The sequence below is a fragment of the Pogoniulus pusillus genome, chromosome 13 (genome assembly GCF_015220805.1).
Source record: "Pogoniulus pusillus isolate bPogPus1 chromosome 13, bPogPus1.pri, whole genome shotgun sequence".
NCBI classification, from domain to species: Eukaryota; Metazoa; Chordata; class Aves; order Piciformes; family Lybiidae; genus Pogoniulus; species Pogoniulus pusillus.
This window is the reverse complement of record NC_087276.1, coordinates 55,554-343,911: the sequence shown is the minus strand read 5'-3', so window position 1 is coordinate 343,911 and position 288,358 is coordinate 55,554. Positions and strand designations below refer to the sequence as shown.

The following is a 288,358-nucleotide window of genomic DNA, read 5'->3' as shown; positions in this document are numbered from 1 at the left end:
ATTGTTTTGGTTTTGTGATGCTCTTGGCATTAATGTGAGACACTATAACTTTCACAACAGGGAGGCCTGCTAAGGGCTTCTGCTACACTCCATGACACTCACCATATGTGTCATGCAGAATTATCCACAGTGACGCACGTGATTGGTGATGTCTGGGTGTAATTTGTCTCCTCCTGGGCTGGAATTGCCTTGCAGGAGGTGGGCATCTGTTCCTGACTGCAGAAACATGCACCCATTCAGATGATGTAGGAATGGTATTCCTTACCAGATTGGAAATTGAGGTTTTTAGATCCTCCTTCAGTTCTTTCATGCTGTCCTTGATGCCATCCTTAATGCTATCTTTCTTCCCCTTTATCTCTGTAGTCATAGTTTGTATGGCAGAGACTAGGCCAGAATGTGACAAGCTGTCCTCTATCTGCCTGAACTGGTCAGTGAACTCACCATCAGTGAAAGACCTTCCATTGCCACTCCTTGATAGAAACTTGCTAGCCAAGATATTAGCATAGGAGGAAGGATCAAGCTTAATCAGCTTCTTCATGAGACCTGTTCCCAAAGGAATGTCATCAGGCTCAGGTGTGCCATGATCTCCATAGAGCACTTCCTTCACAGCAAACTCCTTCAGAAACTTAATTCCCTGCTCAATGGTGTTCCACTTCTTGGCAGCCCATGGCAAATCATTCAGGAAGGATATCTCATAGCCATAGCCAACAAAAGGCGTGTCCACAAGCTAACCTTATCAAGAGGACTTGCTAGGTATTTGTGCACTCCACTCTCCTTGGTGAGTGGTCCTAGCTGCTTGGCAGACTTGTCTCCTACCTGCAGGGCATTAGCACCAATACTACAGCATCTCACTAGCCAGCTTAGGATTGGCTCCCCTGATTCCCTTGAGTATTCCTTTCTAACTTCCCTGACCTCTCTGAGAGGATCGTTGGAGTCCTGGATGTCATCTTTCTCCTCTTCCTCATGTTGTTCTGGTTGTCCCTGTCCTAGAAACAGAACCTTCCTCATAGCACTCTTAAATTCATTGGAACCATCTTCTTTCTTGGCAGCCAACCTCACAGCACTCTTCTCATTTGAGTACTGCGATCTCAGCATGTTCGCTAGGTCTCGCAGACTAAATGCCTCCTCTTCCTCCTCTTGCTCACCGGAGGTCCCCTCTCTTACATCCTCCTTTGAGTCACACTTTGTCAAAAGCTGTGTCTTGGCTTTTGCTTTAGCAAGTGGCAAAAAAGCCAGCACAGCAACAGACTTTGACATGTCTACTGGAGTGTTTGAATCATTGGGGGTCTGGCCTGAGGTCTGTGAGTTCAGATCTGCATTAGAATTAACAGGGTTCTTGTCTGCTGGCTGGGGATTCAAACTGGCTGAGCTGGTGTTATTAGTATTAGTGGGATTATTTGCCTGTGCTCCTGGGATGCCTGCCAAACCTTGTTTGTTGTCATTATTATTGTCTTTGTTGTCATTATTGTTAGGAACATTGGCAGTTTTCCCAGAATCTGAAGAAGGAGGTGCAGAGACTGGCTGGGAAGGAGGTAGTTGAGACACTTTGTTTTGATTTCCACTGGTACACTGTTTCTGAGGCACTGAACCATTTGCTTTTGAGATAGAAATTTTTCTAGTTCTTACAGGCACTGCATTTGAATTTTTCACACATAATGCCAGAATTAATATGAAAATTAAAGCTATAAGAGCCAGGATAATACACACCAGACCTGCCACGGTTTGTTTTGTGTAAAAATCTTTGTAAGGGTCTGGCACCTCAGTTTGGGGGTAAATTACCCTCATGACGGGTGCAGTTAAAGCAATATTTTGGTTGCTTGTAATATTATTGGCAAATACCCCTTTAATGTTACTGGTAAGATTTTCAGTGACATTAAAACCAGCATAACCAAGAATGAAATCACCCCAGGACCAGAAATGCTTATAAGTTTTGACCTTCTTAAAAACTATGTGAAGCAAGAAATAACCAATTTGGTCTTTGATCCAATTGTACACAAGAAAACAGCAAACAGGCTACACAATAGCCCCCACCAAGTAAAATAGCTGCTTTATTAGCTTCATTCTGATTCCCAGAGTTAATTAACAGTCACTCAAATGAATTTGCCCCACGTTGGGGAAGCCAAATAAAAGATGTGGTGGCTTAGGTGTTCCCTGCCACCCCCCCCCCCCCCCCCCCTCCACTTTAGAAGGTACGCCAGCTAACTCAGCCAGACTCTGGGAATATAAATGAAGGTATTTATTATCACAGTATCACAGTATCATCAGGGTTGGAAGAGACCTCACAGATCATCAAATCCAACCCTTTACCACACAGCTCAAGGCCAGACCATGGCACCAAGTGCCACATCCAACCTTGCCTTGAACAGCCCCAGGGAGGGCAAATCCACCACCTCCCCGGGCAGCCCATTCCAGTGTCCAATGACTCTCTCAGGGAAGAACTTTCTCCTCACCTCCAGCCTAAATCTCCCCTGGCACAGCCTGAGGCTGTGTCCTCTTGTTCTGGCGCTGGCCACCTGAGAGAAGAGAGCAACCTCCTCCTGGCTACAACCACCCCTCAGGTAGTTGTAGACAGCAATAAGGTCTCCCCTGAGCCTCCTCTTCTCCAGGCTAACCAATCCCAGCTCCCTCAGCCTCTCCTCGTAGGGCTTGTGCTCGAGGCCTCTCCCCAGCCTCGTCGCCCTTCTCTGGACACGCTCAAGCATCTCAACGTCCCTCCTAAACTGGAGGGGCCAGAACTGAACACAGGACTCAAGGTGTGGTCTAACCAGTGCAGAGTACAGGGGCAGAATGACCTCCCTGCTCCTGCTGGCCACACCATTCCTGATACAGGCCCGGATGCCACTGGCTCTCTTGGCCACCTGGGCACACTGCTGGCTCATGTTCAGGTGGGTATCAATCAGCACCCCCAGATCCCTCTCTGTCTGGCTGCTCTCCAGCCACTCCGACCCCAGCCTGTATCTCTGCATGGGGTTGTTGTGGCCAAAGTGCAGCACCCTGCACTTTGAGCTATTGAACCCCATCCCATTGGACTCTGCCCATATGTCCAGGTGGTCAAGGTCCCGCTGCAGAGCCCTTCTGCCCTCCAACCCAGCCACATCTGCCCCCAGCTTAGTGTCATCTGCAAACTTGCTGATGACTGACTCCATGCCCTCATCCAGATCATCTATGAAGATGTTAAAGAGGATGGGGCCCAGCACTGATACCTGAGGGACACCACTAGTGACTGGCCACCAGCTGGATGTGGCACCATTCACCACCACTCTCTGGGTCCATCCCTCCAGCCAGTTCCTAACCCAGCACAGAGTGTTGCCATCCAAGCCATGGGCTGACAGCTTAGCCAGCAGTTTGTTGTGGGGGACAGTGTCAAAGGCTTTGCTGAAGTCCAGACAGACCACATCCACAGGCCTCCCCACATCCACCAAGCAGTCACCTGATCATAGAAGGAGATCAGGTTGGAGAGGCAGGATCTGCCCTTCCTAAACCCATGCTGGCTGGACCTGAGCCCTTTGCCATCCCTCAGGTGCGCTCTTATCACCCCCAAGCTAACCTGCTCCATCAGTTTCCCTGGCACTGAGGTCAGGCTGACAGGTCTGTAGTTCCCAGGTTCCTCCATCCAACCCTTCTTGTGGATGAGGATCACCTTGGCCATTTTCCAGTCTTCTGGGACCTCTCCGGTGAGCCAGGACTGCTGGAAAATGATGGAGAGCGGCTTGGCCAGCTCAGCTGCCAGCTCTCTCAGCACCCTGGGATGGATCCCATCTGGTCCCATGGACTTGTGGGTGTCCAGATGGCTCAGCAGGTCCTGAACTAATTCTTCATGAATTTCCAGGGGAACACACCGCTCCCCGACCCCATCCCCCAGTTCAGGAGGCCACTTGCCCTGAACTCCTCCCTCCTTGCTGTTGAAAACTGAGGGGAAGAAGGCATTCAGGACCTCAGCCTTTTCTTAGTCATCAGTTATAGTATTCCCCTCCTGGTCCAGTATTTACTTATTTACAGCTAGCACAATATACAAGCAGATATTTACAGTATATACAGTTATATACAGAACTATACAAATGAAAAGGTAATACAGAAACACAACTCCCCTCCCAGAAACCTGAGTCCCCAGGAGGGGGTCTCAACCACCCCTGCACCTTCCCCCTTCCCCCCTCAGCCTTACCCCAGACCCAAGGAAGAATAGAGGTTCAGCCAAGAGGTTAAGGAGCAAGGTTAGTGGCAGTGAGGTTAGGGAGATGTAGCTCAGTCCAAAGCCAGCCAGAAAGTGAAGACAAAATGGCAAAAGTGTTATGTAATGTTTACATTTCTTCTTCAGCGAGACTCTGAGGGAAGGAGACATCACCATTGTTTTCCTTTCACAGCCAATTATCTAGTTTTTCTTACCAAAACATTCCAGCCTGCTTCAAAGTAGCACAGGGGTGCATTCATGAGGTCCTTGGCCTATTTTCAAGAATCTGTCCGATCCCAATCCTGATGCCCAATCTGTAGCTATAGTCTCACACCCCCAGTGAGCACAAAAGTGATGCTCAGGAAGATTACAATAGGGTTTTCCTGGATTAGAGCTGGGGCAAACATAGAAGCTCGTCTCTTGGTAACATGGTCTAACTGGAATTAACTCACACAAATTAACATGAAAGCTAGGGGGTCCCGGGGTAATCCTCTTTTGTATTACCTTTTGATCCTCCCACCTCATCAGCACCCATTCCCACAGTTGGTGTTTGTACAAGGCATTGGACGGTCTTACCATACCCAGAATCAGAATCACACAGAGACATCGCAACCCTCCCTTTTAAGGGCCTCCTTGCCATTGCTTGGATCTTGCTGGTGTGATGCTTTCTGGCGTGGGTGGTGGTGAAACGCTTTTCGAGTTGTCATCATCCTCTGCCACCAGGAAGTACAAGTTACGAGGGCACCCAATCAAGAGGCCCTGTGAACAGAAACTCACAGTTTTCATTAGTTTTTATTCTGGAGGTCTGGTTTAATAGACTTAAGTGGACACCATTTAACCTTGTCATCTTTTCTGACTGCAGCGTATCCACGCCCTGTTAAAGCTAATTTCCATCCTGATTCCCATTCTCCTAACTCATTTCTAACTATGACTGACGGGCCCTCTTCTAATGCCTGAGTGGCCCAATGTTTTTGGGAAGGGTTGTTCATCTCCTCCCCTCTTGGGAACTGATTTAATGCTAATAAGGCAGTCGTCAGCAGATGTGCTTGATCACCTGAGGGAATGGTACCATCGAATCCTTCTGATTTTGCTAATACCTCTAATTTTGTTTTTAGAGTCTGATTTGCTTGTTCAACTATGGCCTGTCCCATGCTATCGTATGGAATGCCGTGAACTAGACTGATACTCCATTTCGAAACAAATGCTTGAAACTGATTTAGAGACAAAATTTGGGCCATTGTCTGTTTTAATCTGATTGGGGATACCGAGCCACACCATGGCTGTTAACCAATGTTGAATAGTTGCTTTGGAGTCAGCTTTGAGATGTTGTGTGGCCACTATCACTCCACTGTAGGTATCTACAGTTACTGCCAGCCACACTCGTGGCTTCAATAGTTGGCAAAGTGTAAAGTCTGTTTGCCATATTTCTGAGGCTTTAAGACCTCTGGGGTTGACTCCGCTGGACCACAGTGGTGTTTTTTGACAGTGAGGGCATGTGGCTACTACATGTTTAGCATCTGTGATCGAGATCATGCATCTCTTTGCTAGTGCTTTGGCTCCGATGTGAAGAGACTCATGCAGTTTGCATGCATCTTTCAATGTCCACAATCCTTTCTCTGGGGCATCTGCTCTGTCATTGCCAATTTGAAAAAAATCCTTTCATCAGGTCGTGGCTGTTGACATGGATGACTGATATGGTGCCTTTTCTGGAGAACAGTGCTTCTTCTAGCATCAGTGCTGCTGGAGATGTTGATACACCAGGCTCTGACATGACCAAACAGAGTTTTGCTACAAACATCGAGTCGGTTACAATGTTCAGGTGTTCTTCAGGGAATAGTCCACATGCTAATACTACGTCTGTTACTTCTAGCTGCTGAACTGAGAGCGTATTGTCAGTCGCTCTGACACTGTGCCATTCTTCTCCCGACTGCCACACTGCTACCACAGTTGAAGTTGTGTGGTGGAGGGGCAGCAGCCCCAAAACTGAGGCTTCTCTATGCCTCTACATGCCTGGACATGTTTTTCTGCCAGAGACCCATGACAGTAAACAGATTGTGTAACAAACACACGCCCAGTCCGTGTACCCCTGGGGTCTGCCCAGGTAATCCCCTATTGGGAGGGTCCAGGCAAACAGCTACTGCCTATTAAGGTAAGGTTTGGGCTTACTGCCAACCTGAATGGTCACTTTAAATGTCCAAATGAGCCACGAATCTCGTCTTAGAGTCTATAAAGAGGAGTGCAAAGGAGCACCACGTGTTCAGAGTGTTCAGAGTGTTCAGAGGATCAAGCTCAGCTCTCTGATCCATATAGCAGCACCCTGCTGCCCTGACTTGCTTGCATGGCCTAGACACAGAGTCAGGCCCTCACTCTCTTGCAAACATTACTGAGGCTCAGCCCTCTTGCATTGATCTCAAGGCGCAGTTAAGCTGTCTGCGAACCCTTTGAGCAGCAGAGCGCATGAACGCCTGCATTTCATACATAGATGGGGAGCCGAGAGCCCCCTGCCTAAGCCTAGAGCAGCCGCACACACTGGCTGCTATCCTGCATTTATCTACAGAGCTCAAATCTCCCTGCAGCCTGGCACACTGCTTGCCAGCTGTCCTGTAAGCCTGGAAAGATCCAGACTCTGCAGACCCTTTCAGACTGTCTGCTAACCTACAAACACAGCCTGCTAGCTGTACAGATGACCGTGTCAGAAGCTGCATGGACAAATCCTCCTCCTGCATCTGGAAACCCTGCCAGCTGATCATCCCTGGACACACACGGCATCCAGAAGCAGCAGCACCGAGGCAGAGACCATTTCACACCAGGAGAGAAGGTCAGAAAAATCCTGTTTACCCCAGAGACTGGGAACACTTATCAATCACCTGCAAGCTGGGACAGATTCCAGCTTCACCAAGACCTGAATACTGGGCACATGCTGTGACACAATCCTGGGAGGGTGATTAATGATTAATACCTATGAGCAACACATTTAAGCAAGCTTTAATTCCTGTGTAAACTAAGTTGCCTCTGCCTTAAGAGCAGACACAGTTTTAGCCCTTGCTGGGCAGGCAGTATAGTTGTTAAGAGGCATTAAGCCTAAGGGAATCTTTCTCTCTGTCTATATCACAGTATCAAGTGGTTGATAGTTTGATATTTCCATTTAATAATCAAATCCCTGTAAATATATCCCAACTGTTTTCATAACTTTGCACATCGAACTTAATTTCATAGTGGTTGGGGGTGGTACAAATTTGTAAATATTAATTTTAATAAATAATTTTATAAAAAATTAATACCACCTCAAACTAATTTCTCAGGTCCCCCTAATAGGGAAGGAATAAGAGAAACCCCTCCATGACAAGTTGTTGAGGATGGGTCTGTGAAAACTGTTGGTCCCTCTTGTGGCCGGTCCATAACCTTTTGTGGGAGATCAACATCCACAATTGACAGCATTTGGGTCCAAGGGGGTTTTGCAGCGTACTTGATTTCTCCGCCAAATCCTACCAGAGCCACTGCTGGATGTTCTGACATTGCCACTGATTGCGTCGGAAGCTGTTTTCGGAAGGGCAGATATATTTTTGCTGGTTCTGTACCCAGATGTCTTAGGGCAAGCTTTCTTCCTTTCATGATGAGATTTCCAAGGCACTCAACCCCTGGAGAGAATGCACATGACACTTTTCCCAGAACTACCCACTGCATCGGTTGAGCTTTCTCGGGGGGCCCTTGGGCTAGTGCTCCTACTCCCCCACCTTCTGTGAAGTGTATGTACAGATCGAGTGGTTCATCTGGATTCCATCTGGCGAGCGTGCTTGATGATACTTGGAATTCATCACTTCTGTTGTCAGGGTCTTCTCTTCCCACGGATTTCTTCCTTTCAGCAGATAGTAGAGAGGGGCCATGGCTTCTGGAGGAATCATGACAATATTGCAAAGTCACTGCAAGGATCCTACCAGTTGTTGCATATCATACAGCATCTTGATGTTCTGTCAGATCTTTATTTGTGGGGGGTCACATAGGATTTTGTGATTCCAACTCCCAAGAAACTCATGTGTGGTCCTTTTTGATTTTAGAGTCTGCAATTTCGAACCCATTTGATTTCAAGGTTTCTGATATTGTGGACACCAATTGGTCTACTTGATTCTCTGATGGTGTGGCAACCAGGTTATTGTCCATGTACTGAATGATGGTCGCGTTTGGGTTGCTTTGCCGAACTGGCGCCAATGCCCGATCCACTGTAATTTGGCAGATAGTGGGCGAATTGATCATTCCTTGAGGCAGTACTTTCCATTGGAAGAGCATATTGGGACGCTGGCTGTTCGGAAACACGACTGAAAAAGCAAATTGCTCTTTGTCTTATCCATGCAGAGGTATTGAGAAAAAACAGTCTTTGATGTCGAGGATGGCACAGGATTGTTCTTTCGGAATCATCGAGTTCATAGGCAGCATCGTTTGGACAGGTCCCATAGGCTGAATTCTTTTATTTACCTCACACAAGTCATGCAGAAAGCGAAATCTTTCGCCACTCCTTTTTGGTATTACAAAAACTAGGTTGTTCCATGGGCTGGCAGAGGGCTCTATATGGCCTTGTTGCAGTTCGTGATCTACTAATTCAAAAAGAGCATCCATTCGAGGCTTTGACAGGGGCCACTGCTCGATCCACACTGGGTCTGAAGATTTCCACATTAGCCTGATTAATGGGAGTGGTAATGTGGCAGTGGCCCTCACAGTAAATTTGTCACCCTGGCTTTTAGCAGAACTAGGGCATCTCTTCCCAGCAGAGATGGGGTTCCAGATATGACATATGGAAAGAGGGTGATAGTTTTCTCTGGCCCTGTCTCAGTGTAAAGTGTTATTGCTATCAGTCCAGTACTCTTTCTAGCTTTTGATATGCCCCCCACTCCTCCTACCATGGGGGCCTCTACTAATTTCCAATCTGGTGGCCAATTTGCTTCAGGGATGACTGTAACACCTGCTCCTGTATCGATTAGGAAAGGGACATTGATGGTAACACTGTTCGGAGTATTGTGAAGAGAACACATTCCCCAGACCATTGGTCAATTATTACATTTTATTACCAATGCCACCCTGGGATCCCTCCCCCAGTTTGCAGTTCTGGCTGCTTCTGGTGTGAGGACAGATCTGGCTGAGCCATTGGCTGAGCTGTGAGACTGGTTGCTTCTCAGGGGGGTGGGTATGTGATGTGGGTAGGTGGGCTGGGATATGTCTTGTCCCATGCTGGGTAGGTGTAGTTGGGCCGCCTCATACTCCAACTGGGAGAAGGCTATGTGCGGCCTGGGTGCCCCCTCCTTCCTCCGTTTCCCAAGTTCTTTGATCTACAGTCTTTTGCAAAATGTCCTTTCTTTCCACAGACCCAGCATATCCCTCTAAAGTAGCTAGTGCAAGGGGGAGGTGCTGCTGATGTTTCCCCTTTTTGGGTGCAATTTGCTTTCAGATGATCCATCAGGCCACATTTAATACACACCATTTTATTGGCTACTGCGGTGTGTATAGCATTCACTGTTTCTTGTGTCTTAGCCATTGCAGTGTGGACAACCTCTTGGATTGGAAGGTCTTGTTCTTCTTTGACAACGTGCCTGATCATGTCTGCAATGCCTGCTCCTCTTTGCAGCATTTGCAGTATCTCTCTGGTTGCTGGATTACACTGTTGGTGCACGCATTCTGTCATTGTTTGATTTCTTCCTTCTTTGGGTAGGGCTGAGGAATTGATCGCAGCTTGCAGGCCATCCACAAATTTTTTTAAACTTTCATTTTCACTTTGCTTTATTGTGGTCCATGGTGGTGGTTTTGTGACAGCTGCAAAAGTTGTGCAGAGGGCAGCTCTGGCTGCACGGGTAGTTGTCAGGATTTCATGAGGTCGCATGCCTGCAGCTTGCAGCAGAGGGGACGGCATCGCTGGATCCTTGCCCATCAGCCTTAGTACACTGGAGCCATGTAGTGGGTGGTCTGCCCCTGTTATTTCAGCTATTTTATTTGTACGGTTATCCTCCCAATCTTGACTAAAAACAACCATCTCTGATCCATCAAGTATCATTTTACAAATTTGTCTGATGTCAAATGGAATCAAATTATCATCCCCAAAGAGACTATCTAAGAGGGTGGACACCAAGGGTGAGTTAAGCCCTTTTTTTGCAATCGCTTTAACAATCCCCTGCGCCTCCTTGGGATTCACTGGAGAGTATGTTGCTTCCCCCTCCCCCATCGCTTGGACGGGGTAAGCTAGCTTGGAGGGTGGGACCCACTTGGCGCATACTGCGTTCACTTCTCTCCAGTTTGTGACAGACAGTTGTTTCCCTAACAACCCTTTTTTATTTTTATTAAAATTCTCTTGCTGTTTATTTTTATTTGCTGCCATCTCCTCCTCCTCTGAGCTTGAATTGCCATTCCACTCTCACTCAGTGCTTTCTGGCTCCAAGCTGGAAGATGACTGACTGCTCGCTTCTGGGTCTTGGTCCCTTTTTGTTGGACTCTGAGCCCGCCCTCTTTGTTTGCAGACTCCCTCCTTCTCTGCCCACCCCGCCCCTTGCTCGGGCTCTGATTCCGCCCCTTCTTCTTACAGGTGGATTTCTTCTCTTTGTCCAAATCGCTCCATCTGCCGTGGGGTGAGGTGTCCCCTGTGTGTGTGTTCTGATTGGCTTTTTGTCTCCTGCCCGTGTTTCCTCCCTTCATGTCTTCACTCCCATTGCCCTCCTCCAACTCATCTGCCTTCCCTTTCTCCCCGTCACGCGCACCTTTGCCACGCCCTTCACCTTGCTATTCGGTGCCATCTTTAGGTGCATAGGGCAGCGGCTTTGCCCAGGTTTCTTCCAACTCCCTCCCCGCTGCCACTTTTCTCACCTCCCGGATCAGCTCACCCCAGAGGGACTTTGCTGGCAACTGTTCCTCCTTTGGTGGGTCTGGAGGTTGAGGGGGGGGTTGCGGAGGGACATTTCCCTCTCTATCTTTTGCCTCAGTGAGACCGCTCTCTCCCAGGGGGTCTGAGGTCTGCGTGACCACCCCGACTCCCACTTTTGGAGTTTCTAACAGATATTCTTTAGACACCTTCCACGTTTCTTTCTCATCTATGGCTTTTTTCAGAGCCTGTTCGACTCTCCCCCTGTTGGAGGTCGGAGACCGGTGCGGCGAGAGATCGGGGCACTGAGAGTCGACTCTGTGGCTTCTGCGCAGCAGTGCAATTTATTAGGGCGATACAGCGACCTTTATAGCCCCCAAAGGGGGTGTAGACAACTGACTTAGTTCAAGATTGGTACAAGTGGAGGGTACAGATTGGCTCCAGGTTAAGTGTAAGGCAGAGATAGGTTAACTTACAGTAAACACCTTAAGGATCCCACCCAGGGGGGGTGGCCAGAGTCAGCCCCCTGGGCCGTGCCCACCCCAGAGGCGGGCAGATTCCACCCCCTGACAGCTGTGCGTGGGTTGCTCATAGTCACAGGCTCAGGCCCCTGGGAGCCTCAAGGCTCCAAGGACACTTCTCATCACAGGGTCTGATGTTTACCTTTCATGCTCCGCTGTGGGAGGAAGCTTCCCACAATACCCCCTTCTTTTCTTTTGAGCAACCCACGTTTGATTTTAAACGAGCTGTGCTCAGTGGGAGCGCAGGTCAATGGTGCTAAAGTAAAGAGAATACATTTGTTAAGAATTTTGCTAGTGACAACAATCTGGCAAACCAGCCACCCAAGCTTAGCTAATGATCCCAAGAGCTATTTCTGCAAGCGACAGTGAGTCAAATGTTCAAAAACCCAAAAGTCCAGACGAACATCACAGCTTCTGGAGGGTGCAAGTCTGTCACGTCTTCATTAGCTCACTGTGGTAGCCGATGTTGTGGGCGAGTGAATTGTCCAGTATCTCTCCATAGCTTTAAGTTCACTTCATACTTCTCAGAGATCTTGATGTTCCCAGTGCAGTCCTCGGCTATGAGCTGCGTCTGACGATTGTGCTTAAGAACTACCAACCCCCAAATACAATACAAGAGTGCGTCTTAGATGTTGCTTTCAGGCTATTCTGCTTAGGCCTTTTCCCACAGCTCTCGATTCACTTCAAGAATTTGGAGCAGTGTTTTTTCATCCCTTGCAGGGCCCTTGCAAGAGATAAAGAAATCACTTGCCAACTTATGCCAATTTTAAGTGGGCTTTGGCCTTCACCAAAGGGACCAGACCGAATCTATTCCATTAAGCTACAATCATTGAAGCTCATGAAAACACCCAAATTCATTAGCCAAGATCCAATGCCTTATAATCCAAATACTCATGATCATCATCTCTATGACTCTCCCAAGATCTTACCACAATTCTGCCATCTGAGCAAGATTTTCTGCTCACTTCATGAAAGGACAAACCAATCATACTCAAGTTGGTATCCACCTTAGGGCCTGTACAGACAGGTGATAAAGCATAATACGAACATATTCAATACCTAAACTGATAAATCCACTGATCTTACTTGTATGATGTGTCCAAAAAGGCTGTAGTGTTTCTCCATGCCTCTCTTCTTATTTTTCTAGCTCCTCTTCCACCTCGCCCCCTTTTCCTCTTTTTTTTTTTTTTTTTAATATAAAAGACAAAATTCTACATTTCTATACGTTAAAGAAAAAAAAATAATCATATAACTATAATACTGTCTTAACTTATAAGCCTAGTAGAAAAGGAAAAGAAAAAAAAGGTGTGTGAGTGAGTGTGTAAAAGAGAATATGGTACCATATTATCCTTAGTATAGAAAAAGTGAGTAGGGACTTATAAGTATACAATATGATGCCTTACCATAGTATATCAGTATAATATCTATCAAAAGCTAATTATGTTCTATCATGATTGCCTAAGAATTACTGCATTAACATTATCCTAAAAATTCAATATTATTAATAAGTATCAGTATCCCCCAAGCCTTTAGATGTTTTGCACACCCTGCAGACTTAGTTTCCTCAGCTAGCGCCACAGTACATTTAGCCCACACCTCTGGGTGGAGTATCTCCACCGGCTGGTCAGTGACCCCAATTTGCAAAAGTCTCGCAATGTCGAGAGTAAAATCCTTAACCTTACAATTTATATGCCACTGTTTATGTAATTGAGATACGACCTTCACAAGAGCTTCCATCCTCCTTGCGGGTCCCAGGGACGTCCCCCCTTCTCCTCCGCCTGCCGAGCTGGTCCCGCAGCTCCGACAGCAGTTGTTCTCCTGGGTTTCGGTACCACTTGTTGCCCCTGGGGGGCATGCAGCGACCTGGTTCAGGAATGAACGGTGACCAGCCTTTGGCTGCGCGGTCCACTGGGTCACACGCACCGATATGGTAGAGAGCAAATGTCGTTTATTCATGTACAGTGGTTATATAGTGTGGGATAATACATCATTTCCGTCTGCTTACATCACTACTAAATATTATTGGTTATGGCATTAAGGAGAGGGGCCCCTGTCTTTCTGTACATCCCAATATCTTCTGGCTGCCAAGCCCCAGCTACCCACACCTGACTTCACCTAATATGGCCAAGCTTGGCAAAGTGCCATTCTGATTGGCTAGTCTATGTCCAAAGGCCCATTAGTCTTGGGCTGTATTGATAAAAAGGGATGAGCAGGTAGCACAGTGTGCTGCTACTGCCTCATCACATCCTGCAACTGCCTGGAAACTCCACTGCCTCAAGTTTACCAGGAACAGGCTGTACATGATCAGCCTGCATAGCCAGTGTGACATTGTGCCAAGACTGCACATCGCTTTGCATCCTGCCTACCCCTCTGCAAGGCTTCTGCTGAATCAGGAATCAAGAGGATCAGGTCAGAGACTATGCTATAGACTCCCAGTTTCCTGAGAAAAGAGCCTGGGAAACTCCAAAGCCTCTCACGGCTTTGAGACCACTGACAGCATGGTGTGCTTTGGGTACTGTCTGATAATATTTTGTGAGTAAATACTTAAAGCCTCTTGTAATTCATTAATTGCCTTCTGTCATAAGCAGAAAGGAGCTTCAGAAAGGAGCTTCCTGTCTCCATCTAGTGGATAAGTGGTATAATTAACTGCAAGAATCTTCTCTTCCAGTATAATGTTTGCATTTGCCACTTTAAGAAATAAGTGCTCTAGTTTTGCCTGTTTCCTGTGTGTGTAAATTTCCAAACCGTGCATTTTGAACCTTGTAAATAAGATTTCTGGCAAGTTCTAATATTAATAAACCATGTTCGTAGTTCTTAAGAATCTTCACCTGGATATCAACATTAATACATATTATTAATTTTGCATAATCCGTCACTGTCGTGGAAGGCCTGTAGGCCCCAAAAGAGGCTTATTTATGCCTTGCCCTGCCTGGACATGTTTTTCTGCCAGGACTCCTGGTTGTAAACAGGTTGTGTAAGCCCCGCACACCCAGCTCATGTCTCCCTGGTGTAAGCCCATGTGATTCCTGTATTTGGGGAAAGTCCAGGTAAGTCGCATTTGCCTATTATGGTAAGGTTTGCTGACTGCCAACCTGACTGGTCATTCTAATGGCCAAGGGGCCATTAATCTCAGCCCACATTCAATAAATAGGGATGAACAGGTAAACAAAGTGCTCAGACCTGAATGCTCGGACGCTCAGATGCTCAGACCCTCATGCGCTGACTCACTTGCAGTTCCCTGCCTGCGTACCTTAGTTGCAGAGCTCACATCAACCTGCCTATATATATATATATGTATGAGGAGCCTATAGTCTCCTAAGCCAACTGTGCACATCTGTACACTACTGTGTTATCAGGACCAGATCCTGTATTGCCTGTCTTTACCTACCGAGCTCAGACTCCCAGCAGCCACACACATCCTGCATGCCCACTGCCTGTCATTGTCTGGTAAGCACCACTGATGCTGAGTTAACCAGGAGCAGACTCTGGGTTGTCTGCGTGCTATTGGCCTGTCTGGCCAGCTTTAGATCATGCTGAGACTGCACAACTTTCAACTCCTGCACCTGAAATCCTGCCTACGTATCCCTCAACAGAGCATCCAGAAGAAGCCAGCAGCGCAAAGGCAGAGATTGCATCCGTCGCCAGGAGAACCAGATCAGAGACCATAATTTCCCCACAGACCGGGAAGATTCATCCTTTCCCCTCAAGCCGGGAGGATTCCAGCCTAAAAGTCCATGGGCAGAGATCCCCTGAAGTTTGGACACTAGGCATAGGCTGTGACATAGCCCGGAAGGTGATTACTGATTAATAAGAGTTGTGAGTAAAAGCTTTAATACCTCTGTAAATATTTGTTGCCTCTGCCATAGAGCAGAATCAGTTTCAGCCCACTGCTGGGCAGATAGCATATAGACCCTAAATGGTATTTGCCGCAGGGAAAACTCTTCTCTCTGTTTATAGTTTGAATGTTTGCTAGTTAATTAATAAGTTACTGTACATATTTTATCCTAGAATGTTTCCATAACCGTGTAAGAACAATTTAATATTAATATACAGTGGCTGGGGGATGGTGAGAGTTCAGAATATTGAGTTTAATAAATATATTTTTTTAAATAATATTATCTCACCCCAATTAATTTCTCCCCTCCGCCAAAACCGCGTAGGTGGCAGAATACCCTTCTGCAACAGTCACATTAGCCAAAGATTCAAAATTTGTATAGAAATGTCTATGTAATCATAACTATGAAATGTTATCTGAAACACCCTAGCCAGAACAGTACATATGCTGCTTCTCTCCAGCAAAACAAGTTGTCTTGGCAAAAGACATTCTGGCTAATGTAATTATCACTGTGTCCAGTACTTCTACATTCACAGACACAATAGACAGGGTTGAAAACTTTCCTGCAAGAAGAAGTCCTCTAGTAAACAATTCACATTCCGTATCTAAACAATTAAATCCTTCACTTACTGGAAGTCTGTTTAAACCAGAAAATGTTGAAAGATTGTGGTCTATTATGTTTTATTTTTACAATTATCTTAGGAATGGCACAGGGAGAGATGAATGGAAGATTTTAAACCCCCACAGGCAATATTTTCACATTTTAAGTGTTTTCTAAGTATTTCTTTTAATCCCACAGAATTACAGTATGATTGGGTTTGGAAGGGACCTCTTGAGATTATCTGGTTGAACAGCCCAATGTCCTGGCAGGTTTGGAATCTCTACAGAGAGGGAGACTGCACAAATCTTTTCTCAGCCTTTCCTTGTAAGAGAGATGCTGCAGTCCTCTTATCATCTTTGTAGCTTCTGCTGGACTGTCTCCAATAGTTGTCTCTGTTTTGGAGGGGGATTCTCAGTACCTATGCCTATTTGGCGGAGAAGAAAAATTAATTGGGGTGATAAAATTTTATATAAAAATATAGATTTATTAAATTCAATATTCTGAACTCTCACCACCCCCAGCCACTGTATATTAATATTAAATGTTCAGTACATGGTTATGAAAACAATTCAGGATAAAATATGTACAGAGATTTGTTATTTAACTAGCAAACATTCAAACTATAAACAGAGAAAGGAGTTTTCCCTGCAGCTTAATGCCATTTGGGGTCATATGCTATTTGCCCAGCAGAGCAGGCTGAAACTCTTTCTGCTCTACAGCAGAGACAACTTCTATTACAGAGGTATTAAAGCTTTTACTCACAATTATTTATCAATTATAAATCACCCTCCAGGGCTGTGTCACAGCCTGTGCCTAATGTCCAGACTTCAGGGGATCTCTACCCGCAGACTTGGAGGCTGGAATCTTCCCAGCTTGAGGGGAGAGGACAAATCTTCCCAGTTTGTGGGGAAATATTGGCTTTCTCTAACCTTTGTTCTCCTGGCGAGGGATGATCTCTGCCTTGGTGCAGCTGGCTTCTTCTGGATGCTTTGTCCAGGGCTTATCAGCTGGCAGGACTTTAGGAGCAGGAGAATATCGGTGTTGTCTCTGGCATGATTCTTCACCGCTTCAGGCTGGGGGTGTGTGTGCAGACAATTCAGAGTCTGCTTCCTGCTTATCTCAGCGGCAATGGCACTTACCAGGCAATGATAAGCAGCGAGCATGCAAAGTGTGTGTGGCTGCTGGGAGTCTGAGCTCTGTAGGTAAATGCAATGCAGGATCTGGTCCTGGTAGCATGATAGCGTGCAGATGTGCACAGCTGACTTAGGAAGCTATAGGCTCCTTATATATATATGTATGCAGGCTTAAATGAGTTCTGCATCTAAGGTACGCAGGCAGATAAGCTGCGAATAAATCAAAGCATGGGGGTCTGAGTGGCTGAGTGCTGCAAGTGAGGGTCAGAGCATGTGTCTGAGCCATGCAGGTGAGTCAGAGCTGAGCTGAGCTGTGGGTAGGGTCTGAGCACGTTGTTTACCTGTGCACCCCTATTTATTGAATGTGGGCCGAGATTAATGGCTCCTTTGGCCACTAGAATGACCAATCAGGTTGGCAGTCAGCCAAACCTTACCATAATAGGCAGAAGCTCTTGCCTGGACTTTCCCAAATATGGGGATCACATGGATTTGCCCCAGGGAGACACGAGCTGGGTGTGTGTGGGCTTATGCAACCTATTTACAACCAGAGGTCCTGGCAGAAAGACATGTCCAGGCAAGGCAAGGCATAAGCAAGCCTCTTTTCAGGCCTACAGACCCTCCACAACAGTCTGTCTTGAACTCAGGAGCCTAGAATTGGACACAGTAGTCCAGATGTGGCCTCACTAGGGCTGAGTAGAGCAGGGGGAGAACTTCCCTCAACCTGCAGGTCACAATCTTCTTAATTCACTCAATTCTTCCTAATTTAATGTTAAGTTCTCCTAGAATGCTAGTTTCTCTTTCCAAATAAGTGAGAAGATTGTCATTCCAGCCCTAGCAGTGATCCCCAAGGTACCATTCCTGCCTCTCTTCAGTTCAATACTTTTCTTGCTGTCATTACTCTTTCTTTTCCTGCTCAATCTACTGGCACAGTCAATCAACAGCCACACACACATGTCATTCTTCAGGGTATGAGTGAGCGGTTTTTAGAGGAACACAGATCTCCAGAGAGTCATCTCATGTCTCACAGTATTTCTTCAATGTCTATAGCCATGATGACTCACTTTCCCAACCCAGTTCTGATTCAAGTTTTACACTGGCATCAGAGTAAAATCAGAGTAAAGAAATGATGAGTTAGACTCTTGGTGGAGTAAACAGAAAATAATACAAATACCATTAGGATATGCAACACAAATCTTTCTTTATAGCCAAACCCTGCTACTGCAGCTGTTCCAGTTACGGCAAACACGTTCATACAACTCAGTAGTCACTATCATAAAGTTTAGCTACTAGGGATTGTTTTCTCCTGGAAGTATGAGAAGATGCATCACCATGCTCTTCCTAAAAGAGAGGAAGTTTACTGTAAGAGGACACTACACACATCTAGAAGGAATGAGGAAAAAAAGAAAAAAGGTAATTTTTGGCTAAAAGCCCAGTTAGCATTGACTCCAGGGGAAAAAACAGAGGAAGAAAAAGAAAAGAATGGTACAGGAGATTACACCTGGCCCGAAAAGCAGAAGCATCTGCTGAATTCATAAATTATTGGATTGGTTCTGCCCCAGGGAGCCAGTCTGGTATACATACCCTCTACAGAGCACTTGAACTGTGCACAGCAAGGGTGAGAAAAAGTTGTGCTGAATTAGCTTCCATTTAGAAGCACTTTTTTTCCCCATATTTGAACACTGAGTGTAGGCTGCTTCTGCAAACTATGGCATAGCTTACATTTAACAGCATGTTTCTCTGAAGCAGTGAAAAGGACAAGCTGTAAGCACAGCTGGCAGACATGATTCAAATGATTCATTCATTTTCTGTGTGTTTTAAACCTAATTGGCTGATTTACTACTCAGTGTTTTTCCAAAACTCTGAGTGAATTCTTGCTCTGACTTGTACTGTACCTGGGACTGCCTAACCAGATCTTTTGTAGCCAAACCTGGAAAGATCCACTTGGGTTCCAGAGACAAAACAGCCTGGAGCCATTACCTGAACTCACATCTCTGGTCTCTTGTGTCTGGAAACCCTTGTGCCAGAACTTGGTTCCTAGCCCAGACAGACTGAATATATGCAAATGTGTAAGGGAAAACAAAAATTAAAACCAACCAACCAAACAAACAAACACACATAAGAGCTATACAGTCCCAGTCCTTGTCCCTGTGCCCAGAGACAGCACCAAGTTATGTGACATGACAGATCTTGCCTCTACATATGCAGAGCACTGCAGGTTCCCTTCACTTCCCTCTATTGGGCCTGTGTGATTTGAGAATCAGAAACTGAAAGAGAGAACCTGGAAACTGCAACTGTCTGCTGTCATGAAGGGCACGAGACAGAGCTAACAGATAAGCTGCTAGTGCAGTACTGTACTGCCTCTGTCTATGATCCATCACCGCATGGAAATTTGATCCTGTACAGAGGCACTGAACACACTGTGGCTTGTCCCTGAGTACCCAGGTAAAGCACAGAGCTGACACTGTGGGCAAGAAGATCAAATACCATTACTTGAACAGGTTTTGACTCCTCCTTACCTGAGTGCAGTGCTTACCATTCACATACAACTTCAAAGATTTAGTCTCCTTCACTATGCTGAGCTTCCTGACTCTCATAGTCTGTCTCAACACAACACTGGTGCAACATTTTGGTTTATAATGTTTCTTCTTGATCATATTTACATCTAAATACTGCAAGATTTTTTTTGTTCTTGGACAAATTCTGTTAAACTTGATCCTAAAGTCAGAACTGGGTGTCATGGGTCAGCCTCTTCAGACCAGCTGCCTTGATTTCCCTTTTTTGCCTCTTAGGGAAGAAGACATCTCTTCTGGACTTATCTATTAATAATGCTTAAATAATCTGGTATTGTTACCCAGTTTATTTTGAAGAGTAATAATTAAAAAAATTACATTCATCTCCCTAATTACCACAACTAAAAGTAGCTCAGATTTTAATTGATCATTTGAAAGCTGAGACAGGAGAAGATGTAGACTGAATGTCTGTGGTGTTCTTCACCTACATATTGTGGGTGAAAACCACATCATGTCATTATGCAAACAATCACTGGACTACGCCCAAGGTTACATCCTTCACAGATGGGAACAGGCAAAAAGCAATGTGAAAACACACTCAAAAAAAGTCCCATGACAAAGAAGAATTTTATCTGTGTTCAGAGAGGTACAAAAGGACCACATCTTGAAGCTTGCTGGTAATAATTACAAATCAGCTTGTAGTCACCAAGTGTGATGAAAGTCATTTCAGTTACATACTCATGAATGCTGAGTATTTGTAAAGGAAAGAAATCTTCAGAAAGCTGTAACACTGAGTTATTTATTCTCTGTATTGGAAGCAGTGTTGCTTTTCTTACCTGGCTGCAACTAATGCAGGAAAGTGACAGTGCTGAGAAAACTTCACAAGTCTCTGCTTTTCAGAGCATTTGAAGTTCCTGCCCCTGACAAGCAATATTGGGGGATGGGTGTTGGTTTGGTTTATGTTTTTTTAGGTGGATTTTTTGTTTATTTGAGCTTTTGTTTTATTTTGTTTGTTTTCTTTGAAATAAGCCATTCATATACCGTCCTAGATGATAAACATTTTACTATGAACTCCTCCTGAGGTTACACAGTAGGATTCAGCACACTGAAAAGCCTCAGTCCTTCTGCCACAGTCATAATGATGCCTTCCAGCATCAGGCCCACTGGTGTTGTACTGAGAATCTTGTCTAATTAACTATAACTTTTCCTGCTATAGCACATAGGAGAAATCAAATCATCCATCTCTTGCACTGATACTATATTCTTTGTTTAAGGGTCATCTATATTTTTTAAGATTTTAAACCTTTAGGCATTTCTAAATTATTTCTAAATTAAACTCTACTTAAGATTATTAAGAAATATTTTCTAGATAATTACTTCAAGTTGTCACACAATTCTAGTTCTGTGGAACTAAACAATCAATAGGAAATACATGAAAATTTTTGTCTTGCAAACATTTAAATCAACCCATTGAGGCTCTGTTTTTACTGGTTTGGGTTTGATTTTTTTTTGGTGTCTGCCAGTTAAATCTATCTCTATTGTTATAATTTCATGACAGAATTTGTGAGGAGAGAGTTGAAAGAGCAAAATCTGCCCTGTTAAAAGCAGGAGACATTTTTGCCTTACACCTTTGATCACACCTCAGCTAATTACACTGCTATTTTCTTCAGAGAGGCAACTTCTGCGTGGATCTGTGAAAACAGAAAACCCAGGCACTACCTGAACAACATTGACAACTACCCTAAACCAGCAAATTTTCTCTGATGAAGGTCCCTGTGGCTCATCACAGTAGGAATAATGGAGCACAGATGCTCTTAAGTCTAAAGAAGTCTTTCTTTCCAAGGAGACAACTGTTCATCATGTCACTGTCATCTGACAGTGTCTAAAAATTACTGTGTTTCTGATATCCTCAGAGGATAAGGGAAAACTACAGCCCATTACTGAGTTCCCTCCAAAAAAACTTGCTAGCAGAAGTTAGCCTTGGTTTGAGGAATTGCCTCCATTTCTCCAGATGTAATTCTGTGCCTGTAATTGTTTGCAAGTGTAAATCATGGGCCCGATCCCAGTACTTAATTCAGTCAACAGAAAAAGGTCCTATTGATCTCAGCAGGGTTGAAATAAAACTTGTATAAAATAAAATAATCATGTCCAGGATAAGTGCTGTTTGGGTCTGCTAATAATTGCAGCTACAATTCCAAGTTCTCAATATGTGAGGTAAAAAATTACGTCTACAAGTCAGGATCAATAGCTGTCAACCCACTGGGCTGACAGTACTGTATTACTGTTGGGAAAGAAATGGAGGTTTAATTACTTGCATAGTTATTTACAATCATTTTGCATCCTACCTGGTATCTTATGACACCATGTAAGTAACTTCAACAACAGGAGAAAAGTGGAGTATTTCATACATTAACAATGCATGTAGCGGGAGCCTCAGCCACATTTATTTTACTGGACATAAAGTAAATTTTTATGGCACTCTCCCAAGTAGTTTCCCATAAGTACAGCTGAGAACTTCAGCTGGCACCTAAGGGCAGCTCACTATCCGTACCTGCTTGCTGTGAAACAGATGTATTGATTCCTTTTCATAAACAGAAGTGACTGTTTAGGGGCAGTTTCATGCTTTGGCCTGGTTTACTTGAACTCTGAAGGAATTAGATTAGCTTAAGACAAATCCACAAAGAAGTTTAAATTAGCTAAAAGCCTATATTTATGCCAAATATAAATACTTTTCATCATCAAAATTCTTGAAGTTTATCAGCCAGACACTTGAATACTGTGGCTAAGGACACACTTGGTAACTGATTTTATCACATCTATTTCATGCTACTGTAGATTTTTCTTGTGTCAGCATATTAAATATATATGCACCATGCAAAGGAGGAGATACTGATGTAACAATCAAAAAAAGTCTGGCAAATTTTCACAGGGCTTAAAGAAAACCAGAAGATTGCATGGACAAGTCTACAAATCAAAAATGGCAGTTTGATAACAAACACTGTAGCAGTAATTTTATAAAGATTGTAATATTTGAGGCCAGATAGTTCCATTGGGTAAGTATTCTTCCCACACTCAACAGATTATACATATCCTCAAGATTTCCCCGAAGTGTTTGAGACAATCTCAAACTCCCAATGAAGTTTTTAATATTGACAAAAGAGAGACTCGAAAAGAAGACAGAAGGTAAAGAAGCAAGGAGCATACAGAATATCACTTTTGGGAAAAGTGATTGAATAAAGGAGAGATTCCAAACCCAGATGGACACTGTGATCCTGGGCAACCTGCTCTGGGTGACCCTGCTTTAGTAAGGGGGTTGGAGTAGGTGATGTCCAGAGGTCCATTCCAAATCCTACCACACTGGTATTCTTGGATTCTGTGTAATTGCAATAAACATACATTTGTTTTGCTAAGAAAATTAGTGTTTATCTGATAAAATGAGATCTATGTATATTATGAAAGCAAACAATGGAGGCTATTTTTCCAGTGCTGGGCCACTGACAGCTCAAAATTATTACCTATGTGATGCCCTGACTTCTGGTGAATGAACTGCATGAACTGCATGAACTTAGCATGAACTTATGCAGCAGTTTCACCATCCAGCAGGCTAGATTACTTCTCTCTTTCAGACTGTTTAAAGGAACCAGTCTCACCAGCAACTACAGGAATGTCTAGCACCTGAGGCTCAGTACCTTCACTAATAAAGTTCAGTTTAAGATGCTTATCAGAAGACATAAAGAAGAAGCATCTTAATGAGGAAGGAAAGAGCATGAACAAAAGTACAGATTCCCTTCTCTGTCCTTCCTCTGCAAAACCTCCTCAGTCCACTGAACTACAAAGACTGGGAATGCACCTGTAATCAGAGCTTAGACAATTCTGAAACAAAGAATTTATATTTTATATACTGTTTATATAAATATAAACAAAGTTTATGTTTTATATATTGTCCTAGGTACACAGAAAATATTTGGCAGTCCACAGTTGGGAAAATGAATTCTGGTTTCACAGCTCTGTGCCAACACATTTTTGAAGAAAACACAAGCACAGTCAGAAGTCTGCATTCCAGCTCCTAAGCACAATTTTCACAAATAGCTTTGGTACTTTATCCTCAAGTCCTCCTGGTTTTCAGAGGTTCTTTTAGGTGTTTTTGGAAAAGTTTCAAATTAACCACAGATAATCACTGTGGCAATTACTACCTCTTTGCTTTTCCTCCCTGTTCAAACGGATATCTCCAACAAGGACTCATCTCTTAGACTGGCATGTGAGATCAGTATGAAAAAAAATTAAACACAGAACTTTTAAAATACATTAATTTGCAAATTAGGTATACAATAGTTTCCTGAAGGAGCATTAACAGACTACTTTGCTTTCAGTATAGTTTGTTGCGAATCTAGAATATGGCAGGGGTGGAATGACATTATTAATCATTCATGCAAGATACAAGGAAGTACTTCCTTGCATAAAGTGGCACAATATTCTATCGTAACTTACACAGAACTAAGTGAAGATAAGATCAGCCTCTTTCCTAAAACCAAGTGCAGCAGTAAGCAGAGGTCAGGAATTCTGTGAGGAGCAAGTACTAACATGTCCATCTATTCCACTCCACTAACAAGAGCATATTCTTTGCCACTGACAATCTGTGACAAGCAAAGCAAAGAAGCCAAGTAAGACTATTGGCCCTCTTTAACAGCAGTCTGAAGTAGCAGTTGCATCTGAAGCTAGGAATTCCTAAAAAAAAAAAAAAAAAAGAAAAAGTTAAAGACAATGACTTGTTTTTCAAACATGGGAATTAATCTTGCTAAAAAATCATTTTAATGAGTGGCAGTAAGAAAGAGAATCAAGACTAAGGCAGGATACTGAGCATAATGCACTGGGGCTGTTTAGACTGCAAAAAGGGGACTCATGGCAGACTTTCTGGCTCTATGGAACTCCCTAAAAGGAGGTTGGAGCAAGGTGAGGGTTGATCTCTTCTCCTGAGTAACTAGTAACAGGACAAGAGGAAACAGCCTCAGGGTGCACCAGGTGAGATTTAGACTGAACATTAGGAAAAATTTCATCCCAGAAAGGATTATTAAAAAAGGCTGTTCAATGAAGTGGTAGAGCCACCATACCTGTGGGATTTAAGAGACATGTAGATGTGCTGCAAAGGGACATGATTTAGTGGTGGACTTGGAAATGCTGGGTTAATACCTAGACTCGATGACTCAAAAGGTCTCTTCCAAATAAAACAACTCTATAATTCTATCATTCTACATTCTGAATAAAGCAGTAAATGTTTCTCATGATGAAAATGGGTGTAAAATAAATTAAATAGCAATGTACTTTTCCAACTCAGCCTAGGCCACCAGCAGAGAACTCCCCAGGGTGCTGGTAGGACATCCTCCTCTTTATGAAATAACCTTTTCAGTCAAACCTGTACAGCTTTCCTATTCCAAAGTATTATGCCATCTCATTATGTCAAATAGCATTAATCAGCAGGCATCAAGCTGCAAAGTCTGCAACAAGTTGTTTCATTTCTTTCCACAAACCAGTTCCTATCTGCAGAACAACTATGAATATTTCATTGAGTACAGTTTCAGGAATTAATGTTTTATTTTCATTACTTTTCTTTCCCCTCTGTTTTCCAAAAGTCTTTTACATCTGAATGCTCAGATATTTCTGGAGAAAATAAATACACTGTAATCATCTAAATGCACCAGGAGGTAATTTATTAAAAACCCAAAACATTCACATATTTTGAAAAGATTCTAGGAGTTTTATTCAAGTATTTTGATGCATCAGTAACTGACTCTGCAGGAACTTCCCTTGACATAAACTGATGTGTGATATCACTACTGCCTTCATCACATGACAATACCCAGGCACTTTGATTTCCCCCAGACCTAATCAGAGGAACTTGCAAACCCAAAACCAACCAAACAGAACCCCCAACAAAACCCCAGATCACTTTCTAGAAAGTCCTGAGGAAGGTAAAAAAGGGCTATGGAATTTCTCTGTGATCATAGAATCATAGAATCAACCAGGTTGGAAGAGACCTCCAAGATCATCCAGTCCAACCTAGCACCCAGCCCTAGCCAATCAACCAGACCATGGCACTAAGTGCCTCATCCCATCTTTTCTTGATCAGCTCCAGGGACAGTGACTCCACCACCTCCCTGGGCAGCCCATTTCAATGCCAATCACTCTCTCTGGTAACAACCTCCTCCTAACATCCAGCCTATACTTTCCCCTGGCACAACTTGAGACTGTGTCCCCTTGTTCTATTGCTGGTTGCCTGGGAGAAGAGACCAACCCCCACCTGGTTACAACCTCCCTTTATGTAGACAGCAATGAGATCACCCCTGGGCATCCTCTTCTCCAGGCTAAACAACCCCAGCTCCCTCAGGCTCTCCTCATAGGGTTTGTGTTCCAGGCCCCTCACCAGCTTCATCGCCCTTCTCTGGACACCTTCCAGCACCTCAACATCACTCTTGAATTGAGGGGCCCAGAACTGGACACAGCACTCAAGGTGTGGCCTGACCAGTGCTGATTGCACACTGACGATTTTCTTCTGCAAGTGTTACCTCTGCTTTCCACTGAACAAATAAGCAGATAGAACATCAAACCTATTTCAGCTCTCCAGGTGAGATATGGGGAAGGGAGAAGAAAACAGGAAATTACTCAGGAAGAGGCAACATGTTATCTGACTTTACAGATTGAAGTAAACATCATTCAAGGTGTAATTGAATTAATGCAGCATTTTGGATAAAGTCAATTTACATAGGATTTGCTGTCACAGGAGTCTCTACCCCACAATGTTAAACCCAGTCTTCTTTGACTGTATTTTATAAGTGCTGATCATTCTGCCTGTGGTATTCACATTGTTCGATGTGAACATTTGATTTATCCACAGCATGCTTAGGAAGAGCAGAGTGATCACTTGCTGTTACTGCAGTGGTCAGATCATGTATACAAGAAGGTATGCCCTTGCCAGCAACAACATCCGCCTAAGGCTCATCACAGCAACACCACAAAGGAAGTTAATTCACCTCCTTTCCAAAGGGAAATAGAGACAGGACCCTATTGCAGGCATAGACTATGCACTATTGGTATCACAGACACGATTAGGTCTCTGTATGTTTTACAGTGCCTGCCTCACAGAAAAGAGACCCAAGATGATCATTCTCTTAGGAATTCACTTAATTAAAAATCAGGAGTAACTTTGTGGAAAGCAGATAAATTCACATGACCAGCATAAAGGAAATGAGAACCACAATCCAATAAAATCACAGTATCACAGTATCATCAGGGTAGGAAGAGACCTCACAGATCATCAAGTCCAACCCTTTACCACAGAGCTCAAGGCCAGACCATGGCACCAAGTGCCACATCCAGTCCTGCCTTGAACAGCCCCAGGGACGGCGACTCCACCACCTCCCCGGGCAGCCCATTCCAGTGTCCAATGACTCTCTCAGGGAAGAACTTTCTCCTCACCTCCAGCCTAAATCTCCCCTGGCGCAGCCTGAGGCTGTGTCCTCTCCTTCTGGTGCTGGCCACCTGAGAGAAGAGAGCAACCTCCTCCTGGCTACAACCTCCCCTCAGGTAGTTGTAGACAGCAATAAGGTCTCCCCTGAGCCTCCTCTTCTCCAGGCTAACCAATCCCAGCTCCCTCAGCCTCTCCTCGTAGGGCTGTGCTCAAGGCCTCTCCCCAGCCTCGTCGCCCTTCTCTGGACATGCTCAAGCATCTTAATGTCCCTCCTAAACTGGGGGGCCCAGAACTGAACACAGCACTCAAGGTGTGGTCTAACCAGTGCAGAGTACAGGGGCAGAATGACCTCCCTGCTCCTGCTGGCCACACCATTCCTGATGCAGGCCAGGATGACACTGGCTCTCTTGGCCACCTGGGCACACTGCTGGCTCATGTTCAGGTGGGTATCAATCAGCACCCCCAGATCCCTCTCTGTCTGGCTGCTCTCCAGCCACTCCGACCCCAGCCTGTATCTCTGCATGGGGTTGTTGTGGCCAAAGTGCAGCACCCTGCACTTGGAGCTATTGAACCCCATCCCATTGGACTCTGCCCATCTGTCCAGGAGGTCAAGGTCCTGCTGCAGAGCCCTTCTGCCTTCCAACTCAGTCACATCTGCCCCCAGTTTGGTGTCATCTGCAAACTTGCTGATGACTGACTCCATGCCCTCATCCAGATCATCTATGAAGATGTTAAAGAGGATGGGGCCCAGCACTGATCCCTGAGGGACACCACTAGTGACAGCTGCCAGCTGGATGTGGCACCATTCACCACCACTCTCTGGGTCCATCCCTCCAGCCAGTTCCTAACCCAGCACAGAGTGTTGCCATCCAAGCCATGGGCTGACAGCTTAGCCAGCAGTTTGCTGTGGGGGACAGTGTCAAAGGCTTTGCTGAAGTCCAGACAGACCACATCCACAGGCCCCCCCACATCCACCAAGCAGTCACCTGATCATAGAAGGAGATCAGGTTGGAGAGGCAGGATCTGCCCTTCCTAAACCCATGCTGGCTGGACCTGAGCCCTTTGCCACCCCTCAGGTGCACTCTTATCACCCCCAAGCTAACCTGCTCCATCAGTTTCCCTGGCACTGAGGTCAGGCTGACAGGTCTGTAGTTCCCAGGTTCCTCTATCCGACCCTTCTTGTGGATGGGGACCACGTTGGCAGTTTCCAGTCTCCTGGAACCTCTCTGGTGAGCCAGGACTGCTGGAAAATGATGGAGAGCAGCTTGGCCAGCTCAGCTGCCAGCTCTCTCAGCATCCTGGGATGGATCCCATCTGGTCCCATGGACTTGTGGGTGTCCAGGTGGCTCAGCAGGTCCTGAAATAATTCCTCATGAATTTCCAGGGGAACACACTGCTCCCTGACCCCATCCCCCAGTTCAAGAGGCCACTTGCCCTGAACCCCTCCCTCCTTGCTGTTGAAAACTGAGGCAAAGAAGGCATTCAGGACCACAGCCTTTTCTTCATCATCAGTTATAGTATTCCCCTCCTGGTCCAGTGAGGAGTGGAGGCTCTTCTTGCCCTTCTTTTTAGCACTGATACATTTATAACAGTGCTTTTTATTATCCTTCACAGAGGTGGCAGCCTAAGTTCTAGCTGGGCCTTAGGCTCTCTAATTTTTCTCCTGCATAATCTGGCTACCTCCTTAAACACGTCAGGAGAAGCCTTCCCCTCCTTCCAGAGGTGATACATCCTCTTTTTCTCCTCCAATTTCTTCAGGAGCTGTTTGCTCATCCAGGCTGGTCGCCTTCCCCGCCGGCTCATCTTTCGGCACATGGGAACTGCCAGCTCCTGTGCCTTCAAGAGCTCCTGTTTAAAGTAGGTCCAACCATCCTGGACCCCTTTGTTCTCAAGGACTGCTGCCCAGGGGCCTTTGCAAATAAGTTTCTTGAACAAATTGAAGTTTGGCCTCTGAAAGTCCAAGGTGTAGGTTTTGTTGTTGTGCCTCCCTGCCTCCCTGCATATTGAAAACTCCACTAACTTGTGATCACTACACCCCAGGCAGCCTCCCACTGCCACATCTCCTACCAGCCCTTCTCTGTTGGAGAGCAGCAGGTCAAGCTGAGCTTGACCCCCAGTGGGTTCACTTAACAGCTGGGTCATGAAGCTGTCCTCCATGCACTCTAGAAATCTCCTGGACTGCCTCTTCTCTGCTGAATTAAGTTCCCAGCAGATATCTGGCAGGTTAAAGTCACCCACAAGGACAAGATCTGATGATCTTGAGACAGCCTCCAGCTGTTTGTAAAATATCTCATCTGTTTCCTCATCCTGGTTGGGTGGTCTGTAACAGACTCCAACCAGGATGTCAGATTTGTTAGTCCTCCCTCTGATTTTAACCCACAAGCTCTCAACCCCTTCGTCCCTCACCTCAAGCTCAGTGGCAAGGAGTGACTCCCTAATATACAGGGCCACCCCTCCTCCTCTTCTCCCTTGCCTATCTTTCCTGAAGAGGTTATATCCCCCCAGTATATCATCCCAGTCATGCCTGTCATCCCACCAAGTGTCTGAAATGGCAACTATATCATAGTCACCCTGGTGGACCAGGACTTGCAGTTCCTCCTGCTTGTTACCCAAGCTGTGTGCATTGGTGTAGATGCACTTCAGCTGGGCTCTTGATTCCCCAATTGTCCCTAGTTTCCTTCCCACTCTCTCCTTCTCACAGAGAGTAATTGCCTCACCCACCCCCTTCAGACCTAGTTTAAAGCCTGCCTAATGAGCCCTGCCAACTCCAGTGCCAGGACTCTCCTGCCCCTCCTAGACAACTGCATCCCATCACAATCAAGCAGGTCCAGCGCAGTAAAAGTTCTCCCGTGGTCAAAGAACCCAAAATGCCGCCGCTGGCTCCATCCCTTGAGCCAGTTGTTGATATCGTAGGTTCTGCTGTTCCTCTCTGTGAACTCCCTTGCCACAGGGGGAACTGAGTAGAACACCACCTGTGCTCCCACCCCATCTATCAATTTCCCCAGGGCCTTGAATTCCTTTTTAATTGCCCTGGTGCCCCTCTTTTCAATTTCATCCCTGCCAGCCTGTATTACCAACAAGAGGTAAAAATCAGAGAGCTGGATTAGGGTAGGTGATTTCCCTAACCCGGGCACCTCAACATCTCTCTTGAATTGAGGGGCCCAGAACTGTACACAGCACTCAAGGTGTGGCCTGACCAGCGCTGAGTACAGAGGAAGAATAACCTCTCTTGTTCTACTGGCCACTCTGCTCCTGATGCAGGCCAGGATGGCATTGGCTTTCTTGGCCACCTGGGCACACTGCTGGCTCATCTTCAGCTGCTATCTATCAATACCCCCAGGTCCCTTTCTACCTGGCTGCTCTCCAGCCACTGTCCTGAAAAGGAGGAATGAGTTACATCTAACCAGTTTGTGATGGCTTGGGCATTAACCCGCCCCCCCACACTTTTGTATTTGCCCCAGCTAACTCAGACAGCCTCTGGGAATATAAATGAAGCTATTTATTTTACAGCAGCAAATATACAAGCAGCTATTTACAATATATACAGTTATATACAGAAATATACAAAGGATAAACAATACAAAAGCACAACTCCCCTCCCAGAAACCTGAGTCCCCAGGAGGGGCTCTCAAACCACCTCAACACCTCCCCTTGCCCTCTCAACCTTACCCCAGTTCTCAGGAAGAAGAGAGGTGCAGCCAAGAGGTTAGGGAGCAAGGTTAGTAGGAGCAAGGTTAATGAGATGTGACCAGGTCTGAAGGCAAAGGCAGAATGAAAGACAAAATGGAGAATGTTTACTTCTTCTTCCCAGAGTTCTCAGCATGACTGTGAGCGAAGGAGACACAACTGTTTTTCATTCCACTGCCTGTTATCTAGTTCTTTTACCAAAACATTCTAGCTTGCTTTAAACTAGCACACAGTTTAATCAGAACATTACAAAAGTCACCCAAAGTAGCTTCTATATGTATAAATAATGTTGTGTTTCTAATTTTGAAAATGCTGTGATGCTTCACACAGAGACTGCAGTGAAGGGAAGGGGAATTTGACGTTTGGAAAATGTGACTGCATCTTTTTTCAACTGGTAGTAAATGATTCTATTTCTGATGAATTGTGACATACTGGAATCTAAGGATGTTACTGATCAAAGGCTGAATATTCCTGTCCTGAACCTCACTCATTCCCAAGGGGAAACTCCATTTTTGGATTAAAAATAAATAAATAAATCCCACAATCTCTCTTCTTTTTATTAACATGCCATGATGGCTAGAAACATTCCTTACTTTGCTAATGACACTGTACCAGAAGTGGCCCCAAGGGCAGTGTACAGCATTTACCAAAAAGGTAAATATTATTGATATTTTGCCCTTTTTCTTTTTTATCCTATGTCTTCTACGCATTCGAAAGAATCAAATATTCTGCTTTCCAGTGATGTTTGCATAGTCCAAGTTAGGAAGCAGGACACATTTCTTAACTATTTTATAGGGGAGTTAAGACAGGAAATTTGTGTGTGATTTCATGTTTCAAGACCCTGAGAACACCCTGACTTTGGAAGACAAGCACTGTATCTCCACTTTAGAAGTTTACAGCTCTGTATTAATGTAAATCAATTTTAAGATGCATTTCGGTTGCCACTCATGAAATGATAATGCAATTTAAACAGAACTCAACCTTGTTAGTGGAGCCTTGCCTAACCTGGAGATTGGTTTAGAGCTACCTCATAACTAATGACTATTATAATTCCCTTTCACTATCAGCTGTATAGAAGTGTCCACTTAAAAATCACAGTTTCATGATGCTATGAAATCCACACTAAATAACCACTCCTCCAAGCTGATTTATAACATGGTTCATAGTGGCAGAACCCAGCAAAGTTCTGTTACTTCTTGTCCCAAAACTTAGTGCCGGGGAATCTCATGTAATGAGCATCACAGTGATTTGAATAAGTTTCTTGCAAAGAACAAATCTTGAAGCATCATATGTGCCTTGGTGTGTATGTGTCATGTATACATATAGCATCATAGATAAGCACAGAGCCATCTGCACCTTCAAGCAAGGCCAGGGAAAAACAGGAAAACAGTGGATTGCCATACACTTTAAAATCAATTCTTCAAAAGAAATTAGTCAGGCAGATGTCTTTAAGAAAAAAAAAAGACAAATTAATGATGAGAGCTAAAAATATGAATGAAAACTAGTTATGCCACCAAGGTTACCTTTTGGCCTTTTGGTAGGAATAATAGTCTACTATCTTTTGCTTAATGGTGAAACTTTACAGTATAATAGCTTACAGTAACGTTTCAGTAGTTTCTATAGAAAATCATTATGAGAAAAATGTAAGAAGAATTGCATGATGTAGCTGACCTTATTTTAGTATAAGAGAGTAAATGAGATGAATGGCTCTGTTTTTTGGTCCCCTAGTTGAGCTGCAACAAATTGCTGCTGAGGATGTTGAAAGGGCAGAGCTGCTGTTTCCGGGGCTGTGTCATATCTCGTTTTGTTCTGTTCTCTTTCTTTGACCACCTAATTATGGTTTGTCTGCAGGAGGGAACATTATCCATGATGAGTGCAATGCCTCTGGCAGATGGACATTGCTGTCATACTCATAGGCTTTCATTTCCATGTTCCTTCTATCTCTTTATTTGAGGAGGAAGACTCTTAGAATACATAAAAGTCTCAATTATTTGTTACATAGCAAATTATCTTAAAGATTGTTAAGGGTTAGGAGTGGGTGGGACACTAGATGAGTGACAGACATTCTTTATGAACTCCTCTCTCTTTCACAAAGGAAGAGAAAGCAAATAAGGGAAAGAGACTGATGGCTTTGGAAAGAAACTAAAGCATCTTTAGTGGAAGCAATAACAATAAGATGTCTCAAAGACATATGGACACACACCAATACCTAACCAAGTTCCTGATGACAATCATTCACCACCACTACTGATACTGTGGACAGACACTGGGGAAGTCCTAGACTGGAGTCAGTGGATGCTGTGGGTAGACACTGGGGAAGTCCCAAAACTGGACTCAGTGGCAGACAGGAACCAGATTCAGGAGCTGAATTCTGGAACTAGATTCAGGAACTGACACAGATAGGGATCGAAGGCCGAATCATAGAAGCATAGAATCGATCAGGTTGGAAGAGACCTTCAAGCTCATCCAGTCCAACCTAGCACCCAGCCCTAGCCAGTCAACTAGACCATGGCACTAAGTGCTTCATCCAGTTTTCTCTTGAGCACTTCCAGGGATGGTGACTCCACCCACCTCCCTGGCAGCCCATTCCAATACCAATCACTCTCTCTGTGAAGAGCTTCATCCTAACATCCAGCTTCTACTTCCCCCGGCACAACTTGAGACAAGAAGACAGTCCTTCTCTGGTTACAGCTGTCGAAGAAGAGGCTTGACCCTGGTCATCCCTCAGCTTTATACTGAATATGACATCCACAGAATGGAATCTCTTGTTAGTCAGCTTAGGGTTACTTTTCTGTCTGCTCCTCACTGCAAGTGCCACCTCTTACTTACTACAGCCCAATGTGGAGCACAAGATTTAGCAGTGACTTTGGTCTGCTCCCCAACTCTTGAAAGCAATTCTAACCATCAGTGTTATCATTGCCAGAAGCAGCCACTATCTGCTAAAACATGCAGACAGCTCTACCTTGCCCTGGTGAGGCCGCATCTGGAGTACTGTGTTCAGTTCTGGGCCCCCCAGTACAAAAGGGACATGGAACTGCTTGAGAGTGCCCAGCACAAAGCCACAAAGATGATTAAGGGAATAGAACATCTATCTTACAAGGAGAGACTGAGTGATCTGGGGTCCTTTATCTTGGAGAAGGAGAGACTGAGAGGTGACCTCATCAATGTTTATAAAGGTGTAAAGGGTGAGTGCCAGGAGGCTGGAGCCAGGCTCTGCTCGATGATGCCTGATGACAGGACAAGGGGCAATTCAAGGTTCCTTCCGGCCCTTGACAATCTGTAATTCTATGATTCTATGCCTTGAACTTCATAAAGTGATGTCACTAAGAAGAGATTAAGCCAAAAAGCAAAACCACTGAACAGAATTAGTTCTGTTCTAACTCAAACCAGGAGAAAGATATATAGTCAAGATTTTTACCATATGGTCAACACAGCTATTTTTTAAATTAGGTTTGTCAATGTCATGTGTCATGGGATTGTATTTGGCCTCTGTCTTTTTATGGACACTATGTTCCAGAAACCCTTGCTTATACGGGATGTATGTCTTAACCTGGCTATTGGAAAGCACTCCCCATCTGTGTGAAAAAAATCCTGATGCTTACTCATGCTGGATGGCATGAATTTCTGAGCAGTGTCAAGATCAGCATCTACTTCTCCAGTGCTCCAGTAACTCCAGTGCTGCCAACACACTTGTCCTGTACACTGTCACAGTGTTGTTGCTGTTGACGGTATGCTCTCTCTGGGGCTGCTCAGAGGAATTCTGATGTCAGCTTGATGCTATCCTGCACACTATCAAAAGTTGCACTTATCTCTCCATCTGTAACTTTTTGATTTTTTTCCACATAAAAAGCTTATTGTTTGCAGCCAGTGTTACTGTAGGAATCCACAATGTATCGAGCAGGAAAGGAGCCATGGAAGTATGTTGACACTAAATGTTAGATGTGATGGAAATTGCTGATGTGGCTGTAGAGAATGCTAGTTGAGGAAAGACAGGGATTACTGCACAGTCAGATCATGGTGCTTAGATCATATGTACACATGCTGTAGACATGTTTTACTTATAAGAAATAACCCAAATTTATATTAATGCATAATCAATAATTTCCTTAATGTGATGATATAAGAAGAATTTAATCGAAGGAGGTGCAAAGCTGTTAATTAACACTGCTTCCCCAGTCAACTAGAGACACACCACATTTAAGTGACTTTCTGAACAAGAGTATGCTTAAGCTCATCTTAAATAGCTTCAAGAACAAGAACATGTGTAAGAATTATAATCAACTTTGAACATACACTAAAAAACAGTTGACTATACACTCACACGAGTGAGCAAAACATGAAGAAAATGATCTTGCAAGCCTTGAACAAATGTATTTCTGAGACAGGCAAGCAGAGAGAAAAGTAAGACAGAGGGCAGTGAGGACATCCCCAGGAAGTAAAAAAAAAATAAGTTCTTCATGGCAGACTTCTACCTGGGGACTGCCAAAATTCTACTCTAATGAGCATTCCTTCCTCTGCAACCCATAGCTATTACCATGAAGCTGACATGTCTGCACAAAACTGCCCCTCAATGGAGACAATATATACTGCTGTGTTTTAGGATAGAAGTGGAGTGCAACAGAAGAGGAGGAGAGGAGTAAATGAACCTTGACTTTAGTGATCATAGAATCCACAGTACAGGAAAGTTAACTCTGTAGAGTTTTGGTGTAATTATGGACTTGAAGCAAGATTGGTTTAGGAATGGTTGTATTTTTATCCTCATAAAATGAATTCTCTGTACTACATTTTGTGTGAAAGATGATTTTGGTAAGTTGTCTTCTTGTCCTAAACAGTAACAGTTTTGGCACTTCAACAAATATTTTAAAGAAATAACAACAGAGAAATGTGTACCATAAGACATTAGAAGTTGAAATGAACCTTGATATTGTCATGGAGGGCCTGTAGGCCCGAAAAGAGGCTTGCTTATGCCTTTGCATGCCTGGACGTGTCTTTCTGCCAGGACCTCTGGTTGTAAATAGGTTGTGTAAGCCCACACGCACCCAGCTCGTGTCTCCCTGGGGTAAACCCATGTGATCCCCATATTTGGGAAAGTCCAGGCAAGAGCGTCTGCCTATTATGGTAAGGTTTGGCTGACTGCCAACCTGATTGGTCATTCTAGTGGCCACAGGGTCCATTAATCTTGGCCCACATTCACTAAATAGGGGTGCACAGGTAAGCAACGTGCTCAGACCTTGCTCAGCTCAGACCTGCACAGCTCAGCTCAGCTCTGGACTCACCTGCATGGCTCAGAACATGCTCTGACCCTCACTTGCAGCACTCAGCCACTCAGACCCCCATGCTAGGATGCCATTGCATAGCTCTGATGCTCAGAGGCTCAGACCCTCATGCTCTGACCCTCATTCACAGCTTACCTGTCTGCGTACCTTAGATGCAGAGCTCACTTAAGCTTGCCTATATACATATATATATATATATAGATAGATAGATATATATAAAGAGCCTATAGCCTCCTAAAGCCAGCTGTGCGCATCTGCACACTATTATTGCTATCAGGACCAGATCCTGCATTGCATTTACCTACGGAGCTCAGACTCCAGCAGCCGCACACAGTTTGCATGCCTGCTGCCTGTCATTGCCTGGTAGAGCCACTGCCGCTGAGATAAGCAGGAAGCAGATTCTGAATTGTCTGCACACGCCCCGGCCTGAAGCGGTGAAGAATCATGCCAGAGACAGCACCGATATTCTCCTGCTCCTAAAGTCCTGCCAGCTGATAAGCCCTGGACAAAGCATCCAGAAGAAGCCAGCAGCACCAAGGCAGAGATCATCCCTCGCCAGGAGAACAAAGGTTAGAGAAAGCCAATATTTCCCCACAAACTGGGAAGATTTGTCCTCTCCCCTCAAGCTGGGAAGATTCCAGCCTCCAAGTCTGCGGGTAGAGATCCCCTGAAGAAGTCTGGACATTAGACAAAGGCTGTGATGCAGCCCCGGAGGGTGATTAATAATTGATAAGAATTGTGAGTAAAAGCTTCATGCCTCTGTAATAGAAGTTGTCTCTGCTGGGCAGAGCAGAAAGAGTTTCAGCCTGCTCTGCTGGGCAAATAGCATAAAGATCCCAAACGGCACTAAGCCACAGAGAAAACTCCTCTCTCTGTTTATAGTTTGAATGTTTGCTAGTTAAATAACAAATCTCTGTACATATTTTATCCTAAATTGTTTTCATAACTGTGTACTGAACATTTAATATTTAATACACAGTGGTTGAGGGTGGAGAGAGTTCAAAATATTGAATTTAATAAATCTATATTTTATATAAAATTATATCACCCCCAATTAATTTCTCTCCTCCGCCAAATAAGCGTAGGTACTGAGAATCCCCCTCTGCAACAGATATCCTATGCTCCTAATGCTGCTAATTATCATCTTAGCAGGAGTGGATGAAATAATGTTCATGTTAGACTGGAAGAACTTTACAGAAGCGTCACTGCCACTAGTGTAAAGTTGAGTCTTTTACAATTATATTGACATCCTTTTGTATTAGTTGGTAGGTTTGGAGAATAATAAGAATCTTCTCCCTTATTTAGAAATAACAACAACCAAAAAGCAGCAATAATTTTGGAGTGTTGAGCTTTGTACTTCTGTTTGGACAGATTGTTTGAATTCAGATTTTCTCCTACGCTGAAGAGTCCCTCCTTGACAGACAATGCTGTATTCGAGTAAGGAATGTTGAGGCTCATTTGTTCCCCAACAGGTGTTCCCACCCAAAGAAGTGGAGTGCAATTGGGACTCATGCTGCTGAGGGTAAAGCTGGAGCAACTGCCAAGTCTGGTAAGTACAAGGCAGGATTTGGATACGTTTGCACTTGGAATCTTCTGATGATACGGTAACTCTTCCTGGGACAATTCTTTACATGTAAGCTCTTAGTATTCCACTTTCTAGATGACACTGTTTAGAAGAACAAAGTATATCTGTTGAAAGGACTTTTTACATAGAAAACAAGTTTGGTTAGTAAATACTTGCAGGAACTAGATTTAGTAGCAGTATAGGGATCAGATTGTTTCTACCGTAGAGATACACTCATTTGTATGCTACCCATGCTAAATATATAACTTGATGTATTATTCCATAAGCCAAGGAAATTAATGCAATTCTAGATTTTAGCTTTAGAATTTGAGGCTTGATCCCCAAATTGCAAAGTAACTTTTGCAGATTTTGTACTTAAAGTCCAAAACTTTACAATAGAAACAAACAAACCAAAACAGAAAACCCCACCAACAAAGAAAACAAAGCAAAAAAACCCACCAAGCAAAAGCACCACAATTGCTTGATGATGATAATTTACTATATTTAAAGCATCTTCTTAAAAATAAGAATCATTCCAACTGAATTAGTGAAATACTGAAGGAAAAGTATGTTTTTGTGTGAGATTTGGCAGAGGAAACACAGTATGAAAAGAGGTATGGGACTTTTCTTAAATAGAAAACTTGACGCATATGAATCTAGGTTATAATAAAGTAACTGCAGTATTTTCTCTGTCAAATTCCTATTCTAGGCTATTAAACAGCTCAGAGCTGAAATCTGTATGTGTGTTTTTCTGAGTTTTCACATTCTGTTATTGCTTTCAGCATCTGCTGTTGTCAGCTGGGCGCTCATGATTATTTTTCCTTCTACACAGAAGTGTTGATGGGTTGTGAACATCACTCTAGGGTTAATTTTCTGAAGTGATGTTTTGAAGTGCAGATATTTTTGTAAGCCCCTAGTCAGAGTGAAGCAGACAAACTAACAAAATATGAATATTAGATCTGCTGGAGTGGATTGATGGCTAAATATAATTAAGTTGAAACAACAGAATGAGTGATGTTAAGCCCAAAATAGAACTCATGCAATTTACAACACAATTAGATGCACTAGTCTTACTCAGCAGGTCTAGGTGTGCTAGTTTGAAGCAGGCTAGAATGTTTTGGTGAGAAGAACCTAGATTACAGGCTGTAAAAGGAAAACTATGGTGATGGCTACTTCCCTCATAGGCTTGCTGAGATGTAGAGGAACAAGAAATAAAAACCTAGATAACCACTCTTACTTGGGCTGCTGGGGAAACTGGCTAGCTGCATCATACTCTCTAACCTCACCCTCCATTTTGAACTAATCCACTTTCCTTCCTAACCCCCTGGCCAAACCTCTATTCTTTCTTTTGGACTGGGGTAAGGTTGAGAGGGGTAGGGGGAAGGTGAAGGGGTGGTTGAGAGCCCCTCCTGGAGACTCAGGTTTCTGGGAGGAGAGTGTGTTTCAGTATAACCTTTTATCTTATATATTTTCTGTATGTAACTGTATATACACAGTATCACAGTGTCACAGTATCATCAGGGTTGGAAGAGACCTCACAGATCATCAGTCCAACCCTTTACCACACAGCTCAAGGCCAGACCATGGCAGCAAGTGCCACGTCCAACCCTTGCCTTGAACTGCTCCAGGGACGACGACTCCACCACCTCCCCGGGCAGCCCATTCCAGTGTCCAATGACTCTCTCAGGGAAGAACTTTCTCCTCACCTCCAGCCTAAATCTCCCCTGGCGCAGCCTGAGGCTGTGTCCTCTCGTTCTGACGCTGGCCACCTGAGAGAAGAGAGCAACCTCTTCTGGCTACAACCTCCCCTCAGGTAGTTGTAGACAGCAATAAGGTCACCCCTGAGCCTCTTCTCCAGGCTAACCAATCCAGCTCCCTCAGCCTCTCCTCGTAGGGCTGTGCTCAAGGCCTCTCCCAGCCTCGTTGCCCTCCTTGGACACACTCAAGCATCTCAACATCCCTTTTAAACTGGAGGGGCCAGAACTGAACACAGGACTCAAGGTGAGGTCTAACCAGTGCAGAGTACAGGGGCAGAATGACCCTCCCTGCTCCTGCTGGCCACATCATTCCTGATTGCAGGCCAGGGATGACACTGGCTCTCTTGGCCACCTGGGCCACCACTGCTGGCTCATGTTCAGGGTGGGTATCAATCAGCCCCCCCAGATCCCTCTCTGTCTGGCTGCTCTCCAGCCACTCCGACCCTAGCCTGTATCCTCTCCATGGGGTTGTTGTAGCCAAAGTGCAGCACCCTGCACTTGGAGCTATTGAACCCTCATCCCATTGACTCTGCCCATCTGTCCAGGAGGTCATAAGGTCCCGCTGCAGAGCCCTTCTGCCCTCCAACTCAGTACATCTGCCCCCCAGCTTGGTGTCATCTGCAAACTTGCTGATGACTGACTCCATGCCCTCATCCAGATCATCAATGAAGATTGTTAAAGAGGATGGGGCCCAGCACTGATCCCTGAGGGACACCCACTAGTGACAGCTGCCAGCTGGATGTGGCACCATTCACCACCACTCTCTGGGTCCATCCCTCCAGGCCAGTTCCTAACCCAGCACAGAGTGTTGCCATCCAAGCCATGGGCTGACAGCTTAGCCAGCAGTTTGCTGTGGGGACAGTGTCAAAGGCCCTTGCTGAAGTCCAGATAGACCACATCCACAGGCCTCCCCACATCCACCAAGCGGGTCACCTGATCATAGAAGGAGAACAGGTTAGAAAGGCAGGGATCTGCCTTCCTAAACCTAGCTGGCTGGACCTGAGCCTTTTGCCATCCCTTAGGTGTGCTCTTATCACCCCCAAGCTAACCTGTTCCATCAGTTTCCCTGGCACTGAGGTCAGGCTGACAGGTCTGTAGTTCCCAGGTTCCTCCATCCGACCCTTCTTGTGGATGAGGATCACCTTGGCCATTTTCCAGTCTCCTGGGCCCTCTCCGGTGAGCCAGGACTGCTGGAAAATGATGGAGAGCGGCTTGGCCAGCTCAGCTGCCAGCTGTAAATATCTGCTTATATATTGTGCTAAGCTGTAAATATAAGCATCATTCATATTTCCAGAGCTGGCTGAATCTAGTCTAGGTGATTTCCAAAGTGTGGGTGGGTTGGGGAACACCCAAACCGTCACACTAGGGCATGGCATTGAGCAATGGACATTTAGTTGTTAGTATTTCAATTACTAGAAAGAGAAATTGAGTAACAGAATCCTTCATTTAATGTAAAGGATGCATTTTGATAGAGAGGCTAAATAATGTGAAGCTCTACTTGTTAAACATAAAAAAGAAAAAAAGTATACATATATAGAGCAATGAAACTGATGAAGGCTCTAGAGCGCAAGTCTTGAAAGCAGCAGCCAAGGGAACTGGGGTCATTTATCCTGGAGAAAAGGAGACTCAAGGAAGACCTTCTACTTCTCCGAAACTCCCATAAGGGAGGTTGGAATCAGGTGGGTGTTGGTCTCTTCTTCTCTGTAACAAGTGACAGGATAAATGCAAATGCCTTGAGTTGCACCAGGGGAGGTTTGAGTTGAACATAAGGAAATTTTTTTTTCTCTGAGTTAATTTTGAGGCTGGGACAGGCTGCTCAAAGAAGTGGGGATTCACTATCCCTTGGAGGGATTTAAAAGTCAGTAGGATGTGATGCTGGGGGAGCATGGGCTTCATGGTGGCCTGGCCATGCTGGGTTATCTGTTGGACTCAATCTGAAATGTCTTCCAACTGAAATGGTTCTATGATTCTGTAATTTCTGTATTTCTGGGCCCAAAGTGTTGTGGTAGGCCTGATGGCCCAAATAGGCTTATACATGTCTTGCCTTGCCTAGGGCATGCTTTTCTGCTCCATCAGAGAGGCAAGCGTGGGAAATGGGACACAAAAGAACCTGGACCCACTGAGTCTGGCCTGCTTAGGGTCCTGTGGTGTAAGGCACACACACTTAGCTTGTGCCTGCCTAGTGCAAGGCCTGTACTTTTCCCAAATTAGGGAAAAGTGAGCCTAATATGTTATGGGTTGGCTAACTGCCATCCTGATTGGCTATTCTGTGTCCAAAGGGCAATTAATCTTGGGCCCACATTAATAAAAGGAGACACACAGGTGAACAACCTGCTTTTGCTTCACTGCTTTGCTTCCCTGCTCTTTGCCTGTGCTTTCTCTGCTGTGCTCAGCCATGCTACTGTTGCACATTGCCTGGTAAACTCACTGCTGCAAAGTTACCAGGAACGGACCCTGGATGCCTGCACATGATCAGCCTATGTGGCCAGCGTGACATCGTGTGAGACTGCACCACATCTGCCTCTGCACCTGAAGTCCTCTTAGAATTCCTGGACCATGTACACAGATCATCCAGAAGAAGCCAGGAGACAAGGGCAGACATTGTCTGTGTCCTTTCCCCAGAAGACGGGAAGATTCAGTTTAAACGTCCAACAAGACAGAGTCCCCTGAAAAGCATTTGGGCACAGTCTGCACTGTGGCCAGGCCCCCGTGAGTGGGTAATAATAATTAGTGAGTAAATGCTTAAATGCCTCTTTGTATTCTCTACTGCCTTCTGCCATAGAGCAGAAAGAGTCTGAGCCCATCTAGTGGGCAAGCAGCATATTGACCACAAGCAGCATATTGACCGCAAGTGGCATTTGACCATGTGTTGTGGAGGGCCTGTAGGCCCAAAGCAGGGTTATTTATGCCTGCTCTGCCTGGACATGTCTCGCTGCCTGCACCAGGAGTAAACCAGCACAAAGGGGGCACAACAAACCAGGGCCATAAAGTCAGTTGCCCAGGACACCTGATTGTGTAAATCCCCACACGCCCAGCTCGTGCCTGACTAGTGCTGGGCCCAGGTGATTCCCATATTGGAGTCCAGGCCTGTGGGTTTACCTAGTATGGGTAAGGTTTGATGACAGCCAACCTGATTGTCATTTCGAGTGGCCAATGAGGACCATTAACTCTCGGTTCACATTTAATAAATAGGGGTGCACAGGCTCACGTGCAGCCTGCCCCACATTGCTTATGGCTACGCCACATGCTGCTTGCCTGCCTGCATACTTAATTGCAGCTTATGCCTGCCTTTAGTCAGCGTTAGACCCATGCTCAGACTGCACGGAATCCTGCCTCTGCACCCAGAGATCCTGCCAGCATACCCCTGGAGACAGCAGTCCAGCAGGGATCCAGCCGCATAAGTGTCAGAGATGTCATTTCCCCTGATGCCGGAGGATTCCAGCCTCAAAGTCCACAGGCAGAGACCCTGAAGAATTGGACACTTGCAATAGGCTGTGACATAGCTCTGGAGGGTGATTGTTGATCAATCCGAATTGTGAGTAAATAGTTGAATGCCTCTGTAATTTCTGTTACCTCTGCCATAAAGCAGAAAGCAGATTATAGTGTACCCCAGGCAGCATTAAGCGGCAGGGAAAACTCTCTCTCTGTTAATAATTTCAATGTTTGCTAGTTATTAATAAGTTCTGTAGATATATATTCCCATAATGTCTTCATAATAGTGTAAAGAATAATTTATTATTAAAGTTCAGTGGTTGGGGGTGGCGAGAGTAGAAATATTAGAAGTTAATAAATATATATATATATTTTTATAAATATCCTCTCACGTTAATTAATTTCTTCCCTCCACCACAACTGTCGTATGGGCAGAATCCCCCTCTGTGATACCATGGGAACTTTCTCTTCCAGTTCAATTAATGTTTCTATATTTTGCTGGTTATTATTAGATCTGGATACTATCCATAGAATGCTTCCATGACCGTGTAAGAACCGAGATATTATTAAAATTAGTGGTCAGGGCTGGCGAGAGTTCTGAGTATCAAAATTAATAAACAATATATTTTGGAAAATATCGTCTTGCTTCAGTTAATTTCCCCTCTGCAACACAAAGTCATAAGTGGAAATAGATCGTCCCTTTCAGTAGAATTGTCTTTAGCATGAGATTGGGAAAGTAGAATCCTGATTTCTGATTGTAATTTCTTCCCAAATACTTTCTAATCTCCAAGACATAAATCCTAGTGGCAGGACAGGGCATATTCTTCTAAAGCAAAGCATCTGCCTGTGACTCCTTTATCAGATTCTGTGTACTGCACTCCATTCTTGGCTGCTTTCTTTGTAGAGGAGACAGTAGAGAGTTTAGTGCCTGGATCCAGTGACCCCTTATCAAGCAAATATATAAGAAGAGATAGAGAATACTTGGTTGTTTTGCTCATTCACACAAGGACAGCTCTTCTCATTCAATCCCTCTTCTGTTCTCACCACAGAGGTGCTTTTCTGTGAGACAGCAGAAATTGAGAGTCAGTAATACAGGCTCATGTGAGCTGCACATGACTGAAATGTGAAGAAGAGTCTTCTGCAGTGCCCCAGTTGCTATGCCTGAGAAGACTTTGATTTCACTGCTGTATTAGAATGCATCATGTGTCATGTGCTTGTGTAAGCACTGTTTGTAATGCACGTGGGATATTTTATAATGGCTCCTTTTCCTCTCAGTTTTCTTTCAGGTACCTGCTGACTTTTCTAAGCCTGAAATTAGGCAAATTTGGAAGGCAAAAGACTTCTCCTGTCCAGAGTATGAGGTAGCATACTGACCATTTTTAAGACATATTGGTGTTGTGATATTAATCAGGGAACATCACAGTAGCCCCCAAACTGGCTGTATAGGTACTGAATGGAGTCTAATTGCATTTGCACAAGATTTTACTCTTCCTACTCATAATGGGGTGCTTTGACATTGTACTGTGATGGCTGCACGTGTTGACAGGATGACATAGCCAGCATTTGCGCCAAATGTGTAGAATCATGGAATGGTTTGGGTTGGAAGGCACATTAAAATCATCTGGTTCCAGCCCTCTACCATGGGCAGGGACACCTCCTACTAGACAAGATTTCTAAAGTCCCCATCCAACCTGCCTTTGAATGGACTTTTTCATGTCTGAAAGCCTGGTCTCTACTCCCTCAAGTCTGAGCAGCACAGAGGGCTGCTGATCCCTAGAAATGAAGTTCATTGATATTTACCATGCTGGATTGACTTTGCTAAATTGTACGATGAATTCAGGATCATCCCTAATTATCCAAAGTACATTTGCCTGTGACTATCAAAGGTGACCAGTATAAATTATTTATAGACATATATGAAGCCTTTTGCTACCTCAGGCTACCCTTGCAAACATTAAGAAATCTTGTAATTTATAGATAGAAATAATATAAATATACTATAAATAAATTTATAAATAAAAATAAAAATATAATTATAAACAGATGTCTACACAAGTAGAAATAAATATGTATGTGTGCTTAGATATAGTAAAGTAATACATAATCATTGTGTTTTATGGACATATTTGGATGCATAGACTAGTAGTTGTCCTTTCTTATTGTAGCATCGCTAGAAAAACAGTTGGGTAGCCTTTTGTAAAAAGACATTTGATGAAGAAAACTCTAGAAAGTTTGAAAGGTTTGTTTTGCTTTTAGCTAGAATAAACATGTCAAGCTAAACATCCTAATCTAGGCAATTTAGTTCAGCTCTGACATTTCTCCCTTAGGCAGTGATTGGAAAATTGTAGTTTATGTCACAACCAACCAGTTAAGCTGCCTAATTTTGATCTTGACATTTCCATGATCAACATATTTTGCTTTGTTTTGCCCTTGAAATTGAGACTGCTTTCCTCTCTCTGTTTTTTAGATAATTAATATTTTCCAATTTTCAAAAAAATTTATCCAAGGAACTGGCCCTTCTGTAAGGCAAGAATAGTTTACACTTAACTCTTTTGAGACATTTTTACAAATGCAGTAGGTTCTTCTTCTCAAAGGAGTACAAATTCTTGGTTCTTCTTCTCACAGGAAGAACCTCACATATTTTACTAAGCAATCTCAAGCCTCTAGGAAAAAACAATTATGTGATTCTTTAGGAGCACCAGGCTTTTCATTGTGGAAGAGTGAGACACAACAGAAATAAACTGAAACTAAACAAGTTCAGATTCAATATTTTTAATTTTTTTTTCTTTTAATATATGGAGGCAGTTGAGGTAACGATCAGTTTGTTTAGAGAGATTATGCGGTCTGCATCCTTTAAGAGTTTCTAGACTTGTCTTGTGGCAGGCCTGATAGGCCCAAAATAGGCTTAATACATGTCCTGGCTTGCCTAGGCATGTTTTCTGCTCCACAAGAGAACTAATCATGGGAAAGAAGACACAAGAACCTGGAGCTACTAGGTCTAAGGACTCTGGCCAGGGGGTTAGGAAGCAAAGTGGATTAGTTCAAAATGGAGGGTGAGGTTAGAGAGTATGATGCAGCTTAGCCAGTTCCCCAGCAGCAGCCCAAGTGAGAGTGGTAAACAAGGTCATAGAAATATAGAATCATAGAATCAACCAGGTTGGAAGAGACCTCCAAGATCATCCAGTCCAACCTAGCACCCAGCCCTAGCCGATCAACCAGACCATGGCACTAAGTGCCTCATCCAGTCTTTTCTTGAACACCTCCAGAGATGGTGACTCCACCACCTCCCTGGGTAGCCCATTCCAATGCCAATCACTCTCTCTGTGAAGAACTTCCTCCTAACATCCAGCCTAGACCTCCCCTGGTACAACTTGAGACTGTGTCCCCTCGTTCTGTTGCTGGTTGCCTGGCAGAAGAGACCAACCCCACCTGGCTACAGCCTCCCTTTAGGTAGACAGCAATGAGGTCCCCCCGAGCCTCCTCTTCTCCAGGCTGCATACCCCCAGCTCCCTCAGCCTGTCCTCATAGGGTTTATGCTCCAGGCCCCTCACCAGCTTTGTCACCCTTCCCTGGACACCTTCCAGCACCTCAACATCTGTCTTGAATTGAGGGGCCCAGAACTGGACACAGCACTCAAGGTGTGGCCTGAGCAGTGTTGAGTACAGGGAAAGAATAACCTCCCTTGTCCTACTGGCCACACTGCCCCTGAGCCAGCCCAGGATGCCATTGGCTCTTTTGGCCACCTGGGCACACTGCTGCCTCATCCTCAGCCTATCTACCAGCACTCTCAGGTCTCTTTCCTCCTGGCTGCTTTCCAGCCACTCTGTCCCCAGCCTGTAGTGCTGCTTGGTTTTTTTGTGGCCCAAGTGCAGAACCCTGCACTTGGCCTTCTTAAATCTCATCTCGTTAGCCTCTGACCACCCATCCAGCCTGTCTAGGTCCCTTTGCAGGGCTGTCCTACCTTCCAACAGCTCCACACCTGCTCCTAGCTTGGTGTCATCTGCAAGCTTACTGACTCTGGACTCAATCCCTTGGTCCAGGTCATCAACAAAGATGTTTAACTGAACTGAGCCCAGTACTGATCCTTGGGGCACACCTCTAGTGAGAGCTGCCAACTGGATGTGGCACCATTCACCACCACTCTCTGGGCTCGGCCATCCAGCCAGTTCTTGACCCCCATCAGAGTGAATCTGTCCAAGCCACAAGCTGCCAGCTGTGCCAGGAGCTTGTTGTGACAGACAGTGTCAAAGGCTTTGCTGCAGTCCAGGCAGACTCCATCCACAGCCTGCCCCACGTTCACCAGGCAGGGAACCTGATCATAAAAGGAGATCAGGTTGGTGAGACAGGACCTGCCCTTCCTAAACCCATGCTGGCTGGGCCTGATCCCCTGGCCATGCTGTAGGTGCTTTGCAATGGCAGTCAAGATGACCTTTTCCATCACCTTGCCTGGCACTGAGGTCAGGCTGACAGGTCTGTAGTTTTCTGGTTTGTCCTTATGGCCCTTGTTGTGGATGAGCATCACATTGGCAGCTTCCAGTCTTTGGGGACCTCACCAGTGAGCCAGGACTGTTGATAAATGATGAGAGTGGCTTGGCCAGCTCAGCTGCCAGCTCTCTCAGCACCCTAGGCTGGATCCCATCTGGTCTCATGGGCTTGTGAGGATCCAAGTAGTTCAACACACACACTTAGCTTGTGCTTGCCTTGTGCAAGGCCTATGCCTTTCCCAAATTTGGGTAAAGCAAGCCTATGGCTTTGCCTAATGTGCTAAGGTTTGTCTAACTGCCATTCTGATTGGCTATTCTGTGTCCAAAGGGCAGTTAATCTTGGCCCACATTGATAAAAAGAAATACACAGGTAAACAATGTGCTCCACCGTGCTCTGCTGTGCTCTGCCGTTCTATTCATGCCTGCTGTTGCCTGCTGCCATTGCTTACTGCCTTATGGTTTGCCTGGAAACTCCACTGCCATGAGTTTACCAGGAACAGGGTCTAAATGTCTCCACGTGATCAGCTTGCATAGCCAGCGTGACATCATGCTGAGACTGCACATTTCAAGGAATGCTGCCTACACCTGAAAGTCTCCTGCTGAGACGAGAAGTCTTGGGGATACACAGATCATCCAGAGGAGCCAGGAGAAAAGCTCAGAGATTGTCTGCCTCCTTTCCCCAGAAGTCTGGGAAGAATCAAATCTCAGTGGCTGACAAGACAGAGTTCCCTGAAAGCGTTTGGGTACTGTCTGGGGCTGTGGCTAGCCCCGCGAATAAGAGTGAGCAAACACTTAAAAGCCTCTTTGTAATTCTTCTTTGCCTTCTGCCATAAGCAGAAAGAGCTCCTTGATTCCATCTAGTGGGCAAGCGGTACACTGACTGCAAGCAGCATTTGACCACAGGAATCTTCTCTTCCAGTTCAATTAGTGTTTAGATATTTTGCTGGCTATTACCAGATCTAGATATTATCTATAGAACAATTCCATGACCATGTAAGAACCTGAATATTATTAAAATTAGTGGCTGGGAGTGGTGAGAGTTCTGAATATCAAAATTAATAAACAATATTAATTTGGGGATAAAAATCATCTTACATTAATTAATTTCCCTTTCATAAAAACTTGGCTTGAGCAACCTTGAGCAGCTTGATCTGACCTCATAGCTGACCCTGCTTTGAGATGGTCTGAAGTCTCTTACAAGGTGATTACTGTGACAAGTTCCCCTGCTGCTCTGGCAAACATGCAAGCACAGCCTTTTTTATATACAAAGAGTATGCACATATGAGACACTTAGAAAATCAGAATCTCTGGCAACAAAGCTCTACCTCAGATACTCAAGTAGAATGAGCAGTTAAAGTTGTACTTATTATAAAATATATGTAGCAGGCACTTTCTTCCCTCTATTGCTGTCTGTTCTAGAGAACTTCCTCCCCCCCCGCCTTAAAACCAGATGGCTTTGCTTGCTTAAGCAGATGTGGAAGCACTTGTCTCAGAACTGTTGCTATTTGATGGTGTGCTACACCTCAAGGCTCCTTTTTGGTTGTCTACATGTCCTAAAATATATATACCAGGATATGCCTGGGAAGTTATATTTATGCAATGAAGCTGTTTCTGTTTTCTTCTGTGAATGTCTGCAAAGCCTTTTTCCAGGTAAAAGATGGACAAGTGTGAATATAAAGGAGATCTGGCAGTTGACTGAAGCATGCACTGCAATATTTATTGATATGATATGCATTTCTCTCTTAAAGAATGTCCTTTAGCATCATTTAGATATAAATATGCTGAATGAAGATGGATTTAAGTTTGTACAGGTCATTCTGCTGCCATAAAATGTCTCTATCAAAGATGTCTTTCATCATGTGTATATCATACATCTCTTAGATTTCTCCCTGAAAAGGTTGTCAAGCCCTGGAACAGGCTGCCCAGGGAAGTGGTGGAGTTACCATCTCTGGAGGGATTAGAAAGATGTACAAATGTCCTTAGGGACATGTTCACAGTGGTGAACTTGTCAGTGCTGTGTTAACTGTTGGACTCAATCTTAAAGGTCTTTTCCAAATTTTCTGTGATATTATTTAACAACTAAATCCTTTGAGGCATTAGTGTGGATTGACAGAATGCAATAGCAAAAGCGTGACCCAGAGTAATTACTTGTGTTGAGTGATAGGGCAGAATTGCTGCTGTCTTTGAGCAGCACTTTTCTCCCTTTGCTTGCTAATTTCTTGTCTCCATCCCCATGTCTGTCACAGATCTGCTTACCTGCTGCTTCTGGCACAAGGGGGTCTAGATCAAGACAGAGGCAGCTGCATCACACCGCAGTTACATGTGGAAGTAGGGATCAAGAACTGAGTCAGTGTGTGAAAGCTAACAAATTGTATAACATACCTGGAGCTCTGAATGGATGCCAAACTGTTAAAAAGGGAGGAAAGAGGAACTGTTCCTGGTAAAATATTGTACTACATTCAAAGCTGCATGTAAACTCTCAGCATTATAAATGTGGATGGAGAGAGTATTTCAAGTTTTTATACTTTGGACACATTTTACTTTCTACTTGGAGCAGCTGATTCCAAGCCAGTGCCCTCCTTTCCTCCATTAATATAACCAGTAAGGAAAGAATTGACAAACTCAAAAGAGAAAGCTGAAAGATGTAATTGCCTGATAGAATGATTACAGAACAGGAAAGGAAGCAAAGAGAAACTGAAGAAAGGGCATATCTTTACTAGGAAGGATGTGGTCTTACTAATGTAGAAAGGTTTATTTCTAACTCCCAAAGATTATTACTTCTCAGCTTATTTCATATGGGTATTTTTTCCCCTCTTAACTAGAGCTCTGTTCAATCCTTTGTCTGCTGGTCTGATGACTTTCCCTTTCCCAATTACTATGCTTTTTGACATAATTGCTGTATTACTTCTTTTTGAAGTCTGTCTTGAGATTTAAGCTGCACAAAGAAAGCTCAGAGACTTCAAATGAGATTTAAATGTAACTGGAAAAGAAAAAAAAATGTAGACGTGCCATTTCTTCCCTCATGATGCAAACAAATGGCACAGAGTTTTACATAAATGGATTCTTACCTTTTTTAAAACTTCATTAAATTAGCAAACAAACAACAACAAAACCCAATTCAAAACAATCAAACAACAACCCTTTTTTTGTTATGGAACCTTTTGGAAAAGTGTGATAATGATGACTGAACGTAATCTGCAGCTCTCTCAACTCTCACTGTTGGATGCAAAGTCTTCAGTTAATGACAATGTGTATTATTTAGTTGACTATTTTTCTAGTTAGCTTTGGACAGATTTTTCTTTACCTAGCTTATTGTTAATGCTTTTGTTTAGCAAAGGAAGGAGCTGAAATAAACTGCAGTTTACTTATCAGTGAGGCTTGTTTAAATGGCTTCAGGTGACTGGTGTTATTTTAGGCATTACATTTCTATGATTATTATTTAACATCAAGTTACTACTAACCCTTTGTTTAGTCATCCTGCTTCTGCTGCTACTGGGAATTACACTAAGATGAATGAGAAATCCTTTTTTTCAAACCTTCCTGTAGGCAAAAGTAAAGCATTTGATAGAGAAAAGGATTCAAGAGTGACAAAACAGAGTGTGTGATGTTTACAGCTTCCCATTAATCCACTGAAAACAAACACAGAAGCCTGAGAAGAATTACTTCTCCAGCAGCCAGCACAAAATCAAGTACACAAGCAAAAAAATGACCAGTTGAAAACAAACCCACAATTCCTAGGCTCATTTGACTCACAGCAGGTGCAGTGGTAGTGGTAAGGCTTCATGGAGGCTTAGCCTCTGACTTGCATAAATGCTGTGCTGCACAGGGAGTAATATGGGAGGAAACCTGTCCTCCCTTCTGCCTCAGAAATCTTATATTTAATTCCATGCTATAGTTACTAATCTATATATATGTGTGTATAATCTGACACAAAGTTCAGCACATTAAAAAATAAACTGAGTTTTTTGCCGCACCCCTGAGCATTGCTGAGATTCCCTGGTAGAACTCCCCTTTCATGATTACAGGTTCACCGGACGTTAGGAGTGGGAAGGGGCCTCCACAGATCATTGTGTCCAACTCCTCTGTCAGAGCAGGACCATAGAGTCTATCTCAGGTCACACAGGAATGCATTCAGACAGGTCTTGAAATCTCCAGAGAAGGGGACTCCACAACCTGTATTGAAATGGAACATGCACAATGGCTAAAACCAGATCCCTGGATTTCAGAAAATACACAGGTTATTAATCATCTTTAGTCATGTTTGCATCTTTGAGTTTGTATGGGATAGATTCTTACATTGCAAAGATGTGAAGGTCTCACTAATATAAAACTATACTACTAGAAATACAGATAGCACGAAACTGCTATAGATATAGGAAACTGGACTATGTGGCTATGAAGAACAGAATTAGTTCTGGACATTAGGAAACATTTTTTCACAGAAAGAGTGGTCAGGCATTGGAATGGGCTGCCCAAGGAGGTGGTGGAGTGACCAGCCCTGGATGTGTTTAAAAGTCATTTGGGTGTGGTACCTGAGAATATGGTTTAAGGGTGAACTTTGTAGAGTAGAGATAATGGTTGGACTTGATGATCCTGGGAGAGCTGTGCTAATTTGAGGCTAACTGGAATATTTTAGTGAGATAAATTAGATTCTAGGCTGTGAATGGTGATGTCTACTTCACTCATAGGCTTGCTGAGATGTATAAAAACAAGAACATAAACATAGATAAGCGAGTCCATGTGTGTCCCTGGGTGCCTGCACTTTTCTCCCTGGCCTGCTTTCTGTGTAACTAATCCTTCTGCTTTGTAACCCACCCCCCCCCACCCCCCCGGCCAATCTTCCAAACTCACCTTGCACATAAGGCAAAGTCTGTGATAAGGTAGAGGGGTGGAAAGAAGGTGGAAGGGTGGTTGGGAGTCCCTCCTGGGGACTCTGGTTTCTGGGAGGGCTGTTGTGGTTCTGTATTACTTTTAACTTGCATATTTCTGTATGTAGCTGTAAATGTTGTAAATATCTGCTTGTATATTGTGGTAAGATTTAAATATAAAGCTTTGTTCCTTAACTTTCAGCTTGGCTGAGTCTAATCTGGGTGATTTCATAAGAGTAGGGGGGGCAGGTAACACCTAAACCATCACAGGGGCTTTTCCAACTGGAATGTTTCTGTGATTCTGTGATTCTTCAAAGTAACATTGCTGACTGTCTTTACCTGATATTGAGAGATCCTTGGAGCTTTCAAGGTGGGAATCACACTGTGCCTCCTGTTTCTGAGTTCTGAGCACTTCTCTTCAATCTCCTCTTTTTTGCCTTTCTTATGCTAAAAGATCATTCTTTAAAACCTTAAAACTTAAAAGAACATATTTCATAGAGAACAATTTACCTTCAAGTCCAGATGAAAAGCTTTATGCAAGTCATTTGACTGCTGCATCACCTCTTTTCTTTAATACACAAGGAAAACAAGATCAACATTTGCAAAATACCTGTGGGATTTTAATGTCACACTGGAACTCCTAAATTAATAGTGGGTCTAGGCTGTTTAGACCATGCTTCTGTGCCTAGTGCAGGTTTTGGTAGATAGTGTTCATGCTTTGATTTCCTGCAGGAGAACATTCTTTGTGCTCACATTTAATTTGTCAGTCATGATCAGAGGTGTTTCAGGAATTGAGCCACACCTTCCAGATTTTTTTTATTACTGTGTACTGTCACTGCACAGAAGAACGGAGCAAAAGGAATTCTTGAGGTGTTTGGTTTAAGTATGGCTTGATGAAGAGCACAGCTGGTGCTGCAGTTTTGCTGTAAACTTCTGTGAAGTGCCCACAAGCATTTTGGGAAACAGAATGCTATGCCAATGGTACTGAAAACAAAACAAAACAAAACAAATGCAGAAGGAAACAAGCTATTAATCCTACAAAGTGGAGAGAAAAGGACATAAAATTGAGACTTTTTTTTCCATGCTGCTTCTTCAGAGTGATTTTTCTTCATGCTATCTGATGTGATTTAGGCACTGGCTGAGGCTATGTTTCTAGCAAACCACTACACTCTGTGTTCTGTTCCCCTCTTTTTTTCATCTCTGATTGACAGCCCCACCAAGAAATAACAATGAAAAATTCATGAAGTCAATCCCCAAATGATTCAGAAAGGACTTTCATGGGATTAGGTAGAGGCAGTTAAATTTCCTGGGGCACAAATGTGTTTTGAGGAAAAGGATAAAAGTGTATTATTCTCTGAGTAATCCTGGCTGAAATATAAAGGACCCTGGCTGAAATATAAAGCACCAGTTTTGATGAATGATTAGAGTAGATACCCTAAACCTATCTTTAATTGGTACAGGATAAAACCCAGTATTAAGAGAGACAAAGAAATATTTTTGCTTTGACTCCAGATAAGTGAACAATGTGTCATCTTTTGCTTGCATTGGCTCTTATCTTAAACGTGATTTGGTTCTCTTTAGTCAGGATAGTGACCCAGCAATTATCTCAAGAAACTGGACAAGTACAGAGCTGAGGGTTAAGGCATAATTTAATTTTATGACATAACTGTTAGTTCTGGTATTTCCCTTCATTTTATTCCTCTACAGAGAAGGGAGTTGGGGGATGGGGCAGGTGTTTTATTTAGTTTTTAACTGCCAAGAAGGAAATATCAAAATGACATTAATTTGTGTTTGTGAGCTGAATTGCTAGGAGATAAAAAACTTATGTGTTCCTCTCTGTTGGAAGCATGCGGAAGTGTTGGAAGCACACAGAAAACTAAGCAGCATTCACTTCCTCGATACAGCTCACTACTGTGTGCTGAGAATCAATCACAGGGTTTGAACCAGGAGAAGGTAAACATGCTTTAGGAAACCAAATACTGTTTTGTGATGATATGCTGGTGTTTTTAGAGGGACTTTCTGAGAAGGGTGGAGGCACAGGAAGTTCAGCTTCTGTGCTGACATAACCCCAGATTAAAACTAGTTTGTGAGCACTGGAAATTACCACACACTATTTCTGATGATGACTGGGAAAAACGGCCTGTTTTCAGCCTCTCCAGATATTGAAAGAACATGAGCACCAAACCATGCGTAGCCAGCATCTTTGTGTGTGGTGCACAGGACAAGGGTGCTGGGTGTTGGATCCTCACTACATCTTATGGGATTCAATTGGACTACAGTGACGAGCTGAGTTTTGGATGAGTCATTTATGTTCTTTAGGTGTCAGCAATTAATAGCATGAGACTTGCTCTATCCTGTTACTTTATCCTGCATGCATGTTAAGCCGCCCATTTCCTTTGTAGTTCTATTTTATGATCCCTCTATAGCTGCAGTATGAGTTTCCATTGGGGTAAGAAGAAAAGAAAAATTACATAGCCTGCCTGATCTGCATGGAAGCAACATGCTGTGGTGTTTATCACTTTGGCTGCTGTCAGTCAGGTCATCAGAATGTGTCACTGTTCTGGCTCCTCCTCTTGTTTCTTCTGACGCGTTTGCACACAGATGTTTCCATTCATGCTTCATTCAGACCAGTCAATGTCTCTGTTGCATATCTTTATGATAATGTTTGTTGCTCACTGATCTCTTGTTTTGAGGTAAAAATTCCCATTTTTTGCCTAGATGCATTCACTCAAAGCAAGCAAATTATTGGTTTAGAGCAATTTATTTGGAGCACTAGATTAACACGGCGTTTTACCTCTTTGGTCATGATACAGGGTGTTAGTGCTTATTAGGAAAATTTTATTCAATATTAGTCTCTGTAGCTTTAGAGAAACTTTCTTCAGACTCTATTGCAATTATTTGAGCAACTGCCACTGGTTTGCCCTTTTAGCAGTGAGCTGCTAGTGGTTGAAATGCCAGGAGAGTGAAGGAGCATGAATAACTGTGAAGAATCACTTCACCGCTGATGAACGCTTTTTCATCTTCCTGTCTTAATTTATCTCAGCATAATATTTCATATTTACAGCATGGATGAGAGCTTTTGAAACAGGAGATTGAATCTGCTTTTTCAGAATCATTGTGCTTCAATAGCTCAGTGTCGTGATCATAGAATCACAGAATTGTTTTGCTTGTAGAAGACCATTAAGATAACCAAATCCAACTCAATCTTACTCTACAAAGTCTGGTGCTAAACCATGGCACTCAGCACCCCATCTCTGTGTCTCCACCTGTTCTTTGTCCCTCCTTTTGGGATAATGATAGCCATAAACCTTACATGAAGGGCTTTGTCCAAAGAAAAAAAGGCAACATTTTAATGAGGAATTCATACGGGGGAACAGTATTTAAAATAAAATAAAAAACCTGTAGTTTTTATGACAGTTTAAAGTCATTTGGGGCAGCCTAGAGATGTTGTGGCAGAGTGACTGCCTGAAGGTCAGTGCTTTCTTTGTGTTTTACTGTATACATTTACCTATGTGCTTGCTACAGCTGAAATAATTTGTGTCTTCCATGTTTTCATTTTATCGAAGAAACAACATGTCCCTCTGAAAAAGAAAAAAGAAAAGCCAAACCAAACAGACCACCACCACCTAAACCAACCAACCAAAATCACACACACACAAAACAAAACCAAGCCAACCACCAAAAAAATCCCCAGAACACAAATATGCTCTTTTCTTCTGACATTTTGGCAGTGCATGTTCTCTATCCATCTGCATCTCACTGAGAATTGCTGCTGCTCTGTTGTGTAGCTATTTTGATTCTGCTGAAATTGCCGTATTTGAATGAATGGTTTATAAATAACACAGAACTGGTTCACAGGGTGTAATATGGTTTGGGGAAATTTTGTGTCTATACTGAAAAAAAAAAAAAAGATCCTTGTTCTCCGTCACGTGGCACTTCATTTCCACTATTGCTTAGTTTAATTAGATCTACAGCTAATACATTGCAAAATTATTTTTCTGGGTTATCTCATGATTCTTTAGTTCTCTCAGAATCCCTGGGATGCCTGTTGCTCCTTTACCCAAACTCATTTTCCACTTGTCAGCAAGTGCAGGGCAGAGCTGAATACATTTACCTTTCTTTGAAATGAGGAAGCTGGGACTATGAGCACTTTGATACTCACAACATTAACTCAGCTACTTCACAAAAAACCTCGGGAGAGGTGCTGGAAGGAATCAAAGTCTGCCAGGTTCTACAGCTGGGTGGTCTGCTACCAGCCCACCGAGAGCTTGAGTGAGGTAGGAGAGGAAAGAATGCAATTACAGGCTAATTAGAAATCAAGATTCTTTTCTGCAGAATGTGCAGTTTCCTTTTCTGCCACAGAAGTGAAACAGACATTCTGAGTACTTGAAAAGAGACTTGCCAGCAAAGAAATTATATAGTCCCAAATAGCCAGTAACCACCAGCAAGATTTTTATTCTCAGTTCACATCTGCAAACTCAAACCACTAGCCTGTTGGCTACACTGATGGGAAAATAGAGCCCAGTTATGACAAATCTCTCCCACAAAACTTCTTTGAGGAGGGTATGTTCCAAGAAAATCTTCTTGTTCCTCTTTCTCCTTCCCCTACCCCTCAAATGAGTATATTCCGACTGCAGGGCACTATTTGGACTCTCCCTAGCACCTATAAGTAGTTCCTGCTGAGGATTCTTTGTGACAGTTTTGCTGAGGAGCAAAGCAGCTCTGAGCAATCTGGGAACTGGATTTTGAGAGAGAAGGTGGTCACTGAGGAACATGATTAATGACAAATCCATGCTGGGTTGCCAACTTGGTACTTGCTTTAGGTGCTAAGGTATTTATTGGTGAGTGAAAACAGTTTGCAGAAGAATCAATTTACTAAATGGGTCTAGCAGAGGGCTTTCTTCAAATTTATGACACATTTTAGGATTGTAGGAAAGTGCCTCTCTTTAAATGTGCTGTTAGATTCCTAGCAGAAGCATTTGTCAGATGTTCACAGTCAGATTTCATACTGCATGAATGTTAACTGAATTGTATTGATTGTGTTAATTATAGAATAGGTAGGACCATTATAGAACCATTTAAAAGGCCAATTCCCCAACTGCACAGTTCTCAGATAGTTCAGAAGCTGTATTGTTGACTCGTTATTTTGAACATTTTTTCCCTTGCCTTAGTCATCTCTCTTCAATCCAACCAAGGAAAGTAGTAGTAGTGCATGGAGCTGTGCGAATCGTGAACACCGAGCAACATTTGACCTTGGGATATCTTCCCTTGCAATGTCTATTTCACTGTCAAGAGATGAGTTATGTATGAGTCCTGTCAGCATCAGGTTGCTGATAATGAATTTCCACACAGCAGAGAATGACTCAGTGTGTTTCAATGGCTGATACAGAAAAGAGAAAAATAAATGAGAAGGATCTGCTGTGAGGTCCAGCCTCTCAAATTTGAGTCACATAGGTCTGGCTTGGGTTTCTACTCCAGTATCCTTTGAAAGCATCTGTTCCTCTACTGAGAACCTTCCAGATGAGGTTGTTTACAGTAATGCGAGCAGGTTTTGTGAGCTGGGCCCTCTTAACTAAGCCCAGATGGAGAAAGGTTGCAGATTAAACTGGAACAAGGGTTCAGCTTGCATATGTTTTCTTTCTGGAAATTTTTCAAGATGTAGTGTGGATGAAATTAAATGAAAACAGTTTTTACCTAAACAGCAGTATTAAAAAGAAAAAATTGTGTGGCTTAAAATATTGTAAGGTGGTTAATGTCATCTGAACACTGCTGGGTCATGCTGGAAATGGAGTAGGCATCAATCCTGAGCAGTAGTAGAATCATGGGAAATAGGGCTGTATTGTGAGGTCATCTAATCTACTTCCCCACTCCAAGGTGGGATTAGTTTAATCTTGTGCAGTTTCAGACAGAACGATGTATAAAATATTCCTTTATACTGCCAGGCAGGATTTCAGTTTGCTGGGATTACTGAGCTGGCTCTTTCCATGCCCCTGAAGGGATGGAGAACCTCTGCTCCAAGAACAAGTCTGGGGTTTGCTACCTGCAAACCTAAAGCTGTGATCCATCAAATACTTCTGGTCATTCTTTCTTTGTGGTACTGCACTCAGAATCATGAAAGGACTAAGCAAGCCACAAGCACCCCTTAGGTTCACACAGATCAGTGGGGCTGCACACAAATACCAGTTTTCATTCTTTTAAAATAGCAGTGGCAATCTTTGTGGCATGCTGAGCTCTGCTGATGTGACTGTGCTGGTTTGTTCTACCTCAACAAAGTACATGATGCAGATATCCACTATTGGGGACACTCGGTAGGAGAAGATTTATAAAGGATCTTAGGTCAACTCATAAATATAGACATGGTCTTGCACAACTATTTGTCCATCTTGTAGGTACTTGCAACCCACAAATATACTTACATCTATCCCTGCTCTGATGAATTTTTGTGATATATTCCAACAGATGTCTCATCTGTGAAATAAAACCAGCTTTCTCCTGTTTCACTATGCTGATTGTGAGGTACATGGTGACAATGGAAAACACTCACAGTGCATGAAAGTTCAGAAATCTATACCAATCTAAGAAGTCTCTTGGTTCATTTGTCCCTTTGTTTCTAGAAAGTCATTCCTGATTTGTATCAACATGATAGAATGATCAAGTTTGGACGGAAAATAATAGGGTGAATCAAGAAAGACTGAAAGGACTCTTGAGAATTGAAGTTGTGGATGTACAGACACAGTTAAATCACTGGCACAGTAATACACCTCACTGATGGCATTGGTGCTTCTGAACCCCTTCACTGGTTTTCCATCTTGAGATCTCACACTGGGCTTTGAGGAGTGTTTATCTTTGTTCTTTTCAGTGCATGAAAGTTCTCCTGAGGCTATCACCAGAAATTCCGGAAGGCATCTGCTCATCTGTAACCACCTCAGCTCATCATGGTGCCTTGCTAGTCAGTACCTGTTGACATGGACAATGCTCAATTGCATTTCTAAGGTTAAATAGATAACTTTGAGTTTGGAGTAGCTTGTTTTCTTTTGAATCCTCTGCACATACTAACCTGGTTTAGCTTCTTTATGTTGCTTTTTCGACAAACTAAACCAGTGTTGAACTATCGACCAGGGTACTTAAGCTACTAAGTACCTTTAATTCCTTTTATTGAAGTCTGCTCAGCTTGGCCTGGATCTGAGGCTCTCTGCTAATTCAAGTTACTTTTAATTAATACACTTTATTTCTTCTGTTTTCAGTTGGGTTTGGCTTCTTGATGGTAATGTATGTTTGTACGTCTGCTGTGTCAGACTCTACAGAAATCTTTCAGAGAGTTTCTGAGATGACAGTACAGCATGGAACTGTGACCTACAGAATGGCTTAATCATGTTTTCCCCTTTTTATTAATCAATCAGCTGAGCTCTGCCAGACACTCAGCTTAGTGTCACCATTTGTCTGGAAATTTGCCTGTGTTGTTCTTGATCCTCTCCTCCTAAATGGAAGAGCTCCTCTTTTACTTTATATTTAAAGTCATGGTTGTCCTTTAGAGATCTTTCTTTTTCTGGTATTGTCCTAAAAACAAACAGAAAAACTCCACCAGTGATGGCCCATTAAGCACCAGCAAATTCAGCATATGCCAGTGGTTTGCTGCAGTTACACCTCACTCTAATTATATCAGAGCTTGCCAGCCTAGCCAATACCCTACAGAAGCTCTTGTTACTCACCAGTGCTGAATCTTTTCTGTCAGGCTGAATTTAGCCAAGTTTTTGTGCCTTCTCTCCTTTCATCCTTTTTAAACAGGCATCATAAGGCACATTAGTAACTGTCTTGCTTTACCACTTCCATTGATTAAGAATACAGGGCAGAGAAGTGAAAGCTCTGAAAGTTCAGTGGTCAATTGATTGATTTCAAACCCCTTTAGAAGAGGTGATTCTGTAACTCTGCTAAGTCAGGCATCTCATTCTGATAAATTCACATTAGCAGACTGTGGTTCATATAGGAGGCACATTCTCAGCTTGATATAGACTGGTTATTGACAGCAGTAGCTGTAGGTTCATTTGAAGTGACTTAGATTCTGATCCTGTGTACAGCTCCCTGTGAGTCAACAGATTTTTGCAGCAGAAAGACAAGGATTATGTGTGGCAGTAGCAATTAATGCATTCCTTTAGACTTTTTCTTTCTTTCTTTTACAGAAGTTGTTACTTATGAGCAACACATTAAGTCTTTAGAACGTCTCCACCCATAAAAACCTCAAACAAAAAATGCCAAATCAACCTACAACAACCAGAAAACGCCACCAAAAAAACCCCAATAAAATAGCAGATTTTCAAGGTATTTTGTATGCCTACAAAAGGTGGGAAAGTGGATTGTGGTGGGGGGTTGTTACTTGTTTTTGTTAGGTTTTAGTGTTTGGTTTTTGTTGTTGCCATTAGATCCTAGGAGGTAAGTTAACCAGAGAAAGGTAGGGAAACCTGTAAGGAGCCCTATGCAAATCCTAACTGTCAGTCACCTCAAAGATCATCCAGTCCAGCCTTCGACCCAGCACTGAGGAGTCAATACTAAACCAACATGTCTGAGTGAGATGTAAAATATTAAATCAGATTTTTTTTTTCTAATTGATAAGCAAGACTTCAAGACTAGTTTACAGTAATTGAAGATTTTTTTCCTATACCCATAATATTTTTATTGCATATATTGGTACCATCTTGACAGTGTCTTCAGTTATTTCCTCCTTAACTCAGTTTTGGCAGTTGATATATGATTTGTTTGCTTGCAAGCCTCAAGTATTTGTGTACTCACATTCACAGAATGGTTTTGGTTGGGAGGGACCTTGAAAGTCCTTCCATGGGCAGGCACGTTTTTCCACTAGATCAGGTTGCTCAAGGTCTTATCCCACCTGGCTTTGAACACCTCCAGGGAGGGGGCATCCATGACTTGCTTGGGTGTCCTGCTCCAGTGTCTCATCACTCTCACTGTAAACAACTTCTTCCTAATACATACTTGTCTAGAAAACACAAAAAAGCTCTAGAGAAATAATCTGTTGACTCGAGCATTAGTTAAAAAACAATTGATAGAATGTAAAACTAAAATAAGATTCAACTTCTCTGTTTCTGTCCAAGATTGAACAGAATTTGTGGCTGGACTCACCATCTTTGAACACTTGGAACTGATGGTACTGCATCATCCAAGAGCTCATCAGTGAATCAAAACCTGGTAGTTAAGAAAAGCGAGCAAGCAAACCCCTATAAGCAGTTCATTTAATGTGCATTCCATGTGTACATTTTAACATTCACTTTTGTAAAGGTAAAGAAGGTGGTCAGGAAACTTTTGAAGAGTGTGGTTCTCAGCTCTTACTTCTAATATACATTGACCCCAAAAAGGCTAAACCCAGTGTAAGCTGTTTCAGGTCATGATCAGTGTCATTACTGCATTTACAGCATCCATTATCAAAGTGAGTATTGCCACTCCATGGATATCCTCCAGCAATATTTAGATTAGTAAAGATTTTAAGAGGAAGAGCTCTTCTTCCTAGAAGACAATGTGTTAGCAGTGCTGATAGCAAATAATTTGAAAATCTGTATTCATAGAACCATAGAATGGCTTGAGTCTGAAGTGACCTTAAAAATCTCCTGCTTTCAATGTCCCTGCCAAGGGCAGGATCACCTGCTACCCCATGGGGTAGGATGCACAAGACTCCATGCAACCTGGCATTGAGCAATTCCAGAGTGTTGCCCTGTGAACACTTCTCTGGGCAACCTGTTCTGGTGTCTCAGCACCCTCATGCAGAAGAATTTCTTTCTAATGTCTAAATCTAGTGAACACATGGAACAGGTTAAATTCATGGTATTAAAATGAGGTTTTTTTTTCTTGTGGTACTCTGTTTCATGTATAGTTTTTCTTGAACAACTTCTGACATTCCTTCACTTTTTTTTAAACAGAGAGCAAACAGAAATCCTCCCCCCCCCCCCCACCCCCCCGCCTCGTGTTTCTACTTTAAAGATTTTGCAGTTTGAAATAGGTTAAAGCACACCAGCTACCCTTAGTGTGAATTTTCACAGGACTGAGGTACCATCAGGAGGAACAATTAAAATCCTATAAACTACAGATTAATTCTTGTTGATTTCACTGGTTTGACAACCCCTATGGATTGACTGTCTTATCCCACAGACAGTTATGTCCATAAATGATCAGGTGACCGCTTGGTGGATGTGGGGAGGCCTGTGGATGTGGTCTGTCTGGACTTCAGCAAGGCCTTTGACACTGTCCCCCACAGCAAACTGCTGGCTAAGCTGTCAGTCCATGGCTTGGATGGCAACACTCTGTGCTGGGTTAGGAACTGGCTGGAGGGATGGACCCAGAGAGTGGTGGTGAATGGTGCCACATCCAGCTGGCAGCTGTCACTAGTGGTGTCCCTCAGGGATCTGTGCTGGGCCCCATCCTCTTTAACATCTTCATAGATGATCTGGATGAGGGCATGGAGTCAGTCATCAGCAAGTTTGCAGATGACACCAAGCTGGGGGCAGATGTGACTGAGTTGGAAGGCAGAAGGGCTCTACAGAGGGACCTTGACCGCATGGACAGATGGGCAGAGTCCAAGGGGATGGCTTCAATAGCTCCAAGTGCAGGGTGCTGCACTTTGGCCACAACAACCCCATGCAGAGATACAGGCTGGGGTCGGAGTGGCTGGAGAGCAGCCAGACAGAGAGGGATCTGGGGGTGCTGATTGATACCCGCCTGAACATGAGCCAGAAGTGTGCCCAGGTGGCCAAGAGAGCCAATGGCATCCTGGCCTGCATCAGGAATGGTGTGGTCAGCAGGAGCAGGGAGGTCATTCTGCCCCGGTACTCTGCACTGGTTAGACCACACCTTGAGTGCTGTGTTCAGTTCTGGGCCCCCCAGTTTAGGAGGGACATTGAGATGCTTGAGCGTGTCCAGAGAAAGGCGACGAGGCTGGGGAGAGGCCTTGAGCACAGCCCTACGAGGAGAGGCTGAGGGAGCTGGGATTGGTTAGCCTGGAGAAGAGGAGGCTCAGGGGAGACCTTATTGCTGTCTACAACTACCTGAGGGGTGGTTGTGGCCAGGAGGAGGTTGCTCTCTTCTCTCAGGTGGCCAGCTCCAGAACAAGAGGACACAGCCTCAGGCTGCGCCAGGGGAGATTTAGGCTGGAGGTGAGGAGAAAGTTCTTCCCTGAGAGAGTCATTGGACACTGGAATGGGCTGCCCGGGGAGGTGGTGGAGTCGCCGTCCCTGGAGCTGTTCAAGGCAGGACTGGACGTGGCACTTGGTGCCATGGTCTAGCCTTGAGCTCTGTGGTAAAGGGTTGGACTTGATGATCTGTGAAGTCTCTTCCAACCCTGATAATACTGTGATACTGTGATAAATATCTCCATCTTCTCTGACAAGGTATTTTGCCCTGGCTCTGGAATCAGCAGTGATGCTCCTTACCAACTGCAGCAGTGGCCCCTGTGTCTTCATTTTATCTATTTATCTATCTGTCTGTCTATCTATATATATACCTACTTAGCTCTATGCCTACCTACCTTTTATCAATATATCTATATATATGAATATATCTATATTTTTTCTACATATTTAGCGAAGTGTTGGTTCTGGTGAAAGCAGCAACGGAGGAAGGAGTTTAAAAAAAAAAGGAGCTTTAAGCAGGCCACACAGGCTGTAGGCATTCACACCTCCCTGTTAGTCTGATCCAGATAGCAGAGACAGGGAGAAGTGTCAGCCCCCTGCTAGGCTTAAACCATAGGGCCCTCCCTTGCTCTTGTTGACAGGCTTCAAAGGTGCCTGAGACATCTCAGCCTAGAAAATATATAGCAAGGAAAACTTGAAAATCTCAAGTGGGCATGTTGGAGGATATGTAAGAAGAAAATAAAGCTGAGCTTGTTTAGATTATAATTTGTGGAGCAGAATGAGGTGTTTTGGGTGTACTAAGGCAGAGTTTGTCAGGTGGTATTTCTTTAGTACATTTTTTCAGTGGTTCTGATACAGCAAGGTGATAAAGTAGCAAAAAATATAACTATCTGCATTAAAGCAAATTCTCTTAATCAGCCATCCTCTTTTCAGCATGACAAACCTGCAGATGGCTGCTGATGGTGGCTGCAGTGTGATTAGTCAGCAAACTGGCCATCGATATGCTGTTATGTTTGACTGCATGCTGGTCACTGAAGCAATACTTGTGCGGCACAGGAAAAGATATTTGTTTAATGGAAAGTTTTCAGTTTCAGAAGTTTATCTTGATACTATGTAAGGAGGTTTTGAATCCCTCATGATCATTCTTGTAAAGATTCCTCCAGGAATCTTCACAGTCTTTGGCTTTATGCTATAGATATAAATTCATTTAAAGAAATATTAAAAGTTTAGGCTCAGTTCAGCTGAAGGTGATGAAAGTTGTAAGTCTCTTGTAGAGTGCTTCCTCTAATGGTCTCCTTTTTAATACGAAGAATATACCTTTAAATTATTTAAGGATTCAATTTTAAATGTTCCTTTTAAAAAATAGGACTGATACACTGTGGCATTGGTTGTCTAATCTGGGATGCTATTGATTGTACCCTAATGCTGACAGAACAGTTTTTCTTCCCTTTGTGGCTTTTTCACCTTCAGAACTTCCTCAAGCGGACTCTGATATCCACAGCCACGTGTGAAATGGATGAATTCAAAATCCCCAAACAGAGTTTGAAGTTTTAATCAAAAAGAAATGTGGATTTCTTCCCAAAGTTTGTAGAGATTCATAGGTAGCCAAACACGTAGAAATTTAGTTCTCTGAAGTCTGTAATCCAGAGGTCTGTCTGTGTCATGCTTTAGAGTTCACAAAAGAGATTCTCTTCCTTTATTATTAAGATACAACATGAATGTTAAAAAAAAAACCATCACAATTTGCTTAGTTTGAGTTGAACCCAGATTTCCCTGGATAAATCGTCTTTGATTGTCCAAAATAGCTATCTTAATTTTTTCTTAATTTTATTCCAGGACCTTGAGAATTATGTTATTCATCAAGATTCTTATTTGCCTAATCCCATAATTTTTCCTGTATGTAAAGAACAAGCAAGAAAGTAAGCAAATGTGCAAACCTTTTTTCTTAGCTTGGGAGCAGTTAGAGGTACTATTCCCTGAAAAATCTTTTGGATTTCTTAGTATGCCAAAAGTCAAAGGAGTCATTTTCACTGTTCCCATGCAGCTGAGCATTCTCAAAACTTATTTACAATGTTCAAAATACACAATTTGGATACTTATACACACAGGGAACAGGCAAAATCAGAACACTTTAAGAAATAACTAGCAAATGCAAACATTAGAACTGGAAAGAGGTTCTTGGCCTCAATTATACCTCTTGCCCAACAGGGGACTTGAAAAGCTCTTTTCTGCTTATGGCAGAAGGCAATCAGTGAATTACAAGAGACTTTAAGTATTTACTCACAAAACATTAATCTCCCAGTTCCCCAGAACTAACTACAGCTTCAAACAGTACCTAAACATTTGCAGAGGGTTTGGTCAATGTCTTGTAAACCACTGAGGCTTCTGATTCTTCCCAGGCTTCCCAAGGTGCTGGCAAAAGGTGGCAGACATCTCTGACTTTATCCTGGTTCCTCTGGATGATCTGTGTACCTCCAGGACTTCCCATCTTCACAGGAGACTTTGAGGTGTAGGCAGGATGTCTTGTGATGTGCAGTCTCAACACAGATGTCACACTGGCTGTGCAGGCCTATGTTTATGTCTGTTCCTGATAAACTAGGGGCAGGCAGTTTCCAGGCAGTTCAGAATGCAATAAGGCAGTGAGGCAGAACATGGCCAGAAGCAGAGAGCAATGGCAGCAGGCAAGCAAGCATGAATACAATGGCAGAGCACCATTGTGTTACCTGCTCATCTCTTTTTATCAATACACTAATGGGCCTTTGGACACAGAATAGCCAATCAGAATGGCAGTTAGCTGAGATTAACCACATTAGGTGAAACCATAGGCTTACTTGACCCAAATTTGGGAAAAACATAGGCCTTGCACAAGGCAGGATTATGCAAAGTTAATAATCTGTATTAATTTTGATATCCAGGTGATAATTGTTAAGTCACCAGAAAACTTATACACAGGGTTCAAAATGCACAAGTTGGAAATTTATACATGCAGGGAACAGGCAAAATTTATTTCTTAAACTGGCAAACACAAATACTATACTGGAAGAAGCTTTAAGTATTTACTTACAAAATTATTATTATCTGACTCTCAGGGGCTAGCCACAGACCCAGACAGTACCCAAACACTCCCAGGGAACTCTGTCTTGTGGGTGGCTGAGACTTCTCCCCAGACTTCTGGGGAAAGGAGGCAGACAATCTCTGACCTTGTCTCCTGGACGATCTGTGTATCTCCACAACTTCTTGTCTTGGCAGGAGACTTTCAGGTGCAGGCAGGATGTCTGCCATGTGGAGTCTCAGCACAATGTCATGCTGGCTATGCAGGCCGATCACGTGCAGGCATTTAGAGCCTGTTCCTGGTAAGCTCTCCAGGCACATTCAGAATGCAAAATGAGGCGGCAGCAGCCCTGTGCTACCTGCTTATCCCTTTTATCAATATCTGGCTTGAGACCAACGGGGCATTGGACATAGGTCAGCCAATCAGAATGGCACTTTGCCAGGCCTCACCATATTAGGTGAAGCCAGGGCTTTCACTCTCCCCTCCCATAGTTGCTTCCCCCCAGTACAGGGGAGAGCAGGGGAATGCATCTGGGCAAGCCAGGGCATGGATAACCCAGGTTTGGCCTATCAGGCCTACCACCACACAGGCACAAGTCAAGTGTATGTATCTTGCTTACCACAGGATGTAAACAGGAGCAAAACAAGTCTGGGCAAGCCAGAGTACTTAGACTCAGTGGCTCCAGGTTCTTCGTCCTCTTTTGCATGGTTGCTTCTCCCCAAAACAGAAGGAGGGAGAGCAGAAAAACATGTCTGGGCAAGCCAGGACATGTACAAGCCTATTTTGGCCTATTCAAGCCTGCCACAACACCATCTTTCATATAGGTCTCTTAAAGTACTGAAAGGCTGTGATAAGGTCTCCATGGAGCCTTCTCTTCTTGAGGCCAAACAACCCCAGCCCGTCTCACAGCAGAGAGCTTCCAGCCCTTGGATCACTTTTGTGGCCTCCTCTGGACTCACTCCAACAGGTATGTATTTCTCCTGTTCTGAGGACTCCAGAGCTGGACACAGCACTGCTGGTGGAGTCTCAGCAGAGGACAGGTGAAGGGGTAACCAACCCTACTCCCCTATTTGAGAACTTTTTCTCACAAGGGAATGTTACACCACCAATTTAGGTGTATGTTTAGACTATGTTACTAACTGTCCTTCAAGGCACTAATTCATTCAATTTCTTTTATTTTTTTAAAAATTTTTGTTCTCTATTTCTGCCTCAGATTTTACAGGAACTTGCAGTTCACAGAACTACCAGATGGGGCATAATACAGAGCATCCGTGGCATAACACCCCCAACGTCGCATGTTTATTTTGAGGCTTGTGCCAATTACAACACAACATAAATATACTCAGTGCTGACAGCACATAATGCAAATATCCAAGTGCAAATCTCTTATCTAGTCTTACTTTTGTGCTTGGGTAGGAATTGGTCCAAATTTAAAAATAACAATCGATTGGAAGAAGTAAACAAGAAAATGATCCAGACTCCTACAGCCATCTGCTTGGAATCCTGTACTTGAAATCTATGTAATGGAACCACCAGTATTTTCTTTTCAGACTAAAATGCCACCATAATGCAGTGACTAAATTAGCAATTGTGAATTTGTGAATGAGTTGTGTCTTTTATCTTTCTTTTCAGCCACTGTGGGGAATTTTTTGTTTATTTTGGGTTTTGTTTGTCATTCACAATTTATTCCAGTAAATCACTGATGACTGGCAAATCATTTGAATTCTTTGCTGTGAAAATTTGATGGATTTTAATGGTTTGTAATTCTGTTCCACAACATGTTTCATCTGTACAGAGTCTTTTTTAGTTTGCTTCTTTCAGATAAAAAAAATAGTCCTTGAAAGATCTGTAGTTTGTTTAGGCTGTACAACACTTGCTTAAATTGCCCAGGAAGATGGGATATGCCTCATCCCTTGAAACATTCCAGGTCAGGTGGCTTGGGCAACCTATTGTAGTTGAAGATGACTAGATGACCTTTAAAGGTTCCTTCCAACCCAAACCATTATGAAAAATGCAGAAATATCATCACACAAATTTCTTCTGTAATTTTATCTTCAGAAATAGAAAAAGAAAGGTTTTTGAATCACAGTGGCAGAAATTTTACCCAACGTGTCAGCAGAGTGAGGCAATTGGTACTACATGTGAGGGAATACAATGTTCCCTATTTCATACCTGCTGCTGTGCATCTGGAGATCTGGGAGGGGGAGGGGAAGAAAAGTGTTTGTGCAACTTAATGGAGCCTTAATGAGAATTACAGCCTATGTTTTGTACTGTACTTATCATCGGTAGGTTTTTTTTCTATAGCAGATGGGCCAGATGATCAGTGACCTTTACTTCTTCCAGGAATTTGTATTTTAAGTTTTGGGTTGGATATTGCTTGTATGAGAGAGAGGAGTTTCTTTTTGCTCATGTTTTCAACAGAAAAAATAGTATTTAAATACTGTGCTGTTTTTTTCCTTGTCTGCAGGAGATGCAAGTTTCCTTTTCTTTTGTTTGAGGTCTTTGCCAGTTTATTGCCACCACTTTCAAAAGCCAGCTGAATTCAGGGGAACTGAAAAACTGACCTCTCTTCAGTGCTTAACTGCTTAGACTCTTAGTGGAGGTGTTATCCACTAATGGTAGGAAACCACCAGTGTTACATTGTGGTGGGACTTCACACAGGCCTTACCAGTTACACATGAAACATGAAATGTAAAGAAGGATCCTGTGTGTCCTGCACTGACTTGGTTGTCGCATTGCTTTGAAACTATTTCTAGATTTTTCCACCCTATACTCAGAGACTGGCTGATGTAGAGCCCTGGAATAGGGAGCCCAAAGATGATGTGGAGTCTCATTCCCTGGAGAGATTTTAAACCCGCCTGTGCACGATCCTGGGCAACTTGATCTAGGCAAGCCTTGCTTTAGGGGGTAGGCTGGACAAGATGATCTTCAGAGGTCCCTTTCAACCCCTATCATGCTTGGATTCTGGGATTCTGAGATTTTACTTTACATAATATTTTTGCTGTGTAGGTAGATGTGTAACTTGCTTTTAATTGTAGTCTGATTATGCCCTGCAGAGCTAGTGTACAATTTGCTTTACTGCCTCAGCTGTCATAGAACTCAATCCTATATTTCCCTTCCTGAACTACCCAGCAGCAAGTTATCCTCAGCTTGGTATCTTCTCTCCTACAGCTACTCCAGATTTCAAATTCTTACTGGGGGCGTAACTGGTAACAGATTTTGCATAGGAACTCTGAAGATGTTTACATTTTTTGGGACAGAAGAAAAAACTGCTGAGATGATGTGGTAGAAAAAGAAACCAGTTAATGCCTCTGCAAAGAGTCCTATGCTTTCTAAATACCTGAGGAATCAGGAGTGTCAGCTCTGGCATAGATGTTGTTTAACATCTATGATTCACTGGGAGATCATTATTGGAGGCAAAGCAAAAACTCAGTCATTCAGCTGGTCTGATGCTCTGTCCTTTACACTTTTCTGTTCAGATGGAGCAGCCATCACATGCTTGATCTCTGATACTCATGGATATTTGCTGACAAATATAAAATTTATTTCCTTAAGACAAAGCATCATTGTAATGTTTTAGAATATTGGCTTGTTACGCAGACTGTTAGTGGTCAGTAGCTAACAGTACTTGTCAAGGGTTCTGGATGGGCTGGCCACTAAGTCAGCAGCAGTCTCCTACTGCTTCATACTATTTAGTCTTACAAACTTAGTGTACATGTGCTGTTTTATAGAGCATGGATACTTCATCCATGATGCAGAAATTACATTCATGAAATATATTCACACTGACTAGTAGCTTCTCTTGATAGTAACAGTTACTAGTTTTACATTCCACATAGAACTGCAGTATCACCAGGTTATAAGAAGTGCCTCTGGAGTAAAAGAAATCCTCTATTTTTCTATCTTGATGTTATGGAGATTAACTTACAGCTTACTTTGCATTAAAAAAACAAACCACCAAAAACCCAACCAACCAATCACACACACAAAACCCAAAACCAAATAAACAAACAAAACAACAATAAAAAATGTAGTCTACTGGAAATGCCTGTTATAGAATCATAGTTTGCCAAAACATTTAAGATCGCAGAATCATTGAGTCCCACCATGTCCCTCAGTATCACATCTCTGTGTCTTTTGAACACCTCCAGGGATGGTGATTCAACCACTTCACTGTGGAGCCTGTTGCAGTGTTCAATAACTCTTTCAGTGAAAAAGTTTGTTCTAATATCTAGTCTAAACCTCACCTAGTGCAAATTGAGGGCATTTCCTCTCATTACCAGCACCTCAAAGTTTTTCTTGTAGTGAGGGCCCCAAAACTAAGCACAGTAATCAAAGTAGTTAGTGCTGAGTACAGGAGGTCAATAACTTCCCTGCTGCTGCTTGTCACACTATTCCTCAAACAGGCCATTATGCTGTTTATTATTTGCATGTACTATTGATTCTAAATCTATCAGTAGAATAATGTGGATAGAATCTTAAGGATTGCAGTACCTGTGACACATTCACAGACATGTTTGTGAAGATGCAACATTTTTCAACAGGATCTGCAAACAATTCCTTCACCTGCATGTTCTGTTACCATCACCAGGCATGGCCAAATACCTTGAGACTTCTTTGTTCTCATCTGGTGTTGATATGGTATCAGCCCCAGGACTATCTGACAGTAGCAACCATGGCACACAGAGGCCTCATTTTCTTCTCAAGTAAATGAGACTGCCAGGTCTAACCTACCTGTGGCACTTCTTTGATATGACAGTTGTACATACTACATTCTTAAAAAATTATGTGTGATATGTGTTCTTGAGTGGAGGGTTAGATGGAGATTCGGGAGAACATCAAAGCTGCAGTTAAAATGAAGAAAGATGAGTTAAACCCAAGTCATTAGAGCTCCCTTTGAAGTGTTTACAGACAAAGCCCTGTCTCTTTTTTAAGTGGATACTTATCTGCCTTTCAATATTGAAATAATAAGACATGGCAGGCAGTGCTGTTCTGAAGAATTACTATATGCCTGCACTGTGTTGTAAGGCATTGGGCCAAAGGCAAGTGACTTCACTTGTGGAAAAATGTAGTAATCCTTTAAATTCATTGCTGGAATACGCTGCTGCCAGTGTTAAGCAGACATTTCTAAGGGGAGAAGACCACACAGTAATGCATTTTCAGATGAGTGGGAAGCATCTCTGTGGAGGACATGGGAGAGCTGGCGCACACAAGTTGACCATGAGCCAGCAATGTGCTCTTGAGGCCACATCTGGAGTATTATGTCCAGTTCTGGACTCCCCAGTTCAAGAGTGACAGAAAACTACTGGAGAGAGTCCAGCAGAGTCCAAAAGATGCTTGGGGAACTGGAGAACCTCTCTTAGAAGGAAAGGTTGAGAGACCTGGGACTGTTTAGCAGTCTGGGAGGGGAATTCTCAATGCTTATCAATATCTTGAGGGCTAGGATGAATAGGACTGGGACAGACTCTTTTCTGTGGTGCCCAGTGACAGGACAAGGGACAATGGGCACAAACTGGAACTCAGAAGGTTCCATCTGAATATGAGGGAAAACTTATTTCCTGTGAGGGTGCCAGAGCACCAGACCTAGCTGTCCAGAGAGGCTGTGGAATCTTCTTCTCTGAAGAGATTTCCAAACCTGCCTGGTGTGATGGTTTGGGTATTACCCACCCCCACACCCCCACACTTTAGAAATCACGCAGACTAGACTCAGCAGCTCTGGAAATTGAATGAAGCTTATATTTACAGCTAGCACAATATACAAGCAGATATTTGCAATATATACAGGTATAGACAGAAATAGACAAGGTAAAAGGTAATACAGAAACACAACTCCCCTCCCAGAAACCTGAGTCCCCAGGAGGGACTCTCAACCACCCTTCCACCTTCTCCCACCCCTTGCTACCTTAACCCAGGCATTGCCTTGTGCCCAAGGAAGAATGGAGGGTCACCCAAGGGGGTTAGGAAGCAGGTGGATTAATGAGATGGCAGGTTAGGTTAGAGAGAGAAATACAGCCTGCAGCCCACAGCCCAGACAGAGAGCATCTGCCTTATCTATATTTACTCTTTAGTTTTCATACATCTCAGCAAGCTCATGAGTGGAGTAGACATCCCCATTGTTTCTCTTTCACAGCCTGTAATCTAGTTCTTCTCATCAAAACATTCTAGCTAGCTTCAAACTAGCACACCTGGCCATTGCAATCCTGGGCAAGCTGCTGCAGGTGACACTGCTTTAGCAGCAGGATTGGACTAGTTGATCTCCAGAGGTGCCTTCAAATCCCTATTACCCTGTGTAGTTCTGTGAGTGTTGTAGATGATAACGTGACAAAGATACTTAGTATCTTTGCTAGAGCTAGAGTTTGGTGTAGCTTTGAATGTGATGCTTGTGTGATCTTCCTGTAAGCTGTTCTAATGATATTTTACAAGAAACAAACTTACTATCCCTTGATAAAATTGAGAGGCTGCCTATTCCTGCCATTTGTGCTAATTCATCTGGACTGACAATCTTGATGCAATTGTTAGAACAAGAACATGAGAACTGGTTGGCTATGTTCATGTGTATGTTAATGCAAACAAAGGCAAACTGAGCCTGGGAGTGCTTTTCTGCACAGAGTGACAGCTGGCTTTTTGTGTGCATCTGCTTCTCCTCTAATAAATCTCCATATTCATAGCCATACCCAGAATTATTCTTTTTATAGTGTTTTGGTTTGGTCTCCCCAGAGAACCTGCAGTATAAAAGTTCATGGCATCACAGAACAATTCATGTTGAAAGTCAACTGGTCTAGCTTCCTAAGATGAAATGTAAAAAGGGACAAATGAGTAGCAGGGCTGAAATAACATCAACACGAAAAGTGTGCAATTCTCATACAACTAGATCCAGTCACTATCTAAACTAGTGGATGCAGTCATCTGTTTACCAACAAGTAGTGGTGAATCCTGACAAGCCTTCTGAGGGGCAGCTTGATCAGTAGCTGCAAGATAAATTAATGGCACTGGTGGAGAAGGGAGGGGGGATGCAGACCTGTTTCTGCTTCCGCTTTTAAAGATAACTATTTAGCAGGTGTTAACATTCTGTTGAAAGGTTTCTGTGCTTCATTTTAAAAGCAAGATGCTACCTGCATGTCCTGGAATAAGATCCACAGTTCCGTCAAGTCATGACATTTACTGAGGAAAACTAACCAGGGCAATGGCGTTGCGTAATTGCAGCTACATTTCATGGAAATGTGGCACCCTAGACAAAGAATCTCTGTGCAGCCTTGCTGCAGCCTGTGTGTTCATCTTAACATTTCTGCTGAGTCACCTCATAGACAATGCTAGATGGGAGTGTATTAATAGCTGGCAGTAGTTCAGTAGGATATAGGCATTAGATAGGACATTACCTTAACCTGAGGTGGGGGGGAAACATGTTTCAAAGCCAGTAATTTGTTTAAAAGAATCTTGAATTCATCCATCTGCCTGTAAGTGGGGTGTGAATCCATCCTGGCTGTTTGTCAGCCCAAACTTAATTTCATGAGAACCTGCTTTCTGAAGAATCAAACTCTCTTTTTCCCAATGATGGAAAGACTGAGACCAATTAACTGAGATGATGCTAAGCAGCTCGCATGCTCAGTTGGTTCCAGAAGTCTTTTTCAAGAGAGACAATACTACAAAATGATTACCTGTATGTCCATAGGACTCTCTGTTTAGTCCCAAGCCTGCTAATGTGAGCTCAGTGTGCATTTTGTGTGAGCTCAGTGTGCATCCTGGGTTTCCATTAGAAAATCTATAGTTCATGTCTTCATTTTCTTATTAAATTATTTAATGCCTTTTAAAATACATTTTTTTTTTTTAAAAAAAGAAAGACCTTTGACACTGTCTGCCACAGCAAGCTCCTGGCACAGCTGGCAGCTTGTGGCTTGGACAGATTCACTCTGTGCTGGGTCAAGAACTGGCTGGAGGGCTGGGCCCAGAACGTGGTGGTGAATGGTGCCACATCCAGTTGGTAGTTGGCACTAGTGGTGTGCCCCAGGGCTTAGTGCTTGGCCCAGTGCTGTTCAATATCTTTATTGATGATCTGGACCAAGGGAATAAGTCCAGAGTCAGTAAGTTTGCAGGTGACACCAAGCTAGGAGCAGGTGTTGATCTGTTGGAAGGTAGGAGAGCCCTGCAGAGGGACCTGGACAGGCTGGATGGGTGGGCAGAGGCCAATGGGATGAGATTTAACAAGGCAAAGATCTGCACTTTGGCCACAACAACCCCAAGCAGCACTACAGGCTGGGGACAGAATGGCAGAGAGCAGCCAGGCAGAAAAGCACCTGGGGGTACTGGTAGAGAGTAGCTGGAGAGGAGGCAGCAGTGTGCCCAGGTAGGCAAGAGAGCCAATGGCATCCTGGGCTGGCTCAGGAGCAGTGTGGCCAGTAGGACAAGGGAGATTATTCTTCTCCTGTACTCAACACTGGTTGGGCCACACCTTGACTACTGTGTCCAGTTCTGGGCTCCTCAGTTCAAGAGAGATGTTATGTGCTGGAATGTGTAAAGAGAAGGGCAACAAAGTTGGTGAGGGGCCTGAAGCACAGCCCTGTGAGGAGAGGCTAAGGGAGCTGGGGGTGTGCAGCCTGGAGAAGAGGAGGCTCAGGGCAGAGCTCATTGCTGTCTGCAGCTACCTGAAGGGGCATTGTAGCCAGGTGGGGGTTGGCCTCTTCTCCCAGGCAACCAGCAATAGAACAAGGGGGGGCAGTCTGAAGTTGTGCCAGGGGAGGTCTAGGCTGGATGTTAGGAGGAAGTTCTTCACAGAGAGAGTGATTGGCATTGGAATGGGCTGCCCAGGGAGGTGGTGGAGTGGCCGTCCCTGGAGGTGTTTAAAAGACTGGATGAGGCATTTAGGGCCATGGTCTGGTTGACTGAGTAGGGCTGGGGGATAGGTTGGACTGGATGATCATAGAATCATAGAATCAGTCAGGGTTGGAAGGGACCACAAGGATCAGCCAGTTCCAATCCCCCTGCCATGGGAAGGGACACCCTACCCTAGAGCAGGCTGCCCACAGCCTCAGCCAGCCTGGCCTCAAACACCTCCAGCCATGGGGCCTCAACCACCTCCCTGGGCAACCCATGCCAGCCTCTCACCACTCTTGTGCTGAACAACTTCCTCCTCACCTCCACTCTGAACCTACCTATCTCCAGCTTCACTCCATTCCCCCCAGTCCTGCCACTCCCTGATATCCTGAAAAGTCCCTCCCCAACATTTCTGTAGGCCTCCTTCAGATACTGGAAGGCCACAAGAAGGTCCCCTGGGAGCCTCCTCTTCTCCAGACTAAACAGCCCCAACTCTTTCAGTCTGTCCTCATAGCAGAGCTGCTCCAACCCTCTGAGCATCCTCCTGGCCCTGCTCTGGACATGCTCCAGCACATCCACATCCTTCATGTAATGGAGGCTCCAGAACTGGATGCAGTACTCCAGGTGTACTCCAGAGTGGAGTAGAGGGGGAGAATCACCTCCTTCATCCTGCTGGCCATGCTTCTGATGCAGCCCAGGATCTGGTTGGCCCTCTGGACTGCAAGTGCACACTGCTGGCTCATGTTGAGCCTTTCATCCACCAGCACCCCCAAGTCTCTCTCCTCAGGGCTCCTCTCCAGCCAGTCACTGCCCAGCCTGGATTTGTGCTTGGGATTGCCTCGACCCAGCTGCAGGACCTTGCACTTGGTCTTGTTGAGCCTCCTGAGGTTGGCTTGTGCCCACCTCTCCAGCCTGTCCAGGTCCCTCTGAATGGCATCCCTTCCCTCCAGCCTGTCTGCTGCACCACACAGCTTGGTGTGGGCAGCAAACTTGCTGAGGCTGCACTCAGTGCCTCTGTCCATGTCACCCATAAAGATGTTGAACAAGACTGGTCCCAGGACTGATCCCTGAGGGACTCCACTTGTCACTGGCCTCCAATTGGACATGGAGCCATTGACAGCCACTCTTTGATTTTGGATGTCTCTTTCAACCTGGTTGATTCTATGATTCTATTCTAGTATTCTATGATTCTTTTGAACATGGTGCCATTAAATCCACATCTAATTTCTTTTTAGTATGGGTGTGTTAGTGAAAATCACAGCCAGAGTCACAATGCATACACCAATGTGATTAAAGTCGTGCTCCCTTTATTGCAGTGATACAGCATCTTTTATGCTGAACTTAGAAGAGGCATATTCAGCTAATTTAATTAGAATTGGTACATGTGGAAGACACAGATATGTTAAAGGCTACATGTAAGGCACAGATAGATTAAGGCTTAAAGAAAACAACTGTAGGGCCAGTCTCCTGCGGCCAGCAGATCCTGCCCCCTTGCAGCTGGATGTGGCGGTTGTTTCATCACCTTAGTTCCCACCTCCAAGATGGGCTCAAGGACACTCGCCACAGCACGAGCTGCTCATGTTTATCAAATCATGCCCTCTGTCAGCAAGAAACACATCCACGTGGATGTATCTCATTTTGGGGGGATATTCCAATTTTGCATAAAAGTAGCATTTTCCACTGAGCAAACCCTCACTGCTGAAAGGTTCCAGTTAAATTCCAAGCAAAACTGCTGTGTCATAGTGAAATCTCCTGTGGTTTCTGCTGGCATAACAGCAGCTGCGCAACTGGCAAACACCCTCTGTACAGGAGGTTGTTTTTGGGTAATGTGCATGGCACATGATTTTCAAGTTAATGCAGTTTTCTCCTTGCAACAATTAAAGGCATGATATTTGGCAGCACTCCTGTATACAGATGCAACATTGGGAGATTGTTTTTTAATTAATTTTTTTTTTAAATTCAAATAGTTATTTGGATGTTGAACAGAACAATAGGTTTATAACATACGTTTATAACTGTACCCAGACACAAGCTTTTAGCTTCTCCCTGTCAAACACAAGAGATTCTGTTTTGTGAGTGAAATAAACACAAAGAAATGCCAGAATTTTCACAGATGTTCAAAGGGGAATTGAAAAGTCTCTGCAGTTTTGGAGCCTTATGTGTATCAGATGTCATATTGTATGTTGTATAAAATATTATCCTCTAATGCAGACATAACCCATCAGTACCACACAACAATAATATGAAAGCTTATTAATCATTCAGGAATCTTGTATTGACTATTTCTTGATGCATCCTACATTATCAAGAAGGCACAGGCAAGATGCTTCCAGAGAAGGTAGTAATTTATGGGAAGAATTCCTGGGTTTATCTGCGAGCTCTCCTTGCTTCAGAGACAGATGAATGTCTCTCAAGCAGCACTTTCCCAAGATGCAGCATTTTCAGTTTCTGATCCTCTTCTCTGCCCAGTTATCAATATGCTAATCCATTATTATTATTATTATTATTATTATTATTATTATTATTATTATTATTATTATCATTATCAGTGGTGTTTTACTGCTTTGTTGTTTTGGTTTTTGTTTTGTTTTTCAGTTGCAAGCAGGAGAGTGTTTGTGTTTCATTGTTAGGTTAGGTGGATTGGTAAGCAAGCTGCTTATTTATCTGTCAGGTGGAAAAAGTCCACAGATCATCTTCTGGGCCACCAAAATGGAGAAGGAGCCTCCTGTTCTCAGGATGAGGGGCAATATTAGCCCAGAATAAGAAAAAATGGAAATAATTGCTTAATGAGAGTAGCTGTGATGCAAGGTGGAAAAAGAGGGCTTCCAAGTCATTCTGCCCAAGCTGTTTGGGTGAGAGAACACTTCCTTGGAATGGTTACTAAAAGCTGGTACCATCAAGTTTGGTTTAACACAGAGTTTCTATTTTAACTTGCTCTAGTTTACTGTTCAGCTCTACAGCAGGATGCGAGTGAGGAATGTTGTCTGTCTGTCTGTCAGTTCCTGATCTATTCAGGATTTAGCTGTTTGAGGAATATACAGTAGATTATGTTATTTAAATAGAAAGCTTTTCTCTCTTGGTGCCTTGTATTACTTTCATTGCTTTAGAACTGATGGAGGATGTTGCTTCTCCATCTGGAGATTTCTCTTCCAATTATATTTCTAAAAATGAATTTTACAAGGATGTCAGCTTATTATACAGACAATAAAACTGTGCCCTCAGATTATAACTACTAAAATATATGGCTTCTTCAGATACATTTTGTCTGCCTGGCCTTTTTGTTTAACTTGGCAGTAGTGAGAACAGTCATTAGGAGAAATCTTTAGACTGGACTTGTCAGAGCAGCCTAAGTGAATTCAGGTGTCCAAATGGCTGCCCCAGCCAGAGACTTTTGAACAATATTTTATTCCTGCCTATCAGCTCATCAGCAGTGATGGGGCCTGGTTAAGTCTTTCCATTCAATCAGGGTTTGTGGGCTAACGTTTACTAATTGTTTGACACCAAGCCACTGCGTTTTCTTAACTGTATCACCTGCTGTTACAGCCCCGGGGCTTCCTTTTCAACCCAAGTGCTGGTCAAGCCTACCTTGACTTCACTGTAAGATCAAACATGTCCAGCCTAGTATGTGATTCTGCCTGTAAAATAGCATTTGCCAAAAATACCGTGGTCTTTTTGTTGCGAGATTGAATTCATAGAATCATACAATCATCCATGTTGGAAGAGACCTCCAAGATCATCCAGTCCAACCTAGCACCCAGCCCTAGCCAGTCAACCGGACCATGGCACCAAGTGCCTCATTCAGGCTTTTCTTGAACACCTACAGGGATGGTGATTCCACCACCCCCCTGGGCAGCCCATTCCAATGCCAATCACTCTCTCTCGCAAGAACTTCCTCCTAACATGCAGCCTGGACCTCACTTGGTACAACTTGAGACTGTGTCCCCCTGTTCTATTGCTGGTTGCCTGGGAGAAGAGACCAATCCCCACCTGGCTACAACCTCCCTTTAGGTAGTGATTATAGTACCTAAACAAAACTGGTAATGGTTAAAATAAACTAATTTTCATCTTGTTTATATTGCTAATGATTGTGCCTATAAGGGGTTTTATTGACTTACAGCATTGTGGATTCTCATGAAAAACATTCATCGTTGCAGGCTGGCATAGTTTATTATGTCATAAAAGGGCAACACTAGACACTACCAATTTTTTCACCCTTCCATGGTGTAAAGGCAAACCCTACTTTCCTTTCAAAAAAGTAGATAGATAGTTTTATACTGGCAAGATGAGTGCTAAATGTCATCAACCTCAGCCTTATTTCTCAGGGGAAGATGAACCGAAATTCAGTAAGATCATTTTGAGGTGGAGTTTTTTTCAGTTCTAGTCTCTTCCATCTAATATGTAGTATAAGACAGGAAGTCTTTAACTGACTTGAAGAAGAGCTGCCTGATTTAAATTTAAATTGCATTGTTCGACAAATGTTGTGTAATTAAACAGGAAAGCAGGAAAGTTCTTTTATTAGAGATGTCTTTGTAGACAGTAGCCACGAAAGCCACAGTGGTTGCTGCTAATTACCATATTTTGTCAAAACTTCCATCTAAATGAAAGGATCATTGAATTCAGAAGCTGCATCCATACAAAAACCACAACTGCAGTTGAATTGCTGCTGCCAAGCAGATGGGGCTTTGAGCAGAATAAGTTATTTGCAGCTTTATTGTCTATCTGACAGGGTGGGGCTTGTATTGAACCATCTCCCTCAGAAGAATGGGAAGGGAAGAAATCGCTGATTCAAGATAAGTTCATAAGAGAATTTTCCCATTCTTAGCATATTTTTGGAAATCCAAGCTCGAAAAGAGGAGCAGTAGTTACTCTAACATGTAAGATGATTTCGGTAGGAATACGCTGATACATTTAGTTTGGTTTTAGCATGGGGAAGAGAGGGAACAGAGACAGTTGAGCACAGCTGACTGCATGTTTTTTCAAGGTCAATTCTGCATAGAGCAGAAGAGTTAAAGTGTGCAGTACTCTGTTTTTTCACCAATGTCCTTCATACTGTATGAGACTGACAAAAACTTAGCCGCTTCACACCTCTCAGATATTTTCTGGAGAGTGTTGGAAACTGGTCGATTTACAAACCCATCAAAAGAGTAGGATTAAGGTGAGAAAAATGCAGGAGAAGCAATGTGCTAAAGGTCTGTTTGGGTCTTTTTTGTTTGGTTGGGTTTTTCTGTGTTGTTTGGGTTTATTTTTTCTTTTTTCTTTTCTCATTACATAGAGGCATCTTTGATTACAGCAGCTGATACAAAAGCTGATTTCCAATGCTGAATGGAGAAGACAGGAAACATAACTTGGCACTGTGTGGATATGAGTTGGAAAATCTGTATAGATGGGATATGCTGAAGTATAAAAGTAGAAATAACCACTGTAGAACAGGACTAACCTAAGCAAATAATAGCATTTTATCCAGTTTTTAATTTCTAGATTATTGTCCCCAGTCTTATCTACCAGCAAAAGCCTAAAAGTGGGAATTGCTTCTGTGATCTTGTTAGTTAGAAAGGATAGTGATGAACATGGACTTGTTTTGACCTGTACCACAACTCTCTAGATTCAGGCATTGAAGCTTTCTCAAGCATAGAAAGTCTTTCACATGCAAAGACAGAAAGGAGAGGAATGGGGGATGTGGAAAAAGCCATGCTCAAATGTGATAACTGAATTCCTTCAGTGATGCATTACAAATGCTATGGCAGTATTATTTCCAGGCAGATAATGTTGGGAATAATTGAAGGGCACTTCAGAATTGAAAGTTGTTCTTCTATCATGGTTTTGGATTTTTGTGGGGTTTTGGGGTATTTTGGTTGGTTGGTTTGGATTTTTTAGGTGTGTTTTGTTGTTTCTTGTTTATTTTTGGGGTTATTTTGTTTGTTTGTCCTGCCTTTGCATATGTTAGTACCTGTCAGTGCTCAGAGTGATTGGCATTTGGCCCTCACCATGTGTATGAAGCTTGATAATGACTTGCCACTAAATAACAGCACGTGGTCTTAAATTGGTCTGGATGTTGGCATCTATGTGATTACTGCAATTAAGTGGATTTGAGATGAAGCTGTAGACCTGCTGAGACTAACTTCCATTTTCACTCATCTGATACAAAACCAAATCAAATCCCACAAAAAATTCTCCAGGCAAATTAATTTGATATATTTTGGGTTTTTTTTCTTAGCCCTTTCTCCTTCACAATTCCACTTCTTGTCACCCCACTGAAAACAGGTCTTCACACATAAGAGGGGTTCAAAAGAAACATCATAACAACCTAGTCCTTTGTGTCAGACTATCTTAAAAAAAGACAGTCTAAAGTCAAAGAGTAGTTCTTAGCACTTAGAAATTTTAACCACATTTTTAAAGTACAAACTTTTTCAGAAAAGTTCTAAGTAAATTGGGTGCTCCTCCTTGAAAAAAGCAAAACCTGATTCCAGATGCTGTGTTAAATCAAGCAAATCTTGGATGCAAATTCCTAAGTTTCTATGAGAATTTTGACTCCCACTCTATCTCTGAAACGAAACCATAATAGAGGAGAAGTTTCCTTAGTAAATGTAGAGTTAAAGCACTATAAAATGATGTCCTACTGTCATTAGTGGTATGAGACACCCAACAGATCTCCAGCTCTTCTGCAGAGGCAGCATGCTACGATATGTATGAATAAGGTTCAAAGCTTGTATTAATCCAGTTTTCCAAAATATAGAGGAATATGAAAGTTCCCAGGGCATTTTTTTCAGGAAAGTCTGTAACAAAATGTAGGATAGACTGTTTGTTGGTTTGTGGTTTGGCTTTTGGGGGACTTTTTTGGTGTTGGTTGGGGTTTTTTTTCCCTTTTCTTCCCTCTCCATGAGTAGTAGAGGATAATCAAAACCTTTTTGTCATACTTTTGGCAAAAATACAACTTCTAAAAAAGGTGGAAAAAGAGGGAGAAATCCTTTAAAATGCCCTTCCTATAAATTTTGGGGTTCTTCCCAGTACAGAAGGCATCAGTGGTGGACAGACAGCAGAGATGTTGGATATTTTGCCATTGTGATTGGGAGAGTTTTGATTTCATCAGCTGTAAAATTCGGTCTAATAAGGTGTGTGCAAAAGGCTCATGTTTGGATCATATGCAGCTCAATTTCAGTGTGATGATATAATAAAAGAGTTGTGTTGTCTTGCTCCTGAGAAATGTATGGTGGAGGATGTGGATGAGCAGAGTTTGTCTTGTGAACATTCATACTCAGGTTTGGAATGTAGGACACGTTTAAATTGCTCCAGGAGGTGAGCCTGCTGCTTCTCGTTTGGTTGCTGTCCCAGTGAAATAATTGGTGTAGACTGGCTTATATGTGGACAATAATGGCCACTGACTCTTGAGGATTTCACTGCGATGTCAGAGGGCTTTTCTTTCATCAGTACAATCTTTTTATCAGTGAAATGTTCAAGTCAGGCCTCAAACTGAGTTTTCAGGTTACCCACTACTCCATAATTGAACTAGTTCTTGTTATTGAAATAAACTTTGATACATTGTAAGGTGCATTTCTTTATGTTGAACTTGTTGTGGTAAAGAGTAATATACATCTTGTTATAGTTTACTGTTTAAAGACCTGTGCAGATGGCCAGTCCTCCACTGAGAACCTAAGGGCAGGTGTTGCAAATTTTTCTCTCGGCAGTACAATGAGTGTTGCAGCCTAGTTTTCATTTTTAAGAATTAATGGTAGAACAATAAGAGGTGATAAAGAGTACAACCTGCCTGAAGTAAGACAGCCCAGGACGCAGTTGTGCTGTTTACTTTGATACAGCTAAGGTATTTGTTCAGCACTGTGCTGGTAGTTCAAATGAGGTAAAGCAAATGCAGATAGCCTGGAAAAGCATGTTTACAAACAGGAATATTTGCCATAGATGCCCATTTATCACAAAGTTATGGTAGGGATCACTGTATCTTTCTTATATCTTTATATTTGGATATCTTTACATATAAAAAAGGCATTTCAGTTCTGTAGCTTATTTTCTTTTTGCACTTTTTCAAAACTTCAGTGTATTTAAAGAACCGTTTTCATAATGATCTTTTGATTCACGAGTTTCTGTTCTTACTGGTGGTTAATTAAAAAACATAAGGTCAGAGAACTGTGGCTGACATAGTGATGGTTTGAAGTAAGAAATGCAGCTTTTTTTTTTAACCAGGAAGGAGCAAAGAACAAACCAAATTCCTGATCATCTGTAAATAATTTAAACCTGGCCGCATGTCGGACAAGACCTTCCAAAATCGTTAAGTGTGGAGTACAGCCACCTGGCACATGTTCCCCAGTTGCGCAGCGCCATGTAATACAGTAGCTGGAGGATTTTACCATACTTTGGGAGACTTTGCAAGCACTTGAAAGCTTTCATATACTGACTTCAGTCCCTTCAGCCCCTCAGGAAATTGTACTGTCTTTGAGTTTTTCAATTTGATCACTGTCCGTGAGAAGCATTAAGGATTACTGAAGCAAACAGCTCTCAGGTTTATGGATTTCTCTTCCTCAATTTCCACAAAGCTGGTAGGACATATTGAAACTTTTTCTGATTTAGCTGGGGAAATGCGTGTTCCACAGGCTGGGGGTGTAAGGACAGTATATTCATGGTGGAGTACAGAGCTTCGACCTTTAGACTTCTAATGGAGACTCAGAGGACTCCTTTAGAGCTAAAAGTACAACATCAGTATCCCCAGAGTTGATTTAACACGGAACTGTAATTCTCTCTAGAGGAGTACACACATCCATATAGGAGGCACCCTAAGCATGTTGTGGTATGGGCTTGTGAGGAGAGGAAACTCCGAACTACACGAAGTTGAGCACCTGAAGTGTAGTCGGTATGGCTTCACAGGTCTGTCACAAATCAAGTCACACACTGCAGATTCTCACTGCTGCCTATCATGGGCTGTCGTTCGTGGGTGTGTGTTCAGTAGAAGGTCGAGAACACAAATATCACAGGCTCTGGGCTTTCAACCATGCCTTGGAAGTTTGGCTTCTTCAGATTTTTAGAGCTGTTGATGATCTCATTTTAAAAGCATACCTATTAACACCTCTGAATCACAACAGTCAGAACCTGCTGATGTAAAAAGGTTGCTCCACACAAGATTTTAATCTAAACGAGGTGCTTTAAAGTAAATTTTGTTTGTTTGATTGCTGTTGATTGCCCCGTATCTAGTGAATTATGATTAACTTCTGTTTTCTTGGTAGCAGAATTTTCATTACATAGTGTTTCAAGAACAACACTTATGCAAGGAAATGCACCTCATATTCATGGTGTATCTGCCACTTATTTCAAAGTGTGCTTACTCATGTATGTCTATGTGATAGGTGTGATAGATTTTTTTTTTAATCTGAGATTAAAGTTTTCCTGTGTATTACAGGTCTATTTCAGAGCAGACCCATTAGAACACAAAATAGTTCTAATAAATGGAGCTGTTTTGCTGTACTACAAAGAAGTCTGTGTGGTGAGTTGCTTCAAGAATGGTAGTTAATGCATGCTTTAAGAGAAATCCTAATCGGGCATTTAACTGATTTCAAGACAACTTTTTCAGTGCTTTTGCAGAGGAGGCCTGGAGGGATTGACTGCAAAGGAAATGGGGAGGGCTTCCTCCAGGTTGTTTTGTTAAGATGGTTTTCCCTTTAAAAAACTTTCTCCACTTCATTGGCTCAAGGTCAGCAGCAACTTTCCTGGCTCGCTTGAAGCACAGCAGTAATGAGAACACACTTCTGGAAATGTCTTTGTTGTCTGTTGCCCTTGGAACTAAACCTTAAAAAGCAATTTGTCCTTAAAAGTGGGGAGAAGCCACCACACTTCCCATTAGATTCAAAATCTGTAGGGTAGGAGACTGCATATGTCACTTGTGCTCCTTGAAGATTCCTTTCTCTCTGGTCCCCTCCCCTGGTGACATCGCGGAGGGATAGTTAGAGCTGGAGTTGCAGTGGTGCTGGCTGACACATTGGGATGGAAGAGAGGGACATCCAAGTTCAAGCTGCACAACTCTTAAAGCTGCTTTTCAATATTTGCCAACCCTAATTCCACTGGAGTTTTGCAGTAGTTAAGACCTGGGTACATTGTCTTGAATATTAGTTAATCCTGTCGTTGTTTCAGTGCTGCTAACTAATACAATTAACAGGTATTAATCCCTGTGCTTTTTAAGAGATGAACAACAATGGATTTTCCGTATCAGCTCATTTTTTACTATCATATTTCCTGAGTTACACCTATATGGCAAGATAGCAGTAAAGGCAGCTATCTCCAGTTCTACTGCTTTGGAAAGCCCACCGTTTAATTTGAAATGGCGCTACTTCATATTGCTACCTTAGTAGTCAACAGCATGATTTAATGTCAACAATCTTCCTTTCTCTAGACAGCAGTTTTCTAGAGTCTACATTTTGAAGTGTTTGAAGAAAATAAAGATGACTTCTTTGAGTAAATGATAGCTGAAGTTTTGTTATGTGCATGGTTTGGCTATTTTTTTTAATTCTTGTGGTTCAAATTGCTTATGATGAGTTCTAAACTTTATGGTTTTTAATTATTTCCCACTAACATTTTAAGCTACACGTCTCATAGTTCCAGTGTTCTATAACTAGATCTTAATAATACATGGCATTTTAAAATTATTTAATTGAATTAGATCTTCATTTCAGACTTCTCACAAAGAGATTATCTTTTCTTACCTTACATAAAAGATGTTTCTGCTATATTGTTGGTAAAAGCCTGTACTTCCCTTACCTGGAATTTTTGAAGGTGTGATTTTAAAAATATTAAATGTTGTTTTTCTTAGGATTTTTTCTTTTTATGAGGAGAAATTTTTTTTTTCATAGTTGAACAAACTTTTTTTTCCTGCAGTGAAATAGTTGAACTAACATTTCAAAATGTTTGTTGAATTGTATTTAATTGTGCAAGTTATCTGGATCCAGTTTCAGGAAAAAAAAATGAAAACACTCTCAAAAGCTCATTATTCAAAGTCGAGTGTAACTATCTGGCAGTCTGGAAGGAGAAACCCGTTCACATGGAACCATGTCTCAATAGCAAGATTTCAGATGTTTCAAAAGCAAAGCAGCAATTATTTAAATAATAAAACAACCACCTGCTCCTTAAAAGCTAAAAGCTGAGAAAATCCACCCCCATCCCTGCAGAAAGTCCCAGTCTTTAAAAGAAAGTGAGTCACTGCCTTATGAGTTTGCTGATGTGAGAGATGATTCTATGCTCTCCAGCTGAACAATATGCCCATCTTTATAGCATTTACTTGAAATAAATGCTTTTTGGTGAGTGCCTCTTTTACTAAACATGCTTTTTGTTGGTTTTAACTTCTCTGTAGCATCCTCCTCCTTTCATCTTCTGAATTTCAGGTAGATTTTTGGCAAGTGTGATTTATTTTTTTCTTTTCAAAGAAGGAAAACAGCCTTTTGCATCTTGTATGTGGGACTTTTTTTCTTTAACCTAAGAAAATTGAGACGGATCATGTAGGAGTTGATTTCTTTGTGTGAAGCCGGAGAACTTGAGCTAAAAGCATTTTGATTTGTTTAGTAACCACAGCAGCAATTTGTATGAATGAGATATCGGAGCTATACAGTAAATACTTGAATATACAGAACTTCTAAAAGCTGTTGTCTTGTCCATTAAATAACTTTTTTTTTCTTTTCTTTCCTTTCTTCTTTTTTTTTTTTTTTTTTTTTTAATTAAATAAAGCCTCTAATGAACCATATGGTAACATTGTGCTGTGATTAAGGGAAGTTTCATTTGAACTTGGATCCATTTATTTGCCAACACAAACCAGTTTGGCATCATACAGTTATTCAACTCCATCTCTGAACTGAGCTTTCTGCTTCATAGTAATATTATTACAGTTTAATGATAGAGCTGCTGGCTTACAGTGTAACTAGCATGCAATTAGAGAGCTTTTTGAGCAGCCTGCTCTCATCTCCAGCTCCGCTATAGAGGCTTCCCTGGAGACTGCCCCAGAGATGGCTGATACTCTGGTCATGGCTCATTTCAGCATCTCATGGCAAAAGACTTGCTGTGAGGGGCTTGTGTTTCTGAATTATTTCTGGTGGGAAGGATTGAATATCTCACCCTTACTCTAGTCATATCAGGTTTTAATATGGAACAATGAAGTTCTAGAACTAAGAGCAACAGTAAAAAAATCTTCCTTCACACCCTCAGTCCTCCTGTGATTGTATGTTCAAGCCTTGCTGTGATTTCCTCTTGCATGGCTTAGAGAAGGGATAGTCATATAAAATCATTCCCTGTCTAGGAACATGTGGGTGTTGAATATAGTTTCATGCTCCCCTGACCTGCCTCATTGGGCTTTCTTGAGAGCAAGCACCCAATGAGATATTTGTAGTGAGGGTAACAGGGTTGATTTTCCTTCTGTCTTCACATTCTTTAGTCCAGTGTAACAGATGAGCTGCACTGACTTGCTAAAGCCCACTGGAGGTTAGTGTTTCTTCAGAAGCAAGTCTTCAGTTGTTCCTGCTGTTGCTGGAGGCACCTGGATACTCCAGAGAGCTCATGCCTAGCCTGTATCAAAAATACTGAGGATGTGCTGCTAGGACAATCCCTCAAATTGTCTCTGATGTTGAAGGTTATGCTGCTGAATGTGATTATTTCAAGTCATGTTGAAACAAATTGATCTTGTAATAAAGTACCCAGGGAGTAGACCTCTGAGCATCATCTGAAATTCAGAAGTCACAGAAATGCCCTTATGTGGCTTAAAGTTGGACTTACAGCTTCAGGATACGAGGGAACAAAATATATATAGAATCCCAGAATCTTAGAACGGTTTGGATTGAAAAGGACCTCCACAAGTTATCTAGTCCAACCTCCCTGCAGTAAGCAGGGACATACTCAACTAGATTAAGGTATTGTTGAGCCTGACCTTGAATATCTCCAGGGATGGGGCCTCAACTATTTTAACCTATTCCAGTGTTCCACCACCCTCATGGTAAAGAGTCTGGTCCTAACATCCCTCTAAAACCATCGCCCCTTGTCCTGTCCCTACAAGCCTTTGTAAACAGCCCCCTTCCACCCTTCTTGTAGGCCCATTTCAAGTACTGAAAGGCCTCTATTAGGTCTTCCCAGAGCCTTCTCTTCTCCAGCCTGTACAACCCAAGCTCCCTCAGCCTGTCTTCATAGGAGAGCTGTCCCAGTCTCCTGATCCCAGCCTTCCTCTGGACCCACTCCATCAGGTCTATGTCCTTCCTCTATTGAGGGCTCCAGAGATGGATGCAGCATGCCAGGGGAGGTCTCACCAGAGTACAGGAAGTGGCAGATCTCTTGATCTGGTCATGCCTCTTTAAATGCAGCCTAGGATGTGATTTGCCTTCTGGGCTGCAAGTGCACATTGTTGGCTCATGTCCAGCTTCCCAGCCACCATAGCTCCCAGTCCTTTTCTGCAGGGCTACTCTCTGTCACCTCATCCCCCAGCCTGTATAGATAATGAGGACGCAGGTGCATGAGTCTTCACTTGGTCTTGTCGAACTTCATGAGGTTCACTTTGGTCCACGCCTCCAGCTTCCAGAGGTTTAAACGCTATTTTTTTGTTTCACAACCCACAATTGAAACAGTTATATTTAGTGCTTTCTTCATGTAAAAAATCTATAGCAGAAGCAGTTAAGTGTCTGATCTTCAGTAACACAAGGGATGTGTAATTTTGATCTGGCTCATGCTGGTGGTGTTCTATCTACTGTGTGAAAACAAGGAGAGGTGACAAAATGACAATCTTTCCTTTTGTGAAAGAAGGGAACAGAGGAAAGGGGGTTTGTACACATTTCATATTAAACATTTTAGTTTTCTTGTCTCTTCTCATCAAATGTTCAGTCTTGCTTTTTTCATACAGTTGAAACAAACTTCATGTTTTAATTTGCAAGGAATACAGCTGTACAGTCATTTGGCACTATAAGACAGCAATGTCTGAGATGTGGGACATGAAAGAAGAGAGTGCTGGTTTATGTGTCTGTATATATGCTTAGGTATTGTCAATATATCTATGATTTGAAAGGTCTGGTTTGTTTAGCATGCCTAGGATATGGTGGGTAGCCAATGTAAGAGACAAACATGGGCTTGCTGGCTCATAGGGCAGGGTAAGCCAGTTCTTTCTGTGGCACTGAACCACAACTCTTTCTCTTTAGATCAAAATTCAGCAAATAAACCTTTGGAAGAGGATTAGCATTTTTGGTGCTGAGTTTTTCTCAAATAAAACAAGAAGGAGCTTGTATCACTTATCCCCAAATATATTATAGAGTGAGTTTGCTGGTTTTTTGAAGGTGATTCTGAAGAGTTTTGAGGATTCTGGTGAAGCATTTGTAGATAGGAATGCTATGTTGCAGACAATGTGTTGATCCAATTAACTGGGGTGGGGGGAAAGCAGCAAAGTAGACTTTACAAGGTTCTTGTTTCACTTCCAGCACAGAAAAATATTAATTTTTTCCTCTTTCACTCTCCAAAGTTTCCATTAAATGTCCTTTCCGCTCAGTGAACTGAAGTGAACTAGTTTTTCTCAAGCTAAAGGCAGGCTAAAATTTGGGAAGCAGATTCACTTCAGAGATGAAATAGACAGAAGTACTAAGTCCTAAGAAAAACAAACTGGTATCATGGAAGTTTTGCATAGTTCTAAGCTATGTCAATATGAACAGGACCATTTGACTTCTGACTTCCTGTATTACTCCAAAGGTGGAAAAACAAAGCACGTCTCCAACTTCACACCCACTTAATTTTCTTTTCTGAGGGCTCAAACTCCACTGTGATGGAGATGTGGAAGAAATCACAGATATTCAATTCTAAAAAAATGTGGATAGCAAAAGGCAGTCTATACTAGACCTGAATAGCTATCCTCCTTTCCCTAAATAAATGAAGATAGCCTTGTTTGTTTTCTCTTTTACGGCTTTAAACTTGTATTGTGTTTTCTCTGTGCTATGGCAGCGACACATATATGTATTTGCTCATCTTGACCTCATTCAGAATTCACCAACCTTCTGAATATTAGCCCTGGTCACTTTTACATCACATCCTTATTTTTCTGTGCCCTGCTGTACTTGTTGGAGCAGCTGTTACTATGATCCTACCTTTTCCCCCATCTGGAAGGCAGATGGACTAATCCACAAAGAGCCACTATTTGTTCATGGATCAATTTTCAGAGAGCCTGAAGTGAACAACTGACAATCTTCCCAAAGATGCTGAACATGTCCATACCTGGGCAATGTTCCACAAAAAAAGAAAACTCTTTTAAGACTTTTATATATTCCTCTGTATTTATAGGAATAGGAAGACAGACAGACAAACCATGGCAATATTTTCAAAGTTAGGAGATTGCTTTGTGCAAGTCTTTATGCAAGTGCCTCTGCACTTTTATTTCATTCTATTTTTCAAGAGAGAAAACACTGCAAAAGAAAAAAAAAAAAGACGTTGTTATTCTCTTTAGAGAAACTGTGATAGTTGAAGTATTTTACAAATCTAGCAAGGATTGTTTATGCTGACCTGTGACTTCATAGATTTCTCAGTTTTCCTGCTGGCATCCTGCTCTCAATTTAAATATTTGAACTTTGTTGTCTGGAGAGTCACTACAGCCTTGCTGTTTAAATATAATGTAAAACTATCTATCCTCTGTTTTCAGAGATGTTGGAGAAGTACAAGGTGGGCTGGAAGTACACTTAATCTTTCAGAGGTTGGTTAGCAGTATACCTGACATGATGTAAACTGCACATATACTACCATAAGGAAAAGCCCTGCCAGAGAACAATTTGTTACTTTATGAATCCTATTTTAAAAAGAAGTGAATAATGATTTTCAAGTGTATTTCTTGGGTGAGTTAAGTGAGGTTGTTTTCTTTGTCTTCTCAGACCTTGAGTTTCTATTTTAAAAGACAGTCAGTGAGATATGCTCCCCTCAACAATTACACCAGACCAGTATCTCTACTGCAGTGAGTGTTGTTTTCTCTCCCAGATCGTATCTCTCCTGTGCCTTGTCCCAAGTCAGACAGGCAATACTTAAGAGAGAATATGAACAGAGACTCTGTACATACTGTCAGTTGCTGGAAAGTGGCCTTGTCAGTGTGACAGTCCCGTAAAGAAAATGATACATTTTGGTTCCAATACAAGATGGCACGTGAGCTGAAACACATTTTAACAGAGGAGTTGAAGGGCTTTTGTGTACAAGCTGGCCCATGTATATTATGTGCTTTTCACCTTTGTTCACCATCTGTCCTTGCTGGATCTGACGTCTGCCATCTGAGGGCTGCCTCCTTGGTGCCTAATTCTCTGATTAGATGCTTATGGCTCCCTCAAAAACAAACAAACAAACAAAACAAACCAAAACAAAGTCACCCACAAAAACCCCACCGAAACATAAAACAACCCAGAAACCCAAAGACGAGCAAGTGTCTTTGTATGCTACACACTTCCATATCCCCACGGTGCTGTTGTGTGTACACCCTTACAAACAGCCTTTTGTGTGCCCAGACCCCAGATGGTTGCCTGCAGTCACAGCCTTTAGGAGAAGAATCATATTCAAATTGTCTAATAGATAATAAACTGTATTGGCTTTGTTTATTATATGAAAAGATGTTTTCAAGTTGAAGCAACAAAAGATCTCCTGGGGAAAATTGCTGAAGATACGTATCACAGTAAGCTGAATATACTGCAACTACTTATGGGATTTGCTGAGGAAACAAACACTGGAAAGCTTTAAGATTATAACCTAGAAATTAGTAGAAATCATCTTAAATCCTGTCATCTGGATTAACACAGATGATTTTGTGCATTCTGAATTCATACACACCATACTTGATACCTGCAATATTCAGCAGTTTAATTTTACTGAAACAAAATGCTTTAAAGAAAAAGACTTTTGTCCTGATGTAAATTACACTAGAACTAACTCAGTTCAGTGATTTGACTTTCCAGCTCAGTCTCTTTTCAGTGATGGCACTTTCTGAAGTTTATGGCATGTTCTCAAAGAAAATGGCTGCTTTTAGCAGCGAACAAGCTGATATTCAGAGCTGTTACCAAGGGTTGGGGTGCAGACCAAGGTCACTGCTAAATCTTGTGTACCATGTTGGGGTGCAGTAAACAAGAGGTGGCATCTGCAAGGAGGAGCAGACAGGACATGTGACCCTAAACTAGCCAATAAGGAATTCTATTCCATGGACATCATGTTCAATATAAAGCTGAGGAATAACCAGGATAAATCCTTTTCTTCAGTGGCTGCTGTCTGAGGAGGACTCTGTTCTGCCTTTGACCTCAATCTGTGTTTCTGAATTCAGTTCTAGAATCCAGATCTAGAATCCAGCTGTCTGCCACTGAGTCAAGTCTGGGACTAACACCATAGCATCAGTGGTGACAGTGATGTCATTCCTATCAGAGACTTGAGTTCGATGTTGGTTTCTATCAATTTAATTTTATTATAATTTTTGTTAATGCTGGTTTAGCTTCTTTCCCAATCCATCAGTCTCTCTCCCATATTCCCTTTCTCTTCCCTTTGGTAAGGGGGAAGGATTCACAGTCAGTGTCCATCACTCCTTTAGTGGCTGGCTCAGCCATGATTCTTGACAACTTTATAGTTACTAGATTATTGCCAGAAATTTGCAATGGCAATAACTGAAAACCTTTGAGGCTCTCTCCTCTCCCCTCTGCCCTTTAAATCAGGCAACAGAAAAAAGTGACACATCCTAAGAATTTCAGATGTTTTCAGATGTCTGAGATAAAAAGAGTCCATACAGGTATTATTCATGTTTAAATGGTGTCCTTGAGTATATATTATAGGGGGGGGGGGGTTGGGGGGGGAAGTTGTGATTTTTTGTTTAACATATGGAAATATGCATTAATGCTTTTTTTAAAAAAAATCTTTGAGTCATGTCACTAAGACATGTTTTTCTAACAACTGAGTAGGGTTTTAAAAGTCTTTTTACAAGTTCTGATTTTTTTTTTTTAACATGGGAGATATGATTACATAACAGTGGAGCGCTTAGATAAATTTAATACTCCTGGAAAAAAATACAGGTAAACCCCTATAAAATGAAGGTTAATGTCTGGAATGTAATGGGTAACAGCAGTAGTGTATTTTTACAGGGAGGATGTGAATTTTTGATATTGTTTTGGAACATGCAGGATTTTTCTTCAAGGGGCAAGGCAGAACACTGTCTAAATTCTGCCTTCTCAAACAGAAATATCTTTTTAGGAGCTACATTTTCATTTGTCTGGTATTTGTATTTGGAAATCTTACAGAAAGTATCCACTAAGCAGTTTAGGAAAGTAGTTTTGAAATGAAAACCAATCTGTTTCAGTGAAAAAAAAGATCTTGGCACTGTTTATAACAGATACATTATTATTTACACAGGAATGTAAGTAAGATTTCCCCCAGAAATACAGTGTAGGGAAATCTATGTGACAGATCTATTCATGCTAGCTCCTTACAACAGCATCTGAAAGAACAGCTAATGTGCTATGGTTTTACATGCTCAAGTTGCCTGTGATCCAAGATATGTGTCTTGTGGTGATTCAAAAGTAATTATTTTGGGATGTTGTGCTCACACTAAAATAAAAAGTAGGAGAGGAAGATTATTACAGTCACTTCTTGCTAGCTATGAAGTCAAAACTCCTATGGGAGGCCATAAAGACCTGTTCTTTCACTTTACTGAGCCAGTGGACAAGTACCAAAATTATCAAAAGCATCAAGAATACCAAATCTGAGTTTTATCCACATGTAGTAAGTGATGTACCAGAATGAATACACATTGATCCAACGATCCAATGATCTGGGGAGGTTGGATAAATCATGATTTGGTCTAAATCAAGCTAAGGTGATATTGACGCATCAAAGGGACTTAAGTGAGCTCCACTTGCACCCTAATCTCATCAACGTCACTGTCCTTTGCACAATCAGCACATTATGTACTGCAGTGTCACCAGTCTTGTATGCTGACTTGGCATGAACTTCTTTGCCAACCATTGTCCTTCATACTAAAAATTTTGTGTTTGATTTCTCTCCTGAAATAGACCTTTCTATGGCTGCATTTTAATGCTATAATGTAGCCTGGGACTTGAGAGTTCAAGTTTACACAAAATACTATTACGTGCATTATTGGATTTCAAAGCAGAGACTACAATGCCAGAGTCTTGTGATGTGAACTAGCTGCCAGTTAGTTTCTGAAGGGGTTTGCAGCATTAGAATGACTTGAAAGGGTCTAACATAATTTCAAAGCAAGTTCTAAAAAACTGCCTCTTTGTACTGGACTGCAGCAGCCAGTGGAGGTACAGGCACTCTGGCCTTCCTAAACAGGAACTACCCTTTCCAGAGATCATTCTCAGACAGCAGTCTCTGTGTTAGAATTTAACCACTGGAATTTGCCCTTTAGGTTTTGCAGAACTCAAAATAAGAAAGTAGAATGAGTTTCGGATTGCAATCAGTACTGTAATCATCATCATAGAATGGTTTGGGTTAGAAGGGACTTTTAAAGGTCATCTAGTCCAACTCCCCTGCAGTGAGCAGGGACATTAACTAGATCTCCAACTTGACCTGGAATGCTTCTGGGGATGGGACATCTTCTCTCTCTCTGGGCAACCTGTGCTAGTGCCTCACCACCTCCATTGTAAAAGATTCCTTCATTGTCTCCAATCTGAATCTCCCCTCTTTTAGTTTAAAACCATCACTCCATTGTCGTATCACAGCAGGTCTTACTAAAATATCTGTCCCCATCTTTCTTTCAGGTCCCCTATTATTACTGAATGGCCATTCTTTATCAGTTGATTCCGTTGCACCCTCTGAGGTGCCCCTGCTTTGTTTGCACAGGCCAAGTAGTCATTACAGAGTTTGAGAACCTTTTCTCAAAACCTTGGTCTGTCTTGTTTCTTTGTGGATGCAAACCTTGACCTTGACCGCCTGGACAGATAGGCAGAGTCCAATGGGATGGCGTTCAGTAGCCCCAAGTGCAGGGTGCTGCACTTTGGCCACAACAACCCCATGCAGAGATACAAGCTGGGGTCAGAGTGGCTGGATAGCAGCCAGACAGAGAGGGATCTGGGGGTGCTGATTGATACCCACCTGAACATGAGCCAGCAGTGCGCCCAGGTGGCCAAGAAAGCCAATGGCATCCTGGTCTGCATCAGGAATGGTGTGGTCAGCAGGAGCAGGGAGGTCATTCTGCCCCTGTACTCTGCACTGGTTAGACCACACCTTGAGTGCTGTGTTCAGTTCTGGGCCCCCCAGTTTAGGAGGGACATTGAGATGCTTGAGCATGTCCAGAGAAAGGCGATGAGGCTGGGGAGAGGCCTTGAGCACAGCCCTACGAGGAGAGGCTGAGGGAGCTGGGATTGGTTAGCCTGGAGAAGAGGAGGCTCAGGGGAGACCTTATTGCTGTCTACAACTACCTGAGGGGAGGTTGTAGCCAGGAGGAGGTTGCTCTCTTCTCTCAGGTGGCCAGCACCAGAAGGAGAGGACACAGCCTCAGGCTGCGCCAGGGGAGATTTAGGCTGGAGGTGAGGAGAAAGTTCTTCCCTGAGAGAGTCATTGGACACTGGAATGGGCTGCCCGGGGAGGTGGTGGAGTCGCCGTCCCTGGGGCTGTTCAAGGCAGGACTGGACGTGGCACTTGGTGCCATGGCCTGGCCTTGAGCTCTGTGGTAAAGGGTTGGACTTGATGATCTGTGAGGTCTCTTCCAATCCCAATAATACTGTGATACTGTGATATGGCTACCTAGGTCTAACTAGATCTTGCATGAAGGAAACAAAACTCCATAGAGCAATCAGTTACTTCAGACAATGCCACAGACATACTGTGGCACTGAGGCCATGAGCTCTGTTGAAGATAATATACAAACAAACAAAAGAGGACTTGATTTGCTTTCTTCTTACCTGGGAGTATTTTGTGTGGATAGTCTGACTATTTTGTTTCCCTTCTTCAGTGTTTTTGAGAAAGAGATCTGTCTATGTCATAGGCTATGAAGTACATAGTAAGCTTTGGAAACACACCTGAGAGCACAGGTAGCTCTGCTTTAGGTAGACTGACTTCTGACATTTTATAATAAACTACTTTTGCAAGGTTAAGTACTTCTGATTTTCATCCTTGTGTCTCACATGGGGCTTTTATACAAATGCAAATTTCCTAAACTCTTTAGAGTATTTCTCTTTTCGGTGGTAGGAAGACTTACTCTAAGAAGGAAAATTCCAACTTTTACCCAGTAGCCTGTGGGAGAGAGTTTAGCCTCAGTAGCAGTTTATCAATTCATTAAGAGGTGCATCTTAGCTTCTCGATTAATAGTTTTGGTAGACTCCTAGTGGCATCACAGAATCATAGAATGCTTTATGTTGGAAGGGATATTTAAGGGCATTATGAAGGGGAAATTAATTAATGTGAGATGATTTTTATCCTTAAATTAATATTGTTTATTAATTTTGATATTCAGAACTCTCGCCACTCCCAGACACTAATTTTAATAATATTCAGGTTCTATAGATAATATCTAGATCTGGTAATAACCAGCAAAACATCTAAACACTAATTGAATTGGAAGAGAAGATTCCTGCGGTCAAATACCACTTGTGATCAGTGTACCGCTTGCCCACTAGATGGAATCAAGGAGCTCTTTCTGCTTATGGCAGAAGGCAATGGAGAATTACAAAGAGGCTTTTAAGTGTTTACTCACAAAATTATTATTACCCAACTCATGGGGCTAGACACAGTCTCAAACAAGACCCAAATGCTTTCAGGGAACTCTGTCTTGTCGGACGTTGAGACTTGATTCTTCCCAGGCTTCTGGGGAAAGGAGGCAGACAATCTCTGACCTTGTTTCCTGGCTCCTCTGGAAGATCTGTGTATCTCCAGGACTTCCCATCTTGGCAGGAAACTTTCAGGTGTAGACAGGATGTTTTGCAATGTGCAGTCTCAGCATGATGTCACGCTGGCTATGCAAGCTGATCGTGTGGACACATTTAGACCCTGTTCCTGGTGAACTCATGACAGTGGTGTTTCCAGGCAAACCATAAGGCAGTAAGTAATGGCAGCAGGCAACAGCAGGCGTGAATAGCACGGTGGAGCATGTTGTTTACCTGCATATCTCCTTTTATCAATGTGGACCAAGATTAATTGCCCTTTGGACACAGAATAGCCAATCAGAATGGCAGTTAGCCAAGCCTGACCATATTAGGTGAAACCATAGGCTTGCTTTACCCAAATTTGGGAAAAGCATAGGCCTTGCACAAGGCAGGCACAAGCTAAGCGTTTTTACCTTGTTTACCACAGGACCAAGACAAGCCTGGGCAGGCCAGAGTCCTTAGACTTAGTAGCTCCAGGTTCTTTTGTCTTCTTTCCCGCAGTTGCTTCTCCCCATAACAGAGAAAGGAGAACAGAAAAAACATGCCTGGGCAAGGCAGGACATGTATAAGCCTATTTTGGGCCTATCAGGCCTACCATGACTAAAGGTCACCTAGTCCAAATCCCCTCCAGTCATCAGGGACATCTTCAACTAAATCAGGTTGCTCAGAACTCTGTACAACATCATCTTAAGGTGTCCACAGATGGGGCTCTACCACCTGTCTGGGCAATCTTGGTCAGTGTTTCACAACCATCATTGTCTGAATCTCCCCTCTTTTAGTGTAAAGCCATCACTGTTGTTCTTGTTGCAACAGGCCCTGCTGAAAAGTCTGTCCCCATCTGGCAGTGCTGGGTTAACAGGTGGAGTAGATGATCTTAAAGGCCTTTTCCAACCTAAACAATTCTGTGATTTTAGGATTCTTACAGCCCCCCTCTAAGTACAGAAAACTCACAATAAGGTCTCCTCTGAACAAACCAAACTCTCTTAGCCTGTACTAACAGCAAAGGGGTTCCAGGCCTTGGAATGTCCTTCTTGTGATAAGGAGACCAGAACTAGACCAAGTAGTCCAGGTGAGGTCTTACAAGAGCAGCAGAATCTCTCCTCAATCTGCAGTGGTAAAATCTGGATTCTCTGTTACAAGTAGGTGGCTGGGTCAGAATAGAAACACTGGTGAAGTGAAGCTCTCATCACCAGATAGTGCTTTAAATGGTTAGAGGAAGGTAGATGCTTCAGTGTTCAGCAATGTTCAGCAATCGTGCACACCAGGAGCTTTGACACTGGATTACATATAAGACTTAAACATCTTAGGTGGGATTCTGTGAACTTGAGACAAATATATGGGTCTTGTGGATATCTACAAATTGTGAGAACTGAATAATATATTCATAATCCCTCTCAACTCTGTTTTCTGTACAGGAGTGGTGATTCTGGTACTGCCATACCCTAAGAGTGCTGTTAGAAGTACATGGGTTGCTGGATCACTTTAAGTAGAAAAACATGCTGCAATTGCAACGTCCTTCTTACAATCCATACATCTCGGTTTGTATATTTGTGCTGCCCCGGAGGACTTCAAGTTGGATTTTGTCCGTACTGCTGATAGCTGTCCATTCTGCTGACAGTCTTAGTTTGTGGTCTTGCACAAACTCTTCCTCTTCGTACCTTAATCTGGACGATTGCCCCAACACTCAGACCTGCATTTAAGCCTGCATCCAAGCAGGAAGAAACTTCAGGGATGTAGGTGTATCCTGTAGATGTATCTCTACCTCCACAGATAAGAAGCAGTGTCCAAATGATCTTTTGTTGTGAGCTGCTCCTGCCTGTGCTGTGAGACAGTTCTGACTTGAAAGTGAGGTGGCTGACGCACTGATAGTCCAGTGGAGCAGTTCAGCTTGGTACTAAAACCCCTAGTGCATGTTGCACTTTGAGACTCAGCTACAGGCAGAAACCAAGTGGGATAAAAATAACAGTTAATTGATTTACTTAGATTTAGGTCAGGGCTTAGTACTTTGTTTGTAGAAAAAGATTTTCTCCTTACTTTTGTAATGGAGCTGAAAAGTGGATAAAGATTCATCATGTGGTAAGTGTGGAATTACCTTCAAGATGTGTCTTTACAGGAAGAACTGCTCCAGCTGGACAATTCACTCTACTTGGTCTGTTTTCCAAGCTCAGACAACAGATACACACTTAAAACTAGGAAAAACTGTGATACAAGCTAGAAAACAGATTGTTGTCTTCTCTCTTCTAAATAATCTTTTTTTTTCCTCATTAATTTTTTAATTAATTGCACTTACTCCTTTATGGGCAACCTTTACCTTCACTGCCTGCCAAGCAGATAGAAGAGACAAGCAGATTTCTCAAACACCCCTCACCGCTCTGATAGGGGTGTTCTCCTATCATGTAAGAGAAATGTCGTTGATATTATTACAGTTTTCTTTTCCTGTCTGTGACTCTTATTTAAATGAGGCTTAGATTGGACAGTAGGAAAAATTTCTTCTCTGAATGTATTGTCAAGCACTAGAACAGGCCTGGGCAGGAAGCAGTGGAGTCCATTACTCCTGGAGAGATTTAAAAGCCCTGTAGATGTGCTGAAAGGCATGATTTAGTGGTGATCTGGGAAGTGTTGGGTTAACAGTTGAACTCTATGATAGAAACATTTTGGCTGGAAGAGACCGTTCTATAATTTTAGATCAAATCAGTGGAAGACTCTGGTAATCAGTGAAGCTCAGTGCTTACGTTACCTGCCTGCGTTCTGCACTTCTTGAGGTGCAGCAGCACCAGAAAACTCTACCAAACAGTGATTTTGATGATTGTGCATGTCACTGGGTACTCTTGAAGGTTTCAAGCATTATTATACAATGTGCACCTCTTCCTTACTTTCACAGGTCGGCTGAGATCCATTCAAAAGAACTGACAGGGCCTTACATGTTCAAAGTCTGAGTTAAAATCTTTTTAACAATTTTATTACAATTGTTTTGCACTTCTCATTAATGAGACCCCATGGAGAGGTGTAGATGTTCTCATCAATATACAAATAGCATGTTCTAACCCTCGTTAATCAAAAGACATCTTCTGTACTCCAAGGTTTTTTTTTAAATTTGCACCGTGACGTATCTTTGACGTATCTTCCCAAAACTCTGCTGTCTGATTGATCTCTGCACTGTTCAGGTTTTCAGACCTAGGTGCCTAAAGCTGGCTGAAAACACAGAAAAAATAGGAAATAACATTAGAAGTCTAAGTTTTTCTTTCACAAAATTAGTATTGCAAATCACTGTAGAAAGTTCTTTCCAAGTTTGCTCTTTGCATCAAGCCCGGCCACAGACATGAAGGACACATCCCTACTGAAAAACACAACACTTTGTGCCAAAAGAAGTGTTAGGAGACACTTCTTGCCTGGGGAAAGTGTAAGGGAAATAAGTCCTGACACTGAGGAGTACAAAGCACAATATCCTTGGAAGCAACAAGCTTGCCCAAACATATTGTGCTCAAACATTGTTCCGCTCTAGGGCTCCTTAATCAAATGAGTGCTGTGGAGAGTGTCTCAGTTCTAACTTAGATTTCCAGAGACTCAAATAAATTTGATAGAACCAGTAACAATTTTTTATAGAGTGCCCTCCCCTCTTCCCCCTTCTTTCCCCAAACGAAAGGGTAATAGATGTAGAGAGAGCAGAAGGTAAGCACATCAAAATAAATAAATCTCACTCAATTTCAAAGTTAAAAAGAAAAGTTTAACAATAACTTTAAAAGATATCTGAGGTAGGGAAGTTACAAAGGTACAGGGAAGGGAAAACAAATACAAAATGTGTAAATACAACCCAATTTTGATGGTGATGGCTTTGTCTGCCTCCCAGGTGATGGCCACGTGGCAGAACAAAGAGAAAACAGGAACAGGATGGCGATGGTGGTAAGCAGGGAGGCAGGGAGTACAAGAAACAGGAAGTTCCCCCTGCTTTGTGGATCTTTAGACAGGAAGGGGGAGTGGGGTAACCATCACCTGGTGGTATTCAGACCCACCCCTGGGGAGAGGTCAAGACCACCTAGGGTCAGGTTCAGGGTTACTCCCCCTGGAGGGTTAACCATATACAAAGAGGTATTAGCCAAGAGGAGGTTTTAAATGCAGTAACTTCTCTGCTAGTGAGAAGCATAGATGACTACCCATATCAAGACTTTCACGTGTCTATGCAAACCAGACAAAGTCTGCCAGAGGGAAGTGGGAGCAACAGAGAGTCTTTTCTAGGCTTAAAGAGATGTGGAGCATATAGAAATTCTCAGTCAGCCTGTTTTTGTCAGTCTGGAGGGGAGCTTGAGTTTACTGCTGCTTTCTCAAATATTTTAGCAGAGTTCTGGAGTGTCTGACTCATGGGAGAAACCTCTAGATCTCCACAAGTGGGGTGCTGCTGTTATCTTACTCTTTTTTCCCCCCACGGTACATGTTAAACACACAGCCAATTTTAATGCAACTTACAGTCGTGGTTTCTTGTCTGAAGATTCTCAAAGAATTTGCAGGATTTCCTCTCCATTTTTTACATGGTCTGGCACAGTTCTTTGTTAAAAGCCTGTCTGAAGACTTTAGCAAAACAAATAATATAGAAATAAATATCACTGTGAAATGGTAAGGGGCAAAATGTCTTGGCTTTCTGTCCTCAAAAGTGTAAAGCAGAAGAACAGCAGAATTTGAGGAGAAACTAATGTTAAGTTCTTCACGTTTTTAAGTTTTTCATATAATAGAATCACAGAATCAACCAGTTTAGAAGAGACTAGAAAATATATCAATCACTTTTATGACTGCTTTAAAGCCCCTGAGAGAGGTTAATCTAGTTTTGGGGTGGGAAGCACATACACGTGCACCTGATACTCTTCTCTGGAGCACTAAGCCAAGTTCTGTGTGCTCTAGAGGGAAAATGCAACATCTCTGTAAGTTTACACTGGCATTTGTGGTGGGGTTTGGCACTAAAGAATAAAAACCTCATTGCTTTTCAGGCTGGTATTAATGAGTAGTGATGGAAGTTCAGCCCCTTGTTTTGTAACATGCACTGGTTTGACAGGACTTGTCTTGAAGCTTACTGTAAGTGTGGGTTTGGTTTGGGCATTCAGAAGTGTAATTAGAGCTTCATCTGCATGCATGTGGCTTAGAGATCAAACAATAGAAGAAAATATAGATGGCTAGTTTTGATGGCCGAGCCAAGTGTGTAGGACAACATCCGTGTGCAATCTACCAGGTGTCCAGCCCCGGCTCTCCTTTGCGGACCACGAGGTGCCAGCAGGATTTCGCATTTTCCTGGCGCTTCCTCCTCAGCGAGGCAAGTTGGCAGCCTTGGCAGGAGCTGATGTCTTCTCCCGGAGGTGCTAGGCAGCGAGACACAGCAGGGCTCCGTGCTAGCCGTTCTGAAAAGTTTGTAGGTGACCGAAGGCGAGTTCCGGGCTTCAGCGGCTGCGGTGAGCGGTCGATCCCGCTACATGGAGCGTGCGGCAACACTTACAGTTCTCCGCGCCCGCGGGGTGGGCTTGGGCAGAGGGAGAAGGGGCGTCGCCATCTGTTGTTAATTCCCCGCTCATTGGATTAGTGACCCGCGGTGATGAGATCAGCGGGATCGGCTTTCGGAGGGGTACGAACACTGACCGCACTCCCCAGCTGCGGCCGGCTCGCGTATGAGGCGGCGGGCGGGCGGGCGGCCCAGGGGGAGGGCGGCGCGCACAAAGCCCCCGGCAGCCGGGGCCACCGGGCCGCCTTCACCACCGCCCCCGGGCACCGGGCGGGGGCTCCTGGGCGGCCTCGGCCCGGCTCTGCCCAGCGGAGCTGAGCTGAACAGAGGCGGGGGTGAGCCACGCCGTGCCGAGCCCCGGAGCTGCCCGCAGCCCCCCGGGCGCGGTGCCCGCCTCGGTGCCGGCCGCGGCGTCTCCCCCGCTGCTCACAGGAGCTTGCTGGGCTGGAAGAGGTGGCAGTTGGTGGGCTCAGTCCGTCTGCTGCAGAGAGCACGGGGTGTATTGTGGGGGACGCTCCTGCGAGCCACGGAGGCCGGCGAGGGTTAAGTTTGTGTATTTGTGAGCCGCGTCTCTTCCTCCGGATTCTCTTTCTCCTCGCGTAACGGATTGACAGAGGAGCTTGGATGAGGTTTTGTGGTGAGTTTGCCAGAGATGGTTTCCTCCATGGGAATTCCGCGTTTTGCAGCACGCCCTGTAGAGAGGAGTTTGTGGTGCTGGTTTCGCTGGTGGTTTTTTTTTTTTTTTTGTTTGTTTGTTTGTTTTTTTCCCAGGGTTTGGATTTTTTTTTAAATTTTTTTTCCACCTAACAGTGTTGGTTTTCAAGCTAGTATTTAAATAGGCTCACTTGTAAATCTGTTTCTGGTTTGTAGTGAAACCTTTTTACCATAGAAATTAAGTTTCCTGAGTTGTAAAAGAGAATTCTTAGACGTTAGATAGTGGGAGATTTCTATTGCTTATAAACTGAGTTTATTTGACTTAGTGCTGCTGAAAGTAAAATCTCTTGCCTGATGACGGCCACAAGCTGATAATTTACAGTAGTCACTTGTCTGTAGAAGCCAGATCTCAGTTAAACTGTTCCAGCATTGACCTGTCTGTTCATTAAGGGCTAGAGGCAAGCGGGACCTCTGTGGAGTCAGGGCTGGATTTCTAGGCGAGCCTTGGGTTTCAACAAAGGAAGGTATTGACTGACTTTGCCCCGGAGGCTGCTCCGAACGCTCCCAGCCGGGCGGGTTTGCTGGCGCTGACTGGTCGCTGCGCTCGCAGAAGGACCAGCGGCTGGAGCTGAGCTGCCCTAGCGGTCTTGCTTATTCCTGAGCTGATGCTCCGGCGTCAGGGCATCCCGGGAGGCTGATGTGGCAGCGTCCATGCTGGCAGCCTACCAGTTTTATTTCTTTGTATCTAGGACTTAGCTGCTACAGGAGGAAAGTGTCCTGTCGGCCAATTGCTACTTCAGTTGCTGGCTTGATGTTGGCTGCAGCCCTTGGCGCTTAAATCATGCCTGATATTCTCGCAGCGTTCTCTTTGCCTTCGGTGACAGAAGCGATCCTTGATAAGATGTCGCCGCGTTGTGAGTTTATCCTCGGGGGAGAAGACAGCCTCAAAGAGTTACTCTTGATGCTTGTGGATGAAAGTGGCCTGGCTTGTGCAGCATGTCCCAATGGATGGTGCATTTTTAATGCTGTTTCTGTAACTGAAGCAGCCTGTAGGATGCGACTATCGAGTTGCCGTTCGGTTATTTGGCGCTGCTGACGGAGCGATGCCAGATGCCGCAAGTCCTCCTGACAACGAGCGGAAGTTTTGTAACTGGCCTTGGCAAACGAAGTCTAGTTTTCCTGGGAGCTAACACACGTCAGTGTCTTGCTGCTGACTCTGGATGTCCTTGGACGACCGTCCTGTGCCTCAGTGCCTGTGTCAGGGCTGAGGGTACTTCCGTCACAAGGACGGCAAAACTTCTCAGCTCGGTGCCTTGATGAGGCCCTCATGTGGATGTCGCTCTGGAAACGCATACTGGAGCTGTTGGGCTGGCGGAGCGCTGTGCTTACAGAGATAACCTCTCTGGATGTCTGTTTGGCTTTGCAAATGTCGCTTAAACTTGTTTGAAATGCCAGGCTTCCTGTTCTACAGGCCTTGTGACTTAGGAATAATAAAGCAGTGCCACCCTTTTGCAAGGACTCTTTTTAGTGTGAGAGAGATACTTTCTTTGCATAGAAGCGGGGGAAAAAACCTCCTACTACACTAATTGACTATGTTGCCTCTTTAAAGAGACAGAATTTATGATTTTTGGTTTTACCAAAATTTCTGAATGATAGACCATCTCTCCTGTGACTCTACGAGCAGCAGCTCTTTAACTTGTGAGGTTTCATTGTTGCTTATAAACTTCTGTAATGGATTTTCCATGTACCAAGAAAAAGTGAGCAAGATGGTTCTGTTCCATTTTCCTTCACAATCACTGTTTGTCACTCTTCTCTATGTAAGTCACTGTCCTCTTTGTGGGGAAGGGAAAAAAAAATTACAGTGTCACTTAATGGCATATTGCAGGACTTGGTATGATAGTTGCTCTGGGTTGGTTTCTTTGTCTCAAATGAAGTCTTCTGCTGTCTGAATTAGTGGCAGCAGCTGAAGAGAGCAGAGCATAGGTTCCTGAGATAGTAAAAATACTTGGTTCAGGTGATTAGCAACATCATGTTAGATACTCAATTGTCCCACTCCCATAATTCTTCTTGACTAGGAGGAGGGTAGAAAGAGTTCTTTACCAGACTGAAGTTCTGTAAGCCATATTAGCTGTCTTCAATGTGCTTGGCTGCTCACTACTACTGCATTGACATCCTTTATTCTTTTTATGATGGGGCAACATCACTTCAAGTGCAAATTTTAGGCTTTCAGAGTCCTTCCAGGCATGGTAAATCCCATCTTGAATAATAATAACATAGAATAGTCTTGATACGCACATCCATCTCCTCAGTAAGGATAAATGCACTTACCTTCTTAATAGAATTTCCTTGTAAAGCAAATATAGATGTATTTTCTTTTTAGCCGATTCCCCAGGATAGAGTTTTGACATAAATGTTGATGGACTTAATGCCCAGACAAGACTGACTGATGACAGAGAAGCAGGGGCACGTACCTTCCTGACACCTTTTAGGAAGAAAACCTGGACTTGTGGCTTAAGTGAAGGACTCCATGTTGGCCATACTGTTTAGATGAATGCAGCATACTTATTGTAGTCTCAGTGAGTTACACAGCTGGAGGCTAGTGGTCATGCAGGCAAAATGGATTGTCCTGGAGACTTACAGCATTTATGAAACCAGTATAGATCCATTATCTGTGACAAAGACAAGGTTTAAGGCTGCCAGTTGAAGAGTTAACCAATTGAAGACAAAACTCAACTGTTTGCTAATTCTGGAAGTTAGTGTTGTTTGGCTCACTGTTTTAAAATAAACAGGTGCTGTGAGTTGAAACTTGACAGACTAGATAGCTCACTCACCTACATGTGTTTTTCGTGGGGCTATGTACATGATAGTGAACCTCTGTCATTCTCTGTAAGCACGTATATCCTTCAGAGATGGCTTTAAGCTGGCTTTGTGATGTGCAATTTAGGCAGCTGATAACTCCTGTGAGCTGGTGCAGAATTTTGCTGTAGGATGAGATGTTAATGCATCACACTCTTCCTGGAAAAGTGTATGGCTTTGGACTTATTTTACTTCTCTGTAGGTCATCTGTGGGAGTTGGTTGGTTGTGGTGCTTTGCTTGTTTGCTTTTTGCTTTTGAAAACTGGATTGGCAGACCATAACCTGCAAATACACTAGAATGTGACACTCCGAAAAGGTCCAATGTGGAGTTTGCTGATAACAAAGAATCAGCAGTTGGCCTTTGAGAAAGTGGTGCATTTTGTATTTTGTTATACTGTTCATTCTATCGTTGCTTTGAAGACAGCTGTGCGTTTGACTTGTGCTCTCTCCAGGGTAAATGCATTTGAAATGGTGGGTGCTATTGGAATCTTGCTTTAAGGTGATGCCCCACATGATGTCAGGAAATGCCTTTGCTTTGCCTCAGCTGCTTGTACTGCTCTGCAGCCCAAGGTCCTTTAGATTGTGTGGTGATAACATTTGGTTTGGGTTTTTTCGGTGTGTCTGGAAAGATGACAGTATGTATAATCGGTAGCATTCACGACCTATCAAGGAAAAAGCCTTGCCCTGAAGAAATTTAATTTTTAAAGCAAAGCTTAAAGAAAAGAGCACGCCCCAGAGCCTTGGTGGCAGCACTGAAAAATGCATCGAAGAGGAGAGGATGAAAACTTGAGTTATATTTTGGGAGAGGTGCTTGTGGGGTTCCACAGCTTTGAGGAGAGAACTGCAGCAGCGATTTGACTGGTAATGTTGGATTAAAACCTGATGTCTCTGTTTTGATTGTCTCTGCTCTATTAAAGTTTGAGTCTGCCTATCAAGAGTGCTGGGTTGAGCTCACAGCTTCCTTCCTTTGCCTCCTTTTCCACAAAAAACCGAGTAGTGACAGGTAGTAGTTTGAATTTACCTGTATGTTATTTATATTTTTTTGGGGGTGTCCTCTTTGCTCTGAGACCAGTGCAGCTCCTCATTTGTGTAGCAAATGAAGTGCAGAAACTGAACATAAATTGTTGTGTTTTGGCCAAAGGAAAAAAAAGGCAAACACATGAGGGAGAATTTATATCTGTTTTCTTCTTAGAAATAGGTGTGGTGCCTAGGTTGAACAAGGATGCTGGCAGTGACCTAAATCTATTCATACTGAAGGCACTTGAACTTAGACCAATGCTGGGCAATATTTAGTATGCTTTTTTGCCTGTCCCTGATTAGTTTTTGTATCTTTGCATTGAGCATTGTAGAGTAATCTTGCTTATGATTGGTATTGGATAATAAGTTATATGGTGCTGCACTGCAGAGTGGGGTGACTTGGCAACTTTACCTTTGAGGATTTGTCAGAGGCTGAAAGTGACAGGCAGGCTTTGGTGTGCAGTATAGAGTGCAGCAATATATGAAATCCATCTTAGAGCTGATAGGAAACTAATTCTTTGAACACCATACAGTGGACTCTAATTGAGTTTGCTTTCTTGGTTTAAATATGTACATTTCCAAAAGGTTCTGACACTGCCCTGTCATTTCACTCAACCGCCAAAGCCTGGTGTGCACTTGTCTGCTGTCAGACTGGATCGTCTCGTTCTATGTTAGCAATTCCCAAAGATCATAGAATTGTAAAGTGGTTTGGGTTGTCTGTCGTCTAGGTCAACCCCCGCCACGGTCAGAAGGGCTATCTGCAGCTATAACAGGTTACTCAGAGTCCCATCCATCCTCTCCTGGAATGTTTTCAAAGACTGGGGCATCTACTAGCTCCCTGGGTAACCTGTGACAGTGTTTCACCACCCATAGTGTTTCTAGTAGGGCACTTTAAGTACTGAAAGGCTGCAATAAGGCCTCCCTGGAGCCTTCTCTTCTGCAGGATGAAAAACCTCAGTAATTTTTCTGCCTGATACCTGAATACAGCAAAGTTCATGGGGGATGGGGTGGAAGACGAAGTGGGGCTAGTACCTAGAGACGGTTCAAGCACCACCTACATCTAGCAGCAGTGGCTACTTCAGGTGACTTTTATTTTCACTTGTTGGTCTGCTCAATGAGTAGACTGCTCAATGCTTGTTTCCATTTGCTTTTTAAATTCAGTAGCCTTTGTTAAAAGTGGCATAGTCTTGAATACTTAAATATCACAGTATCATCAAGGTTGGAAGAGACCTCACAGCTCATCAAGTCCAACCCTTTACCACAGAGCTCAAGGCCAGACCATGGCACCAAGAGCCACGTCCAATCCTGCCTTGAACAGCTCCAGGGACGGCGACTCCACCACCTCCCCGGGCAGCCCATTCCAGTGTCCAATGACTCTCTCAGGGAAGAACTTTCTCCTCACCTCCAGCCTAAATTTCCCCTGGCACAGCCTGAGGCTGTGTCCTCTCATTCTGGTGCTGGCCACCTGAGAGAAGAGAGCAACCTCCTCCTGGCCACGACCACCCCTCAGGTAGTTGTAGACAGCAATAAGGTCTCCCCTGAGCCTCCTCTTCTCCAGGCTAACCAATCCCAGCTCCCTCAGCCTCTCCTCGTAGGGCTTGTGACCATATTTAGAATGGTTCCTTCAAGGAGGTGTTAATCATGCAGACCCACTTGCATTGCCTTAGGCCAGGTGTGATTTGTTTTTGTTTTTTTCAAAGTTGCTGTAAGGTTTAGGTGCTCCGTTTAATTTTAGCTGCTGCTTCATCTCTCCTTCAATGAATGCAAAACCAGTGGGAGAAGACATTTTCTTCATCAGATACTGGAGCTCATAGTTTCAAAAGGAAGCCTTGTTGCACAAAATATTTGCATCAGTGCTTCATTTCATAGTGAGAGTTTGCTGTCAAGAGAAATCCCTGAGTAGTGATTGTAGGCATAGTCATGATCTGTGTTCTTGATTTCTTAATTTTTCATTTAGAATATTCTGGGGATAAAAAAAAATTATTAGGGATGGGTGAAAATGGCTTGGAAGAAAGGCAGAAAGAAAATTTGGCTTTGCTATTGTCTCAACTCTAATTCCTCAAAATCTTCAATTTATGCTATAATTAAAGAAAATATGTGCTAGAAGCCACACAAATTTAAACAATAAGCACACAACGTTATGAACGAGGTGAGCATGTGAGAAAATGCTGTGACAGTCAAAGCGTTGCATAGCCAAGGAAATAGTTGGATTGTTTTGGGTAAAGGGAGTCAGAGCTTTAACGATTTTGTAAGTTACTTGGTAAACAACAAAACATTTCTTGTTTTGATAACTGCATTCAAGGTAGCCTGGATGTAGGGAATAATCTGGGACCAGTACTGATAGTTCTGAAACTTTATTTTCCAAGTTAAATCTTTTAGACTCTGTTTCTAGAAGAAGTTCTGCTCTATTCCCTGCCAAAGTTTCTCATGTGCCTTTGGCAGTAGAATCATTATGTTTTGGAGTAACTAGTTGCTTTTAAATAAAGTTCAAATGTAATTTTGTAGTAGTATTCCTTGCTTGGTGGATGCCATTACGTACAATATTGTAATGTGTCCAGTGTTTGACTTAATATAGGCGAATTGTTGCTTAGGTTAAAACTGATTCTGAGATTCAGTGTAACCCATCTGAGGATTTAAGAGTTAAAGTTGGAACCCAGTCTTTATGACATTGTGTTGTATTATTTACTTTTCTGCCTGAGACAGTTGTGATTAAAAAAAGCCTATTAAAACTAACTATTGTGTTTTGTTATCGTAAAAGTTGATACTTGTGTAATGTGTAAAAAGATGTACTTATAGGTACTTCTTTAGATTTGCATAAGATGTTTGCATGGGGAATTGAGTATCTGTTCCTCATGGTTTGCCACCAATCTAGTTGGACTTAAGTTGAGAATCTTGGTGTGTGATGATAGCATGTGCTGATCTTTCAAGGCCCTGGGAATCTGTTGGGGCTCCAGATGTTTCCCTTGGGCAGGGTCATTATTTTCTCCTTTGCATAGGAAAGAAGCAGCAGCAGTGTGTCCTTTGGGCAGACGTTAAGCCTGCTAGCAAATTAAATTCTGAGCTTTAATGGTTTCATCCGTGCATTAGCTCAGTCTGTGGAGCACAGCAGCTAGGTGTTGTTTTGTTTGGTTTTGGTATTTTTTTGGGGGGAGGGGAGAGTGTGTGACCAAAGTTTAGGGTGTTGAGGTGCAGGGTTTTTTGCCTTCATAAATTATGATGCAGCATAAATAAACCAACCAAAATGCTAGTTCCCTCTGTGTTGATGAATGTCGTCAAGCATGTCAGAGCTGACAGTTAAAATTTTTAACTACAGATGATGACACATCAAAATGTTTAAAAGATGGCAAGTGTTACCATCCTGACCTAGTTTTGACTGCTTTGCTGCATGTTGGTGTTCCACCAGGTTTGTACCAAAGCCACGTCCCTGCATTTCAGTATTGTCAGTTTCTGATGCTGGTAACATCTGTGTAATACTGACTTATTCTTACCTCTAATTTAGAGTATACTGATATTTTACTAAGTATTTGTGTAGTCCTTTGGTTTTGATGTTTCAAGATGAAAAGGCTGTGCTTTTTATCATCTTTCATATTCAAATGTAAATAATGCAGTGAGGCTGCTGACTGTTGAGGATCATTAAAACATAAACCAAAGAAGCTCCTTTGTACTTTGGTCAGTACTGACATAGTTGTTACCAGTAGTCTAGAAAATCCTATGCTTAGTTCATTGATGGCTTGTTTAGAATAAGGTGCAGCGTTGTAAGTGCCATGATCATCTACCCAAGATGTGAGAATGTGCTCAGGAAGGATTTGTTACAACATGTATCATATCTTGTCCTTTGAGGTTTAAATATAACAAGATACGTTAAACAAGCATGAACATGAGATCTGGAATATGTATTACTTGTTCTTAATGTTCATATTAATGGTATTTGAAACAAAATGTGTGGGTGGAGAGAAGGAAGAGAGACGTGTCTGTGCAGTAACTCTTATAGTAGCCATGTGCTGTAGGAAGGCAAAGAACACTCAGCAGCACAAATTCTTGTCAAAGGGACTAAGCCTAGGTTTTCATCAGGATTTAAAACTGAAACGAGGGTGAAAATAGACTCCATGTGCAGAAAGGAAACAGAGCTCCTCCAAAATATTTGTCATGCTCAGACTCCTGTAAGAGGTCGCTGCTGATGTGGTAATCTACCTTCCCTCACCTGGGTAAGCTGCAGTGGAATGGGAGAAGTCTGTGAGACTGCTGCCTTGGAATCATGTCTAGGCATCTTTCAATTTACAACTGCCTCTTTCAGTGAGTCACCTCTGGCATTGATAACTGGCTTGTGTTTCCTGCTCTTAGACCCTGTGCCAAGAATCAAGTTTATTTTTACTCTCATGCACTGCTTTCTAGCAATGTTGGAGTGATAGTCCAAGAGAGAAGAAATCCATACGTGCTGAGCCATCACAGTTTGACTGTTGGAAGAAGACACTGAAGGGTAATTCAAGCTGAAATGTATCAACCCTCTGGGAATATGAGAGTGACTGATGAGCCAGCTTTTGGTGCAGCACTCCCTCCACAGCCTGTTAATAGGGGACAGAGAAGCTGAAAGTCTCAATGAATACAGAAACCAATCCAGTCCCTTTGCTTTTCACGCAGAATCACAGAATTAACCAGGATGGAAAAGACCCTCAAGGTCTTTAGATTTGAAGTTTTCCCTGTGGTAAAATAGTCTGAAACTTGAGGAAGCTATGTCCAAGGTTGGGCAGAATGTAATTTAGTTGTGAACGCTGTCGGGTGTGGAGTTATTTGGTACGTGAGAGGGTAACGTTCCCCTGTAGCTGGAATTGGTGTGATAGCTTGTGTGGCTATTGGTGTAACATAATTCCTGTGCATAGAGACCTGACATCTTGTTTGCTTTGAAGAAAGTGAGTTAATATAGAAGTATTTTTCTTCTCATTTTGGATGCTGGAAGGAGAAGGTAAATGACTGCTTAAATGTGGTATCTAAATTTAGATGTCTGTATTAGCAACGCAGAAAACGTAGTAGTGAGGGTAGCCGTTCCTCCGGAGCACTGCTGTCAATGTAGACAGCTTGGGTATTTAACTCAAGTGGACACCTAAACTGTGCAGGGCAGGCATCTCCTTACACCCACTGAAAAATGTGAGTGGGATGCTTCCTCGGGGTATCCTTACACAAAGGCATAACTGTATCTCCAGGACTTCTAGTCTTAGCAGGAAACTTTCAGGTGCAGGTAGGATGTCTTGGCACAATGTCATGCTGGCTATGCAGGCCAATCATGTGCAGGCATTTAGAGCCTGTTCCTGGTAAGCTCTCCAGGCACATTCAGGATACAAAATGAGGCGGCAGCAGCCCTGTGCTACCTGCTTATCCCTTTTATCAATATCCAGCCCAAGACTAATGGGGCATTGGACATAGATTAGCCAAACAGAATGGCACTTTGCCAGGCCTCACCATATTAGATGAACCAGGGCTTTCACCCTTCCCTCCCATGCTTGCTTCCCCTAGCACAAAACGGGGCGGGGGGGAACGTGTCTGGGCATGGATAAGACCATGTTTGCTCTACTGAGCCTACCACCACACAAAGATGTAGGTTGATGGTCTTGGTAGAATTCAGGTTTTGTGTTTAGGCCTCTTACAGTGCAGGAAGCTTTTATTCCATGTAATAATTAGCTTTTGAAATAATGAAGATTATCTTTCATTTTAATCACTTTTTCTTCATAACAGGGAGGAAAAAATTGTGTTTTGTAAGAGTCCCAACTTTGTTCTCAGTGTTTACCAGAATGGCGTTTTCATTGAATTTTGTATTTATGGAACTGATACTTAAATCTTGTAGTATTCATGGGTTCTTACCAATTCCTTCATTCTGTATTAGTCAGCTGTATTTTTAAGGAGTGCAAACTTCTGTCCTGCTCATCCTAACAAAGCAAAAAAATCAGTAAATGATATTTTGTCAAGAGAATTATTTCAATTGGTCATTTTTAATACACCTTAATATTAATTCAGCTACACTTCCCTTGCTAACACTAAGTATTATATACTTGTTTCAGATCCAATATGTGACTAGCTCGTTGATAAACAACAAAAGTAGGTTTAAATTTCATGCCTGTACTTGGCAAAACTAATGGATGATAATCAGTGTAATGGCTGATGATAGATTGTGCTCTACCAGCAGGGAACCTGAGCCCAGAAGATGTAACACAAGAACATGAACTGCTCATGACTGGTTGGTGAATGTGTTCTTCTCCAGATGCTTTCTTGATATCTTCAATTAACTTGATTAAACAGCTTAGCTTAAATAAGCAGAGTTTGTGACTTGGAAATTCTCCTGTGCAGTATTTTACTATTGCCTTAGGAATTAATTCCTTTACTATTTTGTCTGTGTGAATGAGGCAGCCTTGGTTGCTCCCACATCTTGCACAGATATGAAACAATGAATACTTAGAATGAGAAGCACACACAGGGGTGATTTTTTTTCCCTCTCTGCAATTGGATCTAGGCAAAAGTCCTAAATCATAGTGATTTCTACACAATGCAATCGAATGGAGACTGACTACATTATTTCTTTATTAGTATTGAAAGTTCCCCCTGCTTAGATCACTGTGAGTCCATTGTCAACAGCAAATAATGTGCCCTCTTTCCCCACTGCCTTTCCCTCTGCTTTGAAGCTGTGGTTTGTAGTGCAAGGTTATCTCCAAATAACCATCTGCTGGCATGAGTCAGGTAGCTGATGTGCTTGTGATAGAGCCTGGCCAAAACAGTTCACCAAGTATTTTTCTTCCTATACTTACTGGTCAAGTGGCTAGTGGCTGCTCTTGTATGGTTCTGACCACCATTTTAAGCCAGCGGTTCCTGAGTAATGAAGTTGCTCTTAGGGACTGCTTTGAAATATAGTTAAGTGTGATGGTTTGGGGGTTACCCCGCCCCCCCCACACTTTGTATTTGCCCCAGCTAACTCAGACGGACCCTGGGAATATAGATGAAGCAATTTATTTACAGCTAGCAGAATTTACAAGCAGCTATTTACAATATATACAGTTATATACAGTTATATACAGAAATATACAAAGGATAAACAATACAAAAGCACAACTCCCCTCTCAGAAACCTGAGTCCCCAGGAGGGGCTCTCAAACCACCCCAACACCTCCCCCGGCCCTCTCAACCTTACCCCAGTTCTCAGGAAGAAGAGAGGTGCAGCCAAGAGGTTAGGGAGCAAGGTTAGTGGGAGCAGGGTTAATGAGATGTGACCAGGTCTAAGGCAAAAGCAAGAGTGAGAGACAAAATGGAGAAAAAGTCTTTCTTCTTCCCAGAGCTCTCAGCGAGACTGTGAGAGAAGTTGACATCAATTGTTTTAATTTCACTGCATGTTATCTAGTTCTTCTACCAAAACATTCCAGCTTGCTTCAAACTACCACAATCCACCCCTTGTCTACTTCGCTCAGAGTATCACTGAGAATTATCCAATCTAATCTAAACCAATTATTTACACTAAAACAATATATACAAGTTCAGTTCACACTTCAATCAGATGTAGGTGATTCAAAAGCTCAGAACAGGGACTCCCAGGTGATGTTGGGTTCGTGCTCACGTACTGTAGATTCTATCGTAGATTCTCTCAGTGTTGGGCGCCGATGTTACCTAGAACAAAAAACTCTTAACAACTTGAATTTAAACTCTCTCAGCTAAGGTTAAATTTCTCTGTGGAATACACTGGATTTCACCATTCTCCTGCATTACCCAGTATGTGTGACCAGGACCTTCAGCAGAAACCACCCCTCGGACAGGTTTCCCTTCGCCCGAAGGAGAAAATACCCAAACAGTTTTCCCTAACAGATTCTTCTCATGTACAACAGGAACTTTATCACCGTCTACTGTTTGGACCAAATCTGATTGTGCAGGTCCTGCTCTGTTTACTGAACCTCTACTATTTACCAACCAAGTATCTTCTGCTAAATGTTTGTCCCAGTTTTTCAGAGCTCCACCCCCCATGGCTTTTAGGGTGGTTTTCAGCAAACCATTGTAGCGCTCAATCTTCCCTGAAGCTGGTGCATAGTAGGGTATGTGATAGATCCATTCAATACCATGCTCTTTGGCCCAGTTTTTCACAAGATTGTTCTTGAAATGAGTACCATTGTCTGACTCGATTCTCTCTGGAGTTCCATGTCTCCACAAGATCTGTCTCTCCAAACCAACAATGGTGTTACGTGCAGTAGCATGTGGAACTGGATAGGTTTCCAACCATCCAGTGCTGGCTTCTACCATCGTTAGCACATACTGCTTGCCAGAACGCGATCGAGGTAAAGTGATGTAGTCAATCTGCCAGGCTTCACCATACTTGTACTTTGACCATCTCTCACCATACCATAAGGGCTTGATTCGCTTAGCCTGCTTAATAGCAGCACAAATGTCACAGTCATAGATGACTTGGGTGATAGCGTCCATGGACAAGTCAATTGACCTATCACGAGCCCATCGGTATGTTCCATCTCTGCCTTGATGTCCAGATGAGTCATGGGCCCACCGAGCTAAGAACAGCTCACCTCGGTGTTTCCAATCAAGGTCAATGTCAAGTTCACAGTTGGTATCAACTTGAGCAATCTTAGCAGCTTGGTCTGCCTGCTGGTTATGTTGATGTTCCTCAGTGGCTCTGCTCTTAGGCATGTGTGCGTCTACGTGCCGCACCTTCACTGGAGTTCTCTCCAGCCGTGCATCAATGTCCTGCCATAGATCAGCACACCAAATAGGCTTTCCTTTCCTCTGCCAACCATGCTTCTTCCAGTCCTTTAGCCAACCCCATAGAGCATTGGCTACCATCCACGAGTCGGTGTAGAGGTAAAGGATAGGCCAATTCTCACGTTCAGCCACATCAAGAGCAAGTTGGACAGCTTTTCCCTCAGTGAACTGACTGGATTCTCCTTCTCCATCTTTCGTTTCGGTAACTCTCCTGGTTGGACTCCAAACCGCTGACTTCCATATTCGCTTGTTCCCAACAAGATGACAGGAACCATCTGTGAACAAAGCATAATTCTTTTCCTGATCAGAGAGATCACCACAGGGAGGAGATTCCTCAGCACAAGTTATTTTCTCTTCTGGAGGTTTGGTACAGTCTGTGCCTTCCGGCCAGTTGGTGATCACCTCCACCAGACCAGGTCGGTCAAGATTACCTATTCGCGCTCGTTGGGTTATCAAAGCCATCCATTTAGATCAGGTTGCATCTGTGGCATGATGTGGTGATGAACCTTTGCCCTTTGTGATGGTTTGGGGGGTTACCCCGCCCCCCCACACTTTTGTATTTGCCCCAGCTAACTCAGACGGACCCTGGGAATATAGATGAAGCAATTTATTTACAGCTAGCAGAATTTACAAGCAGCTATTTACAATATATACAGTTATATACAGAAATATACAAAGGATAAACAATACAAAAGCACAACTCCCCTCCCAGAAACCTGAGTCCCCAGGAGGGGCTCTCAAACCACCCCAACACCTCCCCCCGGTCCCTCTCAACCTTACCCCAGTTCTCAGGAAGAAGAGAGGTGCAGCCAAGAGGTTAGGGAGCAAGGTTAGTAGGAGCAGGGTTAATGAGATGTGACCAGGTCTAAGGCAAAAGCAAGAGTGAGAAACAAAATGGAGAAAGAGTCTTTCTTCTTCCCAGAGCTCTCAGCGAGACTGTGAGAGAAGATGACATCAATTGTTTTCATTTCACTGCCCGTTATCTAGTTCTTTTACCAAAACATTCTAGCTTGCTTCAAACTAGCACAATCCACCCCTGTCTACTTCGCTCAGAGTATCGCTGAGAATTATCCAATCTAATCTAAACCAATATTTACACTAAAACAATATATACAAGTTCAGTTCACACTTCAATCAGATGTAGGTGATTCAAAAGCTCAGAACAGGGACTCCCAGGTGATGTTGGGTTCGTGCTCACATACTGTAGATTCTATTATAGATTCTCTCAGTGTTGGGCACCGATGTTACCTAGAACAGAAAACTCCTAACAGCTTGAATTTAAACTCTCTCAGCTAAGGTTAGATTTCTCTGTGGAATACACTGGATTTCACCATTCTCCTGCATTACCCAGTATGTGTGACCAGGACCTTCAGCAGAAACCACCCCTCGGACAGGTTTCCCTTTGCCCGAAGGAGAAAATACCCAAACAGTTTTCCCTAACAGATTCTTCTCATGTACAACAGGAACTTTATCACCGTCTACTGTTTGGACCAAATCTGATTGTGCAGGTCCTGCTCTGTTTACTGAACCTCTACTATTTACCAACCAGGTAGCTTGTGCTAAATGTTTGTCCCAGTTTTTTAGAGTTCCACCCCCCATGGCCTTTAGGGTGGTTTTCAGCAAACCGTTGTAACGCTCAATCTTCCCTGAAGCTGGTGCATAGTAGGGTATGTGATAGATCCATTCAATACCATGCTCGTTGGCCCAGTTTTTCACAAGATTGTTCTTGAAATGAGTACCATTGTCTGACTCGATTCTTTCTGGAGTTCCATGTCTCCACAAGATCTGTCTCTCCAAACCAACAATGGTGTTACGTGCAGTAGCATGTGGAACTGGATAGGTTTCCAACCATCCAGTGCTGGCTTCTACCATCGTTAGCACATACTGCTTGCCAGAACGCGATCGAGGTAAAGTGATGTAGTCAATCTGCCAGGCTTCACCATACTTGTACTTTGACCATCTCTCACCATACCATAAGGGCTTGATTCGCTTAGCCTGCTTAATAGCAGCACAAATGTCACAGTCATAGATGACTTGGGTGATAGCGTCCATGGACAAGTCAATTGACCTATCACGAGCCCATCGGTATGTTCCATCTCTGCCTTGATGTCCAGATGAGTCATGGGCCCACCGAGCTAAGAACAGCTCACCTCGGTGTTTCCAATCAAGGTCAATGTCAAGTTCACAGTTGGTATCAACTTGAGCAATCTTAGCAGCTTGATCTGCCTTCTGGTTATGTTGATGTTCCTCAGTGGCTCTGCTCTTAGGCATGTGTGCATCTACGTGCCGCACCTTCACTGGAATTTTCTCCAGCCGTGCATCAATGTCCTGCCATAGATCAGCACACCAAATAGGCTTTCCTTTCCTCTGCCAACCATTCTTCTTCCAGTCCTTCAGCCAACCCCATAGAGCATTGGCTACCATCCACGAGTCGGTGTAGAGGTAAAGGATAGGCCAATTCTCACGTTCAGCCACATCAAGAGCAAGTTGAACAGCTTTTACCTCAGCGAACTGACTGGATTCTCCTTCTCCATCTTTCGTTTCGGTAACTCTCCTGGTTGGACTCCAAACCGCTGACTTCCATATTCGCTTGTTCCCAACAAGATGACAGGAACCATCTGTGAACAAAGCATAATTCTTTTCCTGATCAGAGAGATCACCATAGGGAGGAGCTTCCTCAGCACGAGTTATTTTCTCCTCTGGAGGTTTGGAACAGTCTGTGCCTTCCGGCCAGTTGGTGATCACCTCCACTAGACCTGGTCGATCACGATTACCCATTCGTGCTCGTTGGGTTATCAAAGCCATCCATTTAGACCAGGTTGCATCTGTGGCATGATGCGGTGATGAACCTTTGCCCTTGAACATCCAGTTTAGAACTGGTAGTCTAGGAGCTAAAAGCAATTGTGACTCAGTTCCAATCACCTCAGAAGCTGCTTTCACTCCCTCATAGGCTGCTAGTATCTCTTTCTCTGTTGCAGTGTAATTTGTCTCTGAACCTCTGTAACAACGTCCCCAGAAACCAAGTGGACGACCACGTGTCTCATTTGGAGCTCTCTGCCAAAGACTCCAAGTTGGACCATTGTCACTGGCAGCCGTGTACAGAATGTTCTTAATGTCCGGACCAGATCTCACAGGTCCCAAGCCCACTGCATGGACTATTTCTCGCTTAATTTGATCAAAGGCTGCTTGTTGTTCAGGTCCCCACTCGAAATTGTTTCTCTTACGAGTCACATCGTGCAGAGGATTGACAATCTGACTAAAACCAGGAATGTGTAGTCTCCAAAATCCCACCACACCAAGGAAAGAAAGTGTGTCCTTCTTACTGGTGGGAACAGCCATGGTAGAGACTTTGTTGATCACATCCTGAGGAATGTAACGGTGACCATCCTGCCACCGCACTCCCAGAAACTGAATTTCTTTGGCAGGTCCTTTGACCTTGTCTCTCTTAATGGCAAAACCTGCTTGCAGCAGAATGTCAATGATTTTGTTACCTTTCCCGAAGACTTCCTCAGCAGTTTGGCCCCACACAATGATGTCGTCGATGTACTGGATGTGCTCTGGAGCTTTACCTTTCTCCAGTGCATTGTGGATGACTGAGTGACAGATGGTTGAGCTGTGTTTCCACCCCTGAGGCAAACGGTTGAACTGGTACTGGATTCCTCTCCAGGTGAATGCAAACTGAGGCCTGCACTCCTTTGCTATGAGAATAGAGAAGAAAGCATTAGCAATGTCTATGGTTGCATACCATTTAGCCTCCTTCGATTCCAGCTCGTACTGGAGCTCCAGCATGTCCGGCACAGCTGCACTCATGGGTGGCGTCACCTCGTTGAGGGCACGAAAGTCAACTGTCAGTCTCCAGTCGCCCGTAGGTTTGCGCACAGGCCAGATGGGACTGTTGAAAGGTGAATGAGCTTTCTCAATGACAGCCTGACTCTCCAATTGACGAATCAGCTGATGAATGGGCAACAAAGAGTCACGGTTAGTTCTGTACTGCCTATGATGAACAGTTTGAGTTGCAATTGGCACTTCCAGGTCCTCAATGTCACGATGTCCCACAACTGCAGATTCATCAGAAAGTTCAGGTCTAATGGACAATTTCAATTTATCATCCTCAATCTCTACAGATGCTATTCCAAAAGCCCATTTATGACCCTTAGGATCTTTGAAACAACCTTGTCTCAAAAAGTCAATTCCCAAAATGCAAGGCGCATCAGGACCAGTTACAATAGTATGTGTCTTCCACTCTTTACCAGTTAAACTGATCTCAGCCTGTATCTTAGTTAACTCTTGAGATCCACCAGTGATTCCAAAAATAGATATGGACTCTGTCCCTTTGCAATTAGATGGCAATAAAGTACACTGAGCACCTGTGTCAACTAAAGCCCTGTATTTCCGAACTCTTGAACTGCCAGGCCACCTAATGAATACATTCCAATAGATTCGATTCTCTCCACTATCCCTTTCCTCCTCCTGGCTGGAGGCAGGGCACCCCTAATGCTGAACATGGCATGTAGGGTGTACACAATGATTGGTGTTGTTGTGAGAGGAATTGCAACTGTTGGAACAATTGCAATTGCTCTCGGGAGCTGAAGAAGTGACAGCTACTTTCCTGGCATTGCTGCCTCTGTTTCTGCCACTCTGCAGTTCCCTGACTCTCTTTGAAAGAGCTGAAGTAGGTTTACCATCCCATTTGTTCATGTTCTCCCCGTATGTGTCACGCAGAAGTATCCACAGTGACGCACGTGATTGCTGCTGTCTGGGTGGAATTTGTCTCCTCCTAGGCTGGAATTGCCTTGCAGGAGGTGGGCGTCTGTTCCTGACTGCAGAAACATGCACCCATTCAGATGATGCAGGAATGGTATCCTTTACCAGATTGGAAATTGAGGTTTTAAGGTCCTCCTTCAGTTCTTTCATGCTCTCCTGAAAACCATCTTTAAGCTCTGTAGTCATAGTCTTTATGGCACAGATTATACCAGAATGTGACAAGCTGTCCTCTGTCTGCCTGAGCTGGTCAGTGAATTCACCAACAGTGAAAGATCTTCCATTATCACTCCTTGCTAGAAATTTGCTGGCCAAGATGTTAGCATAGGATGAAGGAGCAAGCTTAATCAGCTTCTTCATGAGACCTGTTCCCAAAGGAATATCGTCAAGCTCATGAGTGCCATGATCTCCATAAAGCACTTCCTTCACAGCAAACTCCTTTAGAAGCTTAATTCCCTGCTCAACGGTGTTCCATTTCTTGGCAGCCCATGGCAAATCATCTCGGGAAGGATATCTCATAGCCACAGCCAACAGAAGGCGTGTCCACAAGCTAACCCTACCAAGAGGACTTGCCAGGTGTTTGTCCACTCCACTCTCCTTAGTGAGTGGTCCCAGCTGCTTGGCAGACTTGTCTCCTACCTGCAGAGCATTAGCACCAATGCCACGGCATCTCACTAGCCAGCTTAAGATTGGCTCACCTGATTCCCTTGTGTATTCCTTCCTAACTTCCCTGACCTCTCTGAGTGGATCCTTGGAGCCTTGGATGTCATCTTCCTCCTGTTCGTCCTGCTGATCTGGTGGTACTGGGCCAAACACAATCTTCCTCATAGCATTCCTAAACTCATGGGAACCATCCTCTCTCCTGGCAGCTAACCTCACAGCACTCCTCTCACTTGAGTATTGTTGTCTCAGCACATCTACAAGGTCTCGCAGTCTAACTATCTCCTCCTCCTCCTCTTGCTGCTGATCACCAGAGGTCCCCTCTCTTACATCCTCCTGCGAACCACTCTTTGTCTTAGCTTTTGCCTTAGCAGGTGCCAGAAGGGCCTGAGCAGCAACAGACTTGGATGTGTCTGCTGGAGGATTTGAATCTTTAGGAGTTTGACCTGGAGCATTTGAATTATTGGAGGTCTGACTTGGAGCATTTGTATTACTGGGGGTCTGACCTGGAGCTTGTGAGTTCAGATCTGCCTTGCTTTTAACAGGAGGATTTTGGTTCTGGTCTGCTGGCTGGGGGTTCGAATTGGCTGAGCTGGTGTCATTAGGATTTGGACTGACTGGGCTAGCGTTACTAGCATTAGCATTAGCGGGATTGTTTGCCTGTCCTCCTGGGATGCCTGCCAACCCTGAGGTGTTATCATTTTTCCTAGGAACATTCTGATTTTGGGTACCTGCCTGTCCTCCTAGGGCTCCTGCTGAGCTCTGCCCGTTATTGTTTTTGTTTTTGTTATCATTGTTTACGTTAGTGGCACGAACACTGGCTGTGTTCCCAGCACTTGGAGAAGGAGGGGCAGAGGCTGGCAAGGGGGAAGCCGATAACTGTGTTCCCTTGTTTTGCTGTGAAAGAGACTGCTTCTGAGACACAGAATTTTTCCTAGCTCTTACAGAAGCTGGTTTTGAATTTTTCACCAATAATGCCAAAATTAATATGAATATTAAAATCATGAGGCAAATATTAAAAACTGTGAGAAGAAAAACAGTTTTACATGAGCATGTGCCTATACAAACAGTTGGGATTCCTGTCTTAGGCTGAATAACTCTCATTAGAGCCATATTTAAAGCACAATTTCCATTGATTGTCACATTATTGACCAGAGCTCCTGTAATGTCCTTGGTAATATTCTCAGAGATATTAAAACCAGCATAACCAAGAATCAAATCACCACAGCTCCAGAACATATGTGAAACCTTAGCTTTAGCCTTATTATAAGCCAGATCAATGAAATAAGCAACAATTTGACCTTTTAACCAACTAAATGCCAAGAAAACAAAACCAGACCAGAGCAATGCACCAACCAAATACAATAGCTGCTTGATTAGCTTCATCTTAATTCCCAGAGCTAATTTCCAATCACTCCCATATATCTCTAGCCCCACGTTGGGAAAGCCAATAAAAAATGTGATGGTTTGGGGGTTACCCCGCCCCCCCCACACTTTTGTATTTACCCCAGCTAACTCAGACGGACCCTGGGAATATAGATGAAGCAATTTATTTACAGCTAGCAGAATTTACAAGCAGCTATTTACAATATATACAGTTATATACAGAAATATACAAAGGATAAACAATACAAAAGCACAACTCCCCTCCCAGAAACCTGAGTCCCCAGGAGGGGCTCTCAAACCACCCCAACACCTCCCCCGGCCCTCTCAACCTTACCCCAGTTCTCAGGAAGAAGAGAGGTGCAGCCAAGAGGTTAGGGAGCAAGGTTAGTAGGAGCAGGGTTAATGAGATGTGACCAGGTCTAAGGCAAAAGCAAGAGTGAGAAACAAAATGGAGAAAGAGTCTTTCTTCTTCCCAGAGCTCTCAGCGAGACTGTGAGAGAAGATGACATCAATTGTTTTCATTTCACTGCCCGTTATCTAGTTCTTTTACCAAAACATTCTAGCTTGCTTCAAACTAGCACACCCTTGAACATCCAGTTAAGAACTGGCAGTCTAGGAGCTAAAAGCAATTGTGACTCAGTTCCAATCACTTCAGAAGCTGCTTTCACTCCCTCATAGGCTGCTAGAATCTCTTTCTCAGTTGCAGTGTAATTTGTCTCTGAACCTCTGTAACAACGTCCCCAGAAACCAAGTGGACGACCACGTGTCTCATTTGGAGCTCTCTGCCAAAGACTCCAAGTTGGACCATTGTCACTGGCAGCCGTGTACAGAATGTTCTTAATGTCCGGACCAGATCTCACAGGTCCCAAGCCCACTACATGGACTACTTCTCGCTTAATTTGATCAAAGGCTGCTTGTTGTTCAGGTCCCCACTCGAAATTGTTTCTCTTACGAGTCACATCATGCAGAGGTTTGACAATCTGACTGAAACCAGGAATGTGTAGTCTCCAAAATCCCACCACACCAAGGAAAGAAAGTGTGTCCTTCTTACTGGTGGGAACAGCCATGGTAGAGACTTTGTTGATCACATCCTGAGGAATGTAACGGTGACCATCCTGCCACCGCACTCCCAGAAACTGAATTTCTTTGGCAGGTCCTTTGACCTTGTCTCTCTTAATGGCAAAACCTGCTTGCAACAGAATGTCAATGATTTTGTTACCTTTCTCGAAGACTTCCTTAGCAGTTTGGCCCCACACAATGATGTCGTCAATGTACTGGATGTGCTCTGGAGCTTTACCTTTCTCCAGTGCATTGTGGATGACTGAGTGACAGATGGTTGAGCTGTGTTTCCACCCCTGAGGCAAACGGTTGAACTGGTACTGGATTCCTCTCCAGGTGAATGCAAACTGAGGCCTGCACTCCTTTGCTATGGGAATAGAGAAGAAAGCATTAGCAATGTCTATGGTTGCATACCATTTAGCCTCCTTCGATTCCAGCTCGTACTGGAGCTCCAGCATGTCCGGCACAGCTGCACTCATGGGTGGCGTCACCTCGTTGAGGGCACGAAAGTCAACTGTCAGTCTCCAGTCGCCCGTAGGTTTGCGCACAGGCCAGATGGGACTGTTGAAAGGTGAATGAGCTTTCTCAATGACAGCCTGACTCTCCAATTGACGAATCAGCTGATGAATGGGCAACAAAGAGTCACGGTTAGTTCTGTACTGCCTATGATGAACAGTTTGAGTTGCAATTGGCACTTCCAGGTCCTCTATGTCATGATGTCCCACAACTGCAGATTCATCAGAAAGTTCAGGTCTAATGGACAATTTCAATTTATCATCCTCAATCTCTACAGATGCTATTCCAAAAGCCCATTTGTGACCCTTAGGATCTTTGAAACAACCTTGTCTCAAAAAGTCAATTCCCAAAATGCAAGGCGCATCAGGACCAGTTACAATAGTATGTGTCTTCCACTCTTTACCAGTTAAACTGATCTCAGCCTGTATCTTAGTTAACTCTTGAGATCCACCAGTGATTCCAAAGATAGAAATGGACTCTGTCTCTTTGCAATTAGATGGCAATAAAGTACACTGAGCACCTGTGTCAACTAAAGCCCTGTATTTCCGAACTCTTGAACTGCCAGGCCACCTAATGAATACATTCCAATAGATTCGGTTCTCTCCACTATCCCTTTCCTCCTCCTGGCTGGAGGCAGGGCACCCCTAATGCTGAACATGGCATGTAGGGTGTACACAATGATTGGTGTTGTTGTGAGAGGAACTGCAACTGTTGGAACAATTGCAGTTGCTCTCAGGAGCTGAAGAAGTGACAGCTACTTTCCTGGCATTGCTGCCTCTGTTTCTGCCACTCTGCAGTTCCCTGACCCTCTTTGAAAGAGCTGAAGTAGGTTTACCATCCCACTTGTTCATGTTCTCACCGTATGTGTCACGCAGAAGTATCCACAGTGACGCACGTGATTGCTGCTGTCTGGGTGGAATTTGTCTCCTCCTAGGCTGGAATTGCCTTGCAGGAGGTGGGCGTCTGTTCCTGACTGCAGAAACATGCACCCATTCAGATGATGCAGGAATGGTATCCTTTACCAGATTTTTGAGATCCTCCTTCAGTTCTTTCATGCTCTCTTTAATGCCATCTCTAATACCATCTTTAAGCTCTGTAGTCATAGTCTCTATGGCACAGATTATACCAGAATGTGACAAGCTGTCCTCTGTCTGCCTGAGCTGGTCAGTGAATTCACCAACAGTGAAAGATCTTCCATTATCACTCCTTGCTAGAAACTTACTGGCCAAGATGTTAGCATAGGATGAAGGAGCAAGCTTAATCAGCTTCTTCATGAGACCTGTTCCCAAAGGAATATCGTCAGGCTCATGAGTGCCATGATCTCCATAAAGCACTTCCTTCACAGCAAACTCCTTCAGAAGCTTAATTCCCTGCTCAACAGTGTTCCACTTCTTGGCAGCCCATGGCAAATCATCTCGGGAAGGATATCTCATAGCCACAGCCAACAGAAGGCGTGTCCACAAGCTAACCCTACCAAGAGGACTTGCCAGGTGTTTGTCCACTCCACTCTCCTTAGTGAGTGGTCCCAGCTGCTTGGCAGACTTGTCTCCTACCTGCAGAGCATTAGCACCAATGCCACGGCATCTCACTAGCCAGCTTAGGATTGGCTCACCTGATTCCCTTGTGTATTCCTTCCTAACTTCCCTGACCTCTCTGAGTGGATCCTTGGAGCCTTGGATGTCATCTTCCTCCTCTTCTTCCTGTTGTTCTGGTGGTGCCTGGCCTAACACAATCTTCCTCATAGCATTCCTAAACTCATGGGAACCATCCTCTCTCTTGGCAGCTAACCTCACAGCACTCCTCTCACTTGAGTATTGTTGTCTCAGCACATCTACAAGGTCTCGCAGACTAACTATCTCCTCCTCCTCTTCTCCTTGCTGCTGATCACCACAGGTCCCATCTCTTACATCCTCCTGCGAACCACTCTTTGTCTTAGCTTTTGCCTTAGCAGGTGCCAGAAGGGCCTGAGCAGCAACAGACTTGGATGTGTCTGCTGGAGGGTTTGAATCTTTAGGAGTCTGACTTGGAGGGTTTGAATCCTTAGGGGTCTGACCTGGAGCATTTGAATTATTGGAGGTCTGACTTGGAGCATTTGTATTACTGGGGGTCTGACCTGGAGCTTGTGAGTTCAAATCTTGCCTTGCTTTTAACAGGAGGATTTTGGTTCTGGTCTGCTGGCTGGGGGTTCGAATTGGCTGAGCTGGTGTCATTAGGATTTGGACTGACTGGGCTAGCGTTACTAGCATTAGCATTAGCGGGATTGTTTGCCTGTCCTCCTGGGATGCCTGCCAACCCTGAGGTGTTATCATTTTTCCTAGGAACATTCTGATTTTGGGTACCTGCCTGTGCTCCGTTGTTTTTGTTATCATTGTTATTGTTTATGTTAGTGGCGGGAACATTGGCCGTGTTCCCAGCACTTGGAGAAGGAGGGGCAGAGGCTGGCAAGGGGGAAGCCGATAACTGTGTTCCCTTGTTTTGCTGTGAAAGAGACTGCTTCTGAGACACAGAATTTTTCCTAGCTCTTACAGAAACTGGTTTTGAATTTTTCACAAATAATACCAGAATTAATATGAAAATTAAAATCATAAGAGCCAGATTACTGCACACCAACCCTGTCACAATCTCTTTTCTGTAAAAATCCTTGCATGGACTTGGCATTTCAGTTTGGGGCTGGATGAACCTCATGAGAGCAGTAGATAAAGCAGACTCTCGATTGATTGTCACATTATTGACAAAAACTCTTGTAATATCACTAGTAATATTCTCAGTGACACTAAAACCAGCATAACCTAGAATAAAATCACCCCAGCTCCAGAACATGTTTGAAAGCTTAACTTTAGCCTTCTTAAAAACTACATGAAGCAAGAAATAACCAATTTGATCTTTGATCCAATTGTACACAAAAAAACAGAAAACAGGCCACACAGCAATCCCCACCAAGTACAATAGCTGCTTGATTAGCTTCATCTTAATTCCCAGAGCTAATTTCCAATCACTCCCATATATCTCTAGCCCCACGTTGGGAAAGCCAATAAAAAATGTGATGGTTTGGGGGTTACCCCGCCCCCCCACACTTTGTATTTGCCCCAGCTAACTCAGATGGACCCTGGGAATATAGATGAAGCAATTTATTTACAGCTAGCAGAATTTACAAGCAGCTATTTACAATATATACAGTTATATACAGTTATATACAGTTATATACAGAAATATACAAAGGATAAACAATACAAAAGCACAACTCCCCTCCCAGAAACCTGAGTCCCCAGGAGGGGCTCTCAAACCACCCCAACACCTCCCCCGGCCCTCTCAACCTTACCCCAGTTCTCAGGAAGAAAAGAGGTGCAGCCAAGAGGTTAGGGAGCAAGGTTAGTGGGAGCAGGGTTAATGAGATGTGACCAGGTCTAAGGCAAAAGCAAGAGTGAGAGACAAAATGGAGAAAAAGTCTTTCTTCTTCCCAGAGCTCTCAGCGAGACTGTGAGAGAAGTTGACATCAATTGTTTTCATTTCACTGCCTGTTATCTAGTTCTTCTACCAAAACATTCCAGCTTGCTTCAAACTAGCACATTAAGCTTTCTAATTGTGCCACCAATGTCCTTACCAAGTAATCTGGTGCATTCGCTTTCCTACCCAAAGGCTGCATGTTAGAGAGGGAAGTTAAATGATAGCACAAGGTTCCTGTCCAACTCTAGCTTTACTTGTGGGCATCTAGATGGGTTTACTTGTGAACATCTCCCTTTTCAGTAAGAACAGCGGTTATCTTGCAGTATTGATTTGATTGGGTATTAATTGGCCAAGGGAGGAATTCTAAAAATAGAATTGTTTTTATTTTCCCAAGAGCCCCCTCCCCAAACTATATACAGAACTAGTTAAGGTTTATTTACAGGCTCTCATTTGGTTGGGAAATCGTCACAAGGATGCTTATGGCAAGTTTAGTGATTTAGGAAAGTCAGACAATGGAAAAGGCTAAGCTACAACACAGCTTACCCCACTTATAAATCAGGCTGAGCAGAGAAGCCAGGGAGACAGCAGACTTTACTTACAGAGATGAGGTAGGAATTTGGTGATGATCCCTGATGAATTTCTCAGCTCAGCAGCCTCTGAAACTGCAAGTTATATTCAATAGTGGATCCACATGGCAAAACTCTTGAGTGTCTTCGGAAACAAATTCCATGAGGCAAAAGATTTGTGGAGCGGCACTGCCTCAGCGGTACGGGGAAAAGCCAAACTGCTGCCATGTTTCCCAGCTTGGGGCAGTGAGCAGGAAGTCAAGACACGGCATGGTCCAAGAGAAGCTGGGTCCAGGTGCTGCCAGCAGCTCTCTCAAATGGAGCCAAGGACTTGCCAAGCTTGCAGACTTACATGGAATGGTGCACAAATGGGGGACCATTTAAAAGCAGGGGCGGTGCAAAAATGGGAGCCATCCCATGCAGGAATGGTCCACAAGTGGGAACTCTGTAAAGGTGGGAACCTTGTGCTTTTTTCCTCAGTCTATTTAATATTTTTCCTAGGCAATGTGTCCACTTGCCAAATATACTGCATGCAAAGAATTCAGCCAATCACCAGCTGATGCCAGCACAGGCTTTCCCACCAGGTCAGTACACGTGTGGAAAGATGCCTTTTGCTGTTCCCCCTTCAAACCCACAAGGGTGAGGGAGAAGGCAGGTTTTTTGCACCTTGTTCTTCCCCCATTCAAAACTCCGGAGACAGAGGGTGGGGGAAGAAGAGGTTTGGAGTGGCCCACAACAAGTATCCTGTAATTTCCAGAGCACAGAGAAGTGGCCTCAGATCATATCAGTTCCCGTGTGAATTAAGATGATGGAGCCTAACTATTTTCAGTGGAGGCTAGTGATAGGACAAGGGGCAGTGGAGAGAAACTGCAACATAGGAAGCTCTTCCTAAGCATAAGGAAAAACTTCCTTCCCGTGATGTTGCTAAAGCAGTGGAACAGGCTACCCAGATTGGCTGTAGAGTCTCCTTGTCTGGAGAGATTCCAAACTCATTCAGGCGTGATCCTGGGCAACCTGCTTTGTTGCTTTAGCACAGGGGTTGAACTAGGTGATCTCCAGACGTCCTTTCCAACCTCCACCATTCTGTGGTTTTGTATCCAGCAGACCCTGTTTTCAGCTTCTGGCCCAACAAGTTGTTGATTTCCAAATTGTAGATCTTTCAGTCTGGTTTTGGCTTTACTTTCATGCAGGAACATGCCTAGGTTTCACTGGTGCATGACCTCAGATTATTTTGGACAGTTTTCTGAATAGAATCACAGAATTAACCAGGTTGGAAGAGACCTTGAAGATCATCCAGTCCAACCTGTCCCCCAGCCCTATCCAGTCAACCAGACCATGGCACCAAGTGCCTCATTGAGTCTTTTCTTGAAGACCTCCAGGGAAGGTGCCCCCACCATCTCCCTGGGCAGCCCATTCCAATGCCAATCACTCTCTCTGGGAAGAACTTCCTCCTAACATCCAGCTTTCCCCGGCACAACTTGAATCTGTGTCCCCTTGTTCTATTGCTGGTTGCCTGGGAGAAGAGGCCACCCCCCACCTGGCTACAATGTCCCTTCAGGTAGTTGTAGACAGCAATGAGGTCACCCCTGAACCTCCTCTTCTCCAGGCTAAACAATCTCAGCTCCCTCAGCCTCTCCTCGTAGGGTTTGTGTTCCAGTATTTCTGCATTTTCTATATTTCTACAGTATCTCACATAAGATCATCATTAAATCCATGCAGTAGCTTCTGAAACTGGAATTTGTGTTTAAGTGCATTTTTTCCTCATAAGAATTTCATAAAGGACCCTGATCCTGCTTCTGCCTTTTCTCCACCTCTTGATTATACTGTGTTAATAAAAAATAATGGCATGCTTTGATAATTACTGGTTAGTTTAAATGGGAATTGAACTATGTGTCTGCTACTTAATGAAAAGATGGTGTTTGAATGCATTTCTATGATCTTTTTCTTTCCAAAAGTGACAGATGAGCTGCACTAGCCTTAAGAGCCTGTGCTGTGAAGCTGGAGGTTAGGGTACTAAAAAATGGAAAAAATACTAGAGTGGTTTTGGTGGTCTTTGTGCATGCATTGGTTTCTTCCCCTTTATGTTGATTATGAGGAAGAGATTAGATGGGTTTATGTATTGATACTGGAAGTGTATATGATTAATATGATTAATTCTTTTTTTTTCCCCACTTCTGAAAAAGATTCACTGTCTTGCAGAAACAGGCGTTTACTGGTGTTAATTTTCTCCCAGTGATGAGCTCATCTGCATTATGGAATCTGAATTTAGCCAGGCAAATACTACCTTTAGAGTCTGGTTAATATTTGCAGCTGAATTTTATAGTTTGGAAACAGTGGTCTATCAGAATCAAAGACGGCAAATGCCTGTGGAGATAAAAAGAGCAGCATCCACCAGTGATTAGTTGTGATGCTGGGGCCCCTGGAGTGAAGTCAAGAAGACTCATGTGGAAATGAATTGTGAAGGTGAGGCAGAGTTGGAACCTTAATTCTTCAGAAAGGAAAACCCAACAAGGGCACAGAACTTAAGTCTTTCCTTCCAAGAGAAGCAAATTTAGATGATGTCTTGAAGATTCTTCAAGTTACTTTGCTGTAAAATCATAGAATCAGTCAGGGTTGGAAGGGAGCACAAGGATCATCTAGTTCTAAGTCTCCTGCCATCAGCAGGGACACCCTACCCTAGATCAGGCTGCCCACAGCCTCATCCAGTCTGGCCTTAAACACCTCCAGGAAGGGGGCCTCAATCGCCTCACCACCCTCATGCTGAAGAACTTTTTCCTAACATCCAGTCTGAATCTACCCATTTCTAGCTTTGTTCCATTCCCCCCCAAGTCCAATCACTACCTGAAAGCCTATAAAGTCCCTCCCCAGCTTTCTTATAGGCACCCTTCAGATACTGAAAGGCCACAAGGTCACCTCTGAGCCTTCTCCTCTCCAGACTGAACAGCCCCAACTCCCTCAGTCCCTTCTCATAGTAGAGCAGTTCCACCCCTCTGATCATCCTCACAACCCTTCTCTAGACACCTTCCAGCTCATCCATATCCCTCTTGTAACAGGGGCTCCAGAACTGGATGCAGTACTCCAGGTGGGGTCTCACCACTGCAGAGTAGAGGAGAAGGATCACTTCCCTGGCCCTGCTGGCCACACTTCTCTTGCTGCAGCCCAGGATCTGGTTGGCTTTCTTGGCTGCAAGTGCACACTGCTGGCTTATGTTGAGCTTCTCGTCCACCTGCACCCCCAAATCCCTCTCTTCAGGGCTGCTTTCTAGCCAGTCACTGCCCAGCCTATGTTGGTGCTTGAGGTTGCCTTGATCCAGATGCAGGACCTTGCACTTGGTCTTGTTGAACCTCATGAGGTTGGCTTGTGCCCACCTCTCCAGCCTGTCAAGGTCACTCTGGGTGGATCTCTTCCCTCCAGAGTGTCTGCTGCACCACACAGCTTAGTGTCATTAGCAAACTTGCTGAGGGTGCACTCAGTGCCTCTGTCTATGTCACTAACATAGTGACAAGACTGGTCCCAGGACTGATCCCTGAGGGACTCCACTTGTCATTTGCCTCCACTGAGATGTGGATCTAGTGACAGCCACTCTTTGGGTGGGGCCATCAAGCCAGTTCTTTATCCATCTCGTGGTGCACCTATCAAAACCATGTTTCACCAGCTGAGAGACCAGGATGAGGTGTGCGACAGTGCCAAAGGCCTTGCTCAGGTCCAGGTAAATGACATCAGTTGCTTGCCCCTTGTCTATTAACGTTGTGACCTGTTCATAGAAGGCCACCAGGTTTGTCAGGCAGGATTTGCTCCTAGTTAAGCCATGCTGACTGTACTAAATCACCTTTTCACTATTCTCCTGTCTCAGTAGTGCCTCCAGGAGGATCAGCTCCATGATTTTACCGGGCACAGAGTTGAGACTGACTGGCCTGGAGTTCCCTGGCTCCTCCTTCCTAACTTTTTTGAAAATGGGAGTTCTATTTCCCCTTTTCCAGTCAGTGGGGACTTCATCAGACTGCCAGGACTTCTGGAATAGAATAGAGAGTGATTTAGCAACCTCATCTGCCAATTCCCTCAGCACCCATGGGTGTATCCCATTGGGTCCCATGGACTTGAACACTTTCAGGTTTTTCAAGTGATCACAAACCCAATCTTCACTTGTGATGGCCAGGTCTTCCTTCCAGTCCCTGCCATTATCTTCCTTGACTCCAGGAGTGTGGCTGGAGGCCTTTGCAGTGAAGACTAAGGTAAAGAAGTCCTTGAGAACGCCAGCCCTTTCCATGTCCACATTTTCCCTAGGCTTCTTTTTGACATTAATATACCTGTAGAAATTCTTGCTGTTCCCTTTGACCTCCCTGGCTAGATTCAATTCATGTCTTGATGACTAGTGAAAGCTGGTTAGCTCTTACAAACCACTTGTGCCAAACTGTAGTTAACTTAAGGGTGTTTCAGCTTTTTATGAATAGTGGAGTCCTAACATGAGAGCACACTGAAGTCTACCAGGAAGGCTGCAGAAATAAGTGAGCCATGTGTAGTTTACCAGTGCTGAAGAAGCTGACAGTGGGATGTATGAGGCTGGAAGTACTGGGATTGTAACAGAAAACCCCTTGCCATAAATCACTGATGAAGATGACATGCAGAGCAATTGAAAGCAATGTTTTCATTCCTTCATTTGCTGTGGAGAAAGATCTGTGCCCACGAGAGAGAGTCTTCTGGTAGTTAGAAGCATTATTAAACTTTGGGATATTAACATTGGATTTAACTTCCATGCTGTGTAAATCATTTTTTTCAGACTTGGCTCTACTTTTGACCTGTCATTACAGTAAATTGTAACAGAGTTAACAATAACTATAGAAATCAGGAGCAACTGTTTTTGATCCCATGATTTTAGCAGCACTTTCCATGTCTGCACAGTGCTTCTAGAAAGAGTGTATGTCAGCTTCTCTTCTGAAAGGAAGCTTGAAACTTAACTGCCCTGATATTTCTTATAACTCTATATACTTTCTCTTCCTAAGCTGTTGGTTTGCTTTCCTCTGCTGAAACGATTTGTAGTTAGCGCAGTGTCCAGTGTGGTTTCACATTCAACAGTGGCATGGTTTGTGTGTGACTTCCAAGTCTTGCATTTATGCTTGGGTAAATACATTGGTTAGATGGCAGATGAGTCTGGAAGAATGTTTGTGTTAATCAATTCAAGTCTACCCTGCTCGTGCTGTTCTTGAAGATGTGGTAAACAAAAGAAGTCTAACTCAAATGAAGTTGAAAACAGAATAATTTCCCCAGTCTTTATTCAGAAGTTCAGGCCATATTGAGTGGATTAGGGCTTTAGAACTAATTATTTAACATATAATTTCACCTGTTGGTGTAGTTCAGCTTGTATTTACCGATGTGCTTTCTCTTTGTAGTGCAGCTGATCTCAGTTTTGCCTTGAGGAAAAATATTCAGTTGAAGCAGGAGCCTGAGTTACTTGAGAATTGTCTGGCAAATTTAGATGGTCTTGAAGATTCTTTGTAATTCTATCAAATATGCTTATATTATGGAAAGATTAATTAGATTATGCTTATCTTTATATAGCTTTTGCAAGAGTTCTAGAGTGTGATGGTAATTACTTAATTTGAGTGACAGTACACCTGGAGAGTGAGTACAAATATGGTTTTATTCCATCAAAACTTGTGTTCTGGTACAATCTTCTTCCAAATAATTTTCAGTCTTGTTTATTTCCTTCTCCCCAGTGTATAGCAGAATGAAATATAATTACTAGTTAATTGTTAAAAATAAAATACTTCTTGAAAGAAAATTCTCTGTGGAAGACTGCTTAGCAGTGGGAACTAAATTGTGGAGTTATTTTGAGACATACAGATCTTGTGTTGGAGCTTATAGCTCACAGTCTGTGTTGAGACTCCTGTAGGGAGGCACAAAGCTGATTTATTTTTATCCATACCTCTATTAGGAAGTCTATTAGTGTGGGTTTAAAGTACTTTCCTGTGGTCAAAAATACCTAGAATTGTTGTCACTTGTAATGTATCACAGTAGTATCACAGTATCACAGTATCATTAGGGTTGGAAGAGACCTCACAGATCATCAAGTCCAACCCTTTACCACAGAGCTCAAGGCTAGACCATGGCACCAAGTGCCACGTCCAACCTTGCCTTGAACAGCCCCAGAGACGGCGACTCCACCACCCCCTCGGGCAGCCCATTCCAGTGTCCAATGACTCCCTCAGTAAAGAACTTTCTCCTCACCTCCAGCCTAAATCTCCCCTGGCGCAGCCTGAGGCTGTGTCCTCTCGTTCTGGTGCTGGCCACCTGAGAGAAGAGAGCAACCTCCTCCTGGCCACAACCACCCCTCAGGTAGTTGTAGACAGCAATAAGGTCACCCCTGAGCCTCCTCTTCTCCAGGCTAACCAATCCCAGCTCCCCCAGCCTCTCCTCGTAGGGCCGTGCTCAAGGCCTCTCCCCAGCCTCATCGCCCTTCTCTGGACACGCTCAAGCATCTCAGCGTCCCTTTTAAACTGGGGAGCCCAGAACTGAACACAATACTCAAGGTGTGGTCTAACCAGTGCAGAGTACAGGGGCAGAATGACCTCCCTGCTCCTGCTGACCACACCATTCCTGATGCAGGCCAGGATGCCACTGGCTGTCTTGGCCACCTGGGCACACTGCTGGCTCATGTTCAGGTGGTTATCAATCAGCACCCCCAGATCCCTCTCTGTCTGGCTGCTCTCCAGCCACTCCGACCCTAGCCTGTATCTCTCCATGGGGTTGTTGTAGCCAAAGTCCAGCACTTTGCACTTGGAGCTATTGAACCCCATCCCACTGGACTCTGCCCATCTGTCCAGGCGGTCAAGGTCCTGCTGCAGAGCCCTTCTGCCTTCCAACTCAGTCACATCTGCCCCCAGCTTGGTGTCATCTGCAAACTTGCTGATGACTGACTCCATGCCCTCATCCAGATCATCTATGAAGATGTTAAAGAGGATGGGGCCCAGCACTGATCCCTGAGGGACACCACTAGTGACAGCTGCCAGCCGGATGTGGCACCATTCACCACCACTCTCTGGGTCCGGCCCTCCAGCCAGTTCCTAACGCAGCACAGAGTGTTGCCATCCAAGCCATGGGCTGACAGCTTAGCCAGCAGTTTGCTGTGGGGGACAGTGTCAAAGGCCTTGCTGAAGTCCAGATAGACCACATCCACAGGCCTCCCTACATCCACAGGCCTCCCCACATAATGTACAATGCTTCTAGGATGTAAAGTGATGTAAATGCTGCTCAGACCAGCAACTTCTTTCCCTATGGGTTTGTTGCTTTTGTTTTGTTTTTTTTCTCCTAGTTGGGGGCTGTCTGATTTTAACACTGGCAACAGTCTCTTTCTCTGTAGAAAGGTCTGTTTGAGTTAATCTGGCTCTAGGACAGTGAAAGTTCTTTAACTCTTTAAAGGCCTATGGCCTTTCCCAGCCTCTCCCGCATTACCAAGTGTCCTATTTCCAAAATTGATAGTAAACACAAATGAAAACATTACTCTGTAAAATGAGAAGAATTTTGTGTAGGAATCAATGTTGTCACTTAGAGCTCAGGTGTTTTGTTCCTATGATACTACTTTCTCTGCCGCCCCTCTCCGCTTGTGCAGCCGTTGCTGCTGGCAGCCGGGCGGTAGCAGAGGCCTGTGTTGGCGGCAGATGGAATTCTTCAGCGTTGCTTGAAAGCAGCTGTGGATTTTTTTTAAAGAAAACATGCGTTTATTGAACAGGAAGGGTTTTTGGTTAGGAGATAAAAAAATCATCTGCACAGTCTGAATTTGCGATGATGCTTCCTTAGCACATGTGAAGCGTCTTTAGTTCTGTTCTTCAGAAGAAGTCTCTTCAGGAGCTGCAGGGCTGGTGTTGCATTGCTTCCTGGGTTTTGTCTTGCGGTGATGGAGGTGAAAGCTTTAGGGCGCTTTGCCTGCAGTTACAGCTTTGAAGTGAGCTTGTTCATTTCTGGGTTCCTTGGCAAGATGTCAGCTCGCAGCCCAGCCTGTTTTTCTATGTGTTCACTTCCAAGCTGTCTGTCCTCTCCCCTGCTGACTCCTGTAGGAGCATAATTATCTTTGGGCCTGCTGCTCTTCTCTGAGTTGCCTGACGGTGGCTATTGACTGAAGGAGTTAAGGGGGAAGGGTCAGGAGGAGTGCAGATGGTGCAATTGTGTAATCGTATTTTCCTACTAAACAAAAGAATACGCTTTTGTTCAGGATCGAACTTGTTCTCGAGTATTCATTTCTTACATGTTTGTGCAAGTACAATGGCTGGGTTCCCTCCAACCCTGCCCTCCCCCTCTCCCAGTGTGGAGGGAATGGGCTTGAACCCAGCGTGCCTTTGTGGCTTCCCCACAATAGATCACCCATGGTTTGTCAAGGACTGCCCCTTTGGGCATCTCTTCTGCATCGGTCTGTTCAGCTTACTGTGGGGAAAAGAATAGCTTCGACTCCTGTCTGTTGTGTTTGGCCAGAGACACAGTATGCTTTTGTCACTGGAGTTTGGCAGCACTGTTGGAAGTAGTAAAGTCATTCAGGTCTGATTAGGAACTGCCTCTAATGGGCTGAAGCAGCTGGAGCATCTCTTAAGTTTTCTTCTGTCCCACCAAGAGCGAGAGCATCTGGTAGGTACTATTTGCTGCTGTTTCAGTTCAAATGAGAATTAAAGACAGTAAGGCTTAGAAGCAAAAGAAGGTGACAAAGGTCCTCACCATTCCATGAGCACCACCAACCTGAAGCCATTAGTTAATATAATTTTATAACTGGTAGAGTGGCTAAGCAGTAGAATTATCCACTGCAAAACGTGGCACTGCAGAACACAGGCACTGTGGAGTGGAGCCATTTCTTTGTGGAGTTTGGTACAACTACAACAGCTGTGTGATGCTGTAGATGCCTGCAGAGCTGCTATTAGTGGGTGTTCCTCCTTACGCCTGTCCTCCTCATCATACTGCCTTTAGAAAACCACTTGTAGACCTGGGCTCCATTGTGATTTCCAAGGACTCAAAAGGCTTGGAAGATGTTGATGCACTGTACTAAACCTGAAGCTTAAGTTAAGGGGCTGGGTTTTCACTGAACATGTTGTTATGGATTCTGCAGATGCAATAAAACTCAGATGAACAGCTGTGTCAAGCTAGAGAAGCTCATCTGTCGGATGGTCACTTCCTACAATCTTCTGACCTTCTTTCAGTCAGCTCAGGGATCATTTTGGCACATGCCCTGGAGTTTGCTGCTGACTAGACTGAGGCTTTCCAGGAGTCTTTTTCTTACCCATGACTTCTAAGTTTTCTTCCATTTGCAAAGGCCAACTGGCTTCACTGTAAATTACAACAAAAGGCACTGCAGGAGCAGAAAGGCAGTGGGAGGCTATATAGCCATATATGAGGTCATCATGTGAAGAATGTCCTGTTTTTGACATCAAATCTGTAGGAGTATTGATCCTTACAAAGCTGGAGGTAAAATGTAAAATAATTATCTTTAGACTATTTATTTTACATATATGTTATGCTGGTGAAAAGTAGGGACTGACTGGAGAAAAACTGCAATATTAAAACTTAATTATTCCTGAAGCTTTTGGTCTTACATGGTTTGACACCTATCCCTTACTTGGTGAAGCATGGCTCAGTAGAAATGTAAAATGACAAATGATCCTGTAAAATGCACAGTGTAGCTGAAAACATAATTCTCAATTTAGCGTTAATCCTTTTTCCATGTGTTAATTTGATGTTTTAATATAATTCTGATACTTGAATATTCAAAATGGCTACATCAGTCATTCAGTAAAGATGGGAAGGTATTCGCTGTACAGGAAGGGTGACTGAAGGGTGTGTGATTGTGTGCCAAAAAGGTGAAAGGTGAAAATCATCTAAGCATCATCTCTTAGCTGTACTGAACTTGAATGTGAAGTTCAGCGGTGCCCCTTGGGGCAACCTGGAGTGGCAGGAAATTTGCTCTATGGCTTGGTCTGCTGCCTGAAGGAGATGGTACTACCTTTTATTTATTTTCTCTCTTTTGTTTTGCCAGAGCAAGCCTTTACATGACTGATATGCCAGATCAGAGGGCTTCCAGCTGAAAATAACCTAGCAAAATAAAATAGGAGGTTTTTCCCACTTCAGTCTTGTTAGGCAGATCCTTCTTGGCCATTTGAATGCGGGTGGCTGCCAGGAAGAATTAATAGATAGGAAGGGGTGGAAAAAGGGACGTTGCAGCTTGAACATCTTTAAGCTTATGATATTTGTGGAATCACATGGGTATACCTGTTAAATACCCTGAAAAATGAGTAAATGTTTCCTTTCAGTAACTCTAGAACTAGAATTTTGCCATTATAAAAAGTACTTTTCCTAGTCAATAAACTATTTTTTGTTGTATTATGTTACTGCATTTGTTTCTGACATCACACTTGTATTCTGAGAAGCCATTATGCTGAAAACCTGTTTAATAGATTCAGAGTGTTTTTTTGCATCTGCCTGGACCTGAGTAAGGCATTCGACTCTGTCCCACGTGACATCCTGGTCACCAAACTGGAAAAACACAGATGTACTGGGTGGAGCACTGCTGGATAAGGAATTGGCTGGATGGTGGCATGCAGAGAGTGCTGATCAAGGGCACAATGTCCACCTGGAGACCAGTGCAAAGTGGCTCTCTCAGGGGTCAGTGCTGGCACCAGTGCTGTGTAACGTCTTTGTCAGTGACATAGATGGAGGAAGCGAGTGCAAGTTTACAATTGCTTAAGCTGTGTGGCACAGTTGACTTGCTAGAGGGGAGGGATCCATCCAGACCTGGGCAGGCTGGAGAGGTGTGCCCAGGCTAACCTCATGACATTCAACAAGGCCAAATGTAAGGTCCCGCACCTCGGTCTGTGCAATCCCAAGCACAGATACAGACTGGGTGGGGAATGGCTGAGAGCAGCCCTGAGGAAAAGGTCCTGGGGGTCTAGATTGGTGAAAAGCTCCACATGAGCCTGCAGTGTGAGTGCAGCCCAGACACAACCCTGTGCTGGGCTGCAGCAAGAGCAGTGTGGGCACAGGGCAAAGGAGGGGATTCTGCCCCTTTGCTCTGCTCTCCTCAAACCCCACCTGGAGTCCTGTATGCAGTTCTGGATCTCTCAACACAAGCAGGACATGGAACTGTTGGAGCCAGTCCAGAGGAGGCCACCAAGATGCTCAGAGAGCTGCAGCAGCTCTGCTGTGAGGACAGGCTGAGAGAGTTGGGGCTCTGCAGCTTGGAGAAGAGAAGGCTTCCAGGAGACCTTATAGTGGCCTTCCAGTATCTGAAGTGGGCTACAGGAAGGCCAGGGAGGGACTATTGCAAGGTCTTGTAATGGCAGGACAAGAGGGGTAATGGATTTAAACTGGCAGAGGGGAGATTCAAACTGGATGTTAGGAAAGGTTTTTTTCCAGTGAGGATGCCAGGGAGGTTGTGGCTACTTCCTCCCTGGAGGTGTTCAAGGCCAGTTTGGATGAGGCCTTGAGTGACCTGTTCTAGTCAGAGGTGTCCCTGCCTATGGCAGGGGTTTGGAACTGGATGAGCTTTGATGTCCCTTCCAAACTAGACCATTCTATGATTCATGTTTCTTCAGAATATAAATGTTTGCATCTAAAACCAACTTTCAGTATCAGAGGCACAAATTCTGGAAACACATGCAGAGGCAACACATAAAACAAATACAAAACCTGAAAATCCAGCTGGGTTCCAAAGTGCAGTAGATGGAAGTATTAAAAAATATACATTCTGGTGTATTTGGAGCTACTCTTTCAGAATTCTTCATCATATGACTAAATTGCTTCTAACTATGGTGGTACAGATGCTGTGGTATTTCACATAGATATTCTAACTCCAAGCAGCTAAATGCACATTCTGTTTTAATAACAAGCTTATCTTGACTTTTGAAACAATTACGTTTTTGCAACATGACAAAAAATGTTACTCTTGAGGGAGGAATGTCCTTGAGATTTTCAGGACTTGCATTCCTTTCAGGAATTGAAGAAGTCATGACTTCCTGCTGCATTGTTGTTCACATGGTAAATGCCATATGCTAAGTGTGCATATCTGTAGAGCAGGACAGTTCAGAGTATCCAAGCATTTTTGGCTTGTTGCATTGTTACTGTATATTCCCAGTTTGACAAAGGAAGGCAGCATTGTTCAAAATGGGCAGTAAATCAGCAACGCTGGATACCAGGGCGTATAGCTGAATCCAAGCTGGCCAATCTTTTTATGGTACCAACAAAGTGCTTAATTCATTGTCGACCTCAAAACAGTGTTGTCATGCTTATCTATGGTTATGTAGCTGTTTGCACACTGGAAACATAGTTGATAGACACTTGGCCTTGTGACTTTACATTTGTCTGGGTGGAGGTAAAAATCCTTGCTCTCAACTTGTAAACCTATCTTTACCAACTTGCACAGTGCAACAGAGCTGATGCATTTCTTCTTCCTATTCCTCCTCTGGGAACATATTGAGGCCAGATTAGTCAGACACTTAGGTTGTTGGTTCTGTTCAGACATCTGGGCAATGAACAATTTTGGTACTCACAGAGAAGATAACCTTGGTTCAGAGCCTTCTGTTCCAAGTCTCTTAGTGTTCAGAAGTTCATGCTAGCTAGTGATAAAGCCTAGGTTGGCAGGGAGGTGATAAGGAGGTCAGAGAGACTGCACAAAGGAAAAAAACTCAGTGAGAGTCAGTAACAAAACGAGTGGGAACTGCTGTGTAGAAGTTTGAAATGTGGATAGATTAGGACATCCCCTTCCATCATTTTTGTGATGGACAGTTTCACTGTCAGTCATTAGTTGGGACTCACCGAGCTGCTCTCATTTCTTTGAAGTCAATGTAGCAGAATTAACCTACACTTCAGTGTGTTTTTACTGTAGTTTTAAATTACATTTATGTGGTGTCACTTCTTCTGTGTGTTTTCAAGCTTTCTGAACTTCTAGTTCATAATCTAGAGGGAAGGATAGCTATGAATGCTGAAAGCTGAGTTTGCAGAAAGCATGCTTTTTTAAAATCAGCAGTTATGTTCTACTGATGCCAGCATACTGAACTGTTAAAAAACACACCCTATTTAATTACAGCAAAGCAATGTCTCCACAAGTCTTTCCCTGGTAAGCATAATTTGTGTCTTTGTTGTGGTTAATTTCCCTAAATATTTTGGCAGTCTGTAGGAGGATGCTGTTAAGCGACATTGACATGCTTTTGCTGTTTGGATTTGGCTTGTTCTTGTACAGAAGATTTAATCATATATTGACAAAGCAGAGAATTTAGGTTATGAGAACTAACAGTCTTCTCAAACAGAGATTGCCAGTTGCTGAAGTAGTTTACTAATGCAGTGGTCTTCTCTTCGCATGAAAAGACTATTTTGACAGGGGGAACAGATGAACAGATGAAAAGTAGTGTTTCAGTTGTAGTCACTGAGTAGGTTTAATGGAGGGGTCATATATTAAGGTAGGTGGAAGAATTTTCTTGTTTTGTAACTCTTGTATTAGTTTGAAAATACTGGAAGAACAAAGCTTTGGGAAAACCTTAAAAGCAAAAATATGCAATAAAAATGCATGTTCTTTGATTTCTAGAATATCTGTGTCTAGGGAGAAGATTAAGTATATTAAGCATATTAAGCAGTTGAATGATGGTGCTGAACTTTGCCAAGTTTTTTTGAGGAAATGATGAAGAGGTTTTACAACCCAATATTTCTCTAAATGGAGTGAATAGCACATAACCTGAAAGGATTAATCATCCATCCTTTTGGGAGCTCTTACTGATCCCGTGTAGTGTAGCCATCCAGTCCTGCAGACAAGAAGCCACTCTGGGGTACCTTTAAGAGATGAGTTGAGAGCTCCTGCACTCCCTTGGAGCATTTGCTCAGCCTTCCCAATGGCCTCTGGTATGTGATGGTCATGCAGCTCGTTAGAGGGAAGCTGACACTAGTAGTGTGTGACATTTTTGAGGCTTCTTCATTGGAAGAGTGATTTTTACCTGTGGAAGTAGAGAGGTTGTGTTTGCCAGAGGGCCCTGGTAAGCATTCCTCCCATAGCAGCTTCAGGATGATGTTTCTGTTGCCTTTCCTTGCTTTGGTGAGGGTCTCTGCCATCCACTTGATGCAGACAAGAAATGGGAACAGTTGATCTTGTTTTTGAGACAGACAGCTTCTGCAAGCAGCCAACAGGACTGTTGTGAGTTGCCAGGAGGACTTTCAGCACAAGTACCTCTCTGGGGAGTTTATGTTGATGTCGCATGGGTTGTGAGCAGGAGGCATGTGTTGCAACCCCTTACTGCCTCATCAAAATTTTCATGTTGGCTGCTACAGGTGGAAACTTCTGGGCTCAAATTTGCGCCCATTGCTTCTTATCCTGTTTCTAGGCACCACCAAAAAGAGTCTGGCCCCATCATTTTGACATCCACCTTTTAAAGATTGATAAGCATTGAGAAAATCCCCACTCAGTCTTCTCCAGGCTAAACAGTCTCAGGTCTCTCGGCCTTTCCTCCTCTTTGTAGCTTTTTATTGAACTCTATTCAGCAGTTCTTTGTCTCTATTGGTCTACTGGTATGAATGATTAGATGTTGATTAAAAAAAAATATTCCTGTTTGCTTGTTAAAGACTAACAATTCTTGAATAACATTAGTGAGGGTATAGCTGGCCTTCTAGTAGAAGCTGAGAACATCTACCATAGAATCAACCAGGTTGGAAGAGACCTCCAAAATCATCCAATCCAACCTCTCACCAGCCCTATTCAATCAACTAGACCATGGCACTAAGTGCCTCATCCAGTCTTTTCTTGAACACCTCCGGGGATTGTGACTCCACCATCTCCCTGGACAGCACAGAAACAGGATGCAAGAGAAGGTTGTTCAGTCCTATGTCTATACTCGGCTATTCGGCAAAACGTTGCATTAATAATTGAATTATGGGTTAATAACTGTGTATGAAGAAAGACCTAATAATATTGTAAGCTGTGGTTTCAAACAGAATTACTTGCTGGGCACATTCTGGAGTAAAGGAACTATTGTGCATGTAGCAGGGTACTTATAATTATGTGTTTTGCTCCTCTGAATTACCAGGATTACTCTTCTATCTATTAGCAGGCTATTTATGTTGCAATTTGGGCACATAAGGACGAGTGTCTGTGGTTTACCAAGTGAGTCACTTCAGTGTTTATCTGTGATGTGCCAGGAGAATGTCTGTGACAAGTTTAATTTCTCATGTGATCAGGAAGTGATAGAGGAGTATGCGCTGAGAACTTCCCCAGCTTCTCCCCGTAGCACCCTGAGAGAAGGCAGTTGCTTAGTGCTTTAAAGAGGAAAATTTTGAAGGTGTATAGAGCTAAATATCTTACAGAAAGTACTGAGGTTCCCTTTGACCATTTGACCTTTTCCCTTTTCATGACCTTCTCTTGAGCTCAAATAATCAAGCACCTTCTTGAAAGGAATTGCTCACTCCCTAAGAATGCATTCTGCTAGGAAAGCTTGAAGTTTGCTCCCTCTTGCTTCTTTGTGTGCATACTAGCATCACTATTTCACTTTCTCCCAGGATTATTAGGGTGGAATAAAGTATTGAAATTTCAGTGGGCCAGATTTGCCATTGTACCTTTGAAACGACCTGTGAGTGCTTCTGCAAGAGTGGAAATTGCATGAAATGAAATGTAATTACTGTTTAAACTTTCAGGTTTCTTTTGCGTGGAAAGGAGAAGTAGAGGTCATTTAAGCTGATCTTATGTGTGGAGCTCAAGAGCGTTATTCAGGATCAACCTGAAAGCATGTCATGAGAGGCTTTGGAGGCTTATGTTTAGTTTTGATTATTAAAGATTAAAATTAGGTGCAAAGAGGTGGCAGTGTTGTGTTTGGATGTGCATATATATACCCATGTGGGATTAGCCACCTGAAAACAGTTTTGTATGCATGGATCTGAAAAATCCGTTTTTTAGTTCATTATTTTGGAATGAAAACTTTCACATAACAGACATCATTTCGTTTCTATTTAATACATTCAGGACATACTTTACACAGTATTTGCCATAATTTAAATAATTAATTAACTTCTAAGACATAGTCAGATGCTCAGATTTAGCAGAGGTTTCTTTTCCTAGACTTCTCATTCTACTTCCTTCCATTGTATGTGCATGCTTTTTACTTATCCTCTTTCAGACATGATCTTGGTGATGAGGGTAGGAATTCTTTAAAAGGATGAACACTGACTCGTCACCAAGTCAAGTCTGGCAAGTTGGGTTTTTTTTGCAAGACACTGGTGCCCCCGTCTGCTCTTTGGTGCTTCATGAAGACCAGCTGTCACTTAGACTGGTGATTTTTTGCTTTTTCTGAAATGCATCATCACTTTGTCATTAAACAAACTGTGGCTCTACTCAGCTATAGTTGAACATTCCTGAACTTGCCACTTACTCTGTCAGAAGATAGAAGTACATCTGCTGGTGCAGATGCTTTATTTGATCTTGTGTCAATCAGCTATTTGAGTTTGTAAGACTTAGTCTTTGTTTTTATTCCTTTAGTACTATTAGAGGTTCTCGGCTTCCCTTCACACTCTACCTGAGCTCAAAACCATAAATGAATCTAGCTTATCCAAGCTGAAAAGAATCTTACCTGGGTGCTTTTTGACTACCAGCAAAACTACCGTGTTCGGCTAGGGAAGCACAGAAGTAATGTGTTTCATAATCGTGTATTCCTCTTCATGTGTATTACTGTGTTCATCCTTCTCATCAGCCTAATACTAAAATACAGAAAATAGGGAATAGCCTACTGGACAGTAGTTTTAGCAGCTGTCTATTAGCGAGGTCTGCCAAAGAACTGAAGCTACAATTTTCCATTTGTCCTGTCACGTCTCCTGTTCCACTTTCCCTCTTTTTTTTTTTTTTTTGTTACACCCCTTTATGAATCAACTAAAGCTTGATGATTATATTTTTATTTAAGGACAGGGTAAGTAAAGCATTTAAATTTTGCAGCCATTTGGGTTTGGCTTCATTTGTTTTAGTAACACAGAATCTAAAATCCTCTGTGATGAGGGCTCAGGACAGAGACCAGTTAGAAATAGCAGGAGCTTCTGACAGTGCTTGTTTCTTAGACTAAGTGAAAATTAAGCTACCACTAACCATAAAGTTCTTTGCTGTTTCTGGGGAATAGAGTAGGGCTTCTTCAGCATGGCTGTGAACTTGGCAAGACAGAATAGGTGGAAGGGCAGAAGGTGGGGAATGTCTGCATCCCATTATGAATTGGAGGAAATGACTGTCTGCTCTCTACATGCTGGTGGGCTCCGTATCCTTCTGGCAGGCTGGTCAGTGCTGTAGGACACGCGACAAAAACTGGTGAGCAGTCAGCTTTGGTGTGTAAAATAACTACTGGGGATGAGAAGTTCTTTAAAAATATGCTGTGGGTTTTCTGTTGGCTTTTTTTAACAGAAACTTTCTACTTTATTTCAGGAGCATTTTTTCTCAGAAAACATTGCTGCTAAAAAATTCCAAACAGGAGAAGTAACTCCAGTCAGCTTATGAGGTCACTGGCTTAGTGTAAAAACACTTTCATGAGGTAACATTGGGCCAAAGTCAACTTTTCCTTCTCCTTTGTAAGTCTGCAGCCAAGCAATGGGCCAGAAAATCTCAGGGAGCATAAAGTCTGTGGATGTGAGGGAGCCCCCATACAGACCTGTTAAACGAGAGCTGAGAGGCCCAGATTTTTGCAAGCCGGCGCGACTGGACATGCTGTTGGATATGCCCCCTGCCAAGCTGGAGGTCCAGTGTAAACATGCTTGGAACAACGAGGATCGCTCCTTAAATATATTTGTAAAGGAAGACGATAAACTGACGTTTCATAGGCACCCAGTTGCCCAAAGCACGGATTGCATCCGGGGCAAAGTTGGCTACACGAGAGGCCTCCACGTCTGGCAAATTCACTGGCCCACAAGGCAACGGGGAACTCACGCAGTGGTGGGTGTCTCCACAGCTGAAGCTCCGCTGCACTCAGTGGGATACACATCGCTGGTTGGTAGCAATAGTGAATCGTGGGGCTGGGATCTGGGACGCAACAAACTCTACCACAACTGTAAAAACCAGCCCGGGGTCACATACCCTGTGTTTTTGGAACCAGATGAGTCTTTTGTACTCCCAGACTCCTTACTAGTAGTTTTGGATATGGACGAAGGGACGCTTAGCTTCATGGTAGATGGACAATATCTTGGAGTGGCCTTCAGGGGACTAAAAGGGAAAAAACTTTACCCTATAGTCAGTGCAGTTTGGGGGCACTGTGAAATTACAATGAGATACATCAACGGACTTGATCGTAAGTGTTAACTATATTTCTTCATTACGCTTCCAACTTTTGTGGCATATTTTTCACTGTCTTTTTGTTGTGAACAGTGTCTGCTGAGGGGGAGTGGACTGTCCACGGTGAATGGATTGCATCCCATAGTTACTGTCCTCAAGTGTTGGGTGTCTGGTCGTATGGATCATATCAAAATATGTTGCCTTTTGACAAGCAAAAAATTCTGACAAGAAATCTGTGGCAAGTAAAGTGGCAAGAAACCTGTGCCCATAGAAAGCAAACAGGCTGAGTAAAAAGATCTTGAGCAGCTTCCTGGATATATTTAACAGCAAACCCATTGTTTACTGGAGGATATGTTTTAAATCTACAGTTTTCAAATAGGATTTGTGGATCCTGTAAAGATTTCTTGTAGCAACGGGAACTCATAGATAGTGTGCATAAACATATTTGAATCCAGACCAGTGGACTTCTATTCCATAGTTGCCTTTCCAAGACCCTCAGGAGCAATCAGGAGCAGTTGTGGGTCCCCAGGAATTTGGGAGCCCAGGTCAAATAGTGCTTTTAGCAGTTTCTGTGAAAAGAAGCTGTTCCTTGTTCACTTCAGAAGGTGCTCTCACAGGGTACTTTCATATCCAGAAATGTGGGGTTTGGGATAAGCATTACTATTTTTGAACTAAAGGGGTCAAATCAAATCATAATGTAGTAAGGAGCAGCATGTTGCTGCTGTGGCCTTGAAGTAATAGCCCACCAGAAGATGAGTTACAGAACTGGGTCTTGTCCAGTGCTTGGGAAAATGTGTGCTCTGCCAGGTCCCTATGCAGCACAGTGTACATTTAGTCATGCCTAATTTGGTCTTGTATAAAGAGACTAATGGCCAATGTGTGACACCTGCCTTTGAATTGGTGATTTCTAAAGGAATTTACCATACTTCTCAGTTAGCATGGAGTGGTCTAATTCTTTTTCTGTCAAATATTAATTCTGTGCTCATTAGTCTGATGTCTGACATACAAAGTAGAAACATAATTAAATAATTTGAGCCTGTTGAGGATTATCTTGTCATAAACATCTGTAATAAGCACCAGGGGAAAGAATCTTTATCCACAAAAACCTTGTAGGTTATTACAGCCAGATGCTAAATGGCAACTTCCTGAGTATTTTCATATAGGGGAAATATTGGAGGACTGTTAAGTATTTTGAAATTAGTCATAAACTGCAAAGAGTGCTGTGCTGACAGCTTTTTTTAGTTTGTTGTTTTGGAGGGTGGTAGGGGAGAGATCCTTCTACAAACTGAACATTTCTGTGCAAAAGCAGTTTTTGTAATACTGGGAACATCTGCCAATCTAAGCAAAGTACAGCCTGGCTTGGTCCACCACTTCCACACAAGAAGCAATCTGCATTCTTTCTGTAGCCTTCACAGGGCTACTCAGGAGCCCTGGAAGGATGAAAACACAGGAGAAGGATGCAAATGAGTGTGGTAGAAATTAGAGAATAAAAGGGGCTAAGTAGAGAAGGATAGCTGTGGCCTGTGAGATGACAGAGGAAAAAAATTTCCCCTCCGGTTTCCCATGGGATAATTTTGCTGGAAGAGACAGGAGAGGTTCCTAAACTATCCCTGAGAAAGTCAAAGTAGTAGTTTTTTATTTTAAGCGCTAACTCAAGGGTAAAAGTAAACTTATAAACTAAACTTTTATGTAGGCCTGCGTGCTCATCTGACCACATGAAGAGGAAGTTTAAAGCCACTTTGCTGTGGGGCAGTTTGACATCCTGGAATCACGTAATTTGTTATTACATGTTCACTGATCCATTACTGTCCTGCAACAAAAGCAGCATTCAAGAAACCAAAGTAGCTGGCTTAGCTGGTACTCTAAAGCAAACACACCTTCTCTTTTCTGCTCCAGGTGTTTCTATGGAGCCAGTCTTTGTGCAGCCGTGCAAGTCCAGTCGTGGCAGCCTTCATGTTCACTCTTGCAGCACTTGATGTTACAAGGTTTTGTGATTGTTCTTTGAGTGTGAAAACTGGAGTAGGTCTCAAACAGTGAGATGCTTGTGCGCCTTCGAAAATACTTCAGCATACATATGTGGAGAGGTTTTGTTGTTGTTTGCCTGCTTCTTAACCTCACAAATGCTCTTTTGTTGTTGTGGTTTTGGTTTGATTTTTTAAAAAAATTTTTGTTCTTCCCTGGAAGTGTCTCACACTGACGATTGTTGCTTTTACTGAATCTGATAATGGCAACTTTGCTGTTCTCAGAACTGTGCTGTCAAACAGTAACTTGCAAGTTACTCTTGGGTGATTGATGGTTCCTGCTCAGAATACATACCACAGCTTGAAGTGGTTGGTTGTGTGGTGTCTTACAGAGCAACTGAAGACCCAGACTGCAGGGATTTCTAGTGTTTTCAGTGCTTGTTGTCTAAAAGGAAGACCTCTGATATTTTGAAGGCCCACGTATTTCCAGTTGCCTGGCAGTGTGAAAGGCTTGCAGGCGTGGAAGAGTGAAATGATGATGTGGTGGGCTTGTGCAGTGAACTTCAACATATGTCATAGTGGTATAGAGCCCATGCAGCTTTGTAGTATGTCAATTACTGTATAGATGGCAGAATCAGAGAATGATATGGCTGCAGGTCAGCAGAATACATGTGCCCTCTGGATAGTGCTCTTAGAATAATGCTGTAATTAAAATCAGTTGTAGTTCTTCCAGCTGAATCTGATACCCAGAGCTTTGAGCTCTGTAATACTTTGAGCATCACATGATGATGTGCTGTGATTCACAAGATAGTTTTGCATTCGCTTTTGAAAGACGCAGAGTTGCAAATATTTGTTAGGGTTTTGGAGGGAAGGCAGGGAACAGGATGAAGAGTGCTTATTGGAAGCACATTGAATTCTTTCCAGGATAAGTTCATCGGATCAAATGCTATCAGCATTTGCCACACTGTTTGCCTAGTGCCTGAGTTTTACCAAATTTTACACCAGACGTCTGACTCACTGCCTAATGCAATGATTACAGCTACCAAATAATGTAAATGTGTATGTTGATTTTCACAAAATGTTTTCAGATGCTCTTTTCATCAGGCTATGTTGCATGTTTAAAAATAGCTAAGCTGTTTATATCTGTTTCCTGATGAGGAGTCTTTGAGACTATTTATAGTCTGGAACAGAGAAACAGCAAAAGCAATTCTGTGTAAGTGTACGTTGAAGATCATGACTGATACATGAGTACCTGTGTATTTAAACAAAGCAGTGTGAGAGCAATATAACGGTGCCATGGTGGAAAACCCGGTCATTGAATAGGCAAGCTGAACACAGGGCTTTACTTTTATCCTTGCAAATATCTGAAAGAATACATCTGGAAGTCCAAATACTTTTTATAAGTGTGCAATATAGGTCCCACTGTCCTATTCTGAATCAATGTGGAAGACCAAAGCTTACTGCAGGTGGGTTGGACCTTTAGAGGTCCCTTCCAAGCCATTCTGTGATAACAGATGATCCATAGAATTTCATAGTGCAGGTCATAGGTACAAAATTTAAAAGGCAGGAGGAGATTGCAGAAAGCTTTTATTTTGCCCTTCCCTCCATCACCCCCAGCCTTCCTTGTGTGATAATGTAGAGTCAGTTGAAATGAAACATTTGAGTGCTGACTGGAGTGTTTGTGGGCCTCTGCAAGTCTTGGGGAGCCATCTGGCATGTGTACATCAGCACAACAGGCTCTCACTAGTGTTTTGAAGAAACATCTGTAGGTGTGCATCAGCCCTGCCGTTGTGGCCATCTCTAAAAACGCATGCTGGTAGCGCTTTCTAAGTTCTACATCCTGTAAAATGCACTCTTGCTGAAAGTGCAGTGCTGCCTGCTACAGCTCCTGCTTCAGAGTGAAGCATCTGGGTGGGATGTATTTTGGAATGTGTCCTGGCAGAGGCACTGTCTCCATGTAATGGTGACAACTTCAAAGAAAGATACAACTTGGCAAACGCTTAAGCTCTTGACTGTTGTGCGTTTCATAGAATCATAGAACACTCGGGATTCGAAGGGACCTCAAAAGGTCATTTAGTACAACTACCTTGCAGAGCAGGTTCACCTAGCGTAGGTCACCCAGAAATGTGTCCAGGTGGGTTTTGAATGTCTTCATAGAAGGAGACTCCACAACCTCTCTGGGCAGCCTGTTCCAATGCTCTGTCACCCTCACAGTGAGAAAGTTTTTCCCTTATGTTTAGGTGGAACCTCTTATGCTCCATCTTGAAGGAAGGATAAGGCAGTGCTTAAGTGAGCTTCCATTCAAAACTCAGCTGTCTTTTCTTAAAATGATGGGGTTTTTTAGATCCAAGAACTGCATTTGAGACATTTGGGTTGTTGGCTGATTATTTTTTTTTTAATGCCTGAATCTCCTCCTCCTCAAATTAGAAACATTGATTTGAAAATAGTGATTCTCAGTTTCCCTTATACTGGTACAACTACTTCAGAAATATTGTCTAGAAGGCTGCTTATTTCCTTTTTTTTCACACAGTATTATCAGGTTTGGAAGAGACCTCACAGATCATCAAGTCCAACCCTTTACCGCAGAGCTCAAGGCTAGACCATGGCACCAAGTGCCACGTCCAATCTTGCCTTGAACAGCCCCAGGGACGGCGACTCCACCACCTCCCTGGGCAGCCCATTCCAGTGTCCAATGACTCTCTCATATTGTTTTTCCTATAACCTATTAGAGATGCTAACTATAAATACGCACTCTTCCCCTTGGAGACCTTTTTACCATAAACAGATCTAAGTCAAAATTGCAGAACTGGTAAGAGAAATATATTATCTCTCATCATACTCTCTGGATTTTCCTCTCAAATGGTTTTCAATGAAATTTTAAAATGGATGTGCTCTCTTATTTATCTGAAACTGTTTAGTTCATATTGTATTTATATCATACATTACTCTGGGGATCTCAGTGGAAATAATGTACTCTGAAAAGCCATATTGCTAAACTTCAGGAAGAAGTTTCCCAACAGACATGCAATCAGAGGATGCAGTAGTAGTAATTTGGCAGCTAAAGCTGTGAAGAAGCAATCTTACCTTTTGAAATAATTTGACAGGAAACAGCATTTTCAGTTCGTATTTCAGGAATTGGATTGTTATTGGGGTGTTTTTGTCTTCCTCCATGTCTGCCCCCCTTCCTTGGGTTAAGTGCATTTCTTGTCCTTTAATTTGTTGACAATTTAATTCTCAACCTTTTCTCAGTGGATTGAAGCCGAGACATTATCAATAGAACATGCCACTGGATTGTTTCTGTTGTTTGGTTTTGTTAGTTTGTTTTTTTTTTCCACCAGTCACCTTCTGTCCCTTCCTAATGGTTTCTACATGAAATCTCTTTCCAAGATACCTTTTTTGATTTCAGTCATCCCTCTTCTTCCCCCCCAGCCCCATCCACCTGATTTTCTCTTTTATGTTACTACACTCTTACAAATTCCTGCCTAGCTTCTTTATTTTTCTTTTTTTCTTTTCAGATAGGGCAGTGTTGGTACTGGTAAGAGTAGAACATTAGGTGCAGTGTCACTCCTCTAGAGGAAGGACATTTCAGATTTTGGAGTATGACTTCAGCTGTAATGATAAGTGGTCTTTATAATGGCCTTTTGGGGTAAATGTTGAATAGTTACTTTTTTTCATTTGCATAACATAATTGTAAACATGTGAGGATCATCTCATTGTCTCTGGTAGGTAGCAAATTCTCAAGTTCCTACACTTCTAACATTAGCCTTGTTTTGTTTTATACAGTTTTGACCTGTCAAGACCTCCAATGGTAGAAATTCCACAGGCAATCTAAGGCATTCATTGGTCTTTGTGGCCGTTCGAGCTGATTTTCTAGCTCAGACATAGGGGAGAGGTGAAAATTCCAGGGATAGGCCATATAATGGCAACAATGGATAAGTTAATATAATTCCAGTAGAGCATCAAGAGCTTTATGTCTAGAAGCACAGCTTGTTCTTTCCCTTTGCTGCTTCTGCTGCTTGAGCTGTGCCTGCCTGCTGTCTTCCCCCACTGCTGTTTTGGTTGCTGCTGCTTTTGCTGCTTCACTGCTGCTTGACCCCTTCCCCATCTTCCTTAAGGTTATTATTTTTTTTTTTCTCTAGTAGTTTATTTCTCTTTATACTTAAACTATAAGAAATACAATTTCATCTTTCCCTGACTTTCAAAAAAACCCCAAAACCGTGTTGTGGTGGTGAGTTTATTCTACTGGGGGAGGGATCCACCCAAACCCGGGACATTAATTTTGGTGCTTTTCCAAACTTGGGGTACGATCTTGGTTTGTTTTTTCTTTTGATTGATAATCAGGATAAGGAAGTCAGGGAAAAAATGAATTTGTTTGGTGTATATTGGCTCATTATTGCTTCAGTTTTGACTTTATTGCTTCAGCAGTGTTTCATCACTATGGTGCATTATCATGTGTGATCTTTCCTTGCTGAGATTATCTGGAACTCGGTAAAAGCTGTGTTAATGAAAGTTGGAGATTTTGTTATGGATGTTTTAGGGTTTAGGGATGTCACTGAGGGCGTGCCATATTTTATGCTGGTGTTAGAGACTAGGAGTTATTTGGAAGAGCTGAGTTACCCAGTGGCCTGCCTAGTATGCTTGAACTTGATGTTTCTGGCTGCTATTGTAGATCTGGTTGTAGTTTGGAGACGAGAGAGATGCAGGAACAAACAGGCTACAAATGAGGTCTTTACCTTCTCTGGAGGCAGTAGCAGGGAGACAGGGGTTAAGGACAGAGTCCGCAACCGAAGCGGGGGAGGGAAGGCCACGGCACCGGGGAGACGGAGTGCTCGTAGAGCAGCAAAATGTCCTGCCTTGGGACCTTTGAAAGAAGAAGAATTAGTTGGACATGGCCTGTACCTCACTGACCCTGAAGCGTGGAGTCAGGAAGCTATCTGGTTCCTGTTCGTACCGACTAGAACGGAGGAAAGTAAGGATAGAAGCGATGGAACCCCTGCAGAAGTGCAGTCACAAAGGGCTGCTGCGGCGGTGCCGGATCTGGCTGCAGGCGGTGTGGGCTATGGCAAAGTCCCTCGGACAGATAAAGTTGAGGAACTGGTTTGTGGAAAATGCGGCTCGAACGTTTTGATCTGTAGGGGGGTCGCTGACACCGCCTTCGCCATTAGAGGGGCTGCTGAGGCTAAGGTTCTGTCGCCTGCAGCCAGGGGACCAGAAGCGGTACCGGGGGATGCGGCGAGGTCCTCGGAGGGCGAGCCCACTAACGCCATGGAACCTGCTAATGCCGCTGCTCCTGCCTTAGCCCCGCTTGTCTCTGCCGAGCCGGCTGCTGCTGCTGCGGGAAAGGGTCCTTCTGCCTCAGCCTCAGCTCCACTACCATTTGAGGAACAGAGCCAGGCAGACAAACAAAATCTAAATATTTCAATGGAAGGCACCTCCCAGAGTAGGACACGATTTACTTTAGGCAAAGAAGTTCAGAGAGATGGCAGCGAGCAGGAAGATTCAAATGGAAGAGTTAAGATCTCCCTTGCCCTAATTAAAACAAGGAGAAAAATGGCAGCTAGCATTGGGGGTCGAGATAGCTCAGATGATGATGGGGATAAACCAGGGCAGGGTGATCCCAAGGAGGGAACTGTCAGGAACCCTTTTGCTGCGGTTGAGGAGCTTCAGAAGTCTGCTCAACTCATGAAGCAAAGGGAAGAGGATCCAGGAGAGGGTACATCGGCTGGTGTGAAGGCTGTACCCTTGTGGGCAAAAGGAGTGGAAAGGCTAGAGCTAAGGAAAATATACTCAGGAGACGGACGATAGTGATGATGATGAGAAAGCCCCGTTGCCAAGGAAGGAGGTCAGGCTTATTAGGCAAGATTATGCCCGGAAAGAGCAAGAACTGTTGCTGAGTTGGCTGAACAGATGCTGGGATGGAGGCATGGACACCATAGAAATAAACCCTCGGACAGTGAGGCAGTTGGGAGTTTTCTGGAGAGACAATGGCATAGATAAGCACTTAGGACATCTCAGCAGCAATTCTAACCTCTGGTCACACGTATTGACAGCTGTGGTACTGTGGTACCCCAACAGGGATGATTTACCCTGGAGACCTTCACGCTGGAATACAGCCGCTTGACTCCTTCCCCATCTTCCTTAAGGTTATTATATGCTTTTTTTCTCTCTAGTAGTTTATTTCTCTTTATACTGTTAAACTATAAGAAATACAATTTCATCTTTCCCTGACTTTCCAAAAAAAAGTCCGTGTTGTGGTGAGTTTATTCTACTGGGGGAGGGATCCACCCCAACCCGGGACAGCCTTGCAGATAATAGGGATTTTCCTCCCTTGCAATCTAGGCTAATTTATTTAGCAGGGAACTCAGTTACCATTGACCTAAAATACGAGAAACTGCTGGCATACTTCGTTTTCTGTAGTTCCTAAGGCTAAGAATAAGCATCAGCAGTCCACAGCTGTGTTATGGTTTATTCCCATCCTGATTTACCTGGGCTGCTTCTTCCTGCTCTGGTTTGTGAAAATGCCATGGCAAATCTGTCAGTTTTAAGGAGAAAACAAACAAACAAACAAAAAAGGCATGTTAGTTGATCTCATTTTCACTGGTTCCTCATGCATCCTGTTTGTATGAAATAAAATCTTTGAGCAGCAACTGCACTTCTGTTCTAAAAATTGAAGTCAGTTTAAAGTTGCTGTAATCTAAAGTTACACTTTGGATGTCATATTTATTACTCTAAAATAGCAATCAGAAATCTGATAGCCTTGCTTAATCCTGTTATGAATCTGCTTGAGTTACGATGCTGGAATTGCTCAGCAATGTGAACTAATTCTCACAGATTTGTATTAGAAGTTGAAATTTGTCAAGAGAATTTATTTTTTTTTTTTGCTCTACCTGTATTACTGCTGGACATTGTTCAGCTTCTGCAATATATTGTCCAGTGAGTTGTTTACTTTATTGCAAAAAAATGTGTTTTGCCCATTTTTATGGTGATTTCATACATTTCCTCATAACTTACGTTTCTCCTTAAGATGCTACTTTATTTGTGTCTCTAGCCATGAAAGTTTCTTACTTTCTCTAAATATGGAATTGTTTTGGTTGGAAGAGACTAGTAAGATCATCAAGTCCAACCATTCACAAGCTCTTTCTGCAGATAGTCTCTCTTTCTTCTCTTCAAGACAATGTAGCTTCTCTCTGAAGAGACAGATAGCAACCTAATTTCTAATTTGGGCTCCGAGTGAATTCCACATCAGTCCTAAGAGTGTCTGTTACAATGGGAATATTATTCAACAGCAGCATTGGATATGTTTGCTTTGGATAATGCTTGTTCAAAGTGGATTTTGCAGGCAGTAGTTGTGAGGCAGGTGTCTGGCATTACCTCAGATCAGTCAAAGCTATACCTGTATTTTTCCATGGGTATGTCTAAAAAAACACACGTTACTAAGCATGTCCAAGTCATATCATGAATGACAGTGTAAGAGTATCTCCCTGCCTTATGTGAACATTATTTCTGCTGCCCCCAGCACAAGAGTGGCACTGAACTGCTGGAGTGGGTCTAGAGAAGATGGTCAGAGGGCTGGAGAACCTCTCCTAATGTGGGCATACTGAGAGTTGGGGCTGTTCATCCTGGAGAAAGAAAGCTCCAGAGAGACTTTCTGTTGCCTTCCGGTACTTGAAAGGGCCTCCATGAAAGCCAGGAAGGAACTTCTTACAAGGGCTTGTAGAGACAGGATGAAAGGGAATGGTTTTAAGGTTGAGGAGGGGGGATTTAGACTGGATATTAGGAAGAAATTCTCCACAGTGAGAGTGGTGAAACACTACAACAGTTTGCCCAGGGACATGGATGCTGCCTCTCTGGAGGTATTGAAGGCTGGATTGGATAAGGCCTTGAGCAACCAGGTCTAGTGGAAGATGTCACTGCCCATGGTGGGGGCAAGCATTACAACGAGATGATGATTAAGGTCACTTCCAACACAAACCAGTCTATGAATCTATGAGCATTACTTTCTGGAAGTAATGAACTTTTGGACCTGGCATATCTATGAATTGGTTTATTTTTAAAAGAGATTGTTACTTATTAGCTCAGTCTCTGACAATTTCTTATCACTGGTTGGCCACACAAATTATCTTATTCCAGGGAAGTCATATTTATGAAAGCAAAATGTATTTTGAGCAAGGAACATTTCAAAAAGTTTAGTTTGTGATTGAGGTTTTCACAACTGAATTTCTCACAACAGCCATTTTTATTTCTACAGCATGCTACATCTCCATTACAAATGAGAACTCATGTCTGCATGTATTGTTTGGACATGAACTTTAAAGCCATGCTTCTGCTTTTCAATAAAATAACTATAAATATTTAATATTGTTCTCCTTGTGTACATCACATCTGTATGCTAGTTCAGTATGTCAGAAATCACTGATACAGCATATTAAAGCTTAAAATAACCCTCCCTTTTTGTGGTTTCAGCAAGCTTGAGAGCTATAGTGCATTTACCAAGACAAAATGATTAGTTTTGTTTAGATCCTGATCCTCTTCCTTATTTCTTGTAGTCTCAACCTTTTTAATTTTTTTACGTTCTCATAAATAAAGAGCCTGTAAGTGCTCTCAAAAACACACTCCTGTCTATCCAAACTAAACAGCGTGGAGCTATATTAGTACTCTGCTCACACTTTCCAAACTGAAACACTTTATGGTTCTGAAAATGCCTCTTGTCCAAGTAGTTTTTACTATTCAAAGTGTGCATTTTGCAGAGACTCTTTTAAAGATCTTAGTACATGAAGATTTAAATAATTTTTAAAGGGTAAGGGATTTTTTTAAGAGCATATATTTATTTATTTAAAAGATAGATTTTTGTTTTTAAGCTAGCCTAAGCATTATGAAAATGTTTACTTTTACTGAACAAAGAACTTCTTCCCCAGTAAGTTGCCTGTGGTGAAATGCATCATCCAGCCACAGGCACCCCTAGGAATCTAGTTTTCAAAGAGAAACAGCCCAGCAACATGCTTGGGGTTCATGTACCTTCAGTGACAGCTGCTCTTCCAGCCTTCTTGTAAACTTTTTATATTCTCTGCAGTATCACAGAATCATGGAGTGGTTTGGGTTGAAAGTCACGTAGTCCAACCTCTCTGAGTGAGCAGGGACATCTATGATTAGATCAGGTGCTTAGAGTCCTATCCAGCCTGGCCTGGAATATTTCCAGGAATGGGCAACCTGTGACAGTGTTTCCTTGTAGAAATTCTTTTTTTCTGTCTAGTCTAAATCTCCCCTCTTTTAGTTTAAAACCATCATCCCTTGTTCTTTCACAACTGACCCTGCTAAAATGTTTGTCACCATCTTTCTTACAGTACTCCTCTAAGTCCTGTTAACTGCCACGGTCCTGAACTAGCACTTGCTCTTTTAAAAATACGTAAAATTTTGCCACTGGTGATATCAAAGGCTGATATTTCTCATAAACCAAGCACCGTGCAGTGAGTGACTTGGAAGAGAGTGGCCCAGAATGTGTGTGTTGGCTTCTGGAGAAATACCAATTAGTTTCTTGCCTTGCATTAAGTTTCGTTGCCCTAGAAGGTGGTCTCATCACCTCTGTGGACTCACCCTATCTTTGTTATTTTAGCTAAAGCAGTTGCTTTAAGGTGCTGTATATGGCTGTAGCCATGACTACATTACCCCCACCACACACACACACACATACACCCCCATGCGTGCTTGCCACATGTGTAAACAATTTGCTGGTTTTAGTGGTGTGACCTTTTGGCCTCTGCCTCTGTAAACAAATGAAGGCCAAAGTTCAGAGAGATCAGAGGGGGAACTTTAAACATCCTGCAAAATCTGCAGTTCATTAAGTGTAGGTTAGTATTTAGTTGCAGCCAGTGCTTTTGTACTTCTAAATAATTTGTTCATGACACATTAGGGAAAGGAGGATAGCTTTGCCTGGAGACTTCAGGAAGTGTAATTGCATTGGTTTTAGGTTAAAAAGCCAACTTTGGCTTTTTTTTTTTGCCTTGGGAAGGGAGTAGTGCTAACACATGCTTTGCTTTTATTTTTGATTGGGATTTAAATGTTTAAATTATGCATACTGGCCTCTGGGAAAAAATAGCTACAGTGTGCAAAGAATCAATAGTATCATGAGGCAAAGATGACTCACAGGCAACAGAATGTGTGTCAAGGGAGTATGAAAAGTAAAAGGTGGAATGAGCCAGCTAGTCTTGCCAACAAGAACAAACATGAAAAAGTGTTGCTGCTTAGAAGGCAGGGTTAAAAAGGGGAAGATGCTAAGATTTTTTTGATGTGTAGTAAGCCAAGTCATGCATGGAAAAGAAAGGTAAGGACTACCCAAGCTTCTGAATGACCAAGCATCCCTGCTTTAAGTTCTTTACTTTCCTCAGGATTTTTTCCTACCAGGAGCAGGGGAGCTCAGTTCTCAACCTCCAACTATATGGTGGGCAGTGAAAATTCTTTGTGTTACATAGAGCTGTGTTGGGTGGGCTTCCCTGGCCATTGGCAACTCCTTGTTTTTGTAAGTCAAACTAAGACCTGTGTAAGTCAAAGAACTTGACTACTGTTTGCTGTATTTTCAGTATCAATTTTTTTACAGAAATCACTCTGATTCTGTTGTCATCTCATAGGGTCTTTTGTCATCTGTGACTTCACAACTGAACTTCTCAATGCGTAGAAATGAGTGAACTCTTAGTATTTCTGGCTCAGAGAGCCTAAATTAACCCTGATTTAAAATATTCTGAATCTATTTCTGATGGACTTCTGTGTTTCTAAAATTCTGTTTATCTGAATTTTCTGAAGACTGTTGTTTCTACATAACAGATCTTGTGTCCTCTAAAAAATTGCATTGAGTTTCAGGTGTAACTTATCACCAGTAAGAAGTTTTAAAGTATTTTATAATTTCACTGACCAAGAATAAAACAGAAGCTAAATCATCTATGATGCAAACCTTTTCAAAATCCAGCACGTTGCTTGGTGTACTTGAAATACTGGAGTTGCAGCCTTTTATCATCATCCTAGGCAACACTTCTGAAGTGAAACGTCAATAAACTGGCAGCACTGAACAAAATTATTAGCGTTTGTATGCAGTCAGGAGCTTCCTGAGACTGCAATTTTTTTACCTAAATCAGTTATGCAGAGCAAATTCCAGGCTTTCTCTGGCCCATTTTTTCCAGACACCTTTAATACATAATGCATAGATAAGCTATAGTCTTAAAATATTAGTGGGGAAAAAAAAGAAGGTTGGCTTTAAACCAGAACAGAAATGGAAGAAAATGGAGTGACAATTTGGACTTTGTACCAGGAGGGTTTGTGCCTTCAGCAACTTCTCTGGCTGTGAAGCAGCAGCAATCCCATCCTCACCTATATACTGCTTCTCTGCTTCTCTAAACATCCAGCTTATGTTGTAGTGTTGAGATACTGTATGGCTGTAGTGTGGCAGGGCTGAGTACTTACCTGGTTTGGGGCTGTATATGAGCTGTTCCATACATGAGAGAGCATCTGAAAGCTTACTGCTGAGGAATTGCAGTGGAAATTATTTGGCTAGAGACGTCATGTTTTCAAAAGTGTCTGAAAAAGTATGACCTTTGGGGCGAGGGGAATCTATCTACTTAGAGGGCTCTCCTCTACCATATTTTGCTGTTACTGGGAAATACTGGGTTGTGAAAATTGGCCCATCATCTTGTTTTTCCTGTTACTCTTAGAGCAAGAAAAACTATAATGCTGCTGTGGTAAGTTTCTCAGCAACCCACTTGAATAAGCTGGTCAACAAAATTCTGAGCTCCAAGTAACTTCACACTAGACCATCTGGATGGAACCACCATCTGGTTTCCATTCCCAAGTTTTTTGTGTTGATAGAAACTTCCTTAAAATGCAGGCATCAAGAAAGACTTTGTGTATGAAACATGAGTGAGCATAAATCTAAAAGCAACTTTCACCGTATTATAGTAAATCACTTATTCCCCAGTTCAGAGTTATTGTCATTTTGGTTTAACACAAATTCAGTGTACCTGTTCTGATTTATAAGACCTCTTAATAAGCTGTCGCAGTGATCCTGTTACATTAAATAGGGAATAAGATCTGCTTTCCTAGGTAGAAAATAAAAAATCACACACAACTGTACCTGGGAAAGATTTCAGTTTTCTTTTATACTTAGAAGAGGACAACTTGCAGATGTAAATATTCAAAACTCAATGTGAGTTCAGCTATCAAGTGGTACTTACATAAGTGCATTTTATGTTCCTAAATCCTAACTAACCCACAAATAACATTCTGATTTTAATGTTTTTTGGAAGTGTCATGAAGGTAGAGTCTCTTGCAAGTGGAAGAAGACTACTACAGGAAAAGAGGAAAAAAAGCATGTTAATAATCATTAGGCAGGAGGGAGCTAAATTTAACATTTTGTACAAGTATTTATTTTTCCATTGTGACAATTACTTGCAATAACAAATGTCCTTATTTTCTGTTTTCCCCTTACTTGTATGTTTAGTCACTCTTATGATCAGGATAAGGTGTAGATACAAACACCATTAATTTTAACCTCTCCTGGGATACAGTCTCTCTTCAGTGCACAACTCTGCAGTGTTAATTTAAACAAGAGCTTTTGGCTAACTCTACATAGTTAGTGTTTGAAGAAATACATGAATGTAGGTTGTACTGACCTACTCCTAGAACAGGTGAAAATGGCAATTGAATGTTCTCTGTGCTTGGGAAGTTTCACAGTACTAAGAAGAAAACTGTATTTACATAGTCAATGTGAGAACACTCGTTGTTAGAAAGCCACCTGTTTTTCAAGATGTTGGGATTGATATTTTTAACTTAAAAGGCAGATGGTAAATCCATTTCCCAATGCTAATCTGACAATAATGTTTTGATTCTTTGTGGAGTTCAGAAATGAGCTGTGTGCTCATTTAAAATCTAGGGGCTGCTGGTAAATGGTATCTCTTAGTTCAAAAAGTCTTCTCTGTTGATTGAGCTAGTGATGGAGGAGTGTCTTCTGCTAGAGAACAGGTTTGGGTGATGCTGCTTCTCTGCAGTGAGTATTATTACAAAGTACTGGGTTTATTTTTAGGAGGCAAGGAAGAAGGTGCTGTGCTGCCCTTTTCTGAATGGACTTATTCTGGTTTTCTTTCTTTAATCTTCAAATGATATTATCTATTTCTTTGGATTTGAAAAATGAGCTCTGTTCAGCTGATTCTGCTAGTTTTTTTGCAGACTTCTCTAAAGTCTTGTGATTTAAGAACTGAGAAATTACCTTTGATGCAATTGGGGTAAGCCAAGTGAATGACTCATAACAATGCAGTTGTGCAAAGCTGTCTAGATGGGTCTTGAATATTCCTAAATTTGAATCAATCCTCTGAATATAAGTATAAAAAAAAAGAGTGGGAATTATTTTATTTGAATGTCAAGAAGTCCTTAGTTTTGTTGGATACTGAAAATCACAGTAGAATGGATTCATTTGGAAAATGCTTTTCTTAATCTGCAGAATAAGAAGATTGATTTTTTTCCAGTGGGCAGATGAGGGAGGCATTGACTCCGGGCTCTCCTGGAACTTCTCACAGCCAATACCTGTTTTGCTTCTGGTTCTGTGTCACTGTTGGTCTCAGTGAAAACGTTTAAGGTCTCCTTGACTTGCTTTGGCATCTTGTTTTTTTCCTTTACCAACATGACACTTCCAAAGAATTAAATGTTCTGAATTAAGCAGGATTAGACTGCAAATTTTTCCTGATCTTTATCTGTCTTTTAGGTGATGATGTCTATGCTTTGGCTGCATTATAGATTTACAAGTAAGTTTCTACAGACAGAGCCAAAGTATCCATGCCCCATACAGGCCATCCATGGTGAATTAATACATACATTTAATTCGTACCCATTTTAGGGGCTGTCTTGAAGTTCTCATCAAGCCCATTCAGGTCTTTTTTTTTTTTTTTTTTCTTATGTGAAGCCAACTGTGTGATTACACCATGGTGTGGTGCAGACAGCAGTCTCCAAAGATGCTACTACTCTTTTTGTTGGGTAATTGTGGTGCAGAATTCAGTGGCCTCTGGGGAACTTCTCCTGCCATCAGCATCTGGTTGTTTCCTGCCTCACAGGAAAAACAACAAACAGTGAATGATTTCTGGTTATAATTAGGGTGGCAAAGACATGTGACCTGAAGTACATTAGAAGGTGTAGTCATTTAGTGTAGTGTCCCTGGAGACGTTGCCTAAATGTCCCTTAGTTGCATGTGCCCAGGGATTTAATGCTTAGCAGATTGTGAGTGTATGTGTGTATTTCTTAGCTGGTTCCTAAGATTTGTGCTCAGAGCCTCTGGAGGTCTGTGATGCCTGGTAGTGGCTGTCACTCTTGATTGCCAAGCCTGCTGGCATGTGACCATCTGGGTCACTCTTGGTTTCTTCCTCTTCTCCTTGGCCTCCTCCCCTTCTCCTCACTGTTCAGATGCAGCCAGCCAAGACTGAATTCCATGTAGCTATAGAAAAGCCATGAGGTGGCTCTAACTGGCTCTGCAGTGTGACACTTTAGAAGCTGCAGCGTGACACTTTAGTACCACGGTGTGCTGTCGGTTCTTAAAGCAGCATTAGATTGACCTCCTTTTTGCCAGTTTCATTGTTACTGTCTTGAACAAAATAACTTGCAGCAGTGGTGATCGTTATGAATGCTCATTTAGACTCTTCATACATAGAGGGGTTTCGATTTTTTCAGCCACTGCAATTTGAGTTTAGTCTCTTTTCAGTCATCACTGAACTTCCACTACTCGAATGGTGCAGCATTTCAGCAGGTGGTTTTTGTGATAAATTTCGGGGACAAAAATCTCAAAGTCCAATTAGAATTTATTTAATTACAATGAGCAAGCAGGATAAGAGGCAAGAATCAGTGCTGGACAAGGGGGAGTCCCCGCTCCGACCACTTGCCGCGCCCAGCTGGTCCCGGTCCCCCTCTTTTATAGTCCGCCCACCGCCGCTGACAGGTCCCCTTCGAGGTAAAACAAGCACTCTGCGCATGTGTGTTGCTGTTGCCGAGGGGTTTCTTCCGACCCCCTGGTGATCGCTTGGCGGGAAACCTCTCAGGCAAGGCAGGCGGGAAAATCCTCTCAGGCAGGGCAGACCTCTGACCTGGGCTTCTGAAACTCAAAACTTATTAAAACCCTTCTATTACATTATTTTAGTGAACAAAACACATCATTCCCTATCACAATCCCCCATTTCTCTTCTTCTTCATTTTTGTTCACTAAATCTTTGTAACTCTTCTTTAGCTAATTCTAGTGTCTCTAGTGTTTCATCTACAGACAACTGTTCATATTTGGCCCTTATAAACATGAGATGTGCAGCTTCCAAACGACTTTTTACCATAGTAATCAACTTGTTGAATATACATGGCCCAAAAGTAAGTCCCAACATCAACAGAATCACTGGCCCTGCAATAGTTGAAAGTAAAGTAGTCAACCAAGGAGAGTAGCTAAACCAATTCTCGTACCAGCTCTGATGTGCCTCATTTTCCCTTTTTCTCTGCTCTATCTCCTTTTTTAACTCATTCATAGAATCGATTACCCGTGTGGTCTGCATAAGAGCAACATTCCTCTTTCAATGCCACACAAAGACCTCCCTCCTTTAGGAATAGCAAATCTAAACCTCTACGATTTTGCAGTGCTACCTCTGACAATGACCTTAGTGATTTTACCAACCCCTCAATCTGACATTCTATTTGTGATGGTTTGGGGGTTACCCCGCCCCCCCACACTTTTGAATTTGCCCCAGCTAACTCAGACGGACCCTGGGAATATAGATGAAGCAATTTATTTACAGCTAGCAGAATTTACAAGCAGCTATTTACAATATATACAGTTATATACAGTTATATACAGAAATATACAAAGGATAAACAATACAAAAGCACAACTCCCCTCCCAGAAACCTGAGTCCCCAGGAGGGGCTCTCAAACCACCCCAACACCTTCCCCCGGCCCTCTCAACCTTACCCCAGTTCTCAGGAAAAATAGAGGTGCAGCCAAGAGGTTAGGGAGCAGGGTTAGTTGGAGCAGGGTTAATGAGATGTGACCAGGTCTAAGGCAAAAGCAAGAGAGTGAAACAAAATGGAGAAAAAGTCTTTCTTCTTCCCAGAGTTCTCAGCGTGACTGTGAGAGAAGTAGACACAATTGTTTTTCATTTCACTGCCCGTTATCTAGTTCTGTTACCAAAACATTCTAGCTTGCTTCAAACTAGCACAATCCACCCCTTGTCTACTTCGCTCAGAGTATCGCTGAGAATTATCCAATGTAATCTAAACCAATATTTACACTAAAACAATATATACAAGTTCAGTTCACACTTCAATCAGATGTAGGTGATTCAAAAGCTCAGAACAGGGACTCCCAGGTGATGTTGGGTTCGTGCTCACATACTGTAGATTCTATCGTAGATTCTTTCAGTGTTGGGCGCCGATGTTACCTAGAACAGAAAACTCCTAACAGCTTGAATTTAAACTCTCTCAGCTAAAGTTAGATTTCTCTGTGGAATACACTGGATTTCACCATTCTCCTGCATTACCCAATATGTATGACCAGGACCTTCAGCAGAAACCACCCCTCGGACAGGTTTCCCTTCGCCCGAAGGAGACAATACCCAAACAGTTTTCCCTAACAGATTCTTCTCACGTACAACAGGAACTTTATCACCGTCTACTGTTTGGACCAAATCTGATTGTGCAGGTCCTGCTCTGTTTACTGAACCTCTACTATTTACCAACCAGGTAGCTTGTGCTAAATGTTTGTCCCAGTTTTTCAGAGTTCCACCCCCCATGGCTTTGAGGGTGGTTTTCAGCAAACCATTGTAGCGTTCAATCTTCCCTGAAGCTGGTGCATAGTAGGGTATGTGATAGATCCATTCAATACCATGCTCTTTGGCCCAGCTTTTCACAAGATTGTTCTTGAAATGAGTACCATTGTCTGACTCAATTCTCTCTGGAGTTCCATGTCTCCACAGTATTTGTCTCTCCAAACCAACAATGGTGTTACGTGCAGTAGCATGTGGAACTGAATAGGTTTCCAACCATCCAGTGCTGGCTTCTACCATCGTTAGCACATACTGCTTACCAGAACGAGATCGAGGTAAAGTGATGTAGTCAATCTGCCAGGCTTCACCATACTTGTACTTTGACCATCTCTCACCATACCATAATGGTCTGATTCGCTAAGCCTGCTTAATAGCAGCACAAATGTCACAGTCATAGATGACTTGGATGATAGCGTCCATGGACAAGTCAATTGACCTATCGCGAGCCCATCGGTATGTTCCATCTCTGCCTTGATGTCCAGATGAGTCATGGGCCCACCGAGCTAAGAACAGCTCACCTCGGTGTTTCCAATCAAGGTCAATGTCAAGTTCAGAGTTGGTATCAGCTTGAGCAATCTTAGCAGCTTGGTCTGCCTTCTGGTTATGTTGATGTTCCTCAGTGGCTCTGCTCTTAGGCATGTGTGCGTCTACGTGCTGCACCTTCACTGGAGTTCTCTCCAGCCGTGCATCAATGTCCTGCCATAGATCAGCACACCAAATAGGCTTTCCTTTCCTCTGCCAACCATGCTTCTTCCAGTCCTTTAGCCAACCCCATAGAGCATTGGCTACCATCCACGAGTCGGTGTAGAGGTAAAGGATAGGCCAATTTTCACGTTCAGCCACATCAAGAGCAAGTTGAACAGCTTTTACCTCAGCAAACTGACTGGATTCTCCTTCGCCATCTTTCGTTTCGGTAACTCTCCTGGTTGGACTCCAAACTGCTGACTTCCATATTCGCTTGTTCCCAACAAGACGACAGGAACCATCTGTGAACAAAGCATAGTTCTTTTCCTGATCAGAGAGATCACCATAGGGAGGAGCTTCCTTAGCACGAGTTATTTTCTCCTCTGGAGGTTTGGAACAGTCTGTGCCTTCCGGCCAGTTGGTGATCACCTCCACCAGACCAGGTCGGTCAAGATTACCCATTCGTGCTCGCTGGGTTATCAAAGCCATCCATTTAGACCAGGTTGCATCTGTGGCATGATGTGGTGATGAACCTTTGCCCTTGAACATCCAGTTAAGAACTGGCAGTCTAGGAGCTAAAAGCAATTGTGACTCAGTTCCAATCACTTCAGAAGCTGCTTTCACTCCCTCATAGGCTGCTAGAATCTCTTTCTCTGTTGCAGTATAATTTGTCTCTGAACCTCTGTAACAACGTCCCCAGAAACCAAGTGGACGACCACGTGTCTCATTTGGAGCTCTCTGCCAAAGACTCCAAGTTGGACCATTGTCACTGGCAGCCGTGTACAGAATGTTTTTAATGTCCGGACCAGATCTCACAGGACCCAAGCCCACTGCATGGACTATTTCTCGTTTGATTTGATCAAAGGCTGCTTGTTGTTCAGGTCCCCACTCGAAATTGTTTCTCTTACGAGTCACATCATGCAGAGGTTTGACAATCTGACTGAAACCAGGAATGTGTAGTCTCCAAAATCCCACCACACCAAGGAAAGAAAGTGTGTCCTTCTTACTGGTGGGAACAGCCATGGTAGAGACTTTGTTGATCACATCCTGAGGAATGTAACAGCGACCATCCTGCCACCGCACTCCCAGAAACTGAATTTCTTTGGCAGGTCCTTTGACCTTGTCTCTCTTAATGGCAAAACCTGCTTGCAACAGAATGTCAATGATTTTGTTACCTTTCTCGAAGACTTCCTTAGCAGTTTGGCCCCACACAATGATGTCGTCGATGTACTGGATGTGCTCTGGAGCTTTACCTTTCTCCAGTACATTGTGGATGACTGAGTGACAGATGGTTGAGCTGTGTTTCCACCCCTGAGGCAAACGATTGAACTGGTACTGGATTCCTCTCCAGGTGAATGCAAACTGAGGCCTGCACTCCTTTGCTATGGGAATAGAGAAGAAAGCATTAGCAATGTCTTGGTGGCTCTGTGGTAGAGTGCTTGCCTGTGGTGCAGAGGTCCATGAGTTTGATTTCCAGTGGTTACCTTGTCATTGTTTACGTTATTGGCAGGAACACTGGCTGTGTTCCCAGCACTTGGAGAAGGAGGGGCAGAGGCTGGCAAGGGGGAAGCCGATGACTGTGTTCCCTTGTTTTGCTGTGAAAGCGACTGCTTCTGAGACACAGAATTTTTCTAGCTCTTACAGAAGCTGGTTTTGAATTTTTCACCAATAATGCCAAAATTAATATGAATATTAAAATCATGAGGCAAATATTAAAAACTGTGAGAAGAAAAACAGTTTTACATGAGCATGTACCTAAACAAACAGTTGGAATTCCTGTCTTAGGCTGAATAACTCTCATTAGAGCCATATTTAAAGCAGAATTTCCATTGATTGTCACATTATTGACCAGAGCTCCTGTAATATCCTTGGTAATATTCTCAGAGATATTAAAACCAGCATAACCAAGAATCAAATCACCCCAGCTCCAGAACATATCTGAAACCTTAGCTTTAGCCTTATTATAAGCCAGATCAATAAAATAAGCAACAATTTGAGCTTTTATCCAATTAAATGCCAAGAAAACAAAACCAGACCAGAGCAATGCACCAACCAAATACAATAGCTGCTTGATTAGCTTCATCTTAATTCCCAGAGCTAATTTCCACTCACTGAAATATCTAGCCCCACGTTGGGAAAGCCAATTAAAAATGTGATGGTTTGGGGGTTACCCCGCCCCCCCACACTTTTGAATTTGCCCGGCTAGCTCAGTCGGTAGAGCATGGGACTCTTAATCCCAGGGTCGTGGGTTCGAGCCCCACGTTGGGCGCCAATTAAAAATGTGATGGTTTGGGGGTTACCCCGCCCCCCCACACTTTGTATTTGCCCCAGCTAACTCAGACGGACCCTGGGAATATAGATGAAGCAATTTATTTACAGCTAGCAGAATTTACAAGCAGCTATTTACAATATATACAGTTATATACAGTTATATACAGAAATATACAAAGGATAAACAATACAAAAGCACAACTCCCCTCCCAGAAACCTGAGTCCCCAGGAGGGGCTCTCAAACCACCCCAACACCTCCCTCCGGCCCTCTCAACCTTACCCCAGTTCTCAGGAAAAATAGAGGTGCAGCCAAGAGGTTAGGGAGCAGGGTTAGTTGGAGCAGGGTTAATGAGATGTGACCAGGTCTAAGGCAAAAGCAAGAGAGTGAAACAAAATGGAGAAGAAGTCTTTCTTCTTCCCAGAGTTCTCAGCGTGACTGTGAGAGAAGTAGACACAACTGTTTTTCATTTCACTGCCCATTATCTAGTTCTGTTACCAAAACATTCTAGCTTGCTTCAAACTAGCACACTATTTTACTTAAATCTTCATCCACAGAGAGTCTTAATATCTTAAATTCCTTTTGTTGATTTACTAAAGAGGCTATCCCAGTTCCAGCTCCCACCCCTCCTACCATTAAGAGAGTTGCTATTGTCAAGGCAGTAAAAGGTTCTCTCCTCTGGAGGTGGTGCTCTGGGGTCGTATGCTGTTTGAGGACATAATCCTTTGGGTGGTAAGTGATCTTTGATACAATAGCTACTTGGATACAATAATCATGAGTATAATCAAAAAATTCTTTAGGATAAACAAGGAGTGATTCCTATACTCTGACAGACCCATCGAGTGTTAGAAGCTGGAAGCAACCATTCCGTCCCATGTCTCTGCTTTGGATTTTGTACTGTAATGTTGCATAAGTGCTTTTTATTGAGGGGGACGGTACCCACACATCGTCCTTGTCCTGTTATCTGGGAGAGGGTTATACCTTGGGTACTTTCCTTATTCCTCTTCCAGAGACATTCTTTTGGGTTAGCCCCATTTATTCCTTTTGCCCTATCCATTACCCCAACAGCTTCATAGAAAGGGGGTCGGAGGTTGTAACACAGCCAACACTCTTTGGCCAGGTCAGGGTTGGTCTTATTAAAAACCCCAGAGCTAGCTTGCATTATCTTCCACAAAGTCCCATATTCTGAGATTTCCCTAGGGACATCTACCTGTGTCTCACTTAAATCCCCTGACATGCTGCTGTTTGTGGTACTTCAGTTTTCCTCCAGTGCAGGGTTGGGTCCTACCAGTTCTGATTCCTGGTAGACTGGCTCCTTTTTGATAAGGAAATGTGCACCTCTATCTGTCCCTGCTTCCCACAACCTAGTTCCCCAGTTCTTCCCTATTAACCATGCTTGGTCTTCTGGTTTAGTGACATTGATATAAAGCCACATACAATTTCCTGCGTCTGCAATGCCGCCTCCCTGACGTCTTGGGGGTTTACAGCCATAGGGACCCCATCCCACCTTCAAATATTTATCTGGATTGCTGACTCTCCAGTCTGAGGCAATGGTTTCACAACCCCAGTAAGCACAATAATAATGTCCAGGATAATTACAATATCCTTTCCCTGGGTTTGAGCTAGGACAAAAGTAAAAACTTTTGCAAGTTCAAGCAGGGCTCGGTAGGCACAATGTCACATAAGTAACAAGTGAGGCTAGGGGCACCAGGGGTAATTGTAGCTTGTATAACCCTTTGATCTTCCAGTCGTGTTAAAGTCCATTTAAATGGCTGGTGAGGCAGATGTTCATCTGCTTTTGTCCCCTTTACAAACAGCAAGGAATACAAAACAATAATTTGTAGAGTCAAGTGATAACCATTGGCACAAGGGATGGGGAAAGCCCCGGAGTTTTTCCTATTCCCGGGTTGCACTCTGTTCCCCCTGCTAAAATCTTCTTTTCTGATATGGTCCCATAAACATTTCTCCAATGTCCCTATTTGAGGGTTCTTCTCTCCACAGTCTTTTATCCCTCTGCCTTGCTCGTTGACCCGGTTGCTTCGAGCCACAAGGGGTACCATCTTCTCGGCAGCAGGGATACTCTTCAGGAGCCCTCTGGGACAACTTCTTAATCCTAATGTTTAATGGGTCATATGCTGCCTTGGGATTTTTATCAATCAGGTCTGACAGGTGCAACCAACAATGCCTACTATATTTTGGTTCAATTTTGCCAATCAGATTAGTCCCTCATGCTTCTCCCTATTTTCCTTCTGGGATTCAAACTCCCCTAAGTGGGATCCCCTGTCTGCAATGTCCCACCACTTGTCTCTACAGATTTTACAAAGATGGTATACAGAAAGGAATAACAATCTGAGTTACAAATCAACCCTTCTTATTCATTTACAGCGTCTCCTCTTCTTTGTAATTTTAACTTTAAGTCCCCTGGTTCTCCAATTATTTGCCACTCAGGTGCTGGCCCTTCCACTGGTCCTTTAATTCTGCTGGCATGAGCCCATCCTTTTTCAGCTGTCCGGACTGCTGTTTCTGTAGTGAGTAACACAAGATAAGGGCCCTCCCACTGCGGGTTTAGAGTTGTCTCCTTCCACGTTTTTATCATCACCCAGTCTCCTGGGTGCACTCGGTGTAGTTTTAAATCCAGTGGAGTTCTTTGTGCTAGTACCCCTTTCCTCCATAAGCTTTCCCTGTGCTTCATTAGATTTGCTATATACAGATTCATGTTCTGATCCCTTAGGACTGGGTGATCTCGGGGCTCCCCCATATCGTAGGGCATTCCATACAGCATTTCAAAAGGGGATATTCCCATATCGGTTCTGGGCTGTGTCCTGATGTTTAATAAGGCCAAAGGTAGACATTTTACCCAGGATAATTTGGTCTCAATCATGAGTTTTGCTAGTTGTTTCTTAATTTCCCCATTCATTCTTTCTACTCGCCCAGAACTCTGGGGGTGCCAGGGGGTATGGTGGTCCCACTGTATCCCCATTGCTGCCATAGTCTCTGTAATAATTTTAGACACAAAATGGGGGCCCCTGTCTGAGTCAATGGTTTCTATGACTCCATACCGGGGAATTATTTGCTCTAAAAGGGTCTTAATTACAACCTGTGCCGTGGCCCTTGCTGTAGGGAAGGCCTCTACATAATGGGTCAAATGATCCACTATTACTAATAAATATTTGTATCTCCCCACCTTAGGTAACTCAGCAAAATCCAACTGAGTCTTTGCAAATGGCCTTTGGGCTGCTGGCCTTCCCCCTTTCAGAGGTTTCCTCAAATTGACTCTATTTACTCTCAAGCAAGTAGCACATCCCCGTACCACCTGCTTTGCTAAGTCATCTACCCCAATGCACATGTGATTTGTAGCAAATTGGTCTATTAGTGCCTGTGCTCCCCAATGTGTTCTGCTGTGCATTCTTCTCATCATTTCTAAAGCTACTGATTTGGGCAGAACAGTTCTATGATCCTCTGGAAGTCTCCACTTCCCTTGAGAGTCTTCTCGTAGCCCCATTTTCTGCATCTTTTCTTTTTCTTGTGTGGTGAAACTAAGTGGCTGCCAAGGTTTTTCTCCAGGGGAGCAGGCCTCTGCTCCTAAATCCTGCCTCTGCCCAGAGGCAGAGTGTACCACTAACAGTGCAGCCCTCTTTGCTTCTTGATCTGCTGCATTGTTACCTCTGCTCTTATAATCCATTCCCCTCTGGTGTCCTTTTTAATGCACCACAGCAATTCTCCTGGGCCCTCTCAGAGCCTTTAGCAATTCCCTAATTAATTCCTGATGGACTAGCCCTTTTCCTTGTGAGTTTATCAATCCCCTTTCTTCCCATATCTTCCCAAAAGTATGGACAACTCCATAAGCGTACTTCGAATCAGTAAAAATAGTGCCTGATTTGTTCTGCAGCAACTGCAATGCCCTCAATACAGCCTAAAGTTCACATGCTTGTGCCGACCAAGATTTACTCAGAGGCCCTGACTCTACAACTTCCAATTTCTCTTCCCTAACTATAGCATATCCAGAAACCCTTTTCCCATCTATTACCCTGGACGAACCGTCCACAAACAATCTCTCTCCGTCTTCTAGCTCCTCTTCGTCCAGATCAGGCCTTATTTTAGTCTGCTCTTCTATAACTGATAAACACTCATGGGTTAATTTATCCTCGTCTGGTTCCCCATATAAAAATTGAGCCAAGTTTTGTAAACCAGTTACCTCTAAAGGTAATTTTGGAGAATCCAGTAAAATCCCTTCATATTTTAAAAGCCGAGCGTCTGTAATCCATTTATCTGCTTTCTGCTGTAGTATTCCCCCAATGTTATGGGGAGATAATACCCCCAGTTCCCCATTAAGGGTGATTTTATTAGCCTCCTCTATTAATAAAGCACAAGCCACTACAGCCTGCAAACAGGTAGGCCATCCCCTACTTACAGGATCTAATAATTTGGATAGGTATCCTACAGGTTTCTTTTTCCCAGCCCATTCCTTTGTCAATACCCCATAAGCCGTGCCATTTTCTGTATTTATAAACAAATAAAGGGGTCTTTTTAAGTCTGACAGACTTAAGACTGGGGCATTAACAAGGTCCTGTTGTAGCCTTTTGTGCTAGTTTGAAGCAAGCTAGAATGTTTTGGTAACAGAACTAGATAACGGGCAGTGAAATGAAAAACAATTGTGTCTACTTCTCTCACAGTCACGCTGAGAACTCTGGGAAGAAGAAGAAAACATTCTCCATTTTGTCTCTCACTCTTGCTTTTGCCTTAGACCTGGTCACATCTCATTAACCCTGCTCCTACTAACCTTGCTCCCTAACCTCTTGGCTGCACCTCTCTTCTTCCTGAGAACTGGGGTAAGGTTGAGAGGGCCGGGGGGGAGGTGTTGGGGTGGTTTGAGAGCCCCTCCTGGGGACCTTGGTTTCTGGGAGGGGAGTTGTGCTTTTGTATTGTTTATCCTTTGTATATAATTGTATATAATTGTATATAACTGTATATAGTGTAAATAGCTGCTTGTAAATTCTGCTAGCTGTAAATAAATTGCTTCATCTATATTCCCAGGGTCCGTCTGAGTTAGCTGGGGCAAATACAAAAGTGTGGGGGGGCGGGGTAACCCCCAAACCATCACACCTTTTTAACTGCTCATCATTTTCTTCGTCCCACTTCATTAACCCATCCTGACTTAGTTTTTCATATAAAAATTTCACCTTAGCACTATAGTTCTCTATCCATTGCCGGCAATATCCGACAAGGCCTAATAATTGCCTAACCTGTCTCTTACTTCTAGGAGGGGGCATGGAAAGGATCCTTTTTACCCTTTCTGGGTCGATCTTCTTTTCCCCTTTTCAAAGGTAATGCCCTAAATATCTTACTTCTTCCTCTACAAATTGCAACTTTGCCTTAGACACCTTTAATCCCTTTTCACTTAAGAAATTCAATAACCTAATGCTTTCAGTTTGTACCCCATCCTCTGTTTCCCCAGCAATAAGGAGGTCATCTACATATTGAAGGAGGACTACTTCCTCTCCTGTCTGATATTCCTGTAAGATTTGTTCTAAGGCTTGTCCAAATAAATTTGGAGACTCAGTAAACCCCTGGGGAAGTACAGTCCACCTTAACTGCTGTCTCCTATGTGTGACTGGGTCTTCCCACTCGAATGCAAAATAATCCCTACATCTCTCATCTAGGAGACATGTCCAAAATGCATCTTTAAGATCGATCACACTATAATATTGTTTCTCAGGGCCTAATCTACTCAACAGAGTGTGAGGGTTTGCTACTACAGGGAATCGAGCCACTGTCCTCTTATTTATTTCTCTCAGGTCATGTACCAGCCGGTATGACCTGTCTGCCTTTTTCACAGGCAGAATGGGGGTGTTAAAAGGGGACATACATGGTTCCAAAAGTCCCTTACTTAATAATCTTTCTATCTCTGGCCTCAACCCTTCCTTTCCCTCAGAGGAGATAGGATATTGTTTAATTCTTATTGGCATCTCAGGGTCTCGGAGGGTGACCAAAAAAGGAGTTATGTCAAGTTTCCCTACACTGTCTGGGGTGTACCAAACTTCTGGATTAATCCTTGCCTCATCTTCTATTCTCAAGGGGCAGAGTTTTATCCTTATCTCCTTATCAATTACTTCTACATTAACACCTAACTCAGTGATCAGGTCCCTCCCTAGTAAATTAAAATCTGCCTCTGGAACTAATAAAAAATTACCTACCCCAATTTTAGATTCTGCCTCTACTAACACATTTTTAATTACTGGAACCTTAAATGGCTCCCCTTTAGCTCCCACCACTTGGGCAGTTTCTTTAGATAATTCACATCCTCCTGGTAATTTCTGAACGGTAGATCGCTCCGCACCAGTATCTACCAAAAATTCAACTTCCTGCTGCTGGGGACCTATCTTTAACTTTATCAAGGGCTCTGGATGTTTCTGTGCCCCCAGCAAATAGAGCCCCTGACCCCTCTAATCTTCCTGAAAAGTTTTCTCATCTCTCAATCTTTTCCTACAATTCCTTCGGAAATGTCCTTTAACACCACAATAAAAACACACATTTGCTTCTCTCCTGTCCACTCAAGGAACTCCTCCCCCATTTCTCTGGCTCATCGGTCCTGCCTTAGGAGGGTTTTCAGATCTACCTGCCTCCCTGACTACTGCCATCATCATTCTGACTTGTCTCCGATGATTCTCTTCGTCCCTTCGGACATATACCTTCTGTGCCTCCCTTAACAACTCATCCAGACCTCTGTCCTGGCAATTGTCTATCTTTTCTAACTTTCTCTGGATGTCCTCCCATGACTTGGCCACAAACTGTGTTTTTAATAAGGCCTGTCCTAGCTGAGTTTCGGGATCTAGGCCTGAGTACATCTGTAGATTTTTCCTCAGGCGTTCTAACCACTCAGTGGGGGTCTCATCTTTCTTTTGTCTCTCATTAAATGACTTATTAATATTTTGCCCCCGAGGTACTGCCTCCCTTATTCCCTGTATTATTATTGCCCTTAAATCCTGCATATTGGTTCAATGGTCTTGTTGCTGGTGGTTCCAGTTGGGATCCTGCAAGGGCCACTTGGTATCGGCTAAGGGTCCCTGAGCATGTTGGGCGTCCCATATTCGCATCCCTGCTCATCTAATCATACCTCTCTCTTCAGCAGTAAACAGGATGCTTAATATAGATTGCAACTCCCCCCAGGTGTAAATACTAGGTCCCAGGAACTGGTCTAATCTTTCTGCCACCCCCAAAGGATCCTCTAAAAGGCTTCCCATCTCTTTCTTGAAGTCCCATACATCTCCTGTGCTCAAGGGAACGGATACAAACCCTGTAACTGGGGCAGGGCCTGGACCTCCCATGGGCATCTCCTGGAGAGGGTATAAATTATGTCCTCGGGCCCATCCCCGAGTTATGGGTCCCTGTATGTCATCTATGGGCTCATGGTGGTCTTCTTCCGGGGGTGGTGGTGCGTTGGGGGGTGGTTGTTCCTCAGGGGGTACATATGGAGGGGGAACAAGGGGAACCTCCTCTTCCCTATTCTTCTCTTTCCGTTTTTCTTTTAGGGGGAATAGGAATGTGTCTATGCCAGGTCTAGTAATCCACACACTGGCATAATCACTTTCCTCCTTACTGAAGGGATGTTTACTATTCACCCAAAGGGTTAACTTCTGCCTCACCCAATCCTCTAATGCTCCAAACATCGGCCAAAAAACTTTCCTAGAAACCTCCTTTCCTCCCCACACTACTACACAGAAATGAATCATTTTAGCTTTGTCCTTATCCCCTGTGGTAGGATAAGATTCCCAATTGTCTAACATAAATCCCAGTGGACTATCCCTGGGTATCGGTGGAAGTCTCATGGGAGCCAGGGGCTTGCTCTTCCCGTGTCCCATCTTCTGGAGCGCCCTCAATCAATCCGTGTGTGCGTTCACTCACTTCCCCTGGTTCGTGGCTCACGCCCTCGCGGGCAATGAGAACCACACTACTGAGGGTCCCTCTCACTTGGGTTGGTGCCGAGCTGCCGGCCCCCCTCTCATTCACACACACACGCTGCGCCTCCAGGATCCCCGACCCAGACCGAACGGTATCCCCACAGATTACTCACGCATCCTGCGTTTTCGTCCGGACCTTTGTGCACAAAGTTTACAGGGTCTGCCGGCCTCCTTTGCCTCTTACTCTGAATTTGGGTTCGTCGGTGCAGCGCTGATAGAAGCTGGACTATCCGGGCCGCCGATAAACAGGTGGCGGGGTGCCCCCTGAGGTAGATCCAAAGCCTCTATCCTGCCGTCTGCATCCGAGTCATGGCACCAAATTGTGATAAATTTCGAGGACAAAAATCTCAAAGTCCAATTAGAATTTATTTAATTACAATGAGCAAGCAGGATAAGAGGCAAGAATCAGCGCTGGACGACAAGGGGGAGTCCCCGCTCCGACCACTTGCCGCGCCCAGCTGGTCCCGGTCTCCCTCTTTTATAGTCCGCCCACCGCCGCTGACAGGTCCCCTTCGAGGTAAACAAGCACTCTGCGCATGTGTGTTGCTGTTGCCGAGGGGTTTCTTCCGACCCCCTGGTGATCGCTTGGCGGGAAACCTCTCAGGCAAGGCAGGCGGGAAAATCCTCTCAGGCAGGGCAGACCTCTGACCTGGGCTTCTGAAACTCAAAACTTATTAAAAACCTTCTATCGCCTTATTTTAGTGAACAAAACATATTATTCCCTATCACAGTTTTGTGGTCAGACTACAGGAATTTTCATGTTGCTCCCACTCAGACATCAGACCTTCTACATTGCTTTTCAATTTCTCTTTGTGTTCCAGTGAGAAAAAAGTTTATTTTCAATTATCTGGTCAACATGGTATACAATGGGCTCCATTACAGAGGGAAACTCATAGCTTTTGTTTCTCAGTGATCCAGGCTGGAGATCTAGTGTTTGGATAAAGAATAACTAAAAATTTAAGTGGGTTTTAGGCTTCAGTATTAGAAATTGCAATTTGGAATAGTATTATTGTGCAAGTGAATATACGTGATGATAACTGTGATCATTTCATGAAAGGGAGTTGATGTAATGCTTTTCAGACCTCTCTGAAGGTCATAACACATGTGGAAGTAAGGGCAATCCACAAGGTTTTGAAATTCCAGATATTTCAGAGAACCTGACTAAAACATCGTGTCTAAGGAATTTGTACATTGGATAAGTTGGACTGTTCTTTAGGGAACTTTTCTAAAGATAGACAACAGAAGGCATAAGGAAATGGTCAGATTTTAAGTTGGGGGGGAGATTATTAGTAAGATTTCTGCTGGGATTTGCTCTACTCAGTGCATTAATGATGAACTGGAAAATAAGGCGAAGTAGTAATTTACACAGAATTTTTCAAGATGGATAGATCTAAACTGAGCTCCAATAGTTGCTGCAGAAAGTCCTGCAGAACTTAACAACTGGAGAAGAAAGTGGCAGGTGAAATTGAGCACTGCATATTCGGTGCCCAGTAAAGCATAGTGGAGGACTATATGTATGCAGCGTGTGAAGGGTTTCTGTGCACAGTGATCTGTTGTCATCTGGAAAGAGATCTTGGAAGCATTGTGCATAGTATTACGGAAATATCAATAATGCGTGATCCTAAGGAATGATGTGAATGGGAACAGAGCAGGAAACCTGGTGCCTGCCTCTTGAGTGCTGTGCACTCTTGTTGTCTTTACCTGCCCTCTACCCCTTTCCCCCAGCTGTAGGAGTAAATACTAAACTAAATAAATACTAAAACTTAATAGACTAGATAAGAAGAAAAGTATGGCTTGTGCACAGGGAAAGAATAAATAAACCTGGATCTGAGCAATGATCCACCTAGTTTGGTATCCTGACTTCAAATGGAACAACTAATAGTGAACTAAGGCACAGCAGTGGGACTGGCTGAGCTTGTATAGGACAATCCATCTTCTTCCCTGATTACTGTAAGGCTTATTTCATCTGGGTGATCTCTTTGCATCTGATCATCTGGATTTGAGTGTTTTACTTAGCCAGATGTGTTAGTAATTGTTCTGGTTTGAGTTAGGACTAATTCTGCTTAGTGATTTTACTTCTCAGCTCAGTCTCTTCTCAGCAACAGCACTTTCTGAAGTTAACATATTTTCAGAGGCAGTGGCTTCTCCTAGCAGTGATAACATTGATGTTTAGAGTTACTGCTGAGGGTTGGGGTTCAGACCAGGTTACTGCTAAATCTTGTGTACCACATTGGGGTAAGTAAGAGGTGGCACCTGTGGGGAGGAATGGACAGGACAGGTGATCACCAGCAACGGACTCAGTCTATTCTGCCTTTTATCCCAACCAATCTGTTCCTGAATCTGTTTCCACAGTCCAGCTCCTGCTTCCAGTCCAGCTCTCAGTCTGCTGCTGAGTCACCCACAGCATTTGCTGGTGATGATGATATCACTGTTGCCAGGTGATTGAGTTTGTGTCTATTTGTATCTATTTCATGATTTTTATTTTAATTTTCTCTCTCAACCTGTCGGTTTCTCTCCTTTATTCCCTTTCTCTTCCCCATTTGGGAGAGGGCTTCATAGAAGAGTGTCTGTGACTCATCTCATGGTAAGCCCTGCCTTAACCCTTGGCAAGTAACTCTTAATAATTTTTTTTAATCTTTCTAGTCTCCTGTATAAGCTTTTTGCATTCAGAGCAGATTGTGGCAGCTTACCTATGTGTTATGTGGCAGACCACCTCTGGTTCATTTTGACTTAAAACCCTTCAGCCTGCAAAAGAACCACAGAGAATATTAAAAAACCACTAAACCTATGTACTCATAAATGGAACAGAAGAAGTAACTGTGGAAGGTCTTGTGCCAAAACGTGATGACTGAGGTGTTCCAGGGAGCTATCAGGTGTTTTATCTTTAATAAAAAAAAAAAAAATATCATAAATTGGAAAAATGAATCCTATGAATCATGGCAGTGAGTTGATATGGAAATCAAAAGTATAAGTGGGCTTTAAAAAGAATTATATATATTCATAAAGGATATTCTGATATTGGTTAAATGTGGCTGTCTAGTTACATTCTTCAGCCCAGGAAATGTCAGAAAAGTGGAAAACAAAATTAGATAAACTCCAATAAAATTGCCTACTCAAAAAAGGTTGACATTTCATAAAGTACTTTCTTGTATATGAAAATAAATACAAGATTTAGCTTTATGTTTATTAAAACTGAACTTCTGAATGGTAGAAGAAGTGGGTTTGTGGCCCTACATATAATGATCTCTGATAGAAGAGGGAGTGTAACTTGGGTTTTAGTGAAATGTCAAGTAATTCTGAAGAGCACTGAAGCTGTTAGGAGTTGCAGCAAGCATTATAGGATTGTTTGGTCTGGTCATATAAGGTGAATTTCATTTCTGCTTTGCTTCTATGAATAAGATTAAAATAAAGTATGGGAATACTACTGTTAGAATTATTTGATATTCCATTTCTCACGTGTGCTTTCCATTACCAACTAAATGCTTAAAATGCTTCCAGGAGTATAAACCCAAGTTTTTGTCAGGCTAAGTTTATAAAATAGCTTCGACAACTGTAAATGGAAGCTGCTTAAAGGGAATTATTATAGGTAAGCCTAAAAATGACCCTCAATAAAGGTTAGACTGTGCCAGAATTCCTGCAGTGGTGTGATAGTGGAATTAATACCACCTTTCTTATTGAGCTGAATATGAACATCTGTTCATATTTAGGTAACCTTCAAACCTTAAAGGAAGCTGTACGTCATGTTTGCAGGTTTCCATATGGCCACTCACCAATTGTTCATTCAGAAAAGGTCACCACAAACACATTGTAACTGTAAAACATTCCCTCCTGAGGAAGAGCAGCAGCTACCTGCATTCTCTATGTATGTATGTGTGTATGTCTATATGTTTGTGTGTGTGTATATATATATATATGTATGTATGTATGCTTCAGGATAAAAAGGGATGCAAATCTTTCTTCCTGACTAATTTTATATCTGCTTGAGAGTGATGTTAGTGTGCTGGCATGGGTAACTAATTGGTACAGTATCTGAAATACTGAGTTGTATTCAGAAATGCCCTCTTTGTGGTAAATCTTCCCCTCATCCAAAACATCACTAACTAGTAAATCACTGAAACAGCATCCCAGTCAAGCTACTGCAACACTAAGTCTAAAAAACAATGATCACAAGAAAAATGCATCCAAACTTCTCTGTTTTCCTTTTACCTTGAAAACTCTATATAAAAAGATACTGAATTTTGATACAAATTAGTTACAGAACAACCTCAGAGAAGTTCATATGCATATTGACCAGCGAACTTAATTTATTTGACACTGTGCTAGTTTCAAGCTCGCTAGAATGTTTTGGTGAGAAGATCTAGATTACAGGCTGTGGAAGGAAAACAATGGTCATGTCTACTTCACCCATTGGCTTGCTGAGAGGTATTAAGAACAAAAATCCAAACATAAATAAGGGAGTCGTTCTGCCTGGGAGCTCTGAGCTGCATGTCTTTATAGCCTCTCTGCTGTTTCTCTGATTAATCCACTTTGCTTCCTAACCCCCTGACTGAACCTCCATTCTTCCTTGGGACTAGGGTAAGGTTGAGATGGGGGGCGAGAAGGTGAAAGGGCAGGTGGGAGCCCTTCCTGGGGACTCAGGTTTCTGGGAGGACTGCTGTGTTTCTGTATTACCTTTTACCTTGTGTATTTCTGTATATAACTGTATATATTGTAAACATCTGCTTGTATATTCTTCCAAGCTGTAAATATAAGCTTCATTCAAATTTCCAGAACTGGCTTAGTCTAGTCTGGGTGATTTCCAAAGTGTGGGGGTCAGGTAACACCCAAAACATCACATCTTTTATTTTGGCACTCCAATGTGGGGCAAATTGATTTTGAGTGATTGTCAATTAACTCTGGGAATCAGAATGAAGCTATTTTACTTAGCGGAGGCTATTGTGTTGCCTGTCTTCTATTTTCTTGTTTATAAATGGATCATGGCACAAATTGGTTACTTTTTCTTTAATTTTGAAGAAGATCAAAGCTAAACTTACATCCATTTTTTAGAGTTGGGGGGATTTCATCCTTGGCTATATAGGGTTTAATGTCACTGAGTCTTTTACCAGTGACATTACAGGAAATGGAATCATTACTTCTTCTGCTTTATCTACAGTTTTAATGCGAGTAATCTTACGTAAGACTCAGGTGTCTGACCCTTGTTCTGAATTTTATTCATGTCAGACCGTGGTATTTCTGTCATGTGTGATCTTAGGTCTTACAATTTTTGATTTTATAATAATTTTAACATTATGCATGAGAAACTCGAGTGTGGCACCTTTAAGAAATAAAAAGAAAGGGCCAGTGTCCAAGACAAATGGTAAACAGAATGAGATAAATGGCAATCCAAATCAAAACAGTGATAGCTCAGGGGAAGAGAAAGGGGGGGGCTACCACTACACCTCCTCCCATAGATTCTGGGAAAGCTGCCAACGTTCCCACCAAAAATGATAACATGGAGTCCTTGTTCTCATCTCATCTGTGAGGAGACAAACTCTTCACTGTTTTCTGAGCTTTTGAATCACCTACCTCTGAGATAGCCGGAATGAAGTGTGAACTGAACTTGTAATATTCATTAGCGTAAATATTGTTTTAGATGAGATCAGATAGTTCTCAGCAATACTCTGAGTGGGATAGGCAGGGGTGGTTTGTGCTAGTTTGAAGCTAGCTAGAATGTTTTGGTGAGAAGAACTAGATCACAGGCTGTGGAGGGAAAACAATGGTGATGTCTACTTCACTCATTGGCTTGCTGAGATGTATAAGAACAAGAATCCAAACATAGATAATACAGTCACTGCCTGGGCTTTTGGGCTGAACTTCTCTCTCTAAGCTAACCTGTCTGTGTGACTAATCCACCTGCTTCCTAACCCACCTGGCCAACCCTCAAAACTACCTTAAACATAAGGCAAGATCTAGGGTAAGGTAGAGGAGTGGGGACTAAGGTTTCTGGGAGGGCTGTTGTGTTTCTGTATTCATTTTAACTTGTGTATTTCTGTACATCACTGTATATATTGTAAATCTCTGCTTGTATGTTGTGCTAAGCTGTAAATATAAATCTTCATTCAATTTCCAGAGCAGCTGAATCTAGTCTGGGTGATTTCCAAAATGGGGGGGGGGGGGGGGGCGGGTAACACCCAAACCATCACAGACATACATTGATTCAATGAATTAAAGAATGTAACTTTCTCCATATTCCTTGAGTTGGAGTTTAAGATTACAAACTGTCCAACTTCATCAAGGTATTCTGTTAGATAACCAAGTCTTTACCCAGCCCAGCATGTCACCACCAACACCCCCTGCCTAGTTTCTTCCATGTTTTCTCTTTCAGTAGCACCAGTTCTCCAGCAAGCTGATGTTTGTAGCAAACTGCTGGGCCTGTTTACTGTTGGATGGTTGCACTGGAGAGTGGTGAGGAATTCATCAGCTGACCTACTGTCAGCAGTGCACTGAGGCACCAGTGGGTTGCATGAGGATTTGAGCATCTGTCTGTCCTCTCTGGTGACTTTGTCTGTTTACTGAGGTCTGAAAAGAATGCAGGCCAGTACATCAAGACATACTCTGTTTGGTATCTGGTTTGCCCTTCTGGATTTTCCACTTTTCTGTTAGATGCATACCTCCAAAATAGATCTTAATGCTGAAGTCAAGCATGTGCTCTTCTAAAGGGATTATATGAACTTTATTGATCTTCTATTTTATTTATATTTTGTCTTTTAAGCACTCTTCTAAGTATTATTTAAAATGTTGAGTGTAACTAGATAGTATGGTCTGTGCAATCCTCCCTCTACTCTCATTGCTGTTGTATTTTTGACCTCCAGCACTTAACAGTGCTTTAATTGTGTTAGGGCTTTGATACATTTCATGTTCTTTGCTGATATTAAGGTTTCATTAAAGTGCCAAAAATACCAAGGAAGGGAACTGGTAACACGTGTACCTCACACAAAGGACTTGGTCATGAAAACATTGCTTTCCTTTTGATGTTGATGGTTTGGGTTTATTTTCAGTTGTCTTAAGTAATCCTCTTCAGTTATCTTGGTTGGTACACCTAGGAGGAGAGCACGTAAAGAAAAAGTTGATCTTTTTCTCTTGCCTTATCTGTGCTATGTGTACTTTGGGGTCAGTTTTGGTGTTCTAGCCATAGTTTGTGTTATTCATTCTTCACAAGTATAGAATTTGCGTTCCCTTGAGAAAATGAAAAATTTGGAAGTAAGCAAACTTTGGCTGAAGTCACAAGATAAGAGGAGACTTACTGGGTCAGTATTGTCCAGTGACATTTAATACTTGACTGGATTGCTTACAGGGCATGGGAGCTAAGTTTAGGCAATTTTGGGTTGCATAGACTGAATTAAGCTCCAAGGGGAAGGAAGAGCATGTGAAATTGCACAGCATAAATCTTTGCCTTGTTCATAAAGCTCTTGTTCTGAAGTATCTGGGTAGTGTAATGGATAATCTCTTATATTGAACCTGTGATGAATCCTGGACTGAAAAGAGAGGATGGTAAGTTGATAGTGTGGCCACTTTGGGGTATAAGATGTGTGATGGTTTGGGTGTTACCTGTTCCCCCCCACTTTGGAAATCACCCAGACTAGACTCAGCTGGCTCTGGAAATAGGAATGAAGCTTATATTTACAGCTTAGCACAATATACAAGCAGATAGTTACAATATATACAGAAATAGACAAGGTAAAAAGGTAATAGAGAAACACAACTCCCCTCCCAGAAACCTGAGTCTCCAGGAGGGGCTCCCAACCACCCCTTCACCTTCCCTCTACCCCTCTCAACCTTACCCCAGTCCCAAGGAAGAACAGAGGTTAGGCCAGGGGGGTTAGGAAGCAAAGTGGATTAGTTCAAAATGGAGGGTGAGGTTAGAGAGTAAGATGCAGCTCAGCCAGCAGCCCAAGCAAGAGTGGTTATCTATGTTTTCATTACTTGTTCCTATACATCTCAGCAGGCCTATAAGGGAAGTAGACATCACCACTGTTTTCCTTTCACAGCCTGTAATCTGATTCTTATCACCAAAGCATTCTAGCTAGATTCAAACTAGCACAAGATGTTTTTTTTGGGACAGTCTTATCAAAGGTGATTTTTTTGGAGGAAATCTATTTGAGCTTCATGTTGATATTGACTCCTATTTGAATGGACATCAGCATGTTTTAAATATGAGTTTTGTAAGAGACTTGTTCGTATAAGAATCATTTCTTATTAGATGCTTGGTTTTGTTGGTGTGCATTCACGAGCTTTTCTTTCTGAAGCATCTGTTTGTTGCATAAGCCCTTTGTGTAAATGTGTATTTGCTGTTAAATTTTATTAGAAAAATCTTTTGACTAGAGTACTACTGTATTATGTTATTCCACTTCCTGCTTGACAATGCTTTGTTACAAAGAAAGTTTTTGTAGAGAAAATGGTTCTGTCTGTCTTGTTTTAGGTACATTACTGGAGAGTTAATGTGGCCATGTGCTCCTGTTCATAAGTCAGGAAATAAAGCTTTGCACTTCAGCTAAAAAGCGTATGCTGGGATGAAGCCAAACCAAACAGTAGTACCTGGCTGGGTTTAGGACTTGCATCTCTTTCTTCAACTGTTGGGAGTCCCCTTGGGATCTATAGCATTGCTCAGGATCTGTCTACAGACACTATGGGTCCCAGTATCATATAGAAGAAATACATGAAATATATCTGGGGTAAAATAAAATTCTGTTCTTTGACTTCTTAAAGGGAATTTTGACTGCATTTCCCTTTACAATTCCTGTAGGTGAGTGATTACTCCTTTCTATTATGGTTTAAATGTGTACATTCAGTGCTGGATTTTAAAACTATGAGTAGACAAAACACTAAGTTATACATTTTCATAAAAATTTACTGAAATTATTAAAATACATATTTTCCTTAAAAATCATACTTGGGCCTTTTTTTCTTTAAGGAAGTTCAGAAACATTTATTATTCAGAAACTCCACATCACTCCTGTGTCAGATTTTTCTCTCTTCATACATCTATGTACAGGTAGAAATAAAGCACAATGTTCTTGGAAGAACCATCTTCTGTCTTTGTCTATCAGAGACACTGTCTCCCTTACTGCAGCTGCCAGGTGCCTGCTCTCTTCCCTGCATAGTTCACTTCTTTTTGCTGAATACTCTTTTTAGCCAGAAACTGCATTGTGATGTAGGAGTTTGTATTCCAGAAAAAAAACAATGGAAGAACTCTTTCAAGTCATGTGTGTAAGACCCAGAAGAATCTGCTGGGTGGGAGGAAAAGTATGAACTGGAATTAAGTTGTTTGTTTTATTAGTGAGAGTAATTTATTGCTGTGCCAGTTTGAGTTTAGCTGGGATATTTTAGTGAGAGGAATCAGATGACAGGCTGTGAAAAGGAAACAATGGTGATGTCTACTTCATAAGCTTGCTGAGATGTATGAAAACAAGAACACAAACATAGATAACAGAGTTGTGCTCTGGCTCTGGCTGTATGCACTTTTCTCTCTAATGGGCTGTCTGTGTGACTAACCCCCCTGCTTCCTAACCCCCCTGGCTGATTCTCCAAACTCACCTTGAGTGTAAGACAAAGTCTGGGATAAGGTAGAGGGGTGGAAAGGAGGTGGGAGGGTGGTTGGAAGCCCCTCCTGGGGACTCTGGTTTCTGGGAGGGGTGGTTGTTTCTATATTATATTTTAACTTGCATATTTCTGTATATAGCTGTAGATATTGTAAACACCTGCTTCTATATTGTGGTAAGCTGTAAATATAAAGCTTCATTCTAATTTCCAGCTTGGCTGAGTCTGGTCTGGGTGATTTCATACAAGTGGGGGGAGCAGATAACACCCAAACCATCACAATTGCCCTTTGGAGCACTTTACCAGGGGGTATGAGGTAAATTCCCCTGGTTGCACGGGGTTTAAAGTTACAAGTTCAAGCACCCTGATAAAGTTATATTCCATTTATTTGTTCCAGTTGGGGGTTGCAGGTTGCGATCATGGCTATCACTGTGCAGGGTTAGAGTTGGGTGGTTTTGATTCCTGTGACTGAACAGAAGCTGTTGGGATTCATTCAGTCTGAGTGGAAGCAGATGTTGAATTGGCTTTGTTCTAGCTTAGCCAGGACTCCTGAATTTTCAGTGGGAGCACCACTGAGCACCTCTGACAGTGCCACGTGTAGTCATTTACGTAGTTTGTAGCTACGGCAGCCAAGGTTACTTGCCTGGTGCTACTGGGAGCAAGTTTAGATCTGTGACAAGTAACATAATGTGGTCATCACATTCTCCACTTAGAAAATCTGCCCAGGGTGAGGTTCTTTGGCTCTTGGGCACTGCTAGGCAGGCACGGCTCTTTCTATCTGTGAAATCAGGAGGTTAAAGGTTTTCAGGAATACATATTGCAAAGTAACCTTTAATACTGGTTGAACACCATGGTTGGCTGTGTATGGCACAAAGCATGTGACAATATTTAGTTTGCAAAGCCTGGGAAACCCTTTGCAGGAATTGGGGCTGACTTGTTAGTGGACTCCTCTCCAGGATTGTCACCACTGGATTCCCATCTTTTTGTCATTAAGTATCATTCACTTACCAATGTTTCTTTCAGACAGCAGCTAATGGATTTATGGGTACTTTATGTCATCTCTACATCAATAACACAGAATGGGCCACATAAAGAATTGATTTTTCTGTTTTGGGAGGGAATCAGAAGGATAATTTAACTCTTGAGTAATTCCAGTTTGATGTAGATTCTAACTGTGACTTTGAAATCACATCTAGAAGCAAGGAGGATAATTAGTAACATTTTGTAATTACTTTGGATGACTCCCTAAATTACAGCCATGCAATAAAATCAATATGCCCTGGAGCAAAGCAGGTTGTACTGCAAAGACAGGTTAGTGCTTGTGACTACACCAGTTGTATTGCTTATAATATTAGTATTATGTTGTCTGGAAATGAGGTTGTTGGTTTGTTGCTTTATTTTTTGGCTGGTGTGGTAGTTGGGTGGGTTTTTTGACAGCTGGGTTTTGGGTTTTTTTTTTCCTCCATGAGGTAGCCTGTTAGAATAATTGTTAATTCTTCAGTGTGTTCTTACCATGCCTGTTCTCCTTCAGTCAGTGAAAATCAGCACTTCTGCTTGCAGGTGGCTATTTTTCTGTGCCCTTTGCGAGGATGAGTGGAGCCCTCTAAGCTGCCTTCAGATAGGAGGGATAATTTTAGCTTCCTTGTACCTTTGCAGGTGGCAAGGAAATGCTGTTACTTAGCGGGATGGATCCTTGTAAGGAGCATATTCAAAAGGAGGTGGCAATTCCATGGTGCTATAGAGAGCATTTGGAATGTTTGCCACATGGAACAACTTCATGAAATGCAGGCTTGGTTGACAAAACTTCCCCTGAAGGCTGATTTTAAGCATTTAATTCAGCATTCAGAATTTCATAAGTCTAGATCTTGTATGCACGAGTGTGATGGTTTGGGTATTACTCACCACCCACACTTTAGATATCACCCAGACTAGACTCAGCCGGCTCTGGAAATAGGAATGAAGCTTATATTTACAGCTGGCACAATAGACAAGCAGATATTTACAGTATATACAGAAATAGACAAGGTAAAAGATAATACAGAAACACAACTCCCCTCCCAGAAACCTGAGTCCCGAGAAGGGGCTCTCAACCACCTCTTCACCTTCCTCCTACCCCTCTCAACCTTACCCCAGTCCCAAGGAAGAATAGAGGTTTGGACAGAGGTTTAGGAAGCAGGGTGGGTTAGTCCAAAATGGAGGGTGAGGTTAGAAAGATGCAGCTCAGCCAGCAGCCCGAGTGAGAGTGGTATGCTGAGTGTGTTATCTATGTTTTGGCTTATGTTTTTATACATCTCAGCAAGCCTATGAGGGAAGTACACATCACTCGTGGTTTGATTTCACAGCCTATGATTTAGTCCTTCTCACCAAAACATTCTAACTAGCTTCAAACTAGCACAATGAGTTGACATACACCTGCTTGGTTTGGTTTCCCTGAGTATTGAAAATGTATTGCTGTGTTTTTTTCCATTGAATTAAAAATAAATTCTCTCCCTTAGGCACACTGTAAATATGTATTCAAACATTTGTAGTAATCATGCATTTGGAAAAGATGTTTTGCAAGAATTAAAGTTGTTTACATACAGTTGCATATTTTTTAAAAGAGGAAAATCTTTCACATGAAGCTTTTACTCACCTCTATGGTAGTGGCAGCTCTCTGTTCAGAAATGTTGTTGCTGTTAATCTGAAGTTTGAATATGTGATGGTATGGGTATTACCTGCCTCCCCACACTTTGGAAATCACCCAGATGTATAGGGTTAACACTCCAGGGGGGCGGAACCCTGAACCTGACCCTAGGGGTCTTGGCCCTTTCCCAGGGGTGGGCCACACTCCAGGTGATGGTTAGCCCACTCCCCCCACTTCCTGTCCTATAAAACAGAGGAGCTTCCTGCTCCTAGCCCTCTTTTCTTCGCTCCCTCTTGACACACACACACACACTGCATACCAGCACACCACGTGGCAGCCACGAGGCAGAGACACCATCACATTGCTCGGGTTGTATCCATCCCTTTTTGTATTTTGCTGTTTTTCCCTTCCTTATCCTTTGTAAACTCCCCTACCTCCAATACCTTTTCTAAGTTATTGTTAAACTTTTCCTTTTTAACTTCCAAATCGAGTGAGATTGATTTATTTGGGTGTGCTTACCTCTCTCTCCCTATATCTAAATCCCTACCTTTTTTTCTGGGAAAGGAGGAGGAAGAGGGGAGGGCACTCTATAAATTCTATAAATTGTCATTGGGTCTACTAAAATTATTAGAGTCTCTAGGAACCTGCATTTGAACCCAAGACAATTTATTTGGCGTCTCAACATGGGGCTAGGTAGAAAGAATTCTTTCAGAGAAGATTTGGAAGTTAAAAAATGGATATTCTGAGAGTCTTAATCATTCACGCTTTTGCATGGCTGTTTTGGTCCTGGCTGTTAAAGTTTATAAGTTACCATGTCTTCTGGATTGTCATTGATATGGTCTGGGAATATTCTAAGCATTTGCCTGTCCGAGTCTATGCCTATTTCCTGAATTCTGTGAGTAATCTAACTGTGTTTAGAAATGTTTCTGGAACATGGAATCAATCTGAGTATATGTGTTGGGACACAGAAGCTCCAGATATCTTGGGGGAAAAATGGTACTGGATAGCTGTTATTTCACTGTGTGTAAATGTGGGTTTGGGAATTAACAATGTAGCTCTGAGCTGGAACACGTGGAGACCTCGTGTGGGCGCCGCCATTAGGATGCTTAGGGGGAGGGGTGGCTCTCACTGCCCTGGCTGCAGCTGCGGGGAGTGGGCGACAGGTCAGACCGGTCAGACCGGTCAGGCAGCCCCGAGCACAGGCACTGTCCCTAGCGCGGCTCTGCCCTGAACTCCACCCCCGGTCCCGCCCAGGGCAGCCCCCCGGACCCTGCCCCCACAGCCCAGCCCTGTCCACCTCGCTCCCATCACCACGTGGCCAGCCAGAAACCTGAACCCTCCCACAGACACAGATCCAGGGCAAGGTACCTTATCAGGAACCAGCACCCCCCAGCAACAGCAACCAGCTGGAAATGGACCTGATAATGGAGTTATCTTTATCAGCTCCACGCCCAGAAAGGAAATCAGGCACACAAGGCAGGAGTATGCAAGGGCAAATGGACAGTCCCTTTTAGCCTGGCTTTTGAAATGTTGGGATGCAGGAGCAGAAACAGTGGACCTAGATGAGAGGCAAGGCAGCTGGGATCCCTGTCGAGGGATGGGGGTGTAGATAAAGAGCTGGGGAGGCTCGATGGTACCCACTCACTTTGGGCCAGGCTTCTCATAGCTGTGAGATACCGATATCCCACCAAGGATGACATGATTTTCCATCCCCTTAAATGGACAGATATGGAACAGGCTATCTCATACCTGAGGCAAATGGCGGTACAGGAGATAATCTATGGGGATGGCCAGATGCCCTCGGACCCTGATGATGTCTGCATGATGCTAGCCCTCTTAAAGAAACTGACCCAGTGTGCCCCTTCCACATATGCCCCTACACTGGGAGCACTGCTGCTGGGTAGAGACCCCGACAACCTTCCCACAATCAGGGAGTTTGTGAATGACCTGAGACAGTTTGAAGACAGTTTGTCGAGGAAAACCTTAATTGCCACTGTAGAGACCCTCACCCAAGAAGTGAATGAGCTAAAAGCCTCTTTCTCTGAACTGCAGAAGGCAGAGGACGACTGCTCTTCACCTTCAGAATGGGTGCAAGTCTCAGCTGTAAGGAACACACGCCGCCGTGCTCCTCCTCCTCCCCGCAGGAGACCAGCCCAGAGCAGACAGTGTACACACAGGGGTTCACTTTGGAGAACACTGTGTGAACACGGGGAAAACATGGACAAATGGCATGGCCAGCCCACTTCAGCAATACGGGCCAGAATAAGGGAACTGCAGGCTGCAAACACAGGGAATAACTCCTCCAGAAGAGGGGTTGCTCCAGTGTCCCGCAGGACACTGTCCCGCAGGATCCTCTCACCCAAGGGGTGGTCCTGCTAGTAATTCAGGTCCATGTGTCTCATGTGGCCACACTGCTCAGCATTAGAGGTGCCCTGTCTCCAGCCAGGTGGAGAACAGGGACAACAGAGTATACTGGGATGTGTTTGTGAAATGGCCTGGCACTTCTGAAGCCGAGAAGTACCAAGCTTTAGTAGACACCGGTGCCCAATGCACTCTGATACTCTCCAGCCATAGGGGGACAGAAACTATTACAATTTCAGGAGTTACAGGAGGGTCTCAGGAATTGACTGTGCTGCAAGCTGAGATAAGCCTCACTGGGAATGTGTGGGAGAAGCACACCATAGTGATTGGCCCTGATGCACCTTGCATTCTGGGGATCGACTTTCTCCAGGAAGGGTATTTTAAAGACCCAAAGGGGTACAAGTGGACATTTGGCATAGCAGCTGTAGAGACTGCTGATAAAGAGCAGCTGTGTATCATGCCTGGTTTGTCAGATGACCCTTCCATGGTTGGTACCTACAAGGTGGAGGATGTCAAGCCACCCATTGCTTCTTATGTAGTTCATTGCAGGCAATACTGCACCAACAGAGACTCCCTGCTACCCATACAGCAGCTGATTCGCTGCCTGGAGCAGCAGCTTGTCACCAGCAAGAGCCACTCACCCTTCAGCAGCCCGATACAGCCAGTGCTGAAAGAGAATAGGGAATGAAGACTGACTGTGGACTTCAGAGGCCTGAATGAAGTGACTCCTCCAATCAGCACAGCTGTGCCTGATATGTTGGAGCTGCAGTATGAACTGGAAATGAAGGAGGCCAAATGGTATGCCACAATCGACATTGCTAATGCTTTCTTCTCCACCCCCATTGCAGAAGAATGTAGGCCACAGTTTTTCTTCACCTGGAGAGGAGTCCAGTAGCACTGGAACAGACTGCCTCAAGGGTGGAAGCACAGCCCTACAATCTGCCATAGCATCATCCAGACTGCACTGGAGAAGGGTGGAGCTCCAGAACATCTGCAGTACATCGATGGCGTCATTGTATGGGGTGAGACAGCAGAGGAGGTCTTCGAGAAGGGTGAGAAGATCATTAATATCCTGTTGGATGCTGGTTTTGCCATTAAGAGAAGCAAAGTGAAAGGGCCTGCCAGAGAGATCCAGTTCCTGGGAGTTTGATGGCAGGATGGCCGATGCCACATCCCTATGGATGTGGTGAATAAAGTGGCCACTATGGTGGAACCCACTAACCGGAAGGAGACACAATCCTTCCTGGGGTTTGTGGGCTTTTGGAAGATGCACATTCCTGGGTACAGTCAAATTGTGAAACCCCTCTTTGGCGTTACAAGAAAGAGGAATAACTTTGGGTGGGGACCTGAGCAGCAGGTGGCATTTGACCAGATCAAACGAGAGATGGTCCATGCCATGGCCTTGGGACCAGTTCGAACCGGCCCAGAGATTAAGAACATTCTCTACACAGCAGCTGTGAGAATGGTCCTAGCTGGAGCCTATGGCAGAAAGCTCCTGATGAGACAAGAGGCCGCCCACTCGGGTTCTGGAGCAAGGCGTACAAAGGCTCAGAGACCAATTATACCCCCACAGAGAAAGAAATCCTAGCTGCCTATGAGGGAGTTAGAGCTGCCTCTGAGGTGATTGGGATGGAGTCACCACTCCTTTTAGCTCCAAGGCTTCCAGTCCTGACTTGGATGTTTAAAGGGAAGGGTTCAACTCCGCACCGTGCCACAGATGCCACTTGGAGTAAGTGGATGGCTCTGATAACTCAGAGGGCTAGGATGGGGACTCTCGAGCGCCCAGGCATTGTAGAGGTCATCACCAACTGGCCAGAGGGCACTGACTTTGGAAAGCCAGCAGAAGAGAAGACAGTGACCCGTGCTGAGGAAGCTCCCCCATACAGTGACCTCCCTGAGGAGGAAAAGGCATATGGTCTATTCACAGATGGATCTTGCCACCTGGTAGGCAGCAGGCAGAGATGGAAGGCTGCCATCTGGAACCCCACATGCAGGGTTGCAGAGGCAAGGGATGGAGGAGGTGAATCCAGCCAATATGCTGAGGTGAAAGCCATCCAGCTGGCCCTAGACATTGCAGAACGAGAGCAGTGGCCAATGCTATACATCTACACCGACTCATGGATGGTAGCAAATGCCTTATGGGGGTGGCTGAAGGAGTGGAAGAGAAATGATTGGCAGAGAAAAGGGAAGCCTATTTGGGCTGCTGATCTCTGGCAAGACATTTCTGCACGCCTGGACAAACTACCAGTTAATATCCGACACATCAATGCCCACATCCCAAAGAGCAGAGCCACTGAAGAACAGCAGCATAACCACCAAGCTGACCTGGCTGCCCACATCTGCCAGATTGACCTGGACTGGAATCACAAAGGTTAACTGTTCTTAGCTTGGTGGGCACATGACTCTTCTGGCCACCAAGGAAGAGATGCCACATACCAATGGGCCCGAGACAGATCCGTGGACATATTCATGGATGCCATAGCTCAGGTTATCCATGAATGTGACATCTGTGCTGCCCTAAAGCAAGCTAAGCACATGAGGCCTTTGTGGTACGGGGGACGGTGGTCAAGTACAGGTATGGGGAGGCCTGGCAGATGGATTACATCACTCTGCCTCAGTCTCGCAGTGGCAAGCAGTATGTGTTAACCATGGTGGAGGGAAGCACGGGGTGGCTGGAAACCTACCCAGTACCTCATGCTACTGCCCGTAACACCATTCTGGGTCTGCAGAGCCACATCCTGTGGAGACACGGTGTCCCAGAGAGAATTGAGTCTGACAACGGGACCCATTTCAAGAACCACCTTGTAAGCAACTGGGCAAAAGAGCATGGGATAGAATGTGTTTACCACATCCCATACTACCCACAAGCTGCAGGAAAGATTGAGTGCCACAATGGCCTGCTGAAGACCACCCTGAAGGCTATGGGAGATGGAACTCTCAGAAACTGGGAGAAGCACCTTGCAGAAGCCACTTGGCTGGTGAATAGCAGGGGATCAGTTAACAGAGCTGGTCCTGCTCAGTCTGCCCTACTGCCCATAGTTAAGGGAGATGGAGTTCCTGTAGTCTGTGAAAGGAATCTACTGGGAAAGACTGTGTGGGTTGCTCCTGCCTCTGGTGGGGGAAAACCTATCAAAGGGGTGGTATCTGCAGAGGGTCCTGGTCACACATACTGGGTAATGCTGGAAACTGGTATTATCGAGTGTGTCCCTCAGAGAAATCTCTCTTTAGCTGAAAAGGTTTTGAAATTTCAGAGTTAATTCCAAGTGTTCCAGATATTTCAGGTTACCTTGTATTATAGTTGTATCATAGTTGTGTAATACTTGTATTATAGTTCATAAGGGTTACAAGTTGTTTTTGTAGTTATACCCTCACCACTACACGTCGTCCAACAGAACCTACATCACACCAGCAGCTACCCAGAGTCCTACAGCATCGCATCACAATGAGGCATCCAACCAGAACCCAGCATCTGATTCGTCACTGATGCCCTGCAGTGAGAGACTGTTCCTGATTTCCCTCCAGAGAATGTCTACAGCCATCTCATCTACACCTGTTCCCCTGGTGCCAGATACCAAGAGACTGTTCCTAATGTTTTCTTCTCAGAGGGAAAAGACTCTTTCCTGAGTTCCAACAAGAACCGTTCCTGATTCACTGACTTTTCTTCCGTTCCTGTCCTGCTCACACCTCACCAACCTGCACCAGACCAGAGGAGCACATCACCTTGGGATACAGCCGGGGACCAAGAAGGACTTCAAGAACTCTTAACCCATGGACACTTTTTCCCATCTTTGGAGAAGAAGACTGTTCGTAGGAAGGTGGAAGTGGTCTAACCAAGGGATGAAATGTATAGGGTTAACACTCCAGGGGGGCGTAACTCTGAACCTGACCCTAGGGGTCTTGGCCCCTCCCCAGGGGTGGGCCACACTCCAAGTGATGGTTAGCCCACTCCCCCCACTTCCTGTCCTATAAAACAGAGGAGCTTCCTGCTCCTAGCCCTCTTTTCTTCACTCCCTCTTGACACACACACTGCATACCAGCACACCACGTGGCAGCCACGAGGCAGAGACACCATCACATTGCTCGGGTTGTATCCATCCCTTTTTGTATTTTGCTGTTTTTCCCTTCCTTATCCTTTGTAAACTCCCCTACCTCCAATACCTTTTCTAAGTTATTGTTAAACTTTTCCTTTTTAACTTCCAAATCGAGTGAGATTGATTTATTTGGGTGTGCTTACCTCTCTCTCCCTATATCTAATCCCTACCTTTTTTCTGGGAAAGGAGGGGGCAGAGGGGAGGGCACTCTATAAATTCTATAAATTGTCATTGGGTCTATTAAATTTATTAGAGTCTCTGGGAACTTGCATTTGAACCCAAGACACCAGACTAGACTCAGCCAGTTCTGGAAATTTGAATGAAGCTTATATTTACGGCTTAGCAGAATATACAAGCAGATGTTTACAATATATACAGAAATATACAAGGTAAAAAGGTAATAACGGAAACACAGCAGTCCTCCCAGAAACCCACCTGCCCTTTCACCTTCTCGCCCCCCCATCTCAACCTTACCCTAGTCCCAAGGAAGAATGGAGGTTCAGCCAGGGGGTTTGGAAGCAAAGTGGATTAATCAGAGAAACAGCAGAGAGGCTATAAAGACATGCAGCTCAGAGCTCCCAGGCAGAACGACTCCCTTATCTATGTTTGGATTTTTGTTCTTATACCTCTCAGCAAGCCAATGGGTAAAGTAGACATGACCATTGTTTTCCTTCCACAGCCTGTAATCTAGATCTTCTCACCAAAACATTCTAGCGAGCTTCAAATTAGCACAAACCACCCCTGTCTATCTCACTCAGAGTATTGCTGAAAACTATCTGATCTAACCTAAAACAATATTTAAACTAATGGATATCACAAGGTCAGTTCACACTTCACTCCAGCTACCTCAGATGTAGGTGAATCAAAAGCTCAGAACAGTTTGTCTCCTCACAGATGAGACGAGAACAGGGACTCCCAGGTGATGTTGGGTTCATGCTCACATACTGTACATTCTCTCGTAGATTCTTTCATTGGACGCCGATGATACCTAGAAGAGAAAACTCCTAACAGCTTGTATTATACACTCTGAATTTAAACTCTCTCAGCTAAGGTTAGATTTCTCTGTGGCACACACTGGATTTCACCATTCTCCTGCATTACCCAGCAGGTGTGATCAGGACCTTCAGCAGACACCACCTCTCGGACAGGTTTCCCTTTGCCCGAAGGAGAAAATACCCAAACAGTTTTCCCTAACGGATTCTTTTCACATACAACAGGAACTTTGTCACCATCTACTGTTTGGACCAAGTCTGATTTTGCAGGTCCTGCTCTGTTTACTGAACCTCTACTATTTACCAACCAGGTTGCTTGTGCTAAAAGTTTATCCCAGTTTTTCAGCGTTCCAACCCACATGGCTTTTAGGGTGGTTTTCAGCAAACCGTTGTAGCACTCAATCTTCCCTGAAGCTGGTGCACAGTAGGGTACGTGGTAGATCCACTCAATGTCGTGCTCTTTGGGCCAGTTTTTCACAAGATTGCTCTTGAAATGAGTGCCATTGTCTGACTCGATTCTCTCTGGAGTTCCATGTCTCCACATGATCTGTCTTTCCAAGCTGTCTTGGGTTCTAATACAAATTCCCAGAGACTCCAACAAATTTGATAGACCCAATAGCAATTTGTAGAGTGCCCTCCCCCCTTCCCCCTTCTTTCCCAAAGGAAGGGATTAGATATAGAAGAGAGAGAGATAAGCACACCCGAATAAATCAATCTCACTCAATTTGAAAGTTAAAAGGAAAAGTTTAACAATAACTTAGAAAGGTATTGGAGGTAGGGAAGCTTACAAAATTATAGGGAAGGGGAATATAGCAAAATACAAAAGGTATAAATGCAACCCGAGTTGGGTGATGGTGGCTTTTGTCTGCCTCGTGTGTGCTGGCCACGTGGTATGCTGGTATGCAGGTAGTGGAGAGAGGTGCTGAGAGTGAGTGTCTTGGGTTCAAATGCAAGTTCCCAGAGACTCTTATAAATTTGGTAGACCCAATGACAATTTATAGAATTTATAGAGTTTATAGAGTGCCCTCCCCTCCTCCCCCTCCTTTCCCCAAAAGACAGGGAGAGAGAGATAAGAGGTAGGGACACCCCCAATAAATCAATCTCACTCGATTTGGAAGTTAAAAAGGAAAAGTTTAACAATAACTTAGAAAAGGTATTGGAGGTAGGGGAGTTTACAAAGGATAAGGAAGGGAAAACAGCAAAATACAAAACAGGGATGGATACAACCCGAGTAGTGTGATGGTGTCTCTGCCTCGTGGCTGGTATGCAGTATCAGTGTGTGTGTGTGTTCGTGAACGCAGGTAGGGAGAAAGAGGGCGAAAAGAAAGAGACAGGAGAACTCCTGTCTTTTATACCACAGGAAGTGGGGGGAGTGGGCTAACCATCACCTGGAGTGTGGCCCACCCCTGAGGAGGGGCCAAGACCCCTAGGGTCAGGTTCAGGGTCACTCCCCCAGGAGTGTTAACCCTATACATTCCACCCCTTGGTTAGACCACTTCCACCTTCCTAAGAACAGTCTTCTTCTCCAAAGATGGGAAAAGTGTCCATGGGTTAAGAGTTCGTGAAGTCCTTCTTGGTCCCCGGCTGTATCCCAAGGCGATGTGTTCCTCTGGTCCAGTGCAGGTTGCTGAGATGTGAGCAGGGCAGGAACGGAAGAAAAGTCAGTGAATCAGGAACAGTTCTTGTTGGAACTCAGGAAAAGAGTCTTTTCCCTCTGCGAAGAAAACATCAGGAACAGTCTCTTCATGTCTGGCATCAGGGGAACAGGTGTAGATGAGATGGCTGTAGACATCCTCTGGAGGGAAATCAGGAACAGTCTCTCACTGCAGGGCATCAGTGACGAATCAGATGCAGGGTTCTGGTTGGACGCCGTGGTGTGATGCGATGCTCTAGGACTCTGGATAGCTGCTGCTGTCATGTAGGTTCTGTTGGACGCCGTGTAGTGGTGAGGGTATAACTACAAAAACAACTTGTAACCCCTTATGAACTATGATACAAGTATTGCACAACTATGATACAAGTATTGCACAACTATGATACAACTATTATACAACTATAATACAAGATAACCTGAAAGTATCTGGAACACATGGAATCAACTCTGAGATTTCAAAACCTTTTCAGCTAAAGAGAGGTTTCTCTGAGGGACACACTCGATAACACCAGTTTCCATCATCACCCAGTAGGTATGACCAGGACCCTCTGCAGATACCACCCCTTTGATGGGTTTTCCTCCACCAGAGGCAGGAGCAACCCACACAGTCTTTCCCAGTAGATTCCTTTCACAGACCACAGGAACTCCATCTCCCTCAACTGTGGGCAGTAGGGCAGACTGAGCAGGACCAGCTCTGTTAACTGATCCCCTGCTGTTCACCAGCCAAGTGGCTTCTGCAAGGTGCTTCTCCCAGTTTCTGAGAGTTCCACCTCCCATAGCCTTCAGGGTGGTTTTCAGCAGACCATTGTGTCGCTCAATCTTTCCTGCAGCTTGTGGGTAGTATGGGATGTGATAAACCCATTCTATCCCATGCTCTTTTGCCCAGTTGCTCACATGGTGGTTCTTGAAATGGGTCCCATTGTCTGACTCAATTCTCTCTGGGGTACCGTGTCTCCACAGGATGTGGCTCTGCAGACCCAGAATGGTGTTACGGGCAGTAGCATGAGGTACTAGGTAGGTTTCCAGCCACCCCGTGCTTCCCTCCACCATGGTTAACACATACTGCTTGCCACTGCGAGACCGAGGCAGAGTGATGTAATCAATCTGCCAGGCCTCCCCATACCTGTACTTTGACCACCTTCCCCCGTACCACAAAGGCTTCATGCGCTTAGCTTGCTTTATGGTGGCACAGATGTCACATTCATGGATAACCTGAGTTATGGCCTCCATGGATATGTCCACGGATCTGTCTCGGGCCCATTGGTATGTGGCATCTCTTCCTTGGTGACCAGAAGAGTCATGTGCCCACCGAGCTAAGAACAGTTCACCTTTGTGCTTCCAGTCCAGGTCAATCTGGCAGATGTGGGCAGCCTGGTCAGCTTGGTGGTTATGCTGCTGCTCTTCAGTGGCTCTGCTCTTTGGGATGTGAGCACTGATGTGTCGGATTTTAACTGGTAGTTTGTCCAGGCGTGCAGAAATGTCTTGCCAGAGATCAGCAGCCCAAATAGGCTTCCCTTTTCTCTGCCAATCATTTCTCTTCCACTCCTTCAGCCACCCCCATAAGGCATTTGCTACCATCCATGAGTCGGTGTAGATGTATAGCATTGGCCACTGCTCTCGCTCTGCAATGTCCAGGGCCAGCTGGATGGCTTTCACCTCAGCATATTGGCTGGATTCGCCTTCTCCATCTCTTGCCTCTGCAACCCTGCGTGTGGGGTTCCAGACGGCAGCCTTCCATCTTCGCTTGCTGCCTACCAGGCGGCAGGATCCATCTGTGAAGAGAGCATATGCCTTTTCCTCCTCAGGGAGGTCACTGTATGGGGGGGCTTCCTCAGCACGGGTCACTGCCTTCTCTTCTGCTGGCTTTCCAAAGTCAGTGCCCTCTGGCCAGTTGGTGATGACCTCTACAATGCCTGGACGCTCGAGAGTCCCCATCCTAGCCCTCTGAGTTATCAGAGCCATCCACTTCAAGTGGCATCTGTGGCATGGTGCGGAGTCGAACCCTTCCCTTTAAACATCCAAGTCAGGACCGGAAGCCTTGGAGCTAAAAGGAGTGGTGACTCCGTCCCAATCACCTCAGAGGCAGCTCTGACTCCCTCATAGGCAGCTAGGATTTCTTTCTCTGTGGGGGTATACTTGGTCTCTGAGCCTTTGTACGCCTTGCTCCAGAACCCGAGTGGGCGGCCTCTTGTCTCATCAGGAGCTTTCTGCCATAGGCTCCAGCTAGGACCATTCTCACCGGCTGCTGTGTAGAGAATGTTCTTAATCTCTGGGCCGGTTCGAACTAGTCCCAAGGCCATGGCATGGACCACCTCTCGTTTGATCTGGTCAAATGCCACTTGCTGCTCAGGTCCCCACTCAAAGTTATTTCTCTTTCTTGTAACGTCAAAGAGGGGTTTCACAACTTGACTGTACCCGGGAATGTGCATCTTCCAAAAGCCCACAAACCCCAGGAAGGATTGTGTCTCCTTCCGGTTAGTGGGTTCCACCATAGTGGCCACTTTATTCACCACATCCATAGGGATGTGGCGTCGGCCATCCTGCCATCGAACTCCCAGGAACTGGATCTCTCTGGCAGGCCCTTTCACTTTGCTTCTCTTAATGGCAAAACCTGCATCCAACAGGATATTAATGATCTTCTCACCCTTCTGGAAGACCTCCTCTGCTGTCTCACCCCATACAATGATGTCATCGATGTACTGTAGATGTTCCGGAGCTCCACCCTTCTCCAGTGCAGTCTGGATGATGCCATGGCAGATTGTAGGGCTGTGCTTCCACCCTTGAGGCAGTCTGTTCCAGTGCTACTGGACTCCTCTCCAGGTGAAGGCAAACTGCGGCCTACATTCTTCTGCAATGGGGATGGAGAAGAAAGCATTAGCAATGTCAATTGTGGCATACCATTTGGCCTCCTTCGTTTCCAGTTCATACTGCAGCTCCAACATGTCAGGCACGGCTGCGCTGATTGGAGGAGTCACTTCGTTCAGGCCTCGGAAATCCACCGTGAGTCTCCACTCCCCTGTCTCCTTTCGCACTGGCCATATCGGGCTGTTGAAGGGCGAGTGGCTCTTGCTGATGACAAGCTGCTGCTCCAGGTGGCGAATCAGCTGCTGTATGGGTAGCAGGGAGTCTCTGTTGGTGCGATATTGCCTGCGATGAACTACACGAGAAGCAATAGGTAACTTGACATCTTCCACCTTGTGGGTACCAACCACGGAAGGGTCATCTGACAAGCCAGGCATGATAGACAGCTGCTCTTTGTCTGCAGTCTCTACAGCTGCTATGCCAAAAGCCCACTTGTTCCCTTTCGGATCTTTAAAGTACCCTTCCCGGAGAAAGTCGATCCCCAGGATGCAAGGTGCATCAGGGCCAGTTACTATGGAGTGCTTCTCCCACACATTCCCAGTGAGGCTTATCTCAGCCTGCAGCACAGTCAACTCCTGAGACCCCCCTGTGACTCCTGCAATTGTAACAGTATCTGTCCCCCTGTGGCTGGAGGGGATCAGAGTGCATTGGGCACCGGTGTCTACCAACGCTCTGTACTTCTCGGCTTCAGAAGTGCCAGGCCATTTCACAAACACGTCCCAATATACTCTGTTATCCCTGGCCTCCGCCTGGCTGGAGACAGGGCACCTCTAATTCTGAGCAGTGTGACTGCATGAGGCACATGGACCTGAGTTACTGGCTTCACCACCCCTTGAGCGAGAGCGCTGCCTGCGGGACACTGGGGCAACCCCTCTTCTGGAGGAGTTATTCCCTGTGTTTGTCCCCTGCAGTTCCCTTACCCTGGCCCATAGAGCTGAGGTGGGCTGGCCATGCCATCTATCCATGTTTTCCCCATGGTCACACAGTGTTCTCCAGAGTGACCCCCTGTGTGTACCCTGTCTGCTCTGGGCTGGTCTCCTGCGGGGAGGAGGAGGAGCACGGCGGCGTGTGTTCCTTACAGCTGAGACTTGCACCCATTCTGAAGGTGAAGAGCAGTCATCCTCTGCCTTCTGCATTTCAGAGAAAGAGGCTTTTAGCTCGTTCATTTCTTGGGTGAGGGTCTCTACAGTGGCAATTAAGGTTTTCCTCGACAAACTGTCTTCAAACTGTCTTAGGTCATTCACAAACTCCCTGATTGTGGGAAGGTTGTTGGGGTCTCTGCCCAGCAGCAGTGCTCCCAATGTGGGGGCATATGTAGAAGGGGCACTCTGAGTCAGTTTCTTTAAGAGGGCTGGCTTCATGCGGACATCATCAGGGTCCGAGGGCCTCTGGTTGGCTCCATAAATTATCTCCTGAACCGCCATTTGCCTCAGGTATGAGATACCCTGTTCCATATCTGTCCATCTAAGGGGATGGAAAATCATGTCATCCTTAGTCGGGTACCTGTACCTCACAGCTATCAGAAGCCTGGCCCAAAGTGAGTGGGTACCATCGAGCCTTCCCAGCTCCTTATCCACACCTCCATCCCTCGACAAGGATCCCAGCTGCTTCGCCTCCCTGTGATCTAGGTCCACGGTTTCTGCTCCTGCATCCCAGCATTTCAAAAGCCAGGCTAAAAGGGACTGTCCGTTTGCCCTTGCATACTCCTGCCTTATGTGCCTGATTTCCTTTCTGGGCGTGGAGCTGATAAGGATCACTCCATTATCAGGTCCATTTCCAGCTGGTTGCTGTTGCTGGGGGGTGCTGGTTCCCGAAGAGGTCCCTTGCCCCGGATCGGTATCTGCGGGAGGATTTGGGTTTGATCTGGCTGGCCGCGTGGTGATGGGGGCAAGATGGATGGGGCTGGGCTGAGGGGGCAGGGTCCGGGGGGCTGCCCTGGGCGGGACCGGAGGCGGAGTTCGGGGCGGAGCCGCGCTAGGGGCGGTCTGCCCTGTCGCCCAACCCCCGCAGCTGCAGCTGGGGCAGTGAGGGCCACCCCTAAGCACCCTAATGGCGGCGCCCACCCGATGTCCCCACGTGTTCCAGCTCGGAGCTACGTTGTAAATTCCCAAACCCACATTTACACACAGTGAAATAACAGCTATCCAGTACCATTTCTCGCCCAAAATATCTGGAGCTTCTGTGCTCCAATGCATATACTCAGACTGATTCCATGTTCCAGAAACATTTCTAAACACAGTGATATTACTAACAGAATTCAGGAAATAGGCATAGACTCGGGCAGGCAAATGCTTAGAATATTCCCAGAGCATATCAATGACAATCCAGAAGACATGGTAACTTATAAACTTTAACAGCCAGCCCCACAACAGCCAAGCAAAAGCATTAATGATTAAGACTTTCAGAATATCCATTTTTTAACTTCCAAATCTTCTCTGAAAGAATTCTTTCTACCTAGCCCCACGTTGGGCGCCAAATAAATTGTCTTGGGTTCAAATGCAAGTTCCCAGAGACTCTTATAAATTTGGTAGACCCAATGACAATTTATAGAATTTATAGAGTTTATAGAGTGCCCTCCCCTCCTCCCCCTCCTTTCCCCAAAAGACAGGGAGAGAGAGATAAGAGGTAGGGACACCCCCAATAAATCAATCTCACTCGATTTGGAAGTTAAAAAGGAAAAGTTTAACAATAACTTAGAAAAAAAAAGGGATTGGAGGTAGGGGAGTTTACAAAGGATAAGGAAGGGAAAACAGCAAAATACAAAACAGGGATGGATACAACCCGAGTAGTGTGATGGTGTCTCTGCCTCGTGGCTGGTATGCAGTATCAGTGTGTGTGTGTGTTCGTGAACGCAGGTAGGGAGAAAGAGGGCGAAAAGAAAGAGACAGGAGAACTCCTGTCTTTTATACCACAGGAAGTGGGGGGAGTGGGCTAACCATCACCTGGAGTGTGGCCCACCCCTGAGGAGGGGCCAAGACCCCTAGGGTCAGGTTCAGGGTCACTCCCCCAGGAGTGTTAACCCTATACAGTGAGGTAGGGGGAGCAGCAGAGAGAGAGGGGAACAGGAAGCCCCCCTCCTTTATAGGACAAGAAGTGGGGGGGAGTGGGCTAACCATCACCTCGTGGTGTGACCCACCCCTGCGGTGGGGTCAAGACTCCTAGGGTCAGGTTCAGGGTTACTCCCCCTGGAGTGTTAACCCTACACAAAAGCCAAGAATGGTGTTACGCGCAGTAGCCTGTGGAACTGGATAGGTTTCCAGCCATCCGGTGCTGGCCTCTACCATCGTCAGCACATACTGCTTGCCAGAACGAGATGGAGGTAAAGTGATGTAGTCAATCTGCCAGGCTTCTCCATACTTGTACTTTGACCATCTCTCACCATACCATAAGGGCTTAATTCACTTAGCCTGCTTAATAGCAGCACAAATGTCACAGTCATGGATGACTTGGGTGATAGCGTCCATGGATAAGTCAATTGACCTATCACGTGCCATCGGTATGTTGCATCTCTGCCTTGATGTCCAGATGAGTCATGGGCCCACCGAGCTAGGAACAGTTCACGTTGGTGTTTCCAATCTAGGGCAAGATCAGAGTTTGCATCAACTTGAGAAATCTTAGCAGCTTGGTCTGCCTGCTGGTTGTGTTGGTGTTCCTTAGGAGCTCTGCTCTTCGGCATGTGTGCGTCTACGTGACGCACCTTCACTGGAGTCTCTCCAGCCGTGCATCAATCAGCACACCAAATAGGCTTTCCTTTCCTCTGCCAACCATTCTTCTTCCAGTCCTTTAGCTAACCCCATAGAGCATTGGCTACCATCCATGAGTTGGTGTAGAGGTAAAGGATAGGCCAATTCTCATGTTCAGCCACATCAAGAGCAAGTTGAACAGCTTTTACCTCAGCGAACTGACTGGATTCTCCTTCTCCATCTCTCGCTTCGGTAACTCTCCTGGTAGGACTCCAGACTGCTGACTTCCATCTTCGCTTGTTCCCAACAAGATGACAGGAACCATCTGTGAACAAAGCATAGTTCTTTTCCTGATCAGAGAGATCACCATAGAGAAGAGCTTATTCAGCACAGGTTGTTTTCTCCTCCGGAGGTTTGGTTCAGTCTGTGCCTTCCGGCCAGTTGGTGATCACCTTCACCAGACCAGGTCGGTCAAGATTACCCATTCGTGCTCGCTGGGTTATCAAAGCCATCCATTTAGACCAGGTTGCATCTGTGGCATGATGCGGTGATGAACCTTTGCCTTTGAACATCCAGTTGAGAACTGGCAGTCTAGGAGCTAAAAGCAATTGTAACTCAGTTCCAATCACTTCAGAAGCTGCTTTCACTCCTTCATAGGCTGCTAGTATCTCTTTCTCTGTTTGGGTGTAATTTGCCTCTGAACCTCTGTAGCCACGACCCCAGAAACCAAGTGGATGACCACGTGTCTCATTTGGAGCTCTCTGCCAAAGGCTCCAAGTTGGACCATTGTCACTGGCAGCTGCGTACAGAATGTTCTTAGTGTCCGGACCAGATTGCACAGGTCCCAAGCCCACTGCATGGACTAGTTCTCACTTGATCTGATCAAAGGCTGCTTGTTGTTCAGGTCCCCACTCGAAATTGTTTCTCTTATGAGTCACATCATGCAGAGGTTTGACAATCTGACTGAAACCAGGAATGTGTAGTCTCCAAAATCCCACCACACCAAGGAAAGCAAGTGTGTCCTTCTTACTGGTGGGAACTGCCATGGTAGACACTTTGTTGATCACATCCTGAGGAATGTAACAGCGACCATCCTGCCACCGAACTCCCAGAAACTGAATTTCTCTGGCAGGTCCTTTGACCTTGTCTCTCTTAATGGCAAAACCTGCTTGCAACAGAATGTCAGTGATTTTGTTACCTTTCTTGAAGACTTCCTCAGCAGTTTGGCCCCACACAATAATGTCATCGATGAATTGTATGTGCTCTGGAGCTTTACCTTTCTCCAGTGCATTGTGGATGACTGAGTGACAGATGGATGACTGAGGCAAATGGTTGAATTGGTACTGGATTCCTCTCCAGGTGAATGCAAACTGAGGCCTGCACTCTTTTGCTATGGGAATAGAGAAGAAAGCATTAGCAATGTCTATGGTTCCATACCATTTAGCCTCCTTCGATTCCAGCTCGTACTGGAGTTCCAGCATGTCCGGCACAGCTGCGCTCATGGGTGGAGTCACCTCGTTGAGGGCACGGAAGTCTACTGTGAGTCTCCAGTCTCCAATTAGGCTTGCACACGGGCCAGATGGGACTGTTGAAAGGTGAATGAGCTTTCTCGATGACAGCCTGACTCTCCAGTTGACGAATCAGCTGATGAATGGGCAACAAAGAGTCACGATTAGTTCTGTACTGCCTGTGGTGCACAGTTTGAGTAGCAATTGGCAGCTCCACATCCTCTATGTCATGATGTCCCACAACTGCAGATTCATCAGAAAGTTCAGGTCTAATGGACAATTTCAATTTACCATCCTCAATCTCTACAGATGCTATTCCAAAAGCCCATTTGTGATGTTTAGGATCTTTGAAACAACCTTGTCTCAAAAAGTCAATTCCCAGAATGCAAGGCGCATCAGGACCAGTTACAATAGTTATGTTTCTTCCACTCTTTACCAGTTAAACTTATCTCAGCCTGCAACTTAGTTAACTCTTGAGATCCACCAGTGATTCCAGAAATAGTTATAGACTCTGACCCTTTGCAATTGGATGGCAACAAAGTACACTGAGCACCTGTGTCAACTCAAGCCCTGTATTTCCCAACTTTTGAACTGCCAGGCCACCTAATAAATGCATTCCAATAGATTCCGGTCTCTCCACTATCCCTTTCCTCCTCCTGGCTGGAGGCAGGGCACCCCTAATGCTGAACATGGCATGTGGGGTGTACACAGTGATTGGTGTTGCTGTGAGAGAAATTCAATTGTTGGAATAATTGCAGTTGCTCTGGGGAGCTGAAGAAGTGACAGCTACTTTTCTGGCATTGTTGCCTCTGTTTCTGCCACTCTGCAGTTCCCAGACTCTCTTCAAAAGAGCTGAAGTAGGTTGACCATCCCACTTTTCATTGTTCTCACCAAATTGGTCACACAGAATTATCCATGGTGAAGCGCAATTGCTGATGTCTAGGTGGGATTTGTCTTCTCCTGGGCTGGAACTGCCTTGCAGGAGTTGGGCATCCGTTCCTGATGGCAGAAACATGCACCCATTCAGATGATGAAGGAATGGTATCCATAACCAGATTGGAAATGGAGGTTTTAAGATCCTCCTTCAGTTCTTCCATGCTACCTTTAATGCCACCCTTCATCTCTGTACTTAGAGTTTTTATGGCAGAGACTAGGGCAGAATATGACAAGCTGTCCCGTGTTTGTCTCAGCTGGTCAGTGAATTCACCAACAGTGAAAGACCTTCCATTATCACTCCTTGATAGAACCCTGCTAGCCAAGATATTAGCATAGGATGGAGCAAGCTTAATCAGCTTCTTCATGAGACCTGTTCCCAGAGGAATGTCATCAGGCTCAGGTGTGCCATGATCTCCATAAAGCACTTCCTTCACAGCAAACTCTTTCAGAAGCCTAATTCCCCACTCAATTGTGTTCCACTTCTTGGCTGCCTATGGTAGATCATCTCAGGAAGGATATCTCATAGCCACAGCCAACAGGAGGCGTGTCCACAAGCTAACCTTCCCAAGAGGACTTGCTAGGTATTTGTCCACTCCACTCTCCTTGGTGAGTGGCCCTAGCTGCTTGGCAGACTTGTCTCCTACCTGTAGGGTATTTGCATGTATAGTGCAGCATCTCACCAGCCAGTTTATGACTGGCTCTCCTGATTGCCTTGAGTATTCCTTTCTAATCTCCCTGACCTCTCTGAGGGGATCATTGGTATCCTGGATGTCATCCTTCTCCTCTTCCTCTTCTTGTTCTGGTTGTCTCCGGCCTAGAAACAGAACTTTCCTAAGAGCACTTTTAAACTCATCAGAACCATCCTCTTTCTTGGCAGCCAATCTCACAATGCTCCTCTCATCACAGTACTGAGATCTAAGTATGTTTGCCAAATCTCAAAGATTGTACATCTCCTCTTCCTCCTCTTGTGCACCAGAGGTCCCTTCTCCTAAGTCCTCTTTTGATTCACTCTTTGTCAAATGTCTCGTCTTAGCTATCTCCTTGGCAGGCACCAAGATGACCTGCGCTGAGACAGACTTTGATTATTCTGCTAGCGGTTTTGAATTATTGGGGTCTGAACTGAGGCCTGTGAACTGATTTAGTGTTATTAGTTGAAGGAACATCTTGAGTTTGGGTAGTTCCCCGTGTTCCAAAGCATTGTGCCATGTTATCATTTTTGGTGGGAACATTGGCAGCTTTCCCAGAATCTATGGGAGGAGGTGTAGTGGTAGCCCCCCCCTTTCTCTTCCCCTGAGCTATCACTGTTTTGATTTGGATTGCCATTTATCTCACTCTGTTTACCATTTGTCTTGGACACTGGCCCTTTCTTTTTACTTCTTAAAGGTGTCACACTCGAGTTTCTCATGCATAATGTTAAAATTATTATAAAATCAAAAATTGTAAGACCTAAGATCACACATGACAGAAATACCACGGTCTGACATGAATAAAATTCAGAACAAGGGTCAGACACCTGAGTCTTACGTAAGATTACTCGCATTAAAACTGTAGATAAAGCAGAAGAAGTAATGCTTCCATTTCCTGTAATGTTACTGGTAAAAGACTCAGTGACATTAAACCCTATATAGCCAAGGATGAAATCCCCCCAACTCTAAAAAATGGATGTAAGTTTAGCTTTGATCTTCTTCAAAATTAAAGAAAAAGTAACCAATTTGTGCCATGATCCATTTATAAACAAGAAAATAGAAGACAGGCAACACAATAGCCTCCGCTAAGTAAAATAGCTTCATTCTGATTCCCAGAGTTAATTGACAATCACTCAAAATCAATTTGCCCCACGTTGGAGTGCCAAAATAAAAGATGTGATGTTTTGGGTGTTACCTGACCCCCACACTTTGGAAATCACCCAGACTAGACTCAGCCAGTTCTGGAAATTTGAATGAAGCTTATATTTACAGCCTGGAAGAATATACAAGCAGATGTTTACAATATATACAGTTATATACAGAAATACACAAGGTAAAAGGTAATACAGAAACACAGCAGTCCTCCCAGAAACCTGAGTCCCCAGGAGGGGCTCCCACCTGCCCTTTCACCTTCTCGCCCCCCATCTCAACCTTACCCTAGTCCCAAGGAAGAATGGAGGTTCAGTCAGGGGGTTAGGAAGCAAAGTGGATTAATCAGAGAAACAGCAGAGAGGCTATAAAGACATGCAGCTCAGAGCTCCCAGGCAGAACGACTCCCTTATCTATGTTTGGATTTTTGTTCTTAATACCTCTCAGCAAGCCAATGGGTGAAGTAGACATGACCATTGTTTTCCTTCCACAGCCTGTAATCTAGATCTTCTCACCAAAACATTCTATCGAGCTTGAAACTAGCACATAATGTAGAATAGTTTGGACTTTGATATTCCTAACATTAACTGGTTAATGTCTTCTACATAAAGGATGAGGATTTATAGATGTATTCTTCACATAGGAGTGCTAAAGAGAAGCCCTATGAACAGTTTTTCCCTTCGATTTGTTCATCTTGATTTAATTTTTTAATATTTCTTTTTTATTTTTCCTTCTGTCTTACCACTTCAATTCAGTGGGTCAAGAACAGGCTGGAGGGCCAGGCCCAGAGAGTGGTGGTCAATGGTGCCACAACCAGTTGGCAGCTGTCACTAGTGATGTGCCCCAGGAATCAGTGCTGGGCCCAGTCCTGTTCAATATCTTTACTGATGATCTGGACCAGGGGATTGAGCCCAGCATCAGTAAGTTTGCAGATGACACCAAGCAAGGAGCAGGTGTGGCACTGTTGGAAGGTAGGAGAGCCCTGCAGAGGGACGTTGCCAGGCTGGATGGGTGGGCAGAGGTCAATGTGATGACACTGATCAAGGCCAAGTGCAGGGTTCTACACTTTGGCCACAACAATCCCAAGCGGCACTTCAGGCTGGGGACAGAGTGGCTGAGAGCAGCCAGGCAGAGAGGGAGCTGGGGGTGCTAGTAGAGAGTAGCTGAAGATGAGCCAGCAGTGTGTCCAGGTGGGCAGGATTGCCAATGGCATCCTGGCCTGCATCAGGAAGAGTGTAGCCAGTAGGACAAGGGAGGTTATTCTTCTCCTGTACTCAGCACTGGTCAGGCCACACCTTGAGTGCTGTGTCCAGTTTTGGGCCCCTCAGTTCAAGAGAGATGTTGAGGTACTGAAAGGTGTCCAGAGAAGTCTGACGAAGCTGGTGAGGGGCCTAGAGCACAAGCCTATAAGGAGAGGCTGAGGGAGCTGGGAGTGATTTAGCTTGGAGAAGAGGAGGCTCAAGAGTGTCCACATTGGTGTCTACAACTACCTGAAGGGAGGTTGTAGCCATGTGGGGTCAGTCTCCTCCCAGGCAGCCAACAACAGAAGAAGGGGACACAGTCTCAAGTTGTGCCGGGGGAAGTCTAGGCTGGATGTTACGAGGAAGTTGTTGTCAGAGAGAGTGATTGGCACTGGAATGGGCTGCCCAGGGAGGTGATGGAGTCACCATCCCTGGAGGTGCTCAAGAAAAGCCTGGATGGGGCACTTGGTGCCATGGTCTGGTTGACTGGATAGGGCTGGGTGCTAGGTTGGACTGGATGATCTTGGAGGTTTCTTCCAACCTGGCTGATTCTATGAATTCCTTGTACTATGATGGAAAGGAACATGATTGTGAAATCTTGTTTTAGCCTTCTGAGCTGGCTGAGGCAATGGTCATTTATCAAATGTGCACCATCATGTAAGTAGGATTGCTGCAACTGATGACTGTAGCTTTTATCCAGCAAAACACAGAATGTAAGATGGCTTAATACATGTTTTGACTACTGTTTTGTGGATGGAAAGTACACTTCAGTAGCATTTACACATTAAATACCTTGCTTCTTTCTTTGTTGTATATGATAAAGTGATAAATATAAGTGAGATTTCTCTTCTACGTTGTTTTATTCTGGTTTCTGAGTAATTCCTTGAACAGGCAAATTAGATACTAAGAATCAAAAATTACTTTGATGCTGAAAGTCTCCTTGCATATATCATTCATTTCAAGATAAGTTTTTTTGGTAGGCTGAATCTTGTGTCTTGATGGAGTAGCTTAGCAACTCCATTTTAACTTCAGGCAAGGGCTTAAACCATAAGTAAGCAAACTTCATAATTGAAGAATGATGCAATCGATGTGAATGTGTTGGATGCCTTTTCATAGCGCACAATAGTGTGTTTTATTTATTACTAAAGATTCTAGTTCCGCATTATGCTACGAACCACTCCAGGGCTTCCTTGTGTTGCTCTGTTGCTCAAGAAGTTCATACACAAACTATTTGTACATCTGTCCAAAACTATTCAGCCAGAGCTCTTGTACACTAGTACAGTACAGAAGTCAAACTTCAGTGCCCTGGTGTCAGTTCAACAAAGACGTGTTTGGATAATGAGAAGAGCTAAAGGTGCTCTTGCAGTGGCTTAGTGCTGAGCACCACTCCCAATTCAGGACATCACCTCTGTTTAGTCCTCAAATATGTATGCAAATCCATTTGGAGTCAGTGGCATGTAAGTACATGCTTAACTGTACTCACGGATTTCCTGGTGCCTGGCTTAGATCTGTAGAAGGGACCTGCCTGCCAGTGACAGATGTTGGTTATGTGCACATCTTACCCAGCCAGCTGATTCACTCATGCTGTTGTAGCTTACAAGAACCTTGCTATTCTGTTGGTACACCATACATTCACATAATCAGCTGTGATTATAAACTGACTTACCTGCTTCTGAAAACAAACAAACAAAGAAGAACACAGTATTTTGTTAGTATATACTTAAAGGAAAGACAGGCATGCTATGAATACACTTAACCCTCTTTTATACTTGTCTGTGATAGTGAAAACTCACATTCCTCCCCATGACATGAAGAGCAGCCATGCTTTCTGCCTGCAGAGTTCTTGAGTTCACAGTCTCTAGTGAGTCTCTGTTATTCACTCTGTGCCATCATCTCATCATCTGGCCATATTTTTTTCTGCTGGCAAATCTGCATCATCAAAGTAGCAAATGGAAAAAGACCAGATTTTGTTTCTACTGACACTTCATCTTCCTACATGTTTACTTTTATGATCATTGAATTTTATTTGCTTGCATGTTCACAGTAAGGGGAGGTGGTTTCATGGCCTTGGAATCTTAGCCTGTGCAAGCCCACAGGTACTGCAACTTGAGAATAAATCCTTGTTTATTGTTCTTTTTAGACACAATGAAACCTGGAAAATTATCAATTTTCTAGGATTACTTTTTGTCAATGCATACACAGGTAAAGACTAATGCCCTAATGTATTTTAACCACAGCACAAGGTCACTTAGCTCACCTTTTCCCTTTCAAGAGTCTCATGAGGGAAGAGATGGGAGTAGGGGCAGGTGGGAAGGGACCCACTCTGAGGTGGAAAGGGGTCTTCACTTCCTACTGCTGTAAATCAGCCTTCATCTTCTTGCTGGTGAGTTCAGCTAAATGGGGAAAAAGGATGAGTCATCCATCAGCTTACTGTAAGGCAGTGTAGACAGCTGTAAATTTATCCTGTCTGGAGATCTGATTCCAGTAATCAGCACAAAATAACCATTGACATCACACGGGTAATGCTGAGCTTGTCTCACTGGAAGAAATCTGAGGGAGAAGGGAAGGGATTAATTGTTCTGAAATGGTAGCAAAGGGTGAGATTCCTCTGGTGTAGACTGTGTGTTTCTTTGTGGTTATTAGTGGCTTTCACAAACTACATGGAAACAATTAACTTGCAGGCTGCTGCTCTGGGCTGATAACTTAAAAAATAATAAAAATCTAAACATGAGGGTAACCTGTGCCTGGGGCTAAACCTGTGGCGTAAGGAACTGTTTCCTCATAGTACATTTCTTAGTTGTAGACAACCTTGAAATCTTGGGTTGGTCTTGCAAAAATATTTCAGAAGGATGTGGCTGAAATAGGACATGTATTTATTTTTTATGACCATGTCTTTTGTATTTCTGTGGTTAAAGGCTTATGAATTACACACCTCCATTTGAACTCTGAAATAACTGGAAGTGTGTGAACTGGTTTCCCTTGCATACCTTGTGTTTGTTTATTTGGTGTGCTTAAACCTACAAAAGCAACATAACTGCTTCCAAATGCAGATAAGAAACATGGCCAAAAGTGGGGAATAGCTTGAAGGGTTGACATTATTTTCTATCTGCACAACAGCCACACAGGCAGCAAATATCCACAATAGACTAAGTGGGAAGAGTTAGCACTCTCTCAATATGCCTATGGCTGGCTGTAGTTTTATTTCAGGAGTAGTATTTTAGCAGTGTGAATGTTTATTAAATCTCTTTTTTTTTTTTCCTTCCTGAAGCCACTAGTGTGGTTGAAATCACTCCACAGCAACCTTGCCCAAACAGGCAGTTTAAAATAGATCAATTTTCTTTTTCAGTCCAATATTATGAATTTCATCATCTGTTAAATATGTGCACAGAGTAAATTAAGAATTTTGCATTAATTTGAAAAAGGCTAATCTATAATGTCTCATGCAAATCAGCTCTTTATCAGATAGCCCCGGGGAGCATATGTGTACTCTGTGACTTTATCAAATGGATCTGTAGGTTGGAAGTGCTGTCAGAAGAAGTAGGTTACAGAACAGAAGAAATAGGTTACTTCTCTGCTTGGCTTATGGAAATGAGATTTAAGAAATCACAGACAGTGATGTCTGGATTTGCTGCTTTGAAATGGAAATTGGTTAAAAACAAAGATGTTGCTCTTATGTGGATCTCTGATAGTGCTTCTACAGGACAGGAATGAAGTGTAAGGTATTAAAATGACAAAAGCACCCAATCCTCTTTCTTACTTTCGACCCAGGTGTATGTAGTCCAGGTTTAAAGAGTTATTGCTTCTGTCAACAACTTCCCAAATTAACATTAAGTCTATAATTCTGCTGAACAAATGTTTAAATTGTTCACATCGAATGTACACTCAGTGGGATCCACACAGGCAGGTCTGGAGGTGACTAGCCAGAAAATCCTACCTGCCTTGTGGCTCCCAAGGCTCCTGTTCTGTCACAAGCACCTGAATTCACTGCACAAATACTGACAGCCCTGGGCCCCAAGTACTGCGAGTGGTTCAAGAACAGCAGGAAATTGAGATCCTATGTTGGGGTTTTAAGCTGCTTAATGTCCTGGAAATAATTAGTGTCACTGTGGGAGCATATATGAGTTACTCAGTGCTGTTACTGACTTGTGTTTTATTTTGTTTGGTTTTGTTTTTCTCCATATTTTCCTCCAAGTTTTTATAACCTGACATTACAAAATGCCATTTTAGGTATTTTGGTGTGTGCATTCCTCCGTGAAGTGAGAGGAGGTCTGGAATAGCCCTGCAATACGTGCAGTTGCTGGGGACAAAGTACAGGTGACTGCAGCCAACACAATGCTGTCAATAAAGAACAGGACTTGAACTAGCCAAAGCATCTGTCCTCTCTTATACATAAAGTACAAATAGTGACAAGTTTCCTCTTCTGAGTATTTTTCATGCATTAGAAATTTAAAAATAAGAGGAGGGTGGTGATTGTGTGTGGTCTGGTGAAAAGATTCACTAGTGTAATATTGGAAGATGTTCTGCTGACTCATCCTCCTGGGGATCCTTCGAACTTTAATGTAGCTGTTTGGAAGTGAGCAAACCTTCTGTGCACTATGACACATAAGTGTGGTACCTTTCTCTAAGGGAATTTTGTTGCTTGCCTTAAGTTTATTTAGAAGTTTATAAATAAACAGCACCTATCAGTTAATTGTTGGAATTAGCATATGGAAAATGCATGTTCTTTCCCAGAGGGAATTCTGGATAAGCACTTTGAACTTCATTCTTCGTGTAGCTACCTAATTTTTATTCGTATGACTTGAAGGGCTGCCAGCATCTCTACTGATTCAGAACAAGCTGATAGTGTTCTCATTCCCTGCTGCAGAGATACCTGTGTCTTTATTACCAGTCTGGATGAATTAATGCAATGTCTGCGGGGTAGAGCCCATGAGGCCAGTACAGAATAATTTTGAGAGCAGTGGTCTCTCTTTTCATGTAAAATAAAACCAAATAGAAATACATTTCATATACCTGTAATTAGGAAATTTCAGTGGGATGTGTGGTGAATGTAACTGCTAAAAATGTCACAGCTGGGTGGAGATCATTCTTCTTTTTGGGGGCCTGAGATGACTGTACTAGTGAATTGTGGTCAACCCATTGTTTTAAAAACCTGGGTATGAGTTGCAGTCAGAAGCCCAGCAAAGTCTCAGTGGGTTTGATTGCTGGTGGTGTAAAGCAAAGGGTAATGCTGCTCTCATTGGGGTCAGCAGCATTTGAAGTGAGGGCTGTGGACTTTTTACTTCACCAGCTCTGGGCACCTCCTCTTCCCTGAGGAGATGCCCTTTTTCTTAATGTTTCCAACTCCTCAACCTTTCAGTATCAGGTTTTCGGAGCACTTTTAGCCAAAGACACAAACTTGAAGTTGTGTTACCCTGCAACTTAAAAGAGCAATTACTGGGATAGAGTTTACAGGATGTTTTTTTGAAACGTGTTTCTCTGGGGTTTCTATCTCCTTAATTAAAACCCAATTTATCACCATAAGATTTTTTATGTAGGGCTTGATATGTATGATTAGACAACTTGTGTTATAATGTTTAGTGTTTAATTTGTTGTCAGTTTGCAATGTATGTATCTAATCTAGGTGATATATATTTATTTCTGGATCTTTACTATTACAAAATAACATTTGCTTCAGCTACTGCTCTGCAGAATGGTTTTGTATGGATACATGATACAGAGCGACCCAGGTTTGGTAACATTTGTGTTCTGTGGAGTGGCTTTCTATTAAAATTCAATCCTTAGTATTGCATCACTGTAGTCTGATAATGCTTCAGGATACTCAAATGCATTAAGAAGTGTGGCCAGCAGGCTGAGGGAGGCTCTCCTCCCCTTCTACTCTCTCCTAGTGTGGCCACATCTGGAGTATTGTGTCAAAATCTGCTCCCCAGTTCAAGAGAGACAGGGAACTACTGGAGAGAGTTCAGTGGACAACCCAAAGATGAGGGGACTTGGAGCATCTCTGAACCTGAGAGACATGGGGGGGGGTTAGCTTGGAGAAGAGTAAACTGAGAGAGGATCTTACCAATGCTTATCAGTACCTGAAGTGGAGTGTCAAGAGGATGGGAGCAGAGTGGTACCCAGTGACAGGATGAGGGGCAAAGGGCACAAACTGGTACTCAGAAGGTTCCAGCTAAACATGAGGGAACACTTTTTTTTTTCTGTAAGAGCACTGGAGCACTGGGCCAGGCTGCCCAGAGAGATTGTGAAATGTCTTTCTCTGGAGAGACTGCAAACCTGCCTGGACATTGTGATCCCAAGCAGCCTGACATGGGTAACCATGCTTTAGCTGAGAGGTTGGAGTAGGTGATCTCCAGAGGTCACTTCCAAGCCCCACCATGCTGGATTCTGTGATACTTCTGCAGAAATTCTGAGGAAAGTAATAAGGTCAGTGAAATACAACAGGTAAAGAAGGTGCAGTCTGTGCAAAGAAGCTGTGCTAATTTCCTGGGAGAGTGGTGTTCTTGCAAACTGAGTCTCTCCTTGCCTAGCTGTGATCCAAGATGGTGAAAGCCCATTGACATATTGTTTTTTCTTAAAATCCCAAGAAATAAGAGTATGAGGAGAAGGAATCCAATCCAGACCATATATGTATCTGTGAATAATGGTCCTCAGGAAGACAGTCTCAGAGAAAAAAATATTTTTCTTTCTCTCTCTCTCTCTCTCTTTTATTTTTTTTTTTAAAGATGAAGCATCTGTTGCTTTTCATGGAAGCAATAATCCTGGAGCAGCTGCTGGTATCAGCTCTTGGGCCCAGCCGTTAGCAGTGTCTTTAAGATCCTCTGTGTGGACTCACTCATCTGCTTCATGATAAACGCAGGCAGTACTTGGACAAAGGGAGAGTTACAGGAGACTTCTTGTAGCTTGGCAGAAGTTTCTTTGCCCACTTCAAGAAGCAATATTAGTCATCTGCAGTTTTCTGTGCTATGGGGACATGCTGGCTTTCCTCTTCCACACTGCCTTGCTTCTGTCTGTCAATTTCAGCCTCTCCAGAGGAAAAAAAAAAAGCCCTACAATCTTATAAAGAAAACTTAATGTGTGTGTTTCTGTTTCTTGAATCTGCTTTTAACAATATCATAGCACAGAAAATTGCCAAATTGTGAAAGGCTTCATGGTGCAGGTTCATGTGCTGCTTCCCTCATGGGGAAGCCTTCAGGAAGTCCTGACTCATCAAGAGGGTCTTTGAAGCCTGGTGGCACTGGTAAACTGTTTAAAACCTATTTTTAGACTAGAAGTACAGAGGAAAGACTGACTTCTGCAGTCTTTTGGGGTCGATCTTTTCCCGTCTTTCTCTTTATGACAGCTCAATGATTGTGTTGTTTGCAGAGTGATTGCATAAAATGAGGAGAAAGCCAAAGCCAGGGTACTTTTAAGCTTTTATAAAATCTAATAGAAGCACAGAGTTATTTTTGTGTGGTCATGGGGAGCATGCCTCTGAAACGAGTCATGATTTTTTTCCTCCCCATAAAGTGCCTGAAGATGACACCCTAAGATGCAGTTATCCTGCAGAAACTTCTAGTTCATGTCACTTGTATAAACTCCTGTGGCTGCTGCTTTTTGTTTGAGAGAATTGGACTGCTACGTCTCAGGTCGGATCCACCAGGCTGAATCCACCTTGGGGTCAGCTTCTCGTGGTTGCTGTTCCTTAGGAAAATGTGATGGGGGAAGGAGGGAAGGCACGAATGGAGTGCAAACTGTTTTCCTCCACCCCTACCTCTCACTCCGGGGGTTTAGAATGTGGAAAGAAGTAGGCATGAAGTTCAAACCTCTACCCCTGCGGACTTGAACGGGGAAGACCAAGTCGCCCCAGCATATATGTATACACACATATACATACATACACATTGTCTAGTAAGACCTTGAGTCGGACCTTGAAAGTGATCTTGAGGAGCGTCTGGAAGGACGGTGACGAGAAAGTGCACGGCCCCTGCTTTCGGACCGCTGGGTGCTGACTTGTTGCTGCAGCCACCGGCCTCTGCCGCGCACCGCCGCCGGCCGGGGGAGCACTGCAGCGCAGCCCGGCTTGGCCCTGCCTTGCCCCGCGATCTTTGCCATGGAAGCCGTGTATCTTGGACTTCGGCGGGTTCACTCGGATTGAATTCTGTGCTGCTTTGATCCAATACTGGATTACAATTTGCAGTTCCAGGCACTGCGGCAAAGGAGCCAAGGGACGATCTCGAAACTCTGCTCCCCCACCGTGGCAGCACAGACGTTCCCGGACGCTCCGGGCCACCTTTGATTTGTAAGTGAGGCAAAGCCATTTTCGTGGCCAAACCTTTTCCAATTTTTCTGATTCTTCTAAATTACTATACTGCCGATAAGCAGCCCTGTGAAGATTTTCCCGAACAAATAAAGAACTCAAAATTAACTAATTTGCATAGAGTTGTGAGTGGGGCTTTCCAGAAATAAAAATCACTACATATTTTATAATTCCTGCCTCGTTAATGTCCACAACCAATTCAGTCATCTAGTTCAACCCCCTTGCAGGAGATTGAGAAGAAAGCAAGGGCATCTTCAACGAACTCAGGTTGTTCAGGGCCCCATCCAAGCTGACCTGCAATGTTTCCAGGTATGCAATAGTTTCCACCTCTCTGGGCAACCTGGGACAGCGTTTCACTACTCTCATTGTGAATAAAAATCTCCCTTGTATTCATTAGAGATTTCTCTTTTAGTTTAAAACCATCACCCCTTGTCCTGTTGCACAGAACCTGGTAAATAGTGTGTCCCGATCTTTCTTAAAGGCTCCTTTAAATACCAAAAGGCTGCAGTAAGGTTTCTCTGGAACCTTCTTTCCTCCAGGCTGAACAACCCCAGCTCTCTCCGCCTGTCCTCACAGGAGATGTGCTCCATCCCTCTGATTGTTTTTCTGGCCCTCCTTTTGACGTACGGATATTGTATAGCTCAGAGGAAAATAGTTTATTGATCCTCAACATTCAGAGAACATTTTAACTATTCCACTGCAAGAATAAGGGTCAGGGATCAAAAAAACCCAAACCAAAACCCCGGAGCAGTGTGTAGCTTTCCTACAGAGGTCACAGCAGTGTTTTCTTCCACACTGGATCACATCAGTGACATCAATTCAGAAAGTTCCTCTTCTCATGAAACATGAGCTGAAGGCTGTTGCCTGCCCAGGTCTGTCTTTAAAGGATGAGTTGTGTCCTAACAGGGCCTAGTTGTGCCGTGGGAAATCGTCTCTGCCACTGGTACATCTTTAGGTGAAGAGTGTTTTTCATGGGGATTTTCTTTCCTCTAAAGTCAGTTATTACTGCGAAGCATAACCAACATATGTTAGATTCTGTTAGAAACAATTACACACTATTTGTTCAGTCTAAGTTAGATGGAAATCCTCATGCAGAGGTTTTCTATTATTCCTTCTTTCAGAAGTACAAGTGAACTGGAGTATTTCTGTAACTTAACATATGACATATTTGTTAGATTTCTCAAGGTGAACCACTTACCGCAGTATCATTAGCCCCCATGACTGAAATACCACAGTTTTACATGTGTGTAGATAGATAGATGCAAGTGATTCTCATGTCAGCAGACAAGGTTCATAGTTCAGAAATGCATTAGTCGTTACAGAGCCTTTCAGGAGCAATGTGTATCTTGTACTGCCTGGTCCCAGAATGCTTGGCCTCGACGGAGAGGACATCTCTTGAACACAGCAACATAGGCTGGTGGATAGATCCTCTGAGCCTGAAAAGTGATAGAAACATAACACAGCTTTTCAGACACCTCTTTGCAGAGCATTCTGAAGATTTGCCTGAAGGATAAGCCTTTGTCAGAAATTGTCTGCTGTTATGGAAGACAGTGGCGTTCTTCCACTGACTTCAGTAGTAGTGCATCAAAACCTGTCATGTTCATTACAGTTGAAGCTACATTTTCTACCTGACTTTCTAGTCTGGCAGTGTCTGGTGAACATCTACTCGCTTTGGACTGGAGCCACCACAATGAGGTTTGTGTTGAGCATTTCAGAAGACTGTGAGGAGGCTGTGTGAAAGTTAGTTTGGGGTAGTAGCTCATCACTGCTATCATGATTCCCATCATCGTCTGGTTGATGCTGCTGATGCAGTGGTGTGTTGCCTGGTAAGGAAAATGTGAGCAGCTTTTTCACAATGGAAATTCAACTGTATAGAGGAAATAATTCTCTGAAGCTGTTTGTGATCTCCTTAATGAATGGGAATTGAGTTTTGGGCAAACTATATAAATAGGACTGATGAAGTGGAACTCTTCCTGCCTCTCATCTCTGGTAGCTTATGATTCAGCTATTGATTTTGGCATTCAGTTGCCTCATTTAGTCTCCTACTGCAGCCAGCCTTGAAGACATACACTGATTAAATTATTTAGTAGTAATAGGTCCTGAAGCACTCAATACGTAAACGTACAAGAATAATAAACAAGTCAAATGCTATTTCAGGTGGGAAATAATATCTTGAGTTGATGATTCATAATAACACAAACTCTTAAAACTTTCTCAGAACTGGGGGAGGGAAGGTTGTTTGGAAACACTACATATCAAGTTTATTGCTCATTATTATTAATATTTATATATTATTGTTAGTAAGTAATGTATCTCATTGCTATTCAGCCAGAGAGTTTTTTTGGGCTTTGGTTTTTTTTTTTTTTTGGTTTGGTTTGGTTTTGTTGTTTTGTTTTTTTTTAGTTAAGCAAAAGGGTTTAGTATCTGCAGGTATTGGAAAACAGGGCACAAAGACAAACCATTGAAGTCTGTGTTAGCTCTCAGCTTGTTCCTCACTACAGAGGCAGCTCAAATCTGTGATGGTAACTGGGGATGGAATGAGTGGAGGTTAAGTGGGGTTCTTTGTTGTTGTTGGTGGGTTTCTTGTTTGTTTGTTTGTTTTCCCCTGAATCTTATAGTGGAGATATCTTATGACTGAGAGCAGGGACTCCTGTCACTGGATTGCCAGATGGCCTTTTGCTAGTCATGCTGCTGTCCGTCATCCTTCCCCAGTGTCTCTGTATGTGATATGGGAGTGGGCTCAGTCTGTGTTTACCTCATGTTCTTGTAGTCCAGTACTTAGCTACAGGTTTATTTTTTTAACCGGTGTTGAAATGTAGAGTTGTAGTATTGTAAAATTATTTGGATAGAGGGGACGTTGAAGACCACCTAGTTCCAATCCTCCCTACCAGGGGCCCCTGGCCTAAATTGCCCAAAGCCCCATCCAATCTGGCTTGAAACCCTTCCAGTAGTAGAAGATAAGCTCTCAATTTGAGTGATGTGGATATTGCCATCCACATTAGATTATCACAGGATATTAAAGGTTGGAAAGGACCTCTGGAGATCTTCGAGTCCAACCCGTCTGTCAGAGCAGAACCATATAATCTAGCACAGGAATGCACCCAGATCGGTCTTGAAAGTCTCTAGAGGAGACTCCACAGTCTCTCTGGGGAGCTTGTTCCAGTGTTCTGTGATCCTTACAGTAAAATTGCCTCTCATGTTGAGGTGGAGCTTCCTGTTCTGTAGTTTACATCCATTGCCCCTTGTCCTATCACAGGGCACAACTGAGAAGAGGTTGTCCCTGCCCTCTTGACACCCAAGCCTCAGTTATTTATATAGGTTTATTAGATCTCTTCTTAGTCTTCCTCTCTCCAGACTAAAAAGCCCCAGGGTCTTGCTTCCTGTTCTCAAGGCATTGCTCCAGTCCCTTAATCATCCTTGTAGCCTGTGGTGAATAGTCCTAAAGGACATAAAATGGGCTTAAGCATGTCCTGTCTTATTTACCTGCCTGTCTGTATTGCAGCCAGAGGCGGGAAAACAGGACAAAGAAACACAGGCAACCCTGTCTGGTTTAGTCTGGTTGCTTGAGAGGGGTTCATAGGACCACGCCCCTGTTGCATGCAAGGCCTATGCGCCCCCCATTTTTGGAAGACAACAGCTTGTGGGTTCTTCCATTTTTGGGTCTACTTGGGTGATTGCCAGAGGTGATTGGGTGATTGTGTGGCCAATGAGACCATTAGCCTCAGCCATTACCCTATAAATGGGGCTGAACAGGTGAATAAGGTGCTTGTGTGTTCGTTTGTTCCTCCCTCACCTGCCGCTCTCCCGCCCGTCACCTCAGCTGCCTCAAGCCACCTCAGCCGCCTCAAGCCACCTCAGCCAGCAGCTGATTCCACTTTGCAGCCCACGTGGAATTTGCCACAGGATTTCTGTTGAATATTTTCCTGCCTATATTTTGGGCCATGGACATTAGGACTAGTGAGTATTCTTAACTCTTTGTTCAAGTTGCTAAAGTATTTTAATCAACCTTACAAGCGGTGAATTAAGTGACCAGACTTTCTATTAAAGACACTTTCTGAGACCTTTCAAAATTCCATTGTTTAGAGACATTCTGTGAAATAGTTCTGCTAACCGCATCCAAGCACTTGTGTGGAGAATTGTAAATAAGTTTGGGGGAATTATTTTGTGTATATTAATGCAATATTTCATAACTTTTAAATCAGCCTCATTGCATTTTACCACAAACTCATATTTCAAATAGTCCCCTTTATAGCATAGCCCTCCAGTGGACTCTACCAAGTAGATCCCTGTCCCTTTTGAACTGAGATGCAGTTGTAGAGGGGGATTTCTGTACCTATGCCTATTTGGCAGAGGTGAGAAATTAATTTGAGGTGATATAAATTTTATATAAAAATATAATTTATTAGAATTAATATTTATGAACTCTTGCCACCCCCAACCACTGTGTATTAATATTTAGTCTGCTGCAAGATTATGAAAACAATTTAGGACAGAATATATACAGGGACTTGGTTATTTAAAACATTGGTTAGCAAAACATTCAAACTATAAACAAAGAGAGGAGTTTCCCTTTTGGCTTAGTGCCGCTTGGGAGCTTATACTATTTGCCCAGCAGGGGGGCTGAAACTCTTTCTGCTCTATGGCAGAGGCAACTTATATTACAGAGGTATTAAAGCTTTACTTATAAGTGTTATTATTAATTATTAATCACCCTCCCGGGGTTGTGTCACAGCCTGTGCCCAATGTCCGGACTTCAGGGGATTTGTCTGTGGACTCTGTGAGGCTGGAATCTTCCTGGCTTGAGGGGAGATAGGTGAATCTTCCCAGTCTCTGGGGTCTTAGGTTTTCTCTAACCTTTGTTCTCCTGGCGAGGGATGATCTCTGCCGGTGATGCTGCTTTCTTCTTCTGGATGCCGTGTCCAGGGACTATCAGCTTGGCAGGATTACAGGAACAGGAGAAGAATATCCGTGCAGTTTCTGACACGATTCCTTCACGGGTTCAGGCCGTGTGTGTGTGTGTGTTAGCAGACAATCCAGAAGTCTGCTTCCTGGTTCTCTCTGCGGCAGTGGCTTTTACCAAGTAATAAGCAGCAGGCATGCAAAGTGTGCTTGGCTGCTGGGAGACTGAGCTCCGTGGATAAAGCAAGTCAGCTTGCAAATGTGCACAGGTGGTTTAGGAAGCTATAGGCTCCTTTTATATATCATGTGCAGGCTTAAACAAGCTCTGCATCTAAGGTACGCAGACAGGTAAGCTGTGAATGAATCAAAGCATGAGGTCTGTGTCTCTGAATGCTGCAAGTGAGGGTCAGACGCTGTGTCTGAGCCTTGCAGGTGGGTCAGGGCAGCAGGGCACTGCAGTGTGGGTCAGAGGGTTGAGCTGCGCTGCAGGCAGGGTCACACAGCTGAGGACGTGGTTCTCCTGTGCACCCCTCTTTATGGACTGTGGGCCGAGATTAATGGCCTCTTTGGCCACTAGAGTGACCAATCAGGCTGGCAGTTAGCCAAACCTTACCATAATAGGCAGATGGTTCTTGCCTGGACTTTCCTAAATATGGGGATCACATGGATTTGCCCCAGGGAGAAACGAGCTGGGTATGTGTGGCTTACACAACCTGTTTACAACCAGGGGTCCTGGCAGAAAAACATGTCCAGGCATGTAGGGGCATAAATAAGCCTCTTTTTGGGCCTACAGGCCCTCCACGACAGATGCCCAGAACTGGATGCAGTATTCCAGCTATACTTGTGTTCTACTGCCTCTTCACTCCTTTTAACATAGCATCAGTGGAAACTAGAACAAGCATCCAAGGGAAAATCCTGAGATATAAACAGGAGGAGATAAAGGGGTCATTGTATTTCCATAATCCTTACAGAAAGGCTGAGGATATAATGCCTATGAAGCTACATAGTACGTGCCCATTATGTTCTATCTGGAGGTAAAGAGAATAACAGTGTACCCATAGTTAACTTCACACCATTTTACAACAGGTTCACTTACCAGTCCTGCAGGGCCATACTAGCACAAAATATTTGTCATGTGACAAAAGCAGAGGTTAAAAAAACCCTGTGGTTCTTACAATAGTAGTTGTAAGAGGAAATCTCTAGTGAGGAACCAGATAGTGTTTTCATTTCTCTTAAAAACTTAAGTGGTGGTTGGGGGGATTTTGTTTGGTTTTTTTTGGTTTTTTTGTTTGTTTGTTTGTTTGGTTTTTTGAGCTTGATTGCCAATATTTGGGCATTTGGTATGACTCAGAGTCTACATGGAATATATTCTTTCTGTAATGCTTGCAAGTCTTCAACTGTAAAGGAACAAGTAATTTATTTAAACTAGAATGTTACTGAAAAATTATGCTCTTGTGTCACAGACTTTAGCAATTTCATGTTTCAGCTTTAGCGCTACTATTGCCATAAATAGAATAACAAAGCCAAAGATAAAGAATTACTGCAAGCATTGTATATGTGCAGAGATGAATACCTATGATGAAGCAGTTGGCTTCGGCTGCTTTATGGTGAGTATTGCAGCAGATACTGTGAGTTAAGTATTTGACTGAGGTCACACTTTTTTTATGAGTTCAAAGCAGAGTTTTGTCATGGAATTTAAGGTCTGTATCATCCTGAGAGGAGAGCAGAGATTTGTGGAAGGGAACTAGGTTACATGGAGCAATGAGAAGGGCTGTGGTGGTGCTGTGATGAAACAGTAATTCATCACCAGTAAATTCTTTGCTGTTGGCCAGCAAAATAAGGGTGTGGAAGTAGAAGCTCTTGGCTGAAATGATGTTTGACTGATTATAAGAGCAGTTTTTCTATACATTCAGAGAATAATAGAACATTTTACTTGAACACTTAGCCTTTACTATCACAGTCTTACTTAAGCTTCCATTATGACAGATCTGCCTGTAAGAGTCAAGCACATTGTTCTTCTCTGTCTCCATCTCTATGCTGTGTAAGGCTGGGGGAACTCTCTTGTCACGCCCTGAGGAGCATGAAAAAAACTGTCAACAGTAAAGGGATTAATTCAGTGGGGGAAAGTACAACTCAACCTGCTGTAAACAGTGGAGCTGCAAACACCACTGTATTTGACTTGGGGTTCTGGACGTTAAAGCTGTACCCCAGCCTGGGGTTATGCCTCAGTGTGGTTGCACTGTGCGAGAGGGTGTGTGGGGCTGGAGCTGTGGTGAACACGTAATACCCTGGCACCCTTCAGAGCAGAAGGAGAAGGGGTAAAAAAGGAAACAAAAAGGTTTGGACTCTCTCAGAGAGCATTGTTTTCTTCATGAGAAGGGATTGGGATTGTAGTTTTTGCTTTTTAAGAAATAGGAGAAATGACTTGGAGTTTATTTGCAGAGTACAGTAAATACTACTATTGACTTGCAAAACAAGTAAGAGCTGGGATGAAATTTTCAGCAGTACCTGGGCTTTCTGTGGGGCACCCAGGTTATGCCACCTGCCTGCAAAAGCAGGAAGGGACCTCTTGTGCAGAGATGTAAGGTGGAGTGAGCAGGAGGCAGCTCTCCCACCTTTCTTCACTGGTAACATCATTTAGGGTGGTTTGATGGCTTTCATAGATACACATCAGGCTTTCTAGAGGGCAGGAAGCAGCAAGTACATTCTGCAGCATCTCCAGTGTGCGAGTGACAATTGGCAGTGGGTATGGAGAACCAGCTCCTTTGCAATGCTCTTCCATTGCTGAGCACAGTTCAACATACAGTCTTGTACTTCTGAGAGTTTTGCTGTCAGATACCACAGTGTGGGACAAACCAGCTCAGATATAGAAAGGCATGGCTGAAATGGAGAAGGATGGGCTTATCCTTTGTTGTAAGGTTGTACACAAAAGGAGATTTAGACAGTGAAGGAGGAGCATGCATAGCCTAAGCAGAAAATGGGAGAGGGAGGAAAAATAATCAATAGTCTGTTAGATTTCATAGCATCAACCAGGTTGGAAGAGACCTCCAAGATCATCCAGTCCAGCCTATCACCCCGTCCTGTCCAGTCAACTAGACCATGGCACTAAGTGCCTAGAAGGAGAAAAAGGATTGATAGTTCATCAGCTCTGAAAACTCAGCTTGTAATATCTGGTCAGCTAACACTAGAATATTTTAGTGGAGTCATCATTCATGTTCCATGTTTTTAACTAGTGCACATCATGTAACAGTGCATATGAGTATATGTGAAAGTAGTAGAATTTAAGGCTGGTCAGGTTGCAAAGCCTTATTTAGAGAAAGGTCCCCTCCTAACGAGAGCTTGTTGACAAATACAAACTAAGTCTTTTGAGGCTCTTCATCCCTCCTCCACCAACACTGTCTTCACCATGAACAGCATTGCTCAGCATTCTGCAGGTTTCAGTTAGGATTTCAGTGAACTTAAGTTTTGTCTGTAAGACCTGGCTTTGTGGTTTAAATAGTTTAAAACCCAGATGAGAAGTAAATACTGTGTTCTAACAGAGATTTCAGGACTGGGTGTGAAGTTTTCTACAAAATGAGCTCATTGACTTAACACACATGGGATAGAAATGTAATTTCCAAGGTTATACTGTAGAGAAATAATAGCCACTGGACTACAAAGGTATATTTTTAGAAAGAGAACGTTGCAAACATGAAGTATTAACTTGGACTGGCACTGAATACATAGTGGATGTAAATAGTTTAAGTGAAAAGAGTTTCTTCTAGTACAAAGTAGCTATTTACTGTAACTTCCGTAATGTAAAAGATTGTGTATTGGCTGGCATTAACAACTGATGGCCTCATTAGCGCCCGTGAAAGCTTGCTGTATAATAGCCACATGCTCTAGTATCTACTAACACATGAATTCTCTCTTGTGTTAAGGAATATCACTTGGCTTCAATATTCCTCAGTGTTCCCTTGCTCTTCCCGGGGGAGAACACTCAAGTTGTCGTTTTAGCCTGGCAGCAGGTGCTCAAGCAGTGCCTGTCAGAACTGGGAGCAATCCCTCTGCCTACATGTGGCTCTGAGAAATGCAGCAGTTAACTCTCAGCTAAAATAACGCAGCCAGCTTTTTTAATGGCTACAAATTGAGAGCTTCAGATTCAGAGTTCCCTGTAGCCCTCGAAGCTGGTAAGTGCACTCCTATCCTCCTTGACCTTGCTAGCTTTAGTAAGATACAGATAATTCTATTTGCCTTTCAGGGTGTTTTCTCTCTTCTTGTTACTTAGCTGTCCTCCTGTTTGAAGGGAGTGAATTAACAAACACCAGTGAATTTGGCAGTTACACTCTGTGGATAAAGCAGCTCCATTTTCAAATTCTTCAGCTGAAATCTCTCTAGATGTACTAAAAGTCTATCCTGTGCCTTGGACATAGCTGAGATACCAATATTCGGTTAACTTGGAGAGCTTTGTTAGATCCTAGTGAAACCCAAACCTCAGGGTATTGTAGGAGGGAGGGAGTTGAGCACCCTGTGTGATGGGCAGAGCAGAGCTTGGAAGACACATGCTTTGAGGAGGTAGCATGTTGAGGAACATCTATAGCTGGTTCCACCTGTGCTCCCACTCAGGCCTGTATCTGCTCCCGTTAGCTAAATGTATGTAAATGGCAGGCCATTATGGTACCATCTGATTTAATAGTTCATAGCTAGTTTATTTCTTGGTTATCTGGCTCACTGTATTAAGCATTGCCACCGACAAAATAAGAAATAGAGGCCACATTTTGTAGCCTCTAAGAGAAACACTGGAGAAAGACATTTCGTGGTGGTAGAAGTGGTAATGGAGGCTGTCAAAACAGTGTTATTTGCTGTGCTTAACTTAATGGTTATCTTCTTCTACAATAAAAGTGGCATTATTAGATAAGATTATAAATCCACCTGCCAGTTGCCATATTTATCTGATTTAGACTTTTGCACTTTCTAACAATCATTTAATTGTGGTGTAAAAATTACTTGAATTTCTGGTTCCTCTCCCTGACAGTGTTCCACTAAGTTTAGTAAAGACTAATTACTGCCATCCCCAGTAGGGCTGCTGCTCTTTTACATCAATAATCATTCACAACTTGCTAGATGCCCGCAGCTACAAATTGGTCATTTAAGCAACCCTGGGAAGAGTTTTGTAATTTATTTTTCACATTATACAGCCCATCTGGTAATGGAAAAAGCTAATAGTTATAAGCGTATTATCAATTTGAAATCAAGCCATTTCTTAAGCACTCTAATTACCAGTTACTTCAGTCACTGAGTTGACTCTGAGCATGCACACATGGGCTGCTTTGTACATGTAGAGGACCAGGGCTTTTCCCTCTTTCTTACTCTGTGTAAAAGGCTTTAAGAAGGGTGAAAACCCACCTAATAGCATCTTTCACACACATTTTTTAGCTGCAGCCTCCTGTTTCATGGTGGGGTTTTTACATGGTCTGTACTCCTTAGAGCAGGCAGAGGCTGCCAGATGACTTTGTCCTTGTGCTTGAAGGGGCTGTGTTACATGATATGCCATCATCTGGCACAAAACTCCTGCAGAAAGTAGATAGTGAGAGCTGATCAGAAGACAGGATTCTGAGCAACCTGATCTAGTTGCTAATGTCCCTGCTCACTAAAGGCAGGTTGGACTAGATGACCTTTAAAGGTCCCTTCCAACTGTCTCGGTTCTACTTTAAATTCCCAGAGACTCAAATATATTTGATAGAACCAATAACGATTTTATAGAGTGCCCTTCCCTCTTCCCCTTTCTTTCCCTAAAGAAAGGAATTAGATGTAGAGAGAGGAAAAGGTAAGCACACCTAAAATAAATAATCTCACTCTGATTTGGAAGTTAAAAGAGAAAGTAGTTTAACAATAAATTAAAAAGGTATCTGAGTTACAAAGGTATAGGGAACAGAAAAACAAATGCAAAATGTGTAAATACAACCCAATTTTGATGGCAATGGCTTTGTCTGCCTCCTGGGTGATGGCCATGTGGTAGAACAAAGAGAAAACTGGAACAGGATGGTGGTGGTGGTAAGCAGGGAGTGCAGAGAGAGAGAGAAACGAGAAGTCCCCCTGCTTTTATGGACCTTTAGACAGGAAGGGGGGGTGGGCTAACCATCACCTGGTGGTGTTCAAACCCACCCCTGGGGAGGGGTCAAGACCACCTAGGGTCAAGTTCAAGGTTACTCTCCCTGGAGGGTTAACCCTGTACACCAACCTAAACCCTTCTGTGTTTCTATGAATATGTACAAAATGTAAATCCAAGGTGTGAAGTCACAGCTTGGTTTAACCAACCAGGCAATTTTTGTAGTACTTGAAAGGTTCCCAAGGAAAAGCAGTTCAGTTGAGGAAAGGCAGTTGAGACCTGCCTTCCTTCAAATGGCCTTGCTCTCTGGAACCAGAGTAGTGGCAGGCTTTGATCTGGGACACAGTCACTTACAAGCTTCCGAACCAGGGAAGGGGTCATGGAGCTAGCTTCAGGGACAGGAGTCTTGGATCTGGCTGGGAAGAGGAGCCACCTTTCTTTGTTCTGTCCTGGCCATAGCTCTTTTACCTGCACTAAAAGTGTACTCAGGTACTGTGAACCAACACAAACACAGCGTAGAACAGGTTTGAAAGGCACGTTTTGTGTTAGTCCATGGTAATAGTGGGTACGTTTTACATCAGGAGTCATTTTTAAAGAAAATTAATTTATTAAAATGTGTGTTTGTTAAATTCTACCATTCAGTGATGTTTTCAAGAACAAGTTAAATGGCATTTAAACAGAAACTTGTGGCAGAAATTCAGGGTCAATTCTCTGTAGTTCAGATAATATTTCTCTTTTGATTGTAGCTGTATATTTGGTGTTCTATTTTCTGGTACCTATTTGAATAATTAAAGAGCTTAGAAAATAGAACTTTTTGCATATTAAACAATATAATTACCCAGTATAATGAGGGTCATGGTTTAGTGATGGACCTGACAATCTTGGGCTAACAGCTGAACTCAGATTGTGTTGAAGGTCTTTCCCAACCTGAATGATTCTGTTAGAGCTTGGCCCTTTGCTGCTGTTTCTAATACTTGTTACAAGGGAAAGAAGCTTCTACTGCTCAAAGATAAAGCTCTATCAGATAATGAAATAGTCTATACTGTTTTATTTATAGTAGCAATTCAGTGAGCTGTGGTGTTGGTTTTTTTTTGTTGTTTTTGTTTTTGTTTTTGTTTTTTTTTTTTTTTTAAATGGCATCTCTTCACCTGCCAGAAGATGTAATTGTTCTGGGCTGGTACAGTTTCAGTGTCTTTTCCCCCCTACCCTGACCTTTCCTAATCTGCATGTATCCAGTGATAAAACTCCTATTCTCTGACTTCAGAGATTATTGCACAGCTTGTTTCTGAACAAGGGGGTCCTTTTGGACCACTTTGTATCCAAAGTTGTGTGATTTCCTAAGCAATTGCTCTTCATACTGAGAGCTGTGATGTGGGAATGCAGTGCAAGTCAGAGTAATAGCAAGCAGTGCATAAGCATTTGGCCTTCATTCCCACAGCTTCAGGATGTCTCCCATGGGGGAGGAAAGATAGTGGGACATCTTACTAAGGGGAAAAACAAAGCATAATGTACATAAAAGATTGGGCTGTACTCGCCTAGATTATGCTAATGTGTAGGTGTGTGCTGTATGCTCAAGACTATATAAACAGGGTCTTAACCAATAATAAAGGTCTTCTGTAGGATTCATGTTGAATTGTGTGGAGTCTATGTCATCTCTCACGCCCTGTTGTGACTCCTGATGTAAATTTGCAGTGAAAGGATGACCGCAGTTGGTGAGGAGCCCCAGCTAAGAGCTGGCACAGGAGGACCATGCCTGGGCTGCAGCATGTGTGCTGCAGAAATAATATAGAAACTGACTGTTGGGCACCTGAGAAGATAGGTGAGCAGCTGGGGAGGCGAAATGGGGCAGAGTGTAATTAAAGAAGGCGTGATATTAAAGCTCCTCTCGCATATCCTCTCCAGGAGAGGGTCAAAGGATGAGGATTATATGTCTGAGGATTACTATTATGGTGCCAAGACCATGGGTTCCCTGCTGACCCCGCAAGTGCTTTTGAAATTGACACCTGGGAACAGATAGGGAAAATCTTGTGGGACTGAATAAAATGCAGAACATGAACTCTAAGGACTTTGCTAATTTGGTGTGAAAGTAACAGTATTGCAACAAATGTGCAATGTGACTTTAAGGAGAGGACTGGGAAAGATATGCTGCTTTGATTAGAGATTTGCTATTGGAACAGGCTGCCCAGGGAGGTGGTGGAGTCACTTCCTGGATGTGTTCAAGAAAAGACTGGATGGAACATTTAGTGCCATGATCTAGTTGATTGGATAGTGCTGGCTGATAGGTTGGACTGGATGATCTTGGAGATCTCTTCCAACCTGGTCAATTCTGTGATTCTATGATTAAAAGTTATGACAGCACCTATGCTTAGAAGTTAAAACAGATAACAACATGCCTACACAGCACACAATATACAATCATTTTACAAGAGAAGCATTCTCTGTAATATTGCATCACAGATAATACTTAGCACCTCCTTATGCTAATTTAACACCCTTGACTTAAAGAAAGGGGGAATTCTCCAGATACATCATGCAGAGAGATTCATCCTAGAAAAGGCAAATAGATCTGTTAGTATAGGGAAAGAATGTGTTTGCATTTGCTTATGTTGCCTACACATCTTTGATGGATGCCAGCTCGTTATGTCTGGCCTGCTTTTGGCAGAGAGCGGAAGTCTTGCTCCGATGGCTATGCAGACAATGTGGCAAGAAATTGAAATGCATCCTGGGATATAGGTGTTGTTGAACTTATTGACATCAAGCATATCTATGATCATAACCCATGAGTATAAACAAACAATGGGAAGTGTGCATGCATAGGAAGATAGCTGCATTATCCTGATACTATGCTAGGAGTTAGTTGTGCACAAGCTTTAATCATGCTTAATGAATTAAATTCGTGTACAAACAAATGCTATTTCACAAGCTTTCAGCAATCTTTTTTGTTGAGACGGGCAATTCTACAAAATAGAGCTGCCATCGACCCTTGTTACTAGTTCAAGGGCTAGACTCATGGTAAAGATGGAAACAGCTGTTTTGTTGGTCCTCTGTATAGTAATGTTTAAAGTGCCGTGTTTGTTATCTCTTTGCAAGGGCCCTGCACTAGATAAGAAATGCTGCTTTTGTTATAAAACAAAAAAGGGGAATTGTGGGAATGCAGTGCAAGAGGGAATAATAGCAAGCAATGCATAAGCATTTGACCTTCATTCCCACAGCTTCAGGATGTCTCCCTCGGGGGAGGAAAGATAGTGGGACATCTGGCTAAGGGGAAGAACAAGGTGTGATGTATGTAAAAGACTAGGCTGTACTCACCTAGATTATGCTAATGTGTAGGTGTGTGCTGTATGCTCAAGACTATATAAACAGTCTTAACCAATAAAGGTCTCCTGTGGGATTCACATTGAGTCATGTGGATTTCATGTCATCCCTCGCAGCACTGTAACACTTGATTTTTTTTGTTTTGTTTTGTCTGTCCCATTGTCTCCTGGTCACTGCTTCCTTTTTAATAAGTTCTGTGATGTGACTTCTGTATTCTCTATTTCTGAACTAAATTTAGTCAATCTTTAAATCAGGCTTAAATGTTGAATTACAAATGTTAGAACATTCACCACCCTCACTGTGAAGAGTTTCTTTCTAACATCCACTCTGAATCTCCCCTCTGCCACTTATAAAACACTACTTCTCAACCTGTCATTACAGGACCTTGTGAATAGCCCTTCTCCAGCCTTCCTCTAGGCCCCCTTCAGATACTGGAAGGCTACAAGGTCTCCTTGAAGCTTTCTCTTCTCCAGACTGAAGAAGAGAGCCCTTGAATGGCTGCTTCTGTGGCTGCCTAGCCCTGTGGCTAACATTGTGTTGGAAATGTGTTAGAGCTAGGAATAAGTTTTCTGTGACTGCCACATTTGGCAGTGTGTGTTGGTTTGTATGATGGTTTGGCTGTTCCCCGCCCCCCCCCACTTTAGAAATACCCAACTAGTCTCAGCTGGACTCTGGGAATATAAATGAAGCTGTTTATTTACAGCTAGCACAATATACAAGCAGCTATTTACAGTATATACAGTTATAGACAGAAATATACAACGTAAAAACAATACAGAAACACAACTCCTCTCCCATAGACCTGAGTCCCCAGGAGGGGCTCTCAACCACCCTTGCACCTTTCCCCTGCCCCTCTCAACCTTACTTCAGTCCCAAGGAAGAATGGAGGTTCGGCCAAGAGGTTAAGAAGCAGAGGTGAGTGGAAGGTGAGGTTAGGGAGCTGCAGCTCAGTCAGCAGCCAGAGCAAGAGTGCCACAAAATGGTGAGAGTGTTATCTAATGTTTAAATTTCTTCAGCAAGACTCTGAGGGGAGTAGACATCCCCACTGTTTTCCTTTCACAGCCTATGATCTAGTTCTTTTCACCGAAACATTCTACCCTGCTTCAAACTAGCACAATTTGCTATTCACAAGGCTGCTAGATTCCCCCAAAACACCGTGGTTTTGTTGTTGGTTGTTTTTGGTTTTTTTTCCACAGTGTTGAAACATTATTTTTGCAGTGCTTTGTAGGCCCTGGCTACCTGAGCCTGACAAGTGCATTCACACTTAAAGTGATGCAAAATGATAACTTCTTTCTCCAATGTTATTTTTTATTAGTTAGATGTATAGTTTTAAGTTGATGACCCTGTGTTTTGTTCTCCAACAGGTGCGAGCAATAATTCCTCAGTGCTATTTCATTGTACATCTAATATGCAGAGTCAGATACCTGAAAATTTGCTGCCGTACAAGTGAAATAATCACTGGCCCCGAGCAAATGTGGCGTGCTCTGTTCCATGCCTTTTGTGTTATTTTCCTAGTTTCTGTCACCACTTACAGGAAACTAAATGCCCTTCAGATGTCTAAATTGTCCTTTAATGGTAAAGAAAGCCATTCTATCAGCTGATGCCAAGTGGAAGCATTTCCCACTGGCCAGTACTTCCATTTGCTTGGTCTCCAGTTGTTTATGAACTTAGCTTCTAGGCTGACATCATGTCAGAATGCTCAACTTCTGCAGAGACTGCCACTGGTGATGCACAGTCTCAGCTGTACTTAAGCTATTCCTTATTTTCTATAACATGTTTCTATAAATACTTTGGAAGCATTTTAATGCACTAGTCTTAACCTACAATGACCTTTTTGGAGCACAAGATTTGATTATGGGATTGTTAACAAAGAAATCATAGTACGGTTTAGGTTAGAAGGGAACTTTAAGGGTCATCTAGTCCAACTTCTCTGTGTTGGGCAAGGACATTGCAACTAGATCAGGTTGCTCAAAGCCTCCTTTTCCAACTTGGTCTGTAATGTTTCCAAGCATGGGGCTTCTACCACATCTCTGGGCAACCTGGGCCAGTATCACAGCATCCTCAGTGTTAATAATATCTTCCTTCTATCTAGTCTGACTCTCCCCTCTTTGAGTTTTAAACCACCACTCCTTGTTCTCTTGCAGCGTGCCCTTATAAAAAGTTTATTCCCGTCTTCCCGGTAAGCCCTTTCGAGTAATGCTAATGTCTCCCTGGAGCTTTCTCTTCTCCAGGCTGAACAACCTCAATACTCACAGGATGTACTGGAGGATGTATGTGTAGGAGAAGCTCCTATAGGAGATAAAGTGCTCATGTACTACTGCTATGATGTTCTGAAAGGCACTGCCTGGTGTCTGAGCACAGGTCAGGTATAAAGTTATTTTGCTGTTATTTGAAAAATCATTTTGGAGCCAAGTGAATTGATCTTTTCACAGTATTTTGGTGCATTCCCCAAATCTTTGTTGTCAACCTTTGTGATGTTTGTTGTGATTCAGATATAGTAGATTTCCCTAATAAGGCCTAGTTTAACTTCCTGTCACTACAGCTGTCAATCTGCATAACATATAATTAATACAGAAAAAGATATATATATATATATATATATATATATATATATATATATATATCTTGCTTCTGCATATAGACCACTCTATTTTAAAAAGTCTACTAAAACTTGATGGTTTACCACTTAGGAGCATAATTTAAACATTCAGAGTCCATGGTATATCCTCAGAGTGATTTATAATACAGCAAGAAATGGAGAGCTTAAGAAAAGGGATGGGAATATTTAAAATTTCTTGGCAGATGCTCACTGCTGGGGAAGCTCAGCTTTTTTTTTTTCACTTTCCTTCTGGGAATGAGTGATTTGAAGGAGGAAGCAGCTGATCTGGGTTCCTGAGAGTGCTTTCTCAAGGCAAGCTTAGAGAGCAGCCTCATTTACATCGCAGACCACATCCCTGTGAAGAACATAGCATGTGCTCTTAACCTGCTAAGACTAGCTGTTGCTTTTGGGAATGGAGTCACAGCTTTGCCAATAGCAACTGTCACCATGGCCCAACAGGAACTCAAAGGAAATAACCTCAAAGGAAATTGGTTTTTGTGCACAACCTGTGTTTGAACGGACTAAGCTAAATCATCCTTCAAAAGGAGAAATGCACATAAAATTAATTGAGCTTTGTGTATTTGAAAGCAAGGTTTCAGTCCTGCTGTGACTACTGAGCACAGAAGAGGAACAGAAGATATTGGAACAGGAAAAAAATTGTGACCTTTTCTGTTGCTAGTAATTACTCAGTCTATATGGGTCATCCCAAGCATGAATTTGATGAAATGAGAAGTGTTATGCACTGGCTTCTAAAAGATGTGATGCATCTAACAAACAAGTTGACAAGATGCTTTTAATTTGAATGTCTTCCCATCCTGCTGGAAGGTTACAATTGCAATGTGCTGAGTCCTGATCCATACTGGAAATCTGAACACATGGGCCATGGTCTGTTTTTACCTCAGTATCACAGTATCACAGTATCACCAAGGTTGGAAGAGACCTCACAGATCATCAAGTCCAACCATTTACCACAGTGCCCAAGGCTAGACCATGGCACCAAGAGCCATGTCCAACCTTGCCTTGAACTGCCCCAGGGACGACGACTCCACCACCTCCCCAGGCAGCCCATTCCAGTGTCCAATGACTCTCTCAGTGAAGAACTTTCTCCTCACCTCGAGCCGAAATTTCCCCTGGCGCAGCCTGAGGCTGTGTCCTCTCGTTCTGGAGCTGGCCACCTGAGAGAAGAGAGCAACCTCCCCCTGGCCACAACCACCCTTCAGGTAGTTGTAGACAGCAATAAGGTCACCCCGAGCCTCCTCTTCTCCAGGCTAAACAACCCCAGCTCCCTCAGCCTCTCTTCATAGGGCTTGTGCTCGAGGCCTCTCCCCAGCCTCGTCGCCCTTCTCTGGACACGCTCAAGCATCTCAATGTCCTTCCTAAACTGGGGGGCCCAGAACTGAACGCAGTACTCGAGGTGTGGTCTGACCAGTGCAGAGTGCAGGGGCAGAATGACCTCCCTGCTCCTGCTGACCACACCATTCCTGATGCAGGCCAGGATGCCACTGGCTCTCTTGGCCACCTGGGCACACTGCTGGCTCATGTTCAGGTGGGTATCAATCAGTACCCCCAGATCCCTCTCTGTCTGGCTGCTCTCCAGCCACTCCGACCCCAGCCTGTATCTCTGCATGGGGTTGTTGTGGCCAAAGTGCAGCACCCTGCACTTCGAGCTATTGAACCCCATCCCATTGGCCTCTGCCCATCTGTCCAGGCGGTCAAGGTCCTGCTGCAGAGCCCTTCTGCCCTCCAACTCAGTCACATCTGCCCCCAGCTTAGTGTCATCTGCAAACTTGCTGATGACTGACTCAATGCCCTCATCCAGATCATCTATGAAGATGTTAAAGAGGATGGGGCCCAGCACAGATCCCTCAGGGTGACTTATCTTCTGTGAGATCTTCAAGGAGTGGTACAAGTTGGTCTGTGGAGCTTATTTTGCTCAAGCACAGTAGTTATTGTTCTGAGGTCCAGTAGTTTGGAACAATTGTCGTCTCATTTTGGTATTTTAAAGAGAAGAATGTTCTGGAAGGTCAGTTTTAATTGACACTATCTGACAAGAGAAAGACAATGATGAATAATACATATTTCTGCTTCTGCCTTCAGAAAGCATATCAATACCAGCAGCTTGTACGAAAACATAGCCTGATTTCTCTAAGCTGGAAAGTTACCTTAGAGGCAGTGAAATGTGTATTTCAATTAAAAAATTCAAGTATTTGCTGTTAAAAAAATGTAGTTTGTATTTTGGAATAATGCATGACCATCAACTTACAAATATTTCATTAATAGCAGAAATGGTGTAAAGTATAGGTCTGTATTGAAAACAATACACTAAATAGTCACACACAGAAAGGAAAGAAGCTTTTCTTTTTCTTTCCCTTTGATCATTGACATCTTTGCACTGATCTGCTTGCATCTTTGTTCATTGACATTTTTCCACTGATCTTAATGCTTGCACTCCCAAGTTGCTTTTGTCTTTGTCAATTAGTAATGTTTTCCTGAATCTCCTGAACTCTCAGTCTCCCCAGGAAGGGAGGGCATCAGCAGGATGGAGCATGCCTTGTCTCCCATCCTGCCTGAGGTCCTGGGAATCACAGAATGTTTTAGGTTGGAAAAATCTTTGAAGATCAAGTCCAACTGTAAGCAACCACTGCCAGGTCACCACTAAACGCTCAACACCACATCTACACTGCTTTTAAATCCTGCCTAGGATGGGGACTCTGCCACTTACCTGGGCAGCCTATTCCTGGGCTTGACAACCCTTCTGGGGATGGAATTGTTCCTAATATCCGACTTAAATCTCCTTTGGCACAACTTGAGGCTATTTCCTCATGTCTCTGTTGCTTGTTGCTAGGGTGGTGAGCGACACCCACCTCACTACAATTTCTGCAGGGGAAACCAAGCACTGCAGATGGTGGAGGACTTCAGGTCTCTGCTTCATCATTAGCAGTGTGAATGCTGAAAGAGCAGCACACAGAAGAGCTGGGTTACTGAGTTTACCAGGGAAGTGCTCTTGGTGGTCACTGCCCCCTTCTCCTTGTCTTTTGAGCTGTGAGGTGCTTGGAAGGGTAAACTCAGCCTGTTTCTCATTGTTGCAATGCCCTGGATCTTTATGTCTCTGCTGTCTCTTTCACAACTCTGAAGAGAACAATCTTCTTTCTTTGTTAACCCTACTTTTTAAACAAGTTTTTTTCTAGTTTTGGAAAGGACAACAAGGAAATGCAAGACAAGCATCGGCACTTAAGGAAATTAGATACATGAGTGGGTCAGGTTTCCCTAAACTCTTGAGTTTTTTTGCCCCTAGTCCTTGCTTGCAAGCTGCTTTAGGGATGGGGTTTTGATTCTGTGTATGGCCGAATATGATTTGAAGCAAGCACAAGGTCTTGTTTTTTTCTTTCTGGGCCCAGGAGTAAAAGCATAACCAAACTAAACAACTAACTAATGTAATGAGTTTAAAGGTTGGGTTAGACTGAACACTCCCCGGGAAGTCTGGTCTGAATTCCCACCCCTACAAAGGATGATTTTGGAAAGCTATTTGCAGCTTTTTACCCAGTCATTGTTTACATTATTAACTTAGTTAAGAAATACCCAAGACCTCAAAATGGCGTGGACCTATTCTTAAGCCTGAGGGGTCAGAGTCTAAAAAGTCAGTTTTGTTTTACAGGCAGGCTGACATCAGAAATTACTTGGCAATGGGAAAAATGAAGTATCTATGGATGGGGGATGCCATTTAACAGTATTTATGCTGGCAAAATTCTGTCTGGCTTTTCTAACAACTCTGGTGAACTGAAAAAAGGCCGAATGGACAGGAAGCAGAAGGAATCTGTTGGGAAGCATTCTCTGTGCTGTGTGTAGTTCTGAATGTGCTTTGAATATTGTGGGGGTGGGGGTGTACTTGAGATTAAGGACTGAGGAGAAGCAATCAGTTTAATAATTTAGCATTTCATCTGTTGCACCAACATCACATACATTTTCAGTGAAAAAAAAAAAAAGAAAAAGATACTGTGCCTGATGTTTGCAGACACATAGGTAAAAAGGCTACTCATTTTTAAAGCCCAGTTCACTGAGTGACACTTTGCTTTGAGAGCAAGGCCATAGAAGAAAGAGAAAATGGTGGCTGATATGAAGAGAAAGTAAAACACAGTTAAATTAATCCAGCTTTGCTTTGTTGTTCCCAGATGCAGTTTTGTAATTACTAGTCTGACAGATTGACTCTGAGATCTGAAAATGTAGATAAATCTATGTCTATAACAGCTTTTCTATGGGCCAAGTGATGCTTTCCTTCACGCCTGTGCAACTGCATAAGCCAGCTGGCAGCTGAGGCAGAGAGAACTGGAAAAGACTGTTTGTAGACCAAGCATGTTTGACAATGAATCAGTAAGAAGCAGTAAACCCAGGTCTGCAGTGGCTTATAGTTCCTTCCAGAGCACAGCCACACTGCTTGGTGGTTCAGCTGCCTTGGGTTTTTTTTGGATCTTATTCAACAATAATGGCATCATGTGCAGGTGGTGGTCATAAAACATGAAGTAGATTACACAAAGCATGAGGATAGCAGGCCCAAGTGTGAAGCTGGGAGGAGTGTGAGGAGGAGAGGGCTGCAGCTAAAGACCCCATGTCACTACTTATTGTTGTATGTTTTGTGTCAGAATTCATTGGAATAGCAAGGAACAGGGAGGAGTCATTGTATGTTGTTTGACAGGTCCAAAGAAAAATGTAGTAGGTAGATCTGATGGAGTGGAACAGGGAAGAAGGGAGCCATGAGCTCCCATCATAGCTCTCCAGAAAATACTAAATGTGATGAGGAGTAGGATCATGTGTGGGTGGAAAACAGCAGCAGGTTCCATTGCCCTTTAGCCATTTATGCCAGAGAAGACACTTCAGAGAAGGTTCCTGCTGTCCATGCGTGCAGTAGAACCAGGTGTGGGAAAGCTCTGCCCTGCAGTGCTGCCCTGCAGGTTGAAGTAGTTCACTGTGAGTAAAACTTGTTAGAAATCAGATTCTAGTAATCCCATGTGAAATTCCAGGGGGTGGGAGTCATTTAGTATGTGTCATCATGTAGGATCCTTCCCATGCACCCATGATCATGAAAAGCCACCTTAGTGACAGACTACTCTCATTTTTGTTCTGGCTGGTGAGTATGATGTTGGTGTTTCAGAGGCTCAGGATGTGGTAACAAAACACATACAACAGATGTTGGAATGCATGGTACAGAAATAGTCTCTCCAGACACTATTTCTTACAAAGTAATCAGACCATTAGTAAGCCAACATGCCTGGAGTGCCAGTTGTAGGCAATGGCACAGCACTGTGAAATTCCAGAGCTTTGCCAAGGTTGAAAGATAGTAGCAGGGGCTTTTGGTGAGAAGAGCTGAGCAATGGTGACTAACAGCAGCCTTCTGTGCTCTACCAGTGGCACTGGACTGCATGTCTGTTCAAAAAATTACTTGAGAGCATCTGTTGTGTTGGCTTACTAGGAATGATGACAAATCCTAAATTCACCATGAAAGTAATTCAGATTGTCTGCAGAGCCCATTTTCAGCTGGTAAGGATTGTGGTACTTCTAAAACAAAAATCACTTTCAAGAAATTATAAACAGTACTAAACCAGTGGGCTCAAAGTCATTGTGTTGAGCCTAACTGCAGTTTCATAGCTCCAGATTTATTCCACTGTAATTCTCTTAAAACTGGAGAAACAAAGTGGTGAGTCAGGTCTGTTGGCATATCTGCCTTTTTTTTTTTTTTTTTTTTTTTTTTTTGCTTGGTTTGAGAAAATCTGCATATATTGGAGCTTCTAGGTTATTCAGATTGGAGCAGTTGAGGAATGAGGAAATAATAATGTAATAACGATATGAGGAATGTAGTAAAGTATTTATTGGCTTAAACAGCTCAGCAGAATTTGTATTAATTTTAAGCAGGAGAGTCATCATTTCTGTTGTCCTGTCAATATGGTGAGAAGATTCTTTGAATTGATGTCATTCCTAACTAAAGTAAATAACTTTAATATAATACTAAACCTCCATATAGGAAGCTGTTTACAATAGATTGCAACTGACAATGAGGATTGTAAGCAACGGATGCTGTGAACGAGTCATTTTAGTATGGTAGAGGTTAGAAGTCTTTGTGAGAGTTCAGTGTGCTGGGCACAGAACAGGAGCATACTTAACCATGCCTCACAGTGGATATGTTGTACAAAAGTGCGCACAGGTAGATAAATTAGCCTTACGGGAGAACGGCAGATGAGGCAGTCAGGCAACCTGGTACCAATCTGTTTCAGTACACAGTTCCAACATTTTGTCTCTGTGCATGCATCTCTTCTTCATTCATATTTGTCTCTTTCTATCCTTAACACAAAAGAGAAATGCGCTCAAGAACAGATAATTCTGAAATTCAGAATATTTTAATCAGTACAATTAGGTTTCCCCACAAGAAATCTCACCACCTGCTGTAATGCTATTAAGACAGAAATATCCTGATGAATTCAGAGATAGAAAAAATTCACCTAAAATCTTTCTGATCCTTACCTTGAATAATAAAGACAGGTTCATGGTTGCTTTAGGTGTGAATCTCTGTGTGGGTATTTTGTATGCCCACTTATGAAGCATGTTTTATGAAGAGATATAACACAAGGAATACTTTCAGCTTATTTAGAATCATAGAATCAACCAGGTTAGAAGAGACCTCCAAGATCATGCAGTCCAACCTATCACCCAGCCCTGTCCAGTCAACCAGACCACGGCACTAAGTGCCTCATCCAGTCTTTTTTGAACACCTCCAGGGACGGCGACTCCACCACCTCCCTGGGCAGCCCATTATTGTTTGCAGTGTGTGAGCTTCTGTTGCAGGAGTTGTCTGCAGTGGCTCGTTCTTGAAACTTGAACTTCACTTCAACTTTCTGTGTTACTACTTAGCCTGTAGATCTGTCCATAACCCCTCAGCAACGTTGTTTTTTAACTCAAATACAGCTAGTCAGTGAAATCATCATCCATGCTTTAATCTTGTCTCACCTTGATATATTTTAACTCCCCTCTTTATGGCTTGGCACCCAAGATGAGTTGAATGGTGATAAATGTGTTTCTAAGAGTAAAAACTATGAAGTGTAAATTAGAGATTAATGTAAGCCAAAGCCTCTTTCCCAACGTGTTGTGCTTGGTGAAGTTTGAGCTGAGAGGAGCTGCGGAGCCGGGGTTGTAGCTGAGGCTCATTGCTAACATCATGCACTTCGTTTTATTTGTTCGTTACTTTTAAAGAGCCTGTATTTATGTTAGATGTCTTCCCTACTACAGTACATTTAGATCACCACTGAAGTAACTCACTTTACCTTCATACTGCATTCAAGAGCAAAGCAAAGAGTTGTTCAGTGATGGTGTTTGAGGGGAGAAGAACACAAATCAAGGCCAGAAAGTAAGTCTTCACAGCAAATCCTTTGAATTTGCATTTTCCCCAGGCACACAGGGAATGAGATCATACATGTACTCCCTCTTTCAGAAAGGAAATGGACACCATTCTCACTCATGCTCTCTGGCAGCATGCAAATCCTTCAAGCTGTAACAAAGCCAGCTTACTACAGGGCTTTGCTCCTTGCAAGAGAGTCACTTATTTACTGGTCAGATTCATCAGTAGCTGGCTCTATTTTGTAGTGTCTGAATTCTGTAGAGCAGTACAATTGGGTAGCTGGTAGACTGCGGAACTCGAGTGGTAAAATGATTTCAAATATGAATCACACCTGTGATTATTTTGTTGTTATTGGAACTGACATTATTATAATACATATATATATATATATATATATATACACACACGTTTAAATGGGGTATTGTAATTCAGAAAATGAAGGTTTTCAGAAAAAAATTAATGGTGAAGTTTGCTCATAGATTTGGCTTGGACCAGACTTGGTGTTCCTCCTGTTCTACATATTAAATGGGCTTGATTTGGAGCCCTTTTTAGGTGGCTTATCAATCCACCTAGACAGAAGCAACTTTAGAGAGCCTTTCAGAAGAGGATTTCTACAAATACATGTCTCTCTGGCTTCTTACATACAGCCTGCCTTAAAATGCACACAGGCACCTTACTTTTCTGGGAATAACACTCCTAGACCTAGCATGATTCAGAAAGTATTTAGGCATACATTTTATAAATTGAAATCTTGAATAAATGCTAAACCTGTGTTGAATTAATTTGGTTTAGGTATGTGCTCTGGTGCTCCTTGTCTAAGTCTTGTGTTTTCTACATAGGAGATGGCAAACGCTGAAATGCCAAAAAGAACTTTCAAGGAGATACATGCTTGTGCTCAGATGAGATGTTCTTTATCAAACAGCAAGAGACCACTGGCTTTTTGGGATTTTTTTTCATTCTGTTCTGCTTTTCAGCTCTTTTGGTCTCAAGCAAGCACAGCTGGAGAGCATTAACTGAAAACAAATGATGCTGCAGAATATCTCCTTGTCCGTTGCTGCTTTTTCAGCTTAATTCTGCTAAGTGATGTGTGATAGAAGTTTTAAACTCTGCTTAACTGCGTTTGACACTTAAAAGTGAAAGGTATCTGTAAAACAATCCCTGCCTTGCAGAGGAAGGGGAGGAGGGAGGTTTACCCCTGATTTCTGTTCAAGCTCTGTTCAGGCTTTCTTGCCTTCCTTCCTTTCATTTTTTGTGAGATGTGGGCCTACTCAGATACAGGGCAGTGTTTGTGTTATTTCTGGTATTTTTGCATCCCACCCTGCTTGCTGAAAGTGAGATACTAGTGTGGCACATCAGAAAGCTTTATTCATCCTAGTAGACAACTGCTGCAGAGAACAGCTTTGCCTGGTAACAAGAAATCTCACCATCTGCCACCCGTTCATGCTTTTGAGGGAGTGTGATAGCTTCCAGCTGTAGAGGACCAAGATGCATGGGTGGGAGGGCAATGGAGGTACTGAAGGAGGGTGTGCATGGGCTCTGCCTGCCATAATAGCATCAGCTGCTCTGAGGGGACTGCTCAGAGTTTTATGCATGCCACGCTCATGAAGCTAGCACAACTTTGGTAGTGGTCTGCCAGAGAAGATGTCAGGTAGATAACCAGAGAATCACAAAACCGTTTTGGTTGGAAAATATCTTGAAGATCATTGAGTCCAATCATTATGTAACTATACCAAGTCTAGTGTTAAACCGTGTCCTTTAGAATCATGTGTATGCATCATTCAGACACCTCCAGGGATGGGAATTCAAGCACCTCCCTGGGGAGCCTATTCAGGTGTTTGAGAATCCTTTCAGTGAATAAGATTCTTTTAATATCCATTTTTTAACCTCTCTTTGTGCAGCCTGAGGCCATTTCCTCTAGTCTTGTCACTTACCAGGAAAAAGACAGCAACACACACCTTGCTCCGACCTCCTTTTGGGTAATTGTGAAGAGCCAGAAGGTCTCCTCTCAGCTTCCTTTTCTCCAGGAGCATAGAGAATTGCAGACAAACAGGGGAGTTGCAGACTAATGGCGATGCTCTTTTAAAAAACCCAGTGCTGACTTTTGATTTGCAGAGTTCTTCAGGGGCAGTTTCTTCAGATCACCTGGGCCATAACTAAAAGCCGATGCTGGAAGTTGCTTCATTTCTGCAATTTGCTGGGTTAAGCTGCAGAGCTTGAAGACATCTGTGGGGAAAAACAGATCAGTGACTTCGTTTATCCTGTTATCCTTTGACTAGATTTTCATTGCTGTTAGGAGATTTATTGGCATTTTTTATGGCTGGTTATAGCCTGTGTTCTTTAATAGATTATTTGCAATTTCCTTTCCCTAGATTGTGCCATTTAAGTAACATGAGTCAAATTTTCCATCGGTTGCATTAGGGAAGCTGTAAAAAAGTCATGGGGTTTATTTATGTACCGTATCACGTGAGGGAAAGAATGTGGCCTGTACTGCTTAAAATTAAAACAATAATTAAGCTTTGGCAGAAAGTTTGGAAGGAAAACTCTCAGCTTATATGTATTTGTATGTTTATTGTATGTGGAAATTAAATGGCAGTTACAGATTTCCTTATACTTTAAATCACTGTAGTGGAAACACTTAGGACTTAACAGGTGTTTAGAACCTGAAGGGGGAAATTCAAGAAAGGTTTTAAAGAAAGCATGCTGCAGTCTGGAGTGTGGTGGGTAGTCAGGGTACTGATGGGGGACAGAGGCCACTAGGTAGAGGTAAGCATCAAGTAGTAGAGCTGTGATGAGTCTTAGAGCTTTAGCTTCCCACTTGGTTTATAGGATGCCCACCTGAACAGAGACAGCCTAAGAATGTCATCTCTTGTTAGTGTGATTCCCAGAGGTCCCTTCCAGTATCTACCATTCTGTGATTTTCCTAGTTTCCAACCTCTCTCTATGCAGCAGGTATTTACTTTTGTTAAGAGACAACTTTCTGTCCAGTTCTTGAGGTGGTGCTGCTTAACCTCCTTCCTCTGCCTGGCGATGGGCATTCTGGCTTTTCCTTTGGGCACTGTTGTTAGTACAGCAACATTAGGACTGGGAAGATGTCATCCACTTACACTGTGTGTCATTGTATCTCTGTCTCCTAACACTATTCTGACTTTAAAGCTGCCCTACAGAAATTGGAAATGGTAACAGGAATCACTGACTATAAGTGCTTTTTACTAAGTTTAAAGACAAAAATATCAACAAATATGATAATCTGGTGTCTTAGAAAGACTTTCAAAAGAATTCTTAAAAAAAATATATGGCAGTGTTTCTTGCAAAAACTTCTTTTATTTTTCAGACAGCTTTAATTTTGCATTGTGGTTTGTTTTTCATTTTGTTTTCCACAGACAACTGATTTTTCTAAAATGAGATAAAAATACGTTGTTAATAGCTTAATGAAAGCCACGGACTTTATGTGGTGCTAGAGCTGTACAAATTTCTTTTAAAAACACTTAATATCATTTGGCGAATTACTGCTGTCTGCTAAAAGCTGTTCTTTTGTGTGAGAACTATGTAACATTGTAGTTAATAACATTTAGTGTTACTGGCTGCTAAATGACTGTAGTATCTCAACTGTAAAAGCCTGTTTACAGAGATGAGGCTGCCCTGTTGGGGTGCCATATTATTAAATAAGGACAGATTGCCAAAACTAAATGAACTTTTCAGCTGGTAATTATGTGCAAATTTCTATTGCAGAGGCATATTTGTTGGAGAAATGCTCAGGACCAAGTAGTTGTTTTTAGTTACAGACATTTCTTTGCTTTTTGTCCTTAAACCCTCACTAATACCATTAGGACAAATACATCGGCATATACCAACACAGCCAGTTTGGATTATTAATAGCTGGATGCTACTTAAATAGCTATTTTTATTTAATTATTTTAATAGCTATTTGAACTATTTTTAAGCTGTTATGTAAAATAGCTACTTAAGCTATTTTGGAGCCTACTTGATGAGAGCAGCTGTGCATGAGAAGAGTAGCTGTTGCTGTGCCTTGCCTTCAGCTCCCAGGGGTCCAGGTGTGGATGTGCATAGAATCACAGAATCATTAAAGTTGGAGACCTCCAAGACTGTCAAGTCCAACTGTTAGCCTGACTCTGCCACATCCACCACTAAACCGTGTCCCTCAACAGTGCAACTACTCACCTCTTCTAAGTACTTCCAGGGACAGTGACTCCACCACTTCCCTAGCCACCATATTCCAGGGCTTGATACGCCTTTCAGTGAAGAAATTATTCCTAATAGCCAAAGTAAACTTCCCATGGTGCAGCAGGAAGTTGTTGACTCTTGTCCTGTCTCTTGTTACTTGGGAGAAGAGACTAACCCCCACTCGGCTACAGCCTGCTTTCAGTTAGTTGTAGAGAGTGAGGTCTCCCCTGAGCCACCTTTTCTTCAAACTCAACAACCACAGTTTGCCCAGCTGCTCCTAGTAAGACTTGTGCTTGTACTGAAAGGACAGAACCTAACACTCATGGTGCAGCCTCACCAGTGCTGAGTGCAGGGGAACAGTAACTTTCCTTCTCCTGCTGGCCACATTATTTCTGATACAGGCCAGGATGCAGTTTGCTTTCTCAGTCACCTGAGCCAGCAGGGTTCTGTCAACCAGCACCCCCAGGTCTATTTCCACTGGGCAACTTTCCAACCACTGTGCCCCAAGCCTGGAGCATGCATGGGATAGTTGTGACCCAAGAGCAGGACATGGCATTTGGCTGTGCATGTAGCTGTAGTGCAGGGAAAGGAAAGTTTGTGATGGAGTACCCCGTGGGGCAGCCAGTGCTGGGCCTCTTGCAGATACACTTCTGAGGAGCAGTGGAAGGGAAAGTCAGATTCTAATCTGGTTTGTTTGTTACTGAGCCTTCTTGTAAACCTGTACAATACTGGGAGGCACTGGAACTAAACTCTGACACAAACTCAGCAGTGTTATTTTTTCATAGTGGTATTTTGTATTAAAAATTAGTTTTCTGTAATGTCATATTTACGGAGAGCTACCTTTGGTGAAGAAGTTTCATGGTAAACTCTAAGTAAGAAGAAGATTTCTTGAAGCCTGTTCAGGAAGGTGGCTCAGTTCATGTGTCACCCAGCCATCTGTAGCTTCGCTTTTCTCTCCAAGTTCTGCTGTAGTCTGAGAGGAAGCACTGGGTTTCCTGTGCAAAACTTGCTCTCTTGCCCTGGAGTGTCTCACTGTGAATTTCTTCGCCTAGCTGGGAATGTAACACAAAGAGCCATTCTTGTGAATCATGTTTTCTTTACAGTTTTGCATTCCAGCTCAGCGGTTCATTCCTCCTTTTGCTAATGGCAAGAATGTTGCTGGAGTTTGCATAACCTCAGCAAAATGGCTGGTTCATGTTCTTCTGGGGGGGGGGGCTTGAATGCTCCAGTCCTCTGGCATTGTGGCTTAGTCTAAAAATATAACTCTTAAAATGTGTACAAGGGATACTATTGGGCAGTGATGTGTTCTGACAATCAGTTCATATCCCTGAAGTTGAAAGTTTTTAAAGGTAAATATTTAATGTTGTGAAAGAGACTTTTTTTTTTTTTCATTCACTGAACTTGCAGCTAACCATGTAGCTTCAGAATATTCATCTTGCCTTCTCTGGTGTTCTTCGAACAGTCTCTTCTCGACATTTATTTTATCATCTCAAAAGAAAATGCATGTTGGAAATGCTGTTTCGAGCATTTGGCTGTGTGGTCAAGTGTTTTACACACAGCAAGTCAGTGTGTATGCTTCAGGCAAGGTGTGCGGCAATATTTATATACTCTGGGTGGTTGATCCTTTTCTTTCTGAAAGGTCTGGGTTTTATTCTGACTGAATTTCTCTGGAAATCTGAATCACTTTTGATGTTTGCATGTGTGTGAAAGAGACGGTTCAGCTGTTACAGCAGATGATGACCAACTTCTTTGCAGTGGTCCGAATCCTCACCAGCATGCTGTGCTAACATCATCCCAATTCCCTCTCCCTGAACTCCAGTGCAGGAAACGCCTCACAACCTGTGAATCATTGAAGCTGCAGAGGGAGCATGGCAGAGCATGGGCTTGGCACCTAGCATCAACACCAGATATTAGCACCTGATGAAAGTTACAGCATCTCCGAAATTACAACATGCTTATGTCTTGTTTGCAAGGTAGTGGCACTGAGATATGCCTTTGCTCTGCCAGTTCCCGTGGTAGGGGACTTGTAGTATGGCATGCAGTAGTTCATACGCAGCCCAGGACTATTTATGTGGAATGTGAGGAATGATTCCTTCTCTGAATGGTTGTCAAGCCCCGGAACAGGCTGCCCAGGGAAGTGGCAGGATCTCTATTCCAGGAGGAATTTAAAAGAATTTAAATTTGATGCTATGTGACATGGTTTAGTGATGACCTAGCAGTGCTATGTTAATAGTTGGACTTGACGATCTTCAAGGTCTTTTTCAACCAGAACAATTCTGTGATTTTCACCTTCAGGACAGGGTGTTCCTGAGGGGTACACCTAAGTTCCAGAGTTGAGAATCACTCCCAGGTTCTATCAAGCACAGGTTCAGAGGTTCAGAAGTCTCTATAGCAACTGTTTATTGATGGTTCTGGTGAGTTAAGCTTCCTACAAATTGTTGGTCTTTAAGTTTAAACAGTTTTACATTTATCCCATAAACTCTTTGGAAAACTAAGGCAATTGTTTTGGTTTTTTTTTTTTTCTTTTTTCGTTTGTTTTTTTTTTTTTTATATTTAATTTAATTTTTGATCAATTTTAACTATTCACAGTTGCCAAAAGTTGTTTCTTAAAATGCTGTTGTTACAATTTTCCCCCAAGTTTTCACAGCTAGCACTCCAGAAAATGTAAATTTATTTAATATTGCAGTGTAGGTATGAACTGGTTTTGGATAGAAAGAACAAAATCAGTGTAGTTATTTTCAAGTTGCAAAACCACATTCACTGTGTAATTTAGCAGGTATTGCAAATACTTGGGAGCATTTTTAGCATTTGAAAATTCCCATGGAAGTGAGACAGGAGATGTTCATTTAGCGTGAAAATTATTTTAACCTTTTCCTAAATTGTGTTTTGAAGTTCATCATTAACTCTGTGCCTGGCTGCACAGGTGGCTACATTTTACATATTCCTTTGTCTAGGGGAAAAAAAAAGAGAGACCATATGGTTAGTTAATGACTTTAAACACTCTTACTCATCTTTTACATCTTCTTAGTGGGGCCTCAGAGATTCTGGGAAGATACTCAGATAATTGTTGTTTATGATGTAAGCTGCGTTCTGGAACTTATGAACTCCTTTTACTCCTGCTTATTAATTCTGGTTAATAAATTTTACAGCTTCATCCCTTCAAATGCATAAAGCTGGTATGTAATGCGGAAACCCGAATACCAATATATAGAAAATGTTACTTTATTGCTGGAATGTGAGGGCTCTGATGCTTTTATCTTTTAGTAGCCAAAATTAGAGATGAACTGGATTTTCAAGGAAACGTCACTGAAGTGGTTTTTAAAAGCATTTTAGTTTAAAAAGATTTTTAATCTTTCAGTTCATGAGGAAATGCTTTCTAGGATTTTTTTCCCTAGACACCTTTGGGAAACACCAGAGTGAGCTGTGGATTCTACAGATCAAATGTGATGCTGGAATCAACAATGGGGAAACCCATTAAGACAACGATGTGTCACTAGAGCAGATAATGATCACATATACAACCAATCCTTAAATTGGATATTTTGTGTTTTGTAATGTTATTTTCAAGTAGGCCTTAAAATAATGTCAGCTAAAGGATTGGTAGATTATGGTGGTTTGCCTATGTGTACATGCAGCACATAAATGAATTCTCAATAAAACCAGAGTGCTGTACAGTGTTGTGACCACTTATAAGTCATCTCTCAAAGTTTATAAAAGGTTAGCACTATAATACAGGCACATGCTTCTTTTTTTTCTTTTTTCTTTTCTTTTTTCTTTTCTCCATTTGAAAGTACCAGTAAAGTGTTAACAGCTACTACTGTTTTATCACATAAAGAGGAAGAGTTTCCTGTAGTCTTCAAAACTTTTGCCCTTTCAAACCAACATGTGCTACCAAATCCATCTGGTTCAATTTCTTGAAGATAGCTGTGTGATGGTTTGGGGGTTACCCCGCCCCCCACACACTTTTGAATTTGCCCCAGCTAACTCAGACGGACCCTGGGAATATAGATGAAGCAATTTATTTACAGCTAGCAGAATTTACAAGCAGCTATTTACAATATATACAGTTATATACAATTATATACAGAAATATACAAAGGATAAACAATACAAAAGCACAACTCCCCTCCCAGAAACCTGAGTCCCCAGGAGGGGCTCTCAAACCACCCCAACACCTCCCCCGGCCATCTCAACCTTACCCCAGTTCTCAGGAAGAAGAGAGGTGCAGCCAAGAGGTTAGGGAGCAAGGTTAGTGGGAGCAGGGTTAATGAGATGTGACCAGGTCTAAGGCAAAAGCAAGAGTGAGAGACAAAATGGAGAAAGTTTACTTCTTCTTCCCAGAGCTCTCAGCGAGACTGTGAGAGAAGTTGACATCAATTGTTTTCATTTCACTGCCTGTTATCTAGTTCCTTTACCAAAACATTCTAGCTTGCTTCAAACTAGCACAAGCTGTAACTGGTTAAAGACTGTAGCTTTATCCATGTTCTTGCTGCAAAAGGATTTCCTTTACAAACTCTGGAATCTCAGAGCTTGTTCGTGCTGCCATTGGATGGAAACCCTGTGACATTCCCACAATTCTGTGTGAGTCTTGCAGAGCAGGATGGTATTTAGAGGAGAGAAGGTTTGAGATCCTGTAGATTACTGTGTTTCAGTCTCCAATGTTCAGTGCTATCAGTCAGGCATTTCTTCTAACGGATACATATTTAACAGCTTTTAAATTAAACTAAGAGCATCTACAGATGGTGACTGTGTATTTTGGGCAGTGTTTGTGTATACATCTCTTAAAAGCACACCTCCTGCCTTCTAGTCAGCTGAATCCTCCCTCCCTAATTTATTCATGGAAGAAAAGGTTATATTTGCTCCAGTCTTTCTGAAGATATTTTGTTTGGGTTTTTTTTTTTCTTCCAGTGAAGTTCCTAGAAAGAAAAGCTGAGAGACTGTTGTGGGAAAAGTGGAGCATGCTGAGAAATTTGGTTACTCTTAAGTACCATTTCAAGTTCCTGAGACACAGAAGGAACATAATATGTAAAGGTCAGAAGTTGCTAGCATAGTTCACATTAACAAGATGTGACAAATGTTCTGTTATAAACAGTCAAAAATCTTTCTCGTGTTAGAAATCTGGAAATGCTACAATCTGAGTCTGAAGAGCTTTTTTGGGTTTAGGTTTTTGAGCCTTACAGATAAGGAAGTTCAGTCTGAAGCTTTGCTGTCACTTCTTAGGGGTGAAATGTGTAGAATTCAGTCTTTCTTCTACTGATTATCTTAATTCCCTCATGATTGTCATGTTTTTCCCCATACTGTTTCTGTCTTTGTGACTGTTTAATACAATGCAAAATCTATGCTAATTTTGCCTGTGAATGGAGGTGCTGAAAAATTAACTCTTACTTCCTTTTTTTTCTTTTTTTTTTTTTTTCCTTCTTTTCCCCCCAGCTGAACCCTTGCCTTTAATGGACTTGTGCCGAAGATCAATTCGTTTTGCTCTTGGCAGAGACCGCTTGCATGACATAGAAATTCTACCTTTGCCTCTGTCTCTGAAAAATTATTTACAGTACCAATAAGACGTCTAGAACTCTGGTCTCAAATTGGACTACATCAATGCAAATGGAAGAAAATTGTTTACATCAAAAAAGAAATATTCCTGTTGGACACTTAAGTGTTATTTAATTTTTAATTTTTTTTTTTTTTCTGAACCAATGGAAGCAGATCACTGTGGGGGAACTACTAAAGAATGTGAAAGCATTGACTGGATTGAGATTCATGTATTATCTGTTGCCTGTTGTGTTTACAGTCCTGAAGGCCATTATTCTCTCCATGACGTTGGTTTATCTTTGTTGCCTCTAGTAAATGCCAATAGAAAATCTGACCTGCAGGATCCAGTATCACACAGGATAGAGCATTCTTCAATTACGTGATTTAGTTTGTTTTCTTTCTCTCTCCTGCACCTCAGCCCAACAGATAAATTAACAAGGAAAATTGTTGACAGTGACTCTGGAAAAAGTTACTCAGCGTAATCAGCCCTATAATAGCTAAAAGTGCTAAGATTTTTAAAAGCAAAATATTAGCTGGAAGAATGTATGATTTCAAAGCACAAGAGGAAAAAACTTGTTATGTGTGTCAGAAAAAATCAGTTTTCAGACATGGTGACAGTAAGATGCAGTCCATCGTTTTCAAAACCAAATCTAGTCCCACCAAAGTTCTGCAGTTTATAACAAAGCCTTCATCATCACAAGGATATTTGTACTTTAGAACACTTGTCCTTTTTTTTATTTGAACAAATTTATAATTTCTACGTGGTATGAACTCTTAAGTACATGGTTTTCTTTTTAATGTATGTGTGATTATAATGTTTATTTATCTGTTTAGAGTCTGTGAAGTTCTCACTTAGCTATTTCCTGTCTTGGGGTGACTGATTTTGTCGTTTTATTCCCAGGCTCTACCTGAAATGTATTAATTTTCCAGGCTCATCCGATTTTTTTAAGATGCTGCTTTCTATTTGCATTTAATACATGTTTCAAGTTTTCTGCCTGATCAGTTACCTAGTTTTTAAACTGGAAGTTGTTGTTATGGCAGAATGTCAAATGTTTAGACAGAGCTGCCTTCAGCATATTTTAATGTGAATTTACAGATGAATGAGGAGAAAATTTCTAATAAAGTCTACTGTCCAAAATAAAACTCCTGTCTCCCTTGATGAAGTGTTACAGAATGTAGCACTGCATACAAAGTTGAAGTTCAGTTCCTCCTGCAGCTTCACAAATGTTTCTGTTCAGCACTTCCAAGGAATTGCTGTTTTGGGCTCATGTGAGAGACATGCCCTGATCCTCATTTATCCCAGTCAGTTGGTATTGCTGTACTCCTGTTAATGCAGTTCTGGGCAGATTGCTCTAAACAAAGCTTTGGGTTTGTGCAAAGCTGGACTTTGAGACTCTGCTTTTCAGGTAGGTGGGCAGATATCTGCTGTACAGTGATCAGCAGGACCACTGACCCGCAGATGGTTGCCCATCTCTTGGTCATGCCATGGAAAAAAGTTGCAGTTAAGACTGGAGGAGAGGAAAATGAGATAAGATACAACAGCATGAGCAAGGGTGGAAGCAACAAGGGCATTGGGAACACAGGGATGTTGTGATGCTGTCCATGGTTGATATACCCTTACGCAAGAGAATTATGTCCTCATTTACAAGTGTTAAGTCTTTGAAACAGTTTTTTTGGTCCACAGAAGTTATGTAAGGAGAAAGTACCATGGAGAGTATTGACAATAGTTTAGTGTTTCTGCTAATCACTTCTTTGCAAATAGATTCTCTTCCACGAGGGCTCATAGGAAACCCAGAGTGGCAACCTGTATTGCTGAGTCAAGTAGGAGGAGCACCTCCTCACAAAGTGTACCAAAAACAGTCTCCTCTCAGTTGGAACTTCAGCCTGAGTGATGTGTTCCTCACACTGTTTTGTTCTTCTGTCATGGAGAACCTGTAGGCCCAAAAATAGGCTTATTTATGCCTTGCCCTGCCTGGACATGTCTCTCTGCCTGCACCAGATGTAAACACATAAAACAAGCACAAAGGGGCACAACAGACCTGGTGCCATAAAGTCTGGCCTGCCCAGGACACCTGATTGTGTAAGCCCCCACATGCCCAGTTCGTGCCTGCCTAGTGTAAGACCCATGAGTCCCATATTTGGAAGGTCAAGCCTGTGGCTTTTACCTATTATGGTAAGGTTTGGCTGCCAACCTGACTGGTCATTCTAGTGGCCAGTGGGCCCACATTTAATAAATAGGGCTGCACAGGTAAACACATGCTTGCTCCCCCATATTGCTTGATTGCCTGCCTGCGTACTCACTTGCAGAGCTCACTTATGCCTGCCTTTATATAATTACCTGGTGTGCACCATTGCTACAAGTTGGCAGGAGCAGACCCACTTGTCTGCACATGATCAGCCTAAGTAGCCAGCATTACATCATGCTGACACAGCACGGCATCCTGCCTCTGCACCTGAGATCCTGCCTATGTATCCCTGGAGAGAGCATCCAGAGGAATCCAGCAGCACAAGGTCAGAGACTATTTTCCCTGAAGCCAGAAGATTCCAGCCCCAAAGACCACAGGCAGACACCCTGAAGAATTGGACACTTGTATAGGCTGTGACATAGCCCCAGAGGGTGATTATTGATTAATCAAAATTGTGAGTAAATGCTCTGATGCCTCTGTAATTCCTACTGCCTCTGCCTAGAGCAGAAAAAGTTTTCAGACCACCTGCTGGGCAAGTAGTATATGATCACAGACAGCATTAAGCTGCAGGGAAAACTGTCTCTGTTTAATAGTTTGAATCTATGCTAGTTATTATAATAGTGAATGTTTGAAATAGTCCCATAATGTCTTCATAACCGTGTAGAACAAACATTAATATTAAAGTTCAGTGGTTGGGGGTGGCGAGAGTTGAAAATATTGAAGTTAAGAAATATATATTTTTATAAAATATCCTCTAGCATCAATTCATTTCTCCCCTCCGCCACAATTGGCATAGGTGGCAGAATACCCTTCCGCGGCATCTTCAACCAGTGCATTTGAAACCTCCCAGTCTGGAAGCCTAAATGCAGGAAGATACCTACCCAGAAGTCCACTCTTAGGCAGAGGATCATTGCTTATGACAAAGCCTACCTGGATATTTGCAGTGAGGTCACTCTTGCATCTGCGTTTTTTTAGTGCCAGCCACTTTTGGCTTTCATCACATGAAGAAGCACAGACAATGGATGTGACGTTTTTCAGCTTTTGTGTCTCTGCATTGGAGGAAAAAGAATGCAGCTTTTCTAGGTGTGAGCTGGTATGTGAAGGCTAGTAGTAACTCTGAAAAGCAAAACACATGAATATGTATTGTAGTTCTTAAAGGGCACATGCCTGGGACCTGCAATCAAACTGCAACCTTTATACAGTGTTCCTACTAATTAGAGGGTGACAAAGGAAGTATTTCACCTGTCCTTTGGATTTGGATCTTTAATATGAGCCCTATCTCAAGAGTACAAAGGTGCAGTATCCCTTGTGTTAAAACCGTAGTTAGGACCTGTTATGTGCTTCAAAACTTTTCTTCGTTATTTCCTCAGTATTGCTGTTTATCATCCTTCTACAGCTCTTTTGAGAGAGGAGGATAGAGCACATGTCCTGCAAGGAGCAGCTGAAATAATTGGCATTGTTCTGCCTGGAGAAAAGGAGGCTCAGGGGAGACCACCTCAATCTCTACCACTCTCTGAAAGGAGGCCATAGCAAGGTGAGGGCCAGTCTCCTCTCCCAAACAATAAGCAATAGGATAAAAGGAAATGGTCTCAGGTTGCATCAGGAAAGGGTTAGGTTTAGACTAATATGAAAAATGTCTTCACCGGAATGTGGCTAAGCCCTGGAAGAGACTGCCTAAGGAAGGAACCCACCAACCATAGCAATGTTCAAAAAACATGTAGATGTGGTGCTTCAGGGCACAATTTAGTGAAGGACTTGGCAGTGCTGGTTAAAGGCTAGACATGATCTTGGAGGTGTTTTTCAACCTTAATTATACTGTGATTGTATGATTTATCCACCTAGAGATGCTGCTTTTGGAATCATGATTCTCAAGTGACACTGACACTGGAATCTGTACACTTAAAGCTGTAATTTTATAACACCTAAATGTGAGATCATATTGGAAAAGCTATTGTCCTTTGGTGTTGTCATAGTTTGAGGCCATGAGCTACCCAGGACTGGAGGACTCTTACTCCTTTTGAAGAGGAGATAAAGATACCGCACACTGATTCAAGTTTAAAGAGAGATTCTATTTACAGGCACATATATGCAAAAGGCAACTGCGTAGAATGGATACATCTGTATGTTAAGCCAAGTCCATTGGACTAAATCCATCTAGAATCCTCCATTCATTCCACCCTTGGTAGGCCTAACAGTAGGCCAGAACTGCCCACCCCCCCATCTTAGGCCTACAAGGCCTGTGTAGGCTGCATGACGCAGCTCAAAATTCCCTGCCAGCCAGCAGGCATCTCCCATGCAAACAATAAGTTATGAAGGGACACTGCTCTTCCCAGAGAGAGAAGTGAAGGGTGGAGAGGAGAAGGGAAAGAGAGCAATGTCACCTAGGCACTGACTTATATGCTGTGATACTGGAAAACAGAATAGAATAACAATATTACAACATCCTGGCATGCCCAGATCCATCCCCTGAGATGGGTCTTCGTCTCTGTAGTTTTCTTAGAGGAAACTGGGACCCTTCAAACTATGACAGGTGTATAGCAGCTTCAGATTGGACCAAGGGACCATTGGAATGTCTGCTTTCACATCTAGAGGTAATGGAACTTATCTAACTTGAGAAATTACGAAGTCTTATTTTCAACATGTAGTCTTTCTGCTCAAATTGTCATCTTCACAGATGGACTCAAACTATTCAGGTTGAGGTAAGATCTCACTGCATGTTTCTCAATATTCACCTGAAGCTGGAAAAAAATGTTACAGAAGCAGCTATTTAGGAACCTCTCCAGCATTTCTGATTGAATCATAGAATCATAGAATCAACCAGGTTGGAAGAGACCTCCAAGATCATCCAGTCCAACCTATCCCCCAGCCCTATCCAGTCAACCAGACCATGGCACTAAGTGCCTCATCCAGTCTTTTCTTGAATACCTCCAGGGACGGTGCCTCCACCACCTCCCTGGGCAGCCCATTCCAATGCCAATCACTCTCTCTGGGAAGAACTTCCTCCTAACATCCAGCCTAGACCTCCCCTGCCACAACTTGAGACTGTGTCCCCTTGTTCTATTGGTGGTTGCCTGGGAGAAGAGGCCAACCCCCACCTGGCTACAATGTCCCTTCAGGTAGCTGCAGACAGCAATGAGGTCATCCCTGAGACTCCTCTTCTCCAGGATAAACAACCCCAGGTCCCTCAGCCTCTCCTCATAGGGTTTGTGTTCCAGGCCTTTCACCAGTTGCGTCGCCCTTCTCTGGACACTTTCCAGCACATCAACATCTCTCTTGAATTGAGAGGCCCAGAACTGGACACAGCACTCAAGGTGTAGCTTGACCAGTGTTGAGTACAGGGCCAGAATAACCTCCCTTGTCCTACTGGTCACACTGTTCCTGATGCAGGCCAGGATGCCATTGGCTCTCTAGGCCACCTGGGCACACTGCTGGCTCATCTTCAGCTTACTGTCTATCAGTACCCCCAGGTCTCTTTCCTCCTGGCTGCTTTCCAGCCACTCTGTCCCCAGCCTGTAGTGCTGCTTGGGGTTGTTGTGGCCAAAGTGCAGAATCCTGCACCTGGCCTCTGCCCACCCATCCAGCCTGTCCAGGTCCCTCTGCAGGGCTTTCCTACCTTCCAACAGCTCCACACCTGCTCCTAGCTTGGTGTCATCTGCAAACTTACTGATGCTGGACTCAATCCCCTCGTCCAGAACATCAGTAAAGATATTGAACAGGACTGGGCCCAGCATTGATCCCTGGGGAACACCACTAGTGACAGCTGCCAACTGGATGCGGCACCATTCACCACCACTCTCTGAGCTCTGCCATCCAGCCAGTTCTTGATCCAGCACAGAGTGAATCTGTCCAAACCATGAGCTGCCAGCTTGGCTAGGAGCTTCTTGTGGCAGACAGTGTCAAAGGCTTTGCTGAAGTCCAGGTAGACTCCATCCACAGCCTGCCCCACATTCACCAGGCAGGGAACCTGATCATAAAAGGAGATTAGGTTGGTGAGGCAGGACCTGCCCTTCCTAAACCCATACTGGCTGGGCCTGATCCCTTGGCCATCCTGTAGGTGCTTTGTGATGGCACTCAAGATGACCTGTTCCATGACCTTGCCTGGCACTGAGGTCAGGCTGACAGCTCTGTAGTTTTCTGGCTCCTCCTTATGACCCTTCTTGTGGATGGGATCACATTGGCCAGCTGATAGTTCTGTAAGAGCAGCATGCCAGCAGTGCTATGGAGTTCCCTTCTCATTTACATTACAGTTGATATTGTTAAACTATAACCATACATTCTCACATCAGTCAGTAGCTATCACAGCACAGCAAGCTTTGTATCAGATCCAGCAGCACTCATTCAGGTATGGTTCCCACTGACATCAGCAAGATACATGCCTGAGTCAGCACTGCTGCTCTTGGTTCCCATGTAAACATCTCCAAACACTTCCAATGCATTCTACCAAGTGATACTTTGTTACATGTGAGCAATGTCAGGCAGATGGGTTTCTGCAGCAGTTTTTCTAATTTGACAAAACTTGCTGACAAGTGCGGTTAGGTAAATGTTGTGAGAAAGTCAAATGAAAAAAAGCATCTAGTTGAGGCAGAGAGCAATAGCCAAAGAGGAAGTTAGACTTTTTGGCTCCTCCATGATTATTTTCAGAAGCTTTTTACTTTATAAACCTTTACAGTGTTTTTATTCAGTCTATGTCGGGGTACGGAGGCTGGCGAGAGGCGAGATCGGGGTACTGACGACTCGAGACAGCAGCTCCTAGACATCTGTGCATCAGTACATCAGTACAACTTTATTAGGGTAGTGCAGCGTCTTATATAGTGCTCAGAGGAGGTGTTTCCAGCCAGCCTGGGGCTGGCAGAAGTGGACAGTACAGATTGGCCCCAAGTTATGTGTAAGGCAGAGATAGGTTACCTGTGGTAAACAACCTGTGAGTACCACCCAGGGGGGCTGGCCAGGGTCAGCCCCCCTTGGGGCTGCGTCCGCCCCGGGGGCCGGCAGATTCCACCCCCTGACAGCTGTGCGTGGGTTGCTCATGGTTGCCAGCTTAGGCCCCTGGGAATCAGTAAGACCCAAGGACACTTCCCATCACAGGGCCTGATGTTTACATTTCATGCTCCGCTGCAGGAGAAAGCTTCCCACAATACCCCCTTCTTTTCTTTGAGCAACCCACGTTCGATCTTATACAGGCCGTGTTTGATACAGGTGTGGATGATACAAGTGCAGGTTAACAATGCTAAAGTTAAGAGAATGCATCTGTGAAGAACCCTTTTGCTAGTGGTAATAGTCTGGCAAACTAACAACCCAAGCTTAGCTAGCAATCCCAAAAGCTATTCCTGTAAGCGACAGTGAGTCAAATGTTCAAAGCCCAAAAGTCCAGACAAACATCACAGTCACTGGAGAGTACAAATCCATCGTCTTCGTTGGCTCAGCGTGGCAGCTGATGTTGTAGAGCTGCAGCTGCACCAAGCTGTCCAGTATTTCTCCTCAGGCTCCCACAGTTCTGGATTCAGTCTGTAGTTCTCAGAAATCTCGATGTTCTAATCACACCTCTTAGCTATGAGTTGCATCTGTCCATTGTGCTTTAAGAACTACTAGTCTCTAAATATAGTACAAGGATATGCCTTAGATGTTGCATTCAGAGTATTCTGCTTAGGCCTTTTCCCACAGTTCTTCATCTACTTTAAGAATTTAGGGCAGTGCATTTTATATCTTGCAGGGCCCTTGCAAGAAATAAAAGGTCACATTGCCATCTTATGCCAATTTGAGTGGGCTTTGGCCTTTACAAAAGGATGCTAAACTGAATCTATTCCATTAAACCACAATCACTGAAACTCATGAAAATACCCAAATTCACTAACCATGATCAGACCTCATCATCCATAGACACATATAACCATCAATTCAGTACTCCTTTCAAGATCTTACCACAATTCTGCCATCTGAGCAGGATTCCTGCTCACCTTAGGAAAGGACAGGCTAATCATACTCAAGCTGGTCCCCATCTTACAATGCCTGTGAAGATAAGGGATCAAACACAAACAAATACAGAGACAAATGCAAGTGAACAAATACAGAAACAAATACAGAAACAAACACAAACATATTGAGTGCCTAGGCTGACAAATCCATTGATCCTGTCTGCAGAATTTTTTATACCTGCTCCCTTGTCTTTCTACCCCCTTTTTTCCCCCTCTCTTTTTTTTTTTTTATTCCAGAAAAAAACCAGATATACAGAAAGAACCCAAAACCAGAACATCCCATGATTTCCCCATATCAAAAAAATCCCATAATTGTTATATTACAAACTCTGAGCCTTAACTATACTATTTTAACAGCTCAAAGATCTAGGAAATGAAGGAAATAGGAGAAAAAAAAGGCGAAGAAAAATTCAAGGTGTGGTACCACAGGAGAGTCAGAATCAGAACAGAGGGGAAAAGAAGATCTTCCTAGAAATTCTGATACAATTAGCAATCATTTAACATCCTATTCAGTAAACTCTTAACCTGTAAGATCCAGTACAATCAAAAAAAAGGCATTAATACTGACGTCAATAGTTCATATAGGTAGCAAGATACAACAATACGAGTTTGTTACAGTAAGAACTAAGCTGTTCGTTTCTCGCTGAGGAAGTGCAGGGGTGGGGGGGGGGGGGGTGAGCCAAGCTCGCCGCCCGTGCCAGGGCAGGGAGGCGGGGGAAGCGGGGCGGGGGGAGAGGTGGGCGGTGTGTCCCGTGACCTGCGGAGCCGCCGCCATTTCCGAACTTTCCAAGCCGGGACGGGAAGGGGACCCTGCCGAACTCTGCCGCCGGCCGGGGGCGGGGGGGGGGAAAGGGGAGGGCGGCTCGGACTTCCAGACGACTTCTCGCTGATCTCCGGAGTCTGGTCTTCGAGCCCGGTCCCCCAGAGTCTTTCTCATCGTCCGTCTGTCTCTTTGGTGTTCTCATGTCCTGTACCCACGATCGGTGGGGGACACGGGGGGGGGTTGGGTTCCGCCGGGCTCCGCAGTTTGTCGGGGGCGTTTCCCACCGGCGGCGAGACTCGGGAAGCGCGGGCGCTGTTGCCGCTTCTACTTTCTTTGTCTGCTTTTGTGCTGTCCGTATCGGGGACGCGGTGGTGGGGGAGCTGCCATCCTGATGATGGAACGCAGAAGGAAAGCGCCGTAGCGGCTGGCAGTGGCAGCTGGAAGCAGCCGCTTTGGACGGCAGTCCCGAAAAACTTTTACAGGCTGAGAAACTTTGGCAGTTTGCCGCCGCCGGACGGCCCTCGGCAGTCGCCATCACGGGGTGGTGGGAGCGGCTACCGGTGCCGCGCGGTCGCTATTCCGCCGAAAGTAAAAAAAAAAAAAAAGGGGGAGGGGGGGGGAAGGGGGTGGTCTGCTTTCCGGCGGCAACTGCTCCGGGGAGTACCTGACTATGCACGATCACTGCCCCCAGAAGTGCCCATCTATATGGTCGCACCCGTCGCCACAGCTGCCGTTATTAAAGTCCCCCATATTTATGAGCGGCATTATTTAATAAACGCCTATCTCTATAGGCCGCCCGTACCAGCAGACACTGTCCCCCGCGGTTAGGGACGGGATAAAAAAAGGAAAACCAGCACACTTCCCCGGAAAAATTCCGTAAGCGAGAAAGAGGGGGGGTGGGGGGATGGGTGTGTGTTCCTGCCTTCCGGCAACAACTGCTCCGGGGGGGACCTGACTATGCACGATCACTGCCCCCAGAAGTGCCCATCTATATGGTCGCACGGCCGTCACCGAAGCACCCCCATATCTAAGCGGTCAATCTTCAATAAGCGCCTATCTATAGGCCGCCCTTATCAGCAGACACCTATCCCTCGTGGTTAGTAACGGGTGTAGCGAGGGGGAAGAGAAAAAAAAGCAAAAGAGGAAAACAGCGCGTTTCCCCAGCAGGGGGTATAGTAGCGTCCGATCTCTTACGGTTCTGCCAGCTCCTTACGCACGGAGGTGAAGCGATGTCTCGGCCCCTCGGGGCCCCTGCGGCTCAAGGGCCGGCTTAGAGTTCTGTCGATCGCGGCCTGGAGGCCTGCCGGTGGTCACGATGCAGGCCTCAGTGCCTGGCCGCAGCGATACGGTGGTCCAATTGGCCTGTTCGAGCGCCATTTGTCGGGGTACGGAGGCTGGCGAGAGGCGAGATCGGGGTACTGACGACTTGAGACAGCAGCTCCTAGACATCTGTGCATCAGTACATCAGTACAACTTTATTAGGGTAGTGCAGCGTCTTATATAGTGCTCAGAGGAGGTGTTTCCAGCCAGCCTGGGGCTGGCAGAAGTGGACAGTACAGATTGGCCCCAAGTTATGTGTAAGGCAGAGATAGGTTACCTGTGGTAAACAACCTGTGAGTACCACCCAGGGGGGCTGGCCAGGGTCAGCCCCCCTTGGGGCTGCGTCCGCCCCGGGGGCCGGCAGATTCCACCCCCTGACAGCTGTGCGTGGGTTGCTCATGGTTGCCAGCTTAGGCCCCTGGGAATCAGTAAGACCCAAGGACACTTCCCATCACAGGGCCTGATGTTTACATTTCATGCTCCGCTGCAGGAGAAAGCTTCCCACAAGTCTACTTAAAGGAATGCAGGATTGTGATGGTTTGGGTGTTCCCCACCACCCCACACTTTAGAATTTTCCCAGACTAGACTCAGCCGGCTCTGGGAATATAAATGAAGCTATTTATTTACAGCTAGCACAATATACAAGCAGATATTTACAGTATATACAATTACATACAGAAATAGACAAGGTAAAAGGTAATACAGAAACACAACTTCCCTCCCAGAAACCTGAGTCCCCAGGAGGGGCTCACAACCACCCCTTCACCTTCCCCCTGCCCCTCTCAACCTTACCCCAGTCCCAAGGAAGAATAGAGGTTCAGCCAAGAGGTTAAGAAGCAAAGGTGAGTGGAAGGTGAGGTTAGGGAGATGCAGCTCAGTCAGAAACCCAAGGCAGAGTGAGAAACAAAATGGCGAGAGTGTTATCTAATGCTTTCGCTTCAGCAAGACTCTGAGGGGAGCAGACATCACCACTGTTTTCCTTTCACAGCCTATAATCTACTTTTTCTCATCAAAACATTCTACTCTGCTTCAAACTAGCACAAGGATCTTTGTCAGTTCCTGTTTATCTCACAAAAAAATGTCTGGTGATCATGAAGTGAAAATCCTTTTTTTGCTTGATTCAGAAAGACACCAAAAGCCTCCTTCCTCCTTTAGAAATGTCCTCTGCAGATACAGACCCATGAGACATATACAGCAACCTGAAAGCTCCTTATGCCCTTCTCATTTTCCTTGAGACTGCAACTGACACTGCAGTTCTTCAGAAAAGCATTTAAGTGACAGTGCCTGCAGAACACATTATAAGTATGGGTCGAAGCTTCTACTACAAAGCAGGCTACCCTACTAAAGCGAATATGAATGTACTGTAAGGTGGGGACAGAGAACAAAGGTCCAGAGCTGTAGAGAATAGCATTTCTTTAAGACTTTACCTTCTTTTCTTTCTTTATGTGCACTATAGAGTGCAAGTAAATTCAAGGGGCAAGAAAAATAGTTGTTTCTTTTTCCAACACCACCAGGTCTTTAGTGCTTAAAGGCTTAATCAATAGTATCTTTTCCCCCACTAAACTCATGTTGCACAGCTGGAACATCCCAAAACTCTAGCACTTGCTTCTTCAAAAACCTTTGGAGGCCTCCAGGCTATGCAGTCATGTGAAGTGGGGCCCTATTCTATATATTGTCCTGTTGGCATGTACGAAATTAACTACTAGACCATTAGTACAGCTGTTCTGTCTTTATTGCTGTGACTACAGTAACATATGGGAGTACCAAACAAGCTCAAGTACTAGCCAAAGAGAAGCCCTCTGACTGGCAGAGCAGGGCTCAATATGGGGTAGTTTACTGTGTTCGTTTGAAGCAGGCTAGAATGTTTTGGTGAGAACTAGATTACAGGCTGTGAAAAGAAAACAATGGTGATGTCTACTTCCCTCATAGCCTTGCTGAGATGTATAAGAACAAGAAAATAAAAACATTAGATAACCACTTGGCACCACTCTCGCATGGGCTGCTGGCTGAGCTGCATCTCTCTAACCTCACCCTCCATTTTGGGCTAACCCACTTTGCTTCCTAACCCCCTGGCTGAACCTCTATTCTTCCTTGGGAATGGGGTAAGGTTGAGAGGGGTAGGGGGAAGGTGAAGGGGTGGTTGAGAGCCCTTCCTGGGGACTTAGGTTTCTGGGAGGGGAGTTGTGTTTCTGTATTACCTTTATACCTTGTATATTTCTTTATGTAACTGTATATACTGTAAATATCTGCTTGTATACTGTGCCAGCTGTAAATATAAGCTTCATTTCTATTTCCAGAGCCGGCTGAGTCTAGTCTGGGTGATTTCTAAAGTGGGGGGGAGGGGGACAGGGAACACCCAAACCATCACATTTACTGTGACAAGCAGCATTAAGACAACAGTGTTCAGTGTATCTGAATAGATTAATGAATGGCCAAAGACTCTGTGTTTCAATTTGGAGACATCTATGTTAATCCTGTTTAAAATAAGTGTTAGAATCAGGTACTTCTAGTTCACTTTGTGTACCTGTTTTGAAGGGGTTTGTCTGGGTTTTGGGGGAATGAAACATGAGGCTGAATTTAAAAGGGTTTAAATAATTTAATATTATATGCACAAGGAATTCCCCCCCTTCCCCAAAATATATACAGCTGCCCCACACACGTTCTTTGTATGCGGTTAGGAAATTATATTACAGAATGTCTATATACAGCAAAATTGGGAATTTAGCAGAGGTTTGGAAAAATTTAGACATAGAGTTCTGTGGCATAAGTGCCACTGGTAAAATTACTGAGAGTCTATGCTGACTTAAATCGAGTTTGCACAGTTACTCACTGGCAGGAGTCAGTTTCGATGGTCCCAAATATGTGCGGCAAAGCCATGTTGTTAACCCTCGTGGGTTTAAATAGTTCAGCTCAGGGATTATTGGGGCGCGCTGTCTGGAGCTTCCGCGGGCACGGTCAAGCTGGGAACGGCGAGCTGGAGCGGCGGCTGGCCAGGAGCGCCTTGGCCAGTTTCCCTGGGCTGGTGCGAGGTGCTGTGGGCTGGAATCATGCAGCAGCGGTGGTCCCAAAAGCGGGAAAGCAGCTAGGAGCGGTGGGTGGTAGAGGAGAGGAGAGAGGAGAGTGAGGTGGCAGGAACACTGAATTGTCCCTTTTATGAGGTATGACCCCGAGATTGATGGTCCTTAGCCACAATTCTGTCCAATAGGGGTTTGGCAGCAGGCCAAAACATACCAAATAAGGTGAAGCCCAGGGGTACGGTACCCCCAAATATGGAGAGGGGTCAGGCGGATCCCCACCCTAGGCACATGAGCTTACATAACGTGTTTACTTCAACTTTCAAGCAGGCAGCCCAGACTCGAAGGCACCAGTGCTATTGTGCTCCTTTGTGCCCCTTGATTTGTTTTCCCCAAATTTGGGCAGGGTAACACCTTTCGGGGGGACAACATGTCTGGGCATGAATAGATTTGTAAACACGGTCATTTGGGGCCCATGCAACCCTCCACCACAGTACCTCTGAAATTGTAAAGTTCATGTTTCTAATTTCTCCAGGCAGCAGCAGATGCATAAGTAGGGCTCACGTTTTTAGTAACTTCAACATATCGGTGGGTTCTTATTGCTGAGGCAGCTTGGTCCTTAGGTTTTAATATAGTGATTCTCTGGCTTTTGAGAGCTAGAGCACCAAAGACAGGTGTCTTCAGACTTCTAAGGAAAAGCAAGCAAACCACAAAAACTACATTTCTGCCAGTCCCCATATACAAGTTCTACTGACAGTTTCAATTACCGGTTATAAACTAGCACTAGAGACACTCATCTGAGGTCAGGATCTGTTCAGAGGTGCCTGCATTAGTTTCCTCTATATTTATATATGTTTTTTAAAAAGAAGAATATAAGTTTATTTAAATTACAAGCTTCAGTTGAATATGCAGTCTTTTAGTGATTCAAATGTTCATATTACACTTAAGAGTTTATTAACAGAGACAGAAGTAAATGCTACATACATACCTGGGAAATGAAGGCATATTTTTAATAGAAAAGTGCTTCAGCACTTTTTTCTCCTCACTTCAAAAATCAGTTTGGCAAGTGCACTGCTTCCCACATAGCACAATGTGAACGGCTCTAAGGCAAGAGGACAGAATTTCAATATACATATTTCAGTACACTTGTCAAGTAACGTAAAGATGCCTGTGGCATTATTTGAGGTACTGGAGTTATTCCTTCTCTATAAACAAGCTTTCACAGTATATCACACATGGGAATTAACAGGATATGAATCCCCCTGAGCTAAGTATTCTGTCAGGGTTTGTCTAAAGATAGAGGAAACCAAAACCAAACTCTCACTAAAATTATGTTTCCTGTGGTAAACATAGCCTGGCATCAGGTGCTGTTGCAACTAATGTGTTTATCAAGTCCTGCAATCTAATTGCATAAATAAACCTCTATTAGAAAAAGCCCTCTAAAAGAGAAAAAGATGTTTTGAATATCAAAGTGGCCTCCAGAAGATCTAAGCTGAAATCCATGTTCTGCCAGAAACCATCACCTTGAGGGTTTGCTGATTCTTTTCTTTTATAATTTCCCTGCATGCATCTAAACCAGCAGGCAATTTTCTTTAATCTGCAATAGCTAGTATCTGTGTAGGTTCTAATTCTTTTGTAGAACTGCAGTTTGTGTCTAATACTCCAGTTACTTTTGTGGTAATGCAGTGAGGCAGGTAACATCTCCTATTTACATAGTAACTGGTACCAAATAGCTATGAACTTGCAGGTTTATTTGTGACTGGCATAGCGTAACAAGGTTTCCTCTTTTCATTACAGTTATTAGGTAGGAGGAGCGGGCTGGTCATGGGTCTTGACTACCTCATGGGTAGCAATACTGAACTATGGTCAACATCATACTTGGCTCTTTCAGAGCCCTTGTACCATAACATAAATAGATTTATCTGAAAGAGACAGATATTGACTATAAACCAGATTAGTTTTCATGACAGTAATGCAAGAACCCTAGTAAGATCTCTTACCCTTTAGGTAGAAGTGTTGGAGCACGTCTGTAGAAAGATTCAGTTTAATCCACCTGATGGCTGGTGTAAGCCTTAAAACATAATTTTTCCAGATCATAAATTTCCCAGTTTTTGTTTGTCTCTAACATTTTGTTACACAACTGTGATGGTTTGGGTGTTCCCCGCTCCCCCCCACACACACTTTAGAAATACCCAACTAGACTCAGCTAGCTCTGGGAATATAAATGAAGCTATTTATTTACAGCTAGCACAATATATAAGCAGATATTCACAGTATATACAGTTATATACAGAAATGTACAAGGTAAAAGTAATACAGAAACACAACTCCCCTCCCAGAAACCTGAGTCCCCAGGAGGGGCTCTCAACCACCCCTGCACATTCCCTCTACCCCTCTCAACCTTACCCCAGTCCTAAGGAAGAAGAGAGGTTCAGCCAAGAGGTTAAGAAGCAAAGGTGAGTGGAAGGTGAGGTTAGGGAGATGCAGCTCAGTCAAAGCCCAGCCCAAGAGTGAGACAAAATGGCGAGGTGTTATCCAATGTTTTGCTTTCTTTTTCAGTGAGACTCTGAGGGAAGCAGACATCACCATTGTTTTCCTTTCACAGCCCATGATCTAGTCCTTCTCACCAAAACATTCTACCCTGCTTCAAACTAGCACAATCCACCCCTGTCTACTTCACTCAGAGTATTGCTGAAAACTATCTGATCGAAAACAATATTTACACTAATGAATATTACAAGCTCAGTTCACACTTCATTCCAGCTATCTCAGATGTAGGTGATTCAAAAGCTCAGAACAGTTTGTCTCCTCACAGATGAGTCGAGAACAGGGACTCCCAGGTGACATTGGGTTTGTGCTCATGTACTGTAGAGTCTCTTGTAGATTCTTTCAGTGTTGGACGCCAATGGTACCTAGAACAGAAAACTCCTAACAGCTTGTATTATACACTCTGAATTTAAACTCTCTCAGCTAAGGTTAGATTTCTCTGTGGCACACACTGGATTTCACCATTCTCCTGCATTACCCAGTAGGTCTGACCAGGACCTTCAGCAGACACCACCCCTCGGACAGGTTTCCCTTCGCCCGAAGGAGAAAATACCCAAACAGTTTTCCCTATCAGATTCTTTTAACTTACAACAGGAACTTTATCACTGTCTACTGTTTGGACCAAGTCTGATTGTGCAGGTCCTGCTCTGTTTACTGAACCTCTACTGTTTACCAACCAGATAGCTTGTGCTAAATGTTCATCCCAGTTTTTCAGAGTTCTACCCACCATGGCCTTCAGGGTGGTTTTCAGCAAACCGTTGTAGCGCTCAATCTTCCCTGAAGCTGATGCATAGCAGGGTATGTGGTAGATCCACTCAATGCCATGCACATTGGCCCAGTTTTTCACATGACTGTTCTTGAAATGAGTGCCATTGTCTGACTCGATTCTCTCTGGAGTTCCATGTCTCCACAAGATCTGTCTCTCCAAGCCAAGAATGGTGTTACGCGCAGTAGCATGTGGAACTGGATAGGTTTCCAGCCATCCGGTGCTGGCCTCTACCATCGTTAGCACATACTGCTTGCCAGAACGAGATGGAGGTAAAGTGATGTAGTCAATCTGCCAGGCTTCTCCATACTTGTACTTTGACCATCTATCACCATACCATAAGGGCTTAATTTGCTTAGCCTGCTTAATAGCAGCACAAATGTCACAGTCATGGATGACTTGGGTGATAGCGTCCATGGACAAGTCAATTGACCTATCACGTGCCATCGGTATGTTGCATCTCTGCCTTGATGTCTAGATGAATCATGGGCCCACCGAGCTAGGAACAGTTCACGTTGGTGTTTCCAATCAAAGTCAAGATCAGAGTTGGTATCAACTTGAGCAATCTTAGCAGCTTGGTCTGCCTGCTGGTTGTGTTGGTGTTCCTCAGGAGCTCTGCTCTTGGGCATGTGTGCATCTACGTGCCACACCTTCACTGGAGTTCTCTCCAGCCGTGCATCAATGTCCTGCCATAGATCAGCACACCAAATAGGCTTTCCTTTCCTCTGCCAGCTATTCTTCTTCCAGTCTTTTAGCCAACACCATAGCCAACAACATCCATGGGTCGGTGTAGAGGTAAAGGATAGGCCAATTTTCACGTTCAGCCACATCAAGAGCAAGTTGAACAGCTTTTACCTCAGCAAACTGACTGGATTCTCCTTCTCCATCTCTCGCTTCGGTAACTCTCCTGGTAGGACTCCAGACTGCTGACTTCCATCTTCGCTTGTTCTCAACAAGACGACAGGAACCATCTGTGACCAAAGCATAGGTCTTTTCCTGATCACCATAGAGAGGAGCTTCCTCAGCACAGGTTGTTTTCTCCTCTGGAGGTTTGGTACAGTCTATGCCTTCCGGCCAGTTAGTGATCACCTCCACCAGACCAGGTCGATCAAGATTACCCATTTGTGCTTGTTGGGTTATCAAAGTCATCCATTTAGACCAGGTTGCATCTGTGGCATGATGCGGTGATGAACCTTTGCCTTTGAACATCCAGTTGAGAACTGGCAGTCTAGGAGCTAAAAGCAATTGTGACTCAGTTCCAATCACTTCAGAAGCTGCTTTCACTCCTTCATAGGCTGCTAGTATCTCTTTCTCTGTTTGGGTGTAATTTGCCTCTGAACCTCTGTAGCCACGACCCCAGAAACCAAGTGGATGACCACGTGTCTCATTTGGAGCTCTCTGCCAAAGGCTCCAAGTTGGACCATTGTCACTGGCAGCCATGTACAGAATGTTCTTAGTGTCCGGACCACATTGCACAGGTCCCAAGCCCACTGCATGGACTAGTTCTCACTTGATCTGATCAAAGGCTGCTTGTTGTTCAGGTCCCCACTTGAAATCGTTTCTCTTATGAGTTACATCGTGCAGAGGTTTGACAATTTGACTGAAACCAGGAATGTGTAGTCTCCAAAATCCCACTGCACCCAAGAAAGAGAGTGTGTCCTTCTTCTTGGTGGGAACTGCCATGGTGGAGACTTTGTTGATCACATCCTGAGGAATGTGACAGCGACCATCCTACTACCGCACTCCCAGAAACTGAATTTCTCTGGCAGGTCCTTTGACCTTGTCTCTCTTAATGGCAAAACCTGCTTGCAACAGAATGTCAGTGATTTTGTTACCTTTCTTGAAGACTTCCTCAGCAGTTTGGCCCCACACAATGATGTCATCGATGAACTGGATGTGCTCTGGAGCTTTACCTGTCTCCAGTGCATTGTGGATGACTGAATGACAGATGGTTGAGCTGTGCTTCCACCCCTGAGGCAAACGGTTGAACTGGTACTGGATTCCTCTCCAGGTGAATGCAAACTGAGGCCTGCACTCCTTTGCTCTGGGAATAGAGAAGAAAGCATTAGCAATGTCTATGGTAGCATACCATTTAGCCTCCTTCGATTCCAGCTCATACTGGAGTTCCAGCATGTCTGGCACAGCTGCGCTCATGGGTGGAGTCACCTCGTTGAGGACAAAAAAATAAACTGTGAGTCTCCAGTCTCTGTTAGGCTTATGCACAGGCCAGATGGGACTGTTGAAAAGTGAATGAGCTTTCTCGATGACAGCCTGACTCTCCAGTTGACGAATCAGCTGTTGAATGGGCAACAAAGAGTCACGGTTAGTTCTGTACTGCCTGTGGTGCACAGTTTGAGTAGCAGTTGGCACCTCCAGATCCTCTATGTCATGATGTCCCACAACTGCAGATTCATCAGAAAGTTCAGGTCTAATGAACAATTTCAATTTACCATCCTCAATCTCTACAAATGCTATTCCAAAAGCCCATTTGTGATGTTTACGATCTTTGAAACAACCTTGTCTCAAAAAGTCAATTCCCAGAATACAAGGCGCATCAGGACCAGTTACAATAGTATGTTTCTTCCACTCTTTACCAGTTAAACTTATCTCAGCCTGCAACTTAGTTAACTCTTGAGATCCACCAGTGATTCCAGAAATAGTTATAGACTCTGTCCCTTTGCAATTGGATGGCAACAAAGTACACTGAGCTCCTGTGTCAACTAAAGCCCTGTATTTCTGAACTCTTGAACTGCCAGGCCACCTAATGAATACATTCCAATAGATTCGGTTCTCTCCACTATCCCTTTCCTCCTCCTGGCTGGAGGCAGGGCACCCCTAATGCTGAACATGGCATGTGGGGTGTACACAGTGATTGGTGTTTCTGTGAGAGAAATTGCAATTGTTGGAATAATTGCAGTTGCTCTCAGGAGCTGAAGAAGTGACAGCTACTTTCCTGGCATTGGCAGCAATGCCTCTGTTTCTGCCACTCTGCAGTTCCCTGACTCTCTTTGAAAGAGCTGAAGTAGGTTTACCATCCCACTTGTTCAAGTTCTCACCGTATGTGTCACGCAGAATTATCCACAGTGACCCATGTGATTGCTGATGTCTATGTGGAATTTGTCTCCTCCTGGGCTGGAATTGCCTTGCAGGAGGTGGGCATCTATTCCTGATGGCAGAAACATGCACCCATTCAGATGATGCAGGAACGGTATCTTTTACCAGATTGGTAATGTTTCTGAGATCCTCCTTCAGTTCTTTCATGCTGTCTTTAATGCCATCCTTAATGCTGTCTTTAATTCCATCTTTTATCTCTGTACCTAGAGTTTTTATGGCACAGACTATAGCAGAATGTGACAAGCTGTCCTCTACCTGCCTGAGCTGGTCAGTGAATTCTCCAACAGTGAAAGACCTTCCATTATCACTCCTTGATAAAAACTTGCTAGCCAAGTATTAGCATAGGATGAAGGAGCAAGCTTAATCAGCTTTTTCATGAAACCTGTTCCCAGAGGAATGTCATCAGGCTCAGGTGTGCCATGATCTCCATAAAGTACTTCCTTCACAGCGAACTCCTTCAAAAGCTTAATTCCCTGCTCAATGGTGTTCCACTTCTTGGCAGCCTATGGTAAATCATCTCGGGAAGGACATCTCATAGCCACAGCCAACAAAAGGCGTGTCCACAAGATAACCTTACCAAGAGGACTTGGTAGGTATTTGTCCTTTGTGAGTGGTCCCAGCTGCTTGGCAGACTTGTCTCCTACCTGCAGGGCATTGGCACCAATGCTACGGCATCTCACTAGCCAGCTTAGGATTGGCTCACCTGATTCCCTTGAGTATTTCTTTCTAACTTCCCTGACCTCTCTGAGAGGATCATTGGAGTCCTGGATGTCATCCTCCTCCTCCTCTTCCTCTTGTTGATCTGGTTGTCCCTGGCCTAGGAACAGAACCTTCCTAATAGCATTCTTAAACTCATTGAAGCCATCCTCTTTCTTGGCAGCCAACCTCATAGCACTCTTCTCATTCGAGTACTGGGATCTGAGCATGTTCACCAGGTCCCGAAGACTAAATGCCTCCTCTTCCTCCTCTTACTCACCACAGGTCCCCTCTCATACATCCTCTTTTGAATCACACTTCATCAAATGCCATGTCTTGGCTTTTGCCTTAGCAGGTGCCAGAATGGCCTGTGCAGCAACAGACTTTGATGTGTCTACTGGAGGGTTTGAATCACTGGGGGACTGACCTGGGGTCTGTGAGTTCAGATCTGCCTTAGAGCTAACAGAATTCTGGTCTGCTGGCTGAGGCTGGAGATTCGAACTGACTGAGCTGTTGTTACTAGAATTAGTAGTGTTATTTGCCTGTGTTCCTGGGACGCCTGCCAATCCTGTTTTGTTATCATTCCTGCTAGGAGTGTTGGCAGCATTCCCAGAATCTGAAGACGGAGGTGTAGTGACTGCTGTCTCTTGTTGTGCCCCTGAATTTTGCTGGGAGAGAGATGGTGTTCCTGGGTTATCTTTGTTTTGATTTGGATCACTTTGTTTTTGCAACACTGTCATGTTTGGTTTGGACACAGAGACCTTCCTAGTTCTTACAGGCATTGCATTCGAATTTTTCACACAGAATGTTAAAAGTATTATAAAATCAAAAATTATGAGCCCCAGGATGACACACACCAGACATGCCACAATTTGCCTTGAGTAAAATTCTGAATAATGGTCTGGCATCTCAGTTTGGGGTTGAATCACCCTCATTAGTGCTCTAGATAAGGCAGTGCTTTGAATGCTTGTAAAATTATTGGTAAATACCCCTGTAATGTTATTGGTAAGATTTTCAGTGACATTAAAACCAGCATACCAAAGAATGAGATTGCCCCAGGACCAGAAAATAGTTGTGAGTTGAACTTTAGCCTTCATATAAGCTACATTAAGAAAGTAATAAACAATTTGAGCTTTGATCCAATTGAATGCAAGAAAACAGAAAATAGGCCACACGATAGCCCCCACCAAGTAAAATAGCTGCTTCATTAGCTTCATTCTGATTCCCAGAGTTAATTAACAGTCACTCAAATGAATTTGCCCCACGTTGGGTGCCAAATAAAACTATGCGGTGGTTTGGGTTTACCCTGCCCCCCCCCCCCCCCCAGTTTAGAAATACCCAACTAGACTCAGCTAGCTCTGGGAATATAAATGAAGCTATTTATTTACAGCTAGCACAATATATAAGCAGATATTCACAGTATATACAGTTATATACAGAAATATACAAGGTAAAAGTAATACAGAAATACAACTTCCCTCCCAGAAACCTGAGTCCCCAGGAGGGGCTCTCAACCACCCCTGCACATTCCCTCTACCCCTCTCAACCTTACCCCAGTCCTAAGGAAGAAGAGAGGTTCAGCCAAGAGGTTAAGAAGCAAAGGTGAGTGGAAGGTGAGGTTAGGGAGATGCAGCTCAGTCAAAGCCCAGCCCGAGAGTAAGGCAAAATGGCGAGAGTGTTATCTAATGTTTTGCTTTCTTTTTCAGTGAGACTCTGAGGGAAGTAGACATCACCATTGTTTTCCTTTCACAGCCTATGATCTAGTCCTTCTCACCAAAACATTCTACCCTGCTTCAAACTAGCACAACAACCAAGACCATCCACTTCTTTTATTCACTGCTTTTAATCTTTCAGTCTTTTTTCACAGTCTCACAGTATCATCAGGGTTGGAAGAGACCTCACAGATCATCAAGTCCAACCCTCTACCACAGAGCTCAAGGCTAGAGCATGGCACCAAGTGCCACATCCAATCTTGCCTTGAACAGCTCCAGGGACGGCGACTCCACCACCTCCCCGGGCAGCCCATTCCAGTGTCCAATGACTCTCTCAGTGAAGAACTTTCTCCTCACCTCGAGCCTAAATTTCCCCTGGCACAGCCTGAGGCTGTGTCCTCTCCTTCTGGTGCTGGCCACCTGAGAGAAGAGAGCAACCTCCTCCTGGCCACAACCACCCTTCAGGTAGTTGTAGACAGCAATAAGGTCACCCCTGAGCCTCCTCTTCTCCAGGCAATACCTTGCTGATATTTGGGAACAGAGCTAAGCTTCATGAAAATACAATTTGTTGTAAAATGTTGGCTGTTTTCCAGTGGCAGTGTATGCCATACCATGTCTGAAGGGAAGTGTTTCTTTTTGTTTATTGATTTTTCTAGTTTATTCCTTTCCATACCATAGACATTGAGAAGAGAACCTTTGCTGTTGAGAACAACTGTTCATGATCCCAAGAGCCTACTAAAAAGAATGTTGAAACATATCCTGTCGGTAGATTTCTGACTTCATTTTTTATTTAATAACTGTCCAGCTATTAAGTCCAGTGTCCATGAATGTCCTCATTCTGCACAGACATGCAAATACACAAGAAACCACAGCCACTTTGCAGTTTGCAGCTGACATACTGTTGTGGAGGCAGGGAATTGATGTGGCCGAGTCAGGAATATATTAAAAAAAAGAATTATTTTGTTTTCCTGATACCTGCCCCCAAAACTATATACAGAAATTAAGTTAGTTTTAATTAGCAGATTCAGTTTGATTGAGAAGATCTTACAAGGATACTATAGATAAATTTGACTATTTTGGAAGTCAGGAGATGGAAAAGGCTAAGCTACTAAACATAGCATTCCCCACTATTAATCAGGCTGAGCCAAAAGTTTACTCACAGGTGAGTTAGGCTGTCTGAGAGAAAGGGTGGACCAGATGCTTGTCAGCTCTCTTTCAAAGACATTCGAGGATCATTAGGCCTATCAAGCCTGCATAAAGGGGTTGCTAATTGCAGGAAGCCCTCCAAAGCACGGATGGTCCTGTCCCTCAGGAGCTTTTCCTTCAGAGTGCCAGGGGTCTCTTTATGGAGGAACTATCCAGGTGGGGGAGAACTCTAAGGCAGGAACCCCAAGGTGAGAAGTACCCCAATATTTATACCTTTCCTAGACAAACAGTCAAGTTACCACTTCCTATGCACGAAGACCACATCCAATCTCCAGCGCAGGCATCTGCATGGGGCACCCTTCCTGCCAGAAGGGCCCTTTGTTCCCCTCCTTCATACCTGCAGGGCAGGGTGGGGGGAAACAGGTTTTTCACACATTTCCTCTCCCATCCAGAGCACAGAGGGAGAGGAATCTTGGGGTATACAGGACTCCAGGACACATACCTTCCATCTTGTGCATCTTGTTTGCCTGTCTTACATCCAGCTGGGCTCTTCTAGTGGGACCTCACTCTAGGAATAGCACAGTGGGTGCTTTAGCCATCACTGATCTGAATTTGTCTTTTCAAAAGAATCAGCAGAAGTTCAAGTAGGAATTTCTTTTATGTCAAAGTTCTTTGAGATGTGTCGCAAAGGGGTATTGTGCCACCTACGCCAATTGTGGTAGAGGGGAGAAATTAATTGGTGTGAGATAATATTGTATAAAAATGTATATTTATTAATTTCAATATTCTGAACTCTTGCCACCTCCAACCACTGAATTTTAATATTAATATCTATTCTAAACGGTTATGGAAGACATTCTAGGAATAATATCAAACAGTAACTTGTTAATAACTAGTAAACATTCAAACTATAAACAAGATTGAGGAGTTTCCCCACAGCAAATACTGCTTGGGGTCAATATGCTGTTTTCCCAAGGGCCCAAGCCCTTTCTGCTCTATGGTAGAAGGCAATAGAGATTACAGAGGCATTAAAGCATTTACTCACAAATTCTTATCAATTATCAATCACCCTCTGGGGCTACATCACAGCCTATTACAAGTGTTCAATCTTCAGGGGAGTTTGCCCGTGGATGTCAAGGCTGGAATTCTCCCAGTTTCAGGGGAAAGGATGCAGTCTCTGATCTTATTCCCCTGGCTTCTTCTGGATGCTCTGTCCAGGGATTCTTAGGCAGGACCTTCAGATGCAGAGGCAGGATGTTGTGCAGTCTCAGCACGGTGTCACACTGGCCATGCAGACCGATCGCCTGTAGACAGTCTAGGGTCTGCTCCTGCTAACTTGATGGCAGTGGAGTTTATTAGGCAGTGATAAGGCAGCGGGCATGCAATAGGGTGCACGGCCGCATGGGAGACTGAGCTCTATAGATACAGGCAGACGACACAGGATCTAGTCCTGGTAATTCACTGCAGTGGCGTGCAGGTGTGCAAGCGGGCATTAGAGTGAGCACTGCGGATGAGTAGGCCGGCAGACGAGCAGGCAGGCAGGCAGTCAAAAAGCAGTGTGAGTGAGTCTAAGCAGGATAACGAGAGCGAGTGAACACGTTGTTTACTTGTGTAGCTCTATTTATCAAAGGTGGGCTGAGATTAATGGCCCTTTGGCCACCAAAATAACCAGTCAGGTTGGCAGTTAGACAAACCTTCCCATAATAGGAAAAATCCACAGACACAGTTATAACATGGGCCTAGCACCTGGTAAACATGAGCTGGGGATGTGGGGCTTATACAACCACTTACACAATCGCATTACACAACCTGGACCCTGGGCTGGACGGACTTTATGGCACCAGGTCTATTGTGTTTCTTTGTGTTTGTTTATATGTTTACCTCTGGTGTGGGCAGAAAAACATGTCCAGGCAAGGCAAGGCATATGTAAGCCTGTTTTCGGGCCTATGGGCCCTCCACAACAAGATGTCAAAACTCTTTGAGCTGTCACAAGAGCATTGCAGAAAATGGGAATAAATATGAATTTTAATATTAGAACTGCTTATTGTTGAGGTTTAAACCTCCACACTTCAGTTCCTCTCACATCTGTAACTCTCCCCCACAAAGGAATGTTATGGAGGGCTTTGCTACCAATGCTTCTTCTAACATAAAAATAAAATAAATCTTTAGTTGTAACTCAGAAACTTTCATCTCTCAGATCCACGACCTCCAGTTTTCCTGTTGAATCTGAGCTGGAAAAGAGAGATCTGGAGAGCTGGGTTTCTTGTATCAGTAGGTATTCACATCTCTCACAAAAGTGGGAACAAATAGTTTCAGTTGTCAAATAAGAGATGATAAATGAACAGTAGTGGTAGCAAGCCCTCCTAGGATGTCATATGTTCTGTACTGAAAGCTGAAATGAGTGATTATTTTTGTTCTGCGGAAAGATCTCCAGAACATCTACCTTCTAAACATAGATGATGTCCCTGTGAAACCAGCCCTCTTAAAGAAATTGACCCAAAGTGCCCCTTCCACATACGCACACACACTGGGAGGGCTGCTCTTGGACAGAGACCTGAACAATTTTCCAACTGTCCAGGAATTTGTTAATGACCTGAGGCAGTTTGATAGTTTGATACCCAAGAGATGAATAAGCTTAAGGCCTCTGTCTCTGAACTGTAGAAGGTAGAGGACAATTACTCTTCACCTTCTGAATGGGTACAGGTCTCAGTTGTTAGGAACACACAACGCTGTACTCCCCCTCCTCCTCGTAAAAGACCAGTCCAAAGCAGACAGGGGACACCTAGGGGCTCACTGTGGAGAACACTGTGTGAACACGGGGAAAACATGGACAAATGGCATGGCCAGCCCACTTCAGCAATACGGGCCAGAATAAGGGAACTGCAGCCTGCAAACACAGGGAATAACTCCTCCAGAAGAGGGGTTGCTCCAGTGTCCCGCAGGACACTGTCCCGCAGGATCCTCTCACCCAAGGGGTGGTCCTGCTAGTAATTCAGGTCCATGTGTCTCATGTGGCCACACTGCTCAGCATTAGAGGTGCCCTGTCTCCAGCCAGGTGGAGAACAGGGACAACAGAGTATACTGGGATGTGTTTGTGAAATGGCCTGGCACTTCTGAAGCCGAGAAGTACCAAGCTTTAGTAGACACCGGTGCCCAATGCACTCTGATACTCTCCAGCCATAGGGGGACAGAAACTATTACAATTTCAGGAGTTACAGGAGGGTCTCAGGAATTGACTGTGCTGCAAGCTGAGATAAGCCTCACTGGGAATGTGTGGGAGAAGCACACCATAGTGATTGGCCCTGATGCACCTTGCATTCTGGGGATCGACTTTCTCCAGGAAGGGTATTTTAAAGACCCAAAGGGGTACAAGTGGACATTTGGCATAGCAGCTGTAGAGACTGCTGATAAAGAGCAGCTGTGTATCATGCCTGGTTTGTCAGATGACCCTTCCATGGTTGGTACCTACAAGGTGGAGGATGTCAAGCCACCCATTGCTTCTTATGTAGTTCATTGCAGGCAATACCGCACCAACAGAGACTCCCTGCTACCCATACAGCAGCTGATTCGCCGCCTGGAGCAGCAGCTTGTCACCAGCAAGAGCCACTCACCCTTCAGCAGCCCGATACAGCCAGTGCTGAAAGAGAATAGGGAATGAAGACTGACTGTGGACTTCAGAGGCCTGAACGAAGTGACTCCTCCAGTCAGCACAGCTGTGCCTGATATGTTGGAGCTGCAGTATGAACTGGAAATGAAGGAGGCCAAATGGTATGCCACAATCGACATTGCTAATGCTTTCTTCTCCATCCCCATTGCAGAGGAATGTAGGCCACAGTTTTTCTTCACCTGGAGAGGAGTCCAGTAGCACTGGAACAGACTGCCTCAAGGGTGGAAGCACAGCCCTACAATCTGCCACAGCATGATCCAGATCACACTGGAACACACACCTGAACACCTGCAATTCATCGATGACATCGTTGTATGGGGTGAGACAGCAGAGGAGGTCTTCCACAAGGGTAAGAAGATCATTAATATCCTCTTGGATGTTGGTTTTGCCATCAAGACGAGCAAAGTGAAAGGGCCTGCCAGAGAGATCCATTTCCTGGGAGTTCAATGGCAGGGTGGCCGACGCCACATCCCTATGGATGTGGTGAATAAAGTGGCCACTATGGTGGAACCCACTAACCATAAGGAGACACAATCCTTCCTGGGGTCTGTGGGCTTTTGGAAGATGCACATTCCTGAGTACAGTCAAATTGTGAAACCCCTCTTTGATGTTACAGGAAAGAGGAACAACTTTGAGTGGAGACCTGAGCAGCAGGTGGCATTCGACCAGAATGAGAGGTGGTCCATGCCATGGCCTTGGGACCAGTTCAAACCGGCCCAGAGATTAAGAGCATTCTCTACACAGCAGCTGGTAAGAATAGTCCTAGCTGGAGCTTATGGCAGAAAGCTCCTGATGAGACACAAGTGTGCTAGTTTGAAGCAGGGTAGAATGTTTTGGTAAGAAAAAGTAGATAATTGGCTGTGAAAGGAAAACAATGGTTATGTCTCCTTCCCTCACAGTCTCGCTGAGAGGTAAGGGAACAAGAAAGTAAACATTAGATAACACTTTTGCCATTTTGTTTTCACTCTCGGGCTGGGCTTTGACTGAGCTGCATCTCCCTAACATCTCCTGCCACTCACCTTTGCTTCTTAACCTCTTGGCTGAGCCTCTTTTCTTCCTTAAGACTCGGGTAAGGTTGAGAGGGGCAGGGGGAAGGTGCAGGGGTGATTGAGAGCCCCTCCTGGGGACTCAGGTTTCTGGGAGGGGAGTTGTGCTTCTGTATTACTTTTAACTTGTATATTTCTGTCTATAACTGTATATACTGTAAATATCTGCTTGTATATTGTGCTAGCTGCAAATAAATAGCTTCATTTATATTCCCAGAGTCCGGCTGAGTTAGCTGGGGTACCTTCTAAAGTGTGGGGGGGTGGGTAACAGCCAAACCACCACAACGAGGCACCCACTCGGGTTCTGGAGCAAGGCGTACAAAGGCTCAGAGGCCAATTATACCCCCACAGAGAAGGAAATCCTGGCTGCCTATGAGGGAGTTAGAGCTGCCTCTGAGGTGATTGGGATGGAGTCACCACTCCTTTTAGCTCCAAGGCTTCCAGTCCTGACTTCGATGTTTAAAGGGAAAGGTTCAACTCTGCACCATGCCACAGATGCCACTTGGAGTAAGTGGATGGTTGGAATAACTCAGAGAGCTTGGATCGGGAGCCTCAAGCACCCAGGCATTGTGGAAGCCATCACTAACTGGCCAGAGGGCACTGACTTCGGAAAGCCAGCAGAAGAGAAGGCAGTGACCCATGCTGAGGAAGCTCCCCGATACACAGTGACCTTCCTGAGGAGGGCATCGAGTCAGTCATCAGCAAGTTTGCAGATGACACTAAGCTGGGGGCAGATGTGACTGAGCTGGAGGGCAGAAGGGCTCTGCAGCGGGACCTTGACCGCCTGTACAGATGGGCAGAGGCCAATGGGATGGGGTTCAATAGCTCAAAGTGCAGGGTGCTGCACTTTGGCCACAACAACCCCATGCAGAGATACAGGCTGGGGTCGGAGTGGCTGGAGAGCAGCCAGACAGAGAGGGATCTGGGGGTACTGATTGATACCCGCCTGAACATGAGCCAGCAGTGTGCCCAGGTGGCCAAGAGAGCCAGTGGCATCCTGGCCTGCATCAGGAGTGGTGTGGTCAGCAGGAGCAGGGAGGTCATTCTGCCCCTGTACTCTGCACTGGTCAGACCACACCTCGAGTACTGCGTTCAGTTCTGGGCCCCCCAGTTTAGGAAGGACACTGAGATGCTTGAGCGTGTCCAGAGAAGGGCGACGAGGCTGGTGAGAGGCCTCGAGCACAAGCCCTACGAGGAGAGGCTTAGGGAGCTGGGGTTGTTTAGCCTGGAGAAGAGGAGGCTCAGGGGTGACCTTATTGCTGTCTACAACTACCTGAAGGGTGGTTGTGGCCAGGAGGAGGTTGCTCTCTTCTCTCAGGTGGCCAGCTCCAGAACAAGAGGACACAGCCTCAGGCTGCGCCAGGGGAAATTTCGGCTCGAGGTGAGGAGAAAGTTCTTCCCTGAGAGAGTCATTAGGCACTGGAATGGGCTGCCCGGGGAGGTGGTGGAGTCGTCGTCCCTGGGGCAGTTCAAGGCAAGGTTGGATGTGGCACTTGGTGCCATGGTCTAGCCTTGGGCACTGTGGTAAAGGGTTGGACTTGATGATCTGTGAGGTCTCTTCCAACCTTGGTGATACTGTGATACTGTGATACTGTGATCCTGCCATCTTGTAGGCAGCAGGCAGAGATGGAAGGCTGCCGCCGTCTGGAACCCTACACGCAGGGTTGCAGAGGCAAGAGACGGAGAAGGTGAATCCAGCCAATTTGCTGAGGTAAAAGCCATCCAGCTGGCCCTGGACATTGCAGAACAAGAGCAATGGCCAGTGCTCTACATCTACACTGACTCATGGATGGTAGCAAATGCCTTATGGGGGTGGCTGAAGGAATGGAAGCGAAATGACTGGCAGAGAAAGGGAAAGCCTATTTGGGCTGCTGACCTCTGGCAAGACATTTCTGCATGCCTGGACAAACTACCAGTTAAAATCAGACACATCAGTGCTCACATCCCAAGAGCAGAGCCACTGAAGAACAACAGCACAACCACCAAGCTGATATAGCTGCCCACATCTCCCAGATAGACCTGGACTGTAAACACAAAGGTGAACTGTTCTTAGCTCAGTGGGCTCATGACTCTTCTGGCCACCAAGGAAGAGATGCCACATACCAATGGGCCCGTGACTGGTAAGTGGATATACCCATGGATGCCATAGCTCAGGTTATCCATGGCTGTGACATCTGTGCTGCCATAAAGCAAGCCAAGTGCATGAAGCCTTTGTGGTACGGGGGACAGTGGTCAAAGTACAAGTATGGGGAGGCCTGGCAGATGGATTACATCACTCTGCCTCAGTCTCGCAGTGGCAAGCAGTATGTGCTAGCCATGGTAGAGGGAAGCACTGGGTGGCTGGAAACCTACCCAGTACCTCATGCTACTGACCATAACACCACTCTGGGTCTGCAGAGACACATCCTGTGGAGACATGGTACCCCAGAGAGAATAGAGTCAGACAATGGGACCCATTTCAAGAACAACCTTGTAAGCAACTGGGCAAAAGAACATGGGATAGAATGGGTTTACCACATCCCATACTACCCACAAGCTGCAGGAAAGATTGAGCATCACAACGGCCTGCTGAAACTACCCTGAAAGTTATGGGGGGGTGGAACTTTCAAAAACTGAGAAACATCTAGCAGAAGCCACCTGGCTGGTGAACAGCAGGAGATCAGTCAACAGAGCTGATCCTGCTCAGTCTGCCCTACTGCCCATAGCCGAGGGAGATGGAGTTCCTGTGGTCTGTGAAAGGAATCTACTGGGGAGAACTGTGTGGGTTGCTCCTGCTTCCGGGGGCAAACCTATCAAAGGAGTGGTGTCTGCAGAGGGTCCTGGTCACACATACTGGGTAATGTTTGAAATGGGTATTATTGTATTTCACAGAGAAGCCTCACTCTAACTGAAAAAGTCTAAATCTATGATACAAGATTACATGGTTCCATGTAATCTTGTATCATAGTTGTATAACAGTTGTGTAATAATTATATAATAGTTTATAAGTGGTTAGAAGTTGTTTTTTAGTTACACCCTCACCACAGCACGTCCAACAGAATCCACACCATGTAAACAGCAATCCAGAGGAGTTCTACATCATCACCTCACAACACGGCATCCAACAGAACCTACACCACACAAGCAGTGATCCAGAGGAGTTCTACATCATCACATCACAACACGGCATCCAACAGAACCTACACCACACAAGCAGCAATGCAGAGGAGTTCTACATCATCACATCACAACACGACATCCAACAGAACCTACACCACACAAGCAGTGATCCAGAGAAGTTCTACATCATCACAATGAGGAGTCCAACAGAACCCTGCACCTGATTTTCCCTGATGCCCTTACAGTGAAAGATTGTTCCTTATTTCCCTCCAGAGGATGTCTGCAACCATCTCACCTACACCTGTTTCCCTGATGCCCTACAGCAAAAGACTGTTCCTGATGTTTTCCTTCCAGAGGGAAGATACTTTTTCCTAAGTTTCTCACAAGAACTGTTCCTGTTTCCCTGAGTCTTCTTCCATGTTCCTGTCCTGCTCACATCTCACCTCACCAACCTGCACTGGAGAAGCACATCGCCTTGGGATATAGCCAGGGACCAAGAAGGACTTGAGAACTCTTAATCCATGGACACATTTTTCTACCTTTGGAAAAGAAGACTGTTTGCAGGAAGGTGGGAATGGTCTAATGAAGGGGTGGAATGTACAAGTTTAACCCTCCAGGGGGAGTGACCTTGAACCTGACCCTAGGTGGTCTTGGCATCCCCCCAGGGGTGTGTCTGAACACTAACAGGTGATGGTTAGACCACTCCCCTTCCTGTCTAAAGGTCTATAAAAGCAGAGGGGACTTCCTGTTCTTTCTGTCTCTCTGCACTCCCTGCTTACCAGCATCACCATCCTGTTCCTCTTTATTTTACCACATGGCCATCACCCACGAGTCGGACAAACCCCTTACCAGCAAAAAATCTGGTCGTATTTACACATTTTGTATTTGCTTTTTTCCCTTACATTTGTATATTCTCTACTTCTGATACTTTTAAAATTTATTGTTAAGCTTTTTTCTTCCTTTTTTTTTTTTTTTTAACTTCCAAATCAGAGATTATTTATTTGGATGTGTTCACCTTTCCTCTCTCTACATCTAATTTTCTTTCTTTTGAGAAAGAATGGGGAAGAGGGAAAGGCACTCTAAAAAAACGTTATTGGTTCTATCAAATATATTTGAGTCTCTGGGAATTTAAATTAGAACTGAGACAATTTTCATGGTCTTGCTGTAATGAAGGATTCCAGAGGGGTAAGTGACATGTATTTATGAGAATGGATGACTGAAATTCAAAAGAAGAGACACTTTTAGACACATAAATTCTTCTTCTCTGCTGAAATGCTGTTGTGGAGGGAGGAATTAATGTGTGGCCGAGTCGGGAATTTTATACAAAAATAGTTATTTTATTTTCCCAAAAACCCACCCCCAAAACTATATATACAAAGATTAATTTAGTTTAATTAGCAGATTCAGTTGCATGAGAATTATCTACAGGGATACCATCAATAATCTGACTATTTTGGAAGTCAGAAGTTGGAAAAGGCTTTAGCTATTAATTAATAGCGGTTTTCTTACTAATAAAGTTGAGTCAAAATAACTCACGGTCAGGCTTCCTTGCTCATGGTCTGCCTCTGTCGTTCCCTTTTCAGCAGTTGCAGGTGGATTGTTAAGAGTCGTTAAGCTCTTACAAAGGTGTCATTGGGGAAGCCGTTCTTTGAAGCTTTCTGTATTCAGCTTAGGCGAGTGGGGGGAAGTCTCAGGCAAGCACGAACGTCTAGACATGGACGAAATCCAAGGTGGGAACCCCCAAAGGTGGGAAGACCCCCAATTTATACCCTCGCTAGACAAAGGGCAGAGTTACCACACCTTAGGTGCGAAAGCGCACAGCCAATCCCAGCCAGATCCCAGTGTGGGCACTGCACGGGGCACTCCTCGTGCGGGCAGGACCCCTTTACTCACCCCCTTCATGCCTGCGGGGCAGGTGAGGGGAGGGAACCAGGCGGCTTTCCCCCTCCCATTCAAGCCACGGAGAGAGAGGAATTTAGGGGTACACAGGACTTCCAGGACAAATGCAAACCTGATTCTGCTACACAGAAGTTTTAGATTCAATACATGCTGGTTCTGTGCAGTTACAATCCACATTCCTGAGCCACCAGCAGTTCCCCTGTTCCCTGAGAAACCTGCCTATCCCCCCTCTAAGAGGAACTAGTGACTTACTGAGTTCCTGCTTTTTCATATTCTTCCCCCTCCATAGTTGCAGGTACAAACTTCTTTGATGATATAATTGATTAATTTAAGTTAAACTTCAATCACTAGTTTCAAGTTTTATTGTGCTTTGAGGATCAAAGCTTCAGCCTACATATCCTGAAAGCTGGTCTGTTTTTTAGAGTGGAGCATTAGTCTCATTAAAGACTTTATATCTGTCTGTAAATTCAGCCCTGTTTGTATCCTGCAGTAATTATGCCTACATTCACACCATCACATCTATGTAGAAGAAACTAAAATGGGCAGATGTCATATATTTAATCAAGATCTTTCCCTTTCATGGTTTTGCTGTTTAAAGCAAACAAAGATAAATGGGTTCTGAGAGTTTAAATCCTCTGCTGTTTGCACGGAGCTGCCTTTTGAACATTTTTGTAGGCCTATCCATACTCTGCTGTCATGGAAAAACATGATACAACTTTGCTATGATTATCTATAATGGAGTAAAAAGAAGAAAGACTTACAAAGGTCTCTTCCTGTGAAAGAAGTGGAGAGAAAGAAAAAGCAGAGGAATCAAAATAGCTCCTCCTCTGTTTTCACCAGTTAGACAATTAACATGGAACTTAAAATTGGAGTGTAAAAGTTTTGTGTTTTGTTCTGCTAGCCATCCCATCCAAATGCTTCACTTTACTTGTCACACAGCTCCTTGGCTTGGCCAGTCAGTTCAAGGCACTTTTCTCTGCAGCAATCAGGATCATTCCTGCTAAAGCAGTGCCTGAAGTCATGACTTCCCTTGGTCTGTGTAGGCCAACACCATCAACTTGTAATTATGTTTCTTGGCTAAAAGCTTTCTTGGTCTGCAATGGAAACGGGGCCCCTCTGCCTGAAGTTCCTTATGACTAGGGGTAAATTCTAACTCCATGAAGTCTTCAGAACTTGTTCCAGAACTTCACCTCAGAGGTACTGCTGGATTTATGGTTGTTCGTAAGAAAGTGCATTACCAAATACAGATTTTCCGTCTGAGCACAAGTTTAGCAAGGTTTATAAAAAGCTACTTCTCATTTTGCATAACACCAAAGTAGTGCAGTGGTAGACAGAACAAATGAAATCTTAGATTTATTTCCAGGCCTCACTTTCTTTCCCATTATAATTTTGAATAAGAGAGGGGTTTATTAGTTTAGATGTGAATATTCAGGATGCCTTGACATGTGCGTATTAAAGTTCTTATTTCAAATTGCAGATTCTTTTTCTTTCACTTCATCTGGCATCTTAGGCTTTAGTCAGAAACAATGTTTTTTTTGGCACAGAATTATGCCCTTTGTGTTCCTCTCTTTTGCTCTCAGTTCCTGGAATTTATGTTATTCCACAATTATTTCTCTTGTTCTGGAGAAACTCCTTTAATACTTATATGCAAGAAAGTTCCAGGCTTGGGTGGAAGTATTGCTCCCTCTGTTAGCAGGAGAGGTGTAGAATGATAAGAAGAGTGCAAAGAAACCAGAGTTTGTAAATTACAGAGATGGGTTTTTAAATCACAAACCCCACATCTTGGCAGGCTAAGCTGGTTCAAAGGTCCAGTTTCACTCTTAAGAAGAATTGTTAAGCAATGCATGGAAACACAGATGCAATACATCTCTTGAGTTTCTCTATCAAATTCAAAACAGATTTTCAGCTGTCAGTGATTCCTAATTCAAGAAATTCTAGGCAAGTGAAGTTGCTTTTGGCCACCTGTAGCCTTCCCATGGTCCCTCTGCCAGATGTTTGCTCTGTCTCAGCAGCACAAGCAGAGCAAGGAGGTTCCAGAACATTGTTATCTGCAAATCACATTAATCAACACAAAGAAAATGTCTGTTTCTTTGGCAAGCTATGCTGCTTTCCCATACTGGTGAAGGAAAGGAAAACGATGATGGAGGATTTATGTGAGAGCAGGTTTTTTTCTGTAGCACCCATAGCAGAATAGACAGGGGAAAGAAATCAGATTTTTAATTCTAGAAGAAACCATTAGCTCATTTTAATAGTTTTTAGAAAGAAGGTTGTGACATCTGTTTATGAAGTCAAACCCTTTTGGATTTTTATGATTAGCTAGAATACAACAAAATAGTTTCTCACTATTTTTTTTATTATCACAATGCAAAGAATGAAGATGTTTAAAAAGAGCAAGTGCAGGGTCCTGCATCTGGGCTAGAACAATCATTGCTATCAATACAGACTGCAGGATGAGGTGATAGAAAGCAGCCGTGAGGAAAATGACTTGGGAGTGCTGGTGAATGAGGAGCTGGACATAAGCAGACAGTGTGTGCTTGCAACCCAGAAGGCCAGTCACATCCTGGGCAGCATCAAAAGATGTATTGCCATGCCAGTGGGTTGTGAGAGGGGATTCTGCCACTTTACTCTAATTTGGTGAGACCTCACCTAGAATATTGTGTCCAGATCTGAAGCCCTCAATATAGGCGGGATGTGGACCTGATGAAGCGGGTCCAGAGGATGGCCACAAAAATCATCAGGGGATTAGAGCACCTCTGCTGCAAGGACAGGCTGAGGGAGCTGGGGTTGTTCAGCCTGTGGAAAAGGCGGCTATAGGGAGACCTAATCACTACCTTCCGGTATCTGAATGTGATCTAAAAGAAGGCTGAAGACCATTTACAAAGGTCTGCAGTGATAGCATGAGGGGCAATGGTTTGAAATAAGAGCAGATTTGGAGTGGATGTTAGGAATAATTTTTTTTACAATGAGGATGGTTAGGCACTGGAACAAGTTGCTCAGGGAGGTGGTTGAGACCCTGGAGATATTCAGGCTGAGGCTCGACAGGGCTCTGCGTGACCTGATCTTGTTGAGGCTGTGTCTGCTTAGTGCAGGGGGGTTGGACTAGATGACCTTTAGATGTCCCTTCCAATCGTGCTCATTCTAAGACTCCCTGGAGAAAGAAGGATGTAGCATGCAATATTTTCTTCCCAGGCTGAAATGTATGTATTGTAGATGAGCCATAACTTGATCATCTTTTGATGATCTGACCATAAAGTTAAATTCTGAAGAAACATTTTAGAATTTCTCCTTAATTCTGCATTTTGCTGCTTTTGCTTGATGACCAAACAATTATTGAAGTATGGGAAGTCATTAGGTACAGCTTTCAGATATCTCAGTACCACCCTGTACCAGAAATTAATAATAGTTATGAATTACGAATTCTGTATGAATATTATTTCTTATTATTAATATTTAAAAATCAGGAAAATTCCCTGAGGTACTTTGGATTTTCAAGTGACAGGAAGCAATTGCACAGAATTAAACAGTTTAAACAAGAAGAACTTGAAAGCAGTAATGCAAAACCATGAAAAATTCTACCTATGCTTTTGGAGTTTCAGCATTCCCTCCAACATATGTACTCATGACCCTTTGGTCCCTGAGTAAGTCTCCCACTCTTATTCAGGGCCTTGAGCACCAGGGATTTAATTTGCCATTTTCCCATGCACTCTAATAGGTGCTCTGGCATGCCCAGTGATAGAGCTTCCTGG

At 43.6% G+C, this 288,358-nt stretch overlaps 1 protein-coding gene and 1 non-coding gene across 8 annotated transcripts; both read left to right on the top strand.

The window, feature by feature from the left end:
• Positions 1 to 102,898: 102,898 nt before the first annotated feature.
• Positions 102,899 to 252,808, top strand: SPSB4 (splA/ryanodine receptor domain and SOCS box containing 4). Of its 7 annotated transcripts, XM_064152747.1 has the most exons (4): positions 102,899 to 103,065; positions 128,584 to 128,666; positions 145,484 to 146,339; positions 146,417 to 147,255. In XM_064152747.1, the coding sequence occupies exons 3-4, from the start codon at positions 145,646 to 145,648 to the stop codon at positions 146,608 to 146,610; spliced, it is 888 nt and encodes a 295-aa protein (XP_064008817.1). In that variant the 5' UTR covers positions 102,899 to 103,065; positions 128,584 to 128,666; positions 145,484 to 145,645; the 3' UTR covers positions 146,611 to 147,255. The 7 variants fall into 7 exon arrangements, with proteins under 7 accessions (XP_064008817.1, XP_064008819.1, XP_064008821.1 ...); XM_064152749.1 differs by lacking the exons at positions 128,584 to 128,666; positions 146,417 to 147,255 and adding an exon at positions 251,567 to 252,808; XM_064152751.1 differs by lacking the exons at positions 128,584 to 128,666; positions 146,417 to 147,255 and adding an exon at positions 184,473 to 184,841.
• Positions 167,984 to 168,056, top strand: TRNAK-CUU (transfer RNA lysine (anticodon CUU)). The gene has a single exon. It is a non-coding gene; the product is annotated as a tRNA-Lys (tRNA).
• Positions 252,809 to 288,358: the final 35,550 nt, after the last annotated feature.

Excerpts from the sequence above, each read along its gene's own strand:
- SPSB4 (XM_064152746.1), top strand. The coding sequence starts at position 145,646 with ATGGGCCAGAAAATCTCAGGGAGCATAAAGTCTGTGGATGTGAGGGAG. Across the intron at positions 146,340-146,416 it reads ATACATCAACGGACTTGATC|TGTCTGCTGAGGGGGAGTGG; the intron begins GTAAGTGTTAAC and ends TGTTGTGAACAG.